Source organism: Falco biarmicus, chromosome 13, assembly GCF_023638135.1.
Source record: "Falco biarmicus isolate bFalBia1 chromosome 13, bFalBia1.pri, whole genome shotgun sequence".
In the NCBI taxonomy this organism is placed as follows: Eukaryota; Metazoa; Chordata; class Aves; order Falconiformes; family Falconidae; genus Falco; species Falco biarmicus.
This window is the reverse complement of record NC_079300.1, coordinates 13,597,810-13,886,167: the sequence shown is the minus strand read 5'-3', so window position 1 is coordinate 13,886,167 and position 288,358 is coordinate 13,597,810. Positions and strand designations below refer to the sequence as shown.

Here is a 288,358-nt window from a genome sequence, read left to right as displayed (position 1 = left end):
GATCTGGCAAACACAGGCACTATTCCTAGCCTCCCTACGTGGCTCTTAGCAAGCCAGGATCCTGCAGGTAACTCGGGATGTTTAAAAGAGCATTTACAGAACGTTCCTAACACGCAGCCCTAAGGTGGCAATCCGGGGTGGCGAGCTCCTCGGGAGGCGCAGGCACGCAGGCGATCCGGCCGCCACGTGTGCCTAGATCAGCAGGGATCGCATCACCGCCTGTGTGGGTGTACCTCTTACTTAGCAGCCTGAATCTGTAGAAAACAAGTTACCTCGACACTGGGATTCTGATTGGCAAGACTTGTGAAATTATAAGGGGCCAGGCTGTTGAGGCCCTTCCCTTCTCAGAGATGTATTTCAGTTCTAAAAGCTGCGAAGTTTTAAGCGTTAAAAGCAAGACCCAGAAATGTATCTTTTTGTCTCTGGTTTTGATGCTCTGCTTTGCTGTAAGTTAATTGGCAAAATCCTTTTATTTGCATATCTCAGCTGGGCTTTTATAATTTTCGGCACAAAATTTGATTTAGAAAGGAAAGCCTGAAAGCCTTGTAAGCTGAGCAGTTAGCAGATGCATAGGACTGTATATAATATATGCCTATACCATAAAGACATACATCAGTAGTGGGTGGACTGTATGTCTCCCTATGCACTTATTTCTATTTTATGGCATTTTAAAATTAGAAATACCATTTAAAGGAGTTGATTGCCTCAGGCCGGCAAAAATTTATAAGGCTCTCTTGAAATGTTTTTGCTTAACAGCAGGGAAAAAAAAAAATCATGCATTTGAAAGTGAAAGTTTCAATCATCCCAATCCTGGTGACCTCTTCTGGGTATTAAGATGCTATTGGCAGACAGCTCTCTTCAAAAGATAAATCTTGGCTTTCCACAGCAGCAGAATGGCATTTTTTTTTTTTTTTCATGTCAGGAGTAATGGCATTTCTGGGGGACATATTGATTTCATACAGATTTTAAGTAAAACAACAGCTGGCCACATGTGTCAGGGATGCCAGAACACCCAAGCACAAGTACTCTGAAGGGGAGGGCATCAAGTGTGCTAGTCTCAGGGCTGTGCCTTGGACCTGGGGACCGAAGGCACCCTGGGTCAGAGGGTCTGAGGGTCAGAGGGCAGCAAGCTGCAGCCATACAGGGATGTTACAGGAGTATTTTTACTAGTTCTGACGTATGGAGAAGGCCAGCACAGAGCCCTGGCACATACAGTGGGGCCCACAAAGTGGGAACTGAACATCTGCATCCCTCCCCTGACCCAGGCAGATCCTTTAATTTATACAGATGAGAGAGGCAAGTTTTACCGCAGGAACACGTAACAAATAAATGCTTTCTTGGAGGTAGACAAACAATTCTAGGAATGCAAAGTCAACCAGCTGGGAGGACAGAGACTGAAATCCTCCTGGCTGTTCTCCTAAGACCAGAGCTGGCTTTGAGAGTCTTTAAGAAGGAAAAAAATATAGAAGAAAATGTCATCATGTCTCCAGGCCACCATGAAGACACAGACAGACAGGGGAGTTAAAAAAAAAATTACAGTGGGGTTTTGGGGTTGAACAGTGTCCTGAGCTCTGGATTCATAAACATCTTTGAGCTCTTTTTAATAAAACAACCTCTCTATGAGCTTCCTGGGTTTGGTAGCACAGCCCAGAGCCACTTGCTTTCCCTGCTGAGTCAAGGCCACATAACCCCAAGTCCCAGCAGTGACAAAGCTGGGTACCACCCTGACTCAACCATTGTCTGGGGCGCTGACCTGCCGCTGCTGTGGCAGGAGGATGAGCAAAGGCTCTCCAGTGGGCAGTGCAAGATGCTCATGGGAGAACAGCTGGTTTCAGCTCCTGTTCTGCAGTCCTGCATTTATATACAGGATGGGTTTGTGATATTAAAACAGATGGGTTTTCCAAGCATGACTTCTTCTTTGAGGGATATTAAGGCCATTAATAGCATCCAGGAAGGAGGCACAGCTCACCAGCGCTGAGGGGCCCATTTCAAGATGAAACAGATGCCATGGAGAAACAACCCCAAAACCTATTTGTAGTATCTCCCCAGTTTTTGGCATCATCCTCTTCCCAATCCAATTTTATTAACAAATATAATGACTGGGCAAATATTGAAATTAGTTTTTCAGAAATATATTCAAATCAGCTGGCAACATCTTAATCTTCTGGGAAAGCCCATAATTTTTAATGCAGTTGGTGGCACAATCTTTTAGAAATTGGTATGAACACTGGTTTAGGGGATTTTTAATACTATTCTTCTCTTTCATTTCAGATCAGGGAGCTAGAATTACTGAGATTTTTTTAAACGTGACACGTATTTGCTTTTATAGAATGAAACTAAACCAGGACAAAAAGGCATAAAATATTAATGTGGTTGTTTTTTGTGTGGTGATTTGTTGTTTGGGTTTGTTGTTGTTGTTTTGGTTTTTTACAGATTGCAAATGGTGCAGTCATGACGAAACACCCAGGACTTTGCTGCATTCCAGATTAAGTAATTACCTGGGAACCCTATGTCATATTTTTAGGGGCATTTTGACTGGTAAGTCTGCAAATCTTTGACCAGAAAAAAATTTGTCGTGTACCTCAGCAGGAGCACTTTACTGATAACACCATTCATACCATGTTCTCATTCACACTGTTTTACCAAGCCTATCAAATCCCACAGCTCCAATACTGCTGAAGTGAACCCTTAATTTTAAGGAAGAGTAGTTACAATAGGTGTTTGGGCCCTTGACTGCAGGAGTGTTTTATTAAGCTCAGGTAGGAGTAGCCCAAGGGACAGCAGCATCCCAAGGGTTTGCCATCAACCCACAGCACGCACTGCACAGTTTTGAAAGCATTTACAAAGCCATAGAAATTCCCAAGGACTTTCTCCAGGGCAAAAAGAGTGAGGACTCCACTTTTCAGCCACTCGATATAGAGGCCACCATCACCACATATCCTAACGACTGGTCTTAAACTGGTACCAGTCCCCTCTACTCAAATGAGCTTAACTCATATTGTCAGGGTCAAGAGGATAGCTCAGTCTCTCATTCACCGATGTTAATGCAATTTCCAGTTAAGACCTCACCAAGCCTGTTTGGCAGCTTTAGATGGGTGTGCTTAGGACTGATTTAATATCAATGCAATCTCAAAATAAACATGCTGCTGGCCTTTCGGCTCCTGATCTCCTGCAGGACAGAGTTGGCATGAGGAAAGCAACCACTATGACCCATACTTCCCTCACCACTCTTATCTCATGCGCTGGAAACATATCTCCTAGTGACAGAGGAAAGAGCAGAGCTTGCTTAAAATGTTGCTGTTTTTGAAGCGGGGGGGGGGAAGCAACCAAAAGAAAAAGGAATGCCAATTTTTCTGTCATTCATTAAAAAGAATACATCCCAAAAAGCTTTAATGCAAGGATCATATCTGTTTTAAGCAGAACCAGAAAACAAACTTACAAAGCAGTCTGTAAGAACAAATGTGATAGAGTGCAAGCTGCCTGAGAAAATAAAATTATTTTTTTAATGAAACTATATTCAGCCTTGGACAAACCACACATTCCAAGGCTCCTGGCACCCCCCCAAAAAAAAAAAATCTCCCCAGCTGCATGTCAGGCCTCAGTGATGGCCAAAGGGCACCAAAAGCAGAATATTTCATCTTATTTTCATGGATAATTTCTAGGGAGATTAGTGAATACAACCCCGAGGCATCATCCCTCTCCACATCATCTGCAGCCTAGGAGAGACTTCAAAGTCCTGGTCTAGAGCTGGATGCTCTGGTATTACCGCCTGTCAGTGTGTCAGAGCATTAAAAAGGCCATGTAGAGGAATGTATTTAGGATGAGAATTAATATAATTTGTCTTCAAGGCATGAAGCCAAGAAGTTTTCCACTCAAACAGCAAGTTCTTCCAGCTTCTAAAATAGCCCAGTGCTACTGATCTACAATTGTACTGCAAGGCCCAGATTTTTGAATGTGATGACTGGAAAAGATGAGGAACCACTTGGTTACGCACGCACGACAGAGCTTAGCCTGCAGCGGTGGGGTTAGGTTAGACCAGCACTTTGCGGAGGAGGGAGGATGATGCCTGGGGCAAGGAGCCGAGTTTCACTTCTGCTTTTCTGAATTACTGTTACTAGCACTGAGACTGGACCCAGGAGCCTGACTGTTGGTCAGGACTTCACCATACTTAGTAGTGTGCAAACAAAATTGCATTCTCTGAAGAGTTGTTTTCGTGCTTTTAAATAAAGTCACAACTCTATTCCTTTGAATCTCATTTATAAATCAAAATAATTATTTCAGCAAGTGATGAGAGGTAATAACTAGCACAGTCTCTTGTCTTTTTCATTGCAATATGAACCGCTTATCCCTGGGTTACGGGATGATTTCCCTGCTACTCCATCCCACACTTATTTTCCCCTCGCTCTAAAGATGGGCTGTTCCTCTTCCCTCCTGCTGCATCCAGCACCAGGAACACCAGTTGAGTACCGGGACCAGAGAACTCACGAAGGCAAAGATTATGTTATCTATAGAACAGTGAAGAGTCTCCTTATTGTCTATACACCAGTTTTAAAAAAAAAAAAAGTAAAAAAAGTCTCATTTGCTGCAGCTCACAGCTTCAGCCTTTACAGATATGGCCTAAGTATCTGCTTGCACACACTTCACAGCAAGGCATCCCACCAGCTAGATATATAATCCTTGTATTTAAAAACACCCACAAAGGAAACAACTATTGAATCATTTTGGGGCTGGCACAAGAGATCTGCATCTTGCTGCTTTCATTACCTTGAAAAATAGCACAACAGATTTGTAAGTCACATTTAAATTGATTTTAAATGAATCCAAACCCTAGATGTAAACATAACCAAAATGTTGGACAAAAGCCTGTGTTTTAACCCATTTTTAGATTTCCTGTGTTTCTGGGATAGCAAGGACTGAAAACACAGATCTCAGATGAAGGTGGGCTTCAACATGTGAGCCACCAGCACAGTCTGAATTAGAGAGATGGTCCAGTCCCGAGAAAGAGAGAGGAGCCAAAATCCTAGATACAAACATCCAGGCATGGAGGACAGACCTTCCTTGGCATTTAAAACTAGACTGTCATTTAGGACTCCTTAGAACAACATATTTGTACATACAAAAACACACCATCAGCTGACCTACAGATCTACTGAAGCTGTGCTAATACAGGGACTGTTCTCTGGCTGATGTTGGAATAAGGAATCCCAGTGGTGTGTGATTTTGCAATTTAAATAATATGTAACTTTATTCTTTCCTCATTCCTGCCTTTTATATACCAGAGAGAGATAAAATGTAACGTATTCCTGTCTGTCACTGACAGAGAAACAGGGTTCAGATTAATTTCTAAGTCCAAGAAACAATAGTACTCATTGCAAGAGCTCTGCCAAGGAGCTGTGGTGGGGTATAGGATGGCTCAGAGTTAAAAATGTTTTGCCAAGGAGATTAGAGCTGAATTTGAGAGATATTCCTAATATTAAGTATTGAGGTTTGTTTCTCAACTTTCTGGAAGCTTTACGCATACAAAATTAAACAAAAAAATCACAATAAATATTTTGTAAAGAAGTCTCTTCCAACAGTCCTCCATGACATTCCTACCAGCCAATTGAAATAACAAGGAAAGTCAGGCTCTTCCTAAACAACCTTTCTAAAATATTCAGGATTTTTTAGCCAAGCAATTATTTCCCTCTCTTCCAAGACCGAACTGCTATGTGAAAACACAGAGAAAACTGGTAACAAGTGATGAACTGGAAACAGCACTTTGCTAAGTGGAGTCAAGGCTCATATTCCTGAGAAGTCCAGAGTTTCCACATCTCTAACTCTCAGCTGATCCCATCCCTCCACCCTGACTCTGAGCACTGCAACTCAGCAGCAGCCATCAGCAGATGGTACCCAAGGAGTCCCTCCCCTGCTGCCTGCATCCAGAAAGCAGACCTGGGAGGCAGATTTCTGCAAAGCACATTAAAAAGCCTTAGTACTACAGATGACAACACTTGAAGATGTGTTCTCCATGTCATTCTGGAGGCACCTGTTTTCAGTAAAGCACTGGGCCGTCTCTCCACAGATACTCCCTTGTGCTGCTGGCTATCACCTGCACCACAAAATAATACTGAGAGAGAAAGGGGGAAGAAAAAACAAACCAACCAACACAAACATCAAATCAGTCAGGTTTCAGCTGGCTCTGTACTGGTCTGGGAGTGAAGGAGTTACACAGATGAAGTCAATGGGCCATCCTATGCAGACCCAGACATCCTTCCTCCTGACTGTCTCCCCTCTGGCAGGGGCACCCAGCTGCAATTCTTTGCAATTACTAGAGGTAGGATATTGCTCCGACCCGTGGGGTTCCCCCTGCGTGTGAGGCTGGGGAAAAAAAAAAAAATCAAATAAAAAAAAATAGCAGCAAACAAGATTTAAGGCGGTGATCTCCACAGCTCAGGGGAATCACTCCCAAGATTGAATCAGGGCTTTGCCATCAGCTGAGCTGAGCACCTTCCAGCTGGCGCAGCCGCTTTAACCCTGTGTGTGCCGCAGCCAGGCACCGGGATGGGAGGCTCTGCCCGAACGGCCCCAGCCCCCCCGGGGCTGCCCCCAGCACACCAGGTACCGCGATGCTCCCTCTGAGGCTGGCGGGCAGCGCTGCACCGGCGGGGAGCGAGGGTGGGTAACAGGGCAGGGCTGGCAACCGGGCACCGAGCAAATGCAAGTGCCGGAGGCTCTGCAAGACTAGCAATCTGGGTGCCCGTGTGGGACAAGACCACGAGACATCTTTCCTGCTGTTATAAACTGCTACTTATACCAGCGCCAAGCAAACCTCCCCGAGAAAGATGCAACTAACTAGGCTGGGGAGATCCTGCGGGTGTTGCAAAGCTGCACCTAACAGTGCTAATTCACCCTCACAGGGCTAACCACCACCAGGTTTTGAAAAATATTATGCCACGAAGGCACAGTTCAAACCTCTTCCCTTTAGTCAGATTTGGGACCACGTCTTCATATTTTTAGCAACAAAATCTGCAGTCTTTGGGGGCTTCACTTTTTTTTTCCCCCCTTTTGCTCCTAAATCCCCGAGTAGTTGAAGGTGTGTGCAAAACCTCATGTAGGCTGTGCTCTCACTGATGCACTCTCAGGCTCGGATGTTTAGGAAAGAAAATTCTTGCAAGTTTGGGAAGTCAGTTCTGTTGAGGATTGGGTGGGTTGGTTTTTTTCTTCTTAGCTGAAAAATGATTGTAGCAGCTGTGGTAATTTTTCATGTATATCCCTTCTCCACACACACACACACACAAACCTTTATGTAAGGTGCTGTACTACTTTACGCCTCATTTCCTTCACTCCACAGGAGGAAAAGTGCTTTACAATAAAGTTTTCCCCTCAACCTCTCCAAATAAGTGTTTTTAAATAAGTTTGAACTCATTTATTTCTTTAAATGGTAGCCACTTATTTCTTCAAGACAGGGCCATCCACAGAAGCTACACATTGTACCAAGACTGTAAATGCATTTAGGGAGAGAGGAACGGTAGCTCTCCCTGGAAAATAATATTATAATAATAAAATATATGTCCAAGCAAGAGCAATAGACTGCCAACTGACTTGGAGCATTACTGGCTGTAAAATCCAAAAAATAAGCATCAAAGAAAGGACAGGAATAAAACACTGGACTGGCCCGGGAGCTGAAGATTTGTGTTCCATCTCTGCATTAAAGTAGTCTTGTTACAACCTTGGGGAAGTCACTCATGCTGGTAGCACCAGTCTCCCTTGCTGGGAACAAGACAGACAAGAAAGGCTGCAATGTAGCCTTCAACTGGAGGATTTAATACAAAAATATTTGCATGGGAGGGCTTAAAATAGTCTTGATCTTGCCTTTGTGGCAGAAAAAAAACAGATGAGATTGAGTTGGGGGGGAATTCCCATGAAGTGTCTTTTATTAATTTGTCGCTGAGAACCATTAACAAGTCTGCCTTCACTTCAGATCAGCAAATGAAAGTGTTAATCCTTGTGGAGATCATGACATGCAATTTTGGGAAGTAAAAGCAATTATATCATTACCCATATAAATTCTGTAAACCACCTAAGCAAGCCAAAGGACTACTTGCTTAGATGAACAATAAAACAATCTTTGGATCAAATCAAAAGTTAAGCCATCCCTCATACAAGTACACTAACTAAATGCAAATATATATTTAAGAAGAATGTCCCTCAGATACTCATCCTGTTCCTGCGCCAGCCTCGAGCCTGTGGCTCTGTACACCAGGAGGGCCAGAAGGCAGGACGTGATGGGTCACGTCTATGGATCTAAATTGCCCTGGCATCTTGTGGTTCTTTCTCATCCTGGCACCCGTTGAGGAATTTAGCCTGGCATGTGTGCAGGCAGACTGCCAAACAGCTTTCCACAGCATCTCGCAAGTTGGAGAGGGGTGAAACCTCTAAGACTTTTCTAGACTTGTCTCTGTTCACAAGGGCTCTTGCATCTGTAAGACATGTTGTGCTCCATATCACAAGTGGCAGCACCAACAAGGAGCTCCAAACCTGGCACATGACGCACCAAGGCAATTAACTTCATCTCTTCAATGGGCTGTGCAGCCCCTCACTCACTCAAGCAAGCAGTAAGCCAAGCAAGAGCTTAGCATCAGCACAGAAAATACAAGGCTGTTTGGAAACAACCAGTTAGGCTGATTTTATTATGTGCATAGAGATCTCAGTTTGGTAATAAATCTGTTAAAATCTTCTGAACCCGTCTTCAGAAGGCATTTGTTCTAGTGGATTAGGTGCTAGCCTGGGACTGAAGATGCTCTGATCCTACCCCCAGCTGCTACTGGGGTCCTGGGCAACCTTGGCTAGTAAGGTCACACCTCTGCTTCCCTCCTCCGCCTCCTCCGTTCAGACTGCAGGCATCTATAGGAGAAAACTGTAGGGAACAATTTCCATGCCTCATTTTGTGCTTATTCAGAGCTTAAATGAAACCTGTTGCCCCAAAGACAACAATAACTTCTGACATACTCCAAACCGGACCAACCTAAGCAATAAAAAAAAAATTCCAAGTGCTTTATTCTGATTTCATACCTGGTTACTGTCAAGACGCTTCTCCTGTTGGTCAAGCTACTCCTGATTTACACCAAGGAAAACATACTGAAATGCTGCTATGTGTAGTTCTCATCAGCCTGTGGAAGATAGCTTTCCCCCAGCAAAATCAGGCTAAGACATGGGCATGGCTTTCCAGAAAGCCTTTCGCTTCAATGGAAGCAGAGAACAGTGAGCTCGGGGCCAACGTTGCATTCTTCAGATTAGGTGGTACCGTCTCCTTCCCCCCACTTCGCACTAGAAAGATTTTATTTCAGTTCAATACTTAAAACACATTTACCACTTCAGTGAGTTCCTATTTCAAACATGAAAATAATAAATAAAATGACATCATACACCTTTCCTGCTGGAGTTTAGGACTTCCTGGAAGAAATGCAAGCAGAATACCTTTCCGTTACCAGCTTACTGCCTGAATACCTGCTGGACTTGCAGCACATGCTGTATTTGTGGGCTCAACCTCATTTTGTTTAAAAAAAAAAAAATTTCCTTGAGGCCTCTCTCCTAAAGATCGGGAGCTAGCTCCTGCTAAGATAAATGAACATTCACAGCATTTCTTGAGCTCCAGCTATGGAAACAATTCCTACAGGCAGGAGATGAATCACCCCACTTAGCGAAAGTTTTCTTAGGACAGAAAACTACAATTACAAAAAGCGAGATAGCTGTCAAAGACTGATTAAAAGCAATCTCCAGTCTCTCTGAAGACTATGGTGTTACTTGGCTTCTGTCATTTCATTTTTTCTTTCTTAAAATAAATAAGCACTGTTACTTATTCCCATCCTTTCTATCATCCCTCCTCTTCATAACGCAGATCTCGCCCCATTCGAGCCCCAGCCCAGAGATCAGCCCCGAGCTGCTGTATCAGTGATCACACAGCCATCACTCCCCGGCGCTGCTGTACAAAGTCCCTCACTTCTTATTTGAGGTGGGCAGTAGGGCTTTAGATAGAGATAATAAGTGTTGGAGCATCTAATATGGCTTTAGGTAAATCATGCTAATACTTGACTCATTAGCAATCTGTGCTTTATTTCTAGCTTAGATTTAACTGACAGCCTCCAGTCTTTTTGACTACAGAGCCTAATTAGATCTGCTACAATCTCGAGTTCTCTTCTACACAGGAGTTTGTAAACCATGATCCACCTCTCATTTGCTCTTGAGTAAAGAAAAGAAAACAAACAAACCCCAAAGTTTCTTAAATAGGCTTTGGAGACTCTTGGGAACACCTGAACATTTCTAGATGTCTCCTGGCTTCTCAGGATCCTTTGGAAACATGGACATTAGAACCAGAACCAGTCTTACAATGTTCTGCAGAGACAATATTGCTCAACACTCCCAAGACCATACATCCACAACCTTACAACAGAAGAATCATCCTACTTCATACCCAACTGTAACTTTAAGAGATTCTTTTTTTTTTTTCCCCCCAGTGTCACCATTTCCAAAGGCAGTCTCCCACTTAGCAAGCATGACCTACATACCATTTTTCTCCTCAAATATTTGGCCTTTCTTTCAATATCTCTCAGGTGTGCTATTTAGGTGACCACACTTTTGCAAGAAGCAAAAATCCCTGTCTGTGTCTAATCCAACAGGTCATTTTATCCCATTCTTCTAGAAATTTCCTGAAGCAGTTTTGCTAGTAAGGCTTCCCTTATTTTATTCCTTAGCCCTCCATACTTCCCTGAAGGTTTCTTTACATACAAGGTCTAACCCCATAGCAAACAAACCTGTCAGCCACCACTGACCCACACCTGAGTGGGACTGGAGCACGAAGCAGGGCAGCACTGATCAACTGTCCATAGTTATTTTCTTCCAGGGCTTTGGCAAAAGTTTCATCCATTCACCATGGAGGGGAATGCAAGGGAAGACAGAGTCCTTTATTCTTTTACTTCCCTAGAAGACTAAAAAAAGTTTTGCTTAGTTTTTACCCTGGAGAATAATGAATAATCAGGAGGCGATGCAGTCATTTGACACATCCCTTGGTTCGCATGCAGATTGGGTATCGGCAGGAACAGCAGGCTTCCCCAGAACATATGTGCAAATATTCAAGAATAGCAAACAACAAGGATAAACATAGTTGGACCAAACGGCTTTGCTGAATAGAAGCGAATGTTTGCAAATGCTGCTTTACAAAATCTGACCTGCACTAATGAGCCCTCTGTATTCAATAACCTGTTTTTTCACACAAAGAAACTTTACAGATGAAAGGGACACACCTCTAGCTTCCCCGTGGGGTTTAAAAAGGGGTTCTGAATGAGCACCTCAAAGACAACACCAGGTTATTTTATACATCTGTATTGCATATAATTCCCTGCAGCAACCAGCTTAAGAATGTATTCTTGATGAGAACACATATTTACTAATTATTGTCATTCATCAAATGGATCCACTGAGCCTTAATGCTGCATTAGAATTTGACATTGAACTATATGTTTTTTAACTTCCATAATTTGAACCTGGTCTGACTAATATATATTAGTGATGCATCCCTAGGGCGATCCACTGGAATCTGCATCAATTGAAGAATGCTAGTAATTTTGAGAGGGACACTTCCATACTTTTCAAGAGTAAACAAGAAAATCGAATATTATGATTCTGCAAAAAAATTCCTACAGTGAGCACTAGAAATTTACCTTCAGTGAAAGAATAACAACGTTTATCTGGAGCAGCAGTGGCTCAGAACAGATGCTGCCAAGATGAATGATTAATGCACATGAATTGTGGTAAGGAGTTTTCAGTTTCAAGTGTTTTCAGATGAAAAAATAGGAGATTTGATAAAAATAAAACCCCTACTCTTTTCATTCAAGTGCCTTTTAAATCTTTTTTTTTGCCTTCTGAAAAACAAAAGAATTTGCATCTAAGTGACATTTTTAGTAAAACACATGGTTCACTGAGCTGGAGTCAATTTCTGACTTTTCAATTGCCAATTTATCCCCATTTAAACAAAAAAAAAAAAAAAATCAAGGAAAGGGAAATAGGAAGGATACAGTTTGGGAGGAAAGCAGCTCCCAGCCACTCTAGCATACTAATAAACAGACGAAGCAACCCAGGACTTTCCTCTTTGGTAATATTGGTTTGAGCAACATCAACACCAGTTGCCAAGGAAAGAAAGCAACATCTGGTACAGGAGGTTTGGAACCAGGTTTCATTGAAAACCTTTTTCTGACCGGCATTAGTCTTATTTCTGAAAGCTGAAAATCATTTGCACTTTCTTTTATCTGCATGTAGATTTGCAATGGGGGAAGGGACTTTTTTTTAGCACAGAAAATAAGATCCAAATACCAAAACCCAACTGTTCTCCTCATAGCTTCACACAGGATACAAACACAAGCTTGAGACCCAGTGTTCCCTGCCAGCAGTTGTACAGCTGTAACCAGCACACCTCGCTGAGTACTGCTGCCTACCTGGAGAAACAAGCTGGGACTTGTGCATCCCTGGTTTGTGTGCAAGGCACATCATTTCCAGAAAAGTGTCGAGCAGCAAAATTAATGTTACATACGCACTGCTAACTGCCCAGCTCTCCCTGGAAGAGACCATTCACCTGGGCGCACTTGGAGACACAAAAAAACCCCAAACAAACAACGCCCCTGAAAAAACTCAGCAAAAACAACAGGAGGCATCCTCCTTTTCTGCCTTTCAAGAATCCTCTCTAAACTCAGACATGAGAAATCTACCTCATTTATCCATGAGAGCATTGAAATTTATCTTGACCTCTCCTTTTCTTTGATTTTCCTTCAACAAAAGGCTCTTTTCTATTAAGTGCTTCATCAGACAGTCACACAAAATGCCGCATAAAACAACCTAAATGCATCTTAGAGCTCCTTCAATTTGTCAGGCTCCGTTTTTGTTCTAGCTGTTGTTTCTTAACACCCTGCTGAGATGCAGCTTGCTTGTTTGAGCAGGGAATTCCTCAATTTCACCTGGCTGACACTGTTTCTTCCCTTGGGACAAGCAAATGTTTCCTGACAGAAAATAGAACAGAACAAGAGGTTTTGGGGGAAGCTAGCAAGTGGCATCCTTCTCCCTCTGCAAACTGAGCACAAGGTCAGAGAAGACATTTCTGTTTTGATTGAGGCATCAGCCCCTTCACTGTGAAGGCGTTGGGAGATTTTTTTAGAGGTCATTGATGTTCAAATCCACCCCTGGAATCTGAAGACAAGATCCTACCATTATAAGCAAATAATACAGCCCCCCAGATCGATGGAGAGTGGTGAACATTGGTGTAAATGAGAGGTTACCAGCTCCACTCAAAATAGGTAATAAGGAGACTCAAGCAGGCTGGCACACTTGGCTTCCACAGACCAAACTCTGGTGGGGAGGAAGGCTGGCTTTGTTGTCAGAGGAACCCAGGTTTTTTTCATGCCCAACACATTGCCCATCATTTCCTTCATAAAGAGAATATTGAATTACTAAGGCTTTTACACCAGCTCTGTCTGTAAGCTTTTCCTATCCGCTCATTCACAAGGCAATGGATGAGCATCAAACTGCCCATAGAGAGAGCAATAAAGCCTCAGACAAAGGAAGAGCCACAATTACAAGTATCAATCTCCATGAAAGATACCAGGTGTCAGCATCAACGAGAACATCTCAACAGCCTTGACAGGGCAGCAGGAAGACAGTGTCCCCATTCTCAATGCTAAATTTAATCAAGACACAATGTACCATGCAAAGCCTGGCTAAAGATTATATACAGCTGAATCTGCCAAGTTACCTGGTATGAATTGTGAACAATTAAATGAAGAAAACTTGAATTTACTTTGATACCAGTAGCAAGTGTTCCCTGTGTGAGGTACAAAAGCTGAAATTGCCCCAGATTTCCTATATTTTGTTTCCATAGAGACTCTTTACAGCTCTGCACAAACCACAACGCTACTTCCTCAGCACAGCCTGTGAAGCACAGTGTTGATCAACATAAAGGAAGGTAGGACTGTGCTCAATTAGCATAAGTCAGGAGAGCTCCCACTGATAATTGAGCTGTGTGGTCCCTAGGCCTGAATTTTATATCTGGGGCAAAAAAAAAAAAATAATAAAAATTAAAAGCACATAGCACACAGCACCAGGAGTTTCCAGCATCTGCTTAGCCCTCCAAAACACTGCAGGGAAAACGTGTACCAGAATGAGGAGCGAAGTGGTTTGAGGCTGGGAAAGCAAGCCAATGCCTACACAGAGGTTATGCAGCAGCAAGTCAAACAAAGGGGATGGTTTGAAGCAGAAGGATAAGTTTAATACAAAGCTTAACTCCAGTATGCACCATTTCCAACTTGCCTAAATATATATCTCCTACTCAGTATTTCTCCATAATTATATGGCTAGATATAAGGCCTGCTGAAAACAGAGGAGCCTGAAATCGGGGATCTAAACATCTACTGTTTCAGAGCCAGGAACAGTGTATTACTTAGTTAACTGCACCAAGAACTCTTCTTCCAGGGTGAACACAAACTGGCACAGCTGGAAAAAACCAAACTAATTAAGGTGGGAGGTGAACCCTCTTTCACATTTATATAAAGGAACATATTTGAGCAAACAAACTTTTCTGTCATTATTTTCCTTAATTGTTTCCTTTCAATAACAGCAGTGCAATAAAGGGAACAGAGTATGTTACACAGAACAAGCAGCATTCCTTATGGAGCAGCAGCAGCTCTGGGAAGATAATGTCATCGATCAGAGAGGAAACAAACATGCTTTGTCCAAAGTGTCAGCACTGGATCTTGCTTGATTTTTCATTTGAATATTTTCAAATTAAATCTTCAAAGAATGCAAGTAGAATATTTATTGCAAGCATTACTCAAAGTCTATTGTGTCTCAAAAACAGATCAATTAAAGAGTGAGCAGCAACAAACAGATTAAGTAAATATATTTTTTATTAGAAAGACAGAACCAGAAAGAAACTGGAGAAAAATAAACCTAAAAGGCTTAGGGAAACCCCCTTAAACTCCATTTTAATAACCAGCTCTTGCTTCCAAAGCATTCTTGCTTTCTACAGAAAGAGATGGCCATTTTTCAGACCCATCTCCTACTGGAACACACCATAAACCTGTCACATCTAGGGAACTCTTTCTAGTTCTAAAGAGGCCAGGGCCAATCCTCTCACCCTCCCCTGAGCTAGGCCATACTCACAGGGTACATCTTGAGGGATAATAGCCGTATGATTGTATGTTGGTTACCTCTGCTTATTCTTCAGGCTCGGGGTATGTCGGCAGAGTTTCATTTGAATTACTCTCCTGTGTCTTAGCCAATACATTGGTTTAAAGTCATAGTTTTACCAGCCCTAAATGGTATAACTGGGAAAGAAGAAAGGAAAAGATGAGCAAGGAGAGGAGCCAATAACTCCTTTTTATGCACCACAGCTGAGCTCATTCTAGAGGCACATTAAATGCAGAAGATTAATCAGATAAGAAAATTCCCTTTAATGGAGCATATGTGAGTAATTCGTGATCTCCTTAAAGTCTCAGGACTCTGAGTTAAGCCTGGACTTTTAAAGCTCTCCAAGCAAGAGGAATCAATACTCAGTTTCACAAATATTTCAGTGCCCCCAGGCTCTGCTCTTCCAAAGACCCAGGGCTTGCACCTTACCGAAGCACATCAGAAATCCTGCACGCGCTAATGTATGGATTTCAGGCCTGAGTTGCAACAGTATGTCGCTACCAGACCCCAGGCATGGCTGAACCCTGGAGTTACAGGAGTCACCCTGCATGGGTTGGCCCCATAGGGACGGCACACAGCAGGACCAGCCTGTACCACTTTTCCACCCACCTTTGCACACCTGTGGGCACATCAGAGTGTAAAAGGAAGAGCCACTGGGTACATTTAGGGTGCCAGCTCACTTGCACCAGGCAGAAGATACACAATGGTTCTGTTGTTACCAGCTTGTTTTCACACAGCAAATGGATCAGATTCACCAGGCTAGGTGAAAGCAGATACGTATCTTCATGCACTTAGCTCAAGCAAGAGACCTTTGATGCAAAGCAGTCAGCCATTCATTGAAGTCTTTCTGACCTTCTGCATATGGGACTATTCAATTTCAGTTCTCATTTTATATATAAAAATACCATAACAGAAAAGATTGCTAAGTCCAGAAATTTTTTTGCTGCATTTCACCCTGGATAGAATAAGGCAGTTGAAGCGATGTCAATTTCTTTCTACTCCAAGCACACAGGTTAGGACCTGAAAAGATTAGGAAAACATCATCTCAGAACTACACTTGCTTTGGAAGAGTCTTACTTTAATGTTTTTGCCCACACCTTTAAAAAAAGACATAATTCTTAATAAAAGCTTTATCATTCTAATTAAAGGGCTTTAATCTATATATAGTTGTATAGCAAGGAGAAAAGAATATTGTGAACACAGTCTGACCATGCAAAACACATGGAAAGGGTAATGGGTGGCAGAGGGGGTGCAAAGAAATTACAACTGAAATGATAATATCCCTCATATCAGCCATCCCTCCTGAAAGCAGTGGCAGAAAAAGACGCCAATCTTCCAAAAACAACTTTCAATAGTTCTTGGGTTTGCAGGCACAACCTTATAGATGTAGAGAAGTGTCTGTGAGAAACTAAGAGGAAAACCACACTAATTGTGTTGACTTCAATAGCCTTCAAGTCTTTAGAACAGGTTTTGAAGCAAAGTATCTTGCGAGTGAATGGAGACCAGGCTGAAACACATCTGTTAACTACAAGGAGTATGACTCTGACTTGACAACCTTCACCTCTCAGGAGAGGCAAAGGAGACCTGGGTGCTATAACCTTCACCAAAGCAGTAGGTTAGCATTTGCAGCAATTACTTCCCAACCTAACTTCACAATTAATTCCTAACAACGAGAACAGTTGTACAGAGATGACATTTGCAACTTTGTTGGCTTTAGCAGGACAGCAGAGGACTGGAGTATCATGTGGGTATGGATGACTGACTACTCAATCAACAGAAGAGATATTTTTGGATTTTAAAAAGTAGATCCATTTAGGGATAAAACCCATTCCAATTATAAGCTACATGCTTTATAGTTGGAAATGTTTGAGCAGGAAGAGATATGGATCTTATGACAAGTGCATTACCATAGTGAAACCACATAAAAGGTCACCATGATCCCAGAATGCTGAGGACATCCAGACCCTGGAATTATGGAGCGCCAGGTACAGCATGCAAAGTGCCTGCAAGGTGCTCATCCAAGATGCATGTAGTTCAAGCACAGTTTAGAAAGCATCAACACATTTCTAGAAGAGGGAGGAGGAGGACTTTTAGCATGGATAAAGTAACAGAAAGACAGCTTTATGAGAACTAGATGAGCTGGGTTGCTTTAGGCTGTCAAAGTGAAGGCTAAGAGGGAATGCAATCCCTTTGCTTCAAGGCCAAACAGTAAGAACTACTACTGCTGGAGCTAAAAGACAGTGCTCTGTGAAACAGCCACGAATACACCGGGGCTGGAAGTCACAGGACAGGTTTTATCTCTCAGAGGACAAGGCTCAGGAGTAACTAGTTCTTAACAGGACAACTGAGGAAGGAAAGTTTAACCTACCCGGTGACATAGCCTGCTCGTTTAGCAAAAGGGCTTATAATGCTTGCCTGTGCTGGTAGGGAAACCTTCTCATGGGTATCAGTTCCCAAAACCTTTTCAATACAAAGATTTTTGGAGAGTGCACTAAACTTTTAAAGAGGACTACGAGATAGTTACTGAATTCCCCAGACAGCAATGTGCATCACAGTCCTGCAAACAGTGTGGGCAGCCTTAGAAGTAATTTTTTTTTTCAGCTTGCCTGAGCATCCCATAAGAAGAGGAATTACTACAGTGAAAGAGAGAAATTGATTATGCAGATAGTACTGTCAAATGCAGGAAGAAAAACTAGAAAAAAATAGAGCAGAATAAATTGGTTTTGCAATCTCAGTGAGTTACACTTAAAAGAAAAACCCAGGAGAAAAGTGAGAGAAGGGCAAGATGTTATTTTAAAAAGTTTCCACTTTTTTTTTTTGTGTCATTTTACACAAGACCCACTTACATGCTTAGTGGGGTTTTGTGTGTGTGTGTGTTTTATTTACACACACACACCCCTACACAAACATGAATATCCTGGGAAACCATCAGCAAACTACCCAAACAAGAAGAAAGGTGTACAGGATGTTTAGATGAAGAACCAATCAATAAAACTGCTCAAAAGAAATACTTATCTGCATCCTGTTTGAGATGGACATGGGAGGTATTAATATTGTATGCGCTTGTCTGGTGGATAAGATAATCGAGCACCATCGAAATGCAAAGCAGCTCCTGCAAGTTCTCCACCAACAAAAATCTACTTTTCCATCTGAATTCCCTTTCTCCTGCAATGCCATCTAGAGGAAGCCAGACAGATAAAAGGAAGGGCAGAGACAAAGGGATGAGAAGGCAGCAGGTACCAGGTGAAGCCGAAGTTTCCCCCAGACCTAGCTAATGAAATGAATCCGGCTTTCCAATTTATGAAGCCGTTAGAGGAAGGGCAAGCCTTGGCTCCATTGCCTCGCTGGTACTTGCATAACAAATCGCGTTTGAGCAGCAGATGACTCAGCAAGAGGATTCCCCACGACACCTGAGAAAGACACTGTCTCTGTACTATGGATCTCTGGCTGCTGAAGAAATCCTCATGAATTGCATCCTTTCTCCTACAATTCACATCTGCAAACACATGAAAGAAAAATTCTGAAACATCCCAGATTTTCCAGGGGGAATAAAGGAAAAAAAGATCAGGAACTGAAATTTGCAGTTGAGTTGCAGGCACCACCAGGCAAACCAGCACAGCACCAGGAGCCTGGTTAGGGAAAAGTTTAGACCCCAGTTTGCACCCTCATCCATACAGTCTCCTTGCTGGGACTTGGGCAATCGCTTAACTCACTGTAATTCAGCCCCCTAATAACTTCTTCTCAGTGAGGCTGTAAGTGCTTGTGAAAGATTACAACTTTGAGGCACCTGGAAGGCAGGCTTTTCTGTACACTCAGCATTACATTTTTCAGCTTTAGCTGTGTTTGGTACAGCAGTGGGGGCTGCAGTCACTGCCTTTTAATTCTACAAGGACTAACACAAGATCAAGTGGTGTTAAAATCTCAGCAATAGATTTGCCATGTGCAATACAGAATACTATCAGAAATGCGCCACTTTTTTACCCTACACAGAACTTAAGAAGTTTCTCTCAGATCACAGCTCCCAAATACTGCTAATGTGGATGTTTCTGTCTGAGGGCTCAAGCTTTCTCCTCGTAGTTCCCCTGGCCTTTAAAAATTAATCACAGTTAAGCTGGGGGGGGGGGGGGAAGAGAGGAAAAAAACCCCAAACAAACAAACCACAACACAAAAACAAAGAAAAACCTTCAAAAGGTTTTAGGGAAGAAAACAGATCAGAATATTTTTGTTTGACAAACACTGGCTGTAGGTTTTTCCCCTGAAAGTTTAGAGGACATTTTAAAAACCTAAGTTTGATGAAACTAGCAATAAATAATGCCACTTTAACAAATCTTGATGCTTTTATTAAAAGGTCTGAGCAAAATAAAAAAAACCCGAAACATTATTCAGGCCTGGACACTGATTTTTTTTCACTGGCAGAACAACTTTAGAGGACTTTTTTAAGTAGCACACATTTTAAGTGAATTTGCTTTTTTAGCAGAAAGTTAAAAGAAAAAAATCACTTCCCTCTGGTAAAGGGAAAGGAATAGAGCAAGAGCTTTGAATGCACAGCTCAAACACAGATCCTTCTGACTGACAGAAATCTCAGTTCTGTATGAAATCTATCATTTGAGGCTGGGCTCACAGACAGCAAGCTTAAAAGCACAAAAGTTTTATCTTCTGTTCAAGAACAAGCACCAAGAACTGAGGGAACGAGCAGCCCTGGTACAGCACATCCAGACTACAGAAGGCTGCTGAGGTCTGTGGACAGCTATCAAATTTAGAAAGATGTGTTGCATCTATTTGTACAAGGACTTTCAGTGCTTTTACAGAAGTAATTCGTGCTTTCTGCCAGTTATATATTTTTACAAACGGTTTTGGTGGAATACATCAGTTGCCTTTAAGAAAAAAAGCTCTTCCGAAGGTCTACACCATAGGCATACCTAGGCAAGACTCCATCACAGAAGTAACTAGGATGGATGGGGCATCAAAACAGAGATAAAAATATCACTTTTATAAACAAGACCTTAGAAAACCCTTTGGGAAGTCTTGGTCTCTGCCAAAGGTGCGACAATCCATTTCCCAAGGCTCTACTTAGGAAAGACTGTTTTGTATTTCAGAAAGTAAAAGGAAAGTATGAGTCATCCTGACTTGGCCCTACTTTTCAAGAACAGTGTCCTGAATGGTATTTTTTTAGTAAGTCACCAAGGCAGTCCCTTGTTTCTCCTCTTCCAGGTGAAACTTGAAACAGTTCGATTTATTAGTGCTGTAGAGGACTTCTGTACCTGCTAGTTATGAGCACGGACAAATACTATTTCCCAGTTTTTCTTACAATAATCTCTAGAATTCTTTCCCTTTTCTAACATGGAATTTCTGCAGTTCTTACAGAAACATCCATCAGGAATTTGAAAAATATGTGGTGAGAAAGACTAGCTAAAACCCTCTGATTTCTAAACTCATATAGCAGTTCCTTGGTCACTTCCAGTTCCCCACCAAGCACACAAGGACCCTTTGATGCCTCTCCCTCAGCCTTCATCCTTGGCCTTTATTGACCAAGGTGCAACCAGAAGATATCTGTGGGCCAGCCCCATCAGCTTCCAACATCCATGTCCCTTACCTTCCCATCAAAAACCCAAGTTCCTTCACTCTCTACCTTGAAACCAGTGACACATAAACAGGCACCAGGACATTTCTAAAGTGCGGTACAGCGATGGGTAAATCTTCCTTCATGAAGCAGCCACTCTTCTGCACAGACCAGACTGTGAGCTCTCCCAGCAAAGCAACCCCTACACGGAAGGAATCATCTCCTGAGCTTGGACCCCAGGGACAGCAAAGGCTAGTTTCTATAGTTACACTCTGAAACTCACAAGTTGTTTTTTTTGTGGTTTTGTTTGTTTTTAAAAAAAGCACAAAACAGCTGATCAATTTACAAAGAAAAATAAATAATGCCTTATCCCTAAATAGCCTGTGCTCTCCCAAGCTTATAGAGGGAAACAGCATATTTGCTGCCTGCACATGAGCGACTCCGACCTACAGCTGCGCACAGGCTTGAGGATTTTAAATCTACTGGGACCTGATCATATAGCTGCAGTTCATTCAAGTATGCACTACAAACTAGTGCTGACAGCTCTGTGGAGACCTAAATATTTAGTAACATTAGTACATCATAGTGCACCGCTTTCGGAATGAGCTGAGATACTGTTTTGATTTGTTCTGTTGCAAAACAAGGGAAAATCAGAAATGACTGTAAAGAGAACACACCAGAGCCACTACTTAGAGTGGATAAAATTGGATCAGACTTTTATCCTTTGTAGAATGGTTCTCAGAGAATTTCAGATTTTAGACTATACATGCCATGGTTTTTAAATCTGTTCTAGAAACTTTTCTATAGATATAGGAGTGTTTCAGCAAAATACAACAGGCAGGTAAATGAACGAGTGGCAACCGCTGCAAAGTGGTTATTATCTCCTAAGAGTTGCAGAGAGGTTAATTTGCCAAAAAGCTTATCAGAGGTAATTCCAGCTGCTAAGCCAGAGAAGGGTGGGCCCTGTGAGCACTAAGGCTTTGAGGCAACTTCAAAAGAAACAGGTTCTCCAGAAAGAGAAAGCAGAGGTTCAGCTGCAAGGGCTGGGAGAAGATTTGCAGCTGTTTCTCAGCCAGGGCACAAGGAGCAAGTAGCACGGCCGCACTGGCAGGGAAACCTCCTGGGTAGAAAAAGGTTGGAGAGATGCCTTGACTCTGGAGACGCTGTACTTTTTTTGGTAATCCTTTATCTACCAGGAAAAAAAGAAGGTTGTATTCCTTCACTGGGAGCTAGAGGGACAGCAAAGAAATGGGAAATAAACCATACCTGACACTTTTTGCAATACGTTCCTCTGAAAAGATGGCTAGACCAAAAGATGTCCATGTACTAACCTCAATTGAGAGGTTATTTGTGCCCAATATACTAAATATATATATATATAAATTCAAGAACAGATCATACTTTAAAAAAAATATTACTTTTGTTAGGCTGCCAACATCAGAGCATCCTTTGGATTTTAGCTAAGCCAGGAGAGAGGCAAGAAGGAGTTTTAGGTAAGTCAGAGCATAACTTCCTTTTGGAAAGTTAGATTAGAAATCAAAGGTCACAGTATTGTCCTAAGAAAAAGCTTTCTTGTAACTTGTGCTCTGTTTTTATTCCATGAGACTTTAGGCATGAGAACTCTCTAGTGGCTTATGCTATTGTCAGTACATCTCCACACTCTCTAAAAAAATTCCCAAAGTGTGTGTGGGGAAGATTAACTTCGAAGGATGTTGGCAGCCAGCTTTCAATAATTGCTTGAAAAATGGTGTTTTGCAGGGCACAAGTGTCTGCAAATCTCTGCCTAGACAATCCTTCATGGCACAAAGTATTGAATGAAACTTTGCAAAGTGACTATAAAAGAGAACAGACTATCACAAGGCACAGGTTTAAGGATTTTTTTGCCTGGTATTAGTGCTTTATTGCAAGGTCCCCTGGGGAAATATCAATATGTTTTGCAAGCATTTCCATTTCATCCTGAAAATGCTTTCCACTCCCCACACCATATTAGGTATTTAAGGGGGGTAGGGGTGATGTTTAAGAGAGAGAGGGAGACCCATGTGCATTTTAGCACTAAAGAAAGTCCAGCCAAGTGAGAAGAGCTACCTATTTAAGAGCTGCCCTAAAATATTTAAAAAAAAAAATCTAGGCAGTTTTCTCTTGAAGGACGATGGCTCAGCAACACTGTCCTGGCTTGATATCACTGTAAATCTTCCTCAGGGCTACCCTTTCTATCAGCCTATATCCTAGTACCAAGGAAGGGCAGCTGATATAGCTGTACTATTAAATTACTGGGGTTCAGCGTGATGTGACTGGGTAGCAGCGGCAAAGAAAGTCCTGGTTTGGTCATCTCAGTGCACAGGGCTTTGTACCTATGCTTAGGGAAAGGGAGTCAGTAAAAGTGTGCCAATTCCTGGTCACTAGCTACCTCAGAGGTGCCATAGGGCACACAGGTAAGGTATGATGTGGAGGAATTTCTTAGATCATTTGTTGCTATAGAAAAAAAAAAAATACCACCCCAAAACCCACAAGAACTAGAGAACGAGGTTCAGTGCAATGCCAGCTTCTCCAGCCCAGTATCGACCCTGGAGTAACAGCCCAGATCCAAGACTCACAAGTTTTGTTATTTTTTAAGAACGTATTAAAAATACAAAAAACAAGACAGGGTGTTTGTATTCCATGGGTGTGAAATTCAAATGCAAGTAGCTAGAAAAATGTCACAGACTGTAATGCCTTTGCAAACAGCCCCCAAGGTTGATTTGTCACACATTGCTGGTCTAAAAGCAAGCTCTATTCAGAAGAGCTATTCCTTAGGGAACATAATAAAAATTTTTAGCCATCTCTGATTCAGTGTGATTTTAATCCCACCGGAACGGCTGTCATTTCAGGAACACGTAATGGATGATCAGAGAGCCTATGCCCCATCCTTACAGGGCAGAAAGACACTCCACCAAAACCCAGGACTGTAATTCACTCAAGATGGTGCATGCTTTAACATCTTACTTCACTGCTCTTCATTGTCATTGGGAACATTCTGAACGTTTCCCTCAAACACCTCCTTCTAACAGTGGTTGTTCTGGACAAAAAATACATCTTCTTGCAGTCATAACATAGTAAACTGTTTTGCCTCCAGTTCCTCAAAGCTCCCAAACCAACCTGGGCATTCAGGTGTAAGGAGGGCAGTGTGTCCTTGAGCACAAAGACTAGGCAGCATGCAAATAAATAAAGCAGATGCAATACAGTTCCTATTCCAGGTAAAAGGCAGCAGCTGGTCACGTACACAGGGGATTCTCTTTCATTTTGGGGCTGCCTGAAACATTTCAAGACTTAACTGATGCTTCTCCATTAGTATTTTAGTTCAGAGAAGAGGTGTGCATTGGAAGCAGATCTCCCACTGATCCTTCCTTACTACACTTTGGTCCATATCACAGAATAGTCTCTAAGTGCAAGAACTTGTTTCCTTCCAAATGAAACCAGATTGCAAGATGCTTTCCAGATATACACCAGTGAGCTTCACCTGCTTATGGGTGTTCAGTCCCTGGGATTAGGTCAGAGCTAGCACAAAACAACTGCTGGACACGTGCTATGAATGCCTATGGTGTAGACATCAGCTTCTCAGCACCGTGTTGCTCGACAGATTCCTCCCATTGGACTGCCTGCTAGGCAGAGGACAAAGAGGAACTGTGATTAAACTGAGCTCCTGTGAGGTTGGATACTGCTCCATGGGAAACTCCCACTAGCAAGTGGCTGAAACTCCATCTCCTATAATCACTTGGAGATCAGCGGAGATTGCATGGGGGAATAATCGGCTCAAAGTTAAATTCCTTTCAAGATTATTCTTAAAGATCTGGGATTAAAAAAAAAAAATTGCACTGATATTACACACATGCATCAGGATCCTGTGAAACACAAGCCTAGCAGGTTCAGAGCTCATGCCAGTAACTTTACAAACTTTCAGCCTATGTCTGTCTGGTAGCTGTATATAGGGGTGGGTTTCAGCAAGAAGCAGCTTTATAAAATGAAGGAATGAAAGTTAATGTCTTCTAACTAAAGGCAATAGGACAAACCCCCTAAAATTACCGTTTATTACCAGCAATCTCCAACCTCAGAACAAATTGCCTATTGAAAAAGTCATATATACACAGTTTTATCACTCATTAGTATTGCACTCTGAGGCTGTAGCTTTTTTGCCCTTATTAACAGGATATAAGGCAGCTTTAGGGCACGTCCTGCTGTTCAAACAAAAGAATTAGTTTGCAATAAGCTCCCATTACAAGAGGCCAAAGCCCTAGTCTTTCTCTGCAGGACATCTCTCAGTGAGGCTGTATCTAGACAGAGCCTGAGAACCTCCCTGTGGGATAAGTGGTTTTAAACCTGCTGACTCGAGGGAAAGCTGGGGACATTGTCCCCCCAGGTGTCTCGCCTTTGCTACTTTCCAAGATGATTTCACTGGTCTGATGGGTGTGATTGTGCTGAGAGTTCCCTGGCTTGATTCTCCATGCAAAACCTTTCACAAACAAACCCGTCCCTTTCCTACCCAATTGAAAATTGGATCAGCAACAGATTCACCAACAGAATAGGCAGGGATGCAGGGAAAGATAACACAGCACAGCACCAATGCTCATCAAAGGGTGCACCACATGGCCTGACTGCCTGGGATGGACAACAGAGATCCATGCACTATTGCCAGTTCCCAACCACTTCACAGGGTTTTTGTATCTAAGTCAAAATACTCAAACTTTAGATTGGTGTCATCTTAAAAGGAGTAACACACTCTTTCTTGTATTTGCCTATGCAATATTCTCTTGGTTTGCTTGACTTACAAAAGGACATCAACATTATCTCTGAAGCATTGAGAAAAAAGTTAGTGGAGTACAAAAACCTCAAGTAACCACCCTCAGCTGAGCTATGAAAGTAGCAATTTAGCTCAGCCTAAGGGTAGCACATAATAAAACTCAGAGTTTTTCCTGTGATACAATTCAGATAGCCTTAATGGATTTTTGTCCACTTTTTAAACAGCTGCAGAGAAACTTACAATTATCATACCTTCAATTAAACACACTGTGGGGCTTTGGGGGGATCTAGCATGAAAATGTTGTCTGGAAAAGAGAAATTACAAGCTGCTAAGAGTTAATGGTGAATTAATTAAGTGAAGATTGCCAGATTGCAACAAACTGGCATGGGATTTGTAGATCCTCTTCTCTAGATAAAGCGCTCTAACCAATGACGAAGGTAACACAAAGAAGAAAGAATCAAAAGCTGGCATAACTGGAGAGCTCGTGTCATATCAGGAGCTCTGTCAAATGAACCAGTGCTCTTGATCAGCTGTTACATTTAGTAAAGGGAAAGTTATGCCCTTAACAAGCATACGTTGTAAGAGAGAGCAAAATGGAAGAATTTTGTGCAATGAAAAATGAATTCCTGAACAATTCCTGCCCCCACAGTGGGGACGATAGTGTCAATGCTTAAGCAGATAGAAATTTCTTTAATGATCAGTCTCTACAAGATCCTCTTGCTATAAAGCACTTCAGCTTGGGTAATCCAAAGAAGATGGATGGATGCATTGCAGTGGACTGCACTCAGTGATCACACCCCTTCAAGCCATAGTTGTCTCCCGAGGGCAGCAGTTTATGAATAAAACCTGCGCATAAAGAAACCGTCCTGCTTAAGACTGGGTTATTCCCATGTCAGTAATAAACCCCTCCCTGAGAATCCAAATATGAAGAATCTCAGCTCTGCCATCCTTTAGGTCCTTGATTTTCACTTTTTCTTCCCTCTTTTCACTCAAATATACTAAAAAGTATATTCTTTTCATTTAATTCAGTTTTAGGTTCCTTGCTATGCTCGTGAGCTTGCAAGGCAGAGACTGCCCATATGTCCCGGACAGACAGGTCTGCTCTACCCTGGGCACTGGGGACAAGGTGGAAAAATGGGCTTCAGCACCTCCTCCCTTTCCCAGAGCTACCTTCAGGGAGCCCACTGGAGGAAGGGTTCCTGTTTAACACTTGCTACACACAGGTTATGTAGTCTGCCTTAAATCTTTGTGCAAACCCACCCCTTTAGAGGATGTGCAGGGTCAGGTTTTATGCCAATGAAAACCAGCCCCCAGGGCAGTGCCCCCGCCCCGTTCCCCTTGAAAGCTCTGAGATTTTTTTTAACAATGTGCAATTGCTCAGCAAGTGTTTGGCTTTAACGAAAAAGTAAGGGGAAAAAAGGCATAAACCTGTCAAACAAACAAACCAGCTATCTAAGGGATCTAGCCAAAAGGAACAAGCCTATTAAAGGAATCGTTTTCTGCACCAATATGTCACTGCACTATACTCTGTGCATAATTATTACTTAAATCCAGTCGTCCCATGCATTATTAATAGGACCAGCCAACATCAAGTCCCCATGCAGCCTTAAAGCAGATACATTAAATATTCCCAACAGGAAACAGGCAACCATCCGTTATCAGCAATAGACTACACAGTTAAGTCAATGCCTTTTTCAAGCAGGTTTTGTTCTGGTGTGATCAACAAGGCTGCTCTCCCCTGTCCTCCAAACTGCCTTTACTGTCAAATCTGAGCAGCATTTCCTCATTTCTCCATGAAGCATGCAAGTTTGCCCTTTATTGCTAGCAACAAAATCTTGTGTAGATGCTAAAATGCTCTGGGAACAGAGAGCAACCTAAGCAAATTGACAGTAGAAAAAACAAGGGGTAGTGCAGAGTCAGGGCTGAAGGATTAATGATGGGAGAAGGGGGAGGAAGAACAACACTCTTACTGCTGCTGAGGGCAATGGAGACATTTGTATGCTGTTCATGCATCTGCCACGGCTATAAACTTGCTATTAAACAGAGGCATATGCCAATCTACCAGTTTATAATTCAGCATTACTCAAATCTAGGCAATCATGATTCTTGCCCCTTCTAGATTTGCTCTAGTCAGTATTTCTAACTGGCTTGTATTCAGTTGTAAAGTAGTCATTTTGTACAAGGCCACACCACTAGCAAAATCCAAAAGTGAAATGCTGTTTTTTCCACAAGTGAGATGGCCCTTTCTCATGCAGGGGCATGGACAAGAGCTAACATGTTCCACTTACGAGGAAGGGAATTTCTTTCGCAAAAGAATACCTGGATCCAAACCCTCCCCTCAGAAAACACACAGGTTTTACATAAATATATATTATATACAAGATGGTGCAAACTGTAGCGCATCTTGCACACTCCTGTACCCCATCCTCTTCACTATTTCCCTATATTGTGAAGTGATTCAGTAGCATCCCATGCAAGGTGTGATTATGGAATGATCCAAAAGAGCAAGCCTGGAAGTTTAAATGCTTCAGCAGCAAACCAAGGAAATGGCCACAAATTATTATGTTAGGAGAGTATTTGGCTAGAGATTTACAGGAGCAAGCAGTAATAGAAATCTGAGTATGCCTTGTTAAAAAAAAGTGAGGAAAGGGCACAAAGCCTAAATAATAAGCTGTGATATTTAAAAATGTATTCTAATCACTAGAGAGTACAAAGAGTAGGGAGAGCAAGAAACCCAGAAGAGATGCCTGGGCCAGAGAGCACTGGGAAGTTTACAGCCTCACTTGACTGACTGCTGTCAGAGGAGCAGTACGGTGTGTTAGATGTGCACTACTGTTTTTGTCTAACAGATACAACACGCCTGAAAGACAAAGATATCAAGCCAGCTGGTTGTGAAGGTAGCCCCTTGGGGTCCTGTTTATTGCTGGGAAGTCTAGAGTGTTTGACATTTCCTATCAGTAAAAATGAGCCCAAAAGGTTTCCAGCTCATGGGGGGAGGCACGGCAAGCGGATGAGTAGATTCTCTGTAACATATGGTTTGTTGGAGGAGTGAGACAGTTAATGTAATAGATATCGATACCTGCATGTGTACTCAAAATAAGATAAAAGTTAATTAGTTCCAGCTTCAGTCCTTCACTTCTGTTGATAATCCCCTTTTAAAAAAAAAAAAAAAAAATCAGTCTGTAAATGACTGGCAAAAATCTAGCCCCAAAATAGGCTGTTTGAGAACCTGCAGTAATTCCCCCAGTGGCATCCCCCACAAAACAGCTATCTTGAACGCCTGCTATCATGTTGTTTATTTACAGCATGAAATATAGTTTTCTGAATTCCTCTCCCACACCATGACAAATACCCCATTGCAATATTGTAAGTGTGTGTGTGTGTGGAAGGTAAGCAATTCAAAACAGGCTGTTTTCAGTATCAACAATCTAAAGATGCTATTAGCAGATTACCGCAGCAATAATATATTGTTCAACCAAGATGTGTTAGAAAACACTGAGTCATGCTACTGAATTAATGAAATTAGTTTGAAATTATGAAATTTTCCAACTAAATTCCAGCACAGCTTGGGTTCTTTATCAGTTGCTGTAATCTTCCATACCCATAGCCAACATTATTTATGTTTTCACCTTGTTCCTTGCATGAACAAGGGGTAAAACCTGAAAGCTGGGGATCATAGAGGCCAGGTTTTGGAAAAATAAACCAGCAAGTATCACTGTAACATTAAAAGATGCACACTTCCCTCACCCAAGAAGATTCCTGATCAAAGATCTGTTTTTTGGGGGTCTTAGTTCAACTTGTCACTGATGGCAGGGGCTTAACCTGCAGAAGGTTTCAAAGGTTGCTTGCTAGGATGTATAGCAAATCAAACATCTCAAGGCAACAGCTACTTGTACGACTGAAAAAAAGCCAGTCTGCAAGCATCTTGAGGTTTACTGCAGGGATCTTAAATCTTGAGAGTTACCCTTACTTTTCAAAGTGTATTTTTAAACCCGAGAGCATTAGACAAAAGAAAAAAGTTATTTTGTTTCTGCTTTTATTTCTGTGGTTTGTTAGACATTGTGAGGGTGTAGAGAGATAAGATAAACCATTCTCAAAGCCTCCTCTTTCTCATGTTTATATCCAGCCAGACCTACTGCTTATCACTCTGCCATTTAAAGCTCTCTCTATTAAGTAAGAAGAAAAGATGAGGGAAGAATTAGTCTGGCTGACCCCCGAACTTCTTCCTGAGAGGGATGTGGTGCAGACAGTAAGGAGAGTTGTTTAAGGGAGCGCTGTGAGCTGAGCTACTTATTGAAAGTAGCCAAACCTTTGGAGGCTGAGGAGCAGGGCTGGTTATCACAAGAGAGCAGCCTGCCTACCTTTGTTTGTCTCCTTTAGTTTAGCGCCTATTTTTGAGCTCGGAACCCCTGTCAATGTTCAAAGGATGGTGCACATTTTTATTTTGATGGTCATGATGATTTGGATCCCCACACCTCTCTAGGTTGTCTTGCATTTTGGTCCAGAAGCAAGGTCTTGAACACATGGGGTATCTCTGCCTGCGCACAGAAGAAACCACTCCTTTGGGTATGTTTCTCTATATTTTTCTGTCCCAACAGCTTTTTGGCTAAATCTCAGACATTTCAGAAGAGATGGAAAAGCTTTGGCACAAAGCCAGAAGCTGTTCTAGGAACAGCTTTATCCTGAAATGCATCAGCCTTTTCTAGCACAGCTCAGCCCTTGCATGGTGAATTAAAGCCTACCTCCTCACCTCCCTGTCCCTACTCAAACAGAAAGGGATGTGACCTTAATGACACAAAAGTGTGGTCTCTGACCCCAAGCTATATTTTGCATTTCAGCCATGATGTTACAAGGGTAACAAGCAGCAGGGAAGATGGTGGGTTGGATGCAGGAGGTGGGAAAGACTGGCCAGGTACTTTGGTGAGTCCCAATCAGGAATTCTGTTTCTAAGAGAAAGATTTAACATGAAGATCCTGCTCATTTCTCATGAGTACTGCAGAAATACACAAAAATTAAATTCAGTAGACAGAACGCGAGTACAGAGAACTGAATGGAAACTGGGCAGATAAGGTAATAAGCATTAACCTTGGTCCCCCTATGATTATTGTTCACTAGGTCTGCAATGCACTATCTGCTCCCCCCAGCATTTGAGGATGGACACAAATGAGGGAACAGCTTAGGGTTACCCCTTGGCTTAGGGGTAAAGAATGGATTTTTTTCAACATGCATCATGGCTCTTCAATAATTCATGACATCCCCAGAAGCAGCAACTTACTACAAATGTACTCTACAACTTCATGTCTGATCCAGATCCACTCACTGGGGTACAGAAGTTACACCCCAGGTTTGATTCCCGTTTTCTCAGATGTGCAGAATAACAAAGCCATCCTTTTTGGGCACTGACGCCAGCTGTATCCCCAGTACACCTGCTGGCATTTGTAAGCTTTTCTTCCTTCCCTGCTTTAGATTTTACTTCTCCCACAGTTCTTTGGCTTCTGCATCAATCTAATCCCTGCTGGCAATGCTGTGTTAGACTGCATCCCCTTCAGGAAAAGGCATGCTAGTATGGTGGACTGCATGTCTTGAAAAAGGGACTTCTGGTAGTCCAGGGTCATTGCAACCAATTACACCATCCAATTCTTCACTGATCCTGTCCTTGACACTGAAATAGTGACTGGTTTCATCCTCCTACACAGTCTCCCTATGCCACCTGGTTTTTCAGAGGCAAGAACGCATACAGCATCCCTGTATTATAAAAATCTTTTTCATGCTGTGCACACTGAGCTGCTCTAAGTTATTGTGGGCTTCCACCTAACCCAAATCACTGAGGCACAGTCTGGTAAATGAAGCTGACAAAAAATTAAGAAGAATGCTGTCCAGGGGGAAACATTGTCTCCAGCTTCACGTTTCTAGTTTCTCTTTTCATCTTAATGGGAGCAGTGGGAAAGAGGAGGTTCTTGTTTCTCACACCCTCTCCAACTATAATAATTTCTTCACAGCACCTGAAAGTTTCAGGATGTACCAACAGGGGGAAAAAAAAAAAAAAAAAAAATCAAGCAAGGATGAGTACAACCGTTCCTAAAGCAGTTAGCTCAGGTGAAAGTTGGTATTGTAGCAGCAGATAATAAAACAACAGAGAAGACATTTTAATGCACTGTTAAAGCACATGCTTTCTTGTTAAATAACCATATAGAAATCACAAATGCCAACTGAAAAAAAGCTCAGGACAACTGTCCAGAGGCAGGAAAACACATGGTAAACCCTGGCTGCATCACAAAAGGAGAAAGCATTAAGTCAATCATGCCAGGACATGCAGGCTAGGATCAGGGGCTCTGAGGATTCAGTCTGGAGCCTTCAACCCCCATGGCCGCTCCTGGAGCACGCTCTGACCCCTCTCCTGCCCTCATAGCAGTGGAGAAGATAGCCCGTGTCAACAAGCCAAGCAACCCAGCTTTTGTACACTGCAAACAGCCTCCCACATTCAGAGAGAGAAAATATTTGTCTCAGAGACATATTAAAAGGGGAGAAAAGAATCGGCAGCAAGCTACACCTTGGAGCATCTGACTGGGCTTTCTGCCCTTCTCAAGGAACCTCTTTAGCTGACTGACAATCAGCCCATCTGCCATACTTATGCTTCCTCCAGATCAAGCAGCTCGTCAGAGTTTTACTTGGAGGGCAGCTTGAGGTGGAAGCATCTAGCATCTGTTACACCCGCTGAGTAGGGCTGGTTATGGACTATTTCTACTGCACACTTCCAAGTGCAAGGTGCTAGAGAGCCACATGCCCTACTTACCCTGGCATTAAAGAATATTCATCTTCCAAGCAGAAATCTCTCTGCAATTCCCAGCCTAGGCATATTCACAGTTTTATACTAACACTATCCCTCAGTGTAAAACACTTTTTCTCCTCAGTGTTTCCCCCACCAAATACAATCCCCAATCGCTTTTACCCTTTCACTTTCGACAGTCTCTCTACCTCCCAGCCTCCTTCATCCTTCTCCGTCCCACTCCCTTTTGAACAACTGGCAGAAGGAAAAGGAGGTCATTCAGTTTGGGTTTTGGCTTTTTTTGCACACGACAGCCTAGAACAGCTCTGAGGGTTGGTTCTTACCTTTGGCTGACTCAGTTCAGCTATAGAGCTCTCAGCTGCGCAGGGCTCTGACCAGGCTGGGTAGCAGAGGACAAATTCCACCCACGGAGTTGCAGCATGTTCCACAGATATCAGTAAAACATCCCCACCAAGCAAGTTCAAAATATAGAGGAAAGGTAGAGCAGCACAACTACCTTTTGCACAGGGGAAGCAAGCTGCCTCTGAGGGTTTTTAAGACTCCCAGCACTGAAAACGTGATTGAAAGCAGCTGAGAAAGCACATCCAGGTGCATGAACAACCCCACACTCAACTCTAAAAGGGACATGATTCTACTTTTCTTTTCTTACAAGGGCCCTGGCCTTCCAATGAATGTTTTTCAACAAAATGAATCATTTGCATAAGTTTGAGTTTGCAGATCTGCTGGATTGTGGCAATTAGAAAGGCCTGAGAGCACAATAAGGGTGGTACAGGTTTTCTAGATTGCATTGTATGGGGTTAAAGGGCAAAGGAGAGGGGTCAGCATGCAAGGATGTATGGGGAAAAAGGTAGGCAAACTTGTTTAGTGACTACATTTATTTTTGGCACTAGTCTATTTACCGTCACCTTAAGGAAGTCAGCAATCTATGCTTACTGTCACTACAGACAGGTTCCTAATTCTTTCAGGAACAGCTTTAAGTAATTCTAAGCTTGTTTTAAAAGCAGAATAGGAAAGTCAAAGGTCAAAAATAAGGAAAGGCTACAAGAACTTGAAATTCAACACCTTAACTTTGGCTATTTTCAAAAAGTTTTGACTACTAAACCCATGGCGCTCACCCAGCCCATGCACCCTTTTACTAGAAAAGCTGTGTTTTAATCCTTCTCCTAATTTTTTCTTTTAAATATCATCTCATATTTCTAGCTATTCAGGACTAACCTCAGGCCCAGCCACACCTGAAATAAAGACCAGAATGTTAACGACAGTCCTGTGCCCCAGGTGCCTGCTATTTAACTATATGCACCTGGAACACTCCAACTCACAGCCAGCACAAATTCCCCACACTGCAATCAACATTAAAAGTAACTTATTGATTTCACCATCACCACCACCCTAAACTGAATCACAGGCCAGATTTTCTAAAGAGCTTTCAACATTTTTATTTTGAAAAGTATTTACAGAAAGGTAGTTCTTTTCCTCTCCCACAGTTTACCGTATTAGCTCTCAACATTACAGGTATCTCACACAACTATTCCCCTGTATCAGGATTTTTAATATAGCTATCCTTCTGACTGTCTCAACTTTTTTCTATAACACAAGAAATTTTGGCTGATTTATTCTTCACAATATGGAAATATCATTGTGAAGGAACTCTGCAGTGGCATTGTTTTGGATTTACACCACTGTGAAGCAAGATCTGTCCCATTAGTGCTGGGGAGCAAATACCAGCGATTATCGTTAAAACTGGGCAGAGTAGAGTGAATTGAGTAGGGTGTACTGTGGGTTAATAAAGCATTTTAGCAAGGTGATATGAAAGAAAAAGTGCTACCTGAAAAAAATTTACAGTGATCATCAGAGACTATATATCCTCATAAAGAAACTGGAGGATACTCTACAAACCTAGTCCAAATTAATATCCATGCCAACACACGGTGAAGATGTGTGTGTTACACAGGCCCTTTTGCTTACTTCAGCTGGCTGGTTCCTCACTGTCTGAGCATTTTGATTTTATGCTACACATTGCAACACAAAAGTAGGAAAGTTTTCAGTTGGTGGGATAATGCTCAGGTTTTTATTATACATGCAGCATCAGGAAGGAAAGCAGATTTAGTGGGAGAGCAGTGAATGATGATCTTAAATAGAAGGCAGCTGTGCTCATGATGCCATGGCCTCAGCATTGCCCCATGCAGTGTAGTGCCCTGGGGGTGGTCTGTGGTCAGGGCTTTAACTGCTCCCAGATACTGCACTGCTGACATACTCACACCTGGGTGAGGATGGGAATGCTTTTTCTTTTGGATTCAGTAGTCCCAGATTCAATATATAATCCTATTTTTCTACAATTTTGCCCCTGTTTGACCTGCATGAACAGTCCCACAGATGAGTTATGCTGCAGATACAACCACTGTGACTGGTTCCCCACCTGCGCTGCTCATCACTGTTTGCACTCCCATCAGCATGGGTTTGCATAGACCTGGGCCAAGCAGAAATCTCCCAGCCCTGGACCTACAAACTAGAGGGACAGTTTTGCCTCATCCTCACAGAGCATCCTTCTGAGTCCATCGGGAGGCATGATGCCTGAGGGAGACTGGTTTCCAGACCAGTTCCAGAGGTTACTTTCCAAAATGCAGCTTCTGCTGATTCATGCCCTACCAACAGTGCTGACTTCCTGTAAACGTCTGACCCAGGAACATAAATTACCATTAAGGCTGACAAGGATATACCCTCCGTGACAATAACTCACAGGGTTGCTGTTTCCTAGCACAAAAGAACATCCCTTTTGCTTTGGCACAGTGCGTACATCATCTGGGATTATTAATGTGAGCATCTCTCACTGACATTAATGAGGCTGGTGCACTCTTGACATAGGAGGACAGCCATACTCACACCACGGAGCTCAGACACAGCACAGTGACCACCGTTCTCTGGGAGAAGAGTGATTTGTTACAAAGGACCCATTTCTTAATGAGCACAACCTTAGCACAAACCTCTAGATGGCATTACTCATCCCTCATGATACACGCGATATCCTAGAAAACAGCCACTACTGCTTGGCAGGATGGGAATTATAAGGGCTATCAAAGCCATCCCAAGGCTTCAGGACAGGAGCTGGTCATCAGGTAGAAGCAGGAAGGAATCTCTTCTCAGCAACAGTGTTACTGGAGAAATGTAGGGATTGGAGGTGGGAAGGCAGGGAGGGAAATTGGTTTTCAAAGATGCAGTGGGGCAATGGTTAAAAAGGAGCAATTGTACTGAACAGCCACAGGAGTCCCTTTGAAGGCAAGCAACGTGCAGTGTCTTCACCCTTCCCAGAGTAAATTTCCACAATGCTCCACCTATCATAAAGCAATCATATAATTCAAGGTTAATGCTTCAAGACACTCTTAAAGGTACAAACTTGTTATAATGTGCACTACCTTAATTACAGCTAAAATTATTCCCAGCGTTTTTACTTCGGCACTGAAACATCTGTTTGCATCTGCCACAAGCCTCTCTTATCCCACAGCAAATTGCATAATGTTTTCATTAGCACCATCTAGCAAATGACAAGACAATATTCCAGCAATGTTTCTCCCACTAACAGATGTGATCTTGTTGAAATCTCTCCCTTTGGTTCCTTTTGCCTTCTTGCTCCTCTGGAATGAGAGGATATAGAAAAAAGGGAGAATAAAACATTACAATAAAGGGTAAATTAAGCAACCTCTTTACAAACAACCTAGAGCAGTAAATGGTTTGAGGTTTGGAGAAAAGGAGCTTGCATGTTATTTGAACTTGTTCTTGCAGAGGTAGTGACCCACAACGTGCCTCAACCCCAAAACTTTATTTTAAATGAGGTAAATGTAGCTGTCACTTTTAAGTGAGATGACTGGTTGCTTTATGAAGCTGTTTGCTGTGTAGATAAATCACATCTTGTCAAGTATATTTCTTCTTTCAGTCTGATTTCTAGGTTGAGGATGGGATCTCACAAGTTTCTGTCTCAACCCAGTCTTTGGTTGAACCGTTTAAGCCTTTGGTACCTCATCCTTTGGTATCTGCATCCAGACATGTCACTGTCGCCTCTGGATGCAGTGAGAGTGCTGCCCAGCGACCAGATTCTTATATCAATTCAACGTATATCAGGACAAAAGAGATCCAACAACGAGTATACAGGATGCTAACACACTTTGTTCACTAGATATCAGACAATTTCTCAGTAGGAGTCCTGACACAGCTGAGCTCCTCACAGTCCCTCTGATACTTCTAACGTCTGGTACAGCCCATGTTTCTGCACATTTCTGAACCTTTCATGTTTTGGGAGAGTCTCCTTAAAACTGTCAGTTTTTTTGACAATGCTGGCACCCTGGGAGTTGTCATGCTACTCATGACCCAACTGTCACTTGAGCCTAAACTCCATCAACCTCCTCTGTGTGATGGCCCAGCGTGGTGGCTCAGGTTTGGAGCCAGATATCTAGCTTGCAAGTAGGGAAATATGAACATGGGTGGAAGACACTGGCTCAACCCGCACCTTACCCCTAAAGGCAACATGATTGTCCTGATCACCGTCCTGCCGGAACATGCCTCGCCCAAAGTCTTCATCCTCCAAGAATATTTCAGAGAACCTGATGAGCTCAGCTACGCTTCCATGTCCTTTTGTTCTGCTCCTGTGCTGCCCAGCCCTGACGGCCTTTCATAAAAATGCTGTATAGCAAAGGCACTTCAGGGGAAATGCAAGGATGGACAAAAGGTAGGGAATGAAGGTGAACCCAAGCTTGCTTCTGCTCATGCATCATGGACATGTAACTGGAGTAAATCATGGATGAACTGAGAGAGAACAGGTAGCTGTGCCTGACGGCCGGGGCTGAGGTAGGCAGTCTCAGTGCAAGCACACAGGCACTGCTGTCAAAAGCAGTAGGAAAATAGTTCTTCAGACCAGGTCATTTTCTTGCATTGTTTATAGACTATTACCTATTAGTACACAGAGTTACTGGAATAAATCCTGTAATCTGTTTTCAATGGAATTACGTTTGGTGTCTGGATCCTTCCTGTTGCTCTCTCCCCTCCCTTATTAAGCAAAGGCAATTAATCTGCACAAGAAACACTGATGATGGATGCAGTAAAGACTAACTATGCTGCCAGTCAAACACTTCTAGCATTCCTAAAATTTCAGCATAGCAGTTCCACAGCTGTAAGAAACACATTTTTTTTCTTCTCACTTAGCCTGAGCACATCAGGACTTCATTTTCTAAAATCAATAAGTGAGAAGAAAGTCAGATTTAATGCATGAAAGCAGCAATAAAGTGCTAGCGCCTCTTACCCACCTCTTCTTGTGTGTCTTGGTGTTGTCCTTCAGGGATCACTCCTAGAGGATTTACCATCCCATTTTCAATTTCTGATCAGCATCTGAGCAAGGTTTCTTGGGTGAGTTGATGGTCCTGGTGAAGCCACTACTGGTTCACATTGCTGGACTGAGACTGAAGTGAACTTTTGTACTGCAGAGGTTTACTCCAGCTCTTGCAAAGGTTGTCTGCCTCAAAATATCCCAAGTGTATTTTTTACTATACATGAAGTTGGGTTGAAAAAGTATAGAACTGTCACAACTGTAAACAGTTAATTTTAATCTTTTCCTGGCTTTTTAGTCTTTAGTACTCTCTTTTAAAAACTTCGCTGCCCCACTGTGAAGACTACAAAATAAACAAAAGCTGAAATTCTCCCTTAGTCATGTGGGAAATTCAAGAAAAATTATTCTTACGGTGGGCAGCAATGCTGTATTCTCACACATCATAAACAGACATCCAGTAAACAACTCAGATCTCCAGGAAAAATCCTTCTTCCTTGATTATGTTCATTCCTGGAAATTCCTTAAGCAAGTAAAAATCATCTTAGGTTACCCACCCTGCATGTGCTGGTTGCTCTGTGGATGTGTCCTTGCTGTAAACACCATTTAGAAGATGTTGCTACAACTCCTCACTCCCTGATCCATCCATTTGAGCAACCTACTCGCTGTCTTCCTTTATAGTACAGATTCCTTCAGCCTTATGGCTCATGCAACATATCGTAACTGTGTTTTTACAGGACACGCTGCTAAACTTCTGCCTGCTTTGCATCATTGCAAAACCAGCCAGAAAACAAGATTTGTGCTGCATTTCGTATAAAGTTATTTGAACTGTATTTGCCTTATGGTTCAAAGACACTGACCAAGTGATAAAATTCTTGAACTAAGACTTGAAACAGATATGATAAACAAAAAATATAATTCTTTCAGTTTCAAACCGGGCAACTGAGGCACAGGAGGTTTGAGAGTCATCGTTATACTAAAAAACTGAAGCAAATAGAAGGTTTGAATCCGACATTGCTTTTCAGACATTACTCAGACTCTCACCCTTTTGTCTGATTATCTCCTCTCAGAGTGGTCTATACCCTGCTTCTGAATCGACACTCATTGCCTGTCTTTATTTTCTTTCCCTTTTCTTATAACCTAGGCACATGATCAATTAACCATTCTTTCTTCTGAGAATGTTGCCAGACTTTCTATTTGCCCATAACTATGTTCTTGTGTTTCTGGATCATTAAGCATGTAAATTAAATTCAATTGAAAATTGAATATATAATTGTGCATATGCAGGGTCTTGAAGAATAGGGACGACTTTAATGAGAGAAGATATTCCCACATCTGTAATTCTGACCTACTCAGTCTTTCAGAAAGGAATTGCTCAACAGATTTGAAATTGCATAATTTCAAATCATTTTGGCAGCTTTTATAGTCAATTATTTTTCTCTCATTGAAGTTTTCCTGAAAAAGAAGGGCAACCCTTTCATCCCATTTCTGGTTGGGAACGTGTCTACTGCTAGACTGGAATCCCTTTGACTTAAATTTAGATATTTAAACTTAGGGACCTGAACTAAATAGATAATATACCTTGCTTTTCAGTGGAAAGAAATGCAAGCATTTGGATCCTTCAGTCCAGGCAAGGATTAGGCTCTGCCACTCCTGGTGCTGGATGGAGGGGCCCCCGCAACTAGAATACCTCAGTGTAGTGGCTTCAGAGATGACGTTTTTCCCTGAGAATCAGGAAAGGTCAGATGATCTAGTTAACCTTTTCCTCTCTGATGCAGGATATTATTTTTGACAGGATTGAAACCTATGTCCATTCATGGCGGGCGGGAAAATCACAGAAACTGAGAAGGCCAACTTTTGTATTTTTTTTTCCTCAAACACAAAGGAGAAAAAAAAAAAAGTCCAGTTACAATGATTTTTTTCCCAGAACGAATTTGCTTTAATTTTGGATCATCATAGGGCTTTGCCAAGGATGTTTCATTGTCGGATCAGATTTACATACGCTGCTCATTTCTGACACCATACTTCACTTGTGGTTCCCCCTAAACATCAGCTGAACTCTCTGAGTGTGGAAGTAAATGGGAAAATGAGATCATAGTCAGCTTCTTGGGGATTAGTGGTCAATAAGGGTTTACTGGCACTTTTGGCAGGGAAAGAGGCTTTATCCTTCTAACCTTCCAGATACAATGTATCGATTGCCTTGTACATTTTTTGCATTATTGTTAGGCCATTTTAAATACTGATGAGTAAGTTTGATAAAGCAGCAGTTACTTAAGAGGATCAACTTACTCCAGTGCCAAAGCCATAATCACCAATACAAGTCTTCTGCTAAACAAATACATCCATCATGTCTTAGCCAAATTCCAGCCATGTCAAACAGTCGTGAGCTGAAGAAATAACTTGCAATAATTAGTTTATAGTGCAGCTTTTGCTATTTTTCCTTTTCAAGGGTATTTGCGATCCAATATTGATTGTTTCACATATATTTACTATTTAATTCTACTCAATGCATCTACTAAAATATTTTATTTCTTGGTATGCAGTTTATGGTTTACATGTTTATGTATGCAAACAGGTAACCATGACGGTTTAAAATCCACAAAACTATTATGTGCTGTTTTGTAGCCACTAGACAGAACTGCCCACAATGTGGTTTCTGTGTCTTGGGGAAAGAAGATGACAATCACCCTGATGGAAATTTTAATTTCAGCTTAGTAGTATGTGTAACTCTAAAGTTTACTTTACCAAAAATTTTATGCCAGTAAAACAGAATATGAGCATAAAAGGTTCATAAGAATTACTACAGTAATTGCATTTTAAAATTAAAGAATCATAACAGACATTTTCTAGTTTGCAACATTTGTCCAGTAATTATGCTGTACTTGCCTAAAATTATAGTCTGCAAGACAGCGAGTGAAGTTATTCTTGACATCATATCTAAACTTCATGTAATTCCTCAGTACTGTAGACATCTGCTCATTTCACTGCTGCATAGTGCTTCTTCATTATCTGTGAAACAATTTGTGAGCGTGTGGTCTGCCAAGTGCTCTGGGCGTATGGGTATTTGTGAAAGGCAGCAGCAACCACAGCCACTTTCTAGTTACCCTTTTTCACCAGAATATTTTGAAATGAGCATCATATTTGACTGTTCAGATTGCTTTTCAAGGCAAAATATGCAAATAGCCTAGAATTAATCTGCACAGAGGATATGTATCTTTTCTTTTAAAGATATCAGTTCACTCAGCTTGCGAACACTCAATTTCCAGCTGTCAATTCTGAAGCTTTAAAATCAACAGCCTTAATTATTTATTGTTCACTATGCCTACTAATAGCATCTTAATTGTTTTTTTGGATAGGTTATTTTCAGAGGGAACCATTATGTTTTCATACTCTGTCATTGTCCCAGACTAGAAAATTAATGAGAGGCTCTTAATTTAGCCATAAACAACCAACTTTATTTAAAACATTCCAGTTTCTGATATTTATTTGATTACTTTAATCTTCACATCCTGTCCTGACACACTGATGCTTCTGGCTGTGAGATACTTACTGTATCTCCCTAGGGATATCCGTGGTCCATCTGGTCCTGCTGCTCCCTGGATCTCAAGCGGAGTGGGGAGTTAGCCTGGGGTGCACCGCTGAGGATGCCAGCGGTAGGGTTCAGTGAGTGTTGCCATATTATTTGCTGCCTGTCCTCAAAGCCTCACTCAGCTTTAGCCCTTTGCTTTCCCCACCGGCTACCCCTCTCTCAGCCCTGGCACCCTGTGGTCTGCAAACACACCTTCAGGCTTGTTTCAGCAGTAGAGGGGTTCAGGGACAGACCGTGCCAATGGCTGCAGGGAGAGCCTGGTGATCCATGATCAAGCAGCCCTGCAGGCACCCTACAGATATTAAATTACTTCTACACATGGGCAGGGGCTCCAGATATCAGCTTGAGAGTTTCTAGTGAATAACAGGGGTATCTCAGCCCTGCTTTGGTCCCAGACTAGCTTGAAAACATAGTGCTTTAGAGAGGTCTGTCTGAGCTTTACCGTGCAAGTGATATAGGAAGAATATAGCTAGAGAGATACATAAAAAGTGTTTTCAGCTAAGCCTTGAAGCCAAGCAAAGCTCATCTGACTGTCCCATGTCTACAGTCCCCGCTCTAGGATTGACTCCTTCTCTTCTCACCTCCTCCCCCAAACCTTCCCATGTTGCTCTGCCAGGTGGTTTTTCTTTTTGACTCTGGTATCTTATTTTAAACTACCACTATCACCATCACTAAATGTATCTTTTAATTTTCTTCTTTTAATCCCTCCTGGTACAGACTTTTTGTCCCCCCCAAAAGGAAAAAAAAGCTCCAAGTGAAGTCACTTTCTAGGGACTGCAGAAGATCTGCTTTCCTGTCCTATGCCTTTTTCCTGGGACTTTCTTCATTTAAAAATAAACAGAATGGTTCTGAAGTAGTCTCCAGAAGGTGCCAACTGACAGAAATAAAACATCTTCAAGGGACCCGATACCAGCATTTTCCTGCAGAGATCCACTGCTCTGAGGAGAGTGGTAAGATGCTTTTAAAGAACCAGCTTTTCACGGCTCTGCTGGTCCAAGCACTGCACCTTCTCCCATCAGGTGGGGAGAAGGGTCTGGGAGCAGCAGCCACACTTTACGCTTCCCTCTTTCTGTTGTATTCAGCGTCTGTCCCCTTCCCTCAGAGCACAAAATTCAGACAGGGACTGCTATGAAGAATGCAGATGAACTGCCTGCGCTGCCCCTTCAAGCCTGCTTTATTCCTTTCCAGATAAATGTCAGCTGCAACCATGTTCAGCGGAAAAGAGAAATGGTTGGTCAAGAGTAGAAGAGACAATTAAGGACCTCTCAGGAGATCACTAACCTATTTTTCTACAGTAAGGAGCAGCTAGGATAAAATTCATTGCCTTTAACCACATATTTCTAACTGAAAAAAGGTATTAAAATATTAATTTAGTACTATATGCAAGGGCTGGATTGAGGTCTTAGGAGAATAAGGCCTTGTCCTTACTCCAAACACCAGTGTGATCCAGTAAAACATGGACAAAACCCTTCTACAGCGTGCATCAGCCCTGTCCTAGGCTGACCTCTGCTGAAGGTTAGAGCATCCCTCATCTCAGAGCACTGCTGAGCATAAGCCTGGGCAGGCATGCCATGCCACTGATTAATTAAATCAGTTCCCCACGTAACAGCTGGTAGAGTCTCTTTCCCATTGGCATACCTATACCCATGCCAGGCTTTGGCTGACATGTTGATATCAGATAGAGCATATGATTATTTTCATATCCTTAATTGATAATGCTAAACTGGCAAAGGAGCCACCAGGTACTGCCTGGTACTATTCATCTGCTGTGCCAGGCACCATCCACTGTCTTGGGTGTTTCATGCTTGAAAGCTACAGTCACTCACCTCTCAGTCACCCTCACTCCCACACAAACAAGGATGAAGCTGAAATTTCCTTTTTGCGAAAGACACATGGCAGAATCAGAGAATAAAGAGCTTTAAAAACTATTTGATAGGGGTCATCCCGTCAACACACTAAAATATTAAGGCAAGCAGAAGTAAAATCAGGAGGGAGATTCTTCACCTACAGGCAATGATGGGAAGCACAATTCAGAGGGAGGGTAAAAGGCTGTGTTCAGGACTGGTTATTGCCATCACACACATTTATAACTCCCTTGGTGCTTTCTAAGAACAAAGCAGTTGTGAATAAGAAAATCCTGAAAATCCTTGCTAAGACTTTGGCTCCTTGTTGGATTTCCATATTGCACGTGGGGCTATGACTACAAACCCGGTGTTCCCAAAGGGGGTTGGAGGTGTTCATTTCATCGTGTAGACACTGGAGAGGAAGGTGACACATTGTCTATATGGAGAATTTCCATGCGGGGAAAAATGATGTATTTGCAAGTACAGTTCAGATGTTGTTAAACGGATACAGAAAACCAGAATAGCCCTGACTCAAGGGTTGAAGCAAGGTGGAGAGGTACCAAAGCATACATCCTAGTGTGCATTTATAGAGGAGGAATAAGTCAGTTTTGATAAGTGCCATGACAGCTGTGAAGTCCAAGAATGAAGTAAAATCCAAAGAAATAAGTTTTGAATAAGAAGTCATCCCAGGTTCTAATGGTTGCTGTAAAACAAGCATTTTAGAAAGCATAAACCTGCTTATCTCATGATCTAGACCATCATGAGGATGACACCTTCTGAGGAGTACATGCTATCTCACATCAGAGGGTCTTGAATCCTTCTCAGGTGTGTAGGTCAGTGCCAAACTGTCAGCTTGTTGCGACTCCAGTGACAGCTCGCCCTGCTGGAGTCATGCCATCCTCGCATGAGCCACACCAGCCCTGTCTGCTCCAACGCCATTCTCACAAGGTTATCCTCCCTGGCTCATGTGTGAAGCCACAGCACAATCCCCTTTTAATGATATTCCAAATCCCTGCCAGCTCCCCCTGGTCTCCCTGGAAGTCACAAATCTGATAGCTTGTCTGGCTGACTTGTAGGGCAACGCAAAGCTTCTGCCTCAGAAGGACAAAATAAGGAAATCTGTAATCCCTCCTCTGCCTTTCACCCCACAGCTTTCATCAAGCTGGTTTTCATAGGGCTTGTGATGAGTGAAGCAGGCGTTTAAGCATTATGTTACAGATGCTCAGGAATAGAAGAGCAAAGGTCCCAGATCCCCTCCTGGCATTGCTGGCTAACAGACTTTCCTCAAGGTGAGGAGAAGAGGGCAATCTGATTAACTTCAGGTAATAAAGTGACACATTCATCCTCTACCCATCTATTCTTGCAACCCTTAAGATTAATAATAAAAACCAAAGGAAGACTTTGTAGGCTTTGTTGGCAAATGTTTCCCCTTCAGCTAACAGCAATATATCTTTACACCTGCTCAGTCGATTTTTAATCAAAAGTAAAAATACCGGCTTTGACTTTTTGTTCAGAATATCAATGGCAATTTTCAAAGGTCTTAATATCAGTTAAGCACCCAGACTCTGCTGAAAATTCATGTACATTATCTATTGAATTGCTTCTATGTATGTCTTCAAAAATCTCATCATACATCCAGAGATACATTGTATGATGCAGTAAATTAGCTGGATATAAGCAGGAATGTAATGTTAGTTCAGGGCTTCACCAGAGCTCATTTGTCCTGTTTAGCAATATGTTTGTATGCTTCTGTATTCCACCTAGTTTGGATATAATATTATTCACTGAAAATACACCCTGCAGATAACAGGATACACACACAAAGCAATTTCAACTATAATTGATTCTTCTTTCAAGATGATATAAACCCAGAGTAACTTCATAACCATCTGTAGAGCAGATCCATACTTAGTCACTAAGATCAGAATTAGATCTCTTCAATTTTTGAAGTTTTTTCTAATATATTTGAAAAATCAGAATCCAATGATCAGAATATGTGTCTATTCATGAATACAGACAGATTATGCGCATACATAATGTCTTACTTGTTAATCACTGAAGGTGTCACTGTCTGCAATGTATTCCACAGGACTGCAAATGCCTGGATTGTATCACAAAGATGTTTCAGGTATAGTGAGTTTACCCCACATCACAGTCTGTCATGACAGCATAGCTAGCTATGTTTTCTCCATCGTGCATGGACACTGGTGACATGGCCTGCCTCAGGAGCTGCTGTTCTGGGAGGTGAAAGAAATTCTGGAAGAGTCTTTCACTTTTTTCCTTTTTTTTTTTAATTGTTTTGTTTTGTTTTGTTTTTTAAGTCCAGTCCCTTAAATATTGATCAGGAATCTCCTATCTGACTTTACTTACAGTAGCATCTTCACTATAACCAGTAACCCAGTTGAGCGAATGATTCCCAAAAGCAACAAAGTGTTGCCAGTTTTCTTTCTTTGAGGTCAGTTGTTTGTTTGTTTCAATGGAAGGTGTTTAGAATTGAGTGCAAATTCTGGGCAAACAGGCCTAGCTCTCATAAGGTCTTTCATCTATCACTTCTGTTTATCAAGAGGTAGTTATTTAACTTCCCTAAAAGATTTTAGGGGAGCGTATTAAAGAGAAAACCACAACTACTTCTACATTTACTTTTATTCATTAAGCCACCAGCACACGACAGTCATCCTGGCTCTACCAAACGTGTAAACCAGAACTTTTCAGAGCTTGGAGTTTAGAGGTTTTCTAGGAAGTCCCCTGCAATTCTAAACCAGCTTTTCTAAACTTCCATCTTGATCACTCTGCATCAGAAGTTTCCAAATTCTTTACATTTGTAAACTCCTAAAAATGTTCAGATGGAAATGTGGCCCCCTGGGACTACAGATTTCATTCTACAGATGGGAAGCTTTTGTTTTTCCAGGCTATTTTCCATAGGCTTGTAAAACCTAATCCTTTAGATCGTCAGGGTTCCATGGACCACAGCTTGAAAGCCTCCGAAGTAATTCACATAAAAATTACTCTCTCCTGGCATGCAGGAGCAGGTGGTGCTCTGCAGAAGTAGGCTCAGTAAATTGCATTCTTACTGTAAAACTGTATAAATGATACACAGGATCATAAAAACTTCCAGGACCACAAATCCATAGAAAAGGCAACAGAGATCAAACTTGTGCCAGTTAACAGACTAATGTCTCGGCCTCGCAGTTATTCCCACAGGAAACCGAAGGCTCAGGATTTCCTTGGCACCTTCAGGACATCATTTTATGGAGTCCTCAGAGAGGAAAAGGATATTTACATAGGAATACTTTTACAAATATGGCTTCCATGCAGGGAAAATTTAGAAATGCTTAGAATTGGCTCAAAAGGGAACTAAATGGGAAGTTCCAGAAGGAAAATGTCCCTTCTCCACTAAAAAATTTAAATTTCAGCTATTTAAAAGGTACTGATTTTGACTGTCTGTAGGGTTGCTTGAAAATAGATATTTCCATCAAACTGTCAAGAAAAACACTCCATTAGAATTCTAAAATTTTAGACATCATGAGATATTTGGAAGAAAATATGAACAAACATAGGAAGCCCATTATCCCATCCTGCTTGTCACTGATGAGCCATATGGCCCTGTCATGAGAAAGGTAATAAACCAGTGATGTCCAAAAGGTACAAAAAGCACAGCTGAAACTAGCAGAAATTCCCATTTCTCGGAGCTCCACAGCACCAGTGTCACCTTCTGGTTGGACTACCTGGGTTCTAACTCACAGCTCAGAAAACCATCAGCTGGATGATATGGGCCAAGACACTTTATGCCACAGCTCCCCACCCAGGTCCCCAGGATGACACCACTTCCCAGCCTCTCCAGGAGGGTGTGGGAAGAATAAACACAGGATGATTTTTGAGGCCCTCAGAGCCTACACTTAGTAGAGGCATGTTAGTTAGTTAGTTTCATAGACTGGCCCAGTTTCTCCAAAATACCATAGTATATATTCTGCATCCTCCCTCACATTTTTCTCTCTCTTGCATTCCCGCACAGCCTAACTTCCCAGGAATGGGTCTTCCCACAAGCACTCAAGCTTAGCTTGGGAAGGTCGTTACTGCTCCTTCTCAAAGAGCCCTCACAACTCTGCAGCTTCCTTATTCATTGCTCAAGGATGTCACATCTCTGAAGGGAAAACCCAACATGTCTGAGATACAAATGACACATCTAACAGCTCTGAAAGCTTTCTGTGGTTTCCTCCATCCCTGTTCATTATTTGGAACACATTGTTTGTTTCTTTTCAGAATTAACCTATGTTAATCTGTCGGTCATCTTCCATCCTGCCCTGTGTTGTATCTCCTTTCCAACATTTCCTTTAATCAATATTCCCTTCAGACACACCAACCGCAGTTCTTTTTAAAAATAAATTGGTTGCTCTCACCTAGGAGATCTGACATTCAGACAACTAAATGTCCCTTTTCATCTAAATAATTTAAGGGATCTGCATCCCTTATCAAAGACTAATATATCAGGCACTGCCAACAAGACACCTTCATTGTTCTTCAGTGCGTATTTAAAGTACATTCCCTGCTTGGCAGAAGCACTCTGCCAAGAGCCATGGAGACTCCAAGATCTCTCCACAGAGCTGTTGCATTATAAACAACACCAGCACAGGACTCCCAGGCCAGAAGTAGCTGTGATCATCTGCTCCAACCTGGAGCCCAACAAAAAGGAAAAACCACCAAGAATACCCATGCCCAGCCCCTGTCTCTTAACTGAGCTCATATAAAACTTCCAAGACTTAAGACTGCCCTCATCTTCAGATAAATTTTGAATTATCCTCCCTGATGAGCTTACATTTTTCATTTAACCAGGAATTTGTCTTCAGCTTCCAGTCACCAAATATTTTATCTGTCTGTTAGTGATGCCTTTGTTCTGAAAAAAATCTCTTTCCCATTTCAACTCTGAGAACATCACCTCTGACCTCTTTTTTTGAAAAGTTTAAGCTTGAGGCAGGTTTTTCTTGCTTGTATTTCTGCACAAGCTGTCTTTGGAATAGTGTTTCTGAATGCTGGATATCAGAGTGGGAACAAACTCTCCTTATACATACACTGCCCACAGAGCTTTTCTGATGTCTTTCCCCCTCTCCTGCAAAAGTCACCTCCAGGGCACAGCCCTCTGATCCTCCGTCCCTTCCTCTGGTTCTGGATGGACACCAGCTCTGCACGACTGCTGTGTCAGGGGAAGCTGAGATCTGCAACAGCTTCTAAGGGCTGAGACTGGTCTATTGAGGATAAGAAAAAAAAGCCAAAACTTACTACTCAGACTGCAGACTTTAGATCTGAACTTTGCAGGCTGGATTGCTGTCCATGGCCTTGTCTTTAAGGTAAGGTTTCCAGGAAGGAGAGCCCATTAGTGCTGATCAGAGCTGTTTTCTGTACACAGTGGTGCTAGTGAAGAAAAATTGAAATCATTTCGCCTTTTAGATGCTGGTATCCAGGGTAATGCCTCTTACTTACAAAAACAACTTACAAAGTGCTGAGAAAATCTTCCTGTCTCCTCATCACTCCCCCTGCCCGGGTGCACCACACCTGCCATAAGAGTATAGAATCATAGAATCATATTGGAGAAGGCAACCACAGAACATTATCCAGTCTTTAATAACAACCAATGTAATTGCTGAGGAAGGCAGTCAGTACCAGTAACTTCAAAATAAACTTCAGGAGATGTTAACGGAATTAACTGCACAGAAAGAAAGCTCCTTCTTCCAACCTACTACATGATTTCCTGAAGCCCTGGACTGAAAGGGTTTATTTTCTCTCAGAACTACAGGGCTGAAGGCAAGTACTTTCCAGAGTCAGAACAGCTGAACCAGACAAATGAGAAAATTTTGCTGCATCTTCAGCTCCCTCAGCCATCCTACCCCACCTGAGGCCTCTTACTTCACATTTCTTTCACTGAAACCGAAGCTCTCCCAATCAATGTCTTGGAAGGAAAGACTGGAGAACAAATCACTCCACTGGATGCTACTTGCATCCTTTTCTCTGCTGCCAGAGAGTGGCTGACGATCCTGGCATGTGGAGATGTGGCTTTTTATGAAATTACCAGTTCTTAATTGAGAGGGAGACCTTCCGTCATGACCAGGCAGTGCAAGGACAGTACAACTAATTTCAATCCATTACTGTTAGTGAAAGAGAACTGTTGCTGTCTAAACTAATAAGAGAATTTTTCACTGTGTCATTTATATAGTAGAAGGAATTGTAAAATAGCTCCATGACAGATAGCTGTACTGCTGGAGTTTCTTTAGTTTGTCATTGCACACAAAAGGATCTCAGCCACCATAAAATTAAATTTCTCCACATTGCAATTGTTCAGCATTGAGACAAACCAAATTTTCTGCTAATTGAATGTGCTGAGCTACTTATATATTCATAGCGAGCTGGTGCTTTCAGCACCATCACATTACACCCTGCAGGAGCCTTCCAAACAGCAGTGTCAAACGAGCAGAGCTGGTGTGGGGCTGGCACAGCCACTGAGTCACCCGCAGAGCCTTTGGCATGGGCTGGTAGCCCAAGGTGCCACCTTGGTGCTGATAGGGGCATGGGTCTCCTTCCCCTCCTTGGGAAACATAGGTGTGCTGTCCAGCTCCAGCCTGTTCTCTCGGGCATGTTTTCTGAAGACTGATCTTCCTGCTTGCCAGAAATAGGATTAGATGCCCAAACCAGCCCCTAAATCCTTCAGTTCACCAGTGGCTTAATCTTACTTCTTCCTAGCTCATCAGCCTCCTGCACTTTAGATCATAACTTCAGAAACTTCTAACATACTTGGAGGTTTCTAAACACAGTTCCCCATTACCCGGAACAAAAAAACCCCACCCTGATTCAAGGTAAGACAGCCTTCACAAATGCCTGTGCTCTGCTTTCCTTGTTACAGTGGGGATGCTCTGTGGGTTGATGTGAGCATCTTGCAGAGCACCAGGATCCTCTCCCACCAGTCAGAGTCATGAAGCAAACACCCCCTTAAATGACAAATCTCAGAGTCTCTCTCTACATGCTTGATTATTTTTTTCCGATTTTTCTGATGTTCAGACAGCCTGTGATATTAACCCCAGGCACCCTTGCTCCAAAATCATATCCTTGAGTCCTGTGACATGTTTTTCTGAGCTTCCTAGTGCTGTATTCTCCTAAAGAGCTGATACAACAATTGGTGTCTGCAGCCAGACCCTAGTGCAATATCACCGCTCCAGTCCTGTTTCCTTCCAGGCTATCCCGGTTTGTTCACCAGTGAATTACCCTTGCAGATATGTGTCTCTAAAGCAGAAAACTTGACGCTTTTCATCTGTTAGATTATGCAGGAACTAGGCAGTAATAAACAGAGTAAGACAGAGACATAAGAAATACAGCCAGCCTGCAGCCATACAGGGGAGTTTGCATACTGCTGGGCAACAGGTAACCAGGGTCACACAACCGCATTCTGCAAATCTATTTCATATTCACTCTTGTCAAATTTGCCATATCAGTATAAGTGCCAAGACTTCTTAGTATGCCACCTACAACACCAGCTACTAGAATTACCCTGTTTAAAAATTTCCAGCTTTCATTTTCTTAAAGTAGTTTTCTCATCTCTGTGGCTGCACAGAGCAGCTTGAAGCAAGTATATATTCAATTCAAAATAACATATGTTTAAAAAAGCATTATAATTTCAATCCTCCTATGATCTCTGAGTAATAGATTTGACATTTTTTAAAACTTGCATTTGACCAGATTGGATTTTATATATGTCTATGAATCTGTATATATACGTGTGTATGTACACATGCACAAACCCATCTTTTAGACACAATCTATCCAAAATGACATAGAGGAAAATGAAGAAAAACCTAGCAGTGATTTCAAAGATTAATTTGGGAAGACACTCATTCCTGTTCTATTTATTCCATTGTTAAAAATAGAAGCATTTCACAAATACCTGAAAGCCCCAGAAAAACAGGCTACTAAGAAAGCATGTGCTGTCAGCATCAAGCAGAGCAATCTCCAGTAGACTCAGTATGTGAGGAATCAAAAAACAAGGGTTAAAGGCTGTTAGAGGCCAAAGCATGAGCTTTCTATCCTCTAACAACTATTTTGGACATCACATTTGAGCTAGGTATCTACAGGTACTAAGGTATATAATTTTTTTCTGATGTCAGATTCCCCAGAAGGATTAATATTGCTGTGGATCTACCCCTACCCTCTGCATTTGGAGAGCGCCGGTACCAATACAATGAAGTTCCAGTTTCCCCCTCTGTTCTGGAAACCATACTGCTCCTTGGTAAATAGGTTCCCAGAAAATGGGTTGAGTTTATCAGAATGGAAAATGTGGGTCATTTATTAATGATGGAATTGATTTTATGCACAATATTTCAGGGAAGTGCATTCAGACATTTTGCAGCCCTCCATGGCAAGGTTAGTTTTATTCTCAATATACAACAGTGAGCTCTGCTGGGGCTTGCGTGGGCTGCCAAAAGGGGTCCAATCACACTGGTCATGCATTAATCCGTTGATTAGTTTAGTCACTCACAACGTTTTATTTCCACTGCATACTTTCGCTATTATCTTTTATACTTCCTGTATTTCAGGAGTATTATGGGGAACTTTTATTAACACATATACACTGGGATGAGATTTAATCTCTTTAATTTACTATCTATTGTATTTCTAGTAAACCCTTCTCTGTAATATCCAGGCAGCACCCTGATGGTAAATCTCCACTGCTGAAAGACATTACAGAACTGCAAACTATTCTTTATTAAATGTTTTATTTTATTACCAAAACTCTTCAAATGCCCTTAATATATTTTCCAAGCATTTTTCATTTGGCAGTGAAATGACTGATCCTTGCAAAGCTTTTGTCTTATGGCTTAAATAAGTGAAATCTGTATTCGCTACAAAGTACACGACATCCCATGGTTTCCAGTAACAGAGGTTACCCACATTTTCACTGCTGCTATGCAGAGGGTCCCTGAGATGCATTTGGTAGCCTAGGAATGGAACACGTCCAAAGGATCTCATGAAGAATGGCTGGGTTTTGTGAAAGGGATTCAAGCTTTTTCAAAGTCTCACCTAGAGCAGGATCTGTCATGGAGGGAACTGCAGCTTCCCAAAGTTAAGAAGCAAATAAGCAAGGACTTGTGCAGAAAGTCATGCGTTACTTGTAAAAGCTGAGATACCAAAGCCAGTGGGGTCTTTTGGCTCCCAGACACCAAAGGCAGCTTTACTTACTGCAAGCCTGGCTCAGTACGAAGCTTTTGTCCAGGATGTAAAGCAACACCCAGGAGGGCCTCCAGCTGCAGAAGTACAATTTCACTGTGGCCTGACCTCACATCTGGTGTTATGCTGTGCCTGCCCACAGCCATTTGTGGTGTGCAATTCCTCAAGCGCAGTTTTTAGAGAACCATCTCAGCTGGAGCCAGAGCCAAGCTGCAAGCCTCTTTATTGATGAGCTGTTCCTCAGAGGGACTAAGTGAAATTATCCATTGAGAAAGATCTCAACAAATGTAAAACTATCAGCTGGGGTCAGCATATTTCTTATCCCATCTGATATCCATTCTGACTGTCACTTTGCCACAGTGCAATATATTACTGTGTTTCTGTAAAGCAAGCTGAAAAATATTGGCATTATTCTATGCTGTTCTTGGATTCTTTGGAGTGGAATTGTCTTTCCAAATTGCCTAGACCTTTTAGTTTTATTTAGCACCATTTAGCAACCCTAAGGATTAACCACCTCACAAAAGAACCAAGTCTCCTGTATCAATGTGTCTAGCTTTAATAAGCTTTATGGGCCAGGAATTTTTTTTAAGAATTGGCCAGTATTTCTCACATGATAGGTGTACTGCCGGACCAAGTCTTTCTAACCTGGTCAGTCTTCAGTTTCCTAATGAACTGTTTACTTATTATCCAACATGATAATTTCTCCTAGATCTTCTACTACTCTTATAATTCACGTATTTTATTTTTAAGTGCTAGAAAGAGAATAAATGTCACTTATGAGGCCTACAGGGAACCAGGAATTTACAGGATGTAAACCCAGGAGTCCAGAGTCTTGTTCTGTGTCTTCAGCTCCAAGACCACAGTGGTCAAACCCAAGAGATTCCTTTGCCATCAGCCTCCCCATGAAGCTGACAGCTGTTCTATGATGCCACATCTTCAGTAAGTTTTCTTGCCAGTGTGCTGTCTTCAAGGTTTCAGAATGAAAGCAAAAGGCTCATCTTTTGCCTCCCAGGGGGATCCATATGGCTCTTGGCCCTCTGCATGCCTCTGCTAGGAGTGAGTGAGAGCAAGCTGTCAGCACTCTGCCTCTGAAATTCAGCGACAAGCCTCACTTTCAAGTGATGCAACCACTTCTAAAATGTCAGAACAACCGAGGAAACTAGCTTTTGGATAAAGAATATCTGCTGAGGTTGAACCCCTGCAAGGCTGAAGCGATGGCGCTCAGGACTAAGTCATACACCAGAGATACAGTGAAGAGTTTCTCCTTTTCCCTACAAAGCTCATAGACCCCATGGGTCAGTTCCAAGAAGCACTGGGGTCCAGCAGGACTCCCCTCTGAGGGCAATGAGCAGAGCACCTTGATTTCTGAATTGGGCTTTTTCATCACCATCTTCCTGTCCTCTTACATGAGAATCTAAGAAAATGTTCATTCCCAGGAGAGGGTTCTCCATAGAGACTGGAGCACGCTAAGGAGAGGTTTGCTTCCCCTATTTCAAGCTTTGGTGTCCCACTTCTTTTCTATGCCCTGGCAACCCTGGTGCTCCCCCACTGCAACCCTGCAGCCCCAGTCCAGCCATACCCTACCAGCAAGCAGTGAAGTGGGAGATGATACCTGCCATGGAAAGCATAAAGTCAAATGGCAAGTTCACCCCTGCCACGTGTCTAGGCATAATGAGATGCAGGCATGAATGGGTGATGACAATTGAATGCCCTTTTTCCCATCAGGGTTGTGACTGCTGGTTGTCTCTTGCAAGCCAGGTTATTGCAGCCATCTCTTACTGGCTGTAGCTGTATCCTAAAGTGACTGGGACATATGGGCACCAGCTGGTGAGAAACATAGCTGTCTGCCCCCTCCTTGAATTGGGCAGCTGTGGGCACACCAGAGCTGGGAATAGGCTCCCTTCCCTGCTGCCACTCTGAAATGGAGGTCCTCGTTTTCCAAAAAATCCACAGATCAAGCCATGGCTATGTCAACACCTGCATTCCTCCAGTGAAGCACATACTGTGCACTCACAACGGCTCCGCTGTCCTAGGACAGTGCAGACCCCAGGCCCCCAGTGCAACCTATGGGAGCTGGGGAGAAAGGGTTATCCAGCCAGGGGGCCACGTGGGGACCGACCCCCCAGAGAAGACCAGCTCCCCTGGATGGCTTTCCCCCATGTGAAAAACCTTTTCCCTGAAACGTGTCATTTCCAATCCAAACAAAGTTCCTGTCTATTCTCATTTCTCCCCACCAGAAAAGCTGTGCTTTTCACAAAGCCTTGAAAAGAAAGAGAGAAAACAGCCGGACACGTCAAAGACTTCTGTTATTACTGCCTTGATGTGACAGGCACAGAGGAAGGTGGCTGCTCAAGTTTCTAAGACAGACAGACAACGATAGGTAGCAGATGGATGGACAGGCTCGTGCTGGGAACAGGCAATGAGTTTCATTTTCTTACAGCACCGTCCACTGCAGAATGGGGATGATACTGCAGTATGTGTGCCAAGTCCCCTTCACTGGAATGGATCCTGCACGGACCAGACTCTCGCACATAGCATAGATCTTTATATACTAAACAGGAAAGAAAAAGGGCTGACTTACAGCTTTTGTCTTCAAAATCCATTCACAGTAAAAATCTAACAGGAAAAAGAAGACTGTCCCACTTTTTGCAGTGCCAGGAGATGCTTCCATATAACCAGTCCCTCAAGACACTTCACAGGTCTGCACAGAAATTGCTTTTCTCATCACTGAAGCACAAGTACTCATTAAGAGAAAGTTAGCAAGCGCTGAGCAGCACACGCAGCCGCAGCTTACAGCCGACAGCGCAGGAGACATCACCTCCCAAAAGGGGACACCCCCACGGCTCCTGTTCCCAGCCCCCCTCCCAGCACAGTGGCTGGGGTTCCTGGGGCTCCTACAGCTGATCCACAGGATCCCAGTGCCCTAGGCTGGGGAAAGCTGACGAGAAACCCCGGCGCTGCAGCCCTGCCGTTTGCCAGCAGAGCCCTTGCTGTCACAGCAGCCATCCCCTGCTGTCCCCTTCCTCCCCCGCACAGTCACATCCAGCCACCTGCAGTCAAGGTGAGATGTGAGAGACACGGGGAAAGGGGGGAGGGACAAGATTTGCTTGAGTCATCCCACGGACTGGAAGGCCCTTTAAATGATGTTGCCAGTTTGAAAATGGGTTTAGAACCTTTCAATGGTAAATTTCAGTCTAAGCACGTTGCTTTCTCTCTCTCTGAAATAATGCATGTACATACACATAAATATCTCCAGGCTGCAGCCAACCCCATCCATCCCCATCCTGGAGCTCCCTGTTAGCTCCAATATCCTGGCATGCAGCCTAAGACCTTTCAAGTGATGCATTTGGGAATGATCGGTTGTTTTACTATAAGAAAAATAATTCCCTGGGCTGGGGGAAACGACTCAGCAATGAAGACTAACATAATCCATTTTTGCCTGCATTTCAGCTTCAGGTTGTTTCCTAAATGAAATCCTTGCAGAGTACAGAGATGGTGAGTACTCCTGACCGATGCCTGATCTGAAGAGCACATCCTCCTCATCGTAGCCAGCTAGACTCTCCTGTTGAGGCTCTCCCTTCTCATATAAAAGCCCTTAAAGCACTAAGGTTTCTTTGCCTTGTGTTTTGTGCTGTTAGGACTCAAACCACCTGTGTCTCACCTCAAACCTGAGAACCAAATCCTTCTTCCACCGTGACCTTTGCAATGCCACTGATTGCCCTCAGCACTGGACACATCCTACCCAGTACTTAGGACCAGCTAAATATCAACTCGGAGACTCTCAGGGTATTCCCTGTCACTTAAAAAAAAAAAAAAAAAAAAGAGTTGAAAAGGAGAGCACGGTTCTCAATGTAAGCAGTGAACTCTAACTCCTTCAGCTCTGGAAAGTATTTCAATATTAAGGCAACTGATTCTAACAAACCCAGAAATGCAAAAGTGTGTAAGGTTGAAGGCAAGATGTGTGACGGTGCAGAGGTAAGAGAATTAACACAGAGCCCCACCTGAGCCCTTTTGCAGCCTGTTCTGACTGTGACATTTCTGACTGATCCCTTTCTTTCCCAAGAGAGGTCCAGCCCTTCTTTTTAAGCTTCTAGATCAAAACACATCACAGAATTTGAAATCTCCATCCCAGTCATCGTACCTGGCCAGCCTGGCAATGGTAGTTTTTACTCATGATTCACACTGGTGAAGTTAACGGGATGCTTTCTACAGGGAGTACTTACAGGGGGTAAGCAAGGTGAGCAAGTCTGAGCTTGGAGATGCACTTACAACACTATCATCCCACAGTAAGGGACAGGAGAGATTGAGCATTCGCTTGAAAGGCTCCTAGCACATCACAGTGATCTCTGAGCAGCCCAGAGCTGAACCCTGAGATCATGGCTTGCCCCATTTGCAGGAACAATGCTGCAGGTCTGCGCTTAGTGCACTCAGCTCCCTATAGACACATTTCAGGGTACGTTTGCAGAAGCAGTCTTAGCTAGGATCTGGTGACTCACCACTGTGACCTGCTCCGCTCCAGTGATAGCTTATACACACCACAGTTTAGTTACCAACAGTCGCATTGTTCCTTAGAGATCAAAGCCATCTGCTAATGGTAGGGACTGCTCTGGTCTGCAATAGATTACTCCATGTGTAGGTCCTTCGAGCACATGTCCTAATTCCCATGCCTCTGCCCACATTCCCACAAACACCTTCCAACAAGCACCCAATATCAACATCTAAACCAAAAGAAAGTCCATAGCTGCTCAAAACTGTTTGCTCTTTCCCTTCACACATTGCCTGATCATTTGCTCCCACTTTTGCTTTGCAATAAAGAGAATAAGGACAAGGTTAAAGAAATGAGATGTGAAGAGTGACCTTCCCTATAAACTCCATAGGCAGAAAATGAAGCTGAGCAGTAAATTAGAAAGTACCTGCCAGAGCTGCCCTCCCAGGTCACCTGGAACCACAAGGGAGGAATTGCAGCTATCACCATGGCAATTCTGCAGACTCTATTTTATATTGACCTCAAGGTACTACTGAGTGTATAGTGCTAGAAGTGAAAATGGGTATGGATGAAGTGGAACCATATGTACTGTCACTGATTATCCTTCCTAAAGAGACACTGATGTTCATTGGGGAAAAAAAAAATATATATGCATTCTTTGAGTGGCAGTGACCCCTAAGGACAGGAGTGCCTGGATTCTCCCAGTAGCCCTCATTCTCACTAGAATGACAGAATTTTGGTGTAACCCTGCAACTAAAATCCTCTACAATACATCCATCACCCGCCAGTTTTAAGTGCCTCGCATTTTCATGCACAGCAACTATTCTCATAAAGGAATTGGAAAATATTAACTGAAGTTGCAAATATTGTTTGACTTCTGGAGGGTTTTTTAATTTTCTTGCTCAGTACAAGGAAGATCTTTAAACTTGAAAGTTGAAGTCATTTGTCTTCATGATGCCAGCTGCTGACCACAGGGAAAAGGTCACTGCTATTATCAATGACAGCATCCCAGCAGATCATCCTCTCTTAGCATTTTCCCTCCTTCAACAGAAGGTCAAGCATCACCTCTCCTCCAGGGAGGAGAAACTACTAACATTTCCTCTTTGCATTAGGAACAGTTAATGGAAATGGCAGTAAATCACTCTTCATGTTCTCACACAGACAGTTACAAAGAGTAAAGACCATCTGCTTGCCTGGACTCTCATGAGGAGCCATAAGATAAGAGAAAGAAGTTTTCTTCTTCATATAAACCTCAGGTTTGGATCCACAACATTACTGAAAGTTGTGGTCCAAGCCGCTGTGCTGTTGGAGTCTTTTGTGTGGCATTGTTGGCAATGTCATACCAGCATTTAACTGCTCTGAGCACTGCACTAGGTAGTCTCACAAGCTCTGACAAGAACATAAAGAACTTTATCCTTTACATTGAGACTGTATGAGTGGCAAAACCCAAGCCAAACAGTTGACTGAGACCCCAGGACAAGTCCGTGCCCCAGCTGGACATGGTCCTATGACTCACCAGCTGCATTGCTAGCTAGCCTCAGGACATACTGCCACCTCCCAGATGTGCAAAGCTCATCAACTCTTCTGGGCTTAGATCTGTAACAGGGTGTGGGTGGATGGAACAGCCCCTGCCTGTGCAAGGAGACGCAGAATAGGATTGTCCTGTTGGTCTACACCAGGTTTATACCGGAATGCAGGGCAAGAAAATGGGAAGTGATTAAGAAGAGCTATATCCTACATCCTATCCCTGCTTCCTTTTCCAGATATCTTCTGAACTCAATAGATAATACAGAAGACAAATTCAGGCACGTGGTGAAATGAAGGGGAGGTGCAAAATTTTAAAATCTCTGAGGAAGAGCGGTGATGGTAGTGCAGCACAGGGGCCAGCTGTGGAGCTGTGTTAATGAACTTCTTTCTCTCTCAGAAGTTAACGTATGGCACAGGCTGGCAATACAACGTATTTGAAACCTCATGTCACTGTTCATTACTTTTTTTAAGCAAAGCTGATGGTTATTTTATCCCCTCAGTTTTGTCATTATATGGTATTTCATTTGCAAGGTATGTGGCATGAAACAAGATCCACATAGACTTAGATGAAGGCATATTTGAATAGGTTATGTTTGAATAGCATCTAAGTAGGTGACAGGTTGCGTTTAACATGTTTAAATAAGCTATTTACTCTTTATCAAGTTTAGTGCTTAATCAAACCTTTTCCTTGGCAAGTATAGAATGAGTGTCCCCAAGGCAATAGGTGTCATACGGAAGGTAGAAAGATTACCTTTTCTGTTGTTCTGTGGTGATAAAATTGCACACATATTTTTTCACACACACGTAGCCCATTCAAACAAATCAGGAACCTCATTTGTCCTAACACGTTTTATTAATTTATATATTTTTTTCTATGTGGTAAACCATTTGGAAAGCCAGCTTCTAGCCAAGCGCCTCAGGGGGTCACCGGAGCTGTCCCACAGCCTTGCTGCCACCCATGCCTGATCACACCCCAGGCGCAACGCAGCCTTATTGCGTGTTACCTGTCCTCTCAGCTTCATCACTGCTCCGCTACATCTAGGGATGCACAGCAAAAGTATTGCTTCTGCTTTTCCGATTTGCATATTTTTCTGATGGAGAAGGTAGTTGCAAACTGCCTTAATTTGGAAAGAGTAGACTCGAATACTGAAAAGTTACAAGGCTATTCAGGATCTTTATATCTCCCATCATAAGATTCCCCCAAATTTCAGCTCATCAGGAATTGCACTGTCACACATTAATGCAACCTACCCCTTGTTTTATCAGAAGTGTTTGCAGACTTATCATGTTTATCTACCAGCACAAATGAAAAATGTGGGACTTAAGAAAATTAGTTTCTGAGCAACACCAGCAAGTGAACAGTGACTCTAGCTTTAAAGGCATGGCTCACTTGTAGGATGAAAGCTATAAATGAGTGATCACTGACCAGCAAAAATAATACACATTTCTTTCCTCTCCTTTTCCTGACCCTTCCCGGAATTCTTTGAGACACGACTGTCACTTGAAGAGTAAATGAGGTTGGTGGAAGACTAATACAGATATGCCTCTCAGAAATATTGGAATTGAAGGTTACTGGATATTGGTACGTGCTCAGGTCTCCTAAAAAGATGTTTATTAGATAATTCAGCACCTCCACCTGTCTAAGATCAGATGACCTTGTGAAGTTACAGTTCCTCATTCTGTTCTAATATTTTTTTTCCTTTCTCTCAGGCATATGAGAAGGGAAAATAAGAAACTTGTTGATTTTCAGTATGTACCATGAAAATAAAGAGAACTTGTTGGCTGATGCAGCAGAGTTTGATAATTTCTCCTCTTTTTCCTCCTTTCTTCTGGGCTCCCTATGCCCTACTCAAAAGGGGCCGTTGCCTTCCCATCAGTTCCCAATCCTTTATTTCCCTGACATTCCATGTTCAAAGACACAGCTGTGCCCTCTAGGCTGAGGGAGAGGTAGGAAGCAGGATAATTTGACTTACTAACTAAAGAGGTAAAATTTCTGTGAACAGCCTAATTTCTTTTTCTTTGTGTCTCTAAGAAACCAGCGAGTATTCCGTTGTGTTTGCTTCTGTCAAGCTTTGAGGGTTGACATAGGTTTCTCCTTGCTTTCCTTGAGGAGTCTTTGAGGGCTTATACTAAAATGAGGCATTCTAAAAAACTTTCAACCTACCCGAACTCATCTATTTTAGACACTTAGCTAACTGTGTGCCTTTGATCCCCTCTCACTGGGAGGGGAAGTGGATTTGAAAGACAATGTAACTGTTTAAAAAACCAAAAAAGTTCTTTTCTCTGAGGCCAACCCACTTTGTGTTACACTTTCTGGAGAAAGAGCCTCTAAAACGGTGGGTAAGAGCCGGAGCTTCCCGCCTCTCTCAGGGAATTCTGGTTTTATAGTTGCCTTATTAATACTTTTTCTTATTTTAAAACACATGAAAGCCACCGAAGAGACACAGCCAGTCACACACAGTCCTTGTGACAGAAATACAATTAGTAAACCAGATCTTTCACGGACTAAACCAAGAGCTGCATGGCACCTCGGTCGCTCAGGCGCCAGTGGGGAAGCAGGGCCGAGCTCTGCACCGCCACGCCGTGCGGTCCTGGGCCAGCCACCCCCCTCCCTGCATCTTGCTTTTTTCTACTTAATCCAGATCGCTGTAGCTCTCCATTTCAGGGAGGAACCTACACAGCAAATTTGTAAAAAAAAGTTGGCAATAAGCTCTGCCATTGAGGGACTGTCATGCAGGGTGAACATTCCTCTCTGGCTCTGTAGCTTATCTTTACCTTTGGGCAGCTGATCCCTGCTTTTGCTTGCAGGCTTTGATTTCGCCATCATTCCTCCTCTCCAGGCTTTGCTTTCCCTCCCTCTCACACAGCAGAAAGGGCTTAGAAAAAGAGACAGCCGCCCCTCATGAAGCTGAAGATCTCACTCAAGAGACTGACTGAAAGCTGCTGAGGTCCCTGGCCAAGGTCGCCCTGCCCTGCTGAGAACCTCCACATGCAGGAGGGGTGTCAGATGCCATCACCTTCCTCTGTCTTCAATCTCTAACCCTTGTTGCCCGTTACACCGAAATCTCTGCAGGTGGTGACACACAATTCTCCTGGGCATGGAGGCAGGGGATGCTGTGCCATAAGATGAGAGCAGTGCATCGCTTGCTTTGCTTTATTGCTCAGAGCCTGCAGCACCTTGGAAGTGCAGTTTGTAGAGCTGCCCTTGGAAGGTGAATCAGGCAGAACTGCTGCTTGCCAGTACCTGTTGGGAGGCATCTCCCTTAGTCTAAACCGTCAGACGGTGTAAGAGCTATTGGACATCGGGCCAGGTTTTGGCAGGATTGCTGCTGCTTGGGCCATAATCTCTGCCTCTCATTTGTTCTCATTTGCTCTGGCAAGCAGTGTTCGTGACAACTCTGTGGCAGCCCATCCTTCAAAGGCCAGCAGCCGGATAAACAAACTGGACTACCAGATATTTCAGCAGCAGGTCTTAGCTAAGGAAGGAAAGCGCTTGAGTCCTTGGAACTGCTTGTTTAATCCCCAGGGAGAGGAAGGGAAGGTAAAACTACCTCCCTCTCTGCAAAGCTTCAATCCTCGGAGGTAGTTGCTATCTCAGAGAGGAGCCAAGATGGCTGGGACTGGCTAGGGAGGAAGGAGCGGAGCAGAGTAAGCAAGGGTGAGCACTAGGGGAATGGAAACATTGCAGAAAAAGGGGAAAAAATAAGAAAGAGTTAAATGACGGGAAATGCCCTTTTCCAGCCCAGCTGTTAGATGAGGGTGACTCAAGGAGAGAAGAAGCATGACCCCTGGAGAGTTATGCAGACAAGCACTGGACTCCAAGCTGCTTGGGAGGCATGTCCAAACACACCTCAGAATTTATTCTAGCTGCAAGTTCTGCAATTAAAGTGTGAGGCTTCCCCGGTGAAAGCCACCACCACTATCTGATGTGATTTAAACTACAGAAACCTCTGCAAGCGGGTGTGATCAGTGACTGAGGAAAGGCTTGTTTGCAGTTATCTCACTGCATTCGCGCAAGTTGCTGCAGGATTCCTCTCTTCCCTAGCTGGGCTGTTTGTGGTCATCTTATTAATACGGCGCAGAAATGAGAAGATGTTATGGTTTTGCAGTATGACCTGTGCCTGATTACAGAGCAAATTTGGCCTTTGTATTAAGGTAACTAAAACACTATAAATTCCTAGGCGAAGATTAAGTCCTTTTTACAGCAAAACAAGGGTGTTCAAAGGCATTTGTCCCAGTTTAATTAGATTTTGAAAGTGGGTTTGAATGAGCTTTAATCCTCTAAACTGCTGGGGAAGCCCAATATTTTACCTCTGTGCCATGTGACGATAAATAACCTTAATGCCTATTCTTCTGCAGAGAGTTCCCACCTTCTCAGGGCCAAGCGAGCAGTGTATTTATGTTATTGATTGAAACAACAGTTTAGTCTGCCACTTGGTTTTAAAGGATCTGCCTGAGAGCAATCAATCCCGTTCAGGTCCATCTCCCAGCCTGCACGTGACTGCCACCATCACTGAAAGCTACACCTCTCTCCCTGGATAGACGGAGACCTTTGAAACAGCCATGCAGATTTAGACACTTGTCCAGACCACTCCATTACTCTCTCCAGACCACAGGGGAGCTCTGTGTGATCTTCATTACACACTGGGGGAAAATGATGATAAAAGAGAAGCAAAGGAGCTGTTCCTTCCCTTCAGAAATACCCTCAGTGCAGGCGGAGCACAGCTCACGGGTACCTCCTGACACTGAGGGGGAGAGATGCAGAGCTGCACGCTTGTAATGCCAGGCAAGTCTCAGAAATGAGATTTTGATGGAGTAGGGGATGCCTCTGAAAAAGCCCATTATGCTCCCCATTTCATTATCTAATGGTCCCTGGCTGTGCAGCAGCGGTGTAAAGAGATTGGGGGCTGATAATTTGCTGGAGATTTCATCTGGGTAACTGCAAGAACAGGGCTGTGATTTCTATTACGTGACACAGAAGCAGCTTCTCAGTCCCAGCTCCGAGATGGCTCTAGCCCAAAAGAAATATGAGGCACTCATTTACATCAGTTGCATTTTTGCTTTGGAAAGAAAATAAATTCAACTAATACAGCAGGACAAATCCTCCTGACACATACATAGAAATGGCTGCCTAGGGAAAAAGGGAAACTGTACAGTATTGTGAAGGAATAGAAAATATTCCCGTGGATTGGCAAGATTAGTTTGCCACCCTTTAAAACCAAGTCAGATTAAGTCCTTCTAGTATAAAATCCTTATATTCTAGGTAACCAAAGTACTTTGGCTGTATATTACAGTTCTGACCTTTAAGACAACTCACACAGATGTATGTGTGCACCTTTGGGGTCTAATTCTGACCAGGTTACACCTGCCTAGTTTAAATGCTGATCAGTGCAGCACCTGAAAACAGTCAAAGTGAGTTAATTCCTTCTCTTGAATCTGAAGGGCAGCTACCTGCCAGCCTCAGAGAGACACGTCGAAGTGCAAGTGTCATCCCAATGGTCTGAACTGGGCCATAAATTCCTAGGTGAGGAGTAAGTCCTTTTTACAGCAAAGCAACAGTGTTCAAAGGCATTTGTCCCAGATTGATTAGATTTGAGAAGTGGGTTTAAATGAGCTTTAAGCCTCTAAACGTGGTAAATTGCCCTTGGTCCTCAGGCTGTAACCTCCACTGAGAGCAAGGGTGCTAAATTCCTGGCTCTCCTCACCACTAGCCCTCAGAAGCATGGATTTCACTTTAAAAGAGGGGGAAACTGAGGCACGGAGGTAATGTACTCACAGGTGTTCAAGGGTAAGGAGAGGAGCACTGATCTCAGTTAACAGTCCAGCACACTACACAAGATGCACTCAAGAAGATGAGTTCAGAGTGCCAGGCATTTATTCAACCCTGGTGACGTTTCTGTTCTTACGCTTCTGCCCTCTCTGAAAGCCTCAACCAAGCCCTTACCACTCCTCCCTCAGCTCCCTCTTAGCCTTGGGTCAGAAAGTAAAAAGGTGTATTCCTGGGGAGTGGCAGGGGTGAGTGGAGAGAAGAGGAAAACAATGAGGTCTTATTGAGTTTGGAACTGTTCAGCCTTTCCTTATTTATTTGAAGTTATTTTTTCATCTGCTATCAGTTTCTGTGGAAGTCAGCCCTCATGAGAATACCCTCAAGTGATTCAGTGCAGGATGAAGGGTCACCCCCAGGACTGGGGTGGGTGCAGGAGGGTCCAGCTCTCTGCACAGGGCAAAGCAGAGAGCTCAGGCTTTTGAGAGGGGTAAAGGAGGAGCTGTGGTGTTAGAGACCAGCGAGCTTCCACCAGACCACCTAAAAATTACAGAGCAATAAGAGATGGGCAACACCCTGTACTGATTCGTTGAAACTGAATCACTTCATTCTAATTTCTTTTTAATGGAATAATAATGTCTCATGGGTAAAGAAGCACAAATATCAATGAATCCTGACTTTAAGAGGTGTCTGTCACTGTCCCATTGATGTTGCCATAGACAAGCTATGGAAACATGAACAGCTAGAGCTGTGATGAGGCAGAAGGGGCTGGAAAAAGCAGACTCCAAGAGTAATTTTCAATGCCCTGCTGACAAATCAAAAGGCAATGTCTGCAGATGGCAGTCCCGGTCTGCTACTGTTGGAGATTTCCAGCACAGAAGGGGAACAAACATGCTTACTAAATTTGCAGGTGCTGCTAAGCTGGGAAGAGCTGTGAGCATGCTGTGGGACAGAAACAATTCAAAATAGTTGTGACGAACTACTGAAAGATTTAAACAATGTAATTCAATAAAGGATAAGTAAACAATGTCTGAATTTCATTTGGAATAATTCACTGGCATCAAGGCAAACTGGAGAGCCACGGGCCAGGCAGCAGAGCTGTAGCAGGTAGGATGCCGAGTTAGGGAGGTTGGGCAGCTGCTGTAAAGCCAAAAGACAGGCACTGTCCAGGGCTGCAGGAACCCCCGGGCTGCCCAGAAGACAGAAAATCTTCCTCTTAACCAGCTCTGCCAGAGTCTTGTGTCCAGCTCTGGAAACACAGCTTAGAAATACGCGGATCAACTGTAGACAAAAATGGTCAGAGGTATGAAAATTCAGGGTGCTAGGAAAGGGTGAAATGGGAGCTGTTCTGCTTAGAAGAAAAGGGAGGGGAAGCAAATAAAAAGTTACTACAGAAAAGAAGTTATCAGTTCTTCTGTGGGGGTCTGGGAAAGAAGAAATAGGCTTGGACTGCAATGGAGGAAATTCAGAAACTATTCTTAATATTTAACCAAGCAACATGGACAGAGAAGAACTAGAATTGCTCGTGCATGAGAGGTCTGGATTCTCCAGCCATAAAAATCTTCCAAGAACAATTTAGAAAGGCATCTGTCAGGGCACAGCAAGGTGAGTCAATCCTGCCTTTGAACAGGAAGAAAGGCACAGACTCGTGGCCTTTCCAACCCAATTTTGTGCAGCTCCTGTGACTTCTATTGTTAGTACTTGCCTCACTAAAATGGAACAGTTTCTCATCTTCCTTAGACATACTTTGCCAAAGACAGAGCAAAGAAAAGGCATTTTAATTGGAATCTTCTCCATTCACCTCCTTTCTATCTCCCACACAACAGAAAAACAGTCAAGTCATCTCTTCCTAACCACATTCTCCCATGAGGTTTTTGCAGAGAGGAAAAAACCCAAATCCATTAAAAAAGTAATATTGCTTTTTTTATTGAAATGAAAAAAGTTCTTTTCCCCACTGAAAAATAAAGAGGTGGAGGGAGGAGCGAGCAGCAGACAGGCTTTATGGAGGCATTTATCTCTGAACTCATCAAGATACCAGTGATGGTAACTTCAGGGAAGGACATAGTCCTGTGTGCTTAACAACCCAGAGCAACACTGCAAATTGGTGAAGGCTTTGAAGTATAGCAGACTCCTGTAACCAGTGGAAACTCTGGTGGACGTGTGGGGGTGGATTTAGGCAAGCAGAAAGTAATATCCTTCTCAGGTAGACTCAGCTCAGGTATTTGTTAAGACTGCAAAATTGGCTTCAGAAAAATCTCATGAGTAGCAGCTTCAAATGGATTATTCAAACATTTTCCATTTATACTACAGTTTGCAACAAACAAGGGTTGCTAATAATGTATTTCTTTATTCCAAGAAGAGAGCTGCCAAATTCAAATTGGGGGCTAGATTTTTGTAAAGGAAGCCAAGAGCTGAGGCTTTTCTTTGAGGCCATACTGAATTAATTCTGAAATCTAATCATGCAAACTCTTTGCAGACATTGACTTCATGTCTTTATTCTGCATCTGGTCAAGAAGAATGGTCTTAAACTTCTATATGCACACATACACACCAGACAGTTGTGCATTCGTTTCTAGCTTATTCCACACAAAATCCTTTTTGCAAATATTGATCATACAATTCTGGCAAGAACCAAATGCACTAAATGAGACAAACTGAACTGTAACAGGAAAAAAAGAATAGGACTAGGGCTGTAATCAAAGCCAAATGAAAGTTTGTCTGCCATCACTCTTCCAAACTCCTCCCAAAAAAGTTCGAGCCTGGAGGATGTTGAAGACTCACATGCAAGCACAGTCCACAGTCATCAATCACGTTATTTTCTGGGCTAGGCAGAGGCCTGGGCTGGAACGTTTTTCTCCTCCCACCCATGTTTTGGATGACTGGTGAAGCTATCAGACTTCACCTGGTCTTCTCACTGTCTGGCAAAGCCCAGAAAACAGCTCCAGCTATCAAGGAAGTCAAACACAAAATAGAATGTTCCTTTGTGCAGTCAGATCCTGAGGAGTTTGCATCACATCTCACTCACCAAGTCCCTCTTTCAAGAGGTTACTGGTACAAGTGGTAAATAGGCCTTTACACTGGTGTTTATAGCCACCTGCACACGTAGCCCTCACTAGTGCAGTCAGGATCTCGCAGCACCTCGGAGAGCAGAACTGAGAACTCCAAGGACCAGAGCACACTAATTACTACTCTGTTTCCCCCTCATTATTTTTTAATAAAGACCACAGGGGGAAAAAAAAAGCAAACGCTGCCACTTAAGAAATGTTATTGACAGCCAAGACCCCAAGAAATCCATCTGCAGGTTCTCCTGAGGGCTCTGTGCTGTTGTAGCTGCCCAAGATGAATGGCATCCTGCAGAAAGACACAGGAGTCCTCCAGACAACACTAGAATATCTTTATTCAAAAGAACTGAATAATCTTTTTGATACAATAAATTTTGTAATGAACTGCTGAATCACAAGGAAGGACTCTGAAACATTCCAAGAGAAAGGCACAGGCAGCAACTGACTTACAGCTGACCAACAATATGCATCTTCTCAGGCAATGCTTATTCTGTTCGCAACTGTCTCAAGAGGTTTTTAATTCAATTTTTTATCCTTTTCACTAGACACATTCCCAGCTGGAGCAAAGTGAATTATCCTTAGCTATCAAAGTGAAAATTAAAAAGCACCAGCAAGACTTGCCTAACATATTAATGTGTTCCTCATCTCTTCCAAACCCATATTACCGTCCTGAACAAGAACAACATAATCAATCCTCCTACATTCTTTTCAGTGCTCTAACAAGTAGCTTCTTTGTTTACTTCTCATAGCTGTGATGTTGCATGCTTGCAATCTACCAGAAAGATCTTAAAATGAAACAGGGAAATGCTTTTGTCTCTTTTTCCCCATGCTTATCTATCACAAAAAGAGCATCAAAGAAATCCTGCCAAGTCACCATATCCACGTGCCCTCAGACTGGTCTGAATGGTCTGGATATCTGTTACCCAAAGCTCCATTTTCTGAGGAGGGCATTGATTCCAGTAAGCCTGTTCCCACAAGTCAAGGACAAGCCAGTGAGTTTGAGTGGCAGTTCCATGTACTCATATCTTCATCCTGATGTAGCTGTCAAAGATAGTCAAAATCGTTCCAGTCTAAATAGATTAGGCTTCTTCAATCCTGGAAAAAGACAGCTAAGAGAAGTGTAAAAATATCCATAAAATCAGGAGTGGCATGGAGAAAAAGAACAGGTACAGACTGCACATGCACTCTCTCCAAACTAGAACTAAGGGCTATCAGACAAGACCATAAAAACAGGTTCAAAACAACCTGAAGAAGGTGGTTCCTCATAAATGTGTACTGCAGCCAAAGAAATCTTTGTTCTGAATGTTGTGGATGACAGAAGTTGAGACAGTCCAAAACCTGGAAAATTTAACTGAAGAAAAATGTACAAAGACAGACACTGCCTTTGTTGTATGAAAACCCTGCACCACAAACTGCTGGAAGCAAGAATATTCGGAAAACTACCACCATGCTTGCCTGTATGCTGCTGTAATGAGACCCTGGGCTACATCCAGCATGTTTATTCTTGCATTCTTACAAGACTTTTTTGTACAAGATGAAACATTGCTGGGAGGAAAAACAAGGTTAGGAAATAATGTTACTGAATGATTTCAGCATCCTGATAAAACCTGAAGAGAAAGAAATACGACTGTTCCCAAAATTTAATTGAAAACAGTGTTTACAATGTCCTTCCCAAGGCGTAGTCATACTTGTTCCAGTAGTTACTTTGGTGTCATGCCAGGTACTCCTCATTACACTTTTGAGTGAAGCTTGCTCTGAAGTGTTATTATGCCACACAATACATGCTTGTTCTTTATGTGTGTCCTCAAACAGATTTGCTGGCTTGAGCAACAGAAGACATCTCTGCTCCTTTTAACTCCTGCTTGCCCTGAGAAATGAAAAGCTTTGCCCTCTTCTGCGTGTCACCAAGACAACTGATGGCAAAATTCAGTTAAGTACCTGAGGAAAGCCTTTCAGGGGTTGTATGAGGAGTTTGTGCTCAGCTTGCAAGAGTTTTCTTGATAAAGAGAAGTCAAGGGAAAGAGGGCACTCAGAATGGCTCTCAGAGCCCTGATACCTCTTTGGGATAACAGTCTAGCACACTGCTTGTGAGGAAACACATTTCTAGTTAAAAGATCAGGCATCACTAAGAGCTTGTTTGTGCATGGAAAGTTCTTGCTAAATTAAAAGCACAGCAATCAACTGAACACACGTTCAGGCTTGCGATGGCACGTACGAACCCTGCTGAAGCTGGAGCACGCGTGCTGCTATCGTTCCTACAACAACCAGTCTCTGCGGGATGGGTGGGAACTGCCACCTCTCCATCCCTCACCATTCAGCACCGGCAAATGACTTATCACCTCTTACATACAAAGAGTGAGCTACTCACAGGTCATTAAAAAACAAAGGGAAATAAAACACATATGACATTTGGGAACAAAATTTAAGAGAAAAATATGTCCATTTCATATAGAGGAAAGGATCAGTTATATTTGAAACTGGCTCCTGGCAAAAAGTCAGAATTCTGGCCCACTATTTCTCCATGGTATGGGATGATGGAAAAGGTGAAATAATCTGCAAGACCTCAAACCATAATAATTTTCTATTAATACAATGGGATTTGGAGAGCTTAGCCCAAATCTAAGGTGTACAAATAAAGCTTCATTTCTAGCCACAATTTTGCAATGTAAATGACACTCACAACCTTGCAAAAACTCTCTCAACTCTTCATCTGATTTATTCCTAGGAAAACACTTCAGTCATCACTGAGCTGTGATTGCCTCTTGGGTGGCAGGCAGAGCTTGTTTAACTGCCTAGTGCTTGAGTATGCAACGAGAAGGGACACAGCCAAGAGAATTATACCTGGGCAAAACAGCCCAAATCCTCAGGGGTACTTTGCCTCTAACTCTTGCTGACACCCATGGCAGTTTGGCCCTAAATAACTGCAGGGAGCTGTGACAACGCAGTTAATCCAGACAGAGTTTGGTCAGCACACGACAGTAAATGCTCTGTCCTCACCACGAGTGACGGTCTGTAATGGGAAGTGGAGACACACTCCATTTTACCCCTCCTGCCAATGCCAGCCTCCAGACAGAGCCATCAAGATGACCATAACAGAGTTACTAGTCTCATCACTGCTTTGCTAGGTGAATTGTAATGCAGAAGGCTACCCAGTGTCCATAGCAAGTCTAAGGATTAGCATCTGCACGTCTCTATCCTCACACTCCAGATCTGAGTAATTCGCAGCAAGCTGCCAGCCCACAGATCGCTGAGCTTCTACAAGTCTGAAAAATTAAACTAACAGAACAAAGTATATAGACAGACATTATGGGAAGAAAATTATCAGGATTACTATGGTAACAACATGGAATGAATGATGACTTCAAGGCCCTGGCAACATATGCATTTTATAGGAACAGCTAATTGTCTGACTCTGCTCATAGACACCACAACATTTTCTACTAAATACCTTGGCATTTGAATTTTTCTGCCTCCAGCTACTATTAACATATTTTGCATTCATGCTTTGTATAAATCCCCAGAAACATCTCTAGTTAAAGTTCCCAAACATACATTCAATGTATATTTAATGAGACAGTGTGAGTTAAGTAAATGAGTGCTAATTAATTAAAGCATATGTATGGTGGGCTGTGAGGATTAATTAGTTAATGTTTGCAGAGAGCTTTGAAAAATGTAAAGAACTGTATAAGCATGAATGGTGCTTTGGGAGAAAGGAGGAGAGGGAGGAGATGAAGAGATACAGTACATGATTCCTAACCTTTAATGAACACCTGTTTAATATCGCACATGGTTTGTCATACAGTGTTAACTGCAACAAGAAAGCAACTATACTTTAGTTAAAATGTGTTTTATCAACTGTTACTCTTCAAGTAAATGGTCCAAATTCTTGAGCTCTGTCTCTGTTGGGACAGTCACATAACATGCTTAGCCCAAGTTATCCAGGGTTACCGGGTAAGCACCAAGAGGTGACAGCATGGGCCGAGGGGAGGAACGGAGTTTCAGGAGTCCCCAGCACTGGCTTGCTGAGTCCCAGTGGTCTCCAGCTAGATGCAGAAGCCCAGCTTTTCTAACGCTCCCACCCATGTCAGGCAGCTCCACTCCCGGCTTCACTAGCCAGTGTCTCACAGCCAGAGCTGCTGAGCCCCCAGGGGCTGGGTGGGCAAGAACAAGACCATGCTGGTGCAGCCTGGCCAGGGCCAGTAGCCTGCATAGCTTGACACAGGCTGAGTACTCACCGGAGTCTCCCATGGGGTTTGTAGCTACCACGAAGGTACACTGCTGCCATAGCTGAGGGCTGGCACTACCTGAACATGGCCGAGATAGTGACTGCAGGGCTGGCCTGCCCTGGCAGAGGGATGTCTATGGTGGGGGGACATCTCATGGACAGACGACATCTCACAAAGCAGCCACTGTATAAAGGGCCTCAGCAGCTCTGCGCCTCTGCTCCTCCCTCCTATCCTTTCTGCAGGGGACAGGGGCACTTCTTTCTGCTCAGCTCTGGTGGAGCTTCACCAGTTCCCTTCAAACAGAAAAGTTTCATTAATTAATGCTCTAGCTTTGTTAATGGTGAGGGGGGTGAGGAATTAGAAAAAAAAAAAAAAAAAATCAGACTAGGAGAAGCTACCTGGGTTACCAAGTTCCACTCAGACAGCAGCACAACCCAGGCACACCTATGGAGCCCAGGCCATTTCCCTCCTCCTGTGGGGAACTGCAGTTTACCATGCAGCAGTGACTCTCTCAGGCAGCTACACACCAAAAATATTCAACTTCTCATGAGATCTCACCTTGTTCCCACCTAACTCCTACATGCCTGGTCCCATTGCTCCCAGAGCAAGCCAGCTATTCCCATCACTCATGTTCTCTGTTTGCTTTGGGCAAAGAGCTGCATGGCCTGAAGAGTTCACACAGGGGCTTGAGGGCAAAGGCCAGCAGAGGAACCATGTAACTTCCAGCCTCAGGACAGCAGTGGTGGAGGAGGTAGGACGTCTCAGATACTTTAAGACAAGGGTAGATTTAAGCTGGGATTTGTCTTCTGAACACATCACTGCATGAGAACAGCAAGGCACGTAGGCATCTAGCCCGTCTCTCGTGGCTCCCATTTCCCATGGCATCCAGCAAGTCCCTGAGCTCAGCATGGGGACTGCCAGCTCCTCTCTGGCCTCAGGGTAGAAATCTCTAACACTCACATCTTGCTGCTGCAACCCACAAACACCACTTCCCTCTCCTCCCTCCTTCTCTTAATCATTTCAATTCTTCTTGGGCCCTGTCTGTGTACTTGGAGACCTGCCTGGCAGCGTGAGTGAAGAACAAGAGTGCTAAGAGCTTTTGCAACGAGAAGCCAGCTGGGTCAATGTTCACTCCATTGCTCCCTGGACTGCCTGCTGCAGCGGCTCACCCTCTGCATCCCGGAAAACCACCATCCACACAGCCCCATCGCCGAGAGCACTGCTCTGTGGGCAGCATCTCAGGGGGGTGCTGGACTCTTGGGCCACACACCACCAAAGCTATCCCATGTGCTTTCACTAGCCCTTCTCAATACTCAAGGCATAACTAGGGAATATTTGTGGGCAGACAGCCAGGAAGATTTCAGTGCATTTTTTTTTACTTTTGCCAGGGTATTCCATTTTATACAGAGCTGGAGAGAAGGGGCAGAACAAAATAAGCCACCCAGGGAAGACTTCTTTTGACAATATAATTGATATAGGTTGCATATTAGCAGAGCTTTCCAGGACAACACACTGGTAAACATGCTCCTGCGAAACAACCCTAGAAATAAATTTGGCTATCTGCAAAGGTAGAGTAAGACAGCCTGCCTGATGTCAGGGTGAGCCTTACAACCAAAAAGGGATAAAGGATGCGCTCCCACCTTCACCCCATGAAGCCAATAATAAAATAGGCTGAAGCAAGTGAGCCTACATGTGACAGGCTATGCTGTGTCCTCAGCAGGGCCAAGGACTGAGTGTGCTGGAGGCCAAAGTTCTTCCTGCCTCCAAGAGAGGCACTGAATAAGGGGAAGGAAAAAAGCACAGCGTCTGTGAGGGCTCTCACCATGGTGGGTGCTGCTGGGGTTTGGGTGGCACTCCTGGTGCCATGGGAGGTTTAGGGACATTCTAGTTTGACCAACAAGGGGTAGTATCTGGAGCCTGCCCTACATCCTTAGGACACAATACCAACTCCTAGGATGTTCCTATCCACCCTCATTACCTTCTGGTGAGAAATATCACCAAGAAGTAACAATGTGCCTACGCAGAACGACACGTGAAGGAATAGTCAGTAGGCAGGAGTCAGAGTGGAGAAGTGCTGGAATTGTACTCGTGAAAATAGGGCTGCCCTTGTCCCCAGGGCTGGATGAGAGGGCCATAGAATCACCTGAGCCACAGAAGTCTCCCAGGTCCCCTTCAAAGAGCTCCTAAAATTGCAGTTCAACATCACAACTGGGCCAGGGAGGTTGGGGGTGGGTGGTGGGGGTGGGTGGTGGGGGTGGGTGGGTGGGTGGAGGAAGGGAGCAGGGAAAGGAACACCACATCAGTGAAACATTTAGGGCTATATTCAGGGAGCAGGGAGCTTTTGTGTGGGTTCCCTAGAGCCTGGTGGGTGGAGGACAGCCATGCTGGTGTCCCCAGTGTCCTCATACACTGGCTGTGCTGGGTGTTGTGCGCCGCCAGTGTTGCAGTGCCACCAGACAGCCCAGCATCCTGCCAGCCCCTGCTAACCCTCCCTCTCCTGCCTGACACTCAGCCAGCCTGTGTCAGTCCCCAGCAGAGAGTGACTGAAAACCCATCTGATAGCCTGTGCTCTGAGGCACCAGAGGAGTCATCACCCACTCCATTTTCAGCCAGTTTCCCAACAGAGACAAAGGATTATCAGCGCCAGTGCCAGGTATGCGCAGGTTTCCATGGCTGCTAGGATGGAGATATCTGTTTCAGCAGCCAGTGGCTTCAATCTGCACGTGTTCCCCGAAGGGTGAGCTCCATGACCAGCACCCAAAATCCTGAACCCAAGACAGTCACGTAACTATTTATCCCTGAAGTCAGCAGGAAACTCCAGCTCTAACCCCCACAAGAGGGGACGGTCTGTTTAAACAGGCTCTGTGCTGCTGGAATCTAGAAGTCCGGTATCAAAGCAACACATCCCTGAAAGTATTTGGTTAGTTACAAACTCTAATTTGGTGTAGCCCTGTGGTTGAAGACTGCTTGCACTTAAATCCCATTTCCATAGCTGCTACCTGGCTGCTGCAGAGAAAGGCAGCTTATTGCAGTCCTCTTACAGAGAGATCCTGGCTGCTGCCCCAGGTTAGGGGAAGCTTCTGCAGTTTGTCTGGATACTGCTAAAGTACTGCTAGATCAGAAGATGACTTTTGTCTTTCTGCAGCAGTGCCAAGAAGAGGAAAGCCCTTGTGTGGCAGGGGCAGAGAAAGCAGAAAGCTCAATAGCCAGGTGCAAGAGTGCATGGGGAACAAACCACCCCAGGACAGCTTAGTTTCCAGAAGTGCCTGCCACTGGGCTTCATTATCCCTCCAAAGGGGACAGTGACCTGCTTGCACAATATTTCTGTTGTCCAGTCAGCCACACTGCTAGCTTGCAGGGCTATCTGGGCAGCATTCCCTGAGAAAATACTCAGCTGCTCACAAGCCTCCAAGCAGCTGCTGCAGCTAAGATGCCCGGTGTGCTGCTCGGAGGAGAAGCACCTCTCCTTTCAGGAAAACAGTCTTCAATTGTACACTGCACTTAGCAAGGTCTTGTTGGTGAGGAATGCATGATGATTTATTTAACAGTGCCTTTCTCCTGGAAAGATACGCACCATTCCCTTAGGAGACCTACAAAAATCACATTAACACTAACATGTTCTTTGATGATTAGAGACTTTCCCTGGCAACACTATCAGTGCAGGCTGGCGAAGTATATTGCCATAATTGGAGATAGACTTTTCTCCATTTCACATGACAAAGTAATCCAGGCAAAGGGCTCCATATGATGCCATGGTATCAATTAAAACCATCTCCTTTGAGATGATGGAAGTAGCACGTTTTCAGGAATTTTCCCATACTGGCAGTTGTGTGCTCATGTGGTTCTGTTTAACACAGAGCAAGAACTGGATCCCCCATCTGTTGCTCAGTGGCTTATGAAACATTTAGCTGAGTGTTTTGTATTAATGGTGGTCGCTATGAACAAAACAGTTTGTAGATTAGGAATTTATCCCCCCTTCTATGCTTAATAGGCAGCTCTTGTTAATCTCCTCTGTGCAACTTTCCATCCTAAATTCTCAAACCACTTTTCCTTCCTATCTAGACCTCACTGCCAGGCCATAATCTACCATAAACAACTGCCTCAGCTCCTAACCAGGGAAAAGTGGAGACATGGCAGGACACCAGCTGGTTCAACTATTGCAAGAAATCACAACTATGAGGGTTACTGAGGGAGACCACAGCAACTATTAGAGTAGCTGTTGCATCAAACATCAAACTTCTCTATTCTTCAGTAAGTAAGTGCAGTCAAGACCTCTAACATTTGCTAGAAGTATTGATTAAGTTTGCAAGTACCAGCAGCCTCTTGGGAAAGCCAACCTGGCCATGCTTGCCTGTGTAACTAAGTCTCAAGAAACACTTCCCTGGGAAAAGATAAGAGGCTTTAGGAATTGATACATGCCAAGACCTGTCCCATATTCCCAGTCTGGATCTTTTTTTCCCCCTAAGAAAATTCAAGCAGCTTCTAGCCTCAAAGACAACTCTTGAAGCAATCACCAATGAAAAGGCAAAGCCTTGATCTCTCCCCAGAAGTTAGACTTGAAGTCTAATAAATGGACCTGAAGAAACACAAAGCATAAATTAATTCTGTTAAAAGTACAGAATTAAAGTTATGTTAATAGAAGTCATTCGGCCATCTGAGCAGTCTCCTAGCAATTGCATAAATTACTGACTGAACAAGGAGTTTCAACCGGAACATCATTTCATGAACAGACCCTGACTGATTTCCAGGCAAGCAATAACAAGCACTCTGGAGGGAGCTGCTCTATCCTCAGATGAATGGAATTAATAAGTCACAGAAAGCTGTTTAATAAACAAATTTCCCCTTTTTCTCTTGTGAACTGTACAGGAACAGAGTATATGAACACAGAAGCCTTTGCTATTTCTGTGTATTTTCTATTTGCTCATCAAGCCCTTGCGCCTCCCTGTAAGCCCATCACTTCGGAGCCCTAAGCTGCTTTGATCTGCAGCACAGACCCCATGGCCCTGCTGCCATTTCCTCAGAGGGCTTGTTGTCACCTCTATAAATCCATATGCTCCACTCAAAGGCAGTTAGTTTTTCCACTGGTCTCTGCCTCCAGAGGCAGAGTTTTGGTTCAAATCTCTTCTTTCCCTCTAAGATTCAGACATTTGTAGCTCGTAAATTGCTGCTTAGCAGATAGAGATGTTTCAAGTTTATCTTCCCACACAAGTAACAGCAAATTGTAGCTTGAGCCTTGTGTGCGGTTTTGCTCAAGTGCCCTGAGACTGGGAAGCTGCTCAGGGAAGCTGTTTTGCTGGAGATGCACACTTCCCCAGTCACCATTTTCCCAACAGAAAGCTCTCCTCCCTCTGAAGTGGCTCTGGGAAAGGCAATGAATGCACTGTAGGAAGAAGCTTTATAAAAAGTCCGAAGTGAATACCCATGCAATGAGCTAAAACTGCTTGTTTGAGACATATGTTTGAAACCATAGCAGAACCTTTCATTGTGTAGGAAAAAGGGTCATTCAACTTATTTTAATTGTACCTGATTTATATATGGCTCTGTACATTCCGAGGGAACAGCAACAGTCCTGCTGAATCACTATGAGAAAAAGCCTGTATCTAGGCAGATCTGGGTTTTCAGAAGCAAGGTATGAAATTCTATAGGACTGGAAGGATTGGAAAGAAAAGTTAACTGTGCACACGCACAGCATTTAACACAGGAGAGGTGCATCATCTAGCTACTGTTGCAGTGAGGTTTAGCACCAGGAGCAGAAATGACTATGGAAACTTATTTTCCTGAGGCATTTTCATGTGCAACTGTGGCTATAATCACATCCAGTTTACCTACACTGTGCCCAAAGCAATGTCAGCCCCAACCATCTCTCCACAGCGTAAGACACAGAAATATATCACAGTCTGGCTCCAGCAAAGGCTAATCCAGATTTTCATTGCACATAAACAAAAGACTTGTGGCAAATACTATCTTTAGGACCGTGTCAGACTGGAAGGAGCATCTCAGTCCCATGGGAATCGTCAGCCTGTGCCTGAGTGTGACCAGTCTCAGAGGACAGCCTGGCAGCCCTGCACAGCTGTGGGAACACCCTGAACCCCCTTTACCACCCGCCCCACACAGAGCTGGGGGTTGTGGTGTTGGCAGCACACGGCAGCTCCCCAGTGTAAGATGGTGAAGATTTTGGTCTGATATTTGCTAAGTCTCATCTTCCCCTGCATGGAGACGCTGCAACAGTCTGGTTCCTTGGCCCCTTTCTGCCAGGGGATGTTGCCTAAGGAGGCAGCAGGGAGGGCTGTGGGCTGGCCAGGACCCCTTGTCCCACCTTTATACCCGCAGCACCCATGGGTGCAGAGCCTCATCAGCTCCCATTGGAAGCTGGTTACCCGAATCCTCCTGGCTTTCCAATTCGTTTGAAAATGTGAAGCCCATTAAAAGAAACAAGCGGAGAAGGGGAATTGACATGCTGCTCCAGCAAGCCTCATCCCTCAGGAGCCAGCCCATCGCCGCTGCTGCTCCCACCCAGCTCCCGGTCCAGCTTGACCGCCGATCACCCACCGCTCTGCACAACCCACAGAGACATCAAGCGGCCAAACAGTCCAATTGCACACGCACACACACGCACACACACACACACGCCCCGCAGGTTTTGCTGAGGAAGGCTCGGGAGGACGGTGGGGCATCCCCCCTTCAGCAAAGCTGGGCCATTCACAGCCCAGCAAGAAGCTTTCTTTCCTTGCCTTTACTGAATATGTTATTTTATTCTTCCTCTCCCTCTTTGGATTATAAGCCTAGCAAAAGCAAGGCAAAAAATACAAACAGAAAAGAAACTAGATGATCCCTGAAGACGGGATGGTTTGTACATACACCCCACACACACACACTTCACACAGATGCTGCCCCTGCAGAGGGGTGTGTGGCAAAGTCCCTGGACACCACAGTCTGTAACAGGAGGCCCAGGCACTGGAACCCATGTTCAGGCAAGAGAGACCCCAAAGTAAATAAACAGGTTGTGCAACTTCCTTCCTTGATTTTGCCCTTTCTCTCCTTCACCCCGTATAAAGTAAATCAGCACTGGGTTTGGGTTTTTTTTTTTTTCCCCTCTGAATCCCTGATGTAAGGTTATCAGCAATACAAAGAAGAATGGAAGACAGCCTAGAAAAGCTGGAAATCATTTGCTATTGTCAGTACCATGGGGAGAAGCCTTTCTTTCAGAGAGCTGAAAAAATATTTCAAAGCTAATCCTAGCCCAAAGCTCCCATCAGCTGCTCCTTCTTCCCACACCTTCCCCTCTGATAATGAGGGACTGTGGCTGAGGAGCTCGGCAGTGAGCCCAGGAGCCCCAGAGATGCTGGTAGATACCATTCCCAGCTGATAATGCTGTCAGAAACCTGGCAGTACCTTATGGGAATCAACGTACTAAATCTTGTATTAAATAAATTGATTCAGAGGGGGTTCCTTTCACACCAGAAGCTAAGAAGGTGAGAAATTACGGGACAAGTGTTGCATGCAGGTGTAAAAGGTGAAGGACAGTTACAGCTTTTGCAAGCCAGGCTTACAGGTTTCCTGGGATTCAACTATTAAACACCACAGCAAGGAGCAGTCCCAAACCTCACTGCTCCCTGCAGTGCTATTCCAGAAGAGACCTTTGATTTTCTACTCCCAAGCACTTCCCTTCACAGTCTGCATAACAGCTGAGAGCCAGAGGTCAACAGGTAGGTGTGAAGACAAGACTCTGTGCCTCGAGGTCTGCAGGTTCCCCAGGTATCATCTTAGATGTGATCAGCTCCTCCTGCTTGGAGCAAATAACATTTCAAGTTTTCCATTTCCTAGAAGGACCAAGAAGGAAGGGTCTTGGGACAGAGACTATGGACACCTGAATGGAGAGGCCAGGCTGAAGCATGAAGAAATCTTGCCCCAAACACAGAGGACAGGCTGGGCACCAGGAAACACCAAGCACATGGCTAATTCAGTCACTCTGTATAAGTTTGTCACTACAAAAAGAAAGCACATGGGATACAGACAGTTGTTACAGAAAACCTATATTAAACCTGCCAAGCGACCAGTGTTTCACATTGAGGTTCAGGCACCTGCTTGACCAGCAGCTCTTGCACTCCTGAACCATTGAATTGAGTCAAATTTTGTTCTGACACCCAGCTTCTCCTCTTTTCCTAGCATCCCACTGACACCCGTGGAGGTTCAATACTCAACTCCCATTCAGCATGCTCCACACAGCACCAAGGGAGATCAGCTGCCTGGTCCCTGGGGAGAATCAAACACAAGTTGTTCCCTGAGCAGCAGAACATGCAAAGCCCATTATCTTCAATATCCACCAGTGTGGATTGTCTAGTTGCTAATTAGTTGAACACCTGCTGCAATACCTAGGAAGCCTCTGGCTAATTTCACAAAAACTCACCTGTAGGTTCAAAGGTTAGAGGAGCACTGACAGAGTTTCAGCTCATACCACAGGAATCCAGGCATGGAAAAAGGTATATCCCAAAAGAATTTCCAACCAGAAGAAGTTCCCCAGCTGAAACCAACACCTCCTCAGCAGCTAGGCAATAACTGTGTGTTAGAGAGAGCAAAGCTTGTTTTACTAAACTTCCAAAGTCCTCTCTGGGGAGAGCTGAGCTCCCCAGGGCTCTGAGCAGTGCCCCTTCGTACACATTTGAAAAAAATAACATCAAGATAAACTCCTTCAGCTAGCTTTGTCTTTACACTGCAGGTTTGAAAGCTGTGCAGACTATACAGCGCTGACATGGCTGCAGTTAGGGATGCATGAGGGAAATCCACTTTTTAAATCCAAAGTTTCTTTGCGGTTGCCCTCAGTCCAGCACAGCAACCAGGAGTGCAGCTAGGATAGACATCACCCACGGCTGTTCCCTTTCTGACAGCAGCACCTCTCCCAAAATGCCCTCCTCATACCAGTTTTGAGTCAGGATAAAATGCATGTAGCTGCTCTAGCTCTGTGAATATCAAAGAGACAGCTTTATTAAACCCAAAGGACAATTGTCCTCTCTGTATTTCAGGTTGGTCTAAAACTGTGCTACAGGGGACAATTAATCTTCAAAATCAATTTTTTGTCAGGAGGCTAAATTTCTGTTGTCTCGGGAATGGTGGTGCTGGGCTGGTAATTACTGTCTGATGAGGCAGCCTCTGAATTCACTGCCCAAGAGAACACTTTTTATTAATAATTTTTGTCACAAACTCCAGGTCCTTTTTTGACTTTGAAAAAACATGTTGCTTTATTTACTGTGTTAAAAACCTCAAGCTGTCAGGAGCCAGATGATTTGCTTCGGGTTTTCATTGCATTGTGAGACAGGGAGTAGCTACTCCCTTTTCCCCAGGAAGGCAAAGCAAAAACCCCAGCTTGAGCTAGAAGAAACACAATAAAAATGCTAATTTGCTTTCCTTTGCATTTGTGTCCTATGCTTCACTCCACAATAATCCTGACTCCCCTACATCTTCCTCCAATTATTTCCCATACAGTTGCTTGTTGTCTTGCTGTTGCATACACCCAATCCATTTGGCTCCCAGGCTCGCTGCTCGCCATCACTCAGAAAGACTCAGTGCCCAGAAGAGCCTTGGAAGCTCTTCCACCACCGACTCTATCCACCTACTCAAGGTGAGGCTGCCCCAGGACTATGCACCCTGCAAAAGCCAAGCTTGGCTCCCTACAGCCAGGGTATTTCAGGATTTAATGCAATGACGCTGTCAATTGCCTAAATCACTGCAGAAGCAGGACAGGTCCGTGGTTCCCCTCTTTCTGAGGGACCCCCAGGGCTCCCCCTTGCACCGTTCACATGGTCTGGGGAGCTCAGCTCATCACAGAGCAGCAGAGCTGGAGCACCAGGGCCTGGAGAACACCTTTTACCAGACTAAACCTGTGTAGCCAGCACACTCTCCCGGCACAGTGGAGACGTGGCTTTGTCTCAGTGGGCAGATGGAATAAACCCCAGGGGTTTAACTTGCTAACCACCTATGGTTTGGATGCAGAAAACTAATATGCTAGTGCAGTGGATGCTGCCTGGAGATGTCTTAAGTCTCCACAAGCCATGAAAGCAGATGTCAGCCTGCGCCAGGCACACCCCCCAACACTGCATTTGCTGGTGAAGAGTCCAAAGTGTGCCAATATACTGGTCTTCTAAATGATCCTTCCAAAATACCAGGTTTCCCCAGGAGAGGTACGGTGCTGGCAAGGCATTTCCTATCCCTTGCTGGGCACCAGCACCTCCCACTGCAGAGCTCAAGTCCTTTGTTGGCACCCTCAGCCCTGCCAATACTGCACTGGGAGTTGGCATTGAAGTAGGAGATGGACCCAGCTCTCCTGACTCCCAGTCCTGCCCTTGCTGCCGCAGCTGTCCCTCACAGTGCAGGAATCCCCAGTGTTTCAGGGAACCGGGCTTTTACAGGAGCTCCTTTTTAGTAATGAAGAGATTCGACTGAACTGAATCGCCTTTAAGTCCCTCCATGCTCTTTTTTTTTTCCAGCTCACCCAGCTCATTAGATTTTAAAGATAATCCAATAAGCTTCAATTAATAAAATTAACTTTGCAAGGATTAGATTTCCCCAGTGCATGAGACAGTAAGATTAAGGGCCAGGCCAAAATGAAAACAGAGCTGACATTTCTGGCATAAAAAGGCATTTCTGTTAAATCCTGGACATCTTCCTTCATGCAAATGAAAGTTCAAAGATTTCCTGCTCTGCAAGTGTTCCAAGCAATGCAGACATACCAGGTCCCGGTCTGCCGCTGCAGGCTTTGCTGTTCCCAGATTCACTCACCCTGTCCAGTCTACACAGGCTGGGGCTTCTCCACCATGGAAGCACAGAGTGATTTTTGTGAATGAAACAAACAGAAGGAAGACTCCAGAAGAGAAAGGAATATGCACCACATGATTGGAAGCAAGGACAGCAGTGTCTAAAAGATCTGTCGCAGCATTTCCCTTTGCACTCTGTAACATTTGTATTAAGATTTGCATTAGCTGGTCACAGCTGGAAGAATTAATTCTCAGTTACAGAAGGCCAAATTAAGCTTGCTAAAAGCCCTGAAAACAAAGTTTCCTGAAAAAAAGAAGTCTGGTAAAAGCTCTCTGCTGTCTAAAACGTCTGTTGAGTGGTCAGCGCCAAATTCAGCTCTTTCAGTCCTAACCACAGAGCCATTCTCTTCCCACAGGCCGGTATGCTTGCAAGACAGCTGATGTGTACGTAGCTAAAGGCAAAACACATCACAAGGACCCCCTGAGCTACAGGTGTAGTTTCTGAACAGGTTTCCTCCCTAGCACTGAAATGGGAGTGATCTGTTTGGTGACCTCAGTTACATTCTCAAGCACAAAATGTACTTTGACACCTAAATTCATATATCATGAAAACACCACGTATGTCAAGAGGGAAGAAAAAAAAAAAAAAAAAAAGATACTCTGTTACAAGGGAAAGCCATTAACCAGCAAGCTGGGGCTGCTTTAAGACACAGTTCAGCCCATGAAAAATTAAAGGCAACAAAGACCTCAAATGCATCATGTATCAGGAGAACCATTAAGTAATCAGTCAGCATTCAGTTTTATAGGGCATTTTAGGCATAACTCAATCTCCATTCATTTTAGATCATTTCCTTAATGAAGTAATGCACTGGACATAAATATTTCAATACAACTCTCTAATGCCCTTTAAGTAGCGAGCAGCCTTCAGTAATACAGAACCCAATTAAGCTGTGAAGGATAAATACTGCAAAAAAGGAAGAAGGACCTGATATAAAAATAGTGATGTGCTTAAGTCCATGGGATTCAGGCAAATAGATACAGCTCTGCTTCTGAAGCCATGAAAAAACTAAGAGCTCAGAACAGCAGAAAAAGCTGGTATTAGTAAAATGCTATTCCTATAGCTAGACTGCCTCTCCCTTGCATGTGCCCCTCAACCAGTCTGGGGTAAGGACTGGTGGTTTGGTTGTTTTTTTTTTCAGGTTTGTACAGCACCAGCGTAGTGGGATGTGGGTATCTCCTGCAATGGAAGTTCCTAACGCTCTGCGCAGCAGCGGTACTTTTCCTGCCTTCATGCACAGCAAAAAAGGGAATGGTTTAGCAGGAAGAAGGTTTCATTAAGTGCTTTTTCCCGTTTTTCACTGCACTGAGTGGTAGTTCTGCTACGGAACTCCTTTCTTCCACAGGTTATGGTGGGTCAACATGAGATTTAAAATAGTTACTGGCAGTTTACTATAGCAGCTTGGCTGCAGGGTCTAGGGCAATACCACATGTGTCCAGACCCTCCAGCACTGCAGAAGCCACCCGCACCAGCTCCCTTTGGAAGACAGGCTGCAAGGCCAAGATTTCAGGTAGGATGCTTAACACACAGGTATCCAGTATAGCTTCCCAGAAGTGCTACATGTCAAAAAGTCCCTGCAAGCTTCTTTGCAAAGCAGCCACAGTTTTCACTGGGGTTGTGCTCACACCACAGTAAAGAACAGATTCTTCAAAACACAAAGCACTGCAAACCAAAGAAAACCATTTACTCTTTTGAACCACAGGCTGAAATGTTTCACACCAATAGCTAAAAGAAATGTTGGGGGGAAAGTAAGCTAAAGAACTGATTTTAGCATGTAAAAGTCAATTTTTCATCCTCTAAGGACAAAAAACAGTAAACCAAAATAGTCACAATGAAAGCTGAGAAAAATTTAAATCCATCAGAAGGGAAGAAGAATCTTTCCAAGTGTGAAAGGGCCTGTTCCCAGGAGAGTAAGCTGGGAAAGGTGGGCTAGAAAAGGGAGGAGCCGCGTGCTTCAGGGCATTAAGAGTTTAGAAGAGAAGGTGATGGGGACTTTGGCTCCTGGCTGGAGCTGTGGGTTGGTGGTTCTTTTACTTGCCAAGAAGTAGAACTCCCTGTTCTTTGTGGAGTTTGGGGGTTTTTTTTAGTGCTTTAAAACTTCTCTAGGTTTTGGGGTTTGTTTTTTTTGGTGGTGTGTTTTTTTTTTTTTTTTTTTAATGTAAGAATCTTGTAGCTGGTGTGTTGTATTGCTAACAAATAGCATTCCCGTAGCTGCTACCCAGAGTTTGAGGTGAAGCAGTTAAGCAGCACTAGTCGCAGCTCATCAACCAAGCTTGCCCTGGGGCTGAGGTAAGAGTCCAGGAAAAAATACTGACCCTAATTGTATCTGGCTTGCACTGTGTACCAGCAAAGGGGCTAAATTAGTAGAATTAAAATAGTAGATATAATATTGTTTTCTAAATTTTTGAGTGCTTGGCTTTGCCACATAACTGACATTATTTAAATCCTTTTTTTTTTTTTTTGGCATGCAATTTTTGTACTGAAATGAATACAAGATGTGCAATACTGTCAATAAGAAAATTACCCAAATATTATGCTGCAAGTAAGCAATAGCATAGGTGCCAATGGTTATTATCAACCAAGCTGCCAAATTATATTTTAAAAAAAATAAAGGCCTCCAAAGACTGCTGGCCAGCCTAGAGGAGGAATCCTGTCTGCTGTCAGTTCCCATCCGCAGTGTGCTGAAAGGACGAAAGTTACAGCTCTCAAATGTGAGGTCTGTCCATAACCGACGTGATACAGCTATGTTGGGGATAACTGACCCCAGCTTAGTTGTGTTGGTTCACACGCCAGCATGGTGATGCTCAGCCCTTGGGAATAACTGACCCCAGCTAGTTGTGCTTGCCAAGCCAGCATGGTGATGCCCAATCCATCAGGTGTTTTCACTTCTGGAGGGCTCCGAACGGCCTCACCCAGTACAGCCCGCTGACGCTTTTTCACCCTGAAGGCTTCGCAGGACTGATGCACCATCGACCCATCCGCCCGGGATGCGGCTGCTGTGAGAGGGGAGCCTGCCGCGCGGCTGCTCTCTGCTGGGGGGCAGCACCCCCAAGCCCACCGCCCGTGGCGCGGCCACGCGTGCCTGCCCGAGACCGCTGCGCTGCCCTGGTCCCTCCTGCGGAGCGGCCGCTAGAGGGCGCCGCGGGATAACGCCTCTGCCCCGCAGCATCCCTGAGCTCGAGCTGTCACCGGGGCAAACCCGCGCACTCCCGCGGAAAATAACGCACTTTTTCCACCTTCGCTTATCTCACGCAAGATTCTTATAATTTCTTGATAAATCCAAGTTTATCGTCAAGCCTTTGTTTTTAATGTGCTCTCCATTTCTCAAGGGAGAGCTGCGTTGGGAGGTCAAGGGGTATGCAAACCAACAAGTATCTCTCCCATCCCTAGTTAAGGGGGTTGGGGGAAGATTTCTCACCAGAGGGGACTGGATCGCACACCACAGAACCAAAACCGAATTAAATTCACTCATGGGCAGAATGTGAAGAAAGTTGGTAACACCCAGTAAGTGTGGGGTAGAAGTTATCAAAACATAGAAGTTATCAAAACGCTTCCAAGGGAGCTGGGGGCCCTTTTTCACAGTGCAGAAGTATCAATGTTAGTTTTTTATCTGAAAATAAGAGCAGTTTAGCACAACACAATATTTGAACATATTTGCCTTGCCGACAGGCTGTGTTGCACTGCTCCAGCCCTGAGCCATGCTCACGCAGCTGAACCGCTTTGGTGACCGATTCAAAATCTGCACAGAGTGATGCTTTGCACACATTAACGTCACGGTGATCAGCACTAACTTCAGTTGTTGTGCCATGTCATACCCGGGGAATAAGATTTAAGGACAACCCCCCCCTCCCCCCGATGCTTCCCTTCTTGCTTAGGTTCATATTGCCTTCATAAACATCCCAGTATCATAGGATTATCTGGTTTTAAATTACTTCATGTTTTCTTTCTGCAAGAGCTTCCGATCCTTTGATTTTTAGGTTTACTAGCTCATTGTGAGCATTTTCTGTTCAAAACTCAGGTGGGTTGGACTGGATCACAGGGTCCAGTAACCCAGATGGTGAAATCTGCCTGTGTTCCTGAGGAGTTTATCTCATTCTCTCCCAAGTAACACACACTTTATTCGCACATCTGCAATTCAGTAAATTGGAAGAACATTTAAAGAAGACAAAGTTTTCAGCTGAGCAGAAAGTGACTTCCAAATTACAGTGACTGGTGCTGGGGTCTTGTCAGGCAGCATATCCTGATTTCAAACATATTTCTCCTAAGAGCAGCTACCAGTGTCTGTCCACAGAGAAGAAAAGCCACCCCTCCTTGGCTTACCTGCTTCTGACAGGAACCACTGCTGTCAGCCAGAATCCATGAGGACACAGGTCTCTTCAGAGCTAAAAGTGCAGACGACCAAGAACAGCAGCACTAGGAGGGATCAGCTTTAGTCAGCTGTTTCAGCATCCTTAGGGATGAGGCAAGCTGGCATTAACTTGAACCCTTGCACAGCTGAATTAACCCCTGGCATTAGGAAAGCTGGCTTCAGTTCCAGCAAGCACCAGGAGGACCCAGTCTTCCACTGATACTGGGACATTACAGTTCTCCCTGACAGAGACCTACACCATCCCCATTGCCTGTACTGCTGCTGATGGTCCCTCTTATCCCATGGAGTTGTTAACAGGACACAGCTGCTGTCAGATCTGCAGTTGTGGTCATACTTTGAGCAGCTGTGGTCCTCTCTGCCTCAGGTGCTGCAGTGAGGCATCCCCTTCTCCTGTGGGATAATCCACACTGACTCTCTCCGGCTCCTTGTGGCAACAGGGACAATCCTGTCTCTGCACAGGACTTGTTTCCTATAGCCGAGGACTTTTCCAGTAGGATGAGCTGGCTGGGTCTGCTAGCAGACTAGAAAATTCACTGAGAAACCCTTGTTCTTGATGCCGCCCTTTGCCTTTGGAGAGGAGACTGCAAGCTATCCCTTCCTCCAGACCTGCCTGCGCACTTCATGGTAGGGATGTTCCTGGACATCAACACGCACCCTCAGGCTGGCCTTCAGTGGCTCATCAGTTGTGAGTAACTAACTAGTAAACAAAACCACACAAGTGAAATCCTCAAGTGGGGTTTGTGTCCCTTAACAGACTCGGGACAGTGCGCAGTGTGGCGCCTGGCAGCCAGTGCCAGTGGTGGGAACAAGCCTTGTGTAGCTGGGCATCCCATCCTCTCCCCAAACACCACCTTCTCCTGGTAAATCTCCAACTGTTGTACCAGTAATTGTTAAAACTACAAATCAGCTCTTTTACAGGCTGACTGGGACAAAGCTCATGCTCCCCAAGTACCCTCTGGTGACACGCACGTGCATGACCGTGTCATCACCCTCTGGACACTGCCTGTACCTGAGGAGGATGAAGAGGGGGAGGTAGGCGGTACTGTGGAGCACATTTTGGGTGTGAGCCCATCCCAGCTCCATGCTCAGCCGGGGGGAGGGGATGCTGACGTGCTTCTGCAACACTCACCCGGGCATAAACCCAATCAGTGAGACACAGATATTCCTCTGGCTCATAATTTGGCACTGCATATTGTTTTAATAAAAATGAGACACCATCCAAACGTAAAATAGCCAGGAAAAAAACCTGTCCTGTGACATGGCATTATGCTGTTTATACATAAATAGAAATCATGTGGTCTGGGGGCCCCAGCACCAGCTAGGGGCTAGCTGTGCCTGTGCTTGAAGCGAGTCAGGTGGATTGAGGATGTCTGTTTGGGGGAAAAGGGCACGACAGGGGAGCTATTACTAAGGCAAAAGCAGTGCCAGTGGAAAGGAGACTGTGAAAACTGAGGTGTCCGTGCTCAGAGCTGCTCCTCAGCATCAACAGTGTGAAACAGGAGGCGGCTTTGGCACAGCCGCTTGGGCACTTGTCTTGGGCGCTCTGGGGTCAGAGCAGCACAGACATTCCACGAATGCCCAGCTGCCAGACTCCAGTTCTGTACCTGTTTTAAACTTGGTCTCATTTACTACGTCTCTGTTTTGCCATTAACTGTGTCAGGAATTCTGGCCAGGGTGAAGCAGGATAAAGCTGACGGACTCTGGGCGCTGTTCAAGATCACTGCCTCTGAAAGAACAAATCATGGTGACGGACGTGCTTATCTCTGACCCGAGACAACTGATCAGTGCCAGGAGCTGTCACGTGTTTGCTAGCAGCATGGTGCAAAGAACTGGGATATAAGGGCTGGTTTTGCTCGGCCTTTAGATTGAGAAGGAATAATTTCAGGTATAAACTGGGGTTTCACGTGGTAGAGGGGATGTTCTCCACCTCCAGGCATGCTGCAGCCCACCAGGTCTCTGGGAAATGAACTGGGAATGGTACATATGTAGCATGTGTACTACACCAAGTTGTATATCGGATACCCCAGTTTAGGCTTTGGGTTGCTCTGCAGCCATAGTTTGCCTCGTGAGCAAGAGCATCAGTTCCAGCTAAGAGTCACTCACCAGCATCTGTTACCAATGCAAAGCACGAGCCAGCACAGAGCAGCTCGGTTTAGCTCTGGCTGTCCACCTGGGTGTGAAACGCCATTTACCTGCTGTGTGTAAGCACTCCCAGCCCTGCAGTTCCCTGTCAGCAGGGCTCAGCCTTCCCAAGCCATAAGCACCACTCACTGAAGTCTTTTTGGGCAAGAGCCCCAGTTACACAGCATGGACCCGAGTGGAAGACGAGCATCTGATGGGCACAGACGGCAGCTGCCCCCTGCAGCTCCTACCAGTGCAGGATGGAGCAGCCAAGGGGGCAGTTAGGCCTCTGGGTACCCAGCAATGGTGACTTTAAGCAGCCTCCACTGGCTTACCTTCTTCTCTCACAGGTGGAATATACCTGGGGAACCTCAATCCATCACCAATGGCACAATGGACACCCACCCATATCCATACTTTAAGAGCTGCATGTGACTTGGAAACCCAGACGTCAGCAATTCCTCTGATACAGCAAAAAACCAAGCAAAACAGTCCCCAGGGGCTCTCCAGTGTTCGTTTTGTGGTTCCCACACACAGTCCTCTGTGTGCACATCCCTGCAGCAGGTGAAGGATGCTAGTGAGGGCTCCAGCTGGCCCCCCCTCACCACAGCCTAATGCTGCAAGTGCCAAGGCTGGCATGAAAAAAGCCTTTCAAAGAAAACAGACTGACCCAGCCACGTCAAACAAGAGGCTGCAATAATTTGTAAGTTAGCAGAGCCCTCGGCACTTCCAAGTGCCCTGTTTTTACAGCCAGGCTCTTCCACTGCTAGCTATGTCCCAATGTTTTTAATTTTCCGTTTTGCTGATCCCTACCTCCGCTCACTGCTAATACCTAAGGGACTCTGAGATGGAGGTGGTAGGAGATATATACAATGTGAAGGCATCTGAAAGCACTAGGGTAGTGTTGTGACAAAGGCCAAAACTGAGCTCAGGTGGAGTTAGGAGCACTTGCTCCTGCACAGACACAAGCCCCTGGGCAAGGAAAGCCCTTGGCCCATGGAGGGTCAGCCTGGTGCGTCCTGTGGTGGGGTGTGAAAGGGCGCTCTGCTCCCCTGTGCCATAGTTACACCTGGCAAGCAGAGAGAAATGAGTAAATAAACACATAAGAAAGGTTTAGCTTGGACTCAAGATCCAGAGTTTACATTTAGAAACTGCCCCTTTATTTTACCATGTTCAGTTATAAACTGAATTCACGGCATGGAAACGGCTTCGTGTCCACTCATGTTTGAGCTGCATGTGGCTGCATCCTCAGCTGATGCCTCTGAAGACATCAGTCAGCCACAGGGTATTTGCCGTGTTTCCTTCTTGCCTTCTGTCCCACCACTGTAGGTGTGAGTTGTTCTTGGGAAGCTTCAAGCAGGCTTTTTTAAAAACTAAAAAGCTATGTTCACAAAAAAGAGAAAAAAGTATCCTACCCTTGCAAATAATTACATTGCTTTATTTTTTCAGTATCACAGTCTCAGGAAATGAAACAGTCCAGATCCTTTCCAAGATATTACACAGCTTTTTTTTCCATCTCTCTGGCCACAAAATAATCAAATTAAATATAAATCTGTTTTGCTACATCTATTACATTGGAAGAACATAATTATTGGTAGAAGCAGCTGAGCTCCAGAAGCCAAGGGTGGAATTCTTGTTTTCGCCTGCTCTTGTATAACCCACTTCAGTGTTTCCAGAAAAGCACACGGAGGGACAGAAGGATGTGGTGGATAACAAAATACAGCGGTTTATTGAACGAAATGGGGCAAGGCAATGTTCCCTTTACATTCAATGAGAATTCATGAGTATGAAGCAAAACATGCTATACACACACATGGACATGATACTTTGGGTTAAGTGTCATTCAGAAGTTCTATGCCAAACCCAGTAAAATTATAGAGTGAACAGTCAAAAATAATAAAAAAAAAATAGGCTTGCATAGACAGATTATTGTCAGTGTGCAATTTATATTTAAGGATTAGCTGTTGCAATGCAGGGTACACTTGCAGCTCTGAGGAATTTAAGCCTTTGACTAATCCATCTCACCACATGGCTAACATTTTAGATTCAACAGGCTGAAAGTTTACCCTGAAGAGCTAAATGAGACAACGGCAGTTATTTCTCTGAGACAATTACCTATATTGCAGTGCACAGATGCAGCTGGAGACAGACCGTGGAGTCTACTTAGAGTGAACACTGGTACAGCGGAACTTGTTTACCATGAAGTAGAAAATACACATTTGTGTGTGCCACTGTCTTCTCTGGGACTCTCCAGGAAAAGCCCAAACTGCACAGCTAAGCTTCGCCCTGTGCTACTCAGGGGGAAGAGATGGCTGATGGTATCTCCAGCACAGAAGCTGAGGGCAGTACAGCTTCTCAACACAAAACCTGTCTCCTGCAGCCAGTCCTGGGCATAGCAGTCCGAGCGGCACTTGTATGCAGCACAGCCAGAGCTTCCACAGCAGTGCTGCACAGCCACAAATGTGCTACGGCAAGTGTTTACCTAGTACAGTAAACTGGAATCTCTGTAGGTTTATGCTTGTCCTCTGCAACGTTCAAAAGACAAGCTGCCTGTGGTAAACTTCACGCGAGAGACACCACCGTGCCTCAGCGCTGTATCCCACACCCACCTCCCAAAGCAACTGCAAAACTAAGCACTGAGCGCCTTGAGAGAGCAGGGCAAAACCAACTGTCCATCAGCTGGGGACAGATACAGGGCAGACTAAATCTGAGTCACCCCCAGATGGGAATTCCTGCTGCAGCACTCTCCCTGGCATCACTGCCAGCAGCAGGACAGCAGGGAGCTCCCTTGCTTCGTTTCCTATTGCATCTAATATAGTCCTGCAGCGTCAGCACTGCCCTGAGGAACAGCAGGAGCGATGTGCTCAGGGTGACAGATGCCCAGGAGATTGCTCTGTGTAAGAAGCCACGAGTTTCATGGACTGGCTGTGCTAGATTACAAGAGTGTAAACTAAGTAGGGGAATCCTCACACTGTCTCCAAGTGCTCCCCTTATATATAAATTAGCAATCCACAGTTAGTTTGCATACAGGTTAATATGAATTAAAATAAAAACCTTGATAATAAAAATATATATAATATACACATTGATCAACAAACTGAAAACACTAGAATGTAACAGTGGCTGTAATTTGGCACAAAATAAAAACACACAAAGGTCTAGCACTGTAAAAATAAAAATCCATTTTTTTTTCCCTAAGTAAGAGAATGTTATTAATCCTGATTCAAATCCTGACAGGTGGGAATGCAGAGATATAAAAATACTGTACATACAAGATCCCTTTCACAGAGTGAAGCAGACTGCAGCATTTGTAACTTCTATTCTTCCTCCCCAAGAGGAGAAATTCATGGATGAGACTAACCCCTAAGAGCTGATATTTTCCCACCCCACTAAGTTCAACACCATGAAGTTCTTTAAAAAATAGATGAGATTAACTTGCTGGATCTATCTGCATGACGACAACTGCTTCTTGCTGCAGGAAGCTGTACAGTCCACATTAAGACAATGTTTCATAGCAAGGTGACTCACATCAGCCTGCTGAAGACATCGAGCATCCCTGCATATAAGGCACGATCACTCCGGTTCGCCTAACCTCTCTTCTGCAAACTGTTGTGCTTCGGACGGAGGTGAGGTGGCGGCGAGAGCTCTTGCTGGTGAGGTGTGCCTACTGTGAAGGTTAGGAGGTGCCAGGATTTCATGGTGATGAATGTTCCACATGGTGCCTGTTGCCTTTTTAATGCACAGAGTTAGAAAGGGATGCAAGAGCTGAATGACCTGGGCAGGGGTCCCAGCAAGTGCTCTGACAAGCTATTAAATCCAGAGCAAACTCATAGGCAAAGCTACTAAAACTTGGCAAGAGAAAACAAGGAAAAAATGAAGTTACTTAAACGCTGTTCTGTCATAAAAAGGAAATGCTGCTCTGATTGTTTCTTTTTTAAAAGATCAACTTTTTTTTTGTGCCTCTTTCCAGGGCCACAGGTGCAAGGTGCTGATTTTGCATCTGGCCTACACAAGCTGCATCTTCTTGACTCTCAGCAGAACCGTGGCTGCTGAGCCCCAAGATGAGTTGGCTCCTTGTTCTTCCATGATCTTAACTCTCATTGACTTCAATGGGACCACGGAATCTCCTTCCAAAAGTGGTTACTAAACATGCAAGTCCAGCTGCAACTTTTGCCTCAGGAAGACTCTCACCTGCATGACAGCCTGAGGCCCACAACATGTTAGATGAACAATTGCTCTGTTTATACCCCATTTCCTACATGCTTTCCTCAGCTACCTTCCTAGCATTTCTCTCTCTCTCTCGATAGGTGTCAGCCCCTTCTAACAAAACCTTAGGTCCCCCCTTTCTAAAGGGCTATGGAAAAATAAAACAGGAGAAGCACTTACAAGGCCCAGCAACCTAATAAAGGTGAGAGTAAGAATAGAAAAGTACGGTCTAAGGGAGTATATAGAGCACAGCAGCCCACAAAGCATTCAGCACTCCCTGAAGGCATCCAAGGAAGCAGCAGATGCTCCTGGGATCCTTCCCTTGGGCTCTCGTCTCTTGGTGCCATGGCTGGAGAGCTTGGTTGGCCAGAGGAGGCCATTAAGGAGATCCTGCAGCTCTGCAGAGTAGGCACTGAGGTGTTCCACAGACTTTACCCAGCTTCCAAACACAATCAACAAGGAGTTTTCTCTCATCGCATTTCCACTTACTCCCACTGAAGTCAACAACTTGGATACTCCCAAGCATCCCTCCTGAATTAATAGGCTCTCCACATGTCAGCAGGCTCAGGGCCTTCGTGACTTTTTCAATCAGGGTAAGATAGAAGTTACATCAGCCAACTGCAGTGCAAGAAAGCCCGTCACAGCCAGCTAGAGGCCCAGGAAGGGCTGAATTCCTAGCTGGCAATCTCCCCTTGCCTTTTGCAGAGGGTCACCATTTTTCCCCACGCACAATTAGTACAAAGCACATCCACTTTCTGATTTGGCAGGGGCTTTCCCCGTCCAGTTTTTACAAGTGCACCAGATGATACAAGCAGCAGGGCCTGAACTGGGGTGTTTGTAGAAAGTACTAGTTCATAAAACCCCACCAGGCACCCATTTCACAACAGTAAATACTCTGATGGCAATGGAGGGGAAAAACCCACAGGGAAAAAAAAATTTTAAAAAAGAGGCATTTTCAGCAGTAGAAATTTTGACTGTTACATGAAATACAAAAATAAATTTTTACAAAATAAATTCTTTGCAGATGAAGTTGCCACATTGGCCCAAGTTATCAAATAAAAAAGGAAAAAATAGGGTCGATGTGGCTCTTTTTCCAGATCCTTTAAAACAACATTAACACTTCTGAATGGACAGATGGAACAAGAACAGAGAACAAGCAAGGACAGTACAATCTAGCCGCCAGCTGGGATATTTCCTGAGAAGAAGCAGTAAGCAAGCAAGACCTTGCAAGTCACTTAAGGGTTCATGCAGGTGAGCAAGCTCACAGTCTGGAAGCAAGGGTATGCAGCTAGCAGGATGCTTGCCACTGCACAGTCCTATGTTAACAGGATTTTTGGCTAGTGTATGCCTGCAGCAGAGGTCTACCAGTGGTTATACGGCTCTTCAGAGGTAGAGAACTGCTACCAAGAGGCCAGTGGGGTAAGAGATGGATGTTTCTTGAGTTGTTGGTCAAGGCAAGGCATGGGCTTGTGCTGTGGTATTAAACTTGTCCCTGCAACTTCTGTACAAAAAGGAGTTGCCTCTTCCCAGCCATTTGCCTCAGAAACTATTGTGAGCAAGGACAAGAGCTGAAGTTAAAGCCTTACAGCTGCCTTGGGGATTAAATTGTGTATTAGGGGAAGGTGCAGAGTCGTGGTCTCTTCAGATGTCTTGGTGCTCCATGCCAGCACATGCTCTCCACAAAGCTCTAGAGCTGTCAAAGCTCCTTTCCCAGGCAGATCAGTGGTGAGGGCAAGCACAGCCAACAGCAGAACTGCAGCTGCCAGAAGATGACAAAGAACATGGTGGGAGAGCCTCAGTGCTGGGCTGTATGGAAACTGGGCTGCAGGGGCAAGGTAATCAGGCTTGCTGCCATGAACTGGACTGGCAAATAACTAGCTTGTACTGGCTGAACAGAATCCAAGCCAGTGTCCAGATGCTCAGCTTTGTAGTTTTAAAATGCATGTAAAAAAAAGTGGCAAAAAATTATTAAAAAGACAAAAGAATTGAAATGAGAAGAGGCCAAGGGAAAAGACTACTTGTTTGTGCAAGAGAAGAATGATTTTCAAAGACTGGAGGGGAAAAAAAGCCATTGAAGGGGGGGGGGGGGGGGGAGCTGCGGGGCAGGGAAATTAAAATCAATGCATGGGCAGATCTACACAGACAACTTAAACTTGCAGACCATGCTATACCAAGCAATAGTTTTATTCTGACTGGAGTCTGCCTGGGGTGCTGGACGGAGCAGTATAGAGGAGAGGCAATCAGCACAGACATTGTGTGAACTGTTCAGCACTGCCTAGCTCAAAGCTGCCTGTAACTGTAGAGTCTAGATGCAATGCTCAGTGCCTATATGGCCCTCCTTCAGCCTCATGCAGACATATGCAGGTTCAGACACAAGTTACTGTACTCAAGTGCATCAGCAACTGAGCTAGGACTTGCAGTAGTTCCTACTTGGCTCCAGTGAAATTCCTTGGCTTCTGCCACACTGAAGCTCAAAGCAGGTGACCACAGAGGTCCCTTCAGGCATTCAAATTTTTGTATGATTCTTCCCAACCCACAAGTCACAGTTTCAATAACGCCCTAGGACGTCTTAAAAGTCATGCAGACGATGTCTAATTTCAGTTGAAATTATCCTTTAACTGTTCTATCCTAGATCCTGGAGCCAAATGCCCGACTACACACTCTACCCAGATTGCTGGAAACCCTAGAAAGAAACACAGCAGTTATGATATTTTGTTCTCTAGACAATTTCCTCTTCACTAGTCCCAGGTTCTGGCTTTTGCTGCTGTATGTTATGAAGATGCTCTCTCCTTCCCGCAAGTTAGCATGACTGTCAGGTTGACTCAGCTGTCTTAGCCAGCACAGGAAGAAACACATTTCCTCTTATGACTCTCTTTGCTAAGTCATCCTAATACAGAAAGGACTTGTACTTCTGAAGTTCTGCTGCATTGCCATAACCCAACTGATTTCTTGGGTCGTCTTCCCTGTTGTACATGCATCTCTATTTGTTCAAAGCTCCAGCCAAAGCTTAACAATAAAAATAAAAACAAAAAGAAAGCCTCAAAAGAAAGTAAAAGGGAGCTGTTAAGTCAGCTAAATGATTCACATAGCTCGGCAGCGGCTAGATTGTACTGCACTGCTTAAGTCATCACATGAGTAAGACATTGAAACGAACAATGTTACTTAATATGATGACACTTAAAGAGGAGATGTTGGGAGTGGAGGGTGGACCTCTCATTGGGTAAGGAATCAAGAAAGTTGCCTGGCAATTCCAGTAATGTTTGCTACAGAAGAGTCAGTACCAAAGCAAAGGCTAGCACAGTTTACTGCTTCCTACGGGAACCTAGAAAGCAAAACAGAAAGAAAAAAAATCCATAAGGACACATCCAGGTGAAGAAAATACTACATCTTTTACATGTCCTGCCCTCTTGAATGTCTAAGTGACTTCCCGGGTACTGGTAAAGTCAAATGCCAAAATGGGAACCATATGTTGCATGACTCAAGCAAAAGGAAGGAGAGGTCCACCAGGCAGGCAGACATTCGCATTTCTTCTAGGCTGTGACTGGTGCTGCAGCCACAATGCACAGTCTCACTACAGAAAGTGGAATGCACACTGGGCTAACAGACTCTATACAAAGTGTCATCAACTTTCCAGCTTGTTTGTTGAAAACAGAACACACAAGTTTCCCAAACTTTAAGTTTTGGGAAGTGTCCACATTTAAGTCACAAGCAGTAGAGCTGGAAGAAATCTGAGCAATTGAGTCGAACTCTTGACTGCCCCTTTCCTCCCCCAGAGACTCCATCTACAGATAACTCAGACAATTGGTATTCAGATTTAAAAAACTGGGGGGCACAAGCCTAACCGCACTGCTCTTGTGCCAAGTGACTTCAGGAAACAAGCCAACAAAGCAGTGCTGAGATGCTACAAGAACAGAACAAGCCTGTTCTCGGGACAAGCTTCTGTCTGATCATCCCATCCACCCACCAGACGGGTGCTACTGCAAGGTTTTGTCTTGTATTGGATTGTTTGATACTAGCACATCACCCAAAATCCATCATGTCATTGTCTTCATGTTATTTCTCCTTCATTTGCTGCCTGAATTTACAGTCATTCATCATTAAGAGATCACGGAGGACACGCAGAAAGCAGTTTGACAAAAAAGGCAAACCAACTTTTTAGTGTCTCAGCCTGCAACGGTGCTCAGCAAATACAACTCTAACACTGACTAGCATCACCTGCCTGCTTGGGCAGTAATATCCATTCCTCCTCACCATTAGCATCCCTTCCAAACATCCTGTCCTGCAGGCTGCTCATTTGAGGAAAGCAGCCCACAATAACCCAAGTGCTGGGGCAACCATGGGCTTGATCCTACCTTTAGGAGAGTGCTCAGCTTTGGGGATCTGGCGCAAGGGGCTGGGCTGGCTTGTGTAATACCGAGTGTGTTCAAAGTCATCGAGAGGAGGCTGTGACCTGCTAAGCACAGTGAAAAAGAAGTGTTGGGAAAAAAAACTCAAAGGGATAACCGCATGGCAAAAGCAACATCTCTGCCACCTGGTCTGTTCCCTGACAGTTTGATGCAAGCCATGTCTGGCCCAGACTTTCTACCTGCACACCAGCTCCTCCGAGCACAGACTGTTACTGTTTCTGTGGCAAGAAATGCACAGTATTTACTACTTCTCATGCACCACTTTCTTTTAATACTGGTTTCAAGTTGTCAGGGAATAAAAATCTCCATTATGAAGCTTGATGCAAACTTCATGCAAAAGAGCAACATTCTAAAGTGTTTAATGGTTGCCAGTTTTAACCCCAGAGTATTTTAATATGATCTCCCTCAGTCAGTCTCCACCTGCACACAGATTTGTTGTTGATTTTGCAAATTCGACAAGAATTTCTAGGCTCATATCTGGATTGGAAGTCAAAGCCACAGGGGTCACTTCCAGGGTTCACTCCCTCATGAGAAGCATCAGGCCAGGATACCAAACGATTCAGAAGCAGCACTGGGCTACAGCACATTCCCATCAGCTCTGGGATGAGGCACCCCAAAGCACAATGTATTTGCTTACGGAGGGGTGTCCACACACGGCAGTGGGAGCAGTGTACAGGTCTAACTGGGACCAAGGGAGCAGCTGTGCAAATGCATTGTGATTACTCCTTGCTGCCCAGAGATGACATTTTGTTTGACATCCCTAGAAGCTCTTTAACCCGCTCAATGTTTCTCTGCCATTTAACAAATGTCACTGCACAAGCTCATCAATCTCTGTCAGCGCCAGGCAGGGAGACCAATATGGACAAATGCCACAAGCACAGTAAGTGACACGTGTCACCAAACACTACATGAGCTCTGTGCTTTCCGTCTCTTTTTGGTGCTAAAACCTCTGCTCTCTACCAAATCCCTTGTAAGTGGGTCAGGCTGGTCGCCCCACAACTCCTCCCGAAGACTCTGCTTCTAAGCAGCTTCCCGATTGCATTTCCCCATTCTTACCAGCCAATTCAAGCTCACCTTGAAGACCTGTCTCCTTTGTGCCGCTGAGTTTCAGGCCCTTCTCTTGACCTTGAGCGTGTAGACTCGCTTGCATCATGCTGATGGGAAGAAGGGAAAGCAGCTCACCTGTGTGCCTTGCAAGACACCAGGCTGCCACAGCTCCATGCAGTCCCTTCATGCTCAGTTTATACACACAACTAACTACAGCCAACTACACGTGAACGGCAGTATTGGGACTAGTCTCCAGTAAATGAAACCCAGCCTTGCTGAGCCAAACTCAGTTTTTGCTCTAAATATGAGACAGTGCTGGGGGATTCATCCTGAAGTTGGGGTCAAATGCAGTCAGTGTGTAATGACTGTACACGAGACTGGGCTGAGTATGAGGAACCAGCTGCACACAGCTGTGCTCCTGCAACCACTCAAAGAGGCTGAAAACATCAGAGCTACCTCCAACTGGCCCCAAGATTAACACAACATCCCCTTAATCACCTTACCAGTGCAGACCTTGAAATCTGTTTCCTTTCATGTCCTACATCATCTAGCCAAGCCTCTGTAATATTACTCATACAAAAATCTAGGTTCGATACACTCAATATTTTTCATTATAGAGCCAATTCTATTATGAAGCAGAGTGAAAACCAGAGCAGCTGTGCTGTCCTTATACCTGTGGTACACAAACAGAACCAAGTACTGCTTTTATTGCTACAGTCAGGATTACAGCAAAGGGAAGTTCCTAACCAGGAGGACTGACAGTGCTTGAGGGAGGCCACAAGGTGCTGTGATGTCCAGTGCCAACCTCCAAGGCCAGAGCCCAAGCCTTACTTTCCTTGAGGCTAAAGCCAAAGAGCATCTAACCAAGTAGGTGGCTCCAAGAGACTTGGGAAGAAGGTCAATAACAGGCAGCAAGATCCTTTGGATGCAAGAGTCTAAATCATTCCTTTCGCTCTCACTGCACACTCTCCCCACCCTCTGGAAATGGGAATAACATTATAGCACTTCATTTGTGGTGCCTGATGTTTGACATACCTTCCAGTCTTGATCATGCCTCCTCCTGTCAAAGGAAGACTTTTCTCTCTCCTTCCCTTTCTTGAAAGCCTTTTTCTCCTCAGCCATCAAGAGTCGGGCAATTTCCTAGAAGGGAAAATACAGACAGCATGCCAGATGGCTTCACTGCTCTTGTGGGTTTGAGTTATTTAAGTCCTTTCCTATGGCCAGCTACTGAATAGGAAGGGTGCAAAACCTGGATTTCACCCACCGGTGATCAGAAATCAAGTGAAAGGGCAGAATTAAGACTGTCTACATGCAGCATGCCCAGTGGATCCCTGATTTGCCAGAACTGTGCTTGCAGAGCCTTTCTGCCTTTTACTCCTTTTCCTTCAGTGGTGGGGGGTTCATCTTGCAGCATCTCCAATAGTCTGTTACAAGAGATGCTCATACACAGCCATAAACTTCCTTCCTCTGCCACGGTTGCAACAGGCAACGCAACCCCCTGCTCGGCCAGCCTGAGCATACACATGAAAACCAGCTAGAAACAAACTCCACCAGGGCCTTGAGCTTTCCCTAACAAGGAGGGAAATGAACAACCAGAGGGTCAGAGGGGACAAGTGGTGTTTAGCAATTTCCACAAGTAAAGGAATACCACAAACATTTCACTTCTTCCTCACCTCATCTTGGGCTACTTGAGCTGCTTTCTGATCTTCCTCATTAGCCTGGAGAGAAAAAAAAAAAAAAAAAAAGGTGGGGGCCAGACAAGACACAGATACAGAAGAGTAACACCTCTGAATTATTCATACTCATCAACCTGCTGGGCAGGGCAAGTAGGTGCCCATACAAATAAGCTACCATCTTCTCCAAATATACTTAGCTACCTCAAAACTTTACCTCCCAACCCAACACCAAGCTGTCATTTCAGCTTTTCAGCCAAGTTGCACCCTCACCTGTCTGTCAGGCCACACCACACCACGCTGTCCACCCTGCTGCCCCCTCTCTCAAAGATGGACACTAGCCTGTCTCACTTCTGGGCTGACCACAGGCCATCTTTTACCTGCCTGGAAATGTTCATTTAATATCACTCTGCGTTGGTCATGTAATTTTGGGTGTTTATTTCAGAAAATAGGGCTCTACCGGCTGGATGCCAGCTGTCACTCCATACGTGTTTGTACAGGAGACAAAGGTAATCACCCAAACGCACAGTAGTATCACATATAATATGTTTAAAAATTCAAGTTGTCATTGCTGGCTACCTTAGTTCCTTCGAGCTGACTAATGCAACCTCTCTACTCACCAGGAGCTCTTCCTCCTGCAGCTTCCGAGCAATCTCTGCATCAGATAACTCCTGCTCCCTTCGGGGTGTATCATACATGGCTTGCTTCGTCCCCCTCAACTTAGTGCCTACAGAATTGTGTGAGAAAATCAACTCAAACATTTTTCAAGTGCTTTGGTAAGGAAATCCCCACCATCTCCTCAGCCATGTGCAAAAGCCCCGCTCAAGGGAACCAGAGACCACGACAGCATACCTGCCAGACAGCTGAGTACCTTTAGCTGAGGTGCACCACGCACTGTAGGGAGGTTTCTTCATGCATATAGAAATATCTGATACACCATGTCTTACACGACAAATGTAACTATATGGCAAAGGCGTCATGCCCCTCGAAGCAGTCTTTGCTGACACAGTGAGGCTAGCAAAGGAGTCACTTTTTCACACTGTGTCAACACAGATACACGGGCAAAACCAGGCAGCAGAAAGCAGCCCAACATCTGTTACAAACACAGCAGAGTCTGTGAACACCCTGCTGGAGCAGCACAGGCTGCAAAAGTTGCCTGGGACGGGCTCACGTGAGGCTTCAGACAATTTCTTCCTTGGGCTGACCCACGAATTTTACAATTCACAGTGAGAAAACAGCCAAGTAAACCTTTTTGAAGTTCAGACAAGGTTCAGGTCTTGCTTTGAGTACAGAGTTTTATTTGTTTATTTTAAAGTTAACCTATCTCCAAGTGATTTACAATGTTGCATTTTGAGTGTCTCCATAGCCTATTTGCATCAGGCCAAAGGAGTCCCACCCTATCCCTGTTATAAAACACATGACTTCACTCACATACAATGAATGCCTTCTGCCATCTGCAGTCTGAACTGCATTGTTCAGACATCTCAGTCATCTAAATGAGCTTTCTGCTTTATGTCAGAAGTATACAAACACCCCAGATGCCTGCGTCTCCTCCACCTCAAATCCAGAAAGTTTCACTCAAAACCTCCATGCCTCTAGCTACAGCATTTACACATTTATTATAAATACCTGTTATGTCTTACTGGGCCACCTATCAGTTTCCTTCCCATCTTGTAAGACCAAGGGAAAAACATGAAGTAACCAACTGACTTTGAAAATTTTTTTGTGCATCTACCAACAAGTTACCATCATACTCCACCAAGCAGCCTGAAGACTTCAAACTGCAGAGGGCCAGAGATCTCATGCATCAACATGGAATAAAACTATGGAACAGAAAGCCACCTACCTCTTCTAAAGGGGGTGTGTGGGGTTTTGTTTTTTGTTTTGTTTGAATCAATTGATCAATGATCTCAAGCAACTAACAGCCCTCTTACAAACCTTTGAGTGTAAGAACACCACCAGCTTTCGCACCTTATGGTCAAGTGTTTGGCCTGGCCTTTCCCAGGACACTTCGCAGCTTGGATTGATCAAAGAGCTGCAACCTCTGGCCAGCACAGGAACTCTGGCAAAAAGCACCAGCTTGGTCAGAGTTAAATTATTCAGCGTGCTTCCAAGGTCAAGGAAAACAATTTTACTGTGCTGGAATGAACAACAGCATGGCCGACAGGCTCCTGTACGGCATTACCTCTATGAAGAATAAAAGTAAGTTTCCAGGAATTGTTCGCTGGCCAGTCCGAGGCTGAGCTTTCTTCACACACTGATCGGTGCCAGGCTTCATTTGCTCAAACAATAAATGTTACTTCCACATCACTTCTGCTCACTCTCAAGGGAGCACGAAGCCCACCACAGGAAGAAGACGTGAGCTTCTGGCTATTCTGACTCAATGTGATGGGATACTGAGTCACCCAGAACCACATTCTATCAGAGCAAATCACAACCCACTGATTATGTACAAAGACCCTTCCACCTCCCCAAAGAAAACTTTTACATAGCAAAGATGAAAAATAAATCTACCAGTGTCTCCAGAGACAGACACGATCATCCTAATCTTATCCAAATGAAGACCAGTTAGAGGGCTTAAAGCACAAGTCTCCCATGCTGTGACAAGAGATAGATCCAAGTCTGTAAACTCTACTTCCACTAAGAGGCAGGTCATCCCTACACCCAATGTGGATTTAAAAGCAGAAGGATGGATGTGGATCTTTAAAGCCCACCTGTCCACAAGCATTACTGAACAACATACTACACAGGTACACGTTTCCCAGAAAAATCCACTTGTACAGAATTTGACAAGACCCTCATCTTACAAATGGAGCCCAGCTGGACACCTAGAACCACTACTGAATTTTTTACCAAAGTGAACTGCTTATTGAAAGCCCTGCTGGCAACATAATAAGTGGATGGAAATTGCTGGCTTAGGTAAGTAAGTGCGTAAGTAAACTTGGCAATACGCACTTGCAGCCCAGAAAGCCAACCGCATCCTGGGCTGCATCAAAAGAAGCGTGGCCAGCAAGTTGGGGGAGGTGATTCTGCTCCTTTGCTCTGCTCTCATGAGACCCCACCTTGAGTACTGTGTTCAGCTCTGGGGCCCCCAACACAAACAGGACGTGGACCTGTTGGAACGAGTCCAGAGGAGGGCCACAAAGATGCTCAGAGGGTTGGAGCACCTCTCCTGTGAAAACAGGCTGACAGAGTTGGGGTTGTTTACCCTGGAGAAGAGGCAGCTCCGGGAAGACCTTATAGTGGCCTTCCAGTACCTACAGGTAAAGACAAGAAAGCTGGAGAGGGACTTTTTGCAAAGTCATGTCATGATAGGACAAAGGGTAATGGCTTGAAACTGAAAGAGGGTAGATGTAGATCAGATATTAGGAAGAAATACTTCACTGTGAGGGTGGCGAGGCGCTGGCACAGGTTGCCCAGAGAAGCTGTGGATGCCCCATCCCTGGCAGTGTTCGACCAGGTTGGATGGGACTTTGGGCAACATGGTCCAGTGGAAGGTGTCCCTGCCCATGGCAGGGGGCTTGGGCTAGATGATCTTTATAGTCCCTCCCAGCCCAAACCACTCTATGATTCTATGAAACTGTCCTCACTTACATACAGCCCTGCGTCCTAAATCAAAAAATACAAGTATAATCATAACATTTGTTTTTTGTTTTGGGTTTTTTTTTGGTGCAACCACAGCATAAAACATATCATAAAAAAAAAAAAAACCAACAGCTAGTTGTTGGTTGGTTGGTTCTTGGGATTTTTTTTGTGGTTTCTTTTTTTTTCCTAAACACAGGACACTAAGGGCACCATTTCCAACAATATCTTCTTACTCATCCTCTCTGACGGCATGCAACATGTCAGGAAATAAACAGAGCAAGAACATGAATGGATAAGAAGAATCTCACTAAAGAAATTTCAGTGAGATTTAAAACCTGGCATGATTTACCACGTACACATCGTAGTTGGATATTGGAGATAAACGCCTTCAAAGGAAACAACACAGATTTCAGACACCAGGACAGGGCACACAAAGGTCCACCCCCCCACATACGTACACCTTCCCCATCACTTGGTTACCTGAGTCTTGCCAGCAGTCTCCAACCTTCCCCTGGGTCACTGCATGTAAGGAGGGGGAATGTCTCTTGTGTCCTGGCCTTTTGGAGTCTCTCTCCTCACCCCTCCTATGATTATCTCTAGGTTCAGCATCATGGTGCTTCTCATCTTGCACCGTTCTGTGTGACAAGTGGCCCTGATGACGAGACTTGTGTTTTTCAGGATGCACCAGCTGGCTGCCACCCTGATGCCAGGTTTCCTGCTCAGCCTCCAGTTCCACCTCAAGAAGAGGAAGGTGCTTTTTTCTGTCTTGCCTTGTTGGCTTTCTGCTGCACCACGCCTGGTCTGCGAGTCTATGGTCGGACTCCAGGTCAAGACTGAGAGGTCTCCAAGCATTCTCTCTGCCACCTGCCCTCCTCTCCCGCAGCTCCCAGCTGTTGCTGTGGTCATGGGTGCCATGCTCAGACTCTCTTTCCAGGTCAAGGCTGGGATGTCTCCTGGACCTCCCCTGGCTGGCTGATTTCCACTCCTGCCAACGGTCACCGCTGGGCTCACTTGGATGAGGAGACCTCCGACAATCCTCCAAGGTGGAATGCCTGTGTCCACAGGCACCGTCGGACAATGGCGAGGGTGCTTCTCGGTGCTCTCTCTGCCAGCGTGTGTGTCTGTCACCACTACGTGCCCTGCGAGGCTCAGAAACCTGCTCTCTGGGGTCACCCCAGGGGTGCTCTGAGCAACAGGGGGGACAAACAACGAGCAGGTTAGTGGGGTGGGGGTTAACGGCAGCTCAGCGAGGCCAGACTCACAGCATGCAGATGAGGGAGCCTGATGCTAGGAGAAGCTGGAAATGCAGGCAAAGCATGATGGGGTCAGGAAGAATAATAATGGGGTAACCGGCTTGCAGGATATGACATGGGACAGCGTGAAATGACAGCCTGGCTAGCAGCAGGGCAGCACAGGAGGCAACGGGGTTGGAGTAGAAAGCACATGTTCAGCCTGAAAGTGTGTCCAAGCACCTCCTAAGGACATATCAATATATTGGGGCTGAAAAACCGCCAGCAGAGTAGCTCATCTCCTGGTGATGTGTCACTGCTGCAGGATACTGAAACCGCCAGAGAAAGGCTGGCAAAGGAGGGCACAAGGTGCAGGTAAGGCTGGGAGGTGATGTAGGTGGGGACATAAGGCCAGGAGGGGCCAAGCAGAGGGTCAGGTTGGATCCTAGTTCATGAGCACCAGTGCCTTGCCCTGGCTTCAGGCACAAGGGTTTTCATCAGAAAAGAACAGCCTCACCTAATGAGGGGAAGACCCACGTAAAGCAAAGAGAAGGAGACAAGTGGGATGGAATATTTTTTTTTGACAGCAACAATGAGATGGATGGATAGCTGCAGCATCCAGGTATCTTCCATCCGACTGTCACATATCTCTTGCAGACCCAGAAGTTTCAGGGCCCACACTTACTCAGTGCCTGAACAAAAAGTTTACACTCTGTTTGCAGAGAGAGGTATGGAAATCTAAGGGCAGGATAAGACTTCACAAAACCCTGGCTCCTGACCTCAGCAATGTATCTGGAAAAGCTGCTTACTCAGCAGCTTGGCAGAGTTGCTTCCTCTGTGCTTTCCAGAAAGCAGGTGGAAATTTTCTTTGCTTTTAGTTTCAGTAATAAAACCTAATACAGCTATGAGGATACAGCAGTCTGTCTGTATACAGTCTGTTGTTCAATTTATTTTTCAATCAACCTATTTGCTAAGAAAAATCATTGTACTGAGTGAACTATTATCTCTCTCTACAACAGCTTTTCAGAATAAAGGTGTATTTCTGGGGAAAAAAAAACCAAACAAAACAAAACAAAAAAAAAACCACACACCAAAAAAGCAAACCAAAAAACCTGCCTTGAGGCAGAGGCTGACTTGAAACAGAACTACAAAAACACACCCAAAAACCCAAAACTTTCCTTCTCCACAGGTCATAGATTTTTTTTTTTTAATAGTATCTAAAAATATTTAAAATCTATTTCACTGCACATGAACTGCATCCTGTTGTAATACATAGCTCTGCCTTCCTTACAATCATCTAGATTTTGGGGAGGTGAGAGCTGGGGGAACAAACACACCAAAACTGAATGTTCTCTTCAAGTCATTCTATTCAGAAAAATCTTTTTCAGAGCCAGCAAAAATACAGCCTACAGAAAATCCACCTTGGAAACAAATCTGTGTGACTTTTATCCAGAACAGGTATATTTTTAAAAGCCCAAGAACTGTAACAGGAACTGCTGTGGTTACTCCTAACTGGTTGGTTTTTGTGTTCAGTTTTAGATATTCACATGATTTACAGGAAAGAAATATCCAAAAAAAAAACCAACAACTTAAGCGACTTACTGAACAACAGATACCAGAGCCTGAAAGCAAGAGTCAGATTTTGAACAATACTAACAAGGATCTAAGAATTAATTCAATTTTGTCATTAAGGAAAGCTCATACAGCAGCAGAGAGCAGGAGATCACAAAAGAGCAAAGCATGGGCTGCGCTGGGAAAGGATTGCTGTAGGTAAGGCAACCATGCCAGACAGCCTGAGCAGATTTGCTTTTGGGGTATCTCAGGGCAATTAACTCCTCAGCAGGCACCGGTTCCTGCGGCAACTTCCACAGGGGCCACGCAAACACTCTTTAGGTCCTGGTGTTACTTGCCCAAGAAGCAAGCGACTGAGCGAAACACAGAAGTGTTTTTCATGGCACAGACACTTCTGGGAGGAACCATGCCTTTTTTCACGCTTATTTTTCCACTTTTTCAGAGCTCAGATTGCTTTGGAGCAATAGCCCTAATCCACATTCCTCCTGGATGTGGATAAGTTTTTATTCAGTCTCAAGACAGTCTAAAACCCAAACAAAGCAAGGGCTATTTTGCTGTTGTTGTTGAAGTTTGCAAGGAATGACGATGATACAAACCAAGGATGCTGAAGCCTAATCAAATGGTGCCCAAGCATTTAAAAGGTTCCAGATAAATGGACTAGATCCAGGCACCAAAATCAACTCCAGTCCATTCTACTTTTTAAGAAGCATGGATCAAGAGCAGAATTACTACGAATGATCAATCAAAACACTTTCGAGCCCACCTCTGAGACTACTGATTACTTCAGGAAGAAAAATTAGACCCATGCAACATTCTGCTCTCCAAATCCATATCAGTCTCGGTTCAGAGAGACACAGGCTTTTGTCAGCTGATTTCTGTGACAAAAATCCACCCTGTCATACCATTTCTACATGGCAACACTATTACCTATACTGTATTTTTTCCAGGGACTCATCCCATTTAATTCTGAAAATATGAAGTGTGGGTTGGCCATAAGACTCCAAGATCAAAGACTTTCCCAGCTCTGTACACATAGCAGGACTTGTGGTCATGAAGTTTCCACTCTGTTACTGTTTTGCACTTTGTTCTTTGTGTTTTCTTGGCCATCCTTGAACGTCTTCCGAATTGAAACTAAAATACTTTGTGTGAGTTCAAATAAAAGACATTTAAAGTCACCAATGGCATTGATGTTAAAATGAGAAATAAGAGGTCTGATCTTCATCTTCACAATCTGTTAATCAAAAGCAGCCCATCTCTTCCTCACCACATTTTTTTTAAAGAAAGAACACAAGAACCACCACCAGTGCACAGCAAAGCCATCCCCAGATAGTTCCATAATTAAACACACCCTGATTCTCTCCTCGCAATTTGAAGAAGGTCTGTATTCAATCATAAAAGCCAACCAAGAGAAAGCAATACAGCGCTGTGGGTCGTATCTTTTCCACAATGTACAGTCCCAGATGATAATCACAGCAGAGACATTCTGAAGAGATGACCTTGTTATTCAGTAAGTCATTCAAAGCAGTTGTGCTAATTTTAATGCTTGGATACATACCTGCAAGGAGTTATTTTTGAAAGGCTCTTCCACGAACCAGCATTTATTCCTTTTATGCACGCAGCCATGCCAGCATCACAGATGAGCACATGGAACTATTTCTTTTCAAATGCAAGCATGAAATTGCATCTGCATTTCTCCCCCACATGCTTTCAGTGTTACACAGAAGTAACTGTAGCTTATCAGCTACTGTCTTTTTCCACAAGCCCTTTTAATACATGCATGCGTGGGTGTGCTTGCACCTACACACACCACACACCTTACCCCTGTCCTTTAGGCCATCTTCTAGGACATCAAAAATTATAAAATTCTCTTCTCTGCTTTTTTTTTTTTTTTTTTTTAATATTTCCTGATTCTGGAATGAAGTCTGATCCTGACCCTGGAAACTGATGCAATGCTGCATGTTGAATGCAGGACTGTAGGATAAGGGAAACCTGTATGGAGTTGCCAGATAACCAGGTTCACCTATACTGCCAAGATCTGATCTTTTATCTAGCAGAAACATACCTCCATTTTCTTCATAGACTGTGTGTCCCTGGGATTCTGGGTAGCGCTTCTTGCGCTTTTTCTCTTCCTCCAGTTCTCTCTCTTGAAGAAGACGGGCAATGTCCTGCAGAGAAGGAAGAAAACAGATGTTAAATTTCCCCCCTGAAAAATATCTCTAGATTCTTCTATTTAAATTCTTCATTCAATAACAGAAATCCTTATAGTTTAATTTTTCAGACGTGGCACTGACAGGGTTACACTCAAATTCAACCCCTGGGCTGGACAGGGCTTCCAGCTTAGTGGCTGACACAAGGGACCATCTCACCAACCAGTATCCAAACTCACCCAGGCCCAGCACTGAGCTTCCAACCCCGCTGCAGACTCGCAGGTTCCTGTTCCACCTGTACATAAGCCTGCAACGCCCCAATGGCCAAAGCATGGCAGAAGGGACTGCACGTGTGACCTTGGGCTTTAGAGAATGGATTTCACACAAGGGCACGCACACTCACATGAGCGGGCTGGACCTCCCCCCTGGACTTCACCGGAGGAAGAAAACTAGGGGCATAGATGTCTCCAGCTGAAGGTGCTTCTGACTGGAAGAAGTTCCCAGAGCAAGTTACGAACTCGCCTCAAACTGGCTGTAATTTACAGGGACTGTAAGATGCCAGGCAGGGAAATGCATCAATTTGACAGACAGATGCTGAAGGAAAAGAAAATCAAAAGGGACGTTAGGAAAAGCAGACTAGGTGCAAGGCAGAAGCACTGCAGGGACTGTAGCTGTTTATCTTCTGTCGCAGTTTTGGTAGATATGCCATCAAAAAGAATAGCATTCCATTTGACTAATGGATCAACAAGACCTAGCAACAGCAAACAGCTCCCTGGGGCTTGGTCATTTGGGGCCCTGAAGCTTGCAAGTGTGGAGCTAGTCTGAAGCTAGGAAGAGAGGCTAGAAGATACCAGCTGGGAATATTAGCCCTTTGGATGCTATTCATTTAAGCCCTTCTAATCCTCAGGACCTTTACAGAGCCATGCATGTGGAATGTACATTGCAGGCAGGAAAGGCATCACTGAAATGCAAACTAAGAGCCAACACCCTCCAGAGCAAAGCCAGCACTAGAGGATATTGGATGTGTGTTCAAGTACAAACTATTATTTCAGGATTCAGAACAGATCTGCTCAGCTTTGTGGAGGATCTGGGGATGCCACAGGCTTTACACACACACACAAACAAACAACAAAAAAAACAAACAACCGAAAAAAGATTCCTTCCCCTGACAAGATTAACCTCTTTTAGCAAGTACAGTAAGTCTATAAATATATGGGCTTAAGCACATTATCTCCAGGACAACTCAGGACTTGCAAATCCACACAAACCACTTCTTATATTATCTCCAGGACTGAGACAACTCAGGACCTGCAAACCCACACAAACCACTTCTTACAAACTGGACTTGTAAGCAGATAGGCTTATGGGTTTATTTAAAAACCCTGCACACCAGACGGGATCTACCTCAAGCACAGCACCAGCATAGCACCGCTAGACACAGCTGATACCAGAGCACTATTGCATAAGCTGGGCACCTACTATACCCTCATGTGTGACAAATACACGACTATTGTGGCATGTCCAGCACTGATGTAATGCAGAGTGTCCTACAGGGTACGTGTATAGATGCTGTGCTGAGGCTACAGAAGGAGCTCTGATGTTTGTCACTGCCAGTTACCAAAGCTGAGGCACTGCGCAGCCTCACTCACATTGCTCAGGCTCTGCATCAGCACAGAAGCCCACCCGTAAGAAGTAATACTGGTGGGGACTTTGGAAGGAAAGCAGTCTCCATTCAAACTCTCCAGAAGTCCTTTTGCAAGGGCGGGCAGCACTGCCACACCCTGGTACCCAGATGCAGCCTAACTCAGTCCACAGCTACATTTCAGCCACACCTGGGAACTTCCCATGTACCAGCAGTAAGGCAAAGCATATTTATGACTTCTCATTACTTTGAGCCACATTAATCTGAAGATTGCTCCCAACAGCACAAGATGGTCAGCACGCTGGTTTGTCAGGTCGCACGGACCTGTTGTCAGACTGCCGACAGCCCAGCCACTCTCTATGTAAAGCAGGAAGGAAAGGTGCAATTCCACAGGCAACGTGAACAGTATTGCATCCCTTTCACCTTCCTGGCAAAAATAAGACAGTTACACTTATAGCACAAATCCTTTAGCCAGTGTTCCTCCCACCCCTGTTACAAGCTCCTTTTGGAAGCCTTCCACAACTACCAGGGCAGCCCTTCAAGCTGAAGGAACATAAGGAGAAGCCAGACATGGATGGCTGGACTGAGGGTCCCGCTGAAGTCTTTGTACCAAAAAGGTGAAGAAATTATGACCCAGGATTCTCCCAAAAGCGGTACCTGTCTTCTTGCATTTGAGAAAGCAAGCAGATCTCAGAGTGCATAAACAATTACAACTTCCTACACCGGGGCAACGAACACCTCAACAAGACCCACCTATTACTTGCCCTCTTCGTTAGCAAGGCCACTGGCATCAGCAACCCTTGTGACCCTGGAGTGTGAGGACTATAATTATATCTTATTCCTGTAACAGGACTCCCCAAAATCTCTGTGCATACAGAGATCTGGAAAGACCAGAACTGACACCACACAAGCCAACTCCTGTGGCTAATGACCAAGAAATGCCGGCACTGAAAGGGCTGCTACAAATAGCCCTGCCATCCCTGCAGCTTTAAAGGTTACCTCGTCTTTTTCCTCTTGCCTGCGGCGCTGCTCTGCTTCAAATACAAGCTTCACTTGGATTTCCTGAGCAATCTCGCAGTCCTGTCGTTCTCTAGAAGGCAAGGAGACAAGGATTATAGGCAGCTAAAGTCACAGGCATCACTCAGCCTGGAGAAAGGGATAAAAGAGCTAAAGAACCCATCTGATTTACACAAAAGAATTATTACCCAGTATGAATGCAGAGCCTACGAATCCTCACCGGGGACTAGAGCTCCCTGTACTTACTGCTGGCCAAATTTAGAAAATAGGTCCCAAAACATTCACAATCAGAGCATAAAGCAAGAGAAAACGGATTCATAGGCAGTTTGCCAAGAAGGGAGGTAGATACCATAGGACAGGGCAGACCAAGGTAGCACATGGGAGCCTGCAAAGAGCCTAATTCTGCTGAGGAGTTTCTGTACACGTGGTACCAAAGGAGGGGTTCAGGGGTATGGTTACCATGGGCATTTCTGGGCAGTGGTTTTCACATGAAAGTCACACACAGAAATGCTGATAGAAAAGCGTGGTACACAGGCCAAGCTGAGGCTGGAGGTGGCAGTTCAGTAACCTATGAGAAATGCCACCGAGGTGGGACAAGACACAAAAGCAGAACCGGTGCCAAGAGACAAGACAGTGATGTGTCAAAACAAGGGGTGAGGGAGCCATCATCACAGTGCCAGCGTGGCTGCAGCAGCAACACAAGATCGCATTGACTGGGGACAGACAGATACTAGAATAACAGAGACATGAAATGAGAGTTTCGTCTGCGTGGACAGACTGGGAAGGTTATATTTCTGGGATGTCATACAGAAAGCATCTGCAAGAATTGTGCCATACTCAGCAACTTGCTCTGATGCCCAGCAACAGGCTGGAATGATGGCCAGGGGTTCCTCAGGGCAACCCTGAAAAGGGCTGAAGGATTAGAAAAGAAAAATTAACAGCTCACTCTTTCAGCACTGTTGAAATTGAGCCAAAAACTAGCTCGAAACAGGTCAGGGGGAAGGGGAAAATAAAATCAAAAGAATAATAAATCAATGAAAGCTATCTCTGCAACTGAGACTATTGAAAAGCAATGCATAGGAGATGAGAATGGGAACAGCAATAGGCAAAGTTTGCTTTATTAGAATACGCTCTTTTGAAGAATACACTGACACTGATCAGACAGGTGATGGAAGGCCTACCAAGAGCATATTACAGAAGTCAAGCAAGTATTTCAAGAGAAGCAGGTTCAGCTATGCCAAAGTTGTGCTGTGTGGGCTGGAGCAACTAGTTCTAGGCTTGATCAATGATCAGGGTATAAACGACTAGTGAACTAGGAGGCAAAGGACTGAAAGAGAGTCTAGGACATGAGTGGAGGAAACTAAAAAAGTAAAGGCAGACAAACTTTTGGTAGCAAAACAGAGAAAAATGGAGCAGTCAGTGGCACCACAAAGCCTTCTTTCATAGAAAGTGAAGAAGAATGAGAGAAGTGGAAAGAGTGAGTATGTGGCTTAGGGTGGCGAGGAAGGACACTGCAACAAGAAGAGGGTTTAGAGGACAAATGCCACCACGAAGCAACTAATCTGTCATAGGGAATGGAAATGAACACACAGCACGAGGGAAAAGAAGTTTCTTTATTTCTGTCAACTGCTCCTTGGAAGCAGACATGCAGTTGAGTACTGCATACTATTTATATCCCCTTCCCCAAACACACATGAACCTCCAGGCAGTGTCACAACACAGTATTTCCTTCCCTTTCCCAGACCACCACATTTGCAAACACTTGTGCATATCCATAAACTGACGTACGTCTAGAGACACCCTGGAAGGCATTAATGGATTTCAGTGTTTGTAGGAGTGGTGTTAGCAATAGGTAAAGCATCAGTTTCTTCCATCCAGGTAATAAAACCTGGCATTGTGTGTGTGTGCATGTATGTGTTTCACCTGACTCAAGGGACAGAGCTGTTCAAAGGCACACGAGCTCAGAAGCAGCAAAAGAACCTGCCATATGAAAGGGGACCTTGGCAAACCTCACACCAGCAGGGAACCACAGTCCCTCAGCAAAACAATAGCTGAATATGCAAATCCTGGGAGCAGGCTGTCAGTGGGCCTAAGAGAGTGGATCCCTTATGACCCCACTCTCAGAGGACATGAATCCAGGTAGAAAAGTTAGAAAGGTCAGACATATCAAGGCACTGCATGTCTCCAGTTCCCTCAGCACCTGTGAACAGAGCTAAGGTGCCAAGTTCAACAACACCAACTGACTTGCTAAATGCTTAAAATACATCTTATCGCAGACAAACAGGAGACAGAAACAGCTAATCATCTTTCAGAGCCAAGGCAACAAGGTCATTGCCTCTCCGTTTGTAGCAAAGAACACCAGAAGTAATGCAAAAGCAGAAGCATTTTCTTGTTCCTGATGACACGCATCTCAAAATACGCCATATCAATCTCTTAAGAACCACTGAACAGCAACAGAGGATTAGATTTTAGGTTTTATTGCTCAGTGATAATTAAATACTGAGACTTGATTAGTTAACATAAGCTAGTGTTTCAACTTGACTAAGCAGAAGAAAACAGGTTAAAGAACTCTGACAGCTCTTCTTATCCTTCATTTCTTTAGTGCGAGTTCCCACCAGTCCCCAGAAATCAGCCAGAGCAACATAAGTGTCACCCTCCCTGAACATCACACCTATGTGTCCTTCGTTCCCAAGCAGCCGGGAGTGTAAAGTGTGCCAGGGAAACAGTTTAGGAAAAAAAAAAGAAAAAAAAAAAAACCACTCAGTTTTCAGTGATCAGAAAGCTCCCATTCACATTGCCAACTAATTGTTGCCAGATGAGGAGGGGAAAAAAGTAAAAAAAAAAGGGGTTAAGGGAACTGTTCAAAGGAGCTGTTCACGTTGGTGTAACAGAACAATCACAGCACTGGGAGCGAAAGGAGGAAAGAGCATATTTTCACAGTATTTCCAACAGTTATTCTAGCAACCTTGCTACTATGCTTGGCAGTGTGCAGGCTGCTCAGCTAGATGTGAGAGATGCTTTTAAAGCAGCATGAAAATCAGGTTTGATGCTTCCCTAAATTCTCTTAGAAAAGAAGAAAAATTATTCTCTCATTTATCTTCACAAAGTCTTTCGGAGAGAATCTATGATTTGAAAGACAGAAGAAAGCCCATAAATTTGAAGACATTTTTATGTTCCCTGTTTCTAAGACCACCCAGTTCTTCTCCTTTACTTCTCCCATCACCTTGCAGTGTCAAACTGTCCTAGACAATACAGAAAGCAACAACAGCTAGGATCATTCTGTTGCCAGAACACGCTGATCTTGCACAAGGAGGAGACAGTGGGAACATACAAAGAATTAAGGAAGAAAAAGATTCAATTACAAAAGGATGGCTCCAACTTTTTTTACTATTCTTGCAAAAGAGCTCATGCTTTCAGGAGCAGAACTGCTGCTGACACAACATTTTGCATCAGCATTTCTCCTGTAAGTTGGCTCACAAAGTTTGTAAATCCCATTTTACAGAGCCCTACAACAAGAAAATTGTTTGCAGCTCCCAGCAAGTAACAAAAAGGAATCATCTCTGCCATACAAAATTAATTTTTATGTAGTCGTTTTCATGCTCACATCTCTAATTGGTAATGAAGACAAAACTATTGAAAGAAAGCACAGACTTGAGACATACACATGCATCTACCCAATGCTGCCAGAGTACACTGGGAACATTGAAAACAGTGGCTGATTTGTCACACCCCAGCTTCACATCTTTCATGAGGCGCTCCTTTGAAGCCAGTCCTGTATCTCACACATATGCAATACAGCGCTCTTCTACTCCATCACTGTCTCTGCCAGATGAGCCACCCAGGGTTTGTGATCCACCATGAACTGTACCTGGTGGGTGGCATCACAGAGCATGACAAGCCAGGAGGCAGCACAGCTGCCAGGAGATGCATCCTGCCTTGCAGACCCTGCATTTGCAGGGAGCCCTGTCCTCCCATCTCTCATCCCTGGGATCTGACTGAGCCCTGTCACACGACCCATTTGTTACACCTCACATGGCAAGAGACTAAAGGGGGGGGGAGGGGCATGCAAAAAAAATGCATAAGAAATAAAAAAAGAGAAAAGCACTATGTCAACTCTGGATTGGAAAGCACAGTTTGCTTTGCCCTGCACTGCCACGTTTCATTTCCATACCAGCTCCGCAGCCTGAGAGCCACAGCACACAGAAAGCCAAATCACAGGCCACGGGGTTAGGTTTGGTGTGTGGGGCCTGAGCAAACCTGCAGAGCAAACTGGATTGCTCGTTAGGCATCCTCCCCCAGCCGCTGTAGAAGACAACGGCTGCAAGAGCAGGCCTGTCCCGCAACACCCATCTCCACTAGTTGATGCTGGGGCAGCAGCTCCTCTTCCCAGGTCACCTCACACTGCACCATCTGCAAGCACAAGCAGGGGCTTTCAGCTGCTCAGTGCAGCAGGACACCAAAAAGCACTGCACCCAGCTCCTCAAAAGCACTCATCAGGCACAATGCAAACGTGCCAGTATCTGCAATTTCCACAACAGTATTCATCGTAACAGTGCATTTCTGTGGTACAGTTTGTTCATCCTCAGACTTTAGCCAGGGACAAGGTCGACACAAGTGGCCAAGTTACCCCTTTGCCAACAGGCAGCAGAACAGGAAGGTGCCTTCTCATGGTCAGGCAATAGAATCTAAGCTGGGACAGGCCCCAGGACCACCTGCTCCCATTACTGTGTGACAGAGCTGAGTATTAATACTCTTACAGCAACAGATAGCCAAAGGAAAAAGGAAACAAAAGCAAAAGGCTGATCAACCTGAACCCCAGGTGCTGCCAACCAACTCAAAGGAGCTGATTTCAGGGCTCTGATCAAATGGGACTTGCATCTCAACAGCTCCATCCCAAACTCACAAGTCTTTTTGGTGTTTTTGGATTTGAGCACGTGCTTTCAGATCCTCCTCTTCCTGCAGTTGCTTAGCCACCTGCAAGTCATGTTGCACCAGACGATTACGCTGAACATTTGTTGCCAAGTGATGCTCAACTGGAAATAAACACAGACAAGAACTCTCAGATCAGCCTGCAGAACTTCACACTATGTGCAAGACAAAGCAGGGCAGGGGGGAGATTCCAGGCCAGAAAGGCAGGTAATTCCTGGCAGGGGAGCATCATGTAACATCTCTAAAGGTGGGGAAGTCCTGAACTGAAGTTACACTAGCAGCTTGAGATTGTCTTGTCTCAGCACTGAGGGGGCTGTATATGTGTGCCTGTTACCAAAACTAGATCTCCATATCTTACTTGCATGCAGGTTTACAGGGAATGCTTTTTAGGCTTTGGATTTCATTTTCTGGCTGTGGGAAGTTACCCTAGATTAATAAAGTCAGTCTGGAAGGGACCACAGAGGCCAGTGAGGATGAGCTGAACCTAAACCACTTCTGATGGATGCTTCCATGATTTGTTCTCAAGAACCTCTAGACGAGGGAACTCCTCACTCTCAACATAATCAGTTCCAAAATCTCACTACCTTTATATTTAGCAACAGAGCAACCGAGTGCTAAAGTGAGTCCTTTACCATACATGGATACTGCCTGCAAGAAAAGATGGCTACATGAGCTGCAGCTGAAAGCCATCTTTAATTCAGTGGTCTCAGGTTCCAGCAGCAAGGGCACAACTTCAGCAGAACCTGCGCTCTTGGCAGAGTAGCTGGAACGGTATTAGCACCTAGTACTGGTAGATACCAACAGTCTTGGCAGCCAGCAAAGCAGATTAGAGGCCACCACACCTGAAACTGCAATGCAAGCATACCTAAAGTAACAGATAAGCATGTAAAAAAAATTTTTTTTAAAAGTAAATAAAAAAATACCAGTCACTTTGAAGTTCCTGACTGTATTTTTTTTTCCCCCTTTTAAGCCCTTGTAGTGTACAGCTGCCCTATCTCAAAATGTCTTAAAAGGAAGCCTCCACTCAAAAGGCATGCACTAGCAATTCTGAAGGAAGTAAACAAACAGACCTCTTCTAGTTGCACCTCAGGTCAGCCTATAAAACTTGAAGCTTCCAAATTCCAAAATTGCTAGTCATTTCTAAAAACCTTGCACAGCAACAAAACCTCAAGTGCACTCCTACATGCAATTTCATCATAAATGGCATAAACTCAACTCTAAAGGAGAACACAAAATTGAAACATTAAATGCAGCTATCTCTAGGGTACAATGTGAGCTGGGGCAGAATGCAGAGTAGCGTTACAGGACAGTGAAGACAGTAATAGTCTGTCTTCCACTGAAAAGAATAAAAATGAAATAAAAGCAGAGAGGATTTTTCTTAGCAAAACTAAACAAAGCCAGGTATCTTTTGGGGAAAATTTGCTTCAGCTTGTTCCAAAGATCATTGCTACTTACTCTCTTGTTCTTGTAAGTTATGGGCCAAGGTGTGATCTTCCAGAACAGCAAAGTCTCGACACACTGGACAGGGAAACAAAGCCAAAATAATTAGCAGAAGGGGAATTAAAAAAAAAAACAAAAACCCAAACCAAAACACAACATCAGAAGAGTGAGGGCAGGGGAGCATACACACACAGAGACTTCTGACACACTTTCCACCAGCCAAGATCTGGACTTTGGACTTGGGTGTTTTCCCCGCTCCTGCACTTGTGGCTATTTTTGCATGCACTTGCTTCTTTGTCCCTGTTTGCATAAAAAGCCTTCTCCACTCCACCTCCACTTTAGTTTAAGATCAGGATTGCCCACACCACTACTAGATCAGACCTTGTGTACAAAACCCTGTACTCCTCCCAAATTTATAACGATGCCCACGCTGACTGTGTTCAACTAAAACCAACAGCAAGTGCTTGTGCTTACTATGGCTTTCCTTGCCAGGTCAAAGAGTCTGAGAATAGTATTTTCTGTGCACTAAGGCAAAAGCACATACACCTCTCCAGAGCTGAGCAGACTGAGCTCCATGGCTCTCACTGCAAGCCATTTCTACCAGCACAGGCATCATTTTACAGTTGTCTCTTGTAAGCTTCATTGACTTTAAGTGCAGATGCCAAATTTGTACCTAGAACCCAGATACAGGATCAACCACAGCATTACCAGCAGGGATAAGCACAGCTTCTAGCACGATGAAGATGACCCAGAGACGAGGTAAACGGGAAGGAGATGAGCTCCATTTGGCACCAGTTTGAAAGCAGCAGATTTTTGCCAATGCCTATCACTTTCATGCTTGAACTTTCAAAGGAATGCTCTACCCACACTGTAGAAAAACACCAGTGTTTATTTTTAACTTGCTATGATAGGCAGCAGGGCAACAAAACACAAGTCACATACATATTGGGATAGGCGCACACACACAGCATCTGGTTCGGTCCTTTGGTGGTAGGTATGTATCAGCTTCTTGGTGAACCAAAGAAAAACCATGACCTGCGCCCCAAACTGCAAGATGGGGCCCCGCTCCACACATTGGCCATACGTGGGGTTCCTCCTTGCTTCTAGGAGAGTTTAAGGCAGTTTAAGGCACTGAAAACTTTACACTGCAGAGGTCTATCACTTGTTTTTCCCTCAATGTGACAAGCCAAACAGCTGAAGGACCTGAAAGGGGAATATCTCCCATTTGAAAGGTACAGCACAAAGCAGAGAACAACAAAGTGCTTCCAAAGCTGCAGAGGGAGGTACAAACTGCTGCTGCGCTCCACGGGCAAAACCTCTGGAGAAGACCAAGGTTTCTCTTTAGCAGAGCACAGCAACAGCCTAGAACAGAAAGTGAAAATAACCCCAAAACCCCCAGAACATACCAAAACTACAAGGGGAATTTATGAGGAACCTGTTCACAAAAGGGTTCAGAGTCAGAGAAGAGAAGACATTTCCAGCACCACAAAGGGTGGAAAATACATGGAAATGAGAAGGTAGCTGCGTCTTCCTGAGCCACCATCCCACAAGCCTTCCCTCTTCTCACATTGACACATATGGTCTGCTCGAGAAGCATCGAGATGTTCCTCTGCACCCAGATACCTTCACAAAATAGCTAGAATTGTTTCTGGTTGTGTGTACTAAGAGGTCAGATGAATACGATAAAAGATGAAGTATTTAACAGAATTTTTGGTTGAGTCTTTCTGCACTGGAAGGTGTTTTACAGATAACAAAAGCTTCTAAAAGCTAGAACAGCACTTCAGGGAAGGAGAGTGACAAGCAGCAGGGTGGAGATGAGGACAAAGATTACGGTTATATGATCCCGTAGTGACTCACTTTAAACACATACAATTCTAGATGGTGCAATTAAGGTTTAGTTGTTACCTTTTTTTTTTTTTATTGCAGCTTCTTTTAAAAAAGGCAAGAGGATACAAAATGCTAAATAGCACTGAAATACTTCCAGTGGGCATCTGTGTATAAAAACAGAAACGCTAGCTTCAGCCGCAGGTCTGGAAAACCCACAGCTGAGTTGCAGGCAGCACTGCTATTCACAGGTGACATATGCAGGGTGCTTGGTGGGCACAAACCCATGTTTTTGTGGGATAGGGCAAGAGGACCTTGCCCATAGAGACTTTCATTCTGTGGCCCCTAATACTACTTCAGCATCATAGAATGGTTGTGGAACAACCACTTTCTGCTTACAACAAGCATCATCTGGCCTGCTGGAGGGCACATCCAGCCCCGAGGTTTGAGCCCTCCTGTCAGTTCAGAGCCAAGCAAAGATACCTGAAAACAGAGCTACAGTCTGCCCAAATCTAGGGGCTGGGTTTTACCACCACATAGTCAAGAAGCAGCACTTGCTCCTGATAGTTTAAAAAAAAAAAAAAAAAAAAAAAAAAAGGTGGGGGAAGTGTTATTTTGTTATTTTTAACTGCAGTAGGTCTCTGAGCAAGTCCACTGCACAGCTGCCTGAACAGCTGTACTAGCAAGACAAGGCGGGCAGCACAGGAGCAAGAAATATGAACATTTCAGAGCTGCATAATTTTTGCATAAAGATTGCTGCTGTAAGAAACGCTTATGAAACTGCATCCCAGCCCTTCCCAACTCCTTTCTGTACAGGCTCATACACTGCTCTGATCCCCATGGCTCAGATCATCTGCCTTGCCAGTCATGGTGCTGATGGTGCTGGCGGACCTTTGCTCCATCCTCCCCAGAGGCATGTGTGGGGAGGAGGACATTTGTTTTGGTTTGTTGTTTTTTGGGGGTTTTTTTGTTTTGTTGGGTTTTTTTGGTGTTGGGGGTTTTTTGGGTTTGTTTTTTTGTTGGTTTTTTTTTTTTTTTTTTACTCTATTCTACCCACATCCAGACACACTTTTTTATTTGTTTGGGAAAAAACATGTTGACAGAAACATGCTTGGCATACAGGCGAGAAAGTGGGAGGGCCGCTGCAGAACGCTGCTGCTCTTCTCCTGACAGTCTTGCACCAACTCCAGAAAAGTCTCACCTCCTCTGGTGAGCTGCTTTCCTACAACACAGCAACAACTGTTTAACCCTTCTGGACTGATGGGCCACTAAAAATATTTCTAAGGAAAGCATGGACTCAAAAAAGTCGAGTGCATATACTGTTCTGTGTATGGATGGGCCTGCTTCTTCTAGCTGCTCCCCCAGAGATCTGTGAGAATTAGTCCATGGGTCTCTGGAGTTAAATAAATAAGCAAAAATAAAGAAAAACAAAACTCCTCTGGACTTCACGTCCTATGGGCTGCCAAGGAAAGCTGCTGGATGCCAGAGACATAAAGCAGGGACTTGTCTGGGTTGTTTTGGCTCTTCAGGACAGGTCTGTGCCATCCAGAGCTCAGCACCTGGGCCGAGAAGCACACACAGCCCAGGGTACCACCACACGCACTTCCCAGTTCACCACCCAAAGCAACCGGCCTCAGATCCAGTGCCACCCCTAACACGGCCACACAGCACCCTGACCCAAGGCTGTGCCCCGCCACCACCTGCCCTGTCTCTGCGGGCAGGGACAGACCATGTGGGGACAACACCCTGGGAAAAGCCACCAAGTTACAGGGCCTAAACACAAACGCAGGGACTGGGTCTTAGAACAGTGATGATTATCCCATCAAGATCCAGTACAGAGAGAGGAAGCTGGATGGTTTATAATGATTATGCTCATCACAGGAAGCTCCCCAGTGCACCCATCTCACAGAAGACACAGCACAGAGCAGGCTGGTGGGGCAGCAGCAAGCCTTAGGTTTGCTCACACATTTGGATTCATTTGTGCACTGGTGAAGAAGCCACTTGGCTGCGTATACACTCCCGTTAAGCTGCTCTTACAAACCCGCGAACGGATGGCTCGAGCGCACAGCCCTCACTTTGTGCTGCTGGAGCTGCTGGCAGGGCGGACGGCACAAGAAGACCTTTCATCACTGTCAGAAACTTGGCTGGGCTGGCCACCTCCGACTCATCTGAGCACATTATTCCCAAGTCCCATCAGCCTGAGGACAATGTGCAAAGGAAGATGAGAACATCCTATTATGAACACAAGGAAGCACTGTGAGCCAGCCAGGTGGCAAGAGATGCGGACACCTGCAACTCCCTAGCAAGTGTGCGGGCAATAGTAAGTGCAGAGCACTCCCTCAAGACTAGACAGACCCTGCGCCCATGGCAATGAGTCAAGTATGACCGCAGCTGCAAGTGAGGCCAAGGAAACCAACCCTTCATCCTTGAGGACACGCATCCAGCAATAGGGCAGCTATGAAATAACTGGAGATGTGCACCAGCCAGGCGTGGTCTGAAATAAAGTTTCACTGGCACCAGTCCTCGTCCTCGGCCCAGCCTCAGCACAGCCCCAGCACACCCATTACCGGGTATTATGTGCACCGGGTTTGTGCTGAGAAATAGGATGGCCCCAATGACAACAGAGACACATTCCTCCTCTCCAGGAGGCTTCATACTGAAGGGGAAAGAAGTCAGTTTCCTTATTCCCTAACTGTATGCCTGAAAAATGAAAGGTAATATTAACGTCACATTCACTGCTGCGAATTGACTTCCCATCCCTGGGCCCTGGCTGCGAGCCATCAGACAGTCAAGCAAGCAGCAGGGGTGCAATCAGAGCAGCTACAATTGGCAAATCCACTGAAGTGTGAAACATTAACAACAGGTTTACCATAGTCTGATTAAGCCAATCTGCCTTGGCGCAGCAGGGAGCACGCCTGGAATACGTGCTGCTGGCACAGCTGTCAATAAAAGGAATGCCAGCGCAGGAATCCCAGCCACTGCCACCGCCAGCAGAGGTGCCAGCTGAGAAGGATGAGGGCAGAAGCATGGCTAGAAGCATCATCCTTTGCAGCAGTGGTGGGCTGCAAAATTCATGCAGTGGCATGAAAGAGGGAGCTGGCTTGCTTGAGGGATCCTGAAGAGCCTCTCTACAAGCTCCAAGCACAGGTCTTCTCCACTGGCAGTTTACCCTGGAAATACTCCTTTCCACGCATCTGCACCTCTGAGGCTCTTGCAAGCATGGTTGCAAGCCCTGCCATTAGGGCTGAGATAAGAGCATCTCTAGGTATGACAACCTGGCAAAATTTCATTAAATAACCTTTTCCTTTTCATAGTCTGCCATCTGCCTCACTACCTTACTCCAGCATGACCTCAGCTCCACAGGTCAGCATTTCTAACACCAAACTGCTTCAAAGAGAGTGAGGTAACCACAAAAGAGGAGCAGAGGCAGCCATAGACGTTGCTAGCGATACTTAGGTGTGTGACAAAGAGGTAGGTAACACCCAGTAATGGGTGGCGTGAACATGCACCATCTCTACAAGATGTCAAACCCCACTGGCTTCTCAAGAAAGGCATACAACAAAACACCCCGTCACACTTCTGCCTGAAGTCAGACCATATTTTGACATCTGCTGAGGGCCGAAGGGCCCACTTGGTTCACGTGGCCCATACGCTATGCTCTGGGACATCGCCAAGTTCAGTGACCCAGGGGCCACATATACATGCTCCAAGCATTTCCTTTTGGGTCTTAAAAAACATCTCTTGCTCCCTACCCCCTCCACTCCCAACATTTTCCTGTCAGCATCATGTGCTGGATAATTCACAAAATAAACTAGAAGGTGTGAGTCATGCTTAGTTTAGACCATCTGCAGTTTTTGAATCCTCAACTGAAGGACAGGAGGAAGAGAAAAGACAAAAGTGACACAGGAAAAAAACAGTTTGATCAGCTAAAGTCACTTTTTAGGGCCTATAAAGCTGACAAATCAAGTGGCAAGCAGCAAGCACAGCCTGTTACAAGCCTGCAGTCTCAGGAAGATGCTGAGCTATGAAGATCCCTGCAGATTAGAAAGCAAGCTTGGACCTCGTAGAGACTCTCACCAGCAGGGACTGGCCGGGCTACTCCAAGCCAGGTAAACCCCCCAAAACTTGCAGATTGTTTCCTTGAAACAAAGCCAACGTGACCGAGCAGCCACTCAACCGGAGGTGACAGGCTGCCCCGAGGACAGTTTTCAGAGGAAACATGCAACTAGGACATTTCCTTTGCACCCCCAGCAAAGCTGTTTGGGAGATCCATGACCTGACCTCAGTGTTTCTCACTTCTGTCCTGTCTCTCCCATCGCACCAGGAGATTCGCGCAGGCACTGGCAGAGGCTGGCCAGGACATGCCTTGGCTGCTGCAGCCGCTGTTATGCAGACAGCATTCCTAGGACATTGTTCACCAGGCACTGTCAGTGCCAAGGACATCAGAAAACTCATGCAGGGAGAAGGTGGCTACCAGGTGGAGGGCAGGGCTTGGCTGCCTGGGGAAGGGAACAATTGCTGCTTCTCAGCCATGTCTCATGTAGCCAGGGGCTACCAAGCAGCACAAGTAGACTGGGCAGCCCCACAGGGAACCAAAGTGAGAGGTCTCAGCCTAATTTCTAAAAGCATAAACATGCAAAACAAAAAAAGTATCGCCAAAGAACCACGGAGGTTTTATTGGCAATCTTGGCCTGGAAGCTAAGAACAGCTTGGGATTTGGGAAGAAGGTTATCCTCTCTGCACTAAGCTAATGCCTTGAGGTCAAGGCCACGAGAGGTTTGTCCTCTCTGTCTGCACCACTCTCCAACAATAAGCTCTTTCCACCCAACAACACTTTAAGAAGGAAGACTATAAAGATTTTGCAACCAAATCTTCAGAACACAACTATTTTTTAACCCACCTTGGAATAGATATCAGCAGCATTCACAAAATGCCTTCTCTGAGGTTACTTCTTACTTCTGTCTGCAAACTGTGCCACAGAGCAGTCCTCAAGCTGAGAGAGCATCTGCTGGACACCTCAAAGCAGGGGTGATGTGCTTGCAAAGTATATAAACATGAAGCTGAAGATACCCAAGATCACAAAAAAGCAGCACCACAAGAGACATCAAAAGGTCATTCCTAAAGCATGCCCCAGACACAGAATTTTATTAAGTTTATCATTCTGCCTTTATTACAGAAGGCTGACATTGGATAATTGCACCCTACACTGCATCACCTGCAATTTTTCTAAATAAGAGCAGTTCTTCTTATCCCCCAAGATTAAAACACAACCCATAGGTCGAGAATGTTAAAGATATGCCTTTGACTTCCAGAAGAAAATGTTGAAGCATTTCAATTATAGAATCATTTACGTTGGAAAAAAACCTTTAAGATCAAGTCCAACCATTAACTAGCACTGCCAAGTCCACCACTACACCATGGCCACATCCACCACTAAAGCAACACCACATCTACACATCTTTTAAGTACCTCCAGGGATGGTCACTCAACCACTTCCCTGGGCAGCATGTTCCAGTGCTTGACAACCCTTTTGGTGAAGAATTTTTTCCTAATATCCGACATAAACCTCCCCAGCATAACTTGAGACCACTTCCTCTCATCCTATCACTTGTTACTTGGAAGAACAGACCAACACCTACCTTTGTAAAACCCCCTTTCAGGTAGCTATACAGAGCATAAGGTCTCCCCTGAGCCTCCCATTCTCCAGGCTAAACAACCTCAGTTTCCTCAGCTGCTCCTCAAAAGACTTGTGCTCCAGACCCATCACCAACTTCATTGCCCGTCTCTGGACACGCTCCAGCACCTCAACATCCCTCTTGCAGTGAGGGGCCCAGAACTGAACACAGCATTCAAGGTGCAGCCTCACCAGTGCCGAGTGCAGGGGGACAGTCACTGCCCTTGTCCTGCTGGCCACACTGTCTCTGACACAAGCCGGGACGCTGTTGGCCTTCTTGGCCACCTGGGCACACTGCTGGCTCATGTTCAGCCGGCCATCAACCAGCACACCCAGGTCCTTTTCTGCCAGGCTGCTTTCCAGCTACTCTTCCCCAAGCCTTTGTTTAAGCTTGGGCATACAGACATACTTCAAAATGGCATTGAGCCTTAAGGAGTACTGGCCCCCATGCTTTGAAAATTCAGCCTTTTCAGCCAGGTCTAGCTGGGCCCCCAGATATGAAGTATTCCGAGTCACAAGAACTTTCCAAAACCTCTCATTCCTATAGACAACATTGCTGCTATAGCTGCCGTCTCCTATTCCAGAAATGTCTGTGCATTGACGAGCTGAATAGCTACAGTATTTTGCCGCTTTAAGGCGGAGAGCAGATATATAGGCCACAATACTTTAATAATCTGCAAGCCATTATCTGCCAAGCTCAGAACACAAATCTCTAGCTCCTTCTTGAGTGCCCCAGTGTCCACCAGCTGTACAGGACTGCCTATACCCAAAAGGTCACCAGTGAGCTCACACTGTGGACCCATCAGTAACATCCAGATGGACAAGTATAAAAGCTTTAAGATTACATTGGTCAGGAATGGCTAGTTCGACACCACAGCCAAGCAGCAGGCAAACCCACACTTCATCACAATATCAGAGGCATAACTGGGTCTGTGTGTGGAAGAAGTTAATCTTAACCATCAATGAGAACAAAAGTTGCTTGTGTAGTTCATTCTCTCCAGCATCTGACACAGCTTCAGTTGACTCAGCTAACACCACATGTGCAAAATGAACAACCAACAACAAAGACAGGGAGAAGCTTTCATAGCAGCCAACTTTCACCACTGTCTCCCAACCATGGATTACAGTAAAACAAACAACACTGCCTCCAACAGCTGTGTTTTACCCTCACTTTGTGGTGGGCAAACCACCACACATCACTAGAGAACAGGGCAGGAGTTACCTTTAGCAAGAGAGGTCAAAACCCATGGCTGACACAGATGTCCCCATGCACCACTGTAGCTGTAAAACACACCTTCAGCAGTGTCCCATGGATCATATCACATGCCCTTTTCTGGAGGTTTTTTTGTTTCTTTTGCAGACAGGATGTCATGGCAGTTTTAGTTTTAAACCCAACACTACTCATTTAAACTGGTGTAAGGGAGCGGGGAAAGAAAAACAATCTCACCCACAACTCAAAACAGCCACCCACTCAGAAAACTGCTCAGGCATGGAGTCTGCATCTCAAGAGATTTGTACTATATACGCTCCCCCCACACACATCTCAACAGTGATCACCATATTTTCCTTTCATCTGTTTATTTCAGCTTTTATTTCAGCATTTCAGGCCATTTTATACTACACAAAACACTTAGAAGGACACACTCAATTTCCCAGGTAGGTAAAACTTCTGTTCCCTGATAAATGCAAATCTAAATCCCTTGCTCAGTTCAGTAGTTTCCATGCAGAGAGCTGGCACATCCACTTTGTGGTTCAGGGTGGCTTTCAGGAGCCATGGCACCGTGGGTCTCAGATGCTTCACTAGCATTTCCAAGTCCTCAGTTTCAGGCTGTGGTGAATAAACTCACACAGCAGCTCCAGAGAGGGAGGCAGGCAGCCGGGAGCGGAGATAATTCAAAGTGTCAGATTTCCCAGGCTTCTGCTCCAGCTTAATCCTAAAAGACAATGTAGCAAAATACAAGGGAGGCAGGATACAGAAAGTGAGCTCCCAGTGCCCCTCTGGTACAGGTTCATGCACTGACTCAGTGTGGTGACTACGCAAGGCTGACTGCTGGAAGCCTGACACCCACGCAGAAAGTGCCAAGTGCTAAAAAAAAAACCACAGTTCCAGTTCCTCTCAGAACCCCGCAGGGTGGTTTTACACCACAGGGACCCGCAGCCATATGGAGGTACGAGCATCTCTGGAGAGAACAAGCAGAAGCCAGACTCCCTCAGAGAAGTCACCCAAAGGCTGAAGAAAAGTGGCTAGAGCCAAGCCCCAGACTGCTCCAAGGCTTGTGGCTAAACCAAAGCTGCAGCTGGAAGGATGGACCGCAGCACCAGTGCGCTTGCAAATAAGCCAGATTTTATTCATCCAGATCAGATACCAAGAGAAGCAAAGTTCCAGCAGGGTGGGCCCCAGGGCAGCCTCACAGGCTTGCTGGAAATCTGGCCATCTGCTGCATTCAAAGGTGGAGGGGTCTGAACTGATCCTTGCACAGATTCCTATCAGGTTCCTTTTGCCTAGAAAGGTGGCTGCTAGGCTGTGAGGACTCCTGTCTGCCACCCGTTCGGCTGCTGCCAGCACTGCCAGTCTGCTCTGCAAGAACAACCTTCCCCTACCTAACCAACCCAGGATGCTCTGCTTAGTTTCAAAATGCCTTTTCTTTGCTCCACCGGCTCCTCATGGCCGCTGTCTCCTCTCCCCCCTCACTTCCCACGTTTAAGTTCTCCCAAGTTTATTAGTCAGCTCTGGAGAACACAGAGTAGCAAAGCTGGCCCCAGATCAGTCAAACCTTTACATCCATCTACAAGAGTCACAAATCAGTAAAGTTGCAGCACTAACAATACATGCCCCCCCTTCCTGTCACAGCCTTGAGCTGGCACGTTGCCCTCAGAGCAACTACAGATTTAAAACAGTGGTATAGCAGGGTAAGAATATGCCTATCTGGCCCCAGAGGCCAGGTAACAGGAGGCAGAGCTGCCAGCAGCAACCTGGAGCAAACCGCTTTGTGGCACCTGTGCTCACAGCTCATATGCATTGCAAAGCACAAGGAAGAAGCAGGCTGGCAGCCTTTTAAATGCCTCCTCTCCGAGAGCATAAAATGAGCTCCAAGTCAGTCAGAAGTAAAATTTTTGCTTTGGGAGTTAAATCACCTTTAGGTGATATTGTATACCCAGAGCTTCTTCAAACAACAACAACAAAAACCAAACCAACAAAGAAAAAGAAAAGACAATTAAAATCGGGACTTATGTGGCCGGAGCTGATGCGCTGCATAAAGCCAACTGCCTGGAGTACCAGGTAACTGAGCACTATAACAGGAGCCGGAGGCAAACCTGCCTGTTCCACCTTGTGTCAGGGATGCACAGAGTGCAGGCAGGGCTCTGCAGCCCTGGCCAAATACCCACTCCCTCCAGCGCTGCAAATAAGGTCAGGAGAGCCCAGCCTCTTCCCAACACCAACTTCCTTCGGAAACCTGGCGCCGACCGAACTGCCTGCAGGAGAGCACAGCCCTGCGAACAGCAGCGCTCTGCGTGCCACCGTGACGGCCAACACCCTGGCGGCCTGGAAACTTCCCAGGTCTTTTCCCTGCCGTCCTCCACCACTTCGCCCCAGCCCCCAGCAGCACTGCCAAAGCCTCCAAGAGGCACTGGTGAATTTAGGACATAAATCCTCCCTGTCCCACCAGCCAGCACCCCAACAATAGAAGTAACTCCAGAATGGAGGGGGGAAAAATTTTCTTCCCACCAGGATCCCACAAGCAGTATTTGCCATGCCCGTAACACACAAACGATAAGCTCAGGTGCTTCTGCAGTGCAAAGCCATTCTGTCACGCAGAGGGGGAGCAGCTTTCCATCCACAACAGGGAAGGCTGCCCCGAGCCAGGTTAGCACTTCCCCAGCCCACGCAGGTCAATGGTGACAGTCTCTCCGCAAGGAACATTCCCAGCTGGGTCACACTCCAGCTTCTTGTCCTGTCTGGCTGTAAACAGACAAAGCTATACACACTGTGTCTTTTGGACTGCTTTCTGCAGAAGAAAAAAAGAAAATCCACCTCTCACTGTCTCCCGTTTGCATAAACTTCCTTCTTTCCTCTTGTCCCATCACTTCTCAGGTCAGCCTTGTCAGTATCTTTAAGGTATGCCTGTCTCTCAGTGTTTTCAAACATTTGCTTATTTATGTCCTCTTCCACTTCGTCATCACTTACCGAACACCACATATTGAGCCCACGAAACATTTCCTCTTAAGCTGATTCCTCCAGCCACCAAGCCCTGGTTCAGCAGAAGGGCTGGGAAAAGAATTAACTATATCCATACACGCACAGGAACTCAAAAGTTTTACCCCACACAGCTTTTTACACCTCCTTTGAAAAGGGAAGTGAGGAAGAGTGACTCACTCGCAAACCCACTTCAACTTTCTGTCCTGAACAGCATTCACCGCAGGCAGGGCTGTCAAGGGTACACAGACCAAACCCCCTACCCACCCAGGCTGCAGTCAGAAAGATCCCACTATTTTTATTTGGCTGACCGAGCACTGTGGCAGTGGCACTGCGGTTTGGCGTGCTACTAAAATAATCATCAGCTGAGCTTCTCGAGCCTGACACAAAACCCATGGGCAGGGGCAGAAGAGCTGTGCCAGGCTTCTGAGCAGGCTTTCACCTACACCTTTCTCCCCAGGGAAAGTGACACTTATGGCAAGCTTAATTTACAAGGTGCCCGGGGTTAGAGGGTAGATTTTGTGGGCACCCAGGCCTAACAGGTCTCCTTTGCTCACAACGGCCCTGCTCTGCATCCTTACACATGCAGCATGCTGCTGCTGCTCTCTTTCCAGCCCTACTAAAAGTCTCTCCCAGCTGCCATACGGTGCCAAGGCCATATGAGCTGTGTGGCGCCTTTTCACGTACCAAGAAAGAAAACAGTGGGAAGGCTCCAATTTCTATTTTTAAAAAGGAAATATAAATGAAGTGTCGAGGGACTTCCATAAGTTCCCAGCATGTGTCCCATGGAAAAGCCAGCACTGTAAGATGAACATGGAGCATCCCTGACACACAAGCAGGCCTCCGGGAGACAGCAGCCCTGCTCTCCTGCTGGAATTGCCCAGCAAACGCCCTTTGCTCCCTGCAGTGCAAGCTACCAGGCAGCAGAACAGCAAATATCTTTATCTCCTTTTTGGAGACAGGCAAAAGGACAAGCCAGCAGCAAGTGCCGCACCAGAAACTGGACCTAAGCTTCTTGAGTTTTAAGGCAGCTTTAGCAACAGACTGGCCTTCCTCAGTCCTTCAGCCTTCAAACCAGCACTACGCAGAGGAGTGGCAGTGAGTGAGCAGCAAGCCAGCCAGCTGGGGACACTGGGAAGGGGACAAGGAAGCAGGGAGGAAACACGTCCCTTCATCCTATAAATCGCTACATTCCTGTGAACTGGATGACTCCGAGCAAGGAAAAGAAAGCTTATTCCAGCAAAACAGAGAAGTTTCACACAGCCTCAAGGCACATTCCATTTCTTCTTCAAGCGGGATTTTCCCTGTGCCCAGAGAGCACACAACTGCCCTCTCCTGCTTCTTGCAGCAGCCACCTCCAGCTCCCACCAGGCATGCGCGCACCTTCTGACGCTGCTCATGGCCACAGGAAATTAAAGATTAAACAGAAGCCCGTGGTCACAGCAAACACAATGCCATCTGTAACACACTGCTCAGCTGGGATCGTTCCTCGGAGAGCAGCAATGGATGATGGCTAATGGATGTCCTGGCACCACAAATAGGGGAAGCTCCCTCCCTGCATCCCCAGGAATGAGAGCAGAACAGACTGTGTCCCCTCTTATCACTCAAGCTACTTGTCAGTAACTAAGGAAACATGTCTGCAGAAGGCATCAACCTGAGTCTGGAAGCTCCTCTCTGCCAAAGACTGCTTTCGGAGCAATCTTTTTGCCTTGGTACAACCTCCACAGCAGCTCACAGAGGACAAGTGCTAAGGATTTAAGGGATGGGAGGAGGCAAACCTGCTTGCTCAGTTGCATTTTGAAGCCCAGAGCATGAAATATGCTAATTCTGCCCATCTCCTCTGCCAAGCACTGCAGACCCAGAACAACTGAATGCATAATAAAACTTTCACCCAGCTTTAACCAGAAGTTAAATGACTACCACAGCCTCAGCTACTGAATTCATGCATGCTGGAAAAACAGACCTCCTATTACTCAAAAGAGCTGGACATGAACCAGTGACCTAGAAAGAAAAGCCTGCGTTGACATCCCATCACTCTCCACCTCCTTGTTGCCCTTGAGCCATCCAGCTTGCTTGAATTTTTCAGAGCCCTTCCCTGGGGAAGTCACAAAGCAGAAGATCATGACACCGGACATCATGCTGCAAGGAAAAATCCCAGCTGGAGCCAAAGGGCACGGGACAGGTGGCTTCACAGTGACCTGACCAACCCTCAGCTGCTCACAAAATTGTTGCCCTGATTATACTAATCCAGTTAAAGGCCAACCCTTCCTTCACATGCGTACAGCTGACAGATCATCCTTCAAAACCAGTCCCCTGGAAAATCCCAAATCAGAATCCCTCCTCATCAGACACTGTGCCAGCCATCAATACTTTCCAAACCCACTTCCACCTTTGACAGACATCAGGTTTCTCTTGTCCACTGTGGTGTTGCTGAGCATACACAGGCACCAGAAGCCCTGATATAAGCCAATAACATCACGGGAGCCTGAAACACTGCACCTTAGAGCTGACCCCCCTCCCCAGTCGCTTGTCAAGCCAGCTGTCAGGAGGTTTTATTGCAGGAGTCTCAGCGAAGGTCATGTTAAGCTGCAGAGGTCAGAAGGAAGGTGCTGTGGTTGGAAGGAAGAGAAAGACTGATGCTTACAGCAAACTCCTATTCAATTGATGTTAAGGCAAAAGAGAGCCAGCCAGTCTGCCTGCCCCAGAGAATGCCTTCCAAAGGTGGACAATAAGGATTCAAGCCCTTCCTGTTCCCCGAGGCTGCAGTCAGAGATGCGACTACCACGTTTGGGAAACTGGCCTCTCTGGCAGCAGACTACAACTAGCAGCATTTGAATGTACAGCCCAGAAGCTTCAGAAAGTCAAATCAGATATTTAATGAAGAGTAGAAACCACAGAGCGAGCATTGTTGCGGTGTCTCTCCAAGCACGGGTGACACAATCAGCCTTTGTCAAGGCTGGAGCTCCAGAGACAGCAGCATGGCAGGGTTGGTTCTAGTGATTGGCACTGACATATAAAAATAAAATTAAATAAAAACACTTAAGCCACTGCAATTTTCCACAGTTCCAAAGAGCCATACACTGCTAGGACAGCGTTCACGGTCCCTCTACTCCCCACCTCTCCCCACCGAGGACTCAAATTGGCAGGAAAATCAGAAGCCCCTACCTGGGTTTCACCCGCCACTGCTAACAACTAATAGCTTTCAGAGACTGCACTGGACAAGGGACTGAGTCTCAGTCTTGGCAGACGGGCATCGCCTTCACAAAGCTGTAGCCACAGACCTCAGCCTTTTGGCAAAAGCAGCAACAGCAGATGGGACCACAGGTGCCTCCTCCAGAGAGGGGCAAGGTCTGCACAGCTCTGAAATACCTCCCAGGAAGGCCCCCGTGCAGCTCTGCCTGCAGGCAGGGATGCCTCCAGGTCCAAGAGGCAGTGCACAGTGCTTTCAGATGGCACCGGAGGCTGCACCGAAGAGCTCATTTAAAACAAGCAGCCAAGGAGAGGGTGTAGCCTTTCCCAATTTTAGCTGCTACTAGCTAAAAATGCATCGGATCAGAAGAAACAATTAGAGATCAAGCAGAGTCCAAGCCAGTTTCTTTTATTTGCTTTATAAGCAATTAATTAAGATAGTATTTTCAGTATGTTTTTGCCCCCAAAAGGCTCACAAATGGGACCTCAGTAAAAAAAAAAATATTCTATACACATAGAGCTGAGCAATCCCCTGGGGTGGGTCAAAAGAGCACACAGCAGAAGCTGCTTTGTGAAAAGAAAACGTCCCAGATACTTAAGACACAAAAAGAAATACAGGCAAACTCAGCCCACAGATTGCAACTAACACCAAAACCTTCAGCAAATAACTTACAAGAGCTTTACTGACCACAGTGGTCAGAACATCTACTTTTCTGCTCAAGGAAAACCACCTCTGTAACACTAGGCTGCAGCACCAAGGTCTAGTTCATACTAGAAAAAGTGTTTTGAGAGTTCATTTTACACCAGTAACCCCCTGCCCACAAAATAAGCTGGACCAGCTGAAACAGTATTCGCCAACAAAATGCCATCTATACCAGGCCTCCAACTAGCATACGTAATTTTACAGATTAAAAAAAGAAAGTAAACACAAGAAACAAGGCTTCCTGCAGCACCTAGCTAGTTACCAGATTTTCACCACCATCACTGCACAGAAATGATCTCGCTGGTAGAAGAGTTAAGACCACACCAGAAGAGGAGGATGAGGCTGTGTCGCAGCAGTCCCAGCTGCCTGCAGCCAGGGAGAACCTGGACACAACCCTTCCCCATCCCCAAAGACAGCTGGTGAAGAACAAAGTATTCAAAGCAAAACAATGTTCTTCGTTGTTAATGAACGACTAAACTGACCTTTACCCGAAATGAGGAAAGGGAATGTTTTCCCAGAAGGATGGACAATGATTTCTGTATGAGGAACAGTAATTATTTCCCAAGGTATGGAAGGTGATACATACTTTCCTTGGTTGGCATTAACACCCAGCATGAAAAGATCTAATCCAAAGCATAGCTTGGTTTCAACACTTTCCACAATAAAAAACAAATGATGCCACTAAACTAAAAGTGTGAAACATGCCTGAGGCTTTGCAGAACATGGCTCAGGCCTCATCTACTTTGCATGTTGGAGCTGCTCTGGGATGCTACTTTAATCCAGCCGCTATCAGGTAACAACAGATCTTCGCACCAGGACACTCATGAAACTTAATCCATGCTAACCACAGGTGCAAATTAACCAAGGACTGGTTGAGCTACGCTGCAGCTCTGTAAACATACTTTCATTCAGCATGAAAGTAACCTCAACTCACTCCAGGTAGATCACTTCTAAAATGAATCAAGCGAAATCAAATCAAGGCTACTCAAATTCTGAATAAGAGAGTCTACACAGGGATTTAATTCACTTTAATCAATCCGCTGGAAAGGTTAATCGGGTTAAGTTTCTTGAGTAGCCACGTGTGGACAGACTCTAAGGATGAGATATTGGCCACACTAAAATGACCAATAACAATTCTTAACAGGAGCAACATTAACCCCTAAAACTTCAGGCGCATGGATATTACTTTTCTTCCAGTAGCAATAAGAAGTGAAGCATTAAAGGATGACAAGAGGTCAATCAGAACCTCCAGTGCCCTGCACAGACATACACCTTCTACTCTTGACTAGCGGAATCGTCAGATTCACACTTGCTATTTTGTAAAAAACGAAATTTTGAAAAAGAAGAAGTGGCCAGCAGCAAGGAAAACAAGTTTAAGGAATTTTGGTTGTATTTAGACAGGCGTGCAGTGCTCTGTGAATACAATGTAAATTCAAAATAACTTTATTTGGACACAGCTTCCACGGTCCTGTATTGCTGTCAGAACAACTCCAGCTTGTACAAAGCTTTTTAGAACAGAAACAGCTCCCGGGCACCTTTGTTGGGCTCAAAGGCACAGACAGGTGAAGTGGGCGCCCAGCTCACAGGCTAGCCTGGACCGGGCGCGGGGCCTGGGGCCGCCGCTGCTGGACCCCAGAAAGTGGGGGGCGCCTACAGCCCCCCCTTCCCCTGCGCTCCTGGGGTGCACTGGGATTTCGCAGGGTGAAGGAGGCTGCTTGGTGCTCTAAAGCTCCATGCAGAGCTTTCGCAAAAACCCCGCAGCCTCACGGATTTTTAACCAGGACCCCAACATCGCCCGTCCCCTCAGATCACCCCACACACGGGTATTCACAGTTCCCAGCGCCCCGAGCGGAGCCTCCAAACCCACCCGAGCCGTAACCGCCAGGCACACGTCTCTGCGTGCCGATCCCCCGGGGGCTCCCGGCTGTCTCACAGCCCGGCTCCCCCCCGCGCCCGCAGCCCTGCCCCGGCCCCGCCGCCCCGGCGCGGCGGGGGAAGCGCGGCAGAAGCGCCGGCGGCGGCCTCGGCCCCGGCGCAGACAAAGGGCTGGCCCCCTCCCCCCGCGCCGCTCCCCGCCTGCTGCCGGGGCGAAGCGGCACCCCCCGCCCGGCCGCCAGCCCCGGGGCGAGCAGCCCAGAGCCGGCCGGTCGCGGCTCCCCGCCAGGCCAACGCCGCTCCGGCCCCGCCGGCCTCCGCCCGCCCGGCCGCTGAGGACACCGCGGGGGAAGCGGGACGGGCTCCCTCCGGGCCCCGCGCTGCCCGCCACGCACTCCCTGCGGCGGCCGGGGCACCGAGCCCCCTCCCCCGCCGGGAACCGGCTCCGCGGGGAAGAGCCGCCAACCACCCCGGCGGGTGGAAAATTTTAAAATAATTATTTTTGTTGTTGTTGTTTTTAACAATAAGTTCCTCCCCTGCCTTCCCCAACTCGCCTCAAGCAGCCCCGTCCCGTCCCGCCCCCCCCCGCGCCGGGCCGCGCTCCGCGCCCCCCCCCCCAGCCGCTCCGCTCCTCCCGGGGTGACCCCCACCTTCCTTCACTCCGGGCAGCTTGGAGTGGTCGATGCCGATGCCGGCCATGGCGGGGTGGGCCCGCCGGCCCGCGGCCGGGAGGGGTCGACCCGCGCCCCCCGGTGAGGGCAGAGCCGCGGCGGTGCCGCCCGCGCCCCGCGCTACAAAGTTGCCAGCGGATGGAGCCGGAGCGCCCGGCCGTACGGCGCGGGAGAGGGGACAGAAAGCGCCGGGCGGGGCGGGGCTGCCGCTCGCCGCCCCTCGGCCCCCCCGCAGGTGGGCGGTGGCGGCCCCGGCTGCTCCCCCTCCGCTCCTCCGGCCGCGCCGGGGCAGCCGCTCCGCGGGACGGGCGGCCTGCGAGCGCCGTTATCGATACTGTATTGGTATTTGGCAGGGGCGCGGGTGGGATGGAGAGGTCCCCTGCCACCGCCGGGGCGGCGTTCCAAGCCGCTCGGACATCTGGGGTGCCCCGGCGCTTTCCCGTGCCGGGGCCCGGTGCCTCAGCCCCTCCTTCCCCATCCCAAAGCCATCCCACCCCAGTGCTGGCCTGTGTCCCGCCGAGCTGGCAAGCGAAAACGTGCCCAGGTCGAGCCCCAAAGGCGGGTGCCGCAGCCCCGGCACGGCTGGTCCCGCAGGGAGGGGGGCGAGGGGCCGATCTGCCGGGACGGGCGCACCCCGAGCGCACTGCGGGCCCAGCACCCCCGGCCGAGGGGCTCCTCGAGGGGCCCTTGAACCCCCCCAGCGCTCTGCCCCGTACCAGCCTCCAGCAGGGCCGGTGGCACTCGCGGCTGCCACGCACCGTTGCTTGCCAGCAGCAAACAGCATGAGATGATGTCCTCTGGGCAAAGAGGGAGGAGGTAAGAGGAAGAGGATTTAGGGGTGTCTAAGCCTCTCTGGGCTGTGCTCAGCACAACTACTCACTCATGTCAACTGTTCAGTGTTTGGATCATACATAAGGGTGTATCTCAGGAGTACACGAGCAGCAGATTAAGTCAGTATTGCCACATTTGAAATGAGTGGCCTCCAGCTTCTATTCTAATGTCCTATGGCCCCTGTGCCACTGGCAAGTAAGAGGATGCAGGGGTGAGAGGGAGACTGAGCCCATCTCCTGCTCCCCATCTCCGACAGCCTCCAGGAGCTCTGTGCCCTGGGCAACTGGGGCGGGACCTGAGAGGGAGAAGTAGTGGGATATCAGACCTCAGAAAAAATGGCAAAAGGCATAATATTTCAATTTATTAAAAAGTAAAACCATTAAAGAAACTGAAAAAAAAAAAAAAAGTGTTGATTTTCAAAGGGTTAGCCTTGTGCTACTCCAGAGTTTTTCAAGTCTGTTTTCTGAAACTCAGGAACGCTGTCCTTAGTTCCACCTCTTTCAAACGGTGCTTCATCATCCGCAAAGCAGATATGCATAGACTGTCTTTAATCTGACTGCCTTTACCATTCCTTCAATCGCTTAGCCTTCTCCACAGGAAAAATCACTAAATTGTCTGTATTTGTGATTCCTTCTCATACCTAGCACACCTCTGCTATGTGCTGGCATATGCTGAGAGCTGGTAAGTCTTCCACCTAGGAGGCTGTTGTATTAATTTACTGGGAGGTGAGTGACACGCAGGATGACACCCTCTTCCCAGGAACTCCATATGATCATACAGTTTGGGATTAGTCACAGGGTCTTGTTCCTCCAAGGGGCAGCTCACACCAATTGTCTCGTCACAGTCCCAGTTCTGCCCAGCTCCCCCCTGTAATCCCCCTGCCATTCATACAAGCCATACAACTGGGCTGCTTGCAAATACCCCCTGTGGTTACAACAGCCCCATGCTAATGAAGGGTCTACAAATCCATTTCTAGATTCTCCTAAATTTGAGATTTTCTGAACTCAGTATATTCCTCTGGACATCCTTCACCTTTTACCAATCAAGCTTTTTGATCACTGAGTAAGCATTTATTATTGGACAAAAGGGAGGACAAAAGAAGGGGGTAAGCAACCAGGAACATACAGGAGAAGTGGCACAGAACATACTCATTTGACAGAGGTCACAGCTTTCCAAAACTGAAGTATGGTTTTCTCCTGCCCTTCTGTCAGCATAAGGCATTCAATACAAAGCAGCAGAAGCTGAAAGCCTGAAGCATTCACATTTATGCAACAGCTTTAATGCAACAGAGCCCCCTTTATGACCCTACATTTATGAATATGACTTGTAAGCTGTCCATCCCAGTGATTCTGTGTTTTACTCCATCCCCACAGCTCTTTGCTCTAGTCTTCAGTAATGAATTTGTATCACATTGTCTGGCCAGGGCCAACCCCAACAATATACATTAGTCATAATCTGCACTGCACTCAAGAGATACCGTGTTGGACTGATGTGGCTTTGGCAGCTGTTAAGAGCGCTGTGCTCCTGGCTATGTGTAGCTTCACTAAAGCAAGATCTGGTACCTGATGCTCAGGGTCCCAGCAGAGTAGTTCCTGAGGTTCCTGGGTTCAAGTTTCTACTACACAGACTATGTGGCTCCCTCAATCATGCAAATGCATTTGTTCTTGCAAGATCTGCTGAAGCTCAGTGATAGCAGTGGGATGGTGGTCTCTGCTAGGACCCAAGGAAACTACAGGGAGACTACATAAGGGACATTATTTTCTTGGTGCTGGAAATAAAGAGATCTCTAGCTGTCAGAGCACAGAAAGGCTGGAACAGGCTCCCGGGAAGGGTAATGCAAGCAAAACCAGTGAACAGCATTTGTCAACACTGTTCCCTAAGGCAAGGTCCTACACACAAAAGTATTTCCTTTGTGTTCCTGATGTTGGACTTCCCTCTCAGCTTGATTTTTGAGATTAAGTCAGATGAAATCAGAGATTGGAAGATGGCATGAACCACTTGAAGATTATAGAATGCTTCAAAGACCAAAAATGACCACAGCAGGACAGGGGATGAGAAGGAAATAAACAGGATCCAGGCAGTTACTGATTTAATGCCAACACTGCAGCAGCATCACATCTTATGGTCTCAAAGGGCTCCTTATTGTCATAGACCTCAAATCACCCTCCCACCTCTCACTTATGTCTAAAAGCTGGTGCTTCTGGACAAAGGGCATGGAAGGTGTTTGCCTGTCCTGCTAGACTGACATCAGCTTTTCCCGTGCAAATTCTACAGCATCTAACTTGACAAACGGTATGTGTTGCAGTGGCTGATGAATCTCAATAAAGCTGGGAAGACTAACCACTGGGAAGCTGATGCAGAATTTGAGCTGAAGTATACAACCCACACCTTTACTTTTCTTTCATGGACTAATGTCAGCCAGGGAGGAATTTGCAGGGCTGTAGTCCAACCCCCTGCTCAAAGCTGGACAGGCTTCAAAATCTGACGAAGTTGCTCAGTGCCTTGCCCAGGTGCGTTTTGAAAATCTTGAAGGCTAGAGATCACAGCACCTCCCTGAGCTCTTGTTCCGTTCTTTGCTCATTATGATTTTTCGTCTTATATCCAGATGGACTTCTTGCTGCAACCTGTGACCCTAGACACATGTCCTTGCATCCTGCACCTTGTTTGGCTCTGTGCTTTCCAGCAGTTACTCTCCACAGCAGACCCCACGTACCAGGCACACCATGATCAGTGAGGAGTGTTCTCCAGCAGACAGCTGTGGGCAGGGGCTCAGAGATGGCACCACAGCTGGGACTGTGCCACCACACAAGGCTTAAACCCCAGGACTGGGCACTTTACCTACTTGCACCCAGGCATTTGATGCTGCCCCCAGAAACATGGCACTCCTGGAGGGTACCCAGATTGTCACGCTGCTGCACCACACACCACTTTCCCTGTTCTCACAGCACTGAAAACACTTCTGTAAAGATGTGCAAAGCAGAGGCTGGAACTCTTAAAACAAATTAACACAACACGATCTGGACTGGCCTTCAGAAAAAACACAGTAAGCTTTTAGGTGCAGGAGCTGCCAGGCAGAGCACTGGGACCAGAAGTTAGGAGTCCCTTATGCCTCTAAGCTCTTTCTGCAGGCAGGGAGAGACAATTTTGTATTTGCTTCTTAAATAAACTGGGCACCTCTCCAAGTCTCCTGCTGTCATTTTAGGTCAACAGGATAACAACAACTGTGAAATAAATTAGGCTTCATCAAGATGTTCACTTTCAACAGAACAGTCTTTGTTAAAGTTTCCTTAATGATGGCAAGGCTAACTTCCAACTGATGAGGCTGCTGTGGGAAGACACAGAGCATAATGATCCTACAGGCAGGAACATGTGCTTCAGTTAATGGTCAGTGCAAAGGGATGGGGGAAAAAAAAAATGGTTCTAAGTGACTCATGATACCAGGTGCTGCGCAAACTCATGTCCAAAACCTGTGGGTCAGTGGTGACTGATGCCAGGGGAGTGACCTTCCTTCTCACCTGAGCTGGGGACATGCACTTTTGGTTTTCTTCCCAAATTCAAATTCCTAGTATAAAAACCAACACAGGGCTCCTTTCTATTTCCAGGAAGCCTAAAGGATGAGAGTCCCCTGTTTTCTCCCTACAATAAATAAAAATCAAAGTTTGGGGTCTCAGGTAGTATCTGCCCCTAACCCCATGGGATGCTGCAGGGTATCCCAGGGGACAGGTGATGTAGGGATGCAGGGAAAAAACTTGCAGTAAAACAACCCAACAAACAACAGTTCAGTCATTAACCTCCCTGCATTTCTAAGCTAAGACACTCGAAAAGAGATTTGAAATCCTGTGCCAGAAGGGGCCATTGAGAGGAAGCAAACATTACAGCATTGGCAAAGAGCACCAAGAAGCAGGTGTGCAATTTCCGTAGGTAGCTGAATGGCGCCTGTGGAAATTCAGACTCCCTGAAGAACAAGGAGAGCAGGAGCCTGCAAGGATTAAGGTATTACAAAGCACACCAGGGGTAATGAATGGGGTGACTGCAAATAATGAACAAAGAGGAGAATAAACTTGTGCTTACATGTAACATAATGAGGGGCGCTCAGAAAATCATGAGCTATGCATTTACAGAACAAGGGTTTTCGTTGACTTTCAAGTTGGAGAGAGAACCTATGCAGTCTGAAGTCAGGTATGATGCTGCTCACAGCTCAGTTACATGCACAGATCAGATACTTGTATAGGCTACCCTGGAAATGGCAAAGTGCAGATTAGCTCTGCATCTCTGCCCACAATTTTACATATACATTTGCAAGGGTTGTATTTTTTGTGATTCCCCCCCCCAAGTGAAACAGTGTTAAGTTTCACATCAGCAAAAGACACCAAATGCCTTCCAAAAAATCTCCTTTACCAATGAAAGTGAGAAGTAATACTAGAAGTGGTGCATTTGCTACTTTTTTCTTCCCTCGTCCACCATGCATCTTTCCTTAGTCTTGTAAGTCAGAAGAACAGAGCTCACCAGAACAAAATGTCGTTCACCTAGCGCTCTGCAAGGAGCTGCCTGCAAGCCCACACAATGGAGGCATAAGAAGCCTAACAAATGTGAAGCACCTTGGCTGGTTCTTGCTATTTGCAGTTGCTACTGCCTGGATGAAACTTCAACACATTTTTGGAGGGAGTTTGGTGGGGGCTGAAGTAAGTGCAGTTCTTACCTAGCAGGGAGTTTCCTATATTCTGCTCCGAAAAATTTCTAGATCTACCTAAAAATCACCTCGTTTGATTTCCACCTGCTCATCATTTTCTGTATTTTAAAAATAACTAACTAAAAAAAATTACGTGTTATCACCTCTGCCACCCTTGTTTCCCAAGCTGCAGGGTGTAAAGCAGGCCAAAAGGTAAGGGATTAATATGTCCTACAGTCTCAGCTGGATCCCTCATTTCAACTCATGATTTTTATATGCAAGTTTACATCCACAAGGCATTGGTGTTGGCTCACCAAAAAAACTATTTTGCATGTGCAGCATGCTATTACAGAGTCTCAGCAGCCTGGATGCAAAATCAAATCTAGGCAAGATGACAAGCTCTCTGAAATGCAAGAATTATGGTTGTCTGTGCAGGTTTCCTTAGAACAGAATAGACCTGTATACCTTCTAAGCCCTCCCCTGAGTGACCTGTAGTGACAGTTTTCTAAAAGATGGGTAACATTTCTCAATAAACCAAAAGACCAGGTGATAGGAACTGAGAGGATGAAGAGCATGAAAGGGGAAGAACAGTGTGAAAGTTGGTACTGTTAGCAAACAGGGTTGACCTCCACAACTCTAAAAGTGCCTCACCCAGCATTTTTAGCAGGAAATCACCCAGCCTCATCTATGCAGCCATATTACACAAAGTAGTACATGTAGAAGCTACATTCAATTCCGACTTACTGAGGGTGGCTGACTGGAGTAGAATGAAGTGTGCAAAATTCAGGGGAAACATTCAGAGGTAGATGGATGCACACATTCATTCACATGTTGGTTGCTGACCACACCAAAGGATCCTTGCAGAGGTCCTCGATACAGGCACCACTGAGCCTCTTCAGTCCAACATCTGCAACAAGAAAAATCAAGAGGCAGCTCATTCTGCTGTGGTCACACTGGGAGCTGCCAAGTCCACATCAGCCTGTACAGCAGCCAGCAAATTTTACCAGCTGGTGGCTGCAGTGTGGTCTGGAGGACACAGTGCCTCACCACCAGCACCCTTGGAACTGCTGAGGAACCAGGGCTTTCCAAATATGTAACTCCAGGCAGGCAGGCAGTGCCCTGTGTGCTATAGCTCTGCAGAAGCTATGCCAGAACCAGCCCAGCTACCCTGGCAATTTCACCCAGAAGCCAAGCTAATTAGCGTATCCCGAGTGCCACACTAATATGCACGTGTGTCTTTTTGGCAGCCAAGCTAGGGTCTCCACCTCACTCGGGGGGTGCATCAGCTCCCTGGGGACAAGGTCAGGCAGCCCAGCACAGCCTGCTGCTACTCAGCAGAGATAACACATCTCATCCTTGGTTCCTCTTATTTTCCCTCCTCCGTTCAGACAGTGGCAAGCTCCATCAGAAAATATAGAAGCTGCTACCACTTTGGGTTCTCCTGGCTTTTTGTGCTCACAGGATAGGTGAGAATGACCAATGACTTCCATCTTCTAGAAAGAATGAGCTGAGGTCTGCCACTACTGGTGGGGTGATGGGCTTGGAGGCCAAGTCCCAGCTTTAGAAATTACCTTTTGTTGGTCATGTACTGCTTTATCACCTCAGTTGACATTTCCACAAGCAGCTGTTCTCTGATGTCCTGTAAATGACAGCGAGGGAAGAGGTTCTCAAAAAAACCAGGCAGGCTCCTGCTCCAAATTGCTCTCAGCCTTTCTAGTTCCACTGCCTTTACTGGGGGACTAGCTTCTCTAGGTGACAGTAGTTTTGCAAAGACATGTCACAGCATCACTTACTCATCACTCTGTGTCCTTGCCAAGTTCAGGGGCACTGCTCTCAGTCATCATTCAGGATGGACTCAGAGTTTGCAGAAGGTGAGTCAGAACAGAGAGGGATCAAGCTCAGGGTAAACCCAACAGTTTAACCAGGTTGTTCCAGATCGTGCCTCTTCAGGACACTGCCTGGCACAGGGGTCACATTAGTCCCTACACAGCCACACCAATATTCATCATTCAAGAGCATCACTGGAAATTACTTTGAGACCAGCAGGTCACAGCACATTTCAAAGCAGAAAAGGTTTCTACATTACCTTCATTTCCTCACCAGGCACCTCAGCCAACTAACCCCAGTCAGTAGGGATGGGAGACCGAGTCTGGAGGAGGTGCTCCAGCTCAGAATTAAGAGGCAGAGGTGAGAATGGTACCACAACTGCCTCTGCTCCCTACTTTCTTATATGGGCTGCCTCCTCCCACATCCAATGCTTTCACGTTCCTGCACTACTCTTCCAGCCTCTCACTCCAGGAAGATGCTTTGGAGCTGTTCTCTGAGAAGCTGAATGGTTTTCTGACAGCCCCCAGAGTAGATGTGAAAGCCAGGCAGGCAGCCCAGCTGCACTCCTCATCCTCCACTGCCTTAACCACTAGGACCGCTTTACTACGATGCCCATCTGATGGAAGCTGGTGATGCTTCCTTCTGCATGCACTCCCTTGGCTGCCTGCAGTGAGGCGGCAACCTGAGCTGCTTTACACTCTGCCTTGGACCTTTCCCTTTCTCAGAGCAAGGATACAGTTAAACCATAGCATCTAATTTTATGGCAGTAACAGGCCAAACTGAGTCCCAAAGACAAGCACGTAGAAGGGGGAACAAATTGCATGAGTCAGACTAAAAGCTTCATAAATATTGACTGTTTTTAACAGTGCCCTAAGGAACTGAGAATCTCATTTTTATAACTATACCTCCCCCCCCTCATTATGCAGTCCCTCCTCTCAGGGAGCTGCAAGGGAGGGCTGCTCTCCTGGCTTGTGCACAATGTTTTAGTTCCTTTCTGCAGTCAAGCTGCTCTGTCAGGGACTTTGCACTACACATCAGCAGAGTATCCGAGCGCCTTCCAGTGGTGCTTTAAATAATGGGACTGGAATGGGTTTTGTTCTCTCAAGTTCACCACAGGGTAGGAGTGGCACAGGCAGAGGCAAAATTAGATACTAAATGTGTACGGGATGAAGACTGAAGAGGACAGGGTAGTTTTCAGTACCTTCTACTCTGATTCATACCTGGTGAATCATAGTTGGAGACACAGAGGAGCAGATAAATGCAATAGGATGTAGACAGCAGAGACAAACGGTGTCAAGTCTACAATGGTGATACAGACAAGAAAGGCAGACACTGTGGAAGAGAGAAAGGATTTGGCCACAGAAGATAGAAACAGTTTGTTTGGCATGTGAATAGGCAGGAGTGAGAAGCACATGGGGGGCTGGGGAGGGACACTGTAAATCACTGCCCAGGGTGAGGAATAAATTACTCCTGCCTTTCCGACACTGCGTATGAAGCACACTTCACTCCTGCATGTGAGGGCAGCTCCCCTTTCTTGCCTGCTAAAAGCTCACCATCTTTCTTCCCCTGCTTTGTTGGGGCTGTCAAGCCTCCACTCTGTCTTTCCCTCTATAAGAGATGTCCCCTCCTCATTTCCAAACGTATTTGTTATTCCCCACCCTCATCTTACTCTTAGAAACACTCTAGGAAGAAAACAGTAGTCCATGAGTCTCCGCATATGTGCTGCACAGCACCTGTCTCTGCCACCTGAGACTACCTGGCTGCAGCCAAGTCCCATCCTTGGTGAGGAGGTTGTAGAACAGTTCATACGCCTTTTCTCCCATTCTGAAGTAAAGGCTCTTCCCTGACAGGTCCTCCCACAGCAGGTTGTTCGCTTTGGGACTAAGCATACTATGGTTAAGTGGAGACCATAAGACCACAGCAAAACTCATGGATGTTGTTGAGACTCACCTGAAATACTTGATGTTTTCATGTGTTCTCAGGAAGCTCTGCAAAATAAAAGAATATCCTCTCTCTCTCCAAATCCCAGATGTACAGCATACAAAGTGGTCTGGAAACCTGCCACTCCAGGCTGGCTCTGGAGAGTAGCCCTTTCATGTTCCTCTGCTTTCAGCAGCTACGTACTGCCTCCTGCATCGTACAAGTCACTCAAAACCCACACTGAATTCCCCTTGTCTAAGGCTTCTCCTGAAACTGTAAGGGTTACTGCTTTGGGGTTAAACGAAGGTTAGGTTATTTGGGGACTGCATCTCTTCTGGAGGCAGCCCTAGCTTCATTAGGGCTAACAGAGCTAACTCCTCCTGACAGAGGAGTCTCTGCACAGAAAGAAGCTGAACATTTTGAGGAACATGATGTCCGAGAACAGCAAGGGCCAGCCACTCCCTAGGGAACAGGGAGCCAAGTGCAGCAATGCTGTCAGCAGTTCAGGGATCCATCCCAAGAGGTGCAAGCAAGGCAGACCCAGAGACAGCAGCCTTCTTCAGTCAAGGGTCCCAATGATCAGGGAAGCCCACAAAGACGAGGCAGATCCAGGATCAAGCTGAAAGTCAATCCACTAGTCAGAATCAGGCCTGATGATAGCAGTCAGGTTCAAACACAGCCCAGTGACCACCAGACAGGTCCACACTGATAGACCATGTCTGAGGTCAGGCAGGGAAGTCAACCTGTAGGTCTGGGTCTAGATCAGAAGGGGCCATAGGCAGGCAGACGCCACTGAGCTGCAGACCTGCATTCCTCCAACACAGCTCAGGCAAAGCCAGAAAGAGCCCAGGGCTGAGTCTAAATGGGGCTTCTCAGCCTATGGGCAGAAAGGGTGGTGGAGACCCCAGCTGAAGCTGTTTCAGACTGTTAACACCCTCAGGACCCCAACACATGTACTCGTCTCTCTCATACCCAGAGCTGGAGCAGCTGAGCTTAATGGCATCTGCTTGGGCCAAGTCTTCTCCATTTCTGCTCTGTGGACTGGTTGACTTTGTCCACCCCTGTCAATTTTCCAGTTTGATTACCTGAAGTCTGCATAGCTTTACGAAAATGGATACTTCTACATGAAGAGGCTTAGACAGACTAGGACCACAGGAGGTAGAGCTCATATCTTCATGTTCTCACTATCCTTGAGCTCTAGACACAAGTGCTCAGTGGATGACATAGAAGACGTTATCACTGAGTAAAGTAACGGGGAGAATATGGAGAGTATGTTGTTTTCCTATTGAGAATAATATACATAAGAACAATAAAATGTAATAGCATTTCCAGCACCTGGACAAACAGGCTAAAAGCGAAGGAATTTCCCAGGTGGGAGTCTTACAGAAGCCCAACGCTGCAAATCAGCCATCTTGTAACTGCAATAAATGCATAAAGACCACTAGCCTCTGGCAGCAGCTGTCAGGCATCTATTCACCCACTCATCTGCTGAGAGCATCCACCCCTCACAAGATCCAGTAATCTCCCTTCTAGTACGTAAATATAGAATGGCAGTCTGTCACCTTCACCAGGGCCCTCATTTGAAAGGACTGGCACACTATACATGAGTTGCTTTGGGGGCTGAACAGTTGCAGTGACCCAGAATTCCAGTGAAAGAGGAAATCCCAGGGAATAGCCCATCTTCCTGAAAAAGCCGGCCAACAGCCCGTGGTGCCTTATAGCCAAGGGTAGGAAAAAACAGTCGTGAGATCTGTGGCTTCTGCATAAACTTAGATGAGATGGGGAAACCCACCTTCCATATCAAGGCAAAGCCAATCTCACAGCAGATCTCAAGACAGACTGGTAGGGGTCTGGAAAGTCATTTAATACCAAGTAAAAATGGACCTGACCTTTCTTTAAGAATATAGTTTTGAGTCAGAGCTACTATTGCCCACCCTGGACTCATGTGCAAGGTGGTGCTCATCAGGTTATGGCCTCTGCTTCATGGGGGCTGCTCACCTCTGACCAATTTGAAACAAGCATCTTTAGGGAGACAGAGACGACTGGAGAAGTGTTCCCAGTAGGACGCAGGTGTCCTTCAGTCCAAACAGAACTTTGTGAAGAAGGGGAGTACTTCTGCTGGTTGATCACTGGTTCACCAGACTGGGGGAAAAGGCAAGTTTGGTTTATTTGTATGTGTAATATCTACAGGGAAAATTCAGCAATATTTCCTCAGTGGAGGAGTATTCCTTAATGGAATCACACTCATTTTCATAGGTACTTCTTGCAAAGAATCTGAGCCTCTCCCCCTCTGTTTTTTAGGAAAAAAAAGTAAATGTTAAAAGCGATATTAAAAGGCTAGTCATTCTATAAATATTCAAAGCACACAGAAACTTGTAAGGAGAGCTGGACACCAGAAGCCAAAAGCCCAAACATGGAAATGATAGTGCCTTGAGCTAAGATGAAGTGCAGGTACCATCAGATGAAGCTATGTTGGGTAATCTGGCATGATGTGGTGTCAAAAAAGCACATGAAGTGAGTCACTAGGAGCGTATGTACAAGTCAGAGAGTGGCCTGATTCTCTCCCCCATCCCACTGTGGGGGGAGCGAGCGACCGGCTGCGTGGGGCGTAGTTGCTGTCTGGGGTTAAACCAGAATAAGTACAGATCATTCAGTTCTGTAGAAGAAGCAGAAGTGAACAACAAAGTTTAGTGCTGTTACTATCACAACATCTTTCTTGATAAGGTGGTAATAGAAAACTAGTAGCAGGTCTCTGATCAAGAATGATGGACAGACGACAAATAGAAGCCAAACTAAGATGTAGTCATGACCTGAGAAGACATGCAATATGTGCAGTGTGTCTCAATACTTTGCTCTAATAAAAAATGTCTGTGCAGCCAGAGCCAGCATCTGACCTTCCACTTCTTTTATTCCCCAAGAAAAAACCGAAGACAGTTGCCCATCCTTGATGTATTCCATATCTGCTGCCAAATTCGCACTCCCCCACTCAGACATAATCCCAAAATAGGGTGTGATGCCTTTCCCGTTGACAAAGCCATAAGTCATGGTGAGCGAGACACTCTCAACATCCTCCAATCATTTAAATGAAAATAGCTCTCCCCCTCTGTTTCCCACCACTTCAGCACTCATTATATCTCGCATTAATTAATATAGGCACTAGGAAGTAAGATGATGAATTACAAAAACCCATTAACCTGATTCTGTCCAAACCGATGACATATGGCAACGTGTACATTAGACAAATCTTCCTTGCTAATGTGGGAGTCCTCATGTCTGAACTCCATTAAAGCATCAGCCCCCCAAAAATATTTTTAATGTATGTACGTATGGAATGTATATCAACATGCATGGATGGTGCATGCCTGAGGAAACATCAGAATTCATTAGATCAGTCTGATATGAGATATATTGAACAGGTTCCATCTGACATCTGTTACTGGGTTGTTCTGTCCACTCCCAAAGGAGTGAATCATATTGACAGGTTGAATTATATCTCAAGAGATATTTTTCTCCCCTCCTCCAAAGGCCATTTGCAAACACGGCACATCCACTGCCTCTTAAAAGTGAGCTCATCTGGCACTGGGTTGCATTGAAGTCCTCCACCGTGCCTGAAGGAAGAATGCTTTTGGGTGGTGGGAACACGGAGAAGATGGGGTCTGTCCCACTGTTCCTTGGAATGCTAACCATCTTGACCATAACTGTGTGCGTCCCATCTACACATGGAGAGCCTTTTTTACTACAAGGTAAGCTGGCACACAGACTAGATGACACAGGTAGGTGGTTCTCTTTTTGCTTTGCTTTGCTGCTTGTCATGGCCAATGCAACACTCGCATGTCTGTGAAAGAAAATAAAATGAACCTTGAGCTACCCGAAACAATCAATTAACAGGGGTGCTATCCGGAGACTTGTGCATATTAGCATGAGCTAAAGCTGTCCTTCTGGTCTGCAGCTAGTCGTATGACACATTCTGCTAATCAGTAAAAATATCGGATCTGGTGAAATCTGGTAAGGGTAGCTCTTTCTCTCTCAAAAGAAAATTTCCAAAGAAAAACATTAAAATACCAGAGAGTAGCAATTCTAGTATGTACCATATGAGATTTGACAGTTTGTAAATGTCAGTAGTAGGGTGCTGCTGAACTTTTCTTACCCACAAAACTTCTTTATATATGTTCTTCTCCATAATTTAAATTAATCTTAGCTTGAACTTACTCTGCAGGGAAATGTCAATCATTAATCTTCTTCCTTAAAGAGACTTGGCAGTGGAAAAAAAAGAGCAGCTAAATATAGGCTTGAAAATAACATTGCTTTTCAAATTATTTTTCCTCTTATATCAACTATTTATTTTTGTAATGACAACCAAAACATTCCTGAGGCCACTCTATCTAAATATTGCTTCTGTTTAGTTTTATTGGAGTGTTTATAGGGTTTTTTTTCTGTAGCAAATCCCCCAAATGACTAAAAGTAGCTATTTTAAAATCATAACTGTCTCTCAGACCTAGGAACGAGGTTTATAGCACTCCATGCTAACTGCAAGTTTCACACAGAGCGTAGCTCTGCTGACTCCCTCGGGTTTACTTCCAGAGATCACAATCAGGACCAGCAGCTCCAGCCGCAGGGTGAGGCAGCGTTGAGTCTGGCCAAATACTTGGAGCATCGCTTTGGCCAGGGCCCCTCTGCTTCTGCAGATTTATGTGACTTTAGCTAATGGAGCTGATTCCCACATACTCTTGAGCATCCTTAAGGCTCATCTGGTACAATGTTTTGTCTCGTGTGTATCGAAAATAATTGCATTCATTCCACCGCAGCTATGTAGGGCTGATGGCTAAATGAGAACATTTTCCCCTTTCTCACCTCCTTGAAGGGAGTGAGTGAAAGTCCTAAAGATCTTGGAAGAAGAGAAAATAAGCCTTTCTGTATAATTTCTTAGTATTTTCCATGCATTTTTTTAGGCATCTTCCAGGGCTTTGTAGAGTCTGGGTGTGGGGCAGGGGTGTTCAGAGCAAAGATTTTGGGGAATGGGCATTCTCTCTGTAAAGTCTAGCTCCCATTCTGTCATTCTCAAAAATGAATCCAACATTCAAGTTTCAGATGATTCTGGAAATCTGTTCAGCAGAGCTGGGAGGGTCTCAGAGCTGTCAGGGCTCTGCTTAGTCCCATCCCTTATGTCCGCTGGTTTCTGCTGAACCCTTGACCTCCACAAGCATTCATTTGAGGGCATAGCCACAACCGCTAAAGCAAAACAAAACCACGGAAAAAGCTCCCTGAAGGGGCCTCAAAGAAGGCCACATTGCTTCAGGACAGCAGCCTGGGGAGGTTTTCCTGGAAAACAAAAAAATTCTGCATGGTCTACAGCTACTGTAAGAGGTTTCCTCGAGGAGAAAGAGATTCACTTTAAACTCCTCCACACGCTGGTTCTGTTCAGAGGAATCCTTTAATACCTCTGGCAGTCGGAGCAGCCCCAGGGCTGAGCGAGTGCCAGAGCAGACTGCGGGGCTGAGGGCTGCTTGGCACGGCACACACACATCAGCCCTCCTGAGGGGTGAGTTCCCACCTCTGTCAGCCCTGGCAAGGTGCAACTGGGGGGGACACCTGCAGTTTTGAGAAGCAAGGATCTTGCGGGTTGCTGCCTGGCTTTGCAGAGGCATCTGCTACATCCGCCTTGCAGAAGAGGTCAGGGCTGTCTAAAGCAAGGTGACGTCTCCAGCTCTCTGCAGCCAGCCTTGCTGATGAGGCTGCAGCAGGACTGGCCAGCAGCCCAGAGCTGGCAGGGAGGGCTCCCCCGTCCTGCACCCCTTCACCACCCAGCCATCGCTGCCTGGACTTCTTATTCTGTGCTCATACATCATTGCCTTCCCCCAAGCTCCTTCCACCCTGAAAAAATGCTGATATTTTCCTTCTACTTCTTAGCCTTCTTAATTTTTGTTTTAATGTTGGGGGCTGGAGGATCCATCCTTTTTGTCATTAGAAATCAAAAAATGTATTTTATGTGCTGCAGAGAACCGAGTGCTTCCGGAGAGAGAAGACGCAAATCATGAGGACACACTGCTGACTCTGCTTCTTAATAAGAAGCTCGCATGGCGGAGGCCAGAAAATATTGGTAAGCAAAGGGGATGGGAGATCTCAGCTTCCTGAATCTGTGTTTGCATGACTGCAAGGAACCTGTTCCCCAGTTTTCTCAGAAATACCAGCTGCTCAGAAAGTGGAAGCACCCAGTATGGTACCAACGCATGATTAATGTCAGATGTTCTCCATCATGGGGCTCCTGGACCTGCTTTTGCAATGTGATGTGAAGCTTCCCAGAAACATGCACCCTAGATCCTCAGACACTTGACACTGAGCTGGCAAAGGAGCACATGTGTGTACAAAATTAATAACAAGAAGAGACGCTGCCGAGTCCCTGTGCCCCTGCTATCCCTGAGATGTTTGTGTACTATGCCTGGAGCATGAGCCAGCCTTGGGAGTCACCTCTCCACCCACACCCCATACAGGCCCATGTGCTATTGAGCGAGAGCTCCGTGTCTTGCAGGCATGCTAAAATCAGCAGCATCTTGTGAGCACACCGAGAGCATCTAGATTTTGCAGAGAGCATATGGCTGAGATCCCCTGGGGTCGGGTGTAGGTTGGGACAAGGGTAGTGGGAGCTCCTGTCTTAGCTTAAACCCCTGCTACTGCTGGCAAAGGTTGAGACAACAACCTTTTCCCACACAGCAGAGGGGGCAAAGACGGGTCACATTGAGGCTTTTCCTGCCTGTGCTCTATGAACAGACACCAAATTCAAAGCCACCCGCATGTGGCTAAACTCAGACCTGCTGAAGAGAAACTTGGGCTTTCCATGACACTAGGCACCGCTATCACAAGTGCCATATGGATCACAGGGGTCAGCTATTCCCACGGCCGCTGCAGCCAGGGGAGGGTTTGGGCTGTATGCGGTCGTCTCGGAGCAGGAAGCTGCCTTCCCTGTGAAAACAGGCAAGAACAGAGCCCAGCAAAAATTTTGTTATGAAAATCCATTTGTCAAAATCACTCAGTGCTCCTCCCCAGCCCCTTGTTACTGCAGTGAGGCAGTGGTTAAACAATCCTGGGACAAATAAATAAACACAAATAAATCAAGTCCTTATACTAACAAAGGCATTCTTCTTGCAAAGGGGATGCATTCAAGAAATAACATTTTTATGATTGGTTTATGGATTATTGCACTTATTACTCCTAGAGGAAAGGCTGCATTTTACGCCAGACAATTGAATATAATGAATCTCTGAGCAGAGCACAGACAGAGGATTTACAGCAGGCAGTTTCTCAAGGCTTCATCCATAAATTAACTTCCTTCCCCCTGCCTGAGATAATCTGTTCCAAATTTTGACCGCTGTTCATTTTCTATTCATAGCAATCATTGGCCAAGCTTATGGTTTGTGGAAAGTTGCGCCAAAATAGGCACTTGAATGTCTGAAAGAGGTAAAAGTGCGTAGAACAATAATCGCCATCATCACCATAGAAAAATAAAAAATTGAACTTTTGACTTGTAGATATGCAGACCTGGCTTTCTCTACCTTATGGATATGGAAAGACACACTTAGGAGGAATCTGCCTGAAGTCATTGCTGGCAGTGCCAGGAACAGAGCCCCCACCTCCTGACTCACAGCACATCCTCATCCCCAGACCATGTCTCAAACCAACCCCTGATGTAATGGACTTAAGAACTGCTGCTTTTTCTGTTGGATGAATATCTGTCAGAAAATATTCAGGATTTTTCAACGGAATTGTTCCTTCTTGAAGGAGAAACTGAGAAAGCAGTCAGCTCTTTCTTGGCACCCTCCTGCTCAGTTTCAAATGTTTAAAAAAAAGCCCAAGTCTGGTGATGTGTCTCTGTGCTGAAGTCTTATCTGAAATCAGGGGGAATTATGTCTTAAATCCCCTTGGAGATGCAGACCAACTCCTGCTTCCATGTTGGGAGCAGACAAAGGAGGCAGCTCCGTGACTGGTTTTTGGCTTTCTTGGGGGACCCAGCAGAGACATTCTTTAGCTCTTTCCTAGTTGTTCCTGCTTATTTTAGCACATTTTTTCCCAAACTGGCACTTGAAACCAGCTGATTATTTTGTGTTCCCCTCCCAGAAGAATTGCTGTAGTCCAGTCACTCAGCTTTGACTGAGCTTATTTTGTTGTGATTTCCATTGTTTCATTTATCTTATTAAAAAATTAACTGGCTTTGACATCGTTTTGAGTCTGGAATAAGGTACCTCAGTCCTCAAGAGGAATGAGATTTAAATCCCCCATCCCTTCCTGCAGCTTTCCCCGTTGCTAGCTCAGGCCCTTCCCAATGCAGCTGGAGGTTTTAGATCCCATTCGTAGGCACCTAACCCTCCGCTTGCCCTGGGTGGGATATCTCAGGGCAGTTCACTCATCCACCTGCACAGGTTTTTGACAGTCCAGTACAGTACTGCCCAACCTTGAGATCTCTAAGGCTGATCTGTGCAGCTGGTCCCCAGGTCCCCGTGCTCCCCTAGCATGTAGAGGTGTGGAATCCCTGCACTTGCTGCTGTGTTATTTTGCCTGTTGCTCCACTCTGCCAACTCCAACGTTCGCTGACTTAAAAAGCACTAAGTTATGCTGGGCTAAATCTGTGTCTTCTGACTTCTGCCTGTATGGTGATGTGGGGATAAACAAGTCTTAAAGGAAGCAATGGGAGTTCATATAAACGGCCAGTGACAGAAAAGGCAGCATTAGAGATTTGCTATTATCAGGCTAAAAATTAAAAAGCAGCAAAACCAGTTCACCTGAGCTGGTATCACACAGTCTGTGACCTTGTTGGACCAATTCCCTTAAAGCCTGCTTAATGATAAGGAAGCCTTCCTCGTAATGGAGAATTAGGGTAAAGTCCCATAGAATTCAGCAGAGGAAGCCCACTTTTCTGTCACTGGTTCTGCTACCATAGATTTGGAGATCACTAATAAGAATTAAATGATAACTAGGTCTTTTCTTGTCAGCCCTCAAGGAGGTTAAATGTAGAAAATGTTTTTGATTTGAGCTGTGAGAAGCAATGCAGATACTAATGTTACTCTCTCCCTTCTTGCAGACTGGGAGCTGGCAAAGAAATTTGAAGAGCTTGAACAGGTGAGGAGCAAATGCACAGACACATATATGTGTGCTGTTGTGCGAACAGCTAAACAATTGTGCATACCGTCTTTGTGCCCTATTCTTCTATCTTTGCATCCCACTGCTCTTCATTCTGCTGCTATAATGTGAGCACAAAGGGAAAAGCAGAACCTGGGCTAAATAGCTGCATACACTGGAAAAGATAAAAGAAAGCAAGGCTAGAGGCCAGTGCGATAGAAACTGAGGCAGGTCCTGCTTCTGCCACTGGTGAAAGGCCAGTGAAGGCCAAGCCAGGAAAAAGAAAAATGCTAAAGGAAGTGTCCGTGGAAGAAAAGGGAGGGAGAAGAGGAGGTCATGCTGCCTTCCTAGGCATTGGACCAGCTGGCTGCATTAGATAATGGGCTGGAGTTAGAGGAATAGCCACTGCACACCTAATCCAGAATGATTTCTCTCTGGGCTCTTTACCAGTATGGAGGCTCTAGCCAGGGTCAGAGCCCTGCTGTGCTGAGCAGAGCACACACAGGTAGCAAGGGGAAACCCCATCCTACACCCCGTGCCCAGGAACAAGGAAAGCTGTGTAGCAACCTTGACATGGCTTCTTCTATGCCCCAAACCCCACAGGCAGCAGAAGCCCTTTTTCCTCTTTCTCAGGCCAGGTCCAGCTGTTTGTGGATCCTGGAGGTCCTGCTGGGTTCCACTTGGCACTTTTCAGATAGAAAAATCACCGTACAGCATGCCAGATTGGAGGCTGCCAGCTCCTACGCCAGCCCCTTGCTCCAGTTCTGAAAGACATAAGGCTCTGGCTTCCTGGAAGCAACAGTGCCAGAGCAGAAGTCTAGATGATGGCCATAGGCATTCCCAGTCTATTAGAAAAGAACAGCTACAGATGGAGGGGAAATACCATGGACTTTCCACACTATAACCAAGGGAAGTTAGCAAGAACTGCGGGAAAGGGAGGGGAGGGACAACCCAGAGCAATGGAGAAGCGATGCTCTCTGCTGCAGGGGGTAGAGACCTCCTGCCCCAGCAACGACTTGGCTCTTTGTGTAATATCCTTCCTACACAGCCTCTTCTCCACAGGGGTTTGCACCCTGGGGTGGTGGGGAAGCAGAGAGCTCTGGCAGCCCACGCTGCTGCCACCAAACAAGCAGCTTGATCGGGGAGGACGTGAGGAGGTGTAAGTGCTCTAAAGACAGATCCTTCTGGAATGGTCCTGCTCCAGGGAAGACCCTGTCCTCCCCAGCAATGTTGTCAGCCAGGCTGCCTGTACCTCCTGCCTCTGAGCTGCCCTGCACTTGCCAGCATGCTGTGGAGCTCCTCATGCTGGGGCATTGGTTTACTGCTGTGTTTGTGTTTAAACAGCTGGAGAAGTTGAAGGATCAGCTCTCAACTGAGGAAGGCTCAGAGGTGGCCTATGCCTTGGAAAGTCTTTCAGCATCTCAGCCCAGAAAACGCGGTAGGTTTTGGGTTAAAGCCCTGCAGCCATCCCATCCAGCTCTCATCTCCAGGGCTTTCTTTCTGCAACACAGTGACAGTAAACAAGTCCCAAAGAATCTGAAAAACAGGTTGGCAACTTTTCTAGCAGTCCTGGCCTGTTAATGGCTGGCTGGTTTAGCAGCTGGTGAGAAGGACTGCATACCCAACCCAGTCTGCTGCCGGAGCAGATACACTGGGTCTGCACACCCAGGACCTCACGGGAGGCAGTCAGCATTACACCCCTCTTTTCACAGGGGAACACAGGGGTTTATGAGCAATGAGTGCCTGTCCTGGAGGGAGTGAGTTCTGCATGAACACATCCCCACAGTGCACCCATCACTTTGCTCTGGGCACAAGGCTAGTGTTGAACGCGTAATGAGGCATGTGGACTGCATGCATTCCCCTCTGCCAAGGTCACTGCCTCCCTACAGAGAAAAAAGGAGCATTTGTTTGTACTGCTTAAAAGCAGCTAAAAAGGATGTGGAAATCAACCAAGAATGCAGGGAACTAAGATCTGGTAGGTCCCCAAGCTTTGTCCTGTCTGTATCCAGTGACTCAGGAGCATATTGCACCAGTGATCCTGCAAGGCTGCTCCTGACAAGCGCACGGACAACACCATTCACGCTGACTTCCAGTGGATTCCTCCATGAAGCAGTGGCAGCTGTAAACTAGAAGTCACTGATGACAGATCTGGCCTAAACACAAAAGAGCTGGTTCTGCCCTTACCCCACGGGCTCTGTGCACACACAAGCTGACAACCTGCCAGACAGCCGAGGGAAAATCCCTTTGTGCAAGGCTTGCTGAAGTGCTTAGGTGATCCACAGACAGTCTGCAATTTATAAGCAACCCTGGAGGCTGTCATTAGTTCGCCTGATCTAATTAATGCCCCCACCAATCTGGAAGGTTCAAATGCAGATAAAACTACTTCCCACTGCCAGGTTTGTATCAGATTCTGCCAGAAAATAAAGCAGAGAATCTTTACTTTCATCTAAAGCCCTTCCAGCCTGGGAGGAGCTCGTGTCTCAGCATAAGCACTGCTGATTCAGTAGAAGCTTTCTCCCAAGATCCTGCTTTCAAACACCAGGTAGAAATCTCTGCTCATACTTGACAATAGGAGACCCACACAGGATTCAAAGAACATGGCATGCTGGTGATACAGCTATTTTTTCCAACACCAAAATATGCATCCTTCCCTAATCTAGTCTCCCTAGAAGTTCCCACAGAGATCAATTTTGTTTGGAGGACAGTTAAAGCAGAGTGATAGAGTTTTAAAAAAATAATTGTGAGGTTTAAAAAAAAAAAAAATTGTAAGGACCAGATCTGATGTCTCCAAGTCAGTATCCTGCTTTTCCAGGCAGCCACAGGTGAAAAACCCTGCATACACCTCTGAGGCAGCAAAACTGCTGGCCAGTAGTCAAGAAAGAAAAAGCTGCTTCCTGATACTGCCGAAGTAGTGCAAAAGGAAAAGCAAACCCTTATAAATCAAGCAACATGGAAACAACTTTGAGACCCCTTAATTACACAATAAGCAGCTAAAAGAAACACTTTCTAAAAGTGTTAGAAGAAGTAAAAGCTATTTACTGAGATTTGCCCAGAAACCACAATGCTGGCTTCACACCTCAACTCTCCCAAGACACAGAGCTTTTGAAACCCACTCCAGGGCTAGAGCAGGAAGCTGGAAAATGGATTTTTGGGTGCTAACATCCTTCTCTTGTGTCCCTTCCCAGCCTGCTTTTGGAAATACTGCATCTGAAGGCTCACCAGGACTGGAGGATGAAGATGAGCCCTTCCCCAAACCGCCTGGCTGGGTATTAATGTGTTAAGAGTTTGTTCTGTTCTCTCATCGTGCTGCTAAGTTGGATGCCACCCTCCATGACCACACCACAGCCAAGTCTAACCGGGACTGTGACAGGAGCTGGTAGCCCACTACCACTCTCCACTGTTCCTTCCATGTTTCAGCTACTGTGACCTACTGGGAAGATGCTTCCCAACTGTCCTTGCTGCCCTGCGTGCACCGTTCAGCCTGCTGCCACTGCTCACTCCTCACCTGCTCACCAGGTCCCCCAAGGCACCGCTCACTAACGCGCTTCCCCTGAGCCTTGGGCCTCTGCCCACCTCTGCAGACGTTGCTCATGGTGGTGTCTGGGTTTCCCGTCACCTTCTGCGAGCAGGTCTGTGATGACCCCACACTGCTGTCGGGACAGGAGGGCAGACGGGGTGTAACGTGGAGGGCTCGGGGCTGCCTCGGCTTGCTGAGCCAGAACTGCTCCTCAACATGTCCCATCAGCATACACAGTAGGTTTGGGGGAGGACAGGCACAGAAGCCTGGATCCTTTGGATATCATTCCAATAAAGGTTTTCTGTTGCACAGAAGCACGTGCTCTTTTCTTTCTCACCTCCTGCAGAGGCCCAAGGGGCAGCACATTTCCCTTGCTGTAAGCTGTCGTTACTTGATGGTTCGTGTGAAGTTTACAATGGAAAAAAAAGCTCCCGTTAAACACCTGGGTATAGCACCCTTCCTTTTGACCAGAACTGGGAATGAGAGTTGGGTCATCCTCATGGATATGTGTGGGCTGCTGTCCTCACAGGACTGGACCAGACCCACTGATTTCTACCTACTCACCCCAAAGAGATGTTTTGAGCAGAGGTTTTTGGCTCATCTGGCTGTCAGTGCAGGTGCTAGCTGGCTTTTTCTACTGCAGAATTATGTCTGCCACTGTCCAGAAGGAAGAGATCACAGTCCATCAGTGGTTCTACATACATTCATCTAAAATCATGTTATCCACCTTTATTTGCAAAAACAAAGGACTATGTTCCCAAAAGTGTAAGTTCAGAATAAATCCTGATGTTTGAGGTTTCCAGCAGTGTATATGAGCAGAATCTGGAAGCCGCTGTGAATGTGTGGACTGACTTTACTAGAATTAAACTGTCTCTCCAGCTCTATTGAACCATGCTACTTAACTGTAGTTGGATACTACATATTCTTCAAAACTTTACCTCTCCCAAAGCTGTAATTACCATGCCACATTCACCACCTTGGGCTTTAGCAAGAAGCACATGCTTACCTCAGCAGTACCTCATATGTACTTCATTAAGAGATCTATTCATTCTATTACAGACCAAAGCCAGCATCTGTGGAATAAAACCAGCTTGATTATATCAGTGAGGTCTAATGACATGCAAAATACAGTTTGCTGTTAACATTTAATCTTTCTTATTTCTTTGGTAGTGATTCAGAATACATTTCCCATTTTCTGTCGCTTTTGTGTAAGTGAAAAGGTACGTGGGAGAGTACTTTCACATACCCTCCCAACAGCACCAAATCCAGGAAAAAATTACAGCCTATTGCCAGGAGAAGGGTCTCTCTTTCTTGAAGAGTTTGGTGCTCCAGCCAAAAGGGAGGTATATTACAAGAGCTGCAACGAGTGCCTCAAGCTGGTGTTCAGCTCAGATGCTTTCAGCTCGCAGGAACTCCCAGTGCAATGAAAGGCCAGAGCAGCAGGCTCCATCTGCTACTTGCTAGTTGTAGCGTGCCTTCTGACCTGGTGTGACAGCTCATCAGCAAGTCAGGAAAAGGAATGTGTCCGTGGCTATTGAACAGCTTGCTGTGATCCTAGACACAGGAATTCCCTGGAATGCAATGCACCATGCTGCTTAGCATGCTTTTGCCCACATGGTGTGCTACATCCTATCAGCACAGTTAATTATGGTACCCAAATTAACCCACAGTTTCCTCACAGGCACTATATGCTGCTGAGTTAGCTGCTTCTGCTGGAATAATGAGTAAGTGCTGAATGCAATTCATCTACTAATTTGAAGCAAAGCCAGTGATGCTTTCCTTGGGTTTACCCTCCACATGTCACTGTAAGGATCCTGTCCTTTCTCCTAAACATGCAGAACACAAATTCTTCTCTACCTCAGGTGTCACCTCCACATCATGGCTGCTCACATCTCACCTATGGTTGGGCAGTCACTCTTGCTAAAGCTAATAACCCACAGGCAATAATTAAAGGGCTTTCCCTCAGACATTCTAGCAGACCACGTTGATTTATTAGCAGAAAAACCTCACAGGCATGTGAATGGATTTACAAACAGGCAGCACAGGACAAATCTAGCGTGCAATGGATGCTGCAGTATATCCTCATTTCATATTTGTTGACCTCCATGCCACGCACAATAACTGAAGTTATCCAATATCATCTATGAAAAAGTTGTTCAGCTTTTCAGGCATCATCGTATTTTAAACAGCACCTGCCAATTTATGGACTTTAAAAAATGCTTTTTGAGCCACCAAAAGTCTCAGTATGCTCTGTGGTGGATGGGGCAGAGGAACAGAAAGGCTGTTGCTTTCTCCCAAGCAATCTGTGCAGTGAGGTGGAAGCCAAGAGTGGGACTAAAGCTTCCAGCTCCCAGTCCCAAGCAACACCACCACAGACATCCCTGTCCTGCTTTGCTTTCACATTACCCTTCAGATGCAATGCATTTCTGCACACAATTTACAGGCTTTAAAACCCCTTTTTATTGGGAAGCCCAGGCTAATACCTGCCAACTGTTAAATACTTTTATGATCAGAAGTATCTTTGCAAAGCTGCTGCATTAGCATTGGATTCCTCTGATCTCAGTCTACTAAAACATGTCACACAATGTCTCTGTCCATGCTGCTTTTGACAGCCAGGTGTATGAGTGGTCAGGCCATCGTTTCCATAATCTGCCCATGGCCCATACATACGGCTACCTTGCAAGCAGATTATCTGCAGACTGTCTGGATGAGCTCAGTGCAAGAAGGTAACTGTTTACCAAACCGCAGGGCAGGCTATGGGTAGGTGGTGGCGTTGCACTGCAGAGGACAGGGTCTGGGCTTCTCTGGGTCTGCATTTGCAGACTTGCTTCTAGCATGAACAGAAAATCTCACCTTGAGTCAGCCAGTCTACATACACTCACTCAATCCAGCTCCCAGAACCTTCACCTGTAAGCTTGAAAGCAGAAAATAAATAGTGGGACCAGGGGAAAAGCAAGGAACAAAAAACCCAAAATGACCACATATGGACTTACAGCCCTTCTTTCTTTCTATGGCCTTCAAGGGCTTGGTCTGGAAAGCATCTGTGGTACTTCACCTCACACACAAGTACTGACAAGTCACTCACCAAAGGAGGAATGATCACCTAACTCAGCTAGAGGGGCTCTGCGTGATGTGAAAGGTGGGGGCACCTCTTGATGCAATTCACTGGTTTGTGCAGCTGCTGTCAGCAGCATTAGCCTATATTGGAGATGTCAAGAAAAGCAGTTTCTTGCAAACATTCTGTGGCTGGGGCAGTCCTGGTCTCAGGATAGGGCTGTAAGCAAGAAGGAAAATAGGAACGGTCCCTACTGTGGCTGAGTACTGCCCCCTCTCAGACATGAAATCGATGCTACCTGCCCCTCTGAGCAGGAGCCTCATCTCCCACCACAGCAACTGCCCCAAAGCCCCAATCCTCACAACAACTTTATCTTCAAAGACTCATTGACTTCCCAACTCCTTCCCTGTAGCTGACTCAGAAGCTGACTCTGTTCTTCCCCATTTTGCTAGCTGAGGGCCGGGTGCTTTGTGCCTCATACAAGATTAGGAAATTAACACTTAATTCCTACCTCCCTGCCTACCACAGGGGGTTTAGCAAGAGTAACTTTTTTTTCTTAGTCTTGCATAATCCCTTTGTCAATGGATCTTCTTTTGCAATGCCGATGATTTATACCCAAGAATAGCAATCCAAGGAATCTAGCTGACCGACACAGACCAAAGTCCATGAAGAAGCATATGTGGTTTAGAAAATATCAGCCAGGAATCTGAGCACTGAGATGTCAGCAAACAGCTCTTTTCAGTTATATTTTATAATCTGGAAATAAGTGAAAAGCATGAAACAGGATTTAAGATAACCTGTTTTACTCTGAAATGAAGTGGAGAGGACATGTTTACATTTTACCAGAGTGAGAAATACTTGAACTTTTAGAGTTGGATGTCCAATTATGCCCCATGCACACATCAAGAGGCTAAAATAAGGCATACAGTGCAGGCGGCCTAGGAAGCAGATGACTTCATATTTGGATACTATGCTATGTTGTGCTTAGGGAGGAATGAAATGTATTCATCAGCTTAAAGGAGGAAACTAGAAGTCTCACCACATTTCAGGATCTGCTGTATGATGAAAACATGTCTAAATATGGTGCAGAGATAAAGACTACTAAAAACATTAGGACAAATATTAAGGTATTGTCATCGTTCTTACCCAGACTAACTCCTAGTGAAGTCAGTAGACATCTTCTCCCGAACAGCACTTCAAATAAATTCTAGGTTTGTCCCATAACTCTTAAATCCTCCCTTCATCTACCAAACAAGCACCCTCTTGAAAGAAACGTGCAAAGCTGTCTGCTTTTCATGGTCTGCTGTTGGCATCTCTGGAAGTTTTATTTTCAATCCAAAAAATATCTAACAGCCCTTGCTAAGATAACGAACTTCTGCAAGTTTAAGAAATAAATGCCATGCAATTAAACTATATGCATATTTTCTGTTCCTTCCTATCAGTGACACCACGCACAACTGTGAGAGCATTCTGGCCTGATGAATTGAATTTGTTATTATTTGTAAATGCAACATTTGTTAAACGCAAGGTGAAACAGGTTTTGCAGGAGGTCAGTTCCTTGAGTGTTGTATCATTAGTCAATGGCAAGACATGATGTGATGCTTCTTCCATATTTCTGTCGTGTTTCCAGTGCAGCATCAATCCTTCAGAACAGAAGCACCTGTAGGCAGAAAAGCAGTAAACATTACATTTTCCCATGTCAGAAATGCAAGGCTTAGACAAACACACTGTAAGGTGGTCTACAGGAGATGAAAATATTTGGAATACTTGTTTTCTTGTAGGGGGGGTACTAAGGTGTAATTTAGGGTATTCAAGCTAAATTGACAGTTTAGTTATAAGAAGCCATCATTCCCCAAGTGACTCGTTCCAAAAGCCTACTAGCCTGCCTTGAACACCTCCGTGTAACTGAGAGCAGATGGGGTTCCCTGAGCCTGCCCACACCTGGAGTACTTTGGCTTACTTGAGGGAACTGCTAACCCTTGGTGTTGCTGAGACGGCTCACTCCAATCCGGTCAAGAGGAACTCCAAACCGTCTCTTAGGCAGCTCAACCACTTTCCTGCACAAGGAAAAAAAGCAAAGGAGAAGGGAAAGAATTGTAGAAAGACGTCATAGGAATAACAAAAATGTTTCTACATCTTTGATTCCTCCATTCATCCCACTAAGTTATTGTTCAGACAGGCCAGCTGTGCAGGAGCCACCAAAGATGTGTTTAAAGACAAGTGAAGCATCTTGTATGAAAGAATAAGCAGGAGTTGCACCTGTTTTACAGACTGGCTGACATTTATCCACTATTCCTGGTTTTATTTGGCAGCAAACAAATAACTTCACAGGTTAACTGCTATTCATAAAAAAAAGGAAATACACTGCATGCATAAAAGGGAATTGTTTCATGCATACTTCAGATAAACCATTAGCCTGGATCTTTGAAATCTCCAAGGGCCCAGTGGGGCTAAGATAAGCGAGGAGGTAGAAAGTATTGCACAGTAACAGGGGACAAGCCAGAGGACCTCTAAGCAGGAATTTCCTATGGAGTCTCCTGCACTGTGTGCTGTTCTCAAAACTGTAGAGTAGCAATCCTTTGATGAGATTGAAAACGGGAGTGGTTTGGGTTTGGTTTTTTCCCCCATGTGGTCCATTTCCTGATGATTTGATGAATGAGGGCATGAGGAAAGTGTGAAAAGTTGTATGCAGGAATATCTTATTACAACTTTTAATAATAATAATAAAAATAATCCCAACTAAATGCAGTATTTTTGAGCATTTTTTCCACCACCAGAAGTTTGATTTTAATTAATTGTTGAAATGGTGAGTTTTTCTGCAGCCGAGAATAACCTCAACTTTTGCCCTTGGAAATACTTGTCAGTGAAATGCAGGTCCAAGAGAAGCCCTGGAAGATGAACTCTTTATCTGTTGTCATCAAGGAATATAAATAAAAAGAAGTTCTGTTCCGTAAGTCGGCAGATGCGGGGGATAGCAGAGCGCGCTGTGCTGCATTCGTGCCTGGCTCAACGTGCTCGCACTGCCACGCTCACCCCGCCGGCGGCCCTGGGGGCCCTGCCCAGCGCTGTCGGTCCCTGGGCTCAGCTGGGCACGGCCTTTCCTCGCCCCTCTCCGGCGTGGGCCGGAGCCCCGAGGCACATTCCGCACCAGCAGCCCGCTCCCTGCTGCGCCTTCGCCAGCGACTGTTCGACGAGGTCGATGAGCGGGGACAGAGCGTACCACGTCCGCAGGGAGCGCGGCTTCGGGCACGCTGGAGCAGCTACGGGACACGGCAAAGGGTGGGCAGCGGCTGGCACAGCCTTCCCCTGCCCTCCCTGAACCGAAGGACCCAGCACAGCCTCGCTCAGCCAAGGGAAGCCGAGGGCAGGCAGGCAGGGGCTGATGCTCAGCCTGCCTCCCCAGGGGCAGCAGGCTTTCCCCCCCGGGGGGAGGCACAAGCTGGTGGGAGGCTCGGGCTGCTGGAATCATGCCGAGCCCGGCTGGATAAAAAGGGGAAATAAATTCCCAGGCCGGATTGTGCGGGCGGGTTGTGCACCGGCGGGTTGTGCACCGGCAGCCGGAACGCCGCCAGGCTCCGCACCGCACCGCACCGCGGGGAGCGCAGCGCCGTGCCCGCGGCCGGGCACAGCCCCCTCGTGTGGCCATCCCGCGCCACTGCAGCCAGGCCCGCACCCGCCCCTCGCAGGGCCGGGCCGGGCCCGTTCCGCACCCACCAGGCACAAAGCGATGCTTCTCCTGTTTAAAGGAGCCTGCTCTAAGATTCCCCGAGCCTTTCTCTCCGTCTGCCTCTGGGTCTTTCTGCCTCTTCTGAAGACTCGTGCCTTCCTGCCTGCCTTTCCCATGCGTTCAAAGCTTTATAAACTCATGAGCCTCCCATAACTGGTGGGTGCCACACGGACTTACATTTGATCTACCCTCTTCCAAAAGTTTCTATTGTGTTGCCAAGCACCACACACATTGTATTAACTAAGGGGTTCAATCTATTTAACAGCTTTTACACTTCAAAAGTCATTATCTGGTCTCTAAAGGTAACGGTCCCAGCTGGTACAGGAATACACTGTTAACTGTTGTGTGCATGACAGTGACAGGGTGCTCAGTCCTCTGTTTTACCCCTCTTAAGTGCAGCAGCCTCTGCCTATTTCCTTACTGTGTACTGCTTCCTTACAGCCTTATCACTGTTTCATAGCACCCATCTCATCTTCGGTCCTGCTACTGGTAGTATCTGACTATAGATGCAGCGAGCAAGGCAGCTCAGATGGTTCTAATAAATTAGTCAATCCCAAACTTAAAAGCTAATCGGCTCCCCCAAAGTTACAGTCTCAATGAACAACTGCAAATGGTGCTGATGATGCTGGGAAAGGAGAAATTTTGTGCAGTGTGTCACTCATTTGCATGAGCTCATTATTCAGTGACAAGCTGTTAGGAAACTTGGATGATTTCCACCACAATTTCCCTTTCTTGTGGTTTTTTGTTTTTGTTGTTTTTTTTTTTTTTTTCCTTGTACTGCACAGAGAATGAAACAAGATTTCCACCCAAAAAGCATAAGACAAATTGGGAATACCATGTACTTTTGCAAAAAAAGGCATTGCAGTTTCAAAAATGACCTTGGAAAAGGAAGAGGTGCTAAAAAGCAAAGAAAGAATGAGCTGATTTTGATTTGTCGAAGAGATACACAGAACAGAATAGTTATACTCAAGGTTTTAAGAATTTTGTATTTTGTCACTTTTGGCCACAGTCAAGAAGCCCTAGTAGCAGACTGGGTGGATAAATGGAAAAACAACAAGAAAATATTGCAAAACTCCATTTGAAAAAAAATACTTGTAACGTTGACTGGCCCTTGTGAATACTTTCCAGATTAAGCTTTAAGCATGCTACTAAATACTTTGTGGCATTGGGGATTCCATCCAAAGGAAGACAGTTACCAGAAGAAGGCAACAAGACAGTTAAGCTCTTTCAGATACAGCAAACAGCCCCTTGAGCTTTGCCCCAAACTCACTGGCTCTCCCCAGCCACAGCAAGCATCACTGCTTAGCCCTGTTATAAACATGCTTATCTTCAAACATGTACTGTGAAGGTATTGCTGTGCTACTGTATTGATTAAAACCTGGTTTATCGTCAGTTGATTGAGGTCTTGAAGCTCATTCTACTGTCTGCCCATTTTCATGATGTGTTCTTTATCTTGCTATTCAGGTTGTGCACACCGCCATACCTTCTTTTCTCACCCCAGCCTCGAGAACACCCAGTCCTGCCCCTCTGCTTTTGAACCTCAGGCATGTTTTCGCTTTAAATAATCCCACAATCGAAAAGGCAGTCTTAAACTGAATGTTAGCTCACATCAGTGGAAAGAACTGGACTAAAAAATGCATATGGTTGAATGTTCTTTGTTAGCTCTCTGGCACCGTAGGGATAGATGAATAGTGCATGTATTATTCATCACAGCTGAAGGACTGCACACCACGCAACCAGAACAATTGCTGAAGAGATGCTGGTACCCTGATCAAAAGCACCTCTCAAGTGACCAGTAAACCTGCTGGTGGCTAAAGGTAACCCATGTGTAGCCAGGACATCTACCAACAGCTTTCTTCTGACTTTATCATTATAGTAGGAGCAACTAAGAATTACCTCTGTTTGCCTTTAGCGTCCACAGAGGCTGAAGAAATTCTGTCAATTGGGGAGCCAAATCCTGGGAAACTTCTTTTCTTCTTGGTCTCAGTCACCTCATTCTCCAGAGACACCAGCTCATCAAGAAGGAACAGTTTGGCTGCCAGGCTGGTGGCTGACTTCTCTTCACTGGTGGTGGGATGTGCTCCTACGCCCAGAGCAGCTGAAGGGTCCAAAGGCTGCAAAAGAAAGTGTGGATGTTTGCTACTGCTCAAGTTCCAGAAAAACCATTTCAACCAGTATCACAGCAGCATTCCTATAAATACATAATCACTAAGATACTGAACCTGGGACCATGTTTTAAAACAAAGTTCCTTCTGTGAAACATGGCCATTTTCCACCCACAGGAGTTTGACATAAAAAAATTGGAGTTTTTTTTCTCTTTTTTAATAGAATTAAACTCATCTTCATTATTATTGCAAGAATTATCAAAATTTCTTATTTCACAAAGCCTGTTTTTACAGGCCAGCCCACTATCCCTATCTCAGCAGTGTGATTAGTATCACTTACAGCATGAGCTGAGTAATTTAATCTCATTTAAAAATGCAATCAACATTATCAGACTCCAATATCCATACTGATAATTTTCAGGAAACTGATTTTCAGTTTTTAAATGAATGCTAATAAATAGTAATGAAAACTTATACAGAATTTTCCATCCAAAGCTGACGAATGAATTGCTATGCAAAAAATATCCCAAAATAAACTGGCTCAGCACTGACATCCAAAGAATTTATACAGTAACAATATGTGGGGCGGAGGAAAGGAGAGTATGTTGCACAACACAGTACTTTGAACCTTGGTTATGACATTAGGCTTAAACCTTTTCAAAGCCAAACTACCTCGCTACCCAGAATAGCTGAGAATATTGGGGTCAATCAAGACAGAAATGAACCAAATCAAAGTGAAATAGTTGCTTTGCAAATAACAGAAAAATATAGGGCAGCAGATAGTCTATGAAAGCAGGTGTTAAGCTCAAATAATTTTCTCTTTAGATGAAATGTTTGTCTTCTTGCTCCACTTGATCTTCACAGACTTAATAAAAAATTTGGTTAGAAATTTCTGTTTATATGCCTTGAAGTAGGCTTTCCTCTATCTTCAGAGGCACGCCACTGCCTGTCTTGCTCATATACAGTGGATTTAGCGCAAACATAAAGGAAGCCATCACATGGATGATGTAATATGCTTGTCTCCTGTGGCCCACACCATAGCTGTGGTGGTGATGTTTTCCACTACTGATGGGTGGCACATACACCCTGTCATTGGTTAAAATTGTGATCTTTATATAAGAAGGAGCACACAAATGATGTAGCACTGTCAATACTTTTCTAAAGGATCTCATATTGTCCTCTGACTTTACTTTTAATGAGTCTCAAGTGCACTGAGCAATCCTTTCTGTTCCCTTTCAGGGTTATAAAACTTTCATAGAGGTTTGCAAGAAAATTATGCCTTTGAAAAAAGACTGAACTCTACCCTCTGGTTAGTGAGGATAAATATCTACACTAACACTTGAAACTAGAAAGTCAAAAATAGCCTCTGCTCTTGAGTACTTTTTGTCTTAAAAATTATATAATAGAATTGTAAGAAGTAAAGAGACAGGTAAAATGGTAATCAGAAGCAGACAACAGTTGTCCTATGGTGAACCACTGAATGAAGTACAACTTTTACAGATAAGCAGAGATAAGTGTGGGGTGCAGGGGGTACAGTGGAGGGTTTAAAAACTTATGAACAGCAGAGAAGTGAATAAAGACTGGTAATTTTTTCCTCAAGAAAAAGAGCTCCTCAGTCCATCCAATGAGGTCACCAGATGATGGATTTAAAATAAATATAAGGAGGTACTTTTTAAACACAGCACACAGATGAAGTGGAACACATTACCAAAAGGCATACATGTCTTTTAAAAAAAAAACAAACCACTGTTTTTTAAACCGTTTCAAAGACAAATTTCAGGCCCATCAGCAGCTAAAACATGCCCTGGTATAGTGCAGGTCTCTGGATCGGGAAGGCTCTGAAGTCATTCTCTTCTTGTGTTCTTTTCACAAAGATCTATCATTGCCAGAGACAGGATTCCAGGTCTGTGTTGCACCAGAGCAGCAGCTGCTGCAGCACTGATGCGGGGAGTGGTTCCCCCAAGCCCTATGTTCTATAACAAGTATTATTTTGTATAATCAGGGCATGTTTACTTGAAGAGAGAGCAAGGTAGAAGGGTCCATCAGTATTTTTCAGTGTGCATCTAACAGCTAAGCTGATCTTTAAAACCTATGCAAAGACCCTACAGCCAAACAGTGTGTTAGACTCTTAAATCCTTGATTTTTTTTGTATGGCACGAAACCGTTACAAACATACCTTTCCTGCCAAATCTGCTTCATGTCAAGATGACATAAAAACAGAGAACACAGTAGAAGTATTTTCAGGTGCAACCCCTGCATATCGTCCTGGATGAAACATGAGACAATTCTCCCGTTTCATCTGTTGCTTTCCTTTGCAAGCTTAGGCAAGGTACTCCGCTGCTTCCATCTCCTGGTCTGTTCTGTCTCCTTTGATTTGTAACTTTTGTGCAGGTGGTCTTCTCTTAGGGATCTCCTTATGGCTTCTGAAAGCTGTGGACTTCTCATGCTATTATTTGTCTTTAAGAAGAATGAAACCTTCCCTACAGTGCCAGAGGAGTTTACTTTCCCTGCAACCATCACCTCCTTCTCCTCATCAGGAAGTTCTCTATCCAAAGTCACCAGACAACGTTTTAGCACACAGAAAATCCCATGATGTTTCAGCAGAGGCTGCATGAATCTAGGTGAGACTGTCCTGTCCTCCCAGCCATTCTGCCTGTCCTCCCAGCCATGCTATTTGCATCACTCTTCACTAGGTGCCTCCTTTGCCCTTGCAAAGTCAATACTGGTCGCTCACCTTCCAACACTGTTTGGATACTGTGGTGTCTTCCACACTCTGTAGCCAAGAACAACCCGAGGAAGAGCAGGGTTACATGACAACCACCAGAAACATTCACCTACCTCTGGAGCTGCCTTGGCGAGGAGCACTGAGCTAGAGTGCCACTGCAGCAGGGTAATCACAAGGGCCAAATGCACCACAACAAGCTGGAACTGCAGCATCTGCAAAGGAGAGCGATCTGTTAATGACTTTGCAGTTGCAGTCCCAGAGGAACCTTGCTCCAAAGGTCTTAAAGAAGTGAAAGCAAAGGGAGAGTCTGTTCTCATGGCTGTTAATATGTTTTCTTTCATAGAGTCACTGCATAACACACAGCAAACAAATAGCGCCAGCTGAATGCTCTTCACCTTTAGGTGACTTTGCAGATTACTGTGTCTCCAGGTCCTGCCCCAGAGTGTAATTCAAGCCTGATTCTTCCATTCTTTGCTGACTCTCTGCTTGGCAAAAGCAGAAATAGAAAAGATGTATAAAGATATTTCTATGATGTAAAATAGTTGTTTTATCCTATTCTATCAGGCAGAAAACACATGGTAAAAATCATCTGGCTTTGTACTTTCCCCACCCCACCCCACTACAAAGGAGAAAAGCCATAAAAGCATTTGGAGTCCAGTTTTAAAAAGTAAAGATACAATATTTGTAGTGCTGCTTCTTGAAACTGTTTCTTGCTTGGCTTTTTAAAATATTTTACATGTGTTTCCGTTATTTGGTTACCCCATTTTACAAATATATATATATACACGCATATATAGTCTGTCAGGGATCAGTAGCAAGGAAGAAAGCCGCTGGTTATTCTGTAGGGGTGAAGCAGACTTGGTTCACGGGAATCAAAGGACAAAGTCAAAGCAGGAAACCAGGTGGTACCACTGTCTGTCAGTCCGATGGCAACAGCCATTGAAGTCAGACAAGGGTCTGTCTGGGTGTTTTTAAAGCTGTAACCCTCTACAATGTATATTTTTGTATGTGGGTGTGCATTGAAGTTTTAAGTAGTAGTCTGCTACCTTCACAGGTAACCACATCCTGATTATTTGGATACAGAGACATAAACATAAGTGGCAAGGTTAAAAACACATGTTTATTATGGTTAAGGTCTGTGCTGGTATTCATTCAACCCAAAGACCAAAGAGCTAAAAATAGTGACTGGTACACTAATCAAAATAAACATCAAGGCACCTGCAACACAAAAGACATTTGATTAACTGGTCAGAACTCGACGCCAGTGAAATTAGAAGCAGAGGAAACTGTAAGGACTTAAAGCTTGGCTCCAGTTCCAATGGAAATGAATAGCTAAGCACCAATGTCACTGGTTTAAAAGGGAGAAAAACTTAAGTCCAGCAAGATCCTGTTGTGCCGATTTTCATGCAGTGAAGGGAACAAAGTGGGAGAAAGAAGCAGGGTTGTCCCAGTGGAGCAGTTTAGCTCTAGAAAAGTATTTGCAAAACTAAGAGTGTGATAGGACTATGTAAACATAATTAAAACTCACACTGTCTTCTGCCAGCCTGAGACTTAGCTTTCCACCTTCAGCCCTGTCATAGGATCTTTGCTGTTAAAAGCAGTTGTTGCTTTTTCTCCTTGAGCTCATCTGTTGCAATTGGGTAACCAGAGCCCTCCTGCTTAAAGGGACTTTCCCAGCCATGCACTGGTTGTTACTTCACCCCACCCACATTTTAACCTTGACCCTTTCCAAGACAGACCTAAAGCGAAGCTTGACAGTACTTTTTACTGAAGGAGAACAAGTAAAGCTCTGACAACCACATGGACCTTTGCAAGACGTCACCTCTTGTATTGAGTTTCCATCCTTCTGGAAAACTCTTGACATATCTCTGTGAGATTGGTGGCGAAGGGATTGGCGTATAATTCCATGTCTTTAGTATCTCAGAGTCTGGTCTGGTGTTGTTCAACATAAAATATGGTATACCCTTCACTAAATGTAATTGCAAGTCTGAAATCCAGACATATTTATGCATTTTAGTGATATTTTAGTTTGAAATGTGTCAAAACTAGAATTCCTCATATAATTGCATATCTTTGTTGCAGATCCAATTAAAATAAAATTGAAGATAAGAGAGAGAACATTATTCTACCTTATCAAAGCAGGATAAACATTCAAAACTTTTTCCTAGGAATCTGTGCAGAGCCGTTTTCCAAAAAAAAGATCACAAGCAAGCAAAATTCTTTACCAAACAGAAACTGTTAAGTCTCCAACATCAAGCCAAAGGACTTAAAAGATGTTTTTCTTTTAAAGAAAAAAACCCAAAAAACAAAATGACATCCTGAAGATAAGTGGGCTGAACAAACCCCAGACAGCATGCAATTCATCACCCAGCTCCAAACCCATTGCCTGTCAAAAATGGTAACAGCTATCATTGTTCTTACCCATTTGAACTATCATATTTCACATTACTGTGGAGATTACTCTGCAAGTATAAATCACAAGAGCTTTATTTTTCTTGCTGGCCTGTTAGCAAGAGAACTGAGGCAAGACATCATGCCTTGCACTGTAATCTTTCACTTCAGCTGCCACTATATATCGATGACTATGGTCTGCCTGTCGTAATGCCAACACGGGGCGTGCTGGAGCTCCCCTGCCGCCGAGGACCTTGCTCTTGCAATGAGCACGTTGTGGCTGAGCCCAGAAGCCCTTGGGGTGTTGTGCTGTATGCTCCTAAGCTGACCTGATGCAAAGCCAAGGCATGACCATCGCATAAGCACTGGGAAGCTCCTGGCAGTATCTATTAGGACTCCAGTCCTTCTGCTGTATAAGCACTGGGATGGTATTGGTGAGCCTCCATCACCTGTTAGCCATGAGGATCTCTCATGCAGATTCGAACCAGCTGGGGGAAATCACAGCTGTGTCTGCAAGCCAGTTACTGAGGTATTTTGTTGCTGCTCCAGTGCCACAAAATAGAATATTAATTAAAATATAAATAAATATAAATATATAACATATTAATATAAATGAAATAAATTCTTATAAAATAAAAAGTATTAATATAAAAACAATGCTTGTGGATAATATTTTGATTATTATCTTAATCAAATATACCACCGAGTCCTGACACTGGCCTCACTAGCCTTGGATTCGACACCTGATGGGAATCTACCTCGGCCAAAAAAATTTATGATGAATGAGTAGCTTACCAAAAGAACAAACTTACAGATGGCTTGTGTGAAGCTCTGAGAATAAGTCTGCTCCTGCTGAAACAAATTTGCCCTACTTCTATACGTTGTAGGATGGATCCTCTGATCATATTTGTTAAAACAAAGCCAAAAATATGCCCGTACCAGTTGTTCTAGTGTTTTCAGAAACTACTAAGGGACCATGTACATCTCAAGTGTAATTTTCTAGTCATGTAAATATCAAAGAAAAGGGAGAAAAATCAAAACAAGTCCCTTCCTCAGAAAAAAAAAAGCAGTGTCCAGAAATAGGTTAGAGTGGTGGCTTTGATCTCATCCCACAGATGAGATACGGAGCACTTCTTACATACTGCTTTCTAAAAAGATACTGAAGGAAGACATTGAAGTATGGGACTTTGGCAAAATGAAATGTAAGCAGTCAGTGTCAGGCACTTCATGTTATTAATAATGTGTTTCCTGGAGTAAATGCACATTTTTTAACAATGCCATATATTTTATTAGATACACATTACAGATACTGTCAACATCTAACAATGTAAATTTCCCTTTATTTTCAGTTTCCAAACTATGTAGATAAATAGATGCAGGTAGGTTTCATCTGATGTAACCAGAGATAACTTAAAATTCCGGAACTCATACAAGAGGCATACAACTAGTTATTCTTAGATAATGCCTAGGTATTTCTGCATCCCAAATGAAACATTTTGTCAGACAGTATTTCAACGACAAGGCTGTCCACTTTCTGAAAATGAAGTTCCTTAAAACTTTCTCCAGAAGACACTTCAGATTAGCCATTGGCTTTCAAAGTCTTCATTTCAATAATTGCATTCACTCTAACAATATGATTTCCAGTGTTTGGTCCTGATGTGTTTTCGTATCACCATGCTAGTCATCTTTGCCTGTGTTTTACTGAAGTATCTATTATAAATGCTGATTCAGGTACTGATAGTTGCACTTTTGGCAGATGCAGATGTGGTCAGAGGATGCTGAAGTATACAACTTTCTACCATCTGTACTCAGATAAAACAGATTCAGTGATGGTTTAGTCCCTGCAGGGCTTGACTAGCCTCCGCACTGACCCTGCCCACAGAAAACGCAACATTTTTGGGAGCAGCACAGAAATCACATGGCTCATAAAGAGAAAGGTTGAAAATGTGGCCCTACAGTTCCCTTGCGAGTTTGGAAAGTGTACAAATAAACACAGACTTTTGGGGTACATTTGCTTAATAGACAGAAGGGTGATTTGGGAAAAAATTAACTGACAAAGGTGGACAAACACTTGTGGAATACCAGTCAGTTGTGATCCTTGTCTTTTTATTTCAATAAAGAGCATGAAACCAAACAGCCATGCAGAACAAACGAGGATACTTTTCCTTAGAATGGGCAGGAAGGAGACAGGCTTGACATCTTGCAAAACTGTCTACACTGTGTAATAACCCCATTTTTAGCAACAGATTTTAGAAATTAAAAACCCCGAACTCACATCTATACCATAAAAGTAGGAGACCATGAAGCAAGAGACACAAACAGAAGCAATAAACCCCATCTAGAAGCCTAGGGACTACTAAATAAGAAGGATGCTATGAAGTGTAAGAAAATGTCTCTTAATAGGAAGAACCTATTTATACTTTTCCTAAGTAAGAAAACTGAGCAAGCTGCAGTATTCCTGGTATGCACAATGGAAAACAAAACACTATTAGACTATTCTTCATTGCCATCTCTCAACTCTACAGTATTTATATATGTACTGACTGAACATGCCAACTTCTCTTAACATTTCTAACAACTTTACATTTAGCTGTCTTCATCTTTAGCATGAGAACTAAGAACTATTCATTGTTAGAGTGCCATCTTCAGCATTTAAAGTAAAAATAAGAAACCTTTCTATCCATAAAAATTATCAAGAAAGATATTGTATTTTTCTATATTAGAACTATCATCTCCATTCCTAACAGCACTGGAGCGATATGTAAAAGTTCTTCATACCTGGTATGAAAAGTATATTAGCAGAATACGTTATCAATACAAAAACATAGGCCATTTAAGGTCTAGTAAAAATATCCTGTAAGACATGCCTTCAAGATAAGCTTTTAAGAGACAAAAATGGCATTGGGATATCTTCACAAGACTCAAATACTGATGCTGATTTACTGGATAAATGCTTAAATATTCTGATCAAAAGATGTTAGTTGAAGGAGAAAACTCTTGGTGAAGATGCACTGCAAATGGAAATTAGAGAGTAATCTGTTGCTCTGGGTTGACTAACAAGAAAGGAAAAGCTGCAACCCCTTGCAATCTTTGCCAGGGTCAGGCAAGAGGGCTCTTACAGCCCTCTTGGTTGGTTCAACCAACCTGGTGGTATGGTTCAAATTTTGTAATTTGCTATTTAAGAAGCCTGGAGAGGTACACTTGTCATTCATTCAAAGAGTGAAAATGAAGCCTTAATCTGCTGAAATCAGTGAAATCAGGTATTTATAAATAGTGAAGAACACCTCGTCTAGCCAGATAGATTTTTGCAGTTTTCCCATCTTTAACACCACAGATTTGCTTGATTTGGGTTTTGTTTGGGGTTTGGGTTTTTTGTTGGTTTTATTTTTGCCTATTATGCCTCATGATATTCAAAGTATTTTACAAGAAAAGTCGGTTGAGCTGCATTTTCAATACAGAGTTCTTGTGAGCAGAAACAGATAAATGTAATAATTTGCCCCAGGTTTCCTGAGTGAATCAGTGGGCAGGGGCAAAAAATGTCCCCACAGCTTCTCAGCTTTCAGCTCTGCAGTCCGCATGAGAGGGTGGTCATTCCGAGCTGAAAAGACAAGTAAGGAAAGCTAAAGGCACTGTGTGTTTGTGCTTCAAAAATCAGTGGATTCTGGACTTCATTGTAGCCTCTGGACATCTAAACCAAAGGTTATTCACATGTATTTACTTGTACAACTCCAGTCTGGGAGGCAAAAAGAAACACTGAAATAGTTTTGAACTCAGAATGGAGAAATTACAATGGCTATCACTGAATCAGTCTGCCTTCATGTACAGTGGTACAAAGCTGAAGTAGTCAGATCACTGGATAATGCTAATTACTCTGTTAGCGTAGGAATGTTTTTGCAGGATTATTCTATTATTGCAGGAATGTGGCAGAATCCAGATCAACATTTATCTAATAGGAGATATAATAAAACCCTTTTGCAAATCCATACCTTGAATGCTTTCCCTAAATCATTTATCTTGTGTTTTACAATATATTACATGCAGCAAACTTGTCGACCACATATGGTGTTTAGTAATGCAAAGGAACTATTCTGTCATAGCTCTTCAGCTTATTTTAAGAAGTAATATGCATTTGACAATAACATATACAGTGGAAAATCCATAACAATATAAACAGACAGCAGTTTACTGCAAGGCACTGCAAAAGCAGTGAAAGTAACTAGTCATGGTTGTAAAATGCACTGACACATCTTGTTTAAATATTGGCTGATTAACTGAAGGATATAAGTTTCCACTGAATATTACTAGTTCAGTTTTAGTACCAAAAATACTAAGTGATAAGCATCTGGCTATCTTAATCCCAAACTGAAAAAAGAAGCTGTGCTTTTCCAATCAGACATGGGCACGTGTATACCTTGTGCATGCCTGTTAATACAAAAAACTTGAAAAAAAATTAGAAGGAAGAAAGCACAGAGGGAAGAAAGTTTCCATAAACAGAGCAGAAGACACAAAAGATCCCCAGCCCATCTCTGTCCTCACTCCTCTTACCTTGCATTGGAAACAAGCAATTCCAACCTTAAGGGTCCTGCTATGTTCTTCCCCCTAACTTATCCCTAATGTTCAGCTTTCTTTCAGAGTTTTTATAGTCTCTGCTGTAGGCTACAAACTCCAATCCCTGCCTTTGCTTTCTCTTACATCATTTCTAAAGATTTTCCACTGATCCTTGCCCTAAACCTTTCTCTGTCCTGCACTCTCACACACATACTTGCTTCACATTTGTTACATTTACTGCTCTGATCAAGATGATTAGTTTGTAATTAAAGGTCTAATTAATTTTTTTGTTGGCTTTTTCCTTTTTGCTTTCAAGATTCAGACAGCCATGGGAGTGAAAAGATTTTCAGCAGCATCACCATTCCTCTAACCTCTCATTTTTGCAAACTGCAGTACAGAAACCTGATGTCCTGAATTTTATTTTATTTTTTAAACTTTATTTCTCAGGAAAAACAGGAATAACTTTAAGAGGACTGCATTAACTTCAGGAAGAAATTAATTAATGCATTTTTAGTAGACCGATACTACTGTAAGGTAAGCATTAGAAAAGGAGTGTGTTTTGTAAAGCAAGTCAGAAGAACTTAAGTCTTTCAAACAGTTCATTTCAGCTTTTGAAATGATTGTGAAGTGTCACCTGTGAAGCTGCCTATCTTCTCTAGGCAGTGCCAGAGGATCTATCTCTTTCCCTGCTTACCTCACTAGAATAAGACTATCTTCTATTTTGCCCCTTTTCTTTAATCTCAGTTTTTAATTGATTCACACAGCAATTGTAGACCCATTTTGGGGTCTAAAATTCCAACCTGTGCAGACTTCTTAGCAGTTAATTCATAGTTACTTTGTTCTCTAAATAAACAGGCATAGCACTTTCTAAAAAGTTTTTACTCTTAACTTGCCAAAGCTCTTCATACAAGTGACGGATAGTAAAAGGAAATTTCAAATGCAGCTCTGCAATAGGTGGGAAAAATATGCCAGCCAGGGAGAAACAGCCTTGATTTCATTATCTGTCCTGATCAGAGTGATTAGAGAGAGAGAAGACTTTAATTGTATTGTAACACAGCTCATTTCCCAGATGAAGACGGCGACAGAATTTTGCAGAGCTGACATCAAGTGCCAAATCAGGATAGTTCGTTGCAAAGCGCTTTTTTGCCAGGCTCCCTGACTGAGGGATCAGTGTGGGGGGAAGTCAATGGAGAATGAGAAGCTGGGTTTGATCATGAGCACAACACAAATGTTCGGCCCCAGAGAACAAGGAGAGGCAAAGCAAACTTTTCAGTAGCATCTCCCGGCACGGGCAGATGTGGGAGTACAGCCGAGCGTAGTGCTGCAGAAATAGGCATTAGCCCCATGAGCACCCGCACCAGTGTCGGGCTGGGGCAGGCAGTTTGGGACTCCCTTCCACTTCAGGGCACAAGAGAACAGCGGTGGCAGCTGCAGAGGTCCAGAAGAGCTCTGCGGGCGCTAGGGCAGCAGCAGAATCAAAAGGGCAGAGCCAAACAATGCCAGCCGAAACACGGCTGAAAACGCTGCTGCTGGAAGAGAACTGGGCTGTGCTCCTTTTTACAGTACTACCTGCATTTAGACGGTGGCTTGCTGCTGGAAGCTCAGGGACACAGAAGTACTTGACTGATGTGTATAAAACACATGCGCAGGATCTCAGGGGAAAAAAGATAATCATGATCTAACTACAAGAAATTATTAGATTTATGGGGTATCTTTGCTACGTATGACCTGAGGTGTTGCCAACCAGCTACAGCAGTTCTAGGCGCTCGGTTTCTTTCTCTTTTTTTCTGTTGGAAAGACACAAGGTGGTCCTCATAGGCATTTACTCCCCTCAGAAAGTTTTTACGGGTCCCACCTCAAGCTCTTTAAGCAGGACCTCTGCAGGACTCCCTTCGGTCACCACGTTTGGTGTGGATGAGGCTGGTAGGAGACACGGGCTGTGCCACTGTGAGCGAGCTGACGGCAGACAACTGGATGCTGGTAAGGTAGGTGTTGCAGTATTTCACTACACAGGGCGAAGCTGCAGGATGTCTGGGGCTCAGCTGGCCAAAGCTTAGCACCTTGCAAGAGTGAGTGGGACAGTGGGCTGCAGGAATAGCAGGAGGAGAAATGCAGCCATATTGTCATCTCCTTTGACTACAAGAGGATGTCTAAGACCTGGGATTAAAACTTGCTTTTAGGCTCTCCACTGATCGGTGATCCTGTAACAAAGCTCCAGGCACTTTTGTACTACCTGGACCTACTGTCAGGTTGTGGCTCTTCCTTTTAGATGACTAATACACATTTCTTACATTTCAAAATACATTTGTCTCTGTGCTCTTCCTACAAAAGCATGCAATCTGAAAGATTTCAGGAAAGGATGCTGATACACACAATTGTCATCATCTCTGACTGGGAGGTGTGAAAGACTCAGATCTGAGTAATTAGCCATCTTCATGGGCTGCTAGTGACCTTAGAATAGGACATATGCTACCAGCACAGTGTTCTTTTCCAGGGGGGGAGGGAGGGGACACACACAAACAAACAAAAAAATCAAAAGCAGAAAGAAAGAAAGAAAGGAAGAAAGAAGAAAAAAAAAGACTATAGAGTGTTAGAGTGCTAACATTTAATTTCCTACTCTTAAATTGTCTTAGATTTAGCAACAACTCACAGATACCATTTGACACCTTCTGGAGAAGGCTCATAAGGAAGCTTCCCAGATAATGAAAAAGGTGTATGGTGATTATTTAGCTGGCAGAGTGCCCAAGGAACAGACATCCTCAACACTACTGCGGTTTAATTATACTTACAGTATAATTAAGTTAGGGCAACCAAGTGTTTGGAAAGAACCTTTGTTGTCTTAACCATAAATAAATAAACAAACATAATCTGATTTTCTCAACTATGAAGACCAAAAAACAGGAAATTGGAGGAGATTAAGAACACAAGTCATACAGCTCTTTGTTCTCTCATCCTAGAGAAAGACAAACCTGTCTCCCTGTTGCTCTCATGCTCTCGCTACTAATTTCTGCAATTCTTTCAACATCAGTTTGCAAATCACTTGATTTGTCTCAATGTTTTCCTTAATTCCTTTGGTAGACAAGTTCTTATTCAGAGAACAAGAGTTAGCAAGGGTTCATTTGTGTAAGTGTTGAGCAATCTTGCTCTTCACCAGCCTTGCCTGTGGAAACTGTATTTGGGTTTGTCAGAACTCATCCTTAAAATTTTAGGAATGACACATGAGTACACGTGCTTGCTAGTTTTGCTGTATCATACATCCAATCTTTTTCTTCTCCCACTTAAACATGCAGCAGTACTGTTACATCACTATGGTCCAAGGCACAGAAATCTCCTCCTTCTATCATTAAGTTGTCCCATGGGAACTCTACCTGCCAGCCTCTTCAAATTACTTCTACAAACGGCTACAAATTAATTCAAAGTCAACCTTTCCACTGACCACTGATTCCTCACATAAGGTTGCACATTTGACACTTATAAATCAACATGAATAGTGTGGAGTCCAGAAGGTGTTACGGCCAAAGCCGTAGACCCATCCTCAGGCATTTCTGATTCAGCTGGCACGGAGTAAAGGCACGTGACATTCTAATTGCTACGATTATTCACAGTTTCACGAAACAGTGAGTGTATCATTAGAAACACTCTAGTTCTGGGTTTAGGATGGGAAATAAAGACAACATTGAAGTTAGAAAAAGTGGATTTTTTTTCCCAGGTTTGAAAGTATTGCCCCAGTATTCTAAGAAATATTCCAAGAACTTTTTTCTTTTCAAATGAAAACTATAATTTTTGTTTATAAAGAGCCGATCTCTGTAAGTTAGGTTCTCAGCTGACACTGATTCATGCTCGGAGATAAACAACTGACGTATTCCAAATTACGGTGCCTTCAATCTATTTTTATTTCTTGAGACAATAAACTCTTCTGATAAAATTGGCCCAATTCTGACACCAGGTTGAAAATAGATTACCATTCCACCAGATTAGCCAACACCCAGCATTTTATAGCTGCATCACTGGTTCAGGGAGAACACCCAACATTGCTTTCACTACACTTACATTCATATCTTGTCTAAAGAAGGGGAAACATTTTAAAATAACTACCTCAGATATTCAGTCAATATATAAGGTTGAATTTCAGAAACCAAACTGATTCCCACCTATTTTCATGTAGATATACAGAGCCAGAGAGCAGATGACCCACCGTAAGACAGAACTATGGAAAAGAGACCCTGCATTAACAACATGTATGCATGTTTTCCAATTGAAGGTACATTCTACCTTGAAAGAAAAAAACTACGTTAAGACAGCTACTTTAAAATCTGCAAGCTATCAAAGTAGCTTTTGCTGTGTCACTTCCATTTAAGATGACTCCTTGCAGCTAGATGGATTTTGAGAAGCAAAACCCACAAAGTGAAAGTACCACATAAAACTGAAGACAGTAACATTCTTCAGGAGTGTTAAGCTTCCTACTAACAGTTTCTATATATGTACTTTTAAAAAGTCCTTTGTGCTAGAATTAAGTGCTTCAGATAAGTGCCGGGTCATGACATGAAAGAATCCATAAAAAGCACTCGCAAAACAAAGCAAAAATCCCAAGCCAGGACAGTTTATTGAAATGCAAGCTTTTTCTGTAACAGTCATGCTATGACGCAGAATAATGTGTTTGGAAATAAAAAGGGCAGTTTATGTTTTGTGCCTGTGTCATTGGCTCCCAGCCCAAGATGCCTGCGAGGAGCGAAGATGGCCAAGAAGAGTGACAGGGCCTTTTGTGCCATGGATGGATACAGTGGTCCCCAAGCTAATGGATGAGAGGCAATGAAGCCATACAAAGAGGTCTCAAAATACTAAGCAAATAGCACTAATTCTGGGCTGGTATCAGCCTGGTCTTTGCTCAAACTGGCATCACAGAAATAAAAATGAGTAGAATGTGTTTCCATCCCCTCTGGCTACGCTACTTGGAGTCAATGCTAAATATAAAGACAAACTGAGAACCAGCCCCATCTTTCTGCACCAAGAGGGAAGACAGGGAGTGGTGCGGATGTTTTCAGGCTGCCTCCCTTATCAAAGACCTGTCTGCTGATGTCCCCTGTCAGTGAAACGAACTCTTTTTTTCACCCATGAATGCTTGTGGCATGGTACTTAAAGCACAGAGCAACAAAGTGTGCATCTCAGCTGCAGAGCACAAATTTTGGCTCCAGAGCTAATTACAAATGCGGCAATGCAGCACAGCACAGAATGCATAGCAGCAGCTGAAATTCAAAGACATGCTCACGAGAAGAAAAAACTTGTCTGTCCTGAAACTCTTTCTTGGCCTCACACTTTTTTTCACACAACTGATCACCATTTCTGTACAGAGCTGAGAACCACTGGATTTGGTTCACTGGCATCATGAGAAATGATACAGAACAGTTAAAGAAAGCAGCTACGCAGCAAAATTATGACAATGATCTGGGGGAAAAGTGGAAGGTGAGTGATATTCTTCAGTCAGAGTACAGTGGTGTGGGAGCTGGGCAGGGCCACGCAGGACCACTCAGAACATCACAGGATGCCGCAAGAAACACTGCCACTAGTTTCTTACCTGACATGCAGGTAGAGGAAGATGAAGTCATGTGAAAGGTGGGGCTGGGCAGCTGCTTCTCCCTGGAAGCAATTCCTGCACCAAATGATATTAATAGGGAAGGTACTGTCTCCCCATTCCTAGTAAAGCTGTCCCTGGGATGCTGGCTTGCACAGCGGGACCATTCTGTGCTGGAAGCTAACCAGAGTAAGCTGTTAGTGTAAACCTGGGAGTTCAGAGCAATTGATGCCGACCGATTTGATTCCCTTCCCTGTTTTGCTCTGGTTTAAATGTACTTAGTGATTGGTTCCTGCAAGGAACAGTACAATCAAGTGCTGTTCTAAAAGTGAAGTCTCTGGTACTTCTAAGAATTAAAGATCTCACAGCAGTTTGTACATTCGTTGTAATGCTTGAGCAAATTCTGCTACATTACTTCCTCTATCGCTTCAACTGGACAGAGACCTTCCCTTGTCAGACTCTGCACCCTTCTGCAGGGAAGGTGCAATTTGCTAAACAGCTGCCACATCGCCACTGGATTAATGCAGGGTAATCCAGTAATCATGTCCAATTACAGCACAAACATTAATCAGTCGGTCACCGCCCCCTAGAGGTAGCCACGTTGCGGGCAGAGCCGATTTGCGGCAAATGACTGTCTGGCGGACTGAGCACTTCGGCATGCAGCCGGAGGAAGGTATTTGCTGATTAGACCCACGTGCTGTTACAGGAACAAATTACCGAGTGCTGATTGTCAGCTCCTCGATTATTCCTTCCCTCTCTTGCCTGCGAGGTCACCCAGCTTGCAGCATTTTGCATTTGTGTATTTTGCAGTCAGGGGACAGATAGATAGACCACTATATGACACAGTTACAATAGAAAGCAGTAAAAATAACACCCAGACTAAACTCTCTTTTGTTACAGCTTATTTTTCTCAAGCAATGTGCATAAAGCAGTGGCACAACTGCATAGACTGATCATGCCCACACAAAGCTGGATGTGTTGGTGTGACAAAAGCCACAAACCTTTATGTATAAACACAGCCATGCGCACTCGTTTCTTCCCCTTGACTGGAATAGCTAAGAAGTTTTAAAGGGAAGAATACAAAAAGTAATGAATAGTGAGTAACCCACCACATAATCAAGTGATGAATATCCTGTTTCTGGTGTGCAAAGACCTTTGTTTGAATGGGTGAGTATTTATTTAAGGAGAAACAATCCTGTGAAGAGACTTAGCACAAGATCCTGGAGGCAGGAATAGCTCATGACCAGGATTCCCCAGACACATCCTCTTTTTTTCCAGCTGGAAATTCTGTCTAGGTGGAATTCAGCGATTTTTCACATTTTCTTCTGGCAGGCTGGCTGGATATGCTGGCTTGCCTGCATATGGAGGGATTCTCCAGGTATCCACTAATATGCATAGACCACGCGCACATGTGCAGCCCCATACCTGTACACATTTCTGTTGGCAACATCCAATCAAAAAGAGCAGACGTCCAGTATCCCAGTAACCACTTCATTGTGAACGTTACCCTGGGATTCAGGAGAGCTGTGTGCTGTTACAGAATCACAGCAGGGTGGAGGTTGGGAGGAACTTCTGGAGATTGCCTAGTCCAACTCACCTACTCAAAGCACAGTCAACTAAAGCAACTTGGTCAGCGCTGTGGTTGGTCAAGTTTTAAATAACTCCAAGGATGGAGACACCACAACTTCTATAGGCAGCCTGTTCATTGCTCAATGACTCCCACAGTAAAAAAAAAAAAAAAAAAGAAAATCAGATGTTTAAAAGGAATTTCCTCTATTCAGGAATTTGTGCCTATTGCTTGTACAAGTACATCTTCTTGTACTTTTACTGGGCATCACTGAAAAGAGTCTGGCTCTGTCTTCTTTGCTTCCCCATCAGTTATTTAGATGCACGGATAAGATAACTTCTGCTATACAACCCCAGCTCTCTCAGCTTCTGCTCATATACATACACACAAGGACATCCTTCCAGCATGTCCACACCTCTCTTGCATTGGGAAGCCTAGCACTCCAGATGCATGCACACACTAACACAACCTTGGATGCTGTTGGCCTTCTTTGCTGCAAGGGCACTGCTCATGATCATGTCTCATGGTCAACTCACCCACCAGGACCCTCGGGTCTTTTCTAAAAGTTGCTTTGAGATACTCAGTTTGTGTAGGTGAATGGGGTTAGTCTCCGCTTCACTTCTGCTTTGTCTAGATGACCTTGGATTCACCTCTCTGAGCCTTACTGTCCGCAGTGTTGATGCTACTGGCCTTTGTAAAGAGATTTCAGACTTTGGTTGTGTGAGGGAGGTGTCATTTTCATTTGCCCTTCATAGGTAACTATCTTATCACCCTCTGTCAACATGTGGCTGCTCATATTGATAACATTCACCTCCATGTGGGCTTTTTAGAACGGCCACTATCCTGCTGCCCACATGAGTCAGATTTTATATAATTTACCTTCTCTGCTACAGTGTTCTTTTTCAGGAGCTTGCACACGCATACACACACATTATTCTACTACACTACAGGTCTAGAAGCTGAGACAGAATACTGAGCACTGTATAGCATTCTATGGCCAGGGCCTATAAAGTCCTATTCAGAACATTATGACATGGAAAATGCCCTTTCATCTTACCAGGTTGTTTTTTTTTTACTCTGTGGCTGTTGTATCCTAGCTTAGCCAAGAAACCAGGGAGAACCCCCAATTTTATTCCCACAGGTAGCGCAGGGCAGTGAAGGTTATCCAGTCCCTTCTGTACCCAACTGAACAATTTGTGCTTCATTAAAGCTGAGAGACTGCCAGCTTCAGAAAACTCAAGGTCCTAACATTGCCTGCTTATTCCTGCTGTGTGCATCCTTGTCCTCTGCATCATGCCAGCCACGTGGCCAGACCCTTCCCCTCTGCAGGCCAAGGTTTGTCTTTCATGAGGATCTCTGCTCTGAAGCAAACAGTATTCCTTTGTGGGTTTCTCTATCCCATCTGAAGTTACAGCGTCCAAGCACTTTGGAAATAAACAATGATTCATATATTTTCACAACACCTTCAGAGGCAAAGAAGTACAATTATCCCCTGCCAAACGTCAAAGCCCAGCTCCAAAAATGCAGGTTTGTCACAGCTCCGCACCATAACTCTTTCCCCAGTCATATGCAGCAGAAAGCAGGCTTGTGCCATGCGCAGCATTAAGTCACTATAACTATAGGCATTGCTGCTGGCATACTAATGAAGCTGTATAAATCATTATTAATTCATGTGAGCAATGAATCTCTGGGCTTCAGTTACTCACACTGAGCTGGGCTGTGTCCAAAACCCACACACTGCCCTCCCGGAGACGTGGCTGCTCTCCAGAGCCTGTTCAGTCCCTCTCCCTACCTGTTCCCTTGCCTTCGCCTCCACATCTTACACAAGGACCTTAGAAGAAGGGACAAAACCACCTTCCTTCCACACGGCTGGCCCGTTTGTCCCAGGTGCGAATCAACTGGATCACATGCGGGAGGAGGCTGGCCCTCTACCTCTGTAAGGGCAGACATGCCGCATTTGTGCTTACTTTACAATTAGACTTGGAACCCAGGAGCAAGAACGTAATATAGTTCCTTATGTAACCATATATTTATTTTGGTTACGTGCGGCTTCAAGACAAATCTAAAATGGTGCTGGACCGTGCTGCTGCCCTCAAAAGAAGTTTGTCAGCAGAGTAACAATAATGTTCTGCTTCTGGAAATGATGTGCTGGGCTTTATGGTCAGCTTTTCGGTTTGAATGTGTTTTTTCCACTTTGATATTTGAGCCCTCCCCTCAAAGCAAATCCTTCGAGTGTGTACACGGCTCTCCAAGCAATGGTCATGGGAGGACATAGACAAGCGCAAAAAAAGATGCTGACGGCGTCTGAAAATGATTTGCAATCTTGTAGCCGCATGAGCTCAGTCGCATTAACATAGTGATTTAAATACTGTGGATGGCTTTTCTGATGTTCTTTTAGAAATTTCTTATTGGATTTATTAGGCATCCAAAATATATTTCAAACCAACCAACCAGTGGAATGAAACAGAGCAGATAATACTGACTAAGCACTCCAAGCCCTATCTGGCAGCCCCAAATCAAGCACACTGCCACCGAGCACACAACTCCAGTGACCAGATGGGAGAGGATCTGGAACTGGGCTACTGAACTGTACCATGTCACAGAAGCTGGGACATCGCACCACAAGAGGATCCTTCATGGGTCTGAAGCATCCACACTCCCCACAGCCCAACCTCACTGTAGAAAAGCCTGGTTGTCTTTGGCAAAAAATGAGATTGTGAAGTTTTCAGTGCCTTGCACATCAGATGTGCTTAAGGTAAACACAGAAAGAGTGGCTTTTTTTTTTTTTTTTTTGTAAATACTGCCACAAAATCGTAAATAACATGTACATGATAAATAACACAACGAGCATTTTGAACGCAAAGAAGAAGCAGGCTGCTACTAAAAAAGGAACAGACTCTGCAACGCTGCCACAGATACCTTGGCTCTGCACACCCAGGGCGGGCAGAAACCCTCAGTGGTGCTGTGCCATGGCTCCATAGGGCTGGGGGATGCCAGGCTGCTGCGCGGTATGGGGCTGGTTGCACACAGATGTTACTGGGCACATTGTGATGCCGCTGGTGTAAGTCCTGCTCTGAGACCTCCAACACTGTCAGGAGTAGGGAGTGCCCATTTCACCGAGAGATTAATTTGGTTCTCATTAGACCGAACAGAAAGCCAACAACCAGAAAACGCAGCCAGCTACCAGGCAGACCTGGTCTTCCCATCCCAGACATGGGACTGGCTTCTACTCAGCCAGGTTATAAGTGGCATAACTGCTCTCAAGTCAATAGCCCTGATAACGGAGGGTGTTGTCATTGCACTGAAGTCAAGTGGAGCTATCTGTGATGTACACCAGTACAAACGAAACCAAAGCCTGGCTGCACAGACTGAACAGAGAGAAAAACCAGACCTTTCTTCTTCAAGGCTTTTATCACACACAACCACTACCTGAGGCACCTCAGTCCTGCCCTTCTCCCATCCCTTTTTTCCACCTGGTCCTGTAAGTTCCTCAGACCAAAGGCTGCCTTTTACTATTCAGTGTTTTCTCCCCTGCTCCCCTCCATCTCAAGCAGGTCCCTTTGCTGCACAAATAATGCAACACAGCAAGCATAGCCCTCGGGGGATTAACCAGCCGGGGTTAATGAACAACATTTGACACTGAACTGCACACCTTTCCCTTCCCCTGTTGCCTGCACAAGCTCTTGAGACTTCAGGCAGCTGGGCACACCAGCCAGAGACTCTCCAGGTTGTTTTCTGGGAACTATAGGAAACACTCAGTGTCAGAAAAAGGAGTTTAAGCTGAGCGTACAGCCACATGGTTAGAAAGCAGAGAAACCTCAGCCTGGAGCTGGCAGTGACTGATGACTGTAGGTGCTGCGAGTATTTGCTGCTCCTCACGTTACCCAAATGTCAGGGTTTTAAAGTGATGTTACCACAGGAGTGCGAAGATCTGTGTAAACTGAGATGATAATCACCATGCAAGCAGAGCATGAGCTGTTTGACTGTGCTGAAATTATGTTATTTGGTATTCCTCTAATTTCTCACATGACTTGATACACCAAAAAACCCCACCATATTGTGTTTTATGCTCTGGGTCCATGACAATTGCTTTTCCTGCAGCAGACAATGATTTGTAAAGTGACTTTTCTTATTCCCAAACCACCCAAAATTTTGCAAATTGGTTTCCACGAATTAGAAATGGTTTAGAAATAACCTTGGGTCACGGTCTGGCTCTATTATGGGGCTTTTGTTGCCATGACAGCTAGCTGGGGGGAAGAGAGTTATTTCTCAATTACTCTATTTTTACATTAATATTTCTTTCAGAGCAAAACAGCAGTAGAAGTAGTGTTATTTCCTTTGCTTGCACTGACACAGGACTAGTTCCTAGGAACCACAACTTTTTATCATCTGATCATAGACATCCCTGGCCGTTTCATATGGAAGTATGTGTCTCCCCAGCCCCAAGCCCTGGGCTCACTGGGTGTGCAGGGAGCAACCCCTTTTCTCCTCTGTGCTGCCAGCAGGAACTGCCAGCAGAAATATATCACACTTTAGACAGACTTGCATGGCCAAAACCCTATAGCCCGATATAGAATCATAGATTCATAGAAAGGTTTGGGTTGGAAGGGACCTCAAAGATCATCTAATTCCACCCCCCCTGCCATGGGCAGAGGAAAGGAGAGAACTCGTCCCTGGGTGGGCTTGTGCCATCAAGCTTTCAATTAACAGCCGAACGTGCTAACCAATTGTACCACAAAGACTCCCTAGTTATAATTATCTTTGTAATAAAGAACAATTTTCCTTCCTAAAAATTACCTTCCTAAAAACATTGATTCCAAGTAGCAGAGATAACACATAGACCCAGGTGGCCTTTTTCACAACATCAACAATGGTTCAGAAAAATAAGGCTAGGATTTCTCATTTCCTAGGAACCCATCAGCTGTCTATGAAACGGTGATCACTGCTGTTCACCGTAGCTTGGGGCTGGATTTGAATCCACAATGCAGAATTTCAAATTGCAATACTTGACCCCCATACCTAACTCAGAAGCACTGATACCAAAAACACAGGTGTTCAAGCTCAGGCAGGTTGAAGAGCATCTTCATGTGAAGCTCTACAATACAGATCGATCCAGAGCTGTCCTGTCCCTGTCCAGTTCTGTTAGCCACATTCCCTTTTGAAGGGTACAGAAACCCTGAACAGAAATGACTGAAGGAAGGTCCTCTCAGCCACTGTCATGGTCCCTTTGCTCTTCTTTTTACCTTTCGACTGCTCATTGCCTCCTAGCATCAGGGTTAGGTTTTGCATCACACTAGAGATGGCAGCAACAGAGAAAGCAGGGAGGTGCTACCTGCCCTATACTGATACAGGTGTGCCATTGCGCTATATGCTGAGCAAATATCTGCAAACGGACCAGCTTAGACTGACAGCTATGACACCTCTGGATTAAGGATTAGATCCGACATTTTCAAAGCTCTTGTTTCAGTAGCAAGGACCCAAATTTAGTGTCTTCCGAGTGCTCTGAGGGCCCAAGCACTAACGTGTCTTCGTCATTTCACCGGGCTCTTCACAATTCAGGAGATCAAATGTGCCATTTTAAGGTTTTCAGAGAAATTGCAGAAGTGATTTAATGGCTCATGGCTTGCTTAAAAATTTTAAAATATTCATCATGAAAAGAAGAATCCAACATCTTACTGGGGGGAGCAGGAAGAAGGGAAGGGAAAAGGTAAACAAACCAGGAGAGGCACAAGACCAAACTGTATTCCAAGCACACACAGTGGAAAACGCAGGCCAGTGCCAGCAGCCTGATAATCCAAATTCTCTTTCTATGCACCGACCTCTTCTGAGAAAAGGAAAGAATTTAAAGGCGCATAAATGATAACTGTACACATTCTGGAAGCAAACCTAAAAGCGCTGCCAGGAAAAATCACCCCTCTTGTTACAAAGCCATTAACACGTTCCCTTCCCCTTCCACCCCGGCAGCAGAGCTCACACCTACGGAGGGAGAGGGGCAGCGGGAATGCTGCTTGCCGGCCCCACGCAGCCAGCCCTCGGCACAGCAGGGTGGACATTAAATCTGAGCACCAGGCATGGGCTACGGCATTGGCAGGATAGAGGCGCTTTACTGGGAAAAGCCACTGCAACACACCGAATGCGGCAGCCAGATAGGCACAGCAGCTTTCTGGAGAGCAGGTGAAGAGGGCGAGCATTGCACCCATGGGAATTCCCAGTGGACAAGGTGCAGGTCACTTGCTCCTTCCCCCTCCCACAGTGAACAACAAGCACTGCTTTAGGTACTGCCCTCCAAGGAGCTGGGAACTAAGCAAACTGTCCTAAATGCTTCTAAATGCTTTTTTTAAAAATCACAGGCTTCACCCCTTTTGCACGCTCCAGATGGCTGTAGCAGCAATAGGTTCACCAAAATACTGGCAGCTAGATCCACAGATAATATAAACCTGTACAGGGTTTATTTTTCCTTACTCTTCATTCAGCTATATCCCCACACACTTAGTCTGCATTATACTTCTCCTTTCATGCTGTTCAACACCTCCTCTTGGCCCCAGTAAAATGGAAGTCATGTTCATTTTGCACACCCGCTTTATACCACTTTTGTTTAGACATTTTTTCTGGCCAGTTTACACACTACACTAGGTCTGACTTGCACAGATCAAAAGGATTGTGAAATCTGTCCCCACATTTTCCAATGAAGAATATTCTTGCCTGCCCCACCTTTGCATTTGTATCCATTTGGCACAGTTCTTGCAGGCTTGAGGTAGTGTTAGTATTACGAGCAATAAACTAAATGTTCTTTAGTACTGATGAATACCCCGAGAAATTCACTAAAATCAATGGAGATATTCCAGATGAGGGAGGTATATGGCTCAACAAAAATAATGGAACAGAAAACACCCACAGATGCAGAAGAAGATGTTGTCCAGATGGTGAAGCTAGCCTGGTGTCTGTCATGAACACATCCCTTAACACCCATGCAAAAACCTTTTGCACTGCAGCTTTAGCCCATGACACTTATCCCCCTGTCACTGGCCCAAAACTGCTGACTTTGTTGGCTTATGCTGACTTTCACTGGGCAAAAACTTAACCACTGATATTACCTAGAAAACACGTTGGGAGGGATGTTCGGGGTACTCTGAGTACCACTGCTGGTGCGCTCCGGAGCGAATCCCACCAGCAGGGTCACAGAGCTGGGCTGAGGGGTGAGGCTTGGGGCAGGAAAACTGGGGCTGATCCTGCTGCACTGGGACAGGGTGAAGGACACACGAGGAAAAATAAGCACAAGGTGAAGGAGAAACTAGCAAAATAAGTAAAAGGTTTCTTTTATCACACAGTATTGTTTTGGCATTACAGCCTCTCTGTTCTCAATAGCATTTACTTTGGTGTAACTGAAATGAAGATGTGGTCCAGGAGAATTAAGAGGACTGAGACCAGCTGAAATCAGAGGAAACACTGCTTTGCTCCACCAGCTGAAGCAAGTTTCCAGTGGGGCAAGTCAGCACAAATATCCTGAAACTGGAAACAAATCCCTGGACAGAGCTGCATAGATTTTCACAATAACTTTAAATCAACTAAACTTTCCAGCAGCTGAGAATTGGGCCAAAAACCTTGGCTGGAGCTGAGCTCCTTACAAATAGTCCTCTGCAAATCCTGAATGGAGTACTAGAACCACCTGTGCTGAGTGTGATAGGTAAGCTGCTGCTGGGACAGAGCCTGAAGTCAAGCCAATAGTTCCAAACAGAAACCAGAAATTTGGCTACAGCTGCAAAAGAAACAGTAGGTTGGGTTGGGCATGTAACCATCAGCTCTCTTTGGACAAGTGCACCTGGACTCGAGAGGTTCCTGGTGGGCTCTCCCATTTCTTTGGGGAACAAACACCTGCATTTCATGTGCATGCTTTGCTCAGATGTGCCTATCAGAACATTAATCCAGAAAACCAGAAAAATGAAAAGCCCAAGTCACCAGCCATGGAGCTGCGGAAACCAGGCCCTTTGGCTACTTCAGGGAGTTTACTAGGTATGTATAAATAAACATGGAAGACTCCAATACTGCAGCAGTTTAACAAAGTGCTAGAATCCCTTCTGAAATGTTTACGAGGTGAAAATAAGTAAGCAACCTCTGCAAAACCAACTAACATTTTTCAATTTATGAAGCTTCCCATCTTGCAACGTCTGTTATTTTACATGAAGATTTTAATTTAAAAACTGCCTTTCTGAGCTATGCTGAGATGGGAAGGTTGCTGGGATTCTGGGCTGACATCCCAGGAACCGCAGTAGATTGCCTGGTATTCACAGTCAAGTTTTCTAATAAGGCGGTGCACATTTCCAAAATGTCACTGCACAAGTGGCCATTGGTGGAGTTATTTTAATCAGCGGTTCAGGAAGGCACTTAGACTTGTTGTGCCTGTTCCTGAATCGACAGACAAGCATTCCTTGAACTTGCTTAAGACCCTGCTGTGAAGAGAAACTTTAATGGCAAAGACAGCTCCAGGATCACTTACTGGAAGAGATTTTTATCACTTCATTTTCTCTTCTTTGTACTGTTGTCAATCAGGAAAAAAAATATTGAAATTCAAGGAGCTAGTCCTGGATAAAAGCAGACTGAAGCCTGAACTGAGCCATATATAGCAGCTTCTTCCTCACATCAGTGGTATTTTCCACTGATAATCCGCACTAGAATAGAGGGGAACTAGAGAGGAACAACCAGGTGTACCATCCCCATCTGTGATAGCTCCTTCATCTCCCTTTCAAACATCATGCACCCAGGGACAGCTCTGAGGCAGGTGCATTGCAAGTGCTGCCAGATAAGGTGGGCAGCTGTCACGAGCAGTGTTTGTATTGTCGGGCACTGAGCTGAAAGGTGTTTCCAAAGAACCTCTTCCGCTCCATACTTTGAGGCTCTGAAAGGCACATACTTTCAATCCACCATCCCTCAGCTTCTCGTTCTGGGAACCTGACTCATTTCTCTACTCTGAGCACTTTTAAAGTTAGATTTAATGCTCAAGGAAGTTTCCTTTTCCCTTCCAAAGCTGTGCAAGATCCTTCATCCACTGCTGCTAAGCCTTTGACAAAAAGGCTTATGAAGGTCAAAATATTTGTTTCCTATGCGTGAGATAGAAAGTCTGAGGAACCTCCTTTTATTTCCACTTCTCTGGCTGAATAGATGGTCACACTGGTGCTGCCTGACCTTCTTTGTGCCCAGAACAGACAGCAATGCTGAGCAACCCATGGCAGAAGTGAGAATGGTACGTCCTTGGTCACATGTAACTTTTGATTTGGGTGGACAGCTAAAGTCCCAGGTGTAATGAAAGCATCACCCAGGTCCTGACGTTGGCAGGCAGAAGTCACAAGTACTGAGGCATGGAAGAACACAAAATACCTTAATGGCCATAACCCAGGGATGTTCAGAGTGTACTGCAGCGCAAAGGCAACAGCCAACCAAACCAAAAACATTTCTGAAGGGAACACATCCACAGCCTTCACTGGCAGAAGGTTAATTCACTTTGGACAGTTATGAGAGCATGCTCTGAACCTGGGCTGGTGGTGTTTCAGATAAGACTGCTGCCTGTGCTGAACCTCCAGCGGTGCATCAGCAGTGACAGCATAGCTCCTACACAGGTGGCTGCGCAAGGAGTGTGCACGATGCCAGCACGGACCTGGTTGTCAGGAGCATTCTAGTCCCTGCAGAAGGGATTTCTTGGGCTCCAGAGGGCTCTGCAAAGTCTAATCTTCTGAAACTGATGTTACTGAGTGACTTAAGAGAGCAGAGCTTAGAACCACATGGACCAGCAAAGATCCTGTACGTGTTCGTAAATAGTAACTACAAGGCTGAGGAATTTCTTTTTTCTCACAACTAATCTTCTCCAGTTATTTCTGATGCCTACTTTTTTGCACTACCTTGGTACTTCAGAACCTTGTCTCTGAATTGAAACCCTACTGAGTCGTACCCCTCCAAAAATTAGTCATAGTTTTCCCCAGCCATGACTAATGCCAATAAAATAAAGTTAAATCTGCAAAACTCTGCAAACTTCCTATTTGTCCAATCTTCCAAGTACTTACTATGTTAAATTTTAGTACTGAACCTTGAAGTATCTGCTGTTGCCTCTTCAGATATATTGAAAATAATTTTATTTCTTTTTTATTTTTGTCCATTACTTGGTATTTTATCATTCCTTCCTGACTACTCAACTTCTGTAAGAACATTTTGTGACTGGCTTCGTCATAGGGCTAAGGGTGCTGTAAGCAAATTATATCAGTTAGGCCTCCTTTAATTTTTGTTTTAAAACAAAGAAAATTCAAATCATTGTCATTTATGGAAGAAAGTGCTTTAAAATTTGCTCTGGTGCCTTTCCCATCTGTGTAAGTGTAAACCTCGACTGTCCTCTACTACAGAAAACACTAAGTCAGAAACGGTGAAACTGCAGCTTGTTACATATTCTTCATTCTCATGGAAAAGACCACAAGAGACACGTGCTTTGGAGAATGAAGATCCATGTCCATCTATGCTCAAATACTACGTGTGCAGAGTCACAGCTGGTACTGGACAGGGGCAGCAGCAGGGCAGAGCTCCCTCAGAATCTCACCCACCCTGCCTGTGCCTTGTCACCCTACACATTTCTTTTTGGCTAATTTATATTCTCTTTTTATCCCATGTAAAATGAGCTTCCTGTCTCCTCTGATCCCCCTTTTTACTGCACTTCGATAAAATTTGGTTTTCTTCTATTGTCCCACGAAATGTAACAGAAAGACACTGCAGAGCAGACAGCAAAAATAACGCACTGAAAGGCGAAACAATAGCTTCAGGGACCATTTGAAGGGAGGCATTAGGACTACTTTAATTCCTTTTCTACTCACTGAAATATCCTACTTCTATTACACTTTTCTTGCTTTTATGTTGGAGGAAAAATTATTGTTTGAAGGAACAATGCCTCCTGGCACACTTTAAAATTCCCTTTTACTGGCAGGCTGGGGTTGAAACGTCCCAGTGAAAGCTGCTAAGAGCTGACAGCTGCCTCTTAGGAACTTCTGAGAATCCCATCTCTAACAAAGATATCCACTACCTTTACAGCTGGAAAGGTTAAACTGACTCAGCAAAGGAGCTAGTACTCTGAAACAGATTTAACAAAGGATCAGAGAAGAGGAGGCTCGGGAGCACCCAGTTATCGTTGCTGGAGCAGAAAGTGTTTTACCTCGTGGCAAGGTGACAGTGTGCTGCCATACAGCCCCCTCCTCCATCCAGGTGTTGCTACATCTGCCTGACAATCTTACACAGGCAAGCCAAGTGCCACAGAAGCCACTGGGACCCTTTCATGAAGAATTATCTGGAAAAAGGAATTTCTGATCTGTGAGTAATTCCAATATTTTGAAAAAATTTTTTCTTCCAAATATAAATGAGAAGCCAAAATTCCATGGGCTGTGTGGAACGGCTCTCCCGGAGAGGAACAGGGGAAAGAACAGATGAGATTAAGAAACATTATTTTGAAATAAAAAATTAAAAAAAGAAAGAAAAAAATGCCAATGATAATTTTTTTATGAACTTTGCCACTTAATAACTTAATTGGGGACCAAACCAAACCCCAGAGAAGATCCACAAAGTCTGCAGCTCACTGGGAACCTGAGAGAGGTATATGAAAAAAAAGCAAACAACTAATGATCAGTCAAGGCTGATAGTCAGAAGCACACCAGTAAACAGGTTATTTTCCAAATGGTCATACATTTCAAACAATTCACATATATTCAGTATTTACAGACAGCTATGACTCCTCAAAGGGTCCAGCAAAGCATTTAAGTATGGTTTTCAATTTCAGAATATGTACCCCTACTGAAAATATTTACTTAAGTTAACATGTACAGTTAGAGGTTCACTTAATTGCTTTCCTGGACTAGTTCCTATTAATTCTTAACCCAGTAAAATTATTTGTACATCTGATACAATGCCCTATGGATTTCTAAGCAAGTCTCACTCTCAATTTCAGTCAGCATTGGGTCTGCTATTTAATTCTTCAGCCAAAACCTGTTGATCCTTGATATTTAAAGTCAGCCCTTTAAAGTTACATAAGTAAAAAGTACTTAACCTTTCAGTGAAACAGAACATCTCTAGTTTCCTTAATCACTGCTGTTGAGCATCTGCTGCATTCCCTTTTATGTGACCCATGAAATTTTGGGATGCTCATTGGCATAGCAATATGCATGTTCCTGACAATCCTGACTCCCACTCCTCCTCTCCTATCACATGAAGTGGCTAGAGCTGCTCAAAGAAAACTGTTAACAATTTTAGCTTCAGAAAAATAAGCTTTATGCAATTCTCTAGAAAAGACAGACAATAGCTGGAAGAGATTTTGCTACTGCTAATCAGGTATTCAAGGCATTAAGGAACGACTATGGAAAATTTCAAAGGAAGGTGACAAGATGGAGTGTCTGACCAGAAAAAGGGCGGATAACACTGCGTGTCACTAAATGTGAAGCGATGCATACAGGAAGAAACAATCTTAAATACTTCTACTTTGCCTACATAGCAAAGGGCTCTGAGCTGACAGTTTCTATTCCAAAATGAGGACCAAGAGGGGGTTTGGCAGAGGCTGGCCTTCAAAATGATTGCTTCCAATGTAACAGCTTGAGATCTTCAATTGAAAATGACAGGAAATGGGCTCAAAAAACCCAGAAAGGACCTCTTTTAAACAGTGGAACTCCTCACCAAATCATACTCCAGATGCCAAAAGCTTACACAGATTAAAAAAACAAAGTCACCAAAGGAAAATCCCTCGAGGACTATTAAGTACAAAATATTGTGCCTGGTTCTAAAATCCCTCAGCCACAAATTCTTGGAGGCTGGGAGTATATTTGAAGAAAGTGTCAAATATGCTTGGAGTACTGGCCACTGTCAGAGTGAGTATCCTGAGCTAGACAGATGTCTGGTGTGACCTGATATGACTGTTCTTGCACTTTTATATCACATTTTCCTGTTCCCTTGTTCTCAGAAAAGCCTAAAAAAAAAAAAAAAAATATCACTGAAATGATCATAACATTTATATACACATACCATATTTTGTTCAACAGATAGAGTTGGAATAGAGAATTTCAACCCAAAGACTGAAAGCTTAGTAAATCTACAAGCAACCAAAGATAGGTAAATGCTAAATGTTTACAGCTTAAATAAGAGACAGAGCTATCATCCCTACCTTTACTACCTTTAAATCAAAAAATATATTTGGACTTGAAGTACATATCAGCAATTTAGGGCAATATATAATACAGTGATTATATAACTACCCCTGAAGCGAGCTTCATATACTTCAGAAATTCAGAGCTAATCTTGAAGTTCAAAGAAACCCAAATATGCTGAGATACAAAAATACATACATATTATGCATCCAGACATAGTGTGGTAACATCTGCGATGTTTCCCACAGTCTAAAAGACTCTCGTGGTTTCAGAGATATTCTTTACACTTAAAGTACAGAATCCTAGTAAACCTGATAATATTCACTAGTTTGGTTGGAATTTCTTGTGTGCACACATACAAGCAGTATCTTTGTTTGAGAGGCCAGCATCAATTAAATTCAACTGCCTCCCCTGCAGACTTAAATCAAGGCTGGATAGTAAATTAATATATTACTAAATATAGTCTGTTTATAAGTCATTCTTGTTTAGCAGTTGCACCTTTTCCATGTAGTTTAGAATAGAAGCTGCCCTTGTTCTCCAGCACCACCTCTACCATGAAAGCATCAGAAGAAAGTAATTACATTTAACAGGCGCCACCCTTGTTTAATGGTGTATAAATATCCTGGTGCCAGTCCTATGCTTGGCATACAAGGAAAGGTTAAATACATTAAACATCTGCAGCTCAACTAAACAGCAGTGAAACGCTAGAGGTGATATGATAACCACAGACAAATGCAGAAGAAATGGGATCACTAATGACAGAAGAGCATTGTTTAGGATAATATCATAGAACGTGCTTTAAAAGTAAGCACAGGGAAATCCTGTTGGAAACATTTCCTAATGGGGATACCTAATAGGCTGTCGAATAATCACCCAAGGGAGATGGAGGAAGTCCTTTCGACTGAGTCATTTCTTTCTGGACTGGGCAAAGTGTAAGCAGACTACAGGGGAAAAATGTACTGGTGGGTGGAAAGACAACCAGGTGTACTGCTCAGAAGCCTAAGACATTTCTGTTTTCAGCAGTGGCAGTTTGGTTCAGAACAAAGCCAAGCTCATCAAAAACTTTTTTAATTGTATGCAGATTGATGAGTGACTTCTGTAGTCTCTCCCATCTCTTTCTCAAATCTAATATATTTACATGTATTTATGACGACTCCTTAAACTGCATTTCCAGGACAGAGTTTTCCCCTTGTGTGTTCCCAGATCTACAGTCACGTATTGCCTTCATCCATCTGATGCTGCGCTGCAAGAACGGGTGCAGCTTTATCGGAAACTTGTCCTGATCAGGTGCTTGCCAAGCATGACTAGTTTAATGTGACAGATTATAAAATGAAAGGAAAGTGAAAAGGGAGGAATAACAAGTGCCAGGGAAAGATTAGATTCTCCATGCATTTCTGCATTGACCTTTTCTTCCTCGATATACCATTAGTTACCTAGATTTACAGCTCGAGATGGCAGACAAGCTGTCAGGTTCACTATTTAGGTCATTGATGATGTTATGAACTCTACTGGAAACTGATTTCATTAAATGAAAGTATGTGACTTGACATTTGATATAGCAAATATCTAACTGACATTTTTAATTTCTACTCGTACAATTTCTTTGTAATTATTGAGATCTTTTTAATTACTTCTTAGGGACCTAAAAGTTAAGACATTCCTGAGAAAATTGTACATGGGGTACCAACAGACAATATATAGCATCCATGCTGGAAAGTCATTATATGTGAGTGCACTTTGGCATCTGTGTACATAAATCTATAGATCAATCTGCAGAGCAGCAATGTTTTAACCTGAAGTTTCTTGGATGGTTTTCTTTCAGCAACCTCTACATCAAGCTTTTAGTCATAAATTGAACTCAAGTTGCAATTTATTCATGAATAAAATCCCACTTCTTGGACTTGATCCAGAGAGAAAGGAAAGAACCTAACTACTGCTGGCCAGCAGAAACACAGTTCAACACACAGGACACTGGCCTGAGCAAAGCTGTGCTTTGGGTTCTCATCTGTTCGTAAACAGTATGAACTATGCAAATGTCTACGACAGTGCAAGCCAGACTGGATACCCTTCAGACCCACGTTTCTGAAGGCAAAAGCTGTACCGTATTTACAGTGATGGAGCAATGGAGGTCTGTATCTTTATATTAAGGTCTGAACCCAGGTTCTCACTGTGCATTCACTTTACTCATTACTGTCACAAGCACCACACAGCTCACTCTGCCTCAGAAGTATGAGGGAAGAGAACTGGAAGGGAAAAAAGGAGGAAACTCATGGGTTGCAATAAGAACACTTCAGTAATTGAAAAAAAATATAAAATAATAATAATGAATTGTTACAAAAGCAAAAATAATGAAGAGAGAGAAATAAAATCCAAGAAAGACAAGCCATGCAAATGAAAACGATGGCTCACCCCCAACTGACCGATGTCCAGCCAGTCCCCAAGCAGCGGCCCCCTCCAGCCTGCCCCATAAGTTATTGCTGAGCATGACGACAAATGGTATGGAATACCCCTGGGGTCAGCTGACCTGGCTGTGTCCCCTTCAAACCCCTTGTGTACCCCCAGCCTACTCGCTGGTGGCACCGTGTGAGGAGCAGAAAAGCCCTTGGCTCTGTGTAAGCCCTGCTCAGTATGAACTAAAACGTACCCGTGTTTCCAGCACAAATCCAAACCATAGCCCCATACTAGCTGCTATGAACAAAATTAACTCTATCCTAGCCAAATCCAGCACAATTACATTAGCTGAAACAATGTAATTCTAATGATACACAAGATCCCCACCATTGGAACTAGGGTAAGAGTTTGATCATAGTTCAACTGTAGCATGTTGGAGCCATCAAAACATTTATCTTGTTAAAACACACTCGGGCTACAGCAGCTGTCTCCTAAGAAACTCATCCTGCCACCTGGTAATGCTTTACAAACACAAGTACCTGGAAAAAAATAATTGCTGTACCTGTTCATGACAGAAATCCAGCATGCAGTATCCTGACCTCAGTGCAAACAGGGAGCACCACCACGAGAATCAGTACAGCAAATTTGATTGAGTGTCATGGTTTAGCCCCAGCCAGCACTAAGTACCACGCAGCCACTCACCCCCACCCTGGTGGGATGGGGAGGAGAATCAGGAAAAGGTAAAATCCATGGGTTGAGGTAAGAACAGTTTAATACTTGAAATAAAGTAAATCATAATTACAACAATAACAATTTTAACAAAGAGGAGAGGAAGAGAGAGGAATAAAACCCAAGAGAAAAAAATAAGTGATGCACAATACAATTGCTTACCGCTGACCAATACCCAGCCAGTCCCCAAGCAGTGCCCGGCCCATACTGGCCAGCTCCCCCCAGTTTATGTACTGAGCATGATGCTCTATGGTATGGAATAGCCCTTTGGCTGCTTTGGGTCAGCTGCCCTGGCTGAGCTCCCTCCCAGCTTCTTGTGCATCTGCTCACCGGCAGGACATGGGAAACTGAAAAGTCCTTGACTTAGAGTAAGCACTACTTAGTGACAGCTAAATCAGTTATCAACATTATTCTCATATTAAATCCAGAACACAGCACTGTACCAGCTACTGAGAAGAAAACTAATTCTATCCCAGCTAAAACAGGACACTGAGATAAAGCTGATCTGAATGAGACCAGGCTGGCCTGGTTTATCTCCCTTCTGTCAGCTAGATGCAGACTGTGGTAGGCACGGAATCCAGCCTGGGTCCCGAGTCCACAGGAAGAGGGACTCACCCCACGAGGAGGGGGGTTATGGAAGGCTGCCCCTCTTTGCACTAAGCGGCTCAGTGCGGCCACAACCATAGATGAAACTCATCCATCAGGGCTGCAGAAGGGATCCCTGCACCAGCCACACCTGTCCCAGGAGGGATTCCTTGTTGGTGTCTGCTATACTCCAGCAAGAAGGGTGAAAGTGGCATTTACGATCTTCAAAGAGTTCAATGCAACGACCAGCTGCTATCTCTGCACTCGAAGTCTGCTGAACTTCAGTCTCTGTGGCTGTGTAATGTGGCCTGGCATCTGGTTTAGAGCAGCGAGAAGAGCTGAGTCTAAACCCCAGGACTCCTGCTGCTGCTGACAGTTCCATGCAGCTCTTGTTTCCCCCGTGCTGCAGGACCTGGCTGGCTTTGGCACACCCTGCCTAACTGCTGCCGAGTGATGAGGAAATATTTGCCTTCAGCCGGAGCACTAAACACCTCCTCGGTGGCTAGGAGAGATGGAGCTTTCTCCACGGTGGGGTGGTGATTACATTGAACCGTTACCTCCATTTTCCACCTTTGCTACGGTAATTGCTTTCCCTTGTGCCCCTCACTGGACAAACGAGCTAATGAAATATTCTGGGAACAGGGAGGACTTTTGAACACCGTGTAACATGAGCATGCTGGCTTTTGGAAAAGGGGTTGGCTCTACATATATGTGAGTGGAAGAAGTCTGCTATTCCACCCTGAGGCGAGAAATTAATTGCTATGACTGTGCCCCCTCCTTGCCATGTATTCAGCTGGCAAGCCCTAGCCCGTGGCCACTGCTTGGGGTCAACATCCAATTCCGGACTTGTTTGTGTCCTGTACTTCACACTAGTGCTCCTGTACTTCACGGGAAAATCACTTGCAGGGCAGAATAGGTCCCTCTGCCTCCACTAAAGGACAAGGGCTTTAATGGGCAGCGTAGATTTTACTTCTCTGTGCAGAAAGCTGAAGATGACAAGCCAATCTTGCTTGCGTGACAGATGCAGGAGAAGAGCAAGGTGCTCATTAGAAGCTACGCTCTGCCCCACTCCCACAGCTGGGGAACGAAGATGGTTTGTTACACTTGTTTGTTGGTCTGTGTTTGTCCATGGCCACATGCACCTCGGGAAAGCCTTAATGCCTGAAGTGATGTACCAGCAAGGCAGGAGGTCCCGTGTAATCAGGCTTGCAGGGACTCATGACATCCAAGGAAGTTGAACCATAAGCTAATGTATTGTCCCTAGTTTCTGAGCCTCAGAGAATTACTGCACCTGAGCTGAGATGGGCTGCAGTTTTAAGCAGAACACAGGATTAAATTATCACTCACTATGGTCCCAAATGCAGGTCACAGCCCTGCCACGTCAGAAGCTGTGTAAACAAAACAGAAAGACCCTTTCCTGCCCCACAGCCTTACAGTCAAAGGACTTGGGGACAGTCAAGTTAACTGAACTGTACATTAAGCTGACTACGGTATTCCTTGTTTGTGCGCTCTTAGTTTACAATGGGATAACCTGATTGAGTTTAACCTTCCTCCATCGCAGACTAAGCCGAGCTGTGTTACATCCCCGCAGCCCCAGGCTTGCGGTGCGCTGGGCAGACAGCATGTGGGGACCTGTTACATTCTGGAAGGCAAATGCATGTCTGGGCACCTGTGTGTACAGACAGACAGTGACACATACAGGATGTGAGTGTTACACTAGAGACATCGCCCAAGCGCTCGCTAGAGAAAGCGAGCAGAAAGCCAGGGAAGCGTCTGAAATGGGCATGCTGGCTGCTGCCTCGTTCAGGGGCAGCAAAGGGGTGACTTCTGTGTCCTGGTTTACCAGAGCCTGAGCCTCGCCAGTTCCAGGACTGGTTCCAGGCTGAAAAGCTAATGTGGCAACTTGCCTTGTCTGCCTGGCAAAGGGACAGTATTTTCTTGCTGATGATGAAGGAGACAAGGCCTCTGAAGGAAGGAAGGAAGGAAGGAAGGAAGGAAGGAAGGAAACGCTCCATTCCCTTTCTTTAGGGGCAGAAGCGGCCAGCCTGCATGACTCATCTGGATGTGGAAGACGCAGCATGGCATCTGACTTCGGAGTTCTAACTACAGCACCCAAAAGACAGAGGAACTTAGCAGCACTTACCTTTTTGTGATATTGCATGTATTTCGTTTTGTGATATCGCATGATATTCCAATGGATAACCCTCTTGCCATACCCACGTTACAGATGGAAAAGACCTCTGATTTAAGGTTCCTGTTCCAACTCTGAATGCCACATAACTTTGAATTTGCTCAGATCTTCAGCCAGTGGAACCGGCATAGGTCTACTGAAACCTGACTCATCAACACTGGGTCTGTTACCTTCATGGAAGAAAGCTGATACTTAGTCCATGATGACACCCGCAGAAAAAGACATACTTTTAAATGTTTTGAACAAAGTTAACTAAGTTAGAGTTACTACATATCTTAGTTGGCACTACTCCTTAAAGTATGGCACTCCATGATGTACTCCAAGGCATTTAACTGATGTTATAGAAAGAAATGCTGCAATCTTGAGATAAACTGGGCTTGATATAAAAATAAAGTCTGAGAGGATGAGTCCAAGAATGAAGGAATGCGTAAAACAACTGAAGGGAAAAAGTAAATTGAAAGTTAAAGTTGGAATCTGCTATGGCAGGCAAATATCCCCATCATTGAAAAGGCTCACAGGATTTTTAGTAGCCTAATAAGTTTGATAACTGCCTCAAGATATGATTATTTTTAATGGAAAAAAACCACAAGTTCCAAATTTTGGAAATAGTGCAAAGTTTTCTGCACGGATTTAAAATACTCTTTCCCTTCCTCTCTGAAAACAAGCTTACTTATTTTCACATTAATCAGCTTTAAGACTTGAAAAATTTAACCCAGCTTTTACTGTATTTCATTTCCATACACCACTCAAAGAAAGAACCAAACTAAACCTAACAAGTTGTGTCTACGGAAACCTCACAACGGCATCTGCTTGGATGTCAATAAGAAACTGCTTGCACACGACGCAAGACTGAAAAAAACTTCTGAAGACTTAATAGACTCCTAGAGCATTAGACCATCAGATCACAAGTTCATCTCCATAGGTAATGTTTACATTTTGCTAAGTTAGCATAACTTGTGTTAGACTAAAGACGAGACATCCATTTTCAATATGTAAACGTAAATACAGAGAATCCAGCACCTCTCCTAGGAAACCAAGGAAATGGTAAGAACTCTACTTTGTGCAGCTGCAATATCAATCTCACATAAGAGGTGATTATTCTGTGATTTACACGGCTTGCACATTTGCCTTTTTATAACCAGATGGCATGAAAGAGCTCCTTTTCCAGCATCCTGCAGTGGAAGACAGAAGTTTTAGTTTCTGGTTTTTGGTGTTCCTTCCTTCCTTGCAAGGATTCTGAGCCAAGGACCTAACCAAGAGAGGATTTGCACTGCACTCTCCATGACTTCAGATGGCCCATAGATGAAAAACCTTCATGTCAACGTTAACTCTCTTACCTAAGCTCCTCCAGGTTCTGAGGGCAGCTCACTCCAGGTGGATCCTGGAGCGCACATTGTGCATCACTGGTGATGAGCAACATTTTCAGGGGTCCAGGGGTGGACAGGGAATGAGAGAGAGGCAGGCAACAAATCCACACTGTGGAAAATTCTCACCCTCTTTTAAAGCAGATGGGGAAAAGAGAGCAGGAGACGGCAGGTAACATTTACAGAGGGAGTCAATATAGTCAAGAGTGGGTGTAAACTGCCCTAGACTTGACCAACATCTGCCTGCTTATTTGGAGAGAGCTGCTGCCAGCTGAAAGGGATGTAGGTGGCAGAAACAGCAGAGATATTAGGAAGCACAGAAAGAGGGGACTCTGGAGTCTGAAGGCTGGGCGGAGGCAGTGGTTAACAGCCGTGGTGCCACACCGCAATCTTGTTAGCCCCTATCATACCACAACATTCAGTGTCTCTTTCCCAGGCTGAAGAATCCCATTCTGTCCCCTCAGCCCTTATAAAGGAACTATTCTGTTCCTCTGGCCATCCTTAGCGCTCTTCTCTAGAGCTTGTGGTGGCTGTGAGCACAACCCCACACACCAGCTTCTGGAATCGCAGGGGTGCCTGCAGCAGGCCACTGAAGAGAAACACAACCGTTTTACTGCTTCAGTGTTACTGTCAGGCACGTGGGAAGGGTCTGTGGGAGAGGTGGTATCCACAAGTACGCACTGTGAATGCAACGGAGGCACTGTAAAGAGTTCCAGCACAGAGACAGATGGAGCACACTACCCCACGTGGTAGCTGAGCTACACGTACAGTGCCTTGGGTGCCTTTGGAGATCTTTGGAGCAGGAATATCTCCTTACTAAAACGGCCACAGCATGCTTCTTGCATGGAGATGGAGGAGAGGAATGCAACACCTCCTGCCACACACACACAAAACCCCCAACCCCTTCAATCATCAAAACATTCTGTTAGAGCTAGAGGTAGGAAGCTCCAAACATAGGTAACATCAAAATTCCTTTCTAGGCAGAGTTCAAGTTTGCTTAAGGTTGTTTTTGTCTGGGTATCACTGAACTTTCAAGAAATCTGCCAGAGCTGTAAAGGGAAAATATAACTTACAGTACCAGAGAAGTATCGTTCTCTGTGTTGTCTTCCAGAAACTGAAGGGCTGTGATTTTATTAGAACACGGCTGTTGCAAGACCACAGAGTAATATGCTGACATTTTGAGCTGCATTTAAACCCAATATGTATTTTTAAAACTACATTTAAGTTCCATCATAAACTGACACCGGACAGAACAAGTCACTATTGCCACCGTGACTGCATTTGAACTGAAAAGGGAAAAGGCTGTACTATGCAGAGTGTTGCAAAAAGCCCTTTTTCTACGACAGGGTCTATCTAGGGTTTTGCAACAGTGCCAGTCTCTCTAGTTTCTGACCACCTCCCTCTGAATTAGACTACAAAGCAAGTTGCCAGTAGGGCTTCTGGAAGCTTCAGCTTCTTTCCTTTCTCCAGCTTGCCTTGTCAAAAAAGGAAGCTACTGCTGCATTTCATAAGGACAATCAGTTCTCTGTTGACCTTGTATAGCAGTTCTTTGCCCTAGGAGAACTTTAACTCTTTTCTTTGCACTGTCTCATCTGCCCCATCTATAGCTGTCTGGGCAGTCTGGTGTTGTGGTACCCGATGGGAGCTTGCGTTGTCAGAATAGGAAAAAAGAGCAGAAAAAAAGTTTGTTAGAAATGAGACTGTGCAGAACTGAGAACACTTTGTATTTCTGGTACTGAACAGCCACAGGGATACATCCCTTTTCTTTTCTGGATATTTCAGGGTACCCTCTACATGCTTCATCACATGAAGATTTCAAGGTGCATATTCTTAGGAATATTACTTATTTAGCCTGCATTAAACCCATGAGAACTAAGTCAGAAATCACACTCACTCTCCTAAGTTCCCTACAGATACATACCAAAAATTGGTTGATGCCCAAAGCAGCCTGCACCGTCACATGCCCTCATTTTGGAGAGCCACACAGTTCAGGCTGGTGTGAGTCCTCCCTCCTTGCTTTGGTACGAGGAGGTATATGATCTCCCAGATCAGAAACTGCTTTCTGCTTGTGCAACTATACAATGAGATCTTGACTGACAAGTATGGTGCTGGGACACTACAGCAATTTAAGTACAACAACAAATATATATTAGATGCTCAAGCCACAGTAACAATGATGTATACAACCAAAAAAAAGAGCTAATGATCTTGTAAGGCTTCCTATGCCTTATTGCTTAGTCATTCGTCTTGAAATTATAAAGTAGATATTCCTCAGACATAAAAGCAATATAAAATGCAACATTATGGCCGCTTTCATCATGCAAAATGGAACACCAACCACAAACTTAGAAGAGGGCTGAAAACCAGATTCAAATACTAGTTTTAAAGAAATCTGAGATGTTCTCAGGATTGCTGTCATTCCTAATAATATTTCTGACATTCACATTTCAGTACTCCCAACAATTTCAGCCGGGGAACAGGACTGTACTGAACAATGTGTACACACACCCATTAAAGTTTATTAGATAGCCCTGGACATCAATTTTATCCTTTTGACAATGTATTTATTGCTGCTAATTGCTTCCTCACTTCACCTGCCAAATGAGACAAATAATCATGCTATCCATGACAAAACCAAAAAGATGACAAGAAAAATGCTTTTAAAAACACATATGTATATTGTGTAGCATAAGCCTGGAAAAGGAAGAAACTTCACAACACACAAAAGAACCATACGACAGATACACGACCCAACAGAAGAACAGATTTGTCATATGAATAAATGTGGTGTGTTCCCAAAAAAGCCCAGTCTAATACTTCAGAAAAGAGCAATATCCTTTTCACGGCTCAGTGGTACTCCCTGAGGAATTTTGGAAAACATTCTAGTAAGACGTGCTTTGGCTGATAATATCATCGGTTTGCTGGGATTTGATGTTTTCATTCTTTTTTCTTTTTGGTTTCTTGTTGTTTTGATTTGTGAGAATGAACACTTGTCTCAAAAACAGGATCTTGGTTACTGAGGAATCTGTTTATTTCGGTCCCTTTTTCCTAACTTGGTATCAGTTGGAACCACTTGGTATTTTAGGGGCCTAATTTTAGGCCCCAGTTTTTCGGATCTTGGCCAGAGGCCCCACTCAGTGTCTCTATGTATATGTAGTATGTTGGAAGATTTGCTTTTATCTCTGGTGAGGATCCAAACCTGCTGAAAACATACGGATTATTTTTTTTTTCCATCATGTTCAATAGCTCTAGGTCTGGCCTCCTGCTGGTGACACCAGTTGGTCTGAGCATTGGTGAAGGACAGGAGATGGACATTTGATCCTGGATTCACTTCACTTTGAGCACTTGTTAAGTGAAGAGCTGTCTCTGCTCAGTTGCAATAAATCTAGTGTCCATGGCTGCACAAGCTGGGGCAAGGCAATCCCATTGCCATCAGGACCCAGCATCCCAGCACCTACACAATGCAAAGAACAGCCAACACAACGCAATGAAAACACAAAAGACCAAACTCAAGCCTCTCCTGACAGACTTGGTGCGAAGTCCACATGAGTTCTCTGCATCCTGATTTAGCTCCACACCACCACTGGTACAAGCATAGCAAGAAACTTCCTAGGGATTAGCTTTGTATACAGGCTCTACTTTTTTACAAGGAGGACAAAACTTTTCCATAAGAAGCAGACGTCATTTTAGGTATCAGTGGCAAGTCTTACTTTCAGGAAAAAGATACCAGGACTGACTTCTCATCCAAAAGTAAGATCTTTAAAGAACAGTGTCTCCCCAAGGCACTGATACTCTGCTGGGACTTCTCTACGACTTCATCCTCCATGCTGTCTCCCAAGCGACACAGCAGCACTGGTCAGCCCCCTCAGGACATGGCTATGCTTTCTCCTTTCACCAGAACAACCCAACATATCACAAGATTGAAGATTTCAGGGGGCAAATCATGAGTCTTTCAGGGCTTTCCCCATGCACTAGCAGCACTCACCGGGGAGGGTTGGACTTGGTTTGTGTTTGCCACACAAAAGCTGAGAGCTGTTGACAAGCAAAACAGCCGCCTCACTCAGGGGTATGCATATGCTAGATATGGAATTACACCAAGGCAGGAAGAAAAGACATGTGTGGAGTGCAACTATGTTTTAAGTAATTAATCTGCTGCTATTTTCCTTTGTTATTGTTCCCTCAAGTCTCTGATCATCATCTGTCAGGTTGCTTATATGCCACAACAACCTTTCTTGCCCAAAACAAGAAGCATATGGACCACCGACAACTAACAAGTGCTGGGAAGCAAAACGCTGAAGGCCCCTCTTATAACCAGAGGAGAAGGGGTGGTAGAGAGGATTATTTGCAGAGAATTCAGCTTGGGTTTTCAAACCAGTATTTATAGGTTTGGAAAGAGCCAAGAACAAAAACTTTAAAATAGTTATTAGGGGGTTTATGGAAACTGGATGAATGGATGGTTTCAATGGGAAGCCAAAAAAAATATAAAAAAGATAATTTAAGCCTGGCAGGAGACCTTAGGATCTTGAAATAATAAATCTAAAAAAAAATAAGAAAATAAAGCTTCTGAAAAGTGACACAAAACCTCTGAAGCCCAGAACAAACCCTTCTATCTTAACAGTAGAGGTGCTGTGCTTGAACCATGGGACAATTGCTACTGTACTGCTCTCTTACTAATTATTAACGCAAACTATGCTGTCCTACGCAATGCACTCTAACCACAGCAATACAGTCAGATAAACTATCCACTAAGCACAAAGATGGCATTTGAGAAAGAAGCTGAAATAATCCAAAAATAACACCAATTTATATCCATCAAGTGGCTTCTCCCACTTTGCTTTATCTAGTAAGCCATGCCATGCATATGTATTTAAGTCCTTAGATGGTCGCAACGGTGCCTGTACTAACCACAGCAATATCCCTGCAGCGGTGACCTTGTCTTATTTGGAGCTGTGTCTGCAGAGCTTCTGTAGCTGGACACCTCTCAAAACCAACCTACAATCTATGGGGGGAAAATGGAAAGCTCCTTGCTCACATCTCTTTTCTAGAAAATCAGACACTTATTCAAAGTAGTGACTGCAGTTTCATTGTACCTGAACACCTACATTATAAATGATGCTTTTTACAAGGGCATATAGCGGTAAAACAAGAGGTAATGGCTTTAAACTGAAAGAGGGTAGATTTAGATTAGATGTTAGGAAAATATTCCTCACTATGAGGGTGGCGAGGTGCTGGCACAGGTTGCCCAGAGAAGCTGTGGCTGCCCCATCCCTGGCAGTGTTCAAGGCCATGGGGCTTTGGGCAACCTGGTCTAGTGGAAGGTGTCGCTGCCCATGGCAGGGGGGTTGTAGCTGCATGATCTTCAATCATGCTATGATTCCCCACCGTGGCCTTTTCATAGACACAGCTGTGGGGAACGAACAGAGAGCACCAGACTCATGGACAGAGCTGATAATCCTTATGAATCAAACAGGTTTCACACCAGCAAAAGCACACCTCTAGTGGAGTTCCAAAAGCCTCTTACAAAAACAGTAGCGCATGCAAAGTGAGTTTTATTAATTTAATTAACTTAGTAATTAGGGGAGATGACTATTACGCACTGATAAAGAGGAGAAACTGAGGCAGAGAGCAGTGAAGAAATCAGCCAAACAGTGGGAACAGCAGGAATCAGCCCAGAACTTCTGACTCATGGGCTTGTGCTCATTTGGCTAGTGCTTCTTTCACATAAGCCAAATCCTGGTTCTGGTCTTATTGAAACCAATGGTAAAACTTCCATATATGTGAATGGAGCGAAGATTTGAGACTTCAGTCTGTCATCTGCACTTTATAGCTTTGTGCCTTATGCTCTGTGGTTCAGCCAGCTGGACAGTGCTATGTATATTTAGGGCACAATGAGAAAAATAAATAGCAATTAAAAACAAAAACCTCCACCCTTTCTTCCATATGGAAGATTTTAGTATTTTTAATAGTAAAATTACTCTTCTTCATTTATGGCGCTTCCACAGAGAGATCAGTTGCCTGTAACTGTTAGCAGCAGCAAAGGCTGAACTCCTCCCAGAGATCTGCTACAGCAGCCTGACAGCTCCCCAAGGCCATGGGAGACAACAGCCCATGCCCATCTGTACCACCCACAAGAGACACTGCTCAGCTACCTTTTCTGTCATCTTCCAGCTGACAGACCTGCTCATGGATCCTGCCAGCTCACAGCAGCTAAGCTGGGCTCAGGTCAGGAGGCAGAGCAAGTTTTTCAGCAGTAAGGTGGCTGCAGAATTAAGGACCTGGTCACCTTGTCCTCATGTGATGCTGAAGAGACCATCACAAGGGAAACACTCCGTGCAAGACACAAAACTCTAATCCTGACCACTTGGTAGAATGCTGACTGACTACCAGTCTGTATGCTGGGGTTCCCAGTATGCATCTTCACTGCCTGCTCCACGACCTGCTCCGAGGTCAACCCAGATGTCACATGCCAGTGCTATGTCACATCTAAGGCAATGGTCTGTGAGCTGTACCTCACTGGAGCAGGGAGCACGGCCTCTCTGCAGGAAGGGTTATGGCTGCTCACTCTCCTCCCTGTCCTTTGACATCGGAGGATTGCTCCCAGAAAACGAGCCTGCAGCTTTGACCATCACCCCTTCAGGGAATGGAGAAACAGGGAACTCTGACTCTGTATTCCTTGAGACCTAGCCTTACTTAGGCTTTTGTCAGCAATTACATGCTGTATGGCTTTTTAACTATCAGCAGGTGACCACCATTGCTATTATCCTTGAAAAGAGAGAAGCAAGAAAGTTTTAAAGCTCTTACAAGCAAAAGATAAAAGAATTGAAGATCTGGTCCCACCTATACATCACCTGCAATGAAGGAAAGAAAGAGGAACTGCGTATTTCATAAAACTTGCCTCTTCTTCAGTACCCTCACTCCACCAGTGCAGAAACACTGATGGTTCAGTCAGGGGGTAGCTGCTAAAGGCTCTACCTTCCCAATGAATGCTCAACTGTTTTATTTCAGCATGTACGTCGGTGAATCCCACCACCACTTGGCCATGGAACATGGAGAATAAAAAGTTTATTGTGAGCAAACCCTGCTAAGAGCGAAAAGCAATGTCCATTGTAATAATACTGCGTTGTGATGCTTGTTTCTGAAACTTCTTTTTAGGGTAGAAATTTTCTATACCTTGTCCTTCCTCAAAGATGGTACCTGTCTCCTTCCTTTTGAAAGGCCTACTTTGAAAATTCTCCTTAGTCAGTTTTGGGAGAACAAGCAAGGCACGAGGCTTCATCCAGTGATAAGAAAGCGATTATTACAAGACTGGGAGAAAACTATCATAAATGATACATTTTAAGAAAACTGAACTGTCTTAGCAGGTACTTCTCCATTTGTTAGTTATAAACTGTCAGATACACTGAACTCGCATCAGTCAGCATCTACATACAGTTGAACTAGTTCAAGAGAATTAGTTGTACCTGCCCTGCTCTCAAGTACCTTTCCAGAGAAGCCAGAGATAACTGCTGACCTAGACATATTCTTCCTGAATAAGGTGTGCAAAGGAAGGCTGGCAGGCTGCTGGCAGGAAAGGCCAGGTTTTGAATACTTTGTCTGAAATCAGTGTAAGAGAAGTCTGTAACCACACAAAAAAAAAGGGGAATTATCTCCCTGACATGGGAGGGAGGGGAAGTATGTTTTCGTCCTGTGTCATCATTTCAATTTCTGCATACTTAACTTGCCCCATCCTAAACTCTAATCAGTTAAGGTTATGATGAGCAGCCTTCAACCCAACCACTTCGGAATCAACCCTGCTTGAAATAAATCACAACAGCACACAGAGCCAAAAGCATCACATCCTACTGCACTGGGCAGCCCTGCACCTCCCAGACAAAGAGAAGGGATGCATCTGCTACTTGCTTGGCAGTCCATGCTAGGCACCTTCTGGAAACAGAAAAGTGAGGGCAAATCATGTGTAACTGCTTGCCCCAACCAGTCTGGAAAGAGAAAGATGTCAGGGGCAAGACTGTAGCAGATGGCAATAGAACTGAGAGGGGAGTGGATCCCTACTACAGCTGAGACTCAGTCACCAATAAATCAGATAAACAATCCTGTTGAACATGCTCTCTCCTGTTCTCACAGGTGAGGCTCCATTAAGCACATTGCCTAGGTTTGATCCAAAAATTAAGACACACATAAACACAACTCTCCCCATTACCTCTCTGCTCCTACATACAGAACATTTGAGGCAACCACAAGCAACTTCACCTGTGTCAAACTGACTGTGTCACAACACTAAGCTGAATGTAGTCTGTGTTTTACTCACCCGTTCAAAGGAGCTGGGACCCTGCAGGACAGCAGGGTGGAGCTGGCACAAAGCAAGGCATAAGACTTACCACCTTAAAGGTTCTTCCACAAAAAGTGCCATTTTATCCCACAAATTCCCAGAATCTCAGAGTGAGGACTTGTAGGTGGGAATACCCTTCCTCTGCCCCAGGGTAGATGGTTTCAGTCACGGAACAGTTCAGACTTCAACAAAACAGGGTGCATATGTGCAAACATGCTCACACAACACTAGCCTCCAAATACTCCCAAACCCAAATGACATCAAGATTTTCTTTAATTATTGTATTTTTAAACCCTTGATTTTCTTGCGGTGGGGGCCTCAGAACCATTGGAGACCTTGGGGGGTGGAGGGGTGCCAAAGACAATTGTGGCCTGGGAATATTTGCCAGCTGGACTATAAGATTTATTTTTGGTTCTCAATTCTTTTTTTCCTGTTCTCCTTGCAGATCCTGTTTTTTTGGCTTGCTGGGGTCTGCAAATACCCAGCCTTACAAACTGTAAACCCAGACTGCTCTGGGGTGTCAGCACCTGAACCTGAGAGGACTACTGCAACAGTGAGTAGCAATTTCACCTATCTGGAAGCTTACCTTTTCATAAACCATACTCACTAGCCACAATTCCTATTGAAGTTCGAAGGCCCAGTTTTCCTCCTGTTTGCACCCATTCAGCTTTAACAGCTACTGCTGATTTAAATGAGGAATATGGTGTGGAATCTGGGATTCATTTCCTATTCTAAAGAAAGAAAAAAAAAGAAAAACACACTTTGAATCCAGCTATCTTGCAGGCTGAAATTCTGTTCTGCATTTTTTCCTTTCAATGCCGCAGCCTCCTCTGCTCTTTCTGCCTATTTCCAATTTTCAGATGAACTGCTGAGATGCTGAAATTCAAACTACGGGAATACACATCATATAAAGCAATCACAAAGACTGTGTTGGTTCAACATCTTCCCACCTTTCTACATCAAAGCAAAATCCTCTGGTTGCCTGACACAGTGAAGAGTATCTTGCAAGTATGACTGGATTTCTGCCCAGAAGCGGGTAAGTGTTGTAGGAGCTGGTCCTGGAGACTGCTGCCCACCATGAAGATGTGTGAGAGTGTCTTGAACTCAATCCCTAGCTGATGTGTCAGCACAAAGCACCAAGAACCATCCTTTGAAAACAGCTGAGAATACTGGGTGTGAGGTGAAAGGTGTTGATCTGCTCCAGCTGGCAAAGAGGCAGCACTCTCTAGCAGCTGCATACAGAAAAGGGAGCTGGGAGAGTGTTTTGGATCACACAGGTCTTCATCATGGAGAAAGGTAGAGAACAAAACCCTTTTATGTGATAATCATGAGGCACTGTCAGCAGCAGAGGTCTGAGAGGAACAGCTAAAGCAGGAGGAGGAGAACATTACGGATGCTAATCGGTAGTAATCACACAAAGGTTTGGGAGAAACTGTGGCTGAAGGACATGAGCTCCTAGATGGAATCTCATTAACCTGAGCTACCTCACCAAGGGCTGAAAGGAAACACGCAGCTCCCATGCTCTCGGAACAAGACATGAGCTAGCATAGGTGGACGATCTGAAAATCCCCATACCCTGCAAGTCTTGCAAAAGACTCTCTGTGGCCACTTTGTAATCAGTTACCTGCCATGTCCTTTCTTAACTCTTTCATGTTTTCCTCATGAGTCAGCTCTTGCAGTACCTGAAGCAAAATAGATCCACCAGTCAGATAAGACAAATATTGTCCTATATACTGGTTTTATCTTTAGTAACCAAAGCCTGCAAGACAGCTAAAAAACAGATGGGTTTTCACAATCCTGTTAGACAGCAGGAAGGTAAAGACTTACTGGAAGTCAGACTCTAGATGTGCTATGCAATGGTCATATGCACATCCTTCCCCCACCCCCTGTTGGCTCCGATGACTTTTCAGGACTTGATCTATTAACAGGACAGAGTATGCAAACCACTTGGAACCTGTGGCTGTCTTTGTAGACTTCATCTTATTCTTCATCCAAATTAATATGTTCTTCTGTAAGCCTTCCTGACAGTGCCCCAGTTTCACAACACTTCAGTCACTCCTTTTAGAAAGAAGGAAAATACTCTATCATCTGGATGTGCCACAAACATCAAACAAGGAACAGCTTGCCTGAACAAAAGCAGAAGCACGCTACATATGTGCTTGTCCAAATTATCTGGCAAACAAAATTATCTGGTAAAAAAGCATAGTAGGAAAGAACACGTAGATGAGGAAAAAACAAAGAAGTTATTCTTGATAAATAACTTGACTCACTTTGCTAAGAATAATTTGACTGGAACATGGTACTTAAACTGTTTAAAACTTTTGGGGTTTTAGTTGCTCTTCATGCACAGCTTCTGTCAGAATATTTTTTTACTGGATTGGAGGACCAGAATTGCACCCTAGCATTGCACTATTAAGCAGCAAAATTCCCATGTGCTTACTGTTCCTCTTGTGTGCCTCTGCTCTGTTTTAGACCTCTTCACTGTTATGTCATGCATTTCTGCCCACAGCAAAATCCTAAATTGCAACTCTAGGGTAAGATACAAAATGCCCTACATGGATAACCAGGACATAACCATAGCAGAAGTTGCTTGCTAGCCTCCTACCAGTCAACAGGAGAACTAAATTCAAAAGAAGGCACTTCCTTCCCTTCCTCCCATCCCCTTATTTTTCTTTTCCTCCACTCTATACAGCTTTGTCGTACACAGCCTGATTGCAGAAGTTTTTAGCTCATCTATCTGCGTCACATACCTGTGGATGACACCAGTACAGGATTAAATACCCTAGCGAAACTCAGGAGGTTTGCACTGCATGCCTCTCCAGAGCAAAGGACCTAATAGTAAGCCAAGGTGTAAGCATATGAGCAGGATTGGACCACGCAGGCTCCATCAGCAGCCAGTGCACCTACTGCCACTGCTTAGAAAGCAGGCTTCCCTACCATCTTCTGTGTCTTTTTGTTTTACTCCCGCAAGGTCTGTTGTCAGAGGAAGGGAGTTCAGAGCTTCTTTCCCTCTACCAGTGGGTTGGTTTCACCCTATTACATTAATGGGAATTGCAGGTGCACTTCCACCCAAATGTTAATTTCTTCAAACAGCCGAGAAAAGGCTACATGCACTTGGGGAGGAAGACTATACATCCGTTTGTGCAATCTTAGCTTTCAAGGGGAAATGTGCAGTGGAAAAAGGAGGAATGATAGGGGAAATTAAATTAAAATGCAGGAAGAAGAATATTAGTAACAGAAGGGAACTTTTACCTGTGGTGCTGGCCAAAATGCTTTCAAGATGCTCACTGAAAACACACAGGTGTACAGGAAGCCCAGCAGACTATCCAAATATAATGCTGAGCTGGAGACTTCTGGGAAAATTGTCCTGTTTCTACAATCTAAGAGAACTTAGCAGCTCAGTTCAGCTCAAGTCTTAGCAGTTCTCTTGTCCCTTGTTTCTCTGGGTTGGCAGGAGCTCGTCACAAAGCCCAGCAGGACAGCCCGGCAGGCATTCCTGCAGTATCTCTCAGCTCTCCTGCCAAATGGTCTGGGGCATATTCAAAGGCACCACAAGTGAAGAGGGGAAGCAGGGCAGTGCTCTGAACCACATGGTGTGAGTGTGTTCTGGTGAGATTTTCCTAGGTACTGTGTGACAAAGAACACAGGAGGCTGTTTCCACTTACAGTCCAAGCTGTTTGCTCAGACCTACAGAACTGACCCCCCCCAGCCTGAACAGACCTCTGCCAGCCTCCCAGAGGGCAGCCACTCTGCACAGGCTGTCATCTCTAGAGCAGGCTGGCTGAGAAGTGCACATCTCCTGTTTTCATTCTATCTTCTCATGCCTCTTGCCCCATCCAGGCTGACTTCCCCCTTCAGTCACGGCAACGGGATTTATCATCACACCATAGAGAACACAGGAGGGAGACCCCCAGCCTGGCAAATGCCTTTTGGCACCAACAGAGTTACTAATCATCAGTGACTTACACCACAGGGATCTCAAACATGCTTCCACTCCTCCTGCCTATGTAATGACACTCTTCTACACCCTCTCAGAGTCTTACCTTTACCTTGACTCTGGCCCAATCCCTATTCCTCAAGCTTTTCACCACAAGGTCGGTCTTCTCACCCAGCCTGCTCTGCCCTGCTCTCTACTCTGCCTAGTCGTGCTGTCAAGAAGGTTGATTAGATCACGTGGAAAGAATTAATTACTGCCATCCCAGCTGACTCTCACCCCAGTGTACGTGGCCAGCATCAGTTCTTGCTCTGCCCTGGGTTCCTTTTGAGATCTGTCTTCCTTTGTTATCCTTTCCCATCCCATTGATTCCCCATCCCAAACACTGCCAGCCTGCACTCAAATAATTTCCAGAGCCTTTCTGCTGTGCACTGCAGCTCCATTTCCAGATATCTTACCAGTATGTTGTACAGTGCCATGAAAACATCCCTATCTCCACAGGTCACCTGCCTAATACACCTGGATTGTACTTACATTAGCAGAGTAGAGCCACCCTATGCCCACCCATGTTTGAACATCCAAGGTTGCACCGCTGACATTTCCGTTCATTTCATAAATGAGAATCAGCTAAAAGCCCAATCACTCATAAATGACTGTATAAGAATTCTTTTCCCATTCCTTTTTCACTCCTTCCCATAAGTTCATTGGGGTGGCAAGGTTTCCGATATGAACACCAGCCCTTTGAATAAAACTTGGCAGGTTTCACACCACTCATTTCCTTAGGTCAGCACAGTGCTGCATGACATTAACAGCTTCCAGCCATACAATTGACAAGAGGAAAATAATTCTTTCTGTTAGCAATGACCTTCCAAGGTAGTGTGCTTGCAAAGCATACTAAGTGCTAATGGCCTTTCTTAATTGATTTTCCCAAATCATTGACAGAATTTCTGGTGATAGGTTTATTAGTCTCACAACAAAGAGATGATGAACATATCCACCAAGAAGAAACCACGAGGAACTGTAAAGAACTCACAGAACATGAGAATAGTGTGAGGCAAATAAATGACAGATCAGCTTGGGGCACAGGTGGTGCAGCACAGCGTTGCTCGCCCCTCTGTGCTGTTATAAATTGGGGTGTAATCAGGTTCACTCTCATCTGATATAACCGACCAGACCCCAGTCTGATCATGGACACTGTCCATTTCTGGGCTTTGTGCGCAGAATCTGTTCTTGAAGTTCTCACAGTTTTACCACGCAGCTCTGCATAGTTCAGCTCACCACATGCCACTGACATTCACCCAAATAAGCTCAGTTACTTTTATTCTCCACAGCCATCTCTGCTGATCAGTACTATCTTCACCACCACACATTCATAACAGAGAGAAAAATGCTCTAGCATGTAGAGGGCAGGTCCATGTTCCGCAGTAGATTTAGATATCAGTGCTCTATTCCACTTAGGCTAAATTAATACGGCTTGAAAGACATGGAAAAGCAGCCCGCTGTGCGGCCAGGCTAACGTGGCAGAGCTACAGGCTCCAAGAGACACTGTGCTGTGTGATACAGGTGCAATAGTTTGTTCAGAGCTAGCTCAGGTCTCTCTAACTCAGCACTCCACATGGCACACGCTAGCCCATCCAGGTGCTTGGTAGTACCCCACAATAGCGGGGGTATTTCAATAAGGATGTTTTATGGGAATGATCTATTTTGTCCTGAATTCCCTATGCAGGAAGTTCTGCTCTGTTTTTCCTTCTGGGTAATCACCATGAAAGGGACATACAGGCAACTGAAAACTCGCCAGCCTTCGCATTATCTGGAATCACTATTTCACCATTTTTGTCAACTCGGTGTCATTCCTACTGTCCCTAAGTGGCTATACTAGCAGAAAAGAAATGTCTTTTGATCAAGATACTTGCTTATAATGCAAAACCATAAAAGCACATGTTCATAGAAATTACGAAGGCCAGGTTGGATGGAGCTTTGAGCAACCTGGTCTAAAGGAAGATGTCCCTGCCCATGGCAGAGGGGTTGCAATGAGACGACCTTTAAGGTCCCTTCCAACCCAAACCATTCTATGTTTCTGTGATTCTATGTCTTACATTCTTAAGTAAAGACAGGAAATGTTGACTACAGCTTACTGTCAAAAAAAAAAAAAAAAAGTAGAAATGATACTGTAAGAACAATTGCTCATATCACTGTATTGAAACCTCTTTAAGATCTAAATTGTGTAATACTTGGAATTTATAGGGCACCAGCCCCATCTAACCATGCTTTAATTCTTGCATATTTCTCATTTTACTCCCCCCTATCCACAGCCTACTGGACTGTGAAGTTTCAAAAGTGATATTTTTCCATTTCTCTTACACGACTGTAGAAAACACAAATCACAACAAACTCTGCTGTTTATCTCAATATCCAGAAGAGACAGGAGTAGATATAGAGTAAGAGGCCCCAGGTTCAGGGGATTCAGTAGTAGCTAGACCAGCTGTGCTACACTCTTCCCATGGTGTTTAATGCTTTTCTGAAACTACACCTGCATGCCAAACTGCACAGATTCACATCCTTGTGAACGGAGAGAAGCACCGTTTTAACACCCTCATGCAATCTTCTCTGGCTTGCTTTTGCTATTTGTAGTATCGCTAAGGAAACCAAACGTGAGACTGGTGATCTTTATTCAACATGTGCCTTCCCCAGACATGATCTCAGCTAACTTATGTGTATCACTTAACTCCAGCCCATTCTTTCCTGTACAAATACCCATGAAATCAAGTTGAACTGGAAGGTAAGCGATGATAGCTGTGACTGAGTTGATTTTTATGTCCAGTACATGAAGAGCTACAGTGACCTCTAATGGCAGGCTGCCAAGCCTTTGGAAATACAGTACCTGTGATGCTAAGCAGAGTGCATGGTGAATTTGCTATAATGAATCACACCTAGCACTCTTTGGAAGGTCTCACAACACTTCACAACAGTGGGATGTAATTAGCTGCCAGACATGGAGACAGAGGGATATGATGTGACTCACCTAAGATCGTGCACTTCATCTGAAACAGCCCCCAGGGATACAGTTCAGGGCTTCTGTGTCGCAATCCAATGCTTTCACCAAGTGAACCTGACAATAAAACACCCTGGACTAGATATAAATACAGCCAATTCTGTCCTAAATCCAGGTTCTGCTCTACCTTTCCATGGCAGCCAGAACTCTCTTTTCAAATCATTCACCTTCATTTCTGAATCAAATGATCGCTGTGTGCCAGTGCGTGGTGTTGGTTGGAGTCTGTGGAAAGTCAGAGTTTTAGTTATGGAAAATCAGGGGGGGGGGAAACCCCAGACTCTACTTTTGATCCAAATTCCTCCAGGAGTGACTCTGGCCTGCTCCTTAGCCTATAAGCCAACACAGGTATGGGATGAATTTTTCATGGCAATATTAACAGAGTATGATTAGCAGTTCTCTGATCTTGACTTTTTTATGCACTTATCCTCACAGTGCAGCTGTTTGCTGGGGTTATGTGACCTTCCCCAATTTAAAGGTGGAAAACTGGGGCAATGATTCACACTCAAGGCCAAGCTCTGTGATCACCCAACCAGCTACAACTCGCAGCCTAGATGCAGGTTGAAGTTCAGCTGATTCACACAGGCAGAGAAACACAAGCCATGCAGGGCAAAACCTTGGCTTACATTCAGGCTGGCCCTCCACTGCATCTGCCTCCAGCCATATGGTGTAGCCAACATGAACTGATGCTCAAATTACCACACAGAGAGACCAGAGGCAGCAGTAAGCTACTGTGCACCACTTAATGTGGGTGAGCCACCTGTGTGAAGGCTCCCACCTCTCAGCAATGCAGAGTAGTAAGGCCTGGCTTGGCATGCAACAAAGGAAGTTTCACTAGGGCAGCATGACCTTACATGAAGGAAGAGTTGAGCACCAGCATCAAGAAAACGACCATAACTCAGATAACCTGTAGTAATTTTTGAGCCATAGCAACATAAGCATTTATCCAAATCCAAGCAATTCTCCCATAGTCACAAAAGAAACACAAAGCACAAGAGAGTGCAAAACTGAACAATTTCCCAGAACCTCAAATACTAAGCCCACCTTCCCTCTTTCACTTGATAATGAAAAATAACATTCAGGTATATCCTTTTATCAGAAAACTGCTATTTCTCTAATTGCTCCAACATGAGAGTTTTTAAAGTATCGTTATTTAAAGAGCTCCTGAAAGCCCTGACTCTGTACTAATGCAAATTAATAGAAGATTTGCAATAACAAAGCTTAGAAAGGATGCTTTTTAGAAATTAACATCTTAATAAAAATAAATGTTCAGCTGTGCATGGCTAATTCCATGGTTGTTCGCTGCAGGGTTTCTTGGACTTCAGGAGTAAACGTATTGCAGGCTGTGGTGTACAGGACTAGATGGGACCTCAGTTTGACAATTCTTATGCAGGGTAAAATTCTCTGTCATAGGATTTCTGATTGTATCAAAGTACTTGGGCAATCTTTTGAAAGGAAAATACAGAAGAGTTTCACACAGCTGAGAATCATTATTCCACCTTGCAGCATAAAGCTGTTCTGCACAGTTAAGTAATCAATGGAAAGAAAACAATCCTGAGATATCTGGTGACATTTGGGTTTATAATGCTCATTCCATAGCATATGCACATCTAAGTGGGAGATTGCAAGTCTGAGCTCTGTGTCAAGCACTAAGAGAACTATGATTTACATCAGTCGGAAATCAGATGCTTTGACCACAATACAAAGTTATGCGAGGCCATGAATTGTCTGGTGCCATGAATTGTCTGGCGCCAGCATTTAGAGCGTACTCTAATGGTATGCTACACCTCATTATTTTCATATATTCCTTAGTTTCTTCAGGAACTCAGCATCTAAGAGCTCCCAGTAAAACCCAGCCCTACTGCAGAGAGTGTGCCTGCCCTTCCTATGAGTCAATTCCCTGATCAAAAGTGAATTTTAGACAATGTTTCCTCAACTGAAATACAGCCATCACTGCTGAATCATCCAGAAATCTGAACCTGGAAGTTTCCACAGATCTTGTAGAAAGTAAAAAAAAAAAGTGATGGTAGCAATCCTGGCAGTTCCCAGTTCCAGCATCAATCCACATTGCGCTCCAGTTTGCTCTAGCCCAGCAGGTGCGTGTACAGTACAGCCTGGTTTGAGTCAGCCCTCAGCCTTTATTAGGAAGGGGCAGCAACATGGACAAAATAACATTCTGCAGGAAGCATCAGCACATGCTTTAAGGACTCGAATCTTACTTTGACCATAGGCAAAGCTGGCAGGTCTTGTAGCAAACTGTTACCCTGAGCAGTAGGTAGTGAGTGGCTGACAGGACAGAGTGGAATTAGTTTCTATAGAATATTTCTCTGTCGATACAGTTTTCTGTGTGCCTAAGTATGGCATAATTTAATCCCCAGGAAGCTCTGCCATACAGTGTCAAGTAGCGAGCCCTACACTGCTGAGAAAGGTCTCCTGACAGTAAAAGCACAGGAACACTAGCTTTAAAGAAAGAGGATAAGCAACTTTAGTTCAATAGCAACATGAGGGAACGGGGCGAGTTGGATGAGTACCTATCCCACTTCACACTGCGTGCCCAGAGCAGCTACTGCATGAGATCCTGTGGCCAGACAGCGAACGCCAACACTCGGAGCATCCTACCTCTGGATTTCACCTGTGCTCTAAACTGCAGAGATCCTACACAAAGCAACACTAGCCCAGCTGACACCTACCCTTTCTGACAAGGTATTCTGCCCAAGAAATCCAGGTACAAATTATGGGATACAGCCTGGAAAAACAAAGAACCTCTAGATATTAACGGTGGAAGTTGATTTCCCTTTGTTTCTCTTGTTACAGAGGACAGGTCCACCTGATTTCTCCCACATCTTGTTCTTGGTCTGGCTGTCACTTGCATCACTTGGCAGGTACCTGCAGCCAAAGAGGTGCAATGAATTTGTATTCTTCCATTTCTATTAACAGGCATACAACCATTTTCACAACAGTGAGGTTGACTAAATGACCTTGATAACTTCTGGTTTACGTGGGAGTTGATGGCATTCTGACACTTTTGGGCAGTATTAAACAGCTCACAGAATTCGGCCAATAGCCAGGGCACAGATCTGGCATGTGGGAAATAATAAGTGGAATATCTCCTTGTTACCACAGCAACTTGAAAAACACAGTGAAAACAGTGCATATCCCTGCAGAATTACTGAGGATGAACACACATACACTTTCGAAATATTGAAACAAATATTATAAAGATGCTCCTCAATTGCAGAATAAATTCTACTTCATGCAGATGTTCATGCCAGAAAGCCAGATGTTGTCTATTGATACTGAAACTTCCTATAATCCCCTAAAATCTGTTGGATAACACACAGGGAACCAATTGTACCAAAGCTTAAAAGAACAAGAACACTGACAGTTACACAACTAAACATGAGGAAACAGTGATTGTACTTTGCAACTTATTCTTAATCAAGCTTTTGCTTTTTTCAATAGGCATATTTATTTGCTTCTGTCGATTGTGTGGTAGAGACATTATCAAACCATCTTAGCCGGCTTAATTCAAAGATCATTAAATTCAAGAGAAAGAACTCTATTACCTTTGGTGAGCTTTGCCTCTAGGCTTCAGGCAAGCCCATGGCTGAGCCAAGGGAGTCAAGAAATCACTTCTAGCTGAAGTCAAAGGAGGATCAGACAGTAGTTTGTTTGATAACCCCTCTGACTGCCCTCTTCATGATTCAGACTTAAGGGACACCACTCTTGGTGGAAGACCAGAGTCTTGCAGCCTCTGTGTTCGTATGACGTATTACACAAATTCATACAGGATCTAGTGGATTTTCTGATGTTGATACTTGTCTTCTCTCTTACTGTAAGATATTCGAGAAGTAATTTGTTTACATATAAAATTATTTTTCCCCCAAATGAAAATGCTTTTTATGCCTATTGAAACTTTACAGTAAAACAAACATCCCTGGCTAGTATTGCAGACCTCCCTCTGATCCCTACCATGGGAAACCAAGGATTCAGACTCCTGAGAATGTTTTTTATTTTCCCCTTTGGTTTTGCAGTACCAGCTGTAATCCCTGGAATTTAGCAAGAATCAGAAAAGGCTATTTAACAGGAATCACAGTGCTCAGTTTAAAAAAAAAAAAAAAAAAGATAACTATTTATAGAGAAAACCTCTCAGAACTAGAGATGCATCTTCTAATCTGATACTGTGTCAATATTAATATTTTCCTGCATTACAGAGGTACTACAAGAAAATATCTGAAGGCAGGCTAGGTTTATATCCATATTATTATGTGGGAAACAAAAAGGTCCTAACTTCTGGGGGTGAAGATGTTATTATTCACCCTGCAAACATGTTATCCTTCCTTATTCACATGACTGGAGTTTGCATCAAGATAGACATGGCTTTGTAATGTAATACCAAGCCAGAAGGGTAGTTGAATGTCTTGAGACAGAAGCTCTATGTAGAAAATTTGAGATTAATATGCACACCCACAAGTTCATCTACAAAGCAGAAACTATAAACTAACTCTTGGAAATAAAAAAAAAAATGTAATTATAGTAAATAATGCAGTAAGAATGAGAGTGCCTATGGTCAGAACCGAAGTGACAATGGGTAGTGCAGTTACAGCCTTCTCATGTTGTCTCCACCCCGTGATCAGGCCAACTTTAATTATATTGTGGATCAGATACTACAGCAATAATAAATTTAGTCTACCAAAAATTATTCACTGAGATGATCTGATTTTTATGTCACAGTCAGGGTGGGGGCACATTCAATTAGAAAGAGGATGAAGCTGAATCATTACCCAAAGCTTGAATCAAAGCTTTGGGAGTTCATGAACCGTTCAGTAATATTTTCATCCTCAATGGCTAAAATTGCTGTTTGCATTTCATTGACTTCAGGTACTCCTGTTATTAAAGGTACTTATTACCCAAAATCCAGGATATGAATAATATCAAGCTGTGAAGAAGTTCATAGCAGCACAGAGTTCTTAAATCCGTGGCTATTCCCAGTGATTGAAAGGAGTCTCAAATTAGCATTAAAAAATATTGATGGTAAATAACCTGTGATGGGTTCAGTTAACAGGAAGAAAACCCAGGATCTTCAAGGCATTCCATTTATAAACTGTTTCATGGTAACAGTAAGAGAACCTGAGGCTATGGCATCATAGTGCTTATCACTATTTGTCTCGGTTTCACAGAATGCAAGATAAACAAGGGCCAGAAGAAATCCTAGGGGGTCAACCCTATCCAAACACCTCCAGTGCTGCAGATCCCAGACCCTTCTTAATTAATCCATACCTGGGTTTTGCTTCTTTGCTGCCTTTCTGTAAGAAATCTTTGCTGGGAACTGCAGTCAGACACAAGACAGCTATTTGCACATACTCTGCTGTTTCACCCTGGTTAATCCACTCCAATCTCCCAAGGTCCTTCCCAGAGGCTAACAAAAGAGGACAGAGATCCCTGCTTTACGGGAAGTGGAAGATGGAAAGACCAAGTGCAATGCCCAAAAGCCAGCACAAGGTCTGCAGCAAAGCCAGAAAAAAGCCATTGAAACTAAGCGTTGTCAGGTGCACATTGAAAAACTGCAGTTGTGTTTCCCACTGGAGAGCTTCTGATCATAAACCAGTGATCTAAGAGGAACATAAATGCCACACGCTGTTAACAAGGTCTGTTCCTATCATAAACATACATTTATCTAATCACCCTCACTCTCAGACCTGGATTTTTTCACTGTAAGTCACTACTAACATGTCACAACAATTACCTGAATTGATGCCAAAGAAAGTGTTGCTTGCGATTGCTTTGAATAGCTCAAAGCTCTGCATTACTCTTTCTTTTTTTTGTTGTTTTTTTTTAAATATCCGTCACCTGGTAGCTTTTGCCTTAGACTTAGCAGTTCAGCAAGAAAATACACTCGAAAGAGTTTCTTCAGAGATATGAAAGTCCTTTTAAATTCAAATACAGTGATTCTTTAAGTAAAATAGATGAGAAAAAAATGTATTTCATTTGTTTTTGTGACAGATGAAAACTGTGGTGACAGTCACACCTCTTAGGGGAGTAACTCTAAGACAGGACTTGTTTTCTGCAGATACGCCTGTGCTGGGAATGGGGAGAGCCTGGAACACATCCTTTTTCCACCTCCATGGGAAGAAAGCCAGGACAGGTTTTCACCCTGGGCTTCCAAGCAGACTCCACTTCTTCCCACTGGTGTTGAAGAAAGTTCTGGGCCTCCAAGACACTGACCCTGCTGCATCTAAGGATCTCAGGAGCACAGCATCACCCCTACCTCAGGTCATTAGACCTTCCTCACCAGCAGGGATCTGCCAGTAAAGCTCACCGCCATGAGTTACCCTGAGTGTGTAACAGCATGGGAAATGCTCAATGTATCAGTCTTTCTTATAGCAAAAGAAAATAAAGCAGATGGAGAACAAGGAGGGATTACTGTGGCCAACAGAAGGAGTTCAGGTTGGCGCAACAGGCACAAGAAGACACTTCACATGATGGAGAATAAGGTTTTCCCCAACCAGTGACAAGCGAGCAGCCCCTGGTGCCAGACCCGGCCAAACCACAGTCCTGAACTCTTTGCTGGGAAAGAGGATGTCTAACTTCGGGCTGCACATCACAGGGATAAGACCAAACAACTGGTCACGAACCAGCTCAAGCCAGCACTAACTCACAATTCTGAGCACGACCATGCAGTGCAGAAAGGTGCAAACTGAAGAAAGGGACTTGGTGAACGCACTAAAGGGAATCAGAGCCAAGAACTGAATCCCACGGAGCTGCAGCCAAATGGAGTCAGAGGAAATCCTACAGCACTTCACATCCATGGATCTTGCAACTTTCTTCCAATCATTCCTTAACCCTCTATGCTGCTGGGCTATTCACATATTCACTTGTAGGTACTTATTCCCTATGAAACCGAGGGGAAAGCAGCCTGCTGGGGGTGGTGCAGAGCGACTTGCTGGCAGAGCCCAGGAGACAAAACAGCGGTTCAGCTCTGTGCTGACCAGACACATTGACACATTTTACCTTTCATCACAACATCAATGTAGAACACAGCTTAATGTCAGCCTGGAAAAGAAGCAAGGAAGGTTTCCAGTGCCCCTGCTGCCTTCAGACAAGCAAATGCAAAGGGCTGCTAGTAGATGCAACCTGCACCAGGGAGTGGGCAGGTGTAGGCAAGAGTAAAAAAACATCCCTCCATATGGAGATGGGCCAGAGTCTGCTCCTTCCTGAGAAAAGGCCAAAAACTGCCTTCAAACATTTCAGGAACAGTTAACACAGTTTCTGTTTCTATTTGCTTATTGTTAATTTTTTTTTTCTGGCTTATCTTCTCTTAGACTGTAAACTTGCGAAGCAAGAACCAAATGAAGTCTATCTGAGGAATTCAGTTTATCAGCGGGGGACAGATGGATGACAATGAACAAGATAGTCCCACATAACAGCTCATTTATATTCTAGACAAAATGATACTACGAACTCAGCAATGACTACCCAGTAATTCAGAATAAAATACATCAGAGAGACATGGTAATGGTCACCAGGTGCTAAAACAACAGAAAAAGAGTGTTGTAGTGATCCAACTGAAAAACTCTCCGAATGCATGGAAATCTGAAAATGCACAGGTTGGTGGAAAATGCCCCCAAACACACCTCTGTTTCCACATTAGATTAAATGGCAACAGAATTGACATTTTTCCTTTTACTGATGCTGTCATTATAAAGGCTTGTGGACTGAAGAGGAACTGACTAGTCAAATTTTGGAAACAAAATTGGGTTGAGGCAAACAGACCACAGAGTTGGCAAAGACTCAGTAAGGCTTAAAGAAAAAAGGCAAAAAAGGGTTTACTTCAGTAATACAGGTTAGGAATGTTAATATAGATAAATATCTCCAAACGAATATACATAATGATTTTTCACGTTGACAGCTTCTGTTTAAAGATGACTTCATGGCTGTTAGCCAAAGGTTTGGAGAAGTGTTATTTGGCCCTGTAAGTCACTATTACGGAAACAAACCACACTCTTTTGGGTTATTTGGTGTACATGACAGCACAGATGCAATTTTTGCAAGGCTGGCTCTGTCTTTCTAATTAACTCTACTCTCTCCAGTGCGAAGCTGACATCTGCCAGTGCCGGTCATCCTTAATTTTGGTCAAATCCCTCTCAGAGCTGATGTTGGCAAGCAGAAAATTCTCATCTTGCTGCTCCCCCCTTAAAGCATTTCTTCCTCTGCCTTTCACCTATGAGCAAAGGGGGAAACCTAAACCTTCCAGCTGCCTTGATCTTGCTGACCTGGTGAAGTACTCCATCACTCTCGAGCACTAGCAGACCTAATAAGCAAAGCAATGCCAGCCCTCCAGTGCGACAGTAACCCTTTCCACATAAACATTTTCCAAGACCGATTTTTCCATTAGGTTCTTGATCCCTTTGGTATGCATTGTTCTGACTTATGTGAAGTGAAATCTGAAGCACACTGCCTCTTAAGGAAGAAAAAGATTTTTGCACGCAACACAAAGTATTATTGTTGCAAAGCAGTGGTATCCATACATGTGCGTACCTGTATGCATGCATGTAAACCATCTCCCTCTGCCAGATGCTAGTTGGAGCATCCAGCAAGGAGCTATATGTCAGAGGTCCCAAAACAGCAAAGAGAAATAGCCAAGCTATCCAGACAATTTCTGCAGCTGAGGAACCTGTGTTTTACTCTCACTATCCCTCTGAAGTTTTATGTGTTACATCTGCATGCACGGATCTGCAGAAGCAAAAGTACCTTTTGGAGCCTGAGTAGCAGCTTTGGGAGGAAGATCATGAAGGACTGTCCCAGCTTTCTGCAGGGTGGGACAGGGTGGTGATCTAGGAACCCCAAAGTGCATTGCAGCTGTCTGGATATGGTGGGGAAGGAGTTGCAACCAGAGCTGACAGCACAAGGGCAAAAAATTACTTTGTGTTGGCACCTTCTGGCAAGGCAAGCAGGAATTGCCAGATCTGAACAGTTCAATGGCTAATCCCAACCACGACTAGCAGGCTGGGTCAGGGACATCTGTCGTGGACAGTGAATCACTACCCAGCCCAGAGATTTTTCCTTCCATTAGTCAGAGGAAAGCCCGAAGAACATGAGTTTATTCCCCTTCTGTTTTTCATTTTTGCTTTGTGGTTAGCCTTGAAAAACTAATAAACATTTAGCATGTCTGCCACATAATTCTGTGTTTGCTTGCATGTATAGTAGCTGTAGGGAGCAAACACTATCACTCACAACAACAGGCCTTAAATCAAACAGACAGTCCTTTGTCTGCACTAAAGAAATCATTTTTTTCTCTGACAGTTTTCAACCCCAAATAAACTAGAAATCAATCACATAAACCTGAAATCAGAACAACAACAAAAAATGGGCTTGCTAAAATATATGCGTGTGCTTATACATGCAGATTCAATACTGGCTGAAAATCCTCCCGCAATTAACCCATTCTAGATGTTTTCCAGTTTTTAAGAATGCCCCATGTCCTCTCCTCCTGCAGCAAGTCCAGCCATGCAGCGGGAGGCTCCTGGAATTACACCAGCCTATTTCTGATCACTTCACATGTATTGATACTGATACTTTTAAATTATTGATATGCTGCTATTTTTAAGTAGCCTATAGGTCTAGTGCCAGCCTAACAGCCTGCCATTCAAATGATCTATGCTTAAGTTCATTACCGGCCAAAAGCCCAGGACATGGTTTCCCTTAGCTTAATACCCGTTCTCATTTCCAGAACTTCCCTTCCTCCATCAGTCATGAGCCTAAATAATACATGACAGTCACACAAAGGCAGCTTAATGTGAACAGTCCTGAGACAATTTGTCAAAGAGCTGCAACTCCTTTTGTGCAGCAGGTTCTAAATAAACTTTAGGAAGGGCTTTATAACCTCTCAGAATCAATCTGAGCCTTTATAAACACTCCTCGGTGACCTGCTTTTCCAAGAAATGCTTTTTCAGCTACGAAGATACAGGGCTGTGTCAGTCATGCAAGCAGCTGTTGCAGGCAGAAAGGAGGGCATATAAACACTGCCCCAGCCCGAGCCAGCAGCTGTGCTTCCCAAAAGGACTGCCAGGCAAAGCGCAGAGTGCAGCACAGAGGGCTCTGTAGGATGCAGAAGCCTGAACAAGAACAGAGCCAGTGCCCGAGCTCATGAAGGGAGGGAGGTTACTCAGCCAAGATGTTGCCGTTATCTCCGGTTTCTAGTGAAGATGTGCTGCATACACATGGGTTACAGAATATCCTGAGGTTCTGCCATGTGCTGTGTGGGGAGAGGGGCTGGCACGGGAGGCAAGTAATGGGATACAGAACAGTTTGTTCTAGAGTCCTGGTTTGTGTCCATCGCATCTCGTTAGGGGCGTTGGGTGAAATTAATGCTTTGCAGAAGTCAATGGCAAAACTCCCGTTATTGTTAGCCTGGGCCAGGATTCCCCCACCAGTGTTTCTAGCACGTGAAAAGAACTTAATGACCACCCAGGTGGGTCTCCCCTCTTTACTAACTGCTGCATGTTTGAGAGGGTGATGTGTGAGGCTAAACTACACAATGGTGCCTCAGAAGGGACCAACCCTGGTAACGTGTACACACCAAAAAATTGCACTGTTGCTGCTGTTGTGGGGATGGCACTCTCTAGAGCTGGTTAGGGAAGAAATCTGAACAAACTCCAGTGCCAGCGGAGAGAAAGATTACACCAAAAGCAGCTTGGTTAAATAAACACTGAATGACCATCAGAATTTCACTAAGCACATAGGAAACCCGTTGTGCTTCAGTTTTCCCCATTGTAACATTAACAGCATTTGTCCACTACTAGTTTTGAAATCTAAGCTATCAATCAAAAAAGCAACACGAATATTAACATCCATCTGCAACACTTGACCAGGCTTATAGCAAGTCACCTTAACAACCTGCATATAGTTACAGCAATAGAAGACAATGCTTGCAAATAGTGTTACACATTCATCAACTAAGAATGCAATAAAGCATCTGCACCCAGTCCCAGTGCTCATACCCCATCATTCACTGGAGCTAGATGAAGGTGAAGTCTTAATTATCAAGTTAGATTGGAAGGCCTGCAGGTGCCTAACTTGCCAAGAAAGTATTATGCTCTGTGTTACTGAAACTGATACAAGTGACACACGTTAAAATAGACTCTTGCTATGCAGACGAAAGGCCAAGTTACTCACAGCTGTAACTACTATTCCATTCTGGAGTAGGCTGTCTAGCAAGGCAGCAGAAAAATAGGGCTGGATATTTAACCAGTCCCCATTTGGATGTATTTACAAGGTAAAACATTCAAAATGTTGTTTTCAGTGTTAAAGCCATAGCATCCTTCCCACAGCTGCAATACTAACCGTTGCTCTGCCTTGATGCACAATGGAGGTATACCCCTGCCTCAGTTTCCCTCATGTGAGATGGCTAATAATAATGAAGCTTGTTATAGACAAAACAACTGTGCACATATTAAGTTATTGACTGATTTTTGTGGAGGATTTCACATTGTGTATAAAGGCTGCATCTGAAATCGGTCCCCAAAACAAACCTGCGTGTTTATGCTGCATGTGATTCCTCACTGCCTGGAATTTTGCTTTAGCAGTTATATCAATGCAAAGTGAGGACAAGTCAAGTACATAGTTTGGGAAGGGTTGTAAAACTCCGATAAAGTTTGATCCACATTTTACATAACTGCAAAACTAACTAATATTAAATCTTAAGCAAAATGATCCCTCAAGTAGTTTTTCCTGCAGAAGACAGTCAAAGAACAATGATTCAGGTTTGAGTACTGATCACATCTTGCACAATTTAGACCTGTCTTTGTCCTCGGGCAGCTCTCAGCAGACAGCTGGGCAGTGAGAGCCACATAGGATCTTCTGCATCCCTTTCACGCGCACACACTCTTCACCATGGAACTGCACAGCAAATTTCATCCCCTGGATTTCCACTTTCAGAGTTATAATCTGAGATCACTTTAGAAAAATATACAGAGGAATTAAACTCTAGACTCGGTGGGCTGCTCCAGGAATATTTCTTTCTGTGCAGCTTCCTGTGAAGTAATTGAAAACCCAGGATAACTGTGTTTTGTATCGTCGTGCTATGATGTGCCGGATTTAAGTGTTACTGCACATGGCCCCATCGGCAGGGGAGGGGGGTGAATCCCAGGGCTCTCGGTTTGGATTCTGATGGGCAAGTGCACCTTAATTAGTTTGCTAGCAGCAACATCTCTACAACCTCTTTGGGATTATACAGCCCCTGCACACCTGATTCCCAAATGACATCAACTGGATATGCAGGGACCTCGGTACTCTGCTGCCGGTGAAAAGCGGGCATCGGAAGGAACACAGCACGGGCAATCATCACAGGCTGGGCAGAGCAGGGGGGTCGCCCCCCTTCCATCAGAGAGTTCACCCACTAAACACATATCTTATTCCACTGCCACTCTCAGACAGCCCTGGTGATGTGTTAAAAACTAGTCAAAAGTAATTTGAAAGTACAGGCAAAACTTAATGCAATAAGCATGCTTGATAGATAGCACACTGAGGTGAGAACGGCAGGACACAGGGCCCCCAGCAATCAGACTTCCAGCTTCCAAATAGATTTATTCTGCCCTACTAGATTAAACAACTACATTTTATAGCACTCCAGCAAGAAGGATTCTGTTTTCCATGATTGTTACTGTGTCCACTAGCAGTCACGTGTAGTATTTCAGTCATTTCTGTTGATGCTTACCCACCACCACACAGACCGCTTCCAGAAAACATGTGTTTCTGTCTCTAACTAGCCACAAATTAAAACAGGGTCCCAGAACAAAAGAAACCTGATCTGCGAGAAAATTCAGATCCGGATTTGCATTTGGGTCCAAACACTACATCTGGTTTAAACGAAGCAACCAACAAATGCAGCAGCCACGCACAGATCACCACACAGGGACCCGCGCTCCCCCACTTCCCCACCAGCCGCTAAAGTCTATTTTACCTTTACCCCATCAGTCTTCCTGGACGATACACTTTCTATTCACTTCTTTCTTTACCCACAATGTTTTCAAAGGAAACGGGATGTGTGTTACTCGGGAAATCAGGGAGAGGCTGCGGGAGGGATCACACACCCCAGAAGGGACCCCCGCTCCGTGCGCTGCTGCGGGGCCCAGGGCTTTCCCCTCATGGCTCTTGAAGGGGCTTCTTCCCACAGGCCTGCCGGGCTGGATCGTTCCTTCTAAAGCCTCACAAGACAAAAACTGTCCCCCTTGACCCCCCTGGCTCCTGGCATGAGCTCTGCCCGTGCCGTGCCGCAAGATGGGGCCCTCGGCGCGCGGACCGCGGAGCCACGGGGACAGCGAGGAGCCTTCCCGAGGGACACGCGGATGCTGGTGACAAGACGTAACAGCGCTGAGGCTCACACCCCACCAACACAAAGACTAACCCCGAGCACCTTCAGAACTGCCCGAGGAAGCAAAGAGGCGGTGTCGCTTTCTGCAGGCCAGCTGCCCAAAACAGGGGAGCTCAGGGTCGCAGCCGCAGCTGGGAGACCAGCAAACACCAGCTTTCCTGCTGAAGTTGTAACGGGGAAGGCAGGATTCACCTAGGAGGAGAGGCAGATGGGAGCTGGCTACAGATGCAGAGACTTTCCAGCCGAGTGCCTGGCAGGAGATGGGATGCTGAGCAGGCAGAGGTGTCCGAGGTGTGCGCTTTAGTCAGTGAGCCACAGCATAAAGCGGAGAAAGAACCTTGCCCGGGTGTGTTTTGAATCACAAAAGAGCATCTCACTTCAGAAACAAGAGCACGCTCACCAGTAGAGAGCCCTGGAGACAGAACCTCTGCCTGGGTCAGCCCCGGCGTGGGGTGGTGGGACTCGAGACCTGCTCGGCCAAGGGGGACTGGGGCTGTGCCCGGCAGGGGCTCTACATCGAGTGCCAGGGAAAGTGGTCCGATCTAAAACCTGCTTTTTGCATAAAGGGGGTAGCAGGATATATGCCATGCTCTTCCCTATTTTAAAAGGACTTGCAATACATAAAGAGGAAAAACAAAATGCCCAAAAAGCCCAAAAGGCTACAGGTGCACTTTTCTTTGGGTGTCCCTGAGGGCTTGTGTACAGGACACTCCTCAGTTGTCCTGCAGAAAAGAAATATGAGTAAAATGCACAATAAATAGCTCCACAGGAGAGGTAAGACTGGAGTTGTCTCCAGGCTCTTAAACAGGCTCTTGTGGCAGAGGCAGGGCCACGGGCAGCCTCCTTGTAAAGCAGCCATTTACACTCCATCCAAAGTCTGCTGTGGATGGCACCCACACCCCGCAACCTGCTTTTTCCCGGGTGCACTGCTGGCTCTTCTCTGGATGACTGCTCGTATTCAGGGTACCTGCAGGGGAAGGGAGAGCTGAGCTCATATCATCTGCACCCAGCCCAGCACGCGCCCCTGCCCTGCTGGAGCAAGCATGGGTCTTCCAGACAGTGCTCAGCCCGAGCGTTTGCAGGTACACAATGCAGGCTTGTGGTGTACTGACAACGTAGACATCCAAACAGCCCAGACATCCAGGACTGCCCACAGAATGTTGAGTCCCACCTAGATTTGCATCCTACGCAGTGGTGATTCACATGCGGGGTCTGGTCTACACACAACAGCTCCGCAATGACAGTGACGCACAGGTAAGGCATTAGAAGGCATCCTCCTACATGCTGTGATCCTGCACTGCTAAGCAAACTGGAGAAGCTGTGCTTAGCGATCGCAGAGTTGCCTACAGATGCAGGCATCCACCTCTGAGAGCCCGTGAGGGCATGGTTGGAGTAAAAGGAGATAAGAGACCAGAAAGCCCTGCAAGAAACAGGAGTACAAAAGAAGCCTCAGCAGGGAAGAGACAGTATTTTCTTTCACACCAAGGTTAAGCCAGTAGGTGCCTCCCAAGGAGTGGGGAGGACTGCTCAGGGTGCTCCTTTTCCCTTGGCAGCAGAGCAAGTGCATCTGCTAATGAATAGGACCCTTAGAAAAAGCAAGGAATTTTTTTCCTCCCTACACATATTCAGAGAAGCAGAGGGGTTTTTGTTGTTTTTTTCTTCTCCCCCCTCTTCAGAATTCTTTCATTTGTGATTTCTAATCATCATTCCGCTCTTCTTCCCCCCTTTTTCTTCACTCCCCATTCACAAGCCACACTCCCCCCGGGCTTGGCACCACCCCAGACCCAAGGAACTCCAGGAAGGTTTTTTTTCTCTCCTTTCCCCACCACCACCACCTTCTCCTCCCTATTCAAATTGAACTTGTGGACAAAATAAACGCTGGCACTAGGTCATTGTCTTTCCCCTCCCCATCAGAGGATTCTGAGAGAGGATTAAACTAATCTCATACATTGACTCACTCCCGGGTGCTGGCCTGGACTCCTGCCATGCAACAAGATGGCATAAAGTGCAATGTCCCGGCAACTTGTTCCTGCAGTAACTTCCTATGCAACAGCAGCAAAAAAACCCGATACAGGAGCGGGTAGTTCTATATTGTGCAATGTCAACACAGTCACCACATTTAACACATTGCCTTGATTTAAAAGGAAAAAAGAAAGAAAAAAAAATCTAGAAGCCTCATGGGAATGGACAGTCCACCCAAGCCAATCATTTAAGTGCTTCTGGATTGGTTCATTTGTTAATTAATACTTAAGCAAAAAGTATTAGACGTTGTGCTGTGAAGGGAGGGAGGTTACCAGAGTGGGACTGCCTGGGGTCTCTTGGACTCCCCTCCCACCCCGATGTACACAGATGATCAGTGCCTGCGGCGACCTCCTGAGAGCCGGCAGCGCCTGCCTGCAGGGACCTTAGCATCAGCAGTTTCCGAGTGCTTCACAAAGGAAGACACCATCACCGCTGCCATTCGGCAGGTGGGGAAACTGAGGCACTGAAAGATACCGTGATTCCCGTGAGCCCACACTAGTAAACAAATGGGTTACTTCAGTGCTTTAGGTGTTGAAAATACCAGCTCACCACTGACATTTCTGAAAAATTACTGCTAAGGCTCATCTTCTTGGATAGCTCTAATGAAATAAAGCTGCTGAGCTGCGTGTGTACCTCCATCATCCTTCACTGACTCACACAGAGCCGCTCCTCTCCGAAGACATCAAAACGTTCAGCAGACATCAAGGCCCCAGCTCGGCAGAATGCTGAAACATGCCTTTGAGTCCTATGTGACAACATGACTAGACTTTGATCCAGCACATTTTTAAAGTGCTGGTAGTTCTTAATTGGCAAAATCAACTCAGCCTTGAGACTTCTGAAGAGGCAGGTAAGAATTCAAGACAAACACACAGATGATTGAGGATCATAGTTTGCCACCAATGAGGAGTATATGCAATATATTTCTGGCATGCAGTAACATTTATTCAAGGCTTGGAACACCAAGGTCTGTGGATATACATGAGCTATCGCTACAGTGGATGTGGTAACAGCATTAATCCATAGGGGCACAGACTGACAGCAAGCTGTAGAGCTCTGGCAGGGAGGCTGTGCTATGGCCGTGCTGCTGCAAAGCTCATCTGCACAGCTATGTCACCCTGGTGGCTCCGAGTCAGGAACTCCTCTTCCTGTCACAGATCACCTCTGCATCCCTCAGCAAGACATTTAACCCCTCCATGCTACAGCTTCTCATTTCTAGGTGGAGCTAACACAGCCAAGTACATCTTCATAACCTATCCACCACCACCCTTTGTGAGCAAGATGGCAGAAAGGGAAAGGTTGCTGGGAAGAAATAACCACAGAAAAGCAGAAGAGGCAAGACATGACCAGAGGGTAAAACCATTCCTGACCCATCTCAGGCATCAAGCGCTAAGGGAACAAACTCTCATTCCTGCCTCCGACTCTCAGTTGACGACTGAACAGCTCTGAAACAATGCACAGATAGCAAACAATTCCAGTCACAAACACCCAGGCACAAACGTCTAGGTGGTTTGTCAGTGAGCAATTAAATCCTGTGCTGAATAAAAAATGTTAAAAATGCATCACATTGTGGCTTTAAATAGCCTCTTGTTGGAGAGATCGGTCTCACTGCCAACTTGCGCTTGGGTAAACTTTGTTTTTGCTACTGCTAGGATTCTCTGAATGTCCATCAGACAGTTGCATCACACGCTGAATAGTTTGGCATTACCTCATGCCTTAAGGGAAAGGCAGAAGAAAATGAACTAGCAGCCTGTTTTCTCTGTCTACTTATTTATTTACTTTGCTAAGGGGCTTTCTTATTTGCTTTTGTTTGGGGGTATTTATTATTTTTTTTGTACTTTTTCCTCCTGAGCTAAGGGTAACTTGAGTGCATTGTAATAAAAAAAAAGTGATGAGGAAAGTACATTGGGAAGTGCAAATGGGGATGTGGAAAGCAGGGGAGGGAAGGAAAAATGTGAGTCAAAGAATTAAATCCAAATTCCAGTCTGGGACTTTTTAACGAAGACGGAATACTGACTAGTTGAGAAAATTAAGCTTTTTCAAGGGGGTCTGGGGAAGCAATTGGTTTCTATCCAAGCAGAAAATGTCATTCTTCCCCATTGGTACCAGTGAAAATAAGAAAAGAGAGACAAAACACCCCCAAGCCTGCTCTGAGAAATCTGAAAGGATGCGAGAATAGACAAGGAAAAACAAGCAATTAAAAGGAAATTGCTTCTCCCTATACCCCCCCCCCCCCCTTTTCTTTCTTCCCAAATGAAAGTGGAAAAAATTGATTAGGGGGTCAAAAAGAGGAAGGACCGAAGAACTGCATCACGTGCAATGCCACGTGAAGTGACCACTCTGCTCTGCCGGGGTGTGTGCAAAAATATGCTGCGGCAATGGGGCCGAAGACCTGCAGGAATGGACAAAAACTCACTTCTTGGCCTGTTTTGGTTGAACCTTCTTCCGGCCTCTGAACCTTACTTTGATAGTCACAGTTTCTCCACCTAAATCAAGCATGTGAAGTCACTGAAAACTTAAAATATTTTCATATATGTTGTTACTGTCTCATCAAGACACGAGGCCATCATTTTATTCTTTTTCCTCTACCAACTTTCTCGCTGTGGTTTCCCAGAGCACTGCTGCCGTCCCAGCAGAGCTAGCACACACTGACCAGCAGCTACTCAGATCTGCTGGAAGTCACTGCCTGCCTAGCAGGTCAGCAAAGAGGAAACGTGCCCTCATCTCTGTCACTGCAATAGGCAGTCAGGCATCCTACTCAAATCTGGCTTAATCAGTGGATTAGTTAATATTAATAAAATAGCTGGCAAAGTGGCAAAATAAATGCTCAACATTTGTTATCTGCTGCCCTTCTAGGGCACAGAGCAGCGGACAGTAGCTCTGTTAACTGTTGCTGTGGGATTTACACAGAGACCCCCTTGGAGCACAAAGCATAGAAGCACACAGGAGAGGGGGCATAATTCATAGGACACTAAGTACAAACATCATTTTTTGCACCAGTACAGTACTTTTCAAGGAAGTAAAAAACTTTGGATCAAATCTAGATTCACTTGTATGCCCAATGGTCTGCAGCTTCAAAGGATTCATTTGGCTCTGCATGAAAATATCTCAAGCCATAACCAAATCATCTGAGAATTCAGTATTCACTAAAACTAGAAATTAAGGTTATGAGAAAAATAGGTTAATAGGGAGAAGTTTTATATAAACACATAATGATGTTTGTCACATTGGACCAGAGTGATACCCACCTGAGCAAGCACCCCAGCAGTGACCACAGCAGTTACTAGACAGAACACACAGGTGTATACTTCTCCTTTAAATTCTTCCAGTCTCCAACTATTTTCAGCCCAGGAACTTCCCTAGTCAGAGGGGCTTTTTCTGTGGTTCGTAACCCTGGCTGGATTACTCTTTTCTGAACTTCTCCAGCCTTCCTCTGAACACATTTAAAAGTTTAGCCTCTACAACTTTTGGCAAGGAGACCCTCAGTCTCTTAATATGTAAGATCTTTCAGGTGCTATTTATAATGCCAGGTTGCAATGTATATAATCATTTGGTGGTTTGTATGGCCAGCAAAATTCTCGGCTCACCTCTGTTGAAAACAGTCCTTAACACTTCACATGCAGGCAAATTGGAACCATCCCTCATGCAGACCCAAACTGTCTCATACAATAAACTGTGTCAACGTATATTAGGCAGCTCCGCTAAACAGAATACACTACTGGACCTCATAAAGCGTATTTTGCTGGAGGAGCTGGAAACCCTCTCCAGACACCCACCAATTCCACCTTACACTAAAAATATATACCTATACAAGAGCTTGGATGATGATATCCATACAACCAAGACAACTGTGAAACTTTCAGCAAAACACTATGAGAAATCACATCAAACCCCCCCAGATATCTTGAGAAGCTTTAAGTCAGCACATTTGTAGGCATTTGCTAGAGGCTGGCACATTTCCAAGGAAACCTGAGAGAAAGTATCATTGATTTGAAATACAGCCGCTCAGAATTTTGATGAAAGTGAGAAATATAAGACATTTTGTCAAGCTCCACTTCAATATTTCACACTTATGTGTGAATCCAAAAATGAAGTGACAAATTTGTTGTGAGAAACACATGGGCAGCGCAAAGGGAAAAGCCAGATGAATTTCTGCAAAGTGTGAAGGATGTTTCCAGACACACATAACCAGAAAAACTTTCTACAGTAATTTAAACTAGGCCAGAAGACCTATGACCAGCAGCAGAACCCCATCCTTCTAACCCTGGCTTCACCATGTTCTTTCTACACACTCTGGTGCTGGAAGATTTAGCCTAGGAAATTCCTCAGACATAAGACATTACTGACACCAAATGTTTAGAGGAGTTCTTGCACGTAGTAAAATCAGAATGTATTTTTTACGTTAGGTAACATAAGCACTTAGAAAAACCTAACTGCCTGCGTATCAGAGAACAGGCTGAACACTCGTGACCTCCCACTGAAACTTCCCTTGAGGATATTCGGGACCACATTATTTTTCCTCTCATTCCTAACTAAAGCATTTGCTATTGATCATTGCTGGAGGCAGTGCATTTATCCACCTGAGATATTCACCCTGTACGTTATTGGTTTCTATAATTAAGTGATGTCATTTTAGAAAAGTGGCTTCATAAGCTATTCGCAACTGCCATGCAGACATTCGTGGGCAGGTTTGAGGAGAGGTAGGGCAGGCAGGCTGCACTTGGCTTTCTTTCTGCCCTGCGAGCCTTCCACTCGGAAGGGCCAGTTTCAGTAATCCAGAGGTCCTGGGTAACTCAGAACAACGATGCCTCGCTCGTATGTCCCAGACTTTGACTGGTACTACGGCAACAGCTAAGCCCGGCTGGGACATTTTCATTATAATCTCAGTGCTTGAAAACAAACAAAGTTGTACAACGCACACAAACAGCCTTTTCTAATCTCTTTTAATGGCACTCTGAAGACCAGACCGTCAATTGTCCACTGTGTTCTCAACAATTTGCTAATGATAATTAAAGTTGCCCAAAGTTTGCCAACTATTTCAGCTCTCTATTTAACTAAGAAGATAAGGGTTCAGGAGGAAAGCAAATGAAATTAACTTGATCCAAGAAGGAGGTGTTACCTACAGAGGAGCCCATAAGAGCATAAAGATAGCAAAGGCAGAGGAAAATGTTCTCGAAACTGCACAACAGATACACAGAGAGATGATGCCAAAACCCTGGAACAAGGTTACAAAAGTGGGAGAGTGACTGGATTCATTTTTTCTTTCTCTCTATAGGATTCCATCCCAAAGAAGTTGCTTAGACAACAGCAACCCCCTACCATGCAATCTCTGTATGAAGAAAAACAAATCCGTGCTGTAGTAAAAGTGGAAGATCAAAACCTGGTTTTTTTCACCAGCTGAGAGAAATTAAATACTCCTAAGTGCCCCTTTCTGCAGGAAAGGGCCCTATTTCCTCCCTGGGCTGCGAGATGTTGGGCGTACAGCACCCAGGAAACAGAGAGGAAGAGAAAAGGGAGGAACTGTGACTGGAAGCACTACTTCTGCCGCTCTGAAGTTCTGCTGCATTAAGAGTCCTGTATAAAGTCTTGTTTCCAGGGAATCATGCAAGACCACATTCAGTTGACCACTAAAGCTATGATTCTGCATAGTTATTTTTAATCAGTTCTGCTGCGGCAAGATAAAAAAGCTGACAGACACCAATCTACAGTGCATTTTCCCTATGTCAACGCATGCAGCAGGTGACCAAGTGCACGCCTGTCCCATCGCAAGGCTGAACTCATTGTCTTACGGGAAACACATCTTTCTGAAGGTCACCATTCCTTGCAGAAGTTCCTCTGCCATGACCCAGTGTGATCACATCTGCTCCCAAAAGTTTAATGGGGTTGAATCAAATTCATACTTTCTACGAGCTCCATACGTGCAAAATTGTAGCTGTGACCTCTCCGTAACCTTCCATATTAGGCTCTTTGTATTCCTTTTGTCTTGATGCATTATTTTTTAAACTTGTGCATCTGAGATTGTTTAGAGCAGCATACCAACATCCCTAACAGAAAATGAATAATACGGAGAACCACTTTTGTACCAAAGGTGAAGAAGCCTTTATTGGGAAGATTAGTCTTGCCTTATACTTTAAGGAGCTTTATCTGTCCATCCATTTTCTGAGCACATCACATTTAACTTCTGCTTGTTTCAGTAAGTTCCAATGACTTCAGCACCATCCAGTCGGCAGGTTTATGTCCCCTTTCTGTAAGCAAAACAGCAACTGGCCATTCAGCAGATTGCCCTCCACGTCATCCTCAACTAGAAACTCAGGGAAAACACTGTGCAGATTTACTGCCATGTTGCACCCTGTGAATAGTCAACATCAGCCAGACAAACAGCTGCTTCTGAAAAGTTTCCCAAGTCTGTAGCAAAATCACAGGCAAGCAGAAAGACTTCTCCTCACAGCAAGAACAATAATGCAAAATTGTTCTCACAAGTTACAAAGTTCCTCCTACATAAATAGGTGCATTTTTTGCTTATATTTTTTTCACTTGTGCTGAGAACTCTGAGATCAATCTCTTGGTAAGGAAAGAGAAGGCAAAATAAACTTGCATCTGAGTGTACATCTAACACACACTATCAGGGACACATTAGAAATGTTGATCGGTTGTGATTCTGTACAGAGAAGGTAGGGGTGTGTGGGGGGAAATTATGCTTGAGAAGAAAAAAATACAACAAATAAACAACAAGAAAACCCCAAACAAACCCAATCCAAACCCACAAAACTTTCCTGGCTGTCAAACAGTCAGATGAACATCTGCAGCTGCCCCTCTGGGGTTCTGGAGGAGCAAGGGTATTCCTGCCTTCCATCCCAAGTCGTTTGGTCATGTCAGATCCAAAGCCTATTTGAGTTGGTGTTTTCACCTCCTCGACTGGTATGGATGGAGCTGCAGATCAGTTTGCCCCCCCCTCCCCCCCACCCCCCATATCTCCAAACCCTTTTCACACAGGCAAAACCATCACATCTTTAGAGAAATACTACAAAAGTGTATTCTGGTCTTAGACAAGAACAGCCACCTGGATCACAGACTGACTGCATGTTTGTAACCCCAAGCTTATATAGATGTTTGCTTAAACTACATTGATATACAACATAATCACTTCTTTATTCTAAAGAAAAAAATCGATTAAAACCAGAATATTTACTGATTTTCTTTAATGCTTCACTTCAGAGCCAAGCAGGTAAGTGAGCATCTGACCTGTGTTCATAAAAAAGTGTGAACACTCACTGTCATGCTGGCAGAATAAAGTAATGAAATGGGATGTGCATGCAGAAGTACACAAAAAATGTTGAATTTTATTCCTTAATTCTTAAATCACACGCTTTTCCACTCCAAATGACTGGGTCTATAAACCAATGATCAGAGACCCTTTATAAATCTTAATTTTAAATCTGGTCATATTGATGCTCAGTTTGCTCCTACTATAACTACTTCTATATAATAAATTCCTACTAAATTTCAGATATTAACTAATTTTCTGCAAAATTCAATTTTTTTTTTAGAAAACCATAATCAAATAGCAAAAATACAAAGCAACAGTCAAAAGCAAAGGGAACTCTACTGCCTGTAAATGTACATTTCCAATGCAGTTCAACTTTTAGTGTCATTTATTTTAAATATCTTTTAAATTTGTTGTGCAAATTTGCAAATCAACAACACTTGCTGTTTTGCATTATAAACTTTATCTCATCTGCTTATAACCCAAGAAGCATTTCATGTGAATATTTACAGGTGTGAAGACCTGCAATATCACATTCGCAGGGTTTGATGTTCAGCACTTTAGGGCTGAACCGTCCTTTTTTTTCACCGTGATGCTGCCAAACTCACCCAAAGTAGGAGCCAAATCTCTACCAACACATCAAGCATTTCACATTCACCTCATATTCTTTCTGACCAAGTGGAAATAAGTCCAGAAAGCAGGGGGAACAGTCCACAGCACTCCTTGCTCATAATGCATTTAACTTGAGCCAAACATCAGGCAGTGACAAATCAGGACATAAGGTGGCATTATTTCCCTTCCTTAACTGTCTGCAGGGCCGGAGTCCAGATCTGCATGTCAATACTGCTACAAACTTTGCTACAAACAAGCTGTTTGGTATTCCAGAAACAAGTAAACAAACAAAAAGAAAAAAGCACCCACGGAGAAAATCAAGCCCATACTAACATGTATTCGGAATGCTGCACAAAGCCAGATCCCGACTCCTCCCCAACTTTTCACTGAATACTGTGTGTATAAAGTGGCCTGACTGAAAGCACCGCTATTAGGCTTAATAGTGCATTAACTGTACAGGACCACTAAAATAACATTTTGAAAATCTGGATTTCATTTGTATCCCTGACTCAGTGTTCAGCTGTGATTGCCAGCAGCAGGAACCCCTACCGGATTTATACAGGTGCTGGGAAAAAAGAAACGAGAAAACTATCGCAAAGGATACAGAAATTTGGTTTGCATGTTCATCTACTTTCAGGTCACACAGAGGATTTGAATTTATTTTTTAAGAGAGCATATAGCCGTACATTTCAGGTACAGAGAACCAACTGTTCCCTCTTCTTGCCCAACATTTGCGGTGTATTTGGATTGAGTACCATTATTTGTCCAATTATCAGACTTGTAGTATGACTTGACTTAGTTCAAACCAAGAAACTAGAGGAATAAGCCTAGAAGAGATATAAGAAGGCAAAAGGCAATTCAATTGCTGACTGCTGGGTTGGCAAAGAACGCACCATCCCAAGGTCTGGCAATGCACGCTTACTTAATTGGGAATATGCTAGCATCCTGCAGAGCCCAGTATCGGTCCAATATTGCTCAGCACTTTTATCAATAAACTGGTAATAAGCATAGAAGCTCTGATAATAAAACATGGGATCTCTCCAAGTAATAAACATTAGAAAGTGGTCTAAACCCCTCTGGGAGCTGGGCCCATTCAAACAGAATTCATTTTGCTACCTGGATATGCAAAACTGAGGGAGAGTACCATGCTCTGGACAGCAGTGGTGCTTAGAAGGAACTGGAGAACACCGCAGGCAAGAAACTCAACGTAAATTCCTCCTACATTGTCGGGACAAAAGCAAAAAAAAAAGTTAAGGATGTGTGGAAATAAGGAGGGTGCTCTGTGTAAAAACAGAGAGGCTGTGGTTTGAGGAGACACTAGTGGGTTAACCATTAAAATAATGCCAGCTGGTTAAAGACACGGGGGACTGTGGCCTGGCAGAGATGGAGAGAGATCAGTCTGTTCAGTCTACCAGAAAAGATGACTGGGATGAGACCAGCAGCCGTGTGTGAGCATGTCTCCAGTTCCAGGTACGTACAGGACCTTTCATTCAACATACTGCTCACAATAGAAAGAAGGTGAAAACTTTAAACAGTAACAGTGGTTAAACACTGGAACTGTCTCTCACGAAGCAACCCCCTCCACTAGTAACTCAAAATCAGGGCAGGTGTCTTTTGGGAAAGGATGTTTTAATCACATACAGAATCTCAGTGCAGACATAACTAATAAGAAAACTTACAGAGCTGTATGGTGTCAGAGGCACGCTGGTCCCTTTTGGGTTTAAAGCTCTGTAAACACGTAATTCTAAAAAACACAAAATTCATTGCGATACCCCCAAATATCCAGACACGTTCGTTCATTTATCCTGATAAAACACTCTCATGTTTAATTTATTTTTATGCATTTGCCATGAAACTCACAGCTCTAAGGTCCACGACTGTATGAATACAGGTTTAAAGAGGAAAAGCTTGCCAGGCACGACACAGTCAGTGTTCTCATCTGCAAATCTTGTGCCTCTAGAACACTGACTGAGCCATGGGGTCCAGGAATAAACAAAAGCGGGAAGTACCTAGTGGAAAACCATCAGAAATTCAAGACAGCTCTGAAAAGGGTTTGTTTGTGTTTGGTTACTGTGGCGGTGGCAGTTGGGGTAAGCTCTAATTGCATCTGACCCATTTCAGCACTTTACTGAAAAGGGGGTTCATCACAGTCCAAGAGATGCCAAGCACACAGACAAATTTAAATAAACACCTATCTCTGGTTCCATTAATCATGAGCTCCTGACAACTTTTGGATCCTGCTCTCCTCTTCCCCCATCTTGCTGCAACTCTGAAGAGCCTCTTTTATCAGGTCGATTCAGCCAGGGCCACCATCTCCATGAAAGCACCCTGTGTGGTGCTGGCTCACTGTCAGACATGGCTTGATTCCATTTCATTCCATCACCAAGAGTCCACTGACATGGTTATTAATCATGGGCTCACTGACAGGGTGCTGAACTGTCTGGAGATGAAACTTCACATTCCCATCCACGGCTCCCCAGGTAGGACATGGAATTTGTTTCATCTTTGTGTAATCAAGAAATGGAGCACATTAGGGGAGTGAATTAACCCCAACTTCAGGTTCATAAAGGTGTCCCTGCTCTGTTTAATTAAATCTGTCTTAAAAACTCCTAATCCCAAACTAAAGACTTAATAACGTGCAGGAACCTCTTTTTCCTTACAATATATTGCCATAATCTGCTGACGGCTTAATATTGAAATAAACATGCTGCTCCTCTAACTGACTTGGCCAGTACAAAGACCAAAACCCACATGACTAAGACCAGCTTCCCCTAGGATGGCAAGCACACAGTGCACCACAGATGTTGTATGCCATTAGTCTAAAAACCTTCTAATTTAATGCCAAAAAGTAAGTGTCAAAGATTGTCCAAAACACAGAAAATAAAAATCAGGAGTGGAAGCAAAAACAAGGTGCAAAAGTTCGATTCTTTCTCTGAATATGCAGAGACCCATCCTTTTAGACTGAAGATAGCAAACCCTTACCCATGGGTTTTGGGTGGAACACATTCCTTTGAGAGAATCTTGAGGCACTATCACCCCAGGTCTGTGTTTCATAGTGACCAGAGAGAAGCTCTGCTTAGACTCTTCAAATTTGGTGGAAAACCTGATTTTGTAATTCCTTCTTTAAAAATGTAAAGATTTGTTTCAGATTATGATTAGCAAAATTCAGACCTAGATCAGAGCTTCCTTCCCTCCATCAAAACAGGTGTCTGGATTCAGAATTTTGGTACCAGAACTGAAGTAACCTGGAATATTGATCTCAGCATCCATTTAGTCCCAAGAGGAATGAAACCATCATCAGAGCTTTAGAAGACAGCTTGTGGAAAGCAGGGGGACTCTACATGAGATCTTGAAGGAGGCAACCATATCAAGAGAACAGCAGTGTGATCCAGCAGTGGAAAAGACTGACAAGAGGAATAAAGCACAGATGTACAGAGGCAGCAAGGCAGGCTGTAAGGACTGTCAGTCCATACTCAAAGTGACTCATCAGAGGTAGACCAATTCCTATTGCTCTCCTTCCCATATCCACAATTACATCCAGGTCCAGATGAGGAAGACTACAACTTTCAGTGCTTCTCCCTTCCCAAGATCTCCTGCCACGCCTCAGAGACAGAAGACAGGGAGAAATGTAGACTTGGACACAGCGAATGCTGCATCCAAAGAGAACATGCAGCAGATGGAAACGCTTTCTACTCTTTCTTTCCTTAAGAGGATTATTTCAGCAGGGCCTGGCTGGCGTCTGCACCAGAGCTAAGCACCAGTGACCACGCCAGCCAGCCTTACCCTCCTGTCAAACGGTTTCATTAAGACTTTGGTTCCCTGTTGCTCTCATGGCGACTTGCACGTGCTCACTAAATATCCTGCATCCACTTCCAAGGTATTTGCTGATACAGAAATCTCTTTCCCCGCTCCTTTGCCCCTCCTCCCAAGGACCTGGGGCCACAGCTCAAGTCACCATCCTGCTGAGAAATTTTCATTACACAAGGATGGGACAGAGGACTCAAGCTGAATGTGCATTATCAGAGAAGCAAAGACCTTACAACTGTACATCGTGTCTACTCTTCTGACCATGCCATCAGCCAGCTAAGAGTGCAGGTAAGCCGTGCAGAGCAAAGCAGAGAGCAATGAACCCCTTTTCCTTATGCACTGCTCACGTTGAATAACCAGATGAACTGCTGCTCTTGACCAGCTCTGGTTCCTACTGCACCAGCTGCAGAGCCACACCACGGGCTGGCACCCTGGGGCCAGTGTCTGACCTTCCCTCCTTGCTGAAGGGGTATTTCAAACCTTAGAACTATAATAAAATTCCTATATCCCAAAGACTAAAGACAGACACTTGTATTCCACCTTTCCCAACCTATCTCACCCTCAGCTCTGCCTCTGCCCTGCTTCCTCAGCCAGAACAGCCATGCAGATGGAAGGGGGTGAGATCCATTTGGCCCAAGGTAGGGAAGTCAAGGACAGTCCCACTCATTTTAAATAACACCACAAATATTTAATCTAGTTGTGAGATGAAGGTGAGGGACTTTCATCATTAAACTTAGAAGGAGAAAAGTCAGGATACCTCTCTTCAGTCACACAAATAAATCCATTCAGCTGCAGGGAATGACAGGCTGTGGTCACAGGGTCTGCAAGCGGGGAGGATGGATGTCCCCAGATATTTAGCTCCCCAGCATCCCAGGAATGAGAGATAGCTCCACCCAGCTCTATTCAGGTAAGATTAAGCATCAATAACTTCCAGCAGAATCATTAAATGAATCTACCTGGGAACCTGTTCACTCCTTTAATCTCATTTCTGTAACCAGCTTGCACAAAACCAGGAGAAAGACATGTCTCTCACCGTACAGATAACTTAAAGGCACTTACACTACAACATGTAGCACATAAAAACATATACACTCTTTCAGAACAATCATCACTTCTCAAAAATCACTTACAAAAGTGATTCTGGCTTCAATTTTATGTTACTAGTTTCTGTAGCAGCAATTACATCTCGGGGCAGGAAACAAAGCATCAGACAAGTTGGATACACCCACCTGATGTGAAACTCCCAGTGTTGTTTTCAGTATTTCACACACACGATGCCTGCCTCTTCTAAAGATGTTCAGTAAGAGACCTCAAAAGGTAATCTTAAGTTGTGATATTTGGAAATATATTTTTTTTTCTAAAAAGAAACACTAGAAATCTTCTGATGAAAGCCTCTCAATCATTTGGAAAATAAGAACTACCTATACTTTAGTGTCTTCGTTTCCTTTAATTCTAACCCAATTTGCATTCTGTCACTGGAGAAGCCACACTTTGTTGCTCTTTCTTTTGAGGACATTTTTTATTTTCCCCAGAGCCCTAAAAATATGAAGAACCCAAAAACCATTAGCAAAACTATTAATTTTGAGGAGGGACAAGGAAAACTGATAACCTGTAAAGTCCTGGATCAGATCCAATAAGACTGTAAAAATATTTATATTTCCTATTTAAAAGCCAGAGCATATTGAAAAATAATCTATTTCAGTTTTAAACAATTTATATTTTATTGTATTTTTCACTTGATTCTTCCTAAAGCTTTAAACATCTTATTTGCCAAAATGTTCAAATAATAAACCCCTCCAGAAGCACTTTGGAAAGCGTACAGTCACAAACTCAGCACAGCTGGAACTGTCCCAGCAGCTACGCCAATTCTGTTGTTGCGTATCAATGGGCTACCTTAAGTCCTCCTTTACCAAAGGAACATAAAGACTATATAAGCTAATGCTTGCAAGATAGGATGTAATCTTAACTCTAGGGTTAAATTAAGGATGCAACTTTTAGCAAAAACCAATATCCAAGCAACAGTAATAAATCTGATACGTATAAATATGTCACTTTATCATATTACCTGTTCGTGAAGGCACATGCTGCAGATAAACACACACCGCAAACTGCCAATATAAACTGTAATACACAAGTAACTGGATGCAGCATATCTGTAAGCTAAGTCTTAAATACCAGAGTGCCCCAGTGACAGAAGGGTATGTATTTTGTGACTAGCGATTGAGGTGGCTTGAGGTACATTTTACTTGCATCTCAGATGGCGTGGCACGTTTTTAAGAGGACAGACTAACATGTCCATCTCTTTCAGCTGTCCTTGTCTGCCCCAGATGGCAAGAAGCCCAGGGTCAATCAGGACTCGGTCTCCATGCATGCTCGGTCTGGAGAGCATCCATCAGCACAACAGGCCCAGCCACAGGGTAGGGGCAAAGCACACCATAACATTTGCTAATGCTGGCCCTGAGCACTTCTGAGACTCAGCCCAGTAATTCCTGAGAACCCTTGGCTCCCTAACTCTAAAACACTGACAGTAACTAATATTTAGAAAGGGCACCCTGAAATCAGCACTTGGCTTTAGAGTTCAGTTTTCCAATAAAATCTTGAGATGCAACACCAGTAATGTAACACAGACCTCCTAGTCCTCTCCTTCTTTATGTGACAGCACCTTGACCTCCCGGAAAAAAAAAATATCTGTTTTTCTGGCCTCACATCCACTTCTTCCCAAATATGTATCTTGTAAACTCACTGTGAAAATCACCTTAAAACATGGTCTGACAATCTAATAATGTTTAAGAAACGACCACAGGAGTCATTACTGATTAAAGCTGAACCCCACTATGGGGATCTTTTTAAGAATATAAAGTTATATATGGTTATGTGTGTTCAATATACGCATAACGACTTTGTCTAATTCCATTGTATTGTAAACAAGTACCTATGCCATAAGGGAAGGTCGCCGGTATGAACCGGCACTGCGCACAGCACCACATTCTGCTTTATATGCACAAATCCCAGCGTAAAGGCAGATGGAGGGGCCAGTTGTGTTAAACCCAGGTGATTATGTCACAGGTTTGGGGTTTTGTTTTACATTTTCTTTACCAGCAAACTGTCCATTAACTTTCCTGAGAGCAGAAAGCAAAAGGAGAGGAATTTGTGAAGTCGGTAGTCCATATGGCTGGTAGCGAGTTAATCTGCGTCTAAGCAGCAGGTAGCATGAGCCAGGCTGTCTGTTGGGGTTGTTAGTAACCTAGGGGCAGATCATGGAACAGCAGGGAAGAGGATAAACTCAGCCTACAAATACAGTCAGGAATGTGGCAGGAAATTATTTTTGAAAACATACTCTGAAGCATAATAGCAATAATCAGTCAGTCAGACCGTGTGTATGAAACCTATCTGGACCCAGGGCACACAACAGCAACACACACAAATGTGTGATAAAACAGACTGGGTATATACCCCTGTGCCCATATATATATATATATAAAGCATACACTGTTCAAATGAAAAGTACAAGCAACATCAGAGTATATCTACACAAACATTGCTTTCCCCTACAATTCTAAGCAAAACAAGAATAATTTACTTATGCAAACCATCCACCAAATATCTTTATAAAATTATTAATTACGTCAAAGAACAAAAGGTAGAATTAGCAGAAACTGAGAAGTTCAGGCAATGAAATAATTTTTTTAAAAAGGAAAAAATAATGAGGAAACAAGCCACAGGTCATAAGAACAGCACAGAAAAGCATTTGCACCCCCAGTACAGACTGTGACACTGGGCAGCAGGTAACGTGTGGCAGGTAGCCAAGAACCAGTTGGCTCAGAGGGACACAGCCTAAGACAACCTGGAGCAAAATAAAAAGCAAATCTAATTACATTTTCTTATTTAATTTTCAAAATGTCACTCAATAAGAATTCTGATTTTTTAAGTTTTTTCAACGTATGAGATGATGACAAGACAGCAAACAATTGTCTAGGCTGGAACATTTTATTTCAGTCATCGTTTTTAACTCATCACTGGCAAAACCCCAGATAACATTAACACTCCAGCTATCACCACCTTTAGGGTAAGTGGCAAACATTGGAAAAATTAAGCAACATGACAATCTGCCCTTGTTTTGAGAAGAAGGGGTGAAAGTTAATTACTCTTTATGATTATGCAGATACAACAGTTCCAATGGATCATTTAGCTCCACAGCCTGTCTTCTGTGGCCAGTAGAGGATGCCCAGGAAATAATGCAAGAGCAGGGAGATACTTCAGCCATATGTTTTTCTAGTCACAAGGAATTTGCGGCTCAGGAACTTCTAGAAGCATTTCCTTGTATTTAGTACTAGCAATCAGTGCATTAGTAGGACTTCTATTCCAGCATTAGCAAAGAGCAGCCCTCTTTACTGACCATAACAAATCGCAAGACAGCTCAACACAGAGGGAGACACTCAAAATTTCCCATCAGAAGTGAGAGCTATTCTTCCACAAACTTGAGCACCAGGACAAATCCAACATGACAGATATAATTTGTATTACATATTGGTGCACTACAGGAAAGCCGGAGCCACTAGTAATGCGTGCTTTATAAAAAGCTCCAGCACAGGCTGCATAGTTACTAGAAAAGAAAGGGAGCAATAAGGATTTATTTTCATCCAATGATTCTGATCTGCGTAGCCACTTGGAAATACAGAATTTTTCTGCAAGTGGCAGAATTTTGAAACGTGGGTGGAAAAGACAGCTGCTCTTTCAAATAGGAAAAGTAGTGTCACCTTATCTATGATGTACCCGACCCCTGAAAACAGATGCTTCTGTCTCAGGTGAGTACCAGAATACTGTTCAGGTCCACAAAGTCATGCTGCAGGGAAGTTTTGATAGAAATAACATCCCTTGGCTTTAATGCCTGTCCCCAAAATTGCAGGATGACAGCAAAAAGGGACAAAGAACTTCTCTTGAAAATACAGATGGGCTTCGGAGGGGCATTAGGGGTAAGGCAAATTTTAAGGGGAAAAACAGGTCAATGAAATAATCTCAGAAGTGGTTCTCCCATGAGAGACCTGCAGTTAAGAATTGACTGTATTTTACTTCCAGCAGCTAGGAGGAATAGAGTCAGTGGTTGGGGAGAAACACTGTGTGCTACTCCCTGGATGATCTCTGTATCTGGCTACCAAGTTTCAGAGGTGCTCGTCCTAGCACAGAAAGATCCTGTCAGGCATTTACTGCATCTCAGGCATCTTTCATCTCTAAAAAAGGAAAGTTCTGCTTAGCGGGAAAGAATGTTATCACGTGTATCCTAGCGAAATGCAAGATGAGAAATCAGTCTTTAGTGGCTGAAGGGAGTAGATCTGAGGTGTGCATACCTTAAACCCTAGCAACTACAGGGCATTGCCATGCCCTTCACTGCCACAGGTCTGCACACTGCCAGCGCTGTCCCAAAGACCAACAGCGCTAGTGGTGCAAGTCTCACAGTGGAGTGCCTCAGGAGCCAGTTAGCACAGCTACAAACTGTCTGAGCTGAAGGTGAACAAAATCTTTTTCCTCATCCTTAACCATCAGACTCCACCTTAGTCACATAGATAATGCGACCCCAAAAGACTACGTGTTAAGACTTACCTGAATTTTAAGCTGCATGTGGGACTCAAAGCAGGTAAACTGCTGTTGAACATTCTTTGCCTCAAAAGGGCTTTCCATTAGTCCTCAAGTCCTGCTTTTCTCCCCTTCTTCAGGTGCAGGTGTCCTACACAGGTCTGTTCCCTCACACAGCCTCTGAAGTTTGTTACCTTTAATTTGTACAATCTTTCTCCAGCTCGTATCCTAGACCTGCAGAGTGATCTCAAAGATGGCAGCTCTCACAGATCACAAATACTGCCATATTGGTCTTCAATTCAATGCAAGATTTCTTCTAATACTTCAACTGATGTATGAGAAAATTCCTTCCCTCCTCCTGCCTTTGCTCCTCTCCCTTATCTCTCACACCCTGAAACAGGTCAAAATACTTCTCTGCACCGAGATCCACTTGTTTCAGGTGAGTAAGGAGGAGGAAAAGGAGAAGCAGCTCTTCAGAGGGCTGGTTGCAACTGTGTGCCAGTCCTGGCATCGCTCAGGCACGCACAGGCAGCGGGGTGGGGGTGTGTGTGCAGAGTTTGACCTTGTAGGTAAATTATTTTGTCAGGTATCTCAGCCGAGCAGCTGGTGCTGCCCAAAGGGAGACAGCGTTGAGATCCCTGACACCTCCTCACTGACAACGCAGCTCCCATGTCTGATGGGCCCAGAGTGCTCAGCGCTGCTCAACTCTTTAAAGAGCAAATAAAAACTGTCAAGTTAATGGGGAGGTTTTGTGCGTGCTAATTATAGCACACAAAACTCCATTGTCTGTGTCCAAGGCTGGGTCACACTCTGTTGTTACAAAGCTTTTGTAACTCTACTAATGCCTTTAATATAAGCTCTTATTAATTGTATACTCAACTTAATTCCTAAGCTCAGCGCTACTGGATTGCACTAGCCAGGCAGCTGACTGTAATTACAGCGTGCTTATAGTGTGCTTAACCCGCATTTATAAAGCATGTTAATTCTCATGATTCTGTTTTAATTTGGTGCAGGATTGACAGCCTTTTGATTTTGCTCCACAGATCAGATCTAGCAAGAGCAGCTGCCAGGTAAATACAGCATGCTACCCAGCTAACATGACTTTCTCTTGCTCTGGAAGGAGGTGACACAGTGCTTCATCCTCCCTTGGGTAACTGGAAATACATCCCTCCAGCTCTCTGAAAGCTGCCTTTTTTTTTTCCTTGTACATACTGGCTCATTAGAAATCTTTATCTCCAAAACAGCCTTACCCTATTAGAAGGCATAAACAGGAGTTCCTATGATTGCCACAACTGCTGAGGGATCTACATCCTTCAAAACAGAGTTTCCCTGTCCATGAAGTCCCATAGTTCCAGGCCACTATGCCACATTTCAGCAGTTCTAGAAACTAGACAAAGTATTTCCACAACTGTTTCAGAACAGTTTGGGGCTGTACCTACAGATGACTGTTGATAAGGGAAACATCACTTTACCTATTTGCTTTTTTTGCCTATACTGACAACTTCAGAGAAGCACTGATAAAATCCAGCACGCTGCATAAATCTGGAGAGAAGCCAATACCTCATTTACTCAGCTGGCTGTCAGCCCATATGAATTGCCATTTTTGAATGACTTAAGAGCACTGAGGCATACAGGTCTTCCCGGTGCTATTGCCATGACTTATAAGTAGTGTGCACCCTGATCCTATTACGTGCTATAGGGGACAAGATGAGGGTGGGCCACACAGAACCGAGACGTGTTTAAACTTCAGGATGACAGCTGTAGCTAGGCTCTATCCAGCACCACCTCCACCTCCCTGACACTCCAAGGTAGCAGGTAGCTCCTACCTACAAAAGTTCTCCTGGCTAGCAAATTGTCTTCACAGAGGGCCCTGTTTTACCTTCCCCACTGCCCCTCTTCTGTCAGTTGTTCAGGAAATAATAAAGAGCACATAGAGAAAGTCCTGTAGGAGGGACACTAGAAGGATCAGTGATCTGGGTACCATGAAAGAAGAAAACTATGTGGGGTTTGCTCTGAAGAAGATTTAAGGAAGGCATCAAATATGGAAAAGGTTGCTGAAAGAGGCATTCATTTTACCTTCAAGAAGCACAGGACTTGAAGCAATGGACAAACTGCAACAAGGATGGTTTAAACATTAAGCAAAATCTCTGCAGGTAAGAACAGTGACATGCTGGAATTGGTTGGCAAGGGATCTTCCGTTCTTTTTTTTTTTTTTTTTTTTTTTAAGAGCTGGCCAGGCAAACACCCATCAGGCACAGCTTAGGTAAAGAGCAGCTCATTTCAGGACATACAGACATGCCTAATGACTTCCCAGGATTTCTTACAGCTACCTTTTCTACAATTTCTTTAACCTTTTCTCTCTTGTTAGCGTTTCCTTTGGCAAAAAAACAGTTTAAAATGGTAGCAAATGCTCTTATTATACAACTTAACAGCAATATCCAATCCTTCTCTCACTTGTGTTTCCCCTCTTGAAAGAGGTATAAAAATCCCTCTATTTATTCATGTAACTACACTGATAAATATTTTCAATCAAAATGTTCTTTGAAATTAAGTGAACTTACGTACAAAATGCTAACTTACAAAAAATCTTTTTCAATGTTAGGTTCTCAGTGAAAAAACATCATCATTTTAGAACAGTTTTCAGCAATAAGGTCAATCTTTATCTTTTCACAAGGAAAGAGTAACTTCCTAACTCAAAGTAATGATTGCAATGTTTTTTTATTATTCCTTTTTGCCATTGCCTGCATTAAACTCTCCATTAACGTATCATTTCAATTTCTTTATTTTTAAAAGATGATTATGTATTTTTCAGAAAACAAAGGCAACCAAAATATAAGGACCGAAAGTGTTTATAATTGTATCCTAGACCATTGACCATGAATATGAGCACATTTAAACGCATGCACCAGTAATAACATCTCAACTTTACAAATTCAGAACCTGCTTAATCTCTGTTTAACAAAACCCAAATGGGGAAGCCCTCTGTCCCCAAATGCTGCTCTGCCTTTATGCCAACAGGGGAGCTCTGAGCTTCTCTGTAGATGTGATTATTGCTGTCCAATTCTTTGCCTTTCTCTCAGGGCCATTCTCTTTATGCAGGATGACTCATTAGCCTGCAGCCCCGGCAGGGAGCTGACATCCAATTAACTAGCTGACAGTTCTCTAGTGGCTCCCACTACCCCTCTAAGGCTCTGTTTACAAACACAGGCTGTTGCACCCATAAGGGAGGGGAACTTGAAAGTCCCCCTGCCAGGCCAGTTTGTTCAAAATCTTCAGAGCCCTTTAAACAACACCTTTGCAGGGTAAAGATCGGACATATTGCTTGCAGCAGGATGCAAGGCATCCTAATGGCTACATCTGCATTTGGCGGGAAAGGGAGCAGCAACTGGTATTGAAACAGGAGCGTCGTGGCACAGATCTGGGGTTTCAGCTGGGAAGCCAATAAGAATTAGCAGATGGGGAAATATTGTTGGATTCTGTATGAGGACACCCCTACACAAAGAAATAGGCTTTTGAGTATAAAATCACAGGTGTAGCAGAGTTTGTGCAACATCTGCATTAGGAGACAAGTCATTTCATTAACTCACATTGTAAAGAAGCTCCAAGTCACCCACATGCTTGAGCAGGAACACGGTGTTATTTGCAGAGAGCCCAGGTTTTCGCTTTGCAGGGACTCACTACAAAGTATCTCTGCTTTTGATCTGTAGGTGCTGGTCTCACTTCTTCTGCTTAGATTTTTCCCCCCTTTCAGCCAACTCCAAAAAAAAATAAGGTGCCCAGAAAACTATGATCACTGCTACCCAACTTCCATTTGGCACCAGCTAAACCAAATAACTGTTTCTACTCAGATACAGGTCTGCCCTAGAGCAACAACTTCAAACTAAAGTCAGAAAAGCTCCTCCTAACCTGGCAGCAAGTCTGGAATTGGACTTCAAATCCCCATTTTCCCGAGTACTTACAGGATTTTTTGATCGTGATCTAAATCCTAATCTTCACCCCCAGCTCCTTCTCCAAGTTAGGTATAAAACCACCAACCAATCCAGACACTTTCAAATCTGAGCCCAGTTCCTTCGAATTTTCAAGAACATGGTCTCACCTTCTGAAATAACCTGCACAAATCAAAGCAGTGGCTGTTTCTCACAGTGATGAATGATGACACTGTCTTGAGTGTCCACTGTCCCATGCTGCGTCACTGGGTAAAGAACAGAGCAGAGATGGATCCTGAGAGAAACAGGGAAGCTCCAAATCCTGGCTCCTATTTCCTCCAAAGCTGCTTTGCACCATGCAGACACGCTTATAAGGTGTTATGCTGGGCTTAAGTACCGGTTCCTTCAGATTTCTCTCTCACACTATTAGAGCGATACAAATGAGAATTTATTGAGAATTTAAGCCTGAATTTTTAGTCTTAGTTCTCTAATATATATATCAGAGCAGAGATGCTGACTTAAGAGATCTCAGCAAGAACTATTCTTATTTGGTTACATAGCAGGCAAAGCTTTCAGCTAGAGTTGGTAACCACAGGCAAACACAAACTTGGGTCAGAAATCCACTGTATGAGCAGCTTTAATAGACTGAGAATTTATTCTTCCACCTCCTCTAAGTGACTGTTAACCAGAGATTAACATCTCAGTACCTTGAATCTGTAGTACAAGTTACACCAGTGCTTCCAACCTGCACCTGTGCAGTCAACCAGCGAGCTCAAACCACCTTCAGCAGCAGCATGAGATCTCATAGGGGCCTCTCACATTCTGGTCCCCAACTCGTCTGCAGCTGCAGCATCCTCCTACAGGAGGTGATACGAAATAGCTGAGGGATAGGCACTTATTTAGCCTCAAAAGCCATTTCTGTCCTAGCCAGCTAACCACAGCTTAAAGCACAGCCTCTGCTAAGAAAAGCTATTGCTGTATCTGGGTGAATTATATTCCAAACTGTTGCATACAGACCTACTTTACCCACTAATTAACCGTTCTGACTCATTACATTATAGGAGCGACCACGATAATTGCCATGTGCATTGTGGTATGACACCAGAGCCGCCAGCCAGCCAGCACAGCAGTGCATGACAGAACGTGAGCCATGCCACCCTGTCACAGGCCCCGAGCTGTGCTCCAGCTGCAGCCTCATCATAGGAAAATTAAGAGTCCTTTTCAAACTGAGATCATGCTGCCCAGGACCTGGCCGAGGTAAGTTATGAAAAGCTCCAGGAACAGCAATTCCATAGCCTCCCCAGTTTATCATGTTTGGGTTGTTTGGTCCCCTCCTGCTCCCCCTCCAATCTAGTTGGAATATAACTTGTCCCAGCTTTTGACAAATTCCGAGTCCTTTCACTGTGCATGTCTGAGAAGAATTGGTCTCCATCTTCTCTATACTCCCCCACGGCAGTGCAAGATTGCCATCAGACCCCCTCAGCCCTCTTCTCCAGGCTAAGCAAACCCAGTTCCCTCGTGTGCTCCAGGCTCCCAACCAGCTTAGTGGCCCTACTGCTAGATTCTCCAGTTTGTCGACAGCTTTCTTGCATTGTGAAGAGCAAAACTAGATGCAGTACTTCAGATGCAGCTTCATCAGTGCCTAGTAGAGGTCTCTAAACACTTTCCCCAACCTGTTGTGGCCTTACTAATGCATCCCAGCACACAGATAGCCTTCTCTGCCCACTTTTGCTTTGTCTAGATAGTCATAAAATAACCCATCTGTTGGTTGTGTCAAACCACTCATCCCTGGAGTTCCTTCTGCTGCCTATTATTGAAATTGCTATCTTTCTACACTCAGCATTTCCAGTTAAGTAAACCACAAGAATCCTAAAACTGTTTTAAAAGTCTGGACAGCAATAAGCCTACTCTTCCTGGAGATTATGTAAACCCACGGAAAAAAAATAGCCTCTGACTACACTGTTTTGAACCCTGTGGCACAGCTCAATTCACTTGTGAAAGACCAACAGATGGACAGAAAGAGACACCCTCCTCCCCCCTCAGCTGGTATCAGTTCCCATTAACTGCTCTCCTGTGTCCAGACTATGCATGCTGACCACTCAATGCAGAAAAAATTGCAATCCACCTTGATGAACTTCCTAACAAGTTCTGTCTCCTTCCTTGTTCCTCTACCAGTCACACACTCTCTCTCTCTAGATTTTCCTCTAATTAATTCCATATTAAGCACTGAAAATCTGCAGGGTCCTCTCAGATGTCCCTTTCTGTATGGACCCTCCGGGTCCCCAGTGGTAAGCCCACTGGTAAAAAGCTGACATCTGTGCGGCAGCTCACAGGCTGCAATTTCAGGTGTAGCATGTGTTGCACCTTGAACTACCGTCTCATTTCAGACCCCACCATTGAGACCAATTAAGTACAGAGCATGCAAGGAGCCGACCGAGTGTCGCGTGCTGACTATAACCACAAGGACTTAGAGGCCACAAATCTGTTATTACCAAGCTGTTCCTGACAGCAGCATGCTGCCTCCTAACAAAAAGAATAGATTAGGATCAATCAAGTCTCCCTCTGGCTTGTCAGTGGGACTTTGGACCACACCTTCCACCCAAAACTTTCCTCTTCTCCTGCTTCTGAACACCTAGGCAGCTCCAGGCTAACAAGGTGGCTGCTGAGTCAAGCATGAGCTGAACCATATGTTCATAATTAGTTAACTTCTTGCTTTGTTGCTAGAGGCACTATCAATAAATCGGTGACAGCCCGCAGTGGCCTTAGGAGATGCAACCAGCCAGCATGGAGCCCTCCCCTCCACACGGGCGACTGGCCATGTTTCATTCCAGCTGCGGCATTGTGCGGTGAATTAACTTTATCCTCAATTTAAAAAGCCAGCATGAAATCAAGAGACTTGAGAAAAAGAATAAAGCGAAAGAAAGAAAGAGAGAAGAGGAAGGGGTGGGAGGAGAGGGGAAAAATCCTAGCAAGTCAACTCAAAAAAAAAAAAGTCTGGTGAGTGACAGTCTGCAGGGACAGCCCCGCTTAACCCAATGCTGCAAGGCTGGCTGCTGGCAGCACCTTAACCTCCAAAACCATTCTGCCTCTCGCTTCCCAGTGCTGCGGATCAAGGTTTCCTGTTACGCACTGAATGGGGGAACCCTGTGATATAACTGTTTTTAAACCAGTCAAACACATTTCGTGAAGTAACAGCCTAACTAGTGAGTAAAGCAGAGCAAAAGCCAACAGCAGGAGGGTGAGACAGGCTGGCTAGCAGCAGCACCTGGAGGTGAGCATGCAGCGCATAGCATCACCTGCGTACTTGAGCAAATAATGGTGTGACTGGGTGTATCTTGCGAACAACCCAATCTCCAGTAGAGTACATGGTGGTCATCTATGCTTACTGCTCCACTCAACCTCAGGAGATGCAGTTATAAAAAAAAAAAAAAAAAAAAAAACAACCAACGATTTTGGGTTGGTTTTGGCATTTTTTTGGCTTGTTGTTCGTTTTGGTTTTTCTTAAACATAAGTGAAAATAGCAAGTTAGAGTAAGTCCAGTGATGGTACAGACCTAGGTGGGTCACACTAAAAAAAAGTTCTTGTGTACTCAGTTTGTTGATACCAAATTGAATTCGCATACTCCCCCTGATCTGGGAAAGGACATGGCACTAGCCACACTGCCTAGTATTAAGTCAGGCTCCCTAGAGGCAACGGAGAGTGCTAGAGACTTCTAGAAAGTGGTCCACAACACCTCAATGCAGAACCTGCCTATCCTAAGGTTCTCGCACCTCCTTGGACTATAGAGTTACTTAGGTAACCTAAATATCACCCACAAATAAACGCTGAAGTGCTTGTAGTTAACTGTTAGCGCAATCATTCTGCCTGCTTTGGAGGATTAACTGAAACAAAGTCTGTGTTTGCAGTGCTCCCATTGGCAACTTTTATTTGATTACAGATGCACTTGAAAAGGTTGTTGCTGTAAGGTGGAGGAAGTGCTGTTTCTGCTCTTTCTGCACCAGCCTCTTGTCTCCGCCAGCCCTGGCCCTTCAACAGTCTTCCAGGCTGCTTCCCTGCTGTGCTTATCCCACCTGCTTTCCTGCTGCCTCCCATAACTGCTCCCTCCTCTGAGAAAATCTGCTCTTGCCCTGGCCTTCAGTCTCCTTTGCAGGTGAAACTGGCTGCTTTTGCTAGCAGGCTTTCTCGTCTTCTCAGCCTACTCCCCACCACTGAGGACGCACTTTGCCGCCTCCTCTGCGACGGAGCAGCTCAGTTCTCTACTGTGTATGTTCACGCACAAATCCTATGAAATCTAAACATCCCTGCGGGGCAACTGAGGCTCAGGTAAACCCCAGAGAAATCTGTATGAAGGGTGTGATGACAAGTCCAGCCTGTACTTCTGAAAAGTTTTGGAAGCTGCTGCCAAATCTTGGAAATACTCAACTCCATAACCACCTTTTCAGGATTTGGAGTGCTCCTAGCCACGCAGCCACAGGCACGCCTCAGATCTCTTGCAAAGGATATGCAGAAAGGAATTCAAGACTCTTTCCAGCAAAAAGAAAGCAAGAATAACTTTATACCCTATTGATCAGGACACAACTCTCGGGGAGGGGGGAAGAAAAAAAAAAAAAAAAAAAAAAAAAAGAAAGAAAAAGACACAATTCTTGAGTCTTGCTTCCAGCACTGTTTTGGGTTTTACCAGATAAAACACACAAACTTCTGCTAGTGCAGAAAAAGACCCCAGTCCCTCTCTCCCAGACAGGTGCTTTAGGAGCCCAAGCTGGTCTTGTTTGAGGGCATTTACGTCCAGAAGGCATAAATACACAGATATACATCATTAGACAAAAATCAAGCAATTCTTTAGCATTTGGAAAATGCTAGTGAAAAAGTATAAGCTGTGGGGGGAAAAAAATAAAAAAAAAATAAAAGAAGAAGAAGAAGGAAAAAAAACACACTATGGACCTTAACTTAGAGGAAGTAATTTGGTGAATAAATCAAGGATAAATGTGTGCTGCTCCCAGGCTGTCCTAAAAACAAGCCAGCCTTTCTCTCTGCTTTAGCATTTGGAAATATCAGAATTTTCTCACACAGCACCATCTGAGATGAAGGGTGAGCAGGGCATTATGCCTCTGTATTGCTCAGTTCCCCCTCCCCCCCAATTAAAATCCAATTGTAAGAACCGGAGCGAAGGCGCTCGGATTCACTCTGCTGAACAACCCTGTTGATCTGCAGGGGTGCGACCAGAGGGAGGGATGCTAGCAAGCCCTCTAGTGTCCACAAACACACCGACATCCAGGCATGCATGAAACCCAAAACTTTTTTCAGAAATAAGCTATCCCTCCAAATTCATGGTACCAAACCTTAGCTTTGAAAGAATAAATGCCATAATCAGTGCTACTCTTGAAAATAAGACCACTAGCAATTACAGGTGACTATTCCTCAGTAAGAATATCTAATACAGCATCTTCCTCATCACACATCTGGGGTAAATAAAAGTGAATTATTGAAGGTCACTTTGCTGACCAGCAGCCAACCCAGAAATGAGCACTGTAGAGCCTTTCAGTTTCCCAGTGAAGTATTCAGTGAAGTTCTGTGGGGCCACAGTTCCTTCATGCCTGAGGCACCAGGTGCCCTTACTTACTCTTCCTTGCAGCTTTGTATCTCCTGGGCACTGAAGATCACAGATAGGTCTAAGTCCTATCACTGAACACAAACTCCCTTGAAATTTGAGGACTCACAAAAGAACATTCAACACCTAATAGTAGCATCCCAGGTTAAACTAGCTGGCTTCAGATAAACCTGCTGCTTTTCACACAGCGGGACACCCTTCTACCTCTAAGAGGGAAGTCAGTGAACGTTGACCTGAGCCAACAAGGGTCCCAACGTGCATGTCAGGAGGCTGCTGAGCTTCAGTTCTAGCTATGGATGACAGACAAGTCACAGGGGGTTCTATGGATGTCAAAAAGTCTCATTGCTGTCTGACTAGAAACAGAGAAAAGAAAGATGAAGCAGAACCCACAGGAGATTCTGGGCAGCTCAGTAGCTGCCATTTAAGTCTCTGTTCCTTCCAGTCACATCAGGAGACCAGGAAGAAGAACCCTGAGCCAAGAGAACAAAAGTCTCCTTTCTGAAGCCTGCTCTGTTGCACTGTACTAACCTCTTCTTTCTTTCCCTGCTGCACTACTACAGTTTGAAATGGAATTATAAAATTACAGTAAGGCATCGATGAACCCTGTTCTCTCATCCAGGGGCAGCTAAAAACCAAAGACTTTTCTTGTTTCTTATTCACTCTGAGGCCTTTTTACACGTCTTTGGCACAGCACAAGGCTGCCAAGTGGATGCAAACCTCCCCCTCCCCCCCCCCCCCCCCCCCCCCCCCCCGCCTTTCACCTCCAGGATAGCATAAAGTATAACTGGACACACAAAAACAAATAGAATTCCTGTTCACAGTTATTCTCCACTGCACATCATTGCTGCAAGGGAACCCACATTGCCATTGAAGTGTGTAAACTTTTGCTTAAAATTAAATTTCAGGAAAAAAATCAGAGGAGAAAATAGCTCTGATGTGTTTTGAATGGAATTCTTCCTTTAAAAGGCTTTGGGATTTGGAAGACATTTACTCTTTTAATCCATTATATCAAAATCATTGACAAAATCACAATGAAACATTTTGTTCCTTCCTAAAACAAAAACCAAAGAGGGGAAAAACAAAAAAACTCTCACAGAGAATTAAAAAGCATTCAGGTTTCATTCCAACGAGCTGGGCGTCAGGACCTCAGCATTCTTCAAGAAAAGAGATTATTGTCTCCAGCCAGCTCTGGTGTAAGCTTGTAAAATCCTCTGCCAATCTTTCAGATGAATTACCAGCCAACTAATTCCTTTTCATCACCAGTTCATCAACTACTACCTGCATCGGCTAGGAGCTGGAAATTTTATGTATACAGTCAGAGCTGTTTTACTTGAGTATCTCCCTAGTGACTTACTGTTTTAACTCAGCCTTTGAAGAGTGTGCACAAAAGCCCTGACGTCTTTCTTAGCTTGTGACAACAACATCCTTCACCTTCTGACCCCTGACACATTTCCACACATCCTAGGATCTTTCTTTCATTATTGATTAGGGAAGGCAATGCCATACAGCTCTGCAATGAAGAGATGCCCTCACATATATTTACTCAGATCAGAGATCTCTGCCAAACCTCCCAACGGCCAGCCAAGAAGGGAAAGTGCCCAGCTCTGCACCCAAAGAGAAATGGAGGCGAGCCAGGTTGCCAACTCCTGAGCACCAGCCAAGAGGAAAAGCACTATTAAATAGGTGAAGCCCAGTACATAGGTATTGGCAGCATGGTACACATTGGAGGAGCTCACAGCCCAGGTTATGAAGCAGGCAGATGCATGCATCAGTGGCTATTAGACATGGGGCCCCATTCAGCTCTGCATCTGGTTCCATGAAAATTCATCCTGATTTGGATGAAACCCGTGAGCTAAGCTTTTCTGGCAGGTCTCCCTGCAAAATAGTTTGACTTCATTAGAAAACACCATGGAGAAAAACATGGCTTTTCAGCACACCTGCCTTTCTCTCATAGATTCAGCAATTTCCCCAAACCATGATGGTCAACACTCATAACACAGTCAAGAGAAACTGTTCCCGTCATCTGTTATTTAACCATGGGACGACCTCGGTGCATTTGTTTACACTGCTGGATCACTATTCTGTGATGAAAGGTTTACTTAGCTGCAGCATGGCAACTCAGTTCAGTGGTAACCTCTGGATGGACAAACACCAACACAGAAGCAATGCTGCTGCTGCCAGAACAAGAATAGGCTTCGGTTCCAAAACTACATCAAGGTTTATGTTAAAACTCCTATCAAATTAGCCTCCAAACCTCATGGGAATTTTTCTGTTCACAATTAATATTGCTCTTGTGGAGCTCAGTGGTCACAGCCAAGAACAAAGGTACTCACTTGGCCAGGGGCTTCACGAGTACATTTTTGATTACAGAAATATAAAATCTAAGCAGACACACCACTCCTGATTGATAGATGAGGAACCTAAACACAGAGATGCAGAGACTGACTTGGGTCTATACAGTAAATGGGTGATGATGTTCTGAGGTTTCAGACCTCATGTTTAAGTGCTGCTATAAAATCGTGTAAAATCAGACCCAGGAATAGAACATACTCCTCTTCCATACATTAATCAGACTGGCAACAGTAACAGATTCCCACCTGTAGTTTTCAGGAGAACCCACCAGTTTGTCAAAAGCCGTACCCGAGATCTGTATTTCTTTAGGACCTCATTTTTTATGATACAGTTCCAGATGCTCAGAAGAAAAGGGCAAGACATATGCAATACATAGGGACTGGGATGCATTCTGAGATAACATGCCCACAGAACACTAAACGAGGGCAATTAGTGTCCTCTTCAGGCAGAAAATCAATATACACAGTAGAATTAATGATAATATTCAAAAGAACACTCCAGAACGATAAAAAGCATTATTTGATTTATTTTAATACCACAATGTTCTCGCTCTCAATGCCATTCTGTAGTAGTGAATTCTATAAACATACTCTGTGCTACACAAAACCAGCACTTCTTCCATTTGCCTTTCCATTTCAGGACACGGGTCCTCGTTCCTGTACCTGGGGGTGTAACGAATTGCAATCTAGAGGGATGTGAAAAAATAAATAGTCACCCACACTGACAGAAGACAAAGTCTATTACTAGAGGTGTGTTAAGTGCTTCTCAGATGGTCAGGAAAATACAAAAACAATTACACAAAACCAGACAACAACAGCATAGAATGTTGTATGTAAGTATATGAAAATGGCAAGTACACAAGCACACAGGATGCAAAAGTAAAAGCTAAAGTCCAAGAAAGACAAAAAGTCACAAAATCTTCATGAATAAATTTAGATCAGAAATTAGATTAACATTTTGAACAAATAGTCAAGAAGTAAGAAGTAGTACCGGTGTCACAAGAGAAACCAATGGACTGCTGGCATTGAAGTTTTATGAACTGACTGCCTAACTAAAGCAGGAGATGGGACAAGATGACCCAGAAGTGCCTCCTAGTTCTAGATCTTCATGAGTAGCGAACTGTGCTTTACCTAACAGATCTCCCTCTAAAGCAGGGATCTTCTGTCCCTTGTCAAACAACAGTTACATCCACAGGAGAAAGCAAAGATTAACTATTAACAGAACAGGGGTGACAGGAGATGGGTGAGCAATTGTGCACACAACACGTGGCACACACGTTACTCAAACATACTCCTTACGTATTTCACTTGTGAGGATATTCTATACATAAAAGGGTTGCTACCTATGCATAAAAACTTCAACTTTATCAGATAAATCCAAAGCATGTCTGCAAATCCATGGAACTCCATTATTACAAGGAAATGTGATTTGACTGTAAAGTGATTTTCCAGTTCAAAATTAATCATGTCCAATAAAGAATACCCCTTCAAAATCTTAATGTCTGCACAGGTAATGAGTTCCTTGCACACTTGCTACCCAAAGGATAAATGTAGAAGATAACTGCAGATCTGGAGGAACGTAACTTGTCAGCACCTTGAACTTAAGACACTTTCTAAAAGTCCACAGTTTCAAAGCAATTCAATATTAACTGAATGTGATAGATATTCATTTGGATTTTCATTATTTAATTTGAACCTACATAGTACCACAAAAATACAAGCCCATCAGATAATATCCATTACTCAAATTAAGTTTCTAGATCACTATAAAATGTTATCCTTTTCTATACTACTGGTAAAATACAACTTACTTCCTTGGAGAAAAAAAAATCCCCCTTTTCTGAATACAAACAAGTAAGCATTAGTAATACCAAATTCCCTTCTAGGGATCTATCACAGAAATAAATCTCATCCAGCATATACCAGAAAACACAGAAGCAAAATCCTATATACCTGAACATGCTGCATGCCTTCATTTGAAACCAGAATAAAGCACTGAAGCCCTCATGAATCAGATGACTAACTGCATTTTACAGCTAATTACATCCTCAGATGTATTTAATGCCAGCTGACAATAATTTCAAAACTAGTAACTGGTGTGAGAGAGTGATGGAAAAGGTAAATATTATCCTAAAATGCACCAGGAAGAGATAAAAAGAGAGAAAGATTTGTCAATGCTTTTCTTTTAAACATTAGTGCATTACACAGCCGGCTGTGGAATTTTGGTCATCTATCTGAAAAACAGGTTAATGTCAGCTCTGAGATGGGTTCCTGCAGTGTTTATGTTAGGGAAGACTGTAAAAAACCCTGCCTTCTTTGACCTAAAAAACAAAGCAAAAGACAATATGTGACAACACTCTGCAAAGACAAGGCTAAACACCACAGAGAGAGAAGAAGTGTCTAAACTAAAGCAAGAGTTTGGCACAAGGACAGAAGGGATTATACCTGCTATGAATACGCTCAGACTGGAAACTAGAAAGTGTCTAGCCATCAGAGCTCAGAGTATGGTGGAGCCTCACAGTGGGAATAACATAAGGAAAATAACCTAATTAGTTTTAAGAGGGAGATTGAAAAGTTTAAGAATGTCTCAACAGCAGGGGACTGGATTTGGGAAGTGCCTTTTAGTCCCACGTTCAAGGAGGAAGACTGATCAGAGAACAACCAGAACCTGTATCTGCATAAATTTCCATTCAAAAGCATTCTTGCAAATTAGTCTCATCAGGTTTAACTAATCACACCTTTAGTTCATAAACATAATCACAGATTCATGCAGATGTCAGACACATGTGTGTACCTGACTATAGGTTAGTATCTGGAGTTATTAAGTGAGCCTCTATTTTGCCGCTGATATATTAAACATCCTTAAGAGAGATAAGTAGCTCTGTAGCAGTAATATGGAAGAAAAAGTGAAGAGGATTTGGAGTGAGTCTGGACACCCATGCAGGTGTTAGCATGAGAAGTAACACACACTGTTGTGAGACCAGTATAAAAGTCGAATTAGTTTTTCTTCTGTGTACCATCTCTCGTGAGACCCAGTTCACAATGGTCCAAATATAAATTTAAGGCCATTTCTAAATTAAAATGAGTTAAACCAGAAAAAAAAATTAAGTTTGTTGTTCGGGTTTTTTTCAGTCTGAAGGATTAGCTTCATCATTGTCATGTAAACAGGAAAAATCATTAAAATTACAGTAGAAATTATAGGTACAAAGAACACAGGGGAATTAACACACTGCAATATGTGTTAGCGTGTTCTCAAAACTTCAGAAAAGAGCTGCTATTACACTTGGTGAAATCCTATCTCCACTAAAACAATACTGCAGTCTTGATAAAAATTTCATCCCTGAATTTTTATTTACAGTTAAAGAAGTATATCATTAACTAAAACAAGCAGTAAGAGCTCTGAGAGGGGCTGCCTCAGATGAACAGGAAAAGAATTAGCAGATGATTGTTATTTGGTTTTGTTTTCACTACACATTGATGTGTAATTGCTACCATGACCTGAAGATCTTCTCTTCATTGTGTGTGACATCCATACACAATTCGGCAAAATCAGCTCTTTCTCTCTTACCCCAACAGCATTTGTCTGTCCTTGACAGTCACCCAAAAGTTAACTCCCCAAACCTATCAGCCTCCTGGGCTCTGACTTCGTAGTCTTTTACCCATGAACCTTCTTTCACTCCCCAACATAGAAACCACAGCACAGTGCGTTGACATGAATTCCTTGAGCTCAGAAAGCAAAGCACAGTCTAAACACAACCCAACACAATACCAGCTGTGCAGGAGCAACAATGGAGTGACCACAGCTTTTCTTCATACCTGCTTTTTACCCCAACAGCGTGCCCGTACTCCTCCCACCACTTCTCAGAGGCAAATAGCATGCCTAAGCACACAGAGCTCTGCCAAGAGGAAGTGGAGGCAGAGCCGCCAGCAGTGCGCCAGGCAAAGGGCCCTGTCTAGGAGCAGCCCTGGGCCAGAAACGCTTCTCCCCACACCCACCCAAAGCGGGAGGGAAACTGCCCACTCCATGTCCCTCCCTAGACGTGATGTTCAGACACTCGGCTCTCCTCTCCCTGCAGCTGCCCTCTGTCCCTGAGAGCCAAGCTACGAGATGACTCGGGGGTGCTACAAGGGGCAGCCTGGCACCCGCCCCACGGGGCAGCCCGTCAGTTCACCCACTAGGCCTCGCCACTGCAGGCTCCTCTGCACCTGCCTGCACCCCACCCGGGGCTAGGCAGGCGCCCCCCTAGGCTGCCCGGGCCGCCAGGAGAGGAACCATGTGGCCAGGGAGGAAGGCGCAGGGCGGCCCCGACCCAGGCAGGAGGGACGAGGCTACGGCCCCGCAGCCACCACTGCGCCCCGCAGCCACCACTGCGCCCCGCAGCCACCACTGCGCCCCGCAGCCACCACTGCGCCCCGCAGCCACCACTGCGCCCCGCAGCCACCACTGCGCCCCGCAGCCACCACTGCGCCCCGCAGCGCGTGCGGGCGCGGGGTGATGACGTCGCCGGGGCCGCTCGCCTCCCCCAATGGCCGGGCCCGGCGCTCCCGCGCCTCGGAGGCACCCCAACATGGCCGCTGTCTCGGGCGGCCCCAGGCCGAGGCTTCGGTGCCCGGAGGGGCTGCAGGCGGTCCGTGGGCCCTTACTCCCCGCACGGGATTGCTCCCGGCCCAGAGGGCTCCTGAAGCCTGTCCCGGGCTTGCCTGCCTCACTGTCCGGCGCTGCAGAGGCTGCCCGGCGCACAGCCTCCCTGCCTATTGCCGGCGGTCTCGGGGCTGCTGCTTCCCCTCGACCCGTTCCCGACGTGTTACAGGCCTGCCGGGCCTGTAGCAGCCCTTGCCTGGGGTGAGGGAGCCATTGCTGCTACGGCACCCCAGGAAGCACCCTGAGGCAGCCCGCTAAAGGACAAAGGGACTAAGCTAAACCAAGGACGGCTGCGCTGGGCCTTGGCGCTGGTTGGAAGTGTTTCATAGAGCTTGTGTTTCTGGCTAGCCCAAAGATGCCCCCTGATGCCATGCAGGAGATGGGTTAGCGCCCAAAGACTGTGGGTTATCACAGCTGTTGCCAAACTGTGCAGAACTGAGGTTTAGTTAAGCTAAAGAGTGACCCAAGGCTGGGTGTGATGCCGATTTGGAGCATGAGCCCTTTTTAAAATGCCTCTGTTGGGAAAAACATAATCAAGGTGGGAGATGGCAGTGATTTAATGTGGCATAGCTGCCAGTTCACCTTGGGCAGCAACCTAGGAAAATATGCCAGTAATAAAAGAATGGAAGGCAAATGGTCCTCATGGTTTGTATTGTCCCTGAGCCTTGCTAATGGGGAAATGGCACTGAGCATCCTCCAGGGGAGAAATGAAAGACCATCCCATATGCCAGCATGGGCTGCCTTTGGCCCAGCCTCACCCTTGGGTGGCTGCAGATTGTGTGTGCAGGCAGGTCCAGTTACCTCCTTGAATAGCCCTTGCCATAGCAGGAGGCAGGATCCTGACTGAACAACTGCTCTGCTATTAGCTTTATTTCCACTGTCCCCTACGCTGTTCAAAGACAGACTCGCAGTGAAGAGTTGTTTGGTTTGATTTTTTTTTTTTTCCCCTGGGAACAACTGAAGCCTATCTATGGATTTTAATTGCTGTGGAAATCTGATGTGAATTAGAAGTGACTATGTGCTGACAATCTCTGTCTTTTACACACCTGCATATGGCTTTTGCAACATCACCCTTTATGATAGTAAATCTTATACCACTGTCACAGCATTTATATCCTGAGATCTTCTGGAAGCCTGGGTCTTGACAGAAAACTAATTCCTAGTATAGTGAGGTATTTGCAGGAGCTTGTCATTGCATGCTATTATTCTGAAACCTTCACTTTCTCCCTCAGAGCTGTCCACGGAAGTGCTTTAAGTCATATTTGCTTCTACACACCCCTGGGAAGCTGTGGAAAACCCGCTCCCTCAGTCAGGCATGCTGGACAAACTTGCTTCTTCCTGCTGGATTTTACAACTGCAAACAAGGCTTCAAAACAAAACAAAACAAAACACTCACCAGCAACACCAGCAGCCCTGCTCTGAACATGTGGGATGCTTCCCTGGATCCCTGCTCATTTCCTGGAGTGAAACTCAGGCACACCAGTTCAGTGCTGTCCTGAAGTGTGTGGAGGCTTTTTTTTTTTTTCCCCTCTCTCTCCTTCTTTTCTTTTCCCTCCTTCCTTGTGTTGATTTGTGGGGCCAGAATGACTTTGATTTCAGCAAGTTTGCTGTTTATTCACGTCACAAGTTTGACAGCTTTACACCAAATCAGATTGCTGGGTTTCAGGAGAGCTCTGAGGCGTCACTGGGAGCTCCTTTAGATTAAACTCGCCTCCCCGGTCTCCCCCCTCTCCCCCTCCTTCAGAGCCATTTAAACCTCTCTGGGGCTTTTAACAGAAACGTGCTCCCAAGACCTGCATTTCATTCTGCCACTAACATGGTAAGTGCTCTTTGCATTTCTGTCGACCTGGAGTCAGAAAGGGAGGAGCTGGTCTCTCTGCCTTGGGGGGGTTGCACCAGGTTTTGTGCCCTCTTTAAGATGGGGAAAGAAGAGGGCTCTCGTCTACCTGCAAGAGCAGTCTTTGCTGCTGTGCCTTCCCATGGGTGAGCAGGTTCCCTGCTCGAGGCTCTAAACTCTGCCGTTGCCTTGCAGAGATTGAGAGCTGCTGCACTTGGGGCTTATTTGGATGAAGGGAAAGGGGTGAATCCAGAGACAACCCCAGGTTTTGCTACTGTGCGGTCTGGGACTCCCGCAGAACTGCAGGGGCAGAAAAGAGTGCGAGCAGCCTGCAGGTCTCTGCTGGCTTTGTGCTGCTTTAGAGCCGAATCGAGCCCCCAAGGTGGGAGGAACGGAGTGGCCAAGGACAGCCCGCGTCCTCCCTTCACCTTAAACCGGCTCGGGGTTGGCTGAGCAGTATTTCCAAGGGACTGCAGGAAACTCGGCCACCTTCCTGGCGCACCTCAGCCCGGAGCCCCTCTGCCGCGGAGGGCTGCGGCGGGGGCGGCACTGCCCAGCGCTCAGCAGCGGCGGGGCGGGGGGGGGGGCAGGGCGGTGCGGTGCCACCGGGCTCGGGGCGGGGGGGCAGCGGGCAGCGGGTCAGGGCTGGCAGCTCCCGCGGGGGCAGGCGGCGCCTGGCAGGGGCTGAGGGGCTCCTCTGCGACAGGTACCCGAGCAAACCCCGAGCGAGGCGGCGGAGGGTGGGAGCGCTTCCCCGCGGGGCAGGGACCAGCCCCCGCAGCGCTGGGATGCTTCCCGCCGGGATGCGGCGGGGCCGGTGCGGGGCTGACACCGCCTCCCCTCGGGGCCCGCCGTACCCCGGGGGGAACCCACCGCCACGGCCCCTTCCCTCCGCAGAGCACCGGCCGGCCGTGCCCGCAGCCGGACATCGCCGGGGGCCCGGGCTGCGCCTGCCCCTGGCCCGCCCCCGCCGGGGTTTCCAAGGAGACTTGGGCCGCCGTCCGCGCCGCGGAGCCGCCGCACAGCCAGGGCCGGCGGGAGGCTCGGCCGCCCGGTAAGTGCCCGCCCGCCGCCGCCGCGGGGGACCCGGCCGCCGTGCGTAGCCGGGCTGGGCGAGGAGGTGGGAGCGGGCTTAACCCCCCGGGTCTGCCCCCCCAGGCCAGCTCTGCAGCCCGCAGCTCGGTGCCCAGGACGCAGTGTGGCAGGGAGACCAGCTGTCCTCCCAGCTCTACAGAAACAAGCAGGTAAAGGCTCCGCGCCCCCCTGGTTTCTCCCCGCCAGTTCTTTTACCCTGTATCATGTATCGCACCTTCTGGGTTGGTTTACAGCAGGTCTCCCTCTCACTGGCACGCATGTGGGAAACGCTGGCAAACTGCTTTACGTGGGTAGGTTTTGTTCCTTGCTTGAAGTATATGTCTCCCCCGTGTTGTCCCATGAAGCTGGAAGAACTGTTGTGGGATACCCTGTTCATCCCTCCCCTTTTACAGCATATTGCGCCAGCTGCCTTGGTGCTAGAGAAGACCAGGGGCATGACCAAGGAGTCCCTCAGGCCCTCACGATGCAGAGCCTCATGCTGTTGACTAAAAATACAGTGTGTGCATCCTCCTGAGTCCACTAGGATTAACTTCATGAGAAGTGATTCCACCAGAATTACCTACTTATATGGAGGATCAGCCGTTGACCAACAAGTATTTCCTTGTTACTTTATTTTCTCTCTTTCCCTTTTTGTGAATCCCGTCAAGTGGCAGCAGAAACTCTGAACAGTTCTAGATGAAGGAACCCCAGACAGATCAGTCTGATCAAATACTTGGAATGATATTTTGACACAGTGAAGTTGATAGATACTCATTTACTAACTGTAAGGTCCCTGGAATCAAACCCTAGTTCCAGAAACCACTGTATTTCTTTCTTTGGCTCTACCACAGTCATTTCAATCTGTGCTCTTCAGCCTGTGGTCAGCAGGTGCCCAAGGTCCTTGGCAGAAGATTCTTTGTCCTCCTAAAAAAAAGTCTCCAGAGCTATGATCAGGAGACAAAAATCTCTGCAAATACGTAGACTTCTCATGAAAAAGTGTTGGGCATCAGCAAATCAAAACATATCTGTTCAGCTCTTGGGACCTGGGATTATTTCAGCTCTGTATATACACTGGGATTGGCACAGTAGGGTCCAGGATTGAAGGGATCACCGAGCGGTACTGTATCATAAAGAATGGCAGTTGCATCTTCCTTCTGCACCCTACCCCCATAAACTGTGAGTCTGCAGCTTCTCTCTCCTTTTCTCCACCAGCCAACTACAAATGGGAATGAGAGGGGTGCAAAGGGATGCTTACTGCTGCTCAGGACATCTGGCAGCTACTATCATGCCCGTGATGGTTTCTGGCTGTTCATCGGGCTACCTGTAAGTCTGTTCTGTTATTATTCCATGCTTACAGGTTTTTTTTTCAAAGTAATCTTCTCAAACACTCACTAAAGAATAAAGGAAGTTGCCTGAAAACTGAACAGTCGTGCCGCTTAGATTTATGAAGAGAAGAGGCTGGAGCGGGTGTGTTGAGTTCACAAAGCAAACACCCAGATCATCAAATCAAAGCAGCCTGTACCATAGGGCAATTGCTATTAAGTTACAGAGTCAACATCTATTCATCAATATCTCTATTCCACAGCTTCAAGATACTTTGCTTCAGAAGGAAGAGGAACTTGCTAGGTTACATGAAGAAAATAATAACCTCCGACAATACCTGAATTCTGCCCTGATTAAGTGTTTAGAAGAAAAAGCCAAGGTATTGTGTTCAAACCTGCTGTATAGACGTGTGTGGAAGAAACAGGTTGAATAGGAGCATGCCAGTGAAATATATGGAAAGCCCAAGAGAGCAGACAACCTGCAGTGTGAGATCTATTTAACTTCACAGAGCTGCCAAATTCTGGTCGTGGATCTAAGGTGACTGTTTACTCCAGGAATGACATCCTATCAGGTTCTGACTATGGAGACAGTATAACCCAAGACATAATTAAGTGTAGTTTATAAGTAAGTTCAGTTTGTAAGCAAGGTAAAATTATTCCATCTAATGCTTTTTTCAGTGAAAAGTTCAAATTTGAACATACATTTCTTGAATGTGTCTGTTTTGTCAATTATCTTTTTTGGTAAGGAATAATTTTTCCTTTTTTATGTTTTGGGTGATTTACATTAGAATACTGATCTGATTTTTTTAAAAAATATTAATTAAAAAGTTGTGTGGGTTTTTTAAAAAGTGAAATACAAACTTAGGTACATCAATTTAACAGAATATTTCATCCAACGTAAGTATGAAAGGGTTTTCTTAAGTAAATATTTTGATTATTTTTCTCTCGTCCAAAAGAAAGTAAAGATAATTGTTTCTTGTTGTATTAAAGACATTTTTTACTATTCCAGCCTTGTCCATGAAACTGAAAAATTAATCATTTTCTCATCTCTGTGGATTGGGCACAAAGTAAAAAAACCTGCAAAAAATAGCAGACTTTCCTTTTACATCCTATTCTGAGGTGACAGTATGGCATGTCCCCCCTCCAATGCCACGACCTGGCTCCTTGCAGTAGAAAAAGTCTCCTTCATTGGGCACAGCACAGAGACATGGCCACCCCTCTGTCATGTGGAGGAGGATGCAGTGTGAAATCATCACAGGAGGTGTCTGAGCAATGAATTCACGATGCGGTGGGGAGCTTCCTCATTATTCCTGCCTTCCTTTGACCATCCCTGGTGCCTGAAGGGCCCTTGACCTTGAATAATGATAACTGAGGTGGATTAATGAGCTCAGAGCCACTCAGTTTCTGCTCTGAACGCTCCCTGGCCAGGATCACACCTGCCCAGTATGAGTGACCTTTGCATCCTCCCTCTTTGTCAGGTTGCCACATTCCCCCTGCATCCCGCTCACCTGCCAAATGCTGCTGGCAGCAGCAGCACAGAGCAGTGCCATACAGCCGGGCGGGGGCTCTCATTTCACACCGTACTGAGTGAGAATGGGATCAAAGCACAGGCCTTATAGACATTATCAAATTCTTCTCTTTCAGGGACTGGATTGTTGCAAAGACTGTAAGGACACAAAATAGTCGTGTTGATATGTTTAAGCACAGGGTGGAAGAAAAAGGATCTTTTATAAGGATGTAGTAACCATCTTGCCCATCTAAAATCAGATCAGACACCTGTTGCTTCCAGGTAGTTAGAAATTCAGATTTTAATTTTCTTTCTCCACCATTTTTTTTTTTTTCTAGAAACTGCTATCCTGCCATGGCCAAAAAACCTGTGCTATTCTCAAAAGCACCAAGAGGAGATTAAAAGAGGACCATTGCTTTGTCCCTCAAGAAACTCCTCATGCTTCCAAAGCTAGAAGAAACCTCTTTAATGAATTCAGTGCCTGTGAAGAGCAAGCCAGCCCTGCTGTGGACAGCTGGGTCTTGCAGACTTTAGGATTAAAAGATGTCAACACCATTGATGAAACTTCAGCTAACTACAGTGCCCTATCCACAGACCTTGGAAAAGACACGTACTGCCTGAGCTCTGGTGAAGTAATAGACTATGACCGCAGTGAAGGAGCAGCAGCAGCATATAGCTGCAGCCGTGTGCCTCCAGCTAGCAGCAGTAACCATCCATGCAGTGAGGACTCTCCCTTCTTTCCACAGTTTTCTTCAGCACCATGTGTCTCCTCATCAGTGCCAAGTGTTTCCTCCCTCCCAGCCTATGGGTTGCCTTATTTGACTGGTGATTTGTCACCCAACAAAACAGAAGTGGCCTTCACAACATCCCTAAGTCCTCACCGAAATGTGAGAACGCACACCTTCCACCAAGGACAGGCCTTTGTGCGCAGGGATGATGATGGAGGGTGGAGATTCACCTGGGTGCCCAAGCAGGCTGAATAATGCACCTTCATTGAGGGTCAGCCATAGGGGGCTGTAGGAGACAGACACTTCCATCTTGTGCTTGAGGCAGGTTCAGGCATCAAAGGGCTCTGTTAAATGCTACTTTGTCACCTACCTGCTCCTCATTCCCTCCCAGATTTTCACAGGTGTGGCTCCAGGTTGCACTTGGACAATTATTTGCCCCAGGCCAGATCCTAAAATTGGTTCCACTTCTTTTTGTGCCTGTGTTGAGATACCAGCTTTCACTTGTTTCATGTTTTTCCTATCATTAGCTGTTCCTTATTATCTGGCAGTTTACAGTCTGGAGTGCTTTCAGCTTTGATGATCACTCCTGCGTGCACCAAACTGGAAAGCATTTTGGGAATACAGATTGGAAACAGCGCCTCTCTCACAGATATCCACAGACGACAAAGGAGGCATGGGTTGGAGGCTGAGGATCATCAATTTCTGAGTGATTCGTGTCTCTCCTATCTACACAGCTTGCCTTGGATTAAGGCAACCACGGGGTTTTGTTAATGTGCTACACTAGGCTGACCTACCTGCAGTTGCATGGTGCTGTCACATTCTTTGATGATGCCTCAAAATAAACAGGATTTGCTTCTGTTGGCTGGAGGCTACTTAATTACAAGTGATTCAGCAAGGTCAGGGGATTTTCGTAAGGTGTGATGAAGAGACTAATGTGTTTGCTGCTGCATTGTGCTTTAATGGTATTTTATCTGTCAGATAAAAGGAGTTTAAAAGGTTTGAGCCTTGGAACAGGAACTAAAATTGGAGATTCTGTAGAATAACGACACTGCCATCACCAGCCAAAGCTCTGGCCTAATATATCAATGGCAGAGATTTTCTCATCTGTGGGTTGTATATACTCAGAGCACTTCTTTTTTCTGCAAAGGATGCATTCCTTTTGCCTGCAGCATCCCACTGGTCTTTTGATTGATTTTATTCCATGTTTACTTGCCTGATTTTGGAAGTCCTCATAAAAGGAAGCCACTCCCTGGCTTCCTAAGCGATTTCTGTGGCTCCAGCGGGGCTTTTTTACAACATCAAGAGCTACACTTGTGAAACTGCAGATTTTCTTCCTAGGGAACAACCTCTTGACCTCTTTGTTCTGATCTCTGAGATCACACAGAGATTCATCTGCAATCAACATAAGCCCAGAGTCAGGGCTGCTTCCTCCTCCTCCCATAACGCTATGCTTCTTATGGGAAATGTTTCTCCTGGTTTGGGGAGGCAGTATCACTTAGTGGTTTGACTGAGGCTTTGGCAGCCACAACCTTCAATACCAGCTCTTGCCTCTTCATGTTTCTGCCAGGCAGTGATGGACTGAAGCTAGGACCATCGCTACCTTGAGAATGCTTTAAAAATCTCTGGAGAGAAGGTGCTTTAATGCTGCACAGGACTTGACTTTTAGTAACACTGCTAATGAAATGAAGTCAACTGACATGAAGTAACTCACCAGTAATGTTTTGTGTTACCTTTTTTTTTCTGCTTTGAGGTAGTTTGATGCCTAAGTATTGGAAATAGATTGGTCTCATTATTCTTGCTTTCAGAATTGCCCCAGTGGTATTAAGTACTTAAGTAAAAATATGATAATTGAGGATTTCCTTCCAGTGGCTTATGTCGAAAACTAGATTTTTCTTGATTTTTAGAGGATAAAAATATCTCCTAAATAGCGTCTTGTGCCTTAGAATTGAAATATTGGGGATTCTTCATCAGGAGCAGTAGTGATTTCCCAAAAGACTTTTAAATAAACAAACTCTGTATTTCTGGGTAGTTACTTTCAAGTCAGTCGGGGGCAGACTTCCAGAGTAGGCAATTTGAAAGCATTGATTGTAGGTATTATTGCACTGAATTTAAAAACAAAACAAACAAAAAATACCCAAAACAAACAAAAAACCCCCAATAACAAAGAACCAAAAAACACCAAACAAACAATACACATGGAATAAATACAAGTATTTGTTTGGGGTTTTTGCTGTAGTTGGTAACAATGTGGCCAGCTGGTGAAGACTAGTCAGACAAGACCACTGTTTCTATAGCACTTGTCTGCTTTTCAATGAAAGCAGAAGAAAAATCCTGTCCTACAAACAATTACTTGTCAAGGCATTTTTGTACTGTTAACCTCCTCTTGCCTTACTATGTACGGTGACATTGAAGAAAATACTCCTGTCGCTGGAGTTCTTATTAGTGCGTGTGGCAGTGTAGAAAATGCCTGACCTCCACATGAATATGTGATGGGACACCCTGGTATGTGCACTGTGGCGGGTGAACAGCATGCCAGGAATAGACAGTGTGGCCAGAGGATTACACCCAGCGCAGCTGTAGCTGCCACATCTTTCAAAGCAACTGTAAAACATAAGTAGAGAAAGATCTGTCTATGTTTTCTAACACTATTGAATGCTATTACTTACTTATTTCAATGCTCTGGTGTCAGCAACAGTAGTAAGTACATTTGTGTTGTCAGCAAATATTAATTCAGGGTTTTTTTTTCTCTAAAGAGTGAGTGAAAGCTTTCCACCTGCTTGTCTTTTCCTTTCCACATTTTTCTATCACTGCATGCGAGAACTTCTCCTGCAGAGAGCCAGAACAAAAACATCACATCTTTGGTACAATCCCAAAGTAGGATTTCAATAGGAACAAACTGATGCTTGAACCTTTGCCATCCTCTTGTAAAGGGGTGAACAGTCCCTTGTATCAACAAATAAATTATGGATGTAAATGAATAGCTCAAAGAATAATTTACCTGAATAAATCATCTTCTTTTCCTGTGGGTTCCTGAGTTTTACTCAGGATGAAGGTGTTGAATCCTGTAGCAGGGATATTTCTGTCTGAGCCTGGCCTGCTGGAGTTCATTTGGGCAGAGGGCTCCACGGTGCTGCTCCTGCCAGCTGATGGGTGCTCCTGACCTGCACGTGCCAACTTAAAATTCTGGTTTAGACAGCTGCTTGAGCAAAGGTCTCTATGTCAATAATATTGCTGATCACTGTAAGAGAGGGAGCACATGGGAAAGGAAACAGAAAAATCTCCAAAGCTTTTAGCAAATAACTAAGGGTGATTTCTTTTTCCCTGACAGCATCATTTGAACTAGTATTTCCTGAGCTACCTTAAAGAACAATAGAAACAAGCTACTCTGTGTCTAACACCAAGCCACAGCAAGCAAGTCAGCCCCAAGGTGAGGAATGAGACTCTTCTGCTTTTTTCTTTTTCTGTAATGCTCCCACCGAGTATTACATCTCAATTCTCAATTTTACATCTCAATTCTCCATTTAACATCTCAATTCTCCTTGAGGACAAGTCCCAGTCACCAACCCCGTTCCTTTAGATAAATATTGCTCCTGTTGCCAAAAGAAAGCCTTTACTCACCATGCCTCACTCTAAACTGCCCAGTTCCTCTGACAGTCCTGCATTTGTGCAGGTATAATAGATGTGGAAAATTAATGTTATGGCAGATTACTGTCAAGTGGTGGGATATGGAGGATGGTTACTGACCAGGCTGGTGCTGGTCCGACATTCTGATTTGACCTGCTGTGTCCCCGTGACTTCACTGGGCCTAAAAGCAGTAAAGCTGCATTCATGTGGTGCTGCTTCCAGCGTATTTGCTTTTATCTCTTGCCAGGGCTCATGACCTTAGGTGCAGGCTGGGGCTGCAGCAGCAGCATGGCTGCCAACTTGATACTACGAGTCTGAATCTAGCTCCTTGGTGTGTAGGCACACAGCATAAATGCACTTTAAATTGAACTAGTAAAAATCAGCCATAGAAATGGAGCCTAACACACCATCTTTTTCTTCCTGAGAAAATTCTGGAAATGCTTGTTTGCTTTTAATTACTGTCTAGTTTGCATCATAGTTCTTTGGCCTGCAAAGACACTGGAGAGAAAGTCTTACTGTACAAAACCTAGACCGGGCTTTGAGATGCAGGTTCAGTCCTGGTTTGTGCCTGATGCTGCCTGTTTGTCATTTTGTATCCATTCCCCATGGGTGAAACAGAGCCCTGTTACTCATGGGAAGTTCAAGGTGAAGCCCAGGGAAGCCTGTGACACATTCCTATGCCACAGAGATAGCTAGAGATCAATAGGAATGAAAGCAAAAAGCGGAAACAAAACCCAGTTCTTCACACAGCCATCACAACTAGGCAGCCAGGGGATATAGATGAAGAGTTTCAGTTTAGTACTGTACTTCTAAAACAAATCAGGCAGCTGGAATAGAGGAGCAGGAGGCAGCAGCAGCTCTGGGGTTTGATATTGCCTCTGGTATTACAATTTCTCTCTGTGTTTTGGTTTCTGTGGAATCCACCGCTGGACCAGTTCATAGCAATTTAACAAGAAAACTTGATTCTTTCTGCTGCAAACCATGTGAGAAGTTCTTTTTTGCCAAGGATCAGTACCAGGCCCCTATATCTCCAGGATGGGGAAGTGTAACTTGAATGGCCCAGGGAGGTTCTCTGAGCAGTGAACTTCATTGTCTGTAAATACCTGTCTTGTATTAACATATTTGTTTTATTTTTTTATTTGAATTTTGTTCGCTTTATTATATGAAGGTAATGTGCACCTACACCTTTTAAAACAATCCATGTTTTTAGAAAGGTATGCGAATAGAAATGGAAGTTAATATAACACTTAATATGTTGATGTTCATGATTTTTTGATTTAAAAGGCCATAATTTCATGTAATGACACTGGTAAAATTGACATTAAGTTATGTCTAATAAAATTTAACATCTAGTTGATGCAATTCTTTCTGCCCGCTTCAGCATGTATTAAACAACGCAGCTGTTGTTCACACTGCACAGCATCACACCTGGCACCTACACGCTCTCCAGAGGACTGAAAGGGACTTTTATTTCCTCCAAGCACCAGTGTCCACAGAGGAGTTACATTATTTTTGATCATAACATAACAGAGGTAAAGTTGTAACGGTCACAGGTATGCTCACTTCAGTCTGGCCTCGCACAGCATATTGCAGCGATCCATTGTTGTTTTGACTCAGAAATAGATTTGATGCTACAAAACAACTAGGACAGAGGGAAGTAGTGTGCTTTTTCCGTCATTTTTGCAGCATCAGGATCTCACTTAATAGACTCGTACCTTCTTTGATGTCTGAGCATCCTGATCCAGGGCAACCTGATTTGTCACAGTACTCCTGATTTTGACTCTGAAATGATGAATTTTAAAATGGCACTAAGGGTGAGGTAAAGAGACTGAAGATGACAGACCAAAGCATGAATAAAGTTTTCAAACCTCTATTTAGTTAGGTATACTTGACAACAAAAGTAAAGCTGTGTTACTTAGTAACTTTTCTTTCGTATCACAGGCAAGTTTATTAGTAACCATGCACCACCTGGGACCAGAGGGATCTATTTTTTTATTGGAATGGGAGTTTGTTCATTGCTTATGAAAAGGTACAAAATGAGCTTGCGTTAATCTCTTTTGCCCTCCTCTAGAAGCCACAATAGGTCTATTAGATGATTCAAGCACACTCTGGCTAGTTGCCAGGTAGCTGACATCCCATCATGAAGAGAGAGCAGTCTATAAATAATTTGTGGAATGAGCTGTGATTCACTGAAAATGCACTTCTCCAGTCATTTCTCTGCTCCATCAGCTGTGCATCATTGAATTATTTCAAGGCTAAATATTTACAGACAGTGCTGCCCAAGGAAATCAGTACCGTTATGGTGCACAAGTGACAAGTTATAAAAATCAGTAGGAGCATGGAAATCTGGGAGGTCCGAGGTCCCTATTTTCCCTGATTTATTGAAAAAATCCCACTCAAACTGTAGCTACAGTACAGGTATGTTTAGCTGAAACTCGCAACAACTGTCTCAGAAGCTACTAGTCACAGCACACTCCTTAAATAATCATTTACTAAGCAACGTTTGCACGTGTAACATCTTCCACCACCACATTATTTCCTGTTAATAATAGAACACAGGGTCAGGATTTGGGAGTGTGGGAGCTCTGACACTTTCAGGGGCACAAAATATGGAAGGCCAGGAATCCTAGCCTCCAGCAGTGCAGACTGAAGGCCTAGCACCACATTAGAGAGCCCACACGTGCAGTCAGTGTCCCAGATGTGCCACTAAAGCCCCAGCTGTGCAGACAGCAGCAGCCAGGCAGCCGAGGTCCCCGCAGTGCCGTTGCACACCCAGATGCACAGCCAAGGGCTGTTGATTCCAACTGGTGTGGGCAGAGGCGCCAAGTGTTCACAGCTGGGTTCAGCTGAGGGCGTTCCGTTCCAGAGCCGTGCAGCTGGGGGACGGGGCAGGACGGGGCAGGACGGGGCAGGACGGGGCAGGACGGGGCAGGACGGGGCAGGACGGGGCAGGACGGGGCAGGACGGCCGTGTCCCCCGAGCGCCCGGCGGCCCTGGCCAAGGTGCTGAAACGGCCGCGCCGCTCCCGCCGCGCGGCGCGGGTACGGAGGGGCGAGAGCACCCGGGCGAGCAAGCGAGCACCTCCCGCCAGAGAAACATCCCGCAATGTCGGACCCAAAGGCTGGGCAATCCTCAGGGAGCAAGCTGGGCGGGACACGCTGTTACCAGTGCCTGAAGGACGCTGCCACACGCCAAGGCCTTTGGTTAAAAGAATGACCTGTCTTTAATCCCTACCCGATGACATGACTGGGGTTAAGGAACCAGGGAGAAATACTGTGTGCACAGGGCTGCATCCTTGGCAAACATCACTGACAGTTGACAGGTACAAACAGTGCCAGGCTCCTCTGCCCAGGCAGTGAGGTAGCTGGGTAACAGGCAAGCTCATTCCGGAGGCTGCATGCCTGCCCAAGTATCCTACTACAAATCACTATACGTAGCGAAAGTGTCAGCTGGAAGCTCCCCTCACCAGTGTTATGAACTGCAGTTTATTCCAGATACAGAAGGAAGAGATTGTCAACTGTCTCCCAGCTAGGACAGAAAAACCAAGAAATCCCTGTGACATTTGGGAAGTAGCATCTTTTGTAACCTCTGAAGCATTGCATGTTTTATTGAGTATCAAGCTCCAGATATTAAGCTTAATAATACAGAAACATTTGTTACTAAAGAATTGAGAATTAAAATAATTGTTACTCTTTGCGTTACAGGATTACATAGACTATCCAGATGGGAATATGGGCTCCATTATATTGGAAATTGTATTAAAAAATCTTACCCACTCTGTAAGGAATTCTGTTCTCATTTCCACTGAATAGGATCCCAAATAGCCTCCCTCTTTTCTGAATGGATTTACCAAGTTACACTATTAAGTGGGACTTGAAATATGTATAGTGTTTCTCTGTTTTTTCTCAACATTCACTCTGGAATTACATGACAGACACCTACTAAAATGATTTTCAGTAATCAAGAGACAGAAAATAATAAGAACTGCCTTGCCACTGCTCTCCTATTCTTTGCCCATCTAGTCCCATTTGAAATCCAGCAGCACAAAATTATCTGACAATTTCAAACAATGGTAAAAAGGAAAAAAGGAAAATTACATAGATAAAAAGCTTCAGAGCAGATTTGCGTTTTAAGAAAAGTTGACATTTCTTTTGTTTTTAAAACCACATAGTTCCAAGACACAAGTAATGCCTCTTTCTAAGAAATACACACTCCTGGCCAGGCCTAGACAAAACCCTAAACTGACAACGGTGTAACCCAGGTCAGATCAGAGTAGTAACTCTTAATACTGTAAAACAAGAATTCAGCTCAGCAGTATTCACGCTCAGTTATAACTGTTGGGCATACTTTGAATTCCAGCTACCTCACTTGGATGCAGAATTAAACAGAACAAGTAGGAATGACAGGATCCCTTCTTGCTTCAGGAAACAGGGCTAATTTTGATTACCTATGGGTCATGAAATATTTAATTATACCTTTCTGCAGGTGAATGGAGAAGTCCTGATTTAATACTGGTGGGTATTGTTTAAACCTGCCAGCTTCAGTTTCCTCCAAAGATTGATATTAGCCTGGTATTTTTTCTTGCCTTCTTACCTGAAGCAACCAACAATACTGCTGTGTGAAGGATGCCATGTTCCTCCACAACAATTGCTTCATTTCAATAAAAGTGGTTTTTCTGAAATAAATGGATCATTTTTGCAATCTGTAAAAACTGAGCTAACCCACTGAAATCAGCATGAGTTAGCACTACTCCTGAGAACAAAATGGAGCTTTAAGTTTCTTCTTACTAAAAGGCTTATCAGAATGAAATATCATTACCTCAATGGCCCTGGGGCCGTTTGAGAGGTATATAAACATTTGCTACTTATCTGTTAGCCATTCAATTACTAAGATCTTGATACTGTGTAAATATTTAACTACAATAGAGGATATAAATCAGAGGAAAGTGATTCTGTTTCATTCCACTGATGGCAGTAAATTACAGGCTATTCAGACTACTGGGCTACACCCAAAGTACTGACTGAGCTGTGAACACAGGCAGACATTATCTAAAATTTCCTGTAAAGCAAGTCCTTATTTAATCTGGACTTCATAGGGGGAAGACTAGCAGTATACCACAACTCCAGAAGCCAGGAGCATTTTTTATGATATCAGCCAGGTAGGGAGAAGGTACCAGCATCCAATCTTTGGACTAGTTCTCCAGCAGATGTGACCAGGTGCTACGAGTTTGAGTGCCTGGATATTAATGACACAGGCAGCAGAGAAAAGGAGTGGCCAGTAAATTCTTGTTTCATTAATTTTCTGCAATAAGCAATCAGATAGGTCCGAGTGTAATTAGAGGCAGCAACATGATGAAACCAGACCAGTCAACCCTTGTGATCCAGGTTTCTGTGCAGTAACAAAGGTCCAAAAGCTGCCCCAGGAGCAGCCATTCTGTGTGCTGCTACTCCAGAGATGCAACGCTGAGCTCTCATCACAACAGGGACATGAGTTTTGTCACATCTCATTCCCTAAAGGCACTGCAAACTGAAAGTCAAAATCTCCAAGAACATGGCTTTTCCTGTGAGAGTAACTGCAAATGCATGGGTTCGTGCCCAGCTTTAGCAACAGCCACCAGCAACTGAGTCACTGTCACCATTCTCCACTGAACTGTCCTTACAACACCCTTTCTTTGGCTTTCTGATGTACAAGTCTTGGTGCCAGCGCTGGGGCCAGGATGATGGGTCACGCTTCTCCATTTCTAAGAGATAGTTAATACTACTGCTGGCTGGTGTTTGTCAGGACTTGTTTCTTCTCACATCCTTGTTTCAGCCCATGCCATCCTCTGCCATCAAACCACTTCACCAGCGGAGCAACTAGCATCAAATATCTTACAGAGCCCTGCTGCAGTCTTGAAAGGGACACCAAAGATCTGACAGACCAACTATCTTCAGAAAATAGAGCAGGAATGAGACGCTTCTACCAGAAGCGTGTCCAACCCTCCCAGCAATGTATCACTGCCCCGGGGTGGGGCACCTCACTCAGGGCTTCTGCTGACCTTTGCTTTGCTCTGCAACGGCCACTTTAGCAGAGAAGCAAGCAAGGCTTGCTCACAAAAAAAGAGAAATTATTTCCATCCTTTTATGGCTTGGGGTTTTTTTTCCTCCTTGCTTGCAGGATACCTCATCCCACCAGTGCCACCTGGTGGGCCCCAGTTCCCCCATGGGGAGGAAAGGGAGGGTGCAGCCAGAGGGCCTGGAACAGTTACAATCTTCTGGAAGAGAGCATGACTACAGAGAAGCAGGTATAACCCACACACACACACTTTTCCGAAAAAGTTTTCCAAGATGCATGGCCTCACTTCGGGGCTGCTGACAGTGGAAGTTATTCTGCCTCTGCAAGGGTGGATTAGGAAGAAAATTCCATTTGCCTCCCTCCTTTTTCACTTGGCCCACGTGCAGGTACAAGTTTAGCAAGTGCCTGCAAGCTCCAGTGCATACAAACAAGCCTTGTGCAGCATTATGATTTGGTTTTCTCTACCCTCCTTATGGCCTCCCCTGGCTAAAGTCAAAGAAACACTGAAAGCATCCAAATAAATCAGCCTATTGCATTTTCTCATCAGCTTAAAATGCTCTCCTTAGTGCCAAAAAAATGACAATTCTCTGCAGAATCAGGCTTGCAGGATGGTTGTATTGAAGCTATTTCTTTTTGCCTTGCCTTCTTGAAAGGCATATTGGCAGAGGAACATGTCTCCAGACTTTCAAGTCCAGTGCACCGTACCGAGCACACAAAAATATATGCATGGCACTGACAGAGTGCAGAGGGTGTCCCAGCACGAATCTGCTCTATGAACACTTGCCTTCTACCACGGTCATCCTAAGACAGGTCAGATTAATTGCACCATAACTGACAGCTGGTAGATTAAAGCCTGTCAGCAGACAGGAGCCCAAGCATGTTTGGGTGTTAGCCACCCTGAGGGACAGGGACTCAACACTGTTAACCACCCTGAGCTGAAAACCTTTAGAGCTGAGCCACAGCAGCCCTGGGATGACAGGAGTGACTCAGCCCTCCTGTGGCTTGGGCAGAGAGGAGTGATGAACAGAGAAGCTGGGGTTGACCACAGAAAGGCTGGGGCAGGGGGAGTTCCTAGGATGCCACAGCTGCTCCTTAGCACATAGTGCCAGCCATTAATAAAGAAGCAAACCTAATATCCCTAACAATCACGCTCTGCAACACTACAGTCCTCTGTCCTGCATTTGACCAGTTAAAACCTTCACTACTTCTGTCATGAGAAAAACTCAGGCTGCCTGTAACTGCAGCACTTCACGCTGCTCTCCTCTTCCACAGGAATATGTACACACAGCAACAGGGAGAAGAGGCACAGAACCTCAAACAAAAAAAGGAGGGTAAGAAAAGTGGGTTATCCAGTGATGGAGATAACCAACACTTACCATCATCATTATTAGCAATATATTATTTGAGCAGGTCAAACTCTCCCGTAAAAAGCAAAAAGCAGAGGATGAACATCTCAGAGGAAGGAATTAATTGGTAAGTTGCTTGGAAATGATTCCGAAACATCTGTTTTACAGCAGTCTGGGGAAGTTTTAGAAGAACAGAACAGAAAAAAATATAACCTTGTTCTGACTATTGTCTGAACCCAAGTCAGGAGAGCTAATGTGCAAAGGGAAGCAGCAGTGAAAGCTGGAGTAAAGGGGAGCAATATTTATATGTATTTCTTTCTTATTGATTTAATTTTCAGCCCACTCTGGAATTAGCTGTTCATTTCAGCATGGATGCACTCAGCAGTTTGTGACACATTGTGCTGTTTTGCTCTGCTGGCTGTGTTGTGCCTGCCAACATTTGTTGAGAAATAACAGGAGGTCACACATGGTGTCAAAAAAATACCCCTGGCACAGTACATAGAAAAAGGCATTGTATTAGTGGCAATGAATTCAGACCTACTGATGGTGGAATTAATGAAATCCGTGGCTGGCACTCTCTTCGCATCCCAACTGAGGCCAGAACGAACAAAGCAAATGTACTGGCCACTAGCCCATAGGATCAGCAAACCATGCTTGTCCAAGGCAGCTGGAAGCCCATTACCTTCCCTGGCAAGCCCTGAAGTGGAGAAGGGAATTGCAGTGCTTACCCAAGACCTCTCTTCTGACTTTGAGGCAACAGAGACAGGGAAGAAAGGAGGTAAGTAATGCTCATGGAAGAAAAAGGGAAATGAATGGTGAGGAGCATTTGATTATCATTTTACTTTGCCTTTGTTTCTTAACTCTTTCTGATCTAGCTACAAGGGAGGAACATCTTTCCCTTTGGTTCTTATTTGCCCCAAAGCTAAAAAGCCTATTGCCTGAGCACCAGCATTCACTCAGTCTTCTTTCCTCCCCTGAGTGGTTTCCAGTCCCTTTTAAGAAACCCTCAGAGCTATCTATGTTGGCCTTTGTCTTTCCATTATGTTAAACAGAGACAACTAAGGATACATATTTCTAGAGAAGGACAAAATTCCTCACAATAAAAGCAAACACTGCATCAAGGACTCAGGTGACATCCAACCTTGGAGATGGTCAGAAGGTGGCTAGACAAGGCCTTGAGCAACCCAATTAAACTTTGAAGTTTCCCCTGTTTTGAGCTGAAAGTTGGACCAGAAAACCTCTGTAGGTCTCTTTCTACCTCAGATTTTCAAATTTGAGTGTTTCTAAATACATACTTGATCAGACTTCTCCATGTACTATTTACCTGCCAGCTAAGAAAAAAAATAAAAATAAAAAAATCAGTCAGCACTTACCTGCCTTGGACTAGCCATCATTAGCTAGATGATGATCCATCACTTTCCTTTTGCCCCTATTATATAGGGTTACATATTTTTCTTTACAACCTCACACTTTCTTGCTTTTGTCCAAATATATTCGGGAGCAGAATCCAGGAATTGTAGCTATCCATTTAAATCCTTCCCCTAGGGATCTCAAAGGACTTGCTGCATTAACCCCAGCTGCGTGTTCATTCTCTTTTAAAAGGATGATTCAACCCCTGTTTAAAACATAACTGGTTGCATCAAGTCAGATACATAGCAGGGTCAAATCTTCTAGAAGGAGTAGCCAAAGATCAAAAAGACTCAATTAATTCCTTTCTCCTAGGGCATTTTAATGCGATTCTTTCATGTTTAATGTTTAATAAGAGTGATTATTTGTCTCTCACTATCCCTCATTAACACAGATCAGAGGGACCAGCTGCTAGATTCCACTTAATACTGCCCAAGTGGTCACCCGGCAAATAGGTCTGACACTGGGAAAAATCCTGTACAAGAAGCCTCTCTGCTCACACTGTTTCTAACAGGCAGTTAGCTAAGCATGGATGCAAGCCCTCCTTGAGATGGCATCATGGTTCAGGGTCCCAGGGCAGGAGTTTGCTGCCTTCTGGGCAGTAGTCATCCCTCTACAAAAAGGTTGTATAAAGACTATATCGCACAGAAACTTTTACAACAAAGTGGGATGTCATTTGGCCCAGACCACATGCTGGGTTTTTGCTCTAGAACAGAAGTCCCCTCAGGATGTTATTCCCATGTTTGCCTTTTGCAAAGTAGGCTAAGTCCATCACAAACTTACACCATTGCATTTCAGAGGAGAAATTCCAAGTGAAAACCTAAGGAGAGAAACAGCACAGCACGGGGGCTTAGCTGCACGGTCACAAGCAGCACTTTGGACACAGGCATCCATCCTTCCCAGAGCTGCAGGCTCAAGGAGAAAGTGCTCAGATTGCTGCTACTGCAGAGGTGGTAAGTTTTCATTTGCAGGGGATGAATTGAGAGGGAGACAGGCCAAAAGCAATGTTTCTTACACCACCTTTCATTCATTACACTTAATAGCATCAAGATGTTATTAATATTGACAAATAACTATTCAAACTATTTCCACTAGTCACTCCCACCCTCACGGTTACGTGACCAGAGCAAGAACTGGGAGACCACCTCCAGCTCTTTGCTCTAAGAGGTGTGTTCAGGCTGACTAAAAGCAGTTTTACATCCTAACTTGAAATCTGATTTTTAAAAAATCAGTGTAAGAGATTGCAGGCAGTTACACTGTAATTAATGCTTTACATCAACCTGAGAAGTCTGATAATAACAATCTTTACAACTACAGTTTGACTGATTCTCCCTAAAGCTAAGCTGA

The 288,358-nt window shown here is 44.6% G+C and overlaps 4 protein-coding genes and 2 long non-coding RNA genes across 11 annotated transcripts; 3 read left to right on the top strand and 3 right to left on the bottom strand.

The window, feature by feature from the left end:
• Positions 1-90,335: 90,335 nt before the first annotated feature.
• CCDC50 (coiled-coil domain containing 50) lies at positions 90,336-135,823 on the bottom strand. Of its 5 annotated transcripts, none has more exons than XM_056358028.1 (12): positions 135,638-135,823; positions 117,543-117,605; positions 116,062-116,191; positions 111,141-111,231; positions 108,415-108,517; positions 104,032-104,736; positions 100,587-100,693; positions 99,967-100,011; positions 99,329-99,433; positions 98,321-98,400; positions 97,193-97,293; positions 90,336-96,162 (listed from the first exon to the last, which is right to left on the bottom strand). In XM_056358028.1, exons 1-12 carry the CDS (start codon positions 135,684-135,686, stop codon positions 96,143-96,145), a joined length of 1,599 nt encoding a protein of 532 aa, XP_056214003.1. In that variant the 5' UTR covers positions 135,687-135,823; the 3' UTR covers positions 90,336-96,142. The 5 variants fall into 5 exon arrangements, with proteins under 5 accessions (XP_056214003.1, XP_056214004.1, XP_056214005.1 ...); XM_056358029.1 differs by having other exon boundaries at positions 97,193-97,290; XM_056358030.1 differs by having other exon boundaries at positions 98,330-98,400.
• A 188-nt stretch (positions 135,824-136,011) lies between these two features.
• On the top strand, positions 136,012-140,039 carry LOC130157937 (uncharacterized). Its single transcript, XR_008825096.1, has 3 exons — positions 136,012-136,474; positions 138,795-138,999; positions 139,095-140,039. It is a non-coding gene; the product is annotated as an uncharacterized LOC130157937 (long non-coding RNA).
• Positions 140,040-148,450: 8,411 nt separating this feature from the next.
• On the top strand, positions 148,451-157,885 carry UTS2B (urotensin 2B). The gene is made up of 5 exons (XM_056358749.1): positions 148,451-148,648; positions 150,901-151,002; positions 153,976-154,013; positions 155,358-155,451; positions 157,199-157,885. The coding sequence occupies exons 1-5, from the start codon at positions 148,525-148,527 to the stop codon at positions 157,222-157,224; spliced, it is 384 nt and encodes a 127-aa protein (XP_056214724.1). The 5' UTR covers positions 148,451-148,524; the 3' UTR covers positions 157,225-157,885.
• Positions 157,886-161,371: 3,486 nt separating this feature from the next.
• OSTN (osteocrin) lies at positions 161,372-265,533 on the bottom strand. Of its 2 annotated transcripts, none has more exons than XM_056359154.1 (5): positions 265,424-265,533; positions 169,256-169,354; positions 166,209-166,426; positions 162,563-162,642; positions 161,372-162,245 (listed from the first exon to the last, which is right to left on the bottom strand). In XM_056359154.1, the coding sequence occupies exons 1-5, from the start codon at positions 265,436-265,438 to the stop codon at positions 162,223-162,225; spliced, it is 435 nt and encodes a 144-aa protein (XP_056215129.1). In that variant the 5' UTR covers positions 265,439-265,533; the 3' UTR covers positions 161,372-162,222. The 2 variants fall into 2 exon arrangements, with proteins under 2 accessions (XP_056215129.1, XP_056215130.1); XM_056359155.1 differs by lacking the exon at positions 265,424-265,533 and adding an exon at positions 176,079-176,155.
• On the bottom strand, positions 263,976-264,609 carry LOC130158421 (uncharacterized). The gene is made up of 2 exons (XR_008825287.1): positions 264,462-264,609; positions 263,976-264,156 (listed from the first exon to the last, which is right to left on the bottom strand). It is a non-coding gene; the product is annotated as an uncharacterized LOC130158421 (long non-coding RNA).
• A 2,432-nt stretch (positions 265,534-267,965) lies between the features above and the next one.
• GMNC (geminin coiled-coil domain containing) lies at positions 267,966-275,403 on the top strand. The gene is made up of 5 exons (XM_056358875.1): positions 267,966-268,076; positions 270,847-271,003; positions 271,108-271,193; positions 272,609-272,725; positions 274,191-275,403. Exons 1-5 carry the CDS (start codon positions 267,966-267,968, stop codon positions 274,833-274,835), a joined length of 1,116 nt encoding a protein of 371 aa, XP_056214850.1. The 3' UTR covers positions 274,836-275,403.
• Positions 275,404-288,358: the final 12,955 nt, after the last annotated feature.

Coding starts and splice junctions, on each gene's coding strand:
- UTS2B (XM_056358749.1), top strand. CDS start 148,525: ATGCTTTTGGGTGGTGGGAACACGGAGAAGATGGGGTCTGTCCCACTG. Junction 148,649..150,900: donor AGAGCCTTTTTTACTACAAG/GTAAGCTGGCAC, acceptor TATGTGCTGCAG/AGAACCGAGTGCTTCCGGAG. Junction 155,452..157,198: donor ATCTCAGCCCAGAAAACGCG/GTAGGTTTTGGG, acceptor GTCCCTTCCCAG/CCTGCTTTTGGAAATACTGC.
- GMNC (XM_056358875.1), top strand. CDS start 267,966: ATGACGTCGCCGGGGCCGCTCGCCTCCCCCAATGGCCGGGCCCGGCGC. Junction 271,004..271,107: donor GCGGGAGGCTCGGCCGCCCG/GTAAGTGCCCGC, acceptor CTGCCCCCCCAG/GCCAGCTCTGCAGCCCGCAG. Junction 271,194..272,608: donor AGCTCTACAGAAACAAGCAG/GTAAAGGCTCCG, acceptor TCTATTCCACAG/CTTCAAGATACTTTGCTTCA.
- CCDC50 (XM_056358028.1), bottom strand. CDS start 135,686: ATGGCCGGCATCGGCATCGACCACTCCAAGCTGCCCGGAGTGAAGGAA. Junction 97,294..98,320: donor AAAGGAGACAGGTCTTCAAG/GTGAGCTTGAAT, acceptor CACTGTGCTTAG/CAGGTCACAGCCTCCTCTCG. Junction 96,163..97,192: donor AGCTGAGCACTCTCCTAAAG/GTAGGATCAAGC, acceptor TTTGCTTTCTAG/GTTCCCGTAGGAAGCAGTAA.
- OSTN (XM_056359154.1), bottom strand. Junction 166,427..169,255: donor TCGCCAAGGCAGCTCCAGAG/GTAGGTGAATGT, acceptor TTTCTTTTGCAG/CCTTTGGACCCTTCAGCTGC. Junction 162,246..162,562: donor CCGTCTCAGCAACACCAAGG/GTTAGCAGTTCC, acceptor TTCTGCCTACAG/GTGCTTCTGTTCTGAAGGAT.